The sequence below is a fragment of the Cololabis saira genome, chromosome 3, assembly GCF_033807715.1.
Source record: "Cololabis saira isolate AMF1-May2022 chromosome 3, fColSai1.1, whole genome shotgun sequence".
Taxonomy (NCBI): Eukaryota; Metazoa; Chordata; class Actinopteri; order Beloniformes; family Belonidae; genus Cololabis; species Cololabis saira.
In genome coordinates, this window is record NC_084589.1 from 27,897,460 (window position 1) to 28,112,242 (window position 214,783).

Below are 214,783 nucleotides of genomic sequence, written 5' to 3' on the forward strand. Positions count from 1 at the left end.
GAGTGTAATGACTCCCCAACATCTTTAACAATTTGCTCTGTTACGATTGTGCTCATCAGTTAGATTATGTGATTTTGAATATCATGTGATGTCTAAGTTGCGTTTTTTAGAATTGTACTGAAAGTCTCTGCAAGCTCTTGGTTTTGCCTCAGCGTGTAATCAAACAGTGAGAGAAACAGTCCCCTTCCCGCTTCATCTTTGCTATAGACTGAATCATCTCCATTCCTCAGTGGCAGTTCGTTTGAAACAAGAAATTTAATTATGTCTACAACTGCAGACATGCAAGCTGATGAGAGTCAACCATGGTTGAAATTTCACTGCCTGTGTTGCATTGCATTTCCTTCTCTTTCCAGCTAGCCATGCATGCTTGATGCCCCTTGCTGTTACTGTGCCTGCTAAATCCCTTTGCCTTATCATTAGCGTGGTTCCAATTAGCATAGTTCTTGTGAAAACGGAGTCACTCCCTCCAAATTTCCTGGAGGGAAAACAAAAGGCTGCATCTTTTTTCTGTGAATATTCAAGCCAGTCTCTCTCATTGTACCAATTAGCTTGAAAATAACCGTTTACAGTCATTATTATGCTGTTGTTTTCTTTGGAAACTGCCTGAGATGAACCTGAGCTGGCTTTTCAACTGTAGGCGCTGGCCCCGACCCCGGCCCCGGCCCTGGCCGGCCACACTTCACTGTCCTCACTGCGAGGCTGAACCCACGGCTCCTCCCTCGGCAGGTGCAGCAGTAGCACCGGAGAAGTCGACTTCTTTGGTGCTCCTACTACTGCTGCCAGGTGGCGGTGATGCCGCTGACGATGGAGTAGTTTCTGTTTTTTTCAGCCATTTGCGAATGTCCATCCTGAATGTCCTCCTAAATTAAAATATAGATGCTAGCTGGCCTTTGATTTTTTTTTTTTGTTTGTGTCGGGGTCGGGAGCTGCGATGTCTGAGGAAACATAACCCAGAGGCCTGGAGTTGAGGACATTCTTTGCTTCGAGCAAGAGGGTCCTCAACATTTCCTCTCACACGATCTGAGCTCTTAATGTGGTGTGCAGGCTGCCTTTGTGGATTGCGCCTCTTTTTCCCATGACCCACCCAAATATGGAACATTTGGGGGCTTGAAGTGGAACAGGATCTGTTCTGGTGCCAGTTGTTCCTGGAGGGTTTGCCCCAGGATACTGAATGGTTAATGAAGTTCCTTACTTCCACCTTTAAGGTTTGTGCCCTGGCCTAAAAGGAGCTCAAAGGGCTTTCCTCTACGAGCCATTAATCGTCTGAGTGACATCAAGAAGGACTCAGCGTCCATGTTCACGATAAGATCTAGGTGGACTGCTCGAGTGGTAAAACATTTGAAGAGGATGCCCCACCTCTTCTCATCGTGTTGCCCCACTCTGATGAGCATAAGACCGAAGCAGTCCACCCCAGGTGAGTAGAAGGCGGTCGGAAGACCCCTCAAACTTGAAGGTGGTAGATCTGCCAGATCTGACATTTTATTGACCTCTCCACTTTTTACATTTAAGGAAAGTGGAGCTGATGATTCCTGACTGCTTCTCTTCCCCTTAATAACCAGTACTTCCTGTGCAGTTCTGCAATTAAAGTCTTGTGGCAACCCTGTCCAAAGGAACAGAACTATGGTTTGTCCAACATATTGTAGCTATACTTAATGCCAATTTTTCTTTTATAAAACAATTTGGCCTCCCAGAAGAAAAATGTTTTTTTATGCTGTCAGACTTCACTGTTATAAATTGCTAGATTTTCTCAGTTAATATGTGTTTTTTTGGTAGTTTTTTTCCATCCATCCATCCATTATCTATACCCACTTTATCCTTTGCAGGGTCACAGGGTCACTACGGGCAATTTAGAATCACCAATTAACCTACCATGCATGTTTTTGGACTGTGGGAGGAAACCGGAGTACCCGGAGGAAACCCACGTAAGCACGGGGGGAACATGCAAACTCCACACAGAAAGGCCCTGCTGGGCCAGGGAGTCGAACCGGGGACCTTCTTGCTGTGAGGCAACAGTGCTAACCACTAAGTCACCGTGTTGTTTTTCTGTTAAATAAATTATAGCATAGTGTATATGTCATGTGTTCTATTTAGTTAATTTTAGGATCTTGAAAACAGATTTCCAGATATTTCTCTGAAGTAATGTGAATTCCCTTTTGTTTGATTAATCCACAGAAATTGGGATTTTTTAACTGATGTTTTTACTGTTGTTTCTAACTGAGGAGCAAATATTTGAAAAATTCAAAAGTTTATATCAGTGTTTTTATCACCATCAGAAAGTTGGAATTCTGTTGAGACAAAAATGCCAGTTAGTGACATCTCACTGCAAAATTATGCTTGTCAAAGACAATTTATAAATGTATAAAGGACTAGAAGACGAAGATATTGGTAGATTCATGATAATAAACCAAATCTGCAGAAGAGGTGATTTTGAGGAATTATTAACTATTTATATATTCCCAATAGCTAATTTCCTTTTAGTTGTCTGTTCAGCTGTATTTAAGTGGTTCATTTACACCTACTACCGGATTCTGTTATCACACTTTACAGGGGACCAGTATGGAACATGTCCTCCAGCACTGCTTATGAAATTATGCCTGTGTGAAGTCTACCTCTACAACTGCAGCTTGACTCTTAATGCAAAAAAAAAGAGAGAAAAGAATAGGAAAAACTAAACAAAAACATGTTTCTGTGTCACAGTCTTGCTAAAGGGACAGAGTGTTTCAAAAGACAAGACAGGATGCAGCTTTATCCTCTGAAGGAAGGATGCCCTGAAACTGTTTTAAGTAGCCTGTGTCTGTGTCTGTAACTAGAGGCTTCTGCAGCTTTCCAGCTCTACCACACTTCAAACCGCATGCCTGGTTAAGCTGAGCAGAGCTGCTGCTTGTCTTTGTTTAGAACTGTGTGAGATGGGGAAGGCTAATTGGACTAATTAGTACCAAAACAAGACTTGACTGAGCACTCTTTCTGTATCACAGATATTTTGCCTCTTTTTAGTTTTTTAAAAAAAGAAGAAAAGATTGTGGGGAGAAAGGTCTTCATTTTCAAGGCTAACCCTTTATTTGATTCAGTGCAGGCACAACGGAAGCGGGTAGACAGGTTTTTGATGTCTAACTCCTGTCACAAAAGCAGGAACATCATCGAACACAGTTGAATATTTTGCAAAACCGTAGCTGAGCTTTACTGCGCCGTATCAGTTGAACGGTCATCCTACCTCATTCTTTTCTAATGTGAACTGTTTGGGCGTAGTGTTACCTAAGTCCAGCACCCTGGGACGTCACAAAACTTTTGGTAAAAACTTCTATCGGTACTTAAATATTGCTTTAATGTTCTATAGACACAAAAAAGTGCAATGAGGAACCTTTAACTGTTTTTTTGCTGAACTGTTCAGGATCGGATGAATAGGAGGAACATCTGAAGACTGTGTGCTTAATTTGCATTATTTCTCACTGCAGCTTTTCACATTAACACCCTGTAATTACTCTTTAGTGTGTGACTCACACATGGTCTTGTGCTAGCACATCGAAATGTAACCTAGAGCCTTTTTTAGTATCTCTATTCTGAAAATATCTTGAAAGTCCTTCTAGCATGTAGCAGGTGTCCCCTTGAGCTAAATACAGAGTAATACCACAAAGCATTTAATTGTCAAGATAGCAGTTGGTAATATCATGACTGGGAGGTTATTGCGCTCATGAGTATAAAAAAAGAAGGATAATAACTACCTCACTTTAGTACCATTCTCCATTTAAAAATATCAGTTATGAAAAAACAAGAGAATCAGTCTAAAATGTAAATATAGAGTTTTGGCTTGAAACACTATTTATACCTGTTAATTTCCCTATAATATCAATACTTTTAATTCATCCTATTTGTGTCTTAAATGCTCACCTTTTGCTTCTTGACATTGGGTGTTTCTAGTTTTGAATAACTGGATTTCAAATACAAAGTGTAAATCTAACATTATAATACACTTGCAATGTCCAAAATAATATTTTAAGATGTAGAAAAATAAAAGCTTGAGCTGTAAAGAAAAAAGGACAAAGATAGCATCTTAGAACTTAAAAACGTGCTCATTTTGACTTTAATATTTCAAAAACATTTGTTCTGTCTTTAATCACTTCATTTTTAGACAATACAGCAAAAGTGTTGGAATTGAGTAGATCAATTGATATTCTTGTGAGTGTAAAGTGATTGTGAATTTGTTGGTGTTATATGATTGAAGCTGTTCAACAGTACAAAGCCTCTGTTGTAATGTTTTCTGTTTGATGTTGCATCAAATGTTTTTGAAATCTGACACCGGTTGTACAAAATGTTGTTAGGCATTGTCTTGTTGAAATTAGTCAACCTTCTCTGAAAAACATGTAATCTGGAGGCAGCATATGTCGCTGGTGCCTTAACAGATGTGGATATCACTCATGCCATGTTCGCCAGTGGCTTCATACCATCACAAATGCTGACTTTTTAACTGTGCACTAAAAACAAACCAGATGGGCCTTGTCTTCTTATGCACAAAAGCCAAAGCACCTTCATGAAGCACTTTAAATAGAGCAACCACTGGACAAAGTGCTGAACATATGAATAAAATTAATTTACAATAAAATAAATAATGTAAAGGTAAAAGACCCAAACAATACCCAACAAGACAACTATTTCCAAAAAAGATTTTCCAAAATTTGATTGCAGTGAGTGGAGTGCCTTCTCCGGTTTTCGGTATTATGGTGAATTTCTCATTAAATGAGCATGAGGTGAAGCTCACTCTTGAGAATGTAAACCCCTGCAAAGCTGCAGGCCTTGATGGGATCACCTCAGGGCCCCATCAAGGTTTCCCTCAAGGCTGTGTCCTCCGCCCATTGCTTTACACACTACTGACAGTTTGCAATTTTTTGTCTGAAAAAAAGAACTAGCAAAATAATTGTATTGCAAACAGCATAAACTCATCCTTAACAAGAAGACCAGAGAGATAATGTTGGACCTCTGCAGATGTGGCACCACTCCAGTCCTCCACCTCTCTAAATTGATGACTCAGCTGTCAAAATGGTTAAAAGGCCTTAAAAACCTCAGTGTGCACCTCTCTAACACCTTTCCTTGACATTATAACAAACACAAAGAACATCATCAAAGAATTTGAAGAATGCAGGGCTGTACAAGAACATCCTAACTTTCTTCTATGAGTGTGTGGTGGAATCGTGGTGTGGTGCTGCAGCTACAGAGTGCAATGGGTGGTTAAATCAGTTCAGAGGATCATCAGATGCAGCTTATCACCCCTCTCAGGCATCTTTATCAGCAGAAGTCGCGGCAGCATCAGGAGAGTCAGCATCCACACACCCTGCTCATGCACATATGGAATCTCTCCCTTCAGGCAGAGGGCTGCGTAGCATCCAGAGTCGGACCACCAGGAGTGAAAAACAGCTTTTTCTTGGATGCTGTGAAACTGTGGGACTGCTTCACATTGCTGTGCGTCTGAATTATCCGTTGTGCTGGGTGTTATCCATTATCACCATAGATGTATCGTATTTACTAAATCATCTATATTTTAATTGAACTGTCAAGTCTTTATTTATTCTACATAATTTATGTTAGCAGATTTTATTAAGATTGGATCATTCTGATACCAGAGTAACCAAATTGTAATTTCTCCTGTTTTTCACGTGAATGACCGTAAAGAATCTTGGAATCCTCGAATCCAAGTTTTCCTTGGAGCTCATTTCAAAAGCAGTCATGACTCTCTTTTATTCATGCGATTTTCTTTGGATGATTGAGTTTTACCTTGCAGTAATGAACTACCCAAATTGACAGTGGTTTTCACCAATAGATGTCCACTGAGGAATCGCGTCTTTTTTTCTTTTTTGCATGGATGTCTGAATAGAATTAAATTCAGTTTTTCAGTAAGGACAAAAGATGCTTCTATTAAAACCACTAACTCACCGTTATAGCATGCAGAACTAACAAAAGTGCACTAACAGTTGCTACGCTACAACTGGATGATCATCTTTCAATGGTGGGGTTTAGCAGCGGTGGATAACATTAGAGATGCTGCAAATGTTCTTACAAGGCCTGGCATGGCACAAAAAAGAAAACAAACAAAAAAACAAAAACCCAACAACAAAAACAATGTATTGAGCCTGTCTCCAAACTCCTCATACCTCAGTATGATTGAGCATTTATGGGATTACGCGGTAACATGGAGCCCCTTCTTCCCAACTCATTGAACCAAAAAGATCTAATGAGATCAATTTCTCAAAAGTTTCAGTACTGTATGATAAATAAAAAATGTAAATGCACTTTAAATATTGTGTAATGGCCCTGATCTCTCCTTAACCATACTTTAGAGAGAAGGTCAATGAGCAGAATGACAGAATGATTAATAAAGTGAGGTGACGTAATTTGTTCTCAATGTGATGCTTAGAAGAAAAATATTAAGGACAAACATTTCAGCAAAGGTTATATCCCTTCAGAATTTTTAATTGCTAAAATATCTATTCAAAATATTTTTTTAAAAAGGCACAAGTATTTATTTTTTTGTTATTCAAAATACCTTAAAGTGGTAAAATGACGAGATTCTTAAAGGGAAAGTTTCATTTTTTACAACCTGGACCTTATTTCTGGCATTTTTTATGGTCGTATACTCACCCAGAAAAGTTTGGTGTCATTTGGAGTCCTTCGGAAGATATTAGGAGTTTTGTGCGAGCCGCTTATCCATATAATGGTAGCGCATGGGGGCACAGCGGGACACAGACGATGCAGCGTCTAAATAACACATGATTGCCGCGAAACTTGTTCATTTCTTTTGCCCACTCTTGCTACATCTTAGTCCCCAGGTTTTTATTCAGTTAAACACATAATAACTCACTAACAACAAGGAAATCAGTTTGTAAACAAGACCTCTGACCTGCATGACGTAATCTCTGTGCGCGCATCCCAGACACAGCTCTGTGTACAGCTGGAGTTCGCTACTGTTAGTTTACTGTTAGTTATTTGAAACATGTCTGAATATTTGTCAAATTCTGAGGTTTTGGACGACGACTTTGAATATGATGGACGTCCTTACCGTTTTCTAGTCTAAGTTACCGTTTTAAGTCTAGCTGTACCTTTATGAGTTATTATGTGTTTAACTGAATAAAAACCTGGGGACGAAGATGTAGCAAGAGTGGGCAAAAGAAATGAACCAGTTTCGCGGCAATAATGTGTTATTTAGACACTGCATCGTCTGTGTCCCGCTGTGCCCCCATTCGCTACCATTATATGGATAAGTGGCTCGCACAAAACTCCTAATATCTTCCGAAGGACTCTAAATGACACCAAACTTTTCTGGGTGAGTATACGACCATAAAAAATGCCAGAAATAAGGTCCAGGTTGTAAAAAACAAAACTTTCCCTTTAAGTCTTCATAATTAATGCACACGACCTTTGATTCTGAAAATCAACTCATGCTCATGTTTTGCATTAAGTGAAACTTTCAAATTCATGCATGACACTTTTAACACCTGCAAAAACATTTGTAAGGAGGCAGGAAGGGAGGCTGGTGGCATCAGGGATCGCCATGTAACAGATCTAAATTGCGGTTCCATCTGACAAATTACTGTCTAGGTCTTTCACCTTTTTCTCATTGTAACTTGTGATTGGTTAGGTGTAGATACTACACATAAATAATTGATGCCAGATATTAAAAGTACAAGGTTAAGTTTATTCATCCATCCATCCATTCATTCAGTCGTCCATCCATGAACGTATACTTAATCCAGTAGGCAGCAGCAGAGAGGCCTAGACTTCCTCTCACCAGCCACCACCTGCAACTCCCCCAGGGCAATATGGAGGTGTTTCTTGGGCAGTTGACAAATATGATCGCTCTGGCATATCCTGGGGCTGCTTCAGGGCCTTCTTGTAGTTGGACATACCCTCAAAAGTCCTCAGGGATTCGTCCTAACCAGGAGCCCAAACAACCTCAGTTGGCTTCACTTGATGTGGAGGAGCAGCTCTGAGTCTCTCCCAGATGACTGAGCGTTTCATCCTGTCTATAGGGTGAAATGAGCGATGAGGAAACTTATTTGAGCCCTCACTTTTTTCACAGTCTTTATAAATCCGTCTGTAATTTCACACAACAAGCAAACATTGCTCAGTCATTCATCACTGTTTAGACTGTCAAGACACCTATCATATACAAGATGTGTCTTACACTGATGTGCATTTACTCCAAACATGCCGTAACACCGCAAACTGTCTCTGCAAATCAGACATATCGTTGAATTCTTTAAATAGGTCCTGCAAGGTTATTTACCTGGCAGAACTGAAAATACACAATTTGGAAAATGTCTAAGCAATATGTCATAGTTGGAAATTGTTAACAGATTGACATCTTTTGAGACAGTAAGGTATGAAATCATAAAGGACAGGAGTGATATAAAATATCATCCATCTGCCCAATTCTGAACTGTGGATCTATGCTTCTGAGAGTTATTGTCTAGCTGAAGCAAAACGATTAAAGATGATTACCAAATCAGATGAAAACAAAAAGCTCTGCCACAGGCAGTTCTGTATGTTTCAGCAGCTGTGTATTTACATGCATTTTATACCTGCAAAGGGCACAGCTGAGTTCCAGCGCAAGATGTGTAGTAGACTACACCGCTCTCCCCCTGCTCCCCGCTGGGTCTTTGCTGTATGCTTTAGCAAAAACTCGTGTTTGAGTCAGAGAGTCAATGACAGCCCACCTCGCACACTCAGCCTCTGTGCAGCTGCAGCATAACACAACCCAACCTTGCCTCCAGCTGATAGCATTGTAATAATGAAAAATGGATGCTGGAGGTTTGTGCATGTCTAGCTGGCTGATGGAGCGTGGGTGCATGCACACATGCGTGTTTGTGAAGATGTGCTATCTTCTCTGTTAGTTTGTTGTGAGTCAGGGTGAGCTGGTGGGTGTGTTCAGCCTGTAGCCACGCTTCATCCATGTTAATGAGGATATAAGGGCTCCCATTCCTCAAGGTCATACACCATAGGGATTAGCCTCCTCCTGCATCCTTATTCCACATGCTATAGATACGACGATGGACATTTGTATTGGAGTGACGTCCGGACATGTAAGGTTTCTGTCTGAGCAAAGATGTTGCACATGATATGCTCAACCTGTTCCAATTATCAGCAGTGGTTTTTTTTCTTCTTTAGCATGTTTTTAATGTAAGAGTTAATTAATTCAGATTTCACATCACAGAGGATCACGGATTTCAGATATCTGTTAAATTTAGATGTGCAGAGCAAATCCCTGCATAATATAAATTGGAGCTGCAAGGCTGTGTTCTGAGATCCAAATAGATCCAAAGCTCTCTCGTTTTTAGCTTTATAAATATGCTCATTTGCTTTCCTTCAAAGGTTTAGTAAAGACCACTGATATTACGTATATTGGTGTGATAACTTTAATCCAGCAGTTTAGCATAAAAATTGGAAATGGTTAACTAAATTCCATGTTGTTGTCTTGCATAAATTACTGTGCTGGACTATTTTCTTTCAGAAGCAATAGCTAGTCCAGCAGATGATATCAGACAAAAAAGTGCTTTTGAGTTCATTTTGACATTACGTCTATTCTTATCAATTTCTCTCTGGATGCAAGCATTCAACTCTTCCTAACCATTCATTAAAGATCCTCGTTCCCTCCTCTAGACGTCCCTGAGCTAACTTAAATTGTCAGTAAAGCTAAATCATATTAGACCCCATCCCAATTCCACTACACAAAAATGTTTTCTCTCTTATTGGTACGCCAATATTAAATCAGATCAATCTATCCCTAAAATTAGCATATGTCCCAAAGGTTTTAAAGTCGCAGTAATTAAACCCTTACTCAAAAAGTCCTCTCTTGACTCTTGACTTTAGCGAATTATACACAAATTTCCAACCACCATTTATATCTTAAATTCTGGAAAAGCTAACTGCAAGAAAATTATGAATTTAAACTTTTTCAGTAAGGGTTCAGAACACATCATAGCACAGAAACAACACTGGTTAGAGTAACTAACACCTTTTTATGGTCTTGTATAATAGTTTGGTGTCCTTACTAGCCCTGCTGGACGTGCATTTGATACTGTTGATCACAGCATTTTACTGCACAGGTTAGCGCATGTTGTTGGGATTAAAGGGACAGCATTAGGCTGGTTTAAATCATATCCGAAAGATCTGTGTGTTCTTTAAGCTAGTTCATAAGAAAAAACAGAGAAAACAATCAAATGACATATCAAGCTTTATTATATCACACACAATATTTTCCCAGAGGTACATTTGTCTGAAACCACAGAGGAGAGAAATGCACCCCCAGAAGTGTTCCTACAGTCTTTTTATCCCCAAAAGGAGGAGTTCTTGTTTTTCTATGAGTCTAGCCCCATCTATCTGAGCCAGACCCCAAGAAAGACACCTAAACATGTCAGTTTTGAGTGTCTGAGTTATCTTTTTCAGTTTTTTGGTTGTTTTTTTACTCGGGAAACTCAGCAAAAAAGTCAGGACTTTAAAAAACAGGACTGTTATGGAAATTATTTTCACAACAGTTACCAAAAATAATTTCAAAGAGCTCCAAAGTTATAGTGCTTTACATAAACTGCATAGGACATAAATCCATGGATCAGACACCAGACACCAGTTCCTCCTACAATGCGGACCCCCTAAAACACTCACAATCATAAAAAAATCCCTCGAAAAGGAGCCTTGAGTAAAATATCTTTCAGTAAAATGTTTTTGATAACAGGTTAAAAAAGTTCATAATAATTTGTCATTGGATTTATTTCATGTTAAAAGTATAAGCTAAAAAAGATTATTCAGTCAGAATCAGTTTACCTGTATTTTATTGTGATAGTCTGTGTTGCAATGTATTGTGGGCAGCTGGAACGGAGAAATGTTGTCAGTATGCCTGTCTACTCATATAGACAGGCATACTCAAGTTGTTCCTATGTCTTACATCTTGCCCAAACCCCCAAAAGCAATGCCTGTAAGTTTAATATGTGTATAATACGTACCGGTAATGCAATAAGACTATCACTTTTATAAACTCTGTAAGCTCATACATCCTGCAAGCTTGTGCATCATTAACACATATGGATGCCGCTATTCATATGTGTTAACGATCTAATTTGCATGCCAATGGATCAATATCACCTCTTGATAAGTCCTGTGACTTTTTTTATTAAAAGGTTATTGTGGCACTAATGGTCTTTATTGAGAAAGTATGCAGACTGGAAACGGGTAGAGAGAGTGGGAGACATTGCAGTATAGAGCGACAGGCCAGGACTTGAACCCACGCTCCCCGCACAAGGACCATAGCCTCTAACAATGGCACCCGCTCAAACCCCTGAGCTATCCAGGGTCCCAAGTCTTGTGACATTTGTTTAAATTTACCCGGTAACTCCACTGGGAATTTCATCATCTGATATCGGAGCTCCGTTTTGACGATGCTTGGGTTCAGCGTTATTTCCATGTAGAAAAGAAGGATCAACAGGATGGACACCAACTATCGGTGAGCCATTGGTCCCGGTGAACGCCTGGCAATCTGTCTGTGGTGAGCACTAGTCATTGACACATACACAGAGTAGTCGCTATTGGAAATAGTTTCACATTGTACAACAGTAGTAAAGCAAAATAACTGGGAATACTTCCATCCATCCATTTTTCCCATCTTTTTATATCCCTCCCACATTCCCATCCCCAACCCAGCACTTACAACAGACCCAGAGACAAAAAAACAACCAAGTACAGTATAAAGAAAAAAAAAAAAAAAAAAAAAAGTAGTCGCGAATTTGGTCGTATTTTTATATTGTCTTTTGTGATTAATAAACACTGTTTTTAATGATTTTGCATTGGATCGAAGTAGCAAAATAAAATTATACAGACCATATAGCTCCTCAACCATCAGTTAGCTCACGTTTTTTCACTGAGCAGTGAGAAGAGTTCAGGTAAAAGGGCAGTCAAATCAGAAAAAATGTCAGTTTGCAAGGTGAAACAGATTCATTCCTGATAAAATAAGTTTGTGTGTGCACAGCTATGCTCATGTATGCATGTGAATGAGTGTATTTATATATTTTACAACTCCAAATTTAAATGTAGCGTCTCTTGTACGTTAAGGTTTACGTCCATGATGTATAAATTAAATTGTGAATGGAATGTTTTTCTTTCCCAGCCTCACAGTTTGTCTGTTTTCTTACCTGGTTCTTCCTGAGCCTGTACCATCTCCTCTCCTTCCCCTCTTTCATCTCTCCCTCTTTGCACTGACAATCATGCACAAATATATTGTATTCAACTAGATGAAATATTACATAAATATAAAAAATAATGATACAAATACTAATAAAGTCCTCTCTGCTCCTCTCTTTCTTTGTACTGTCACCCAAATATAATATAATATATTTATAGCTAATAAATGATATAAATTTATCCAAATTACAACATCCTTCTAACTGAATATTTGGTTGCAATGGGAAATGAAGTCACAGATTTTGAAGCATGGGGGTGCTGTTGTTCTTTGTTGTTAAAATATTACATTTATTTATACATACTGTAAGATGGTTTTGACATTTCGTCAGCTTATTAAACATGGACATGCAACCAAAAATAAAAATCTCTTAAATTTTAGGGGTTCTTGGGTTAAATGTAGGGGTGCTGCAGCACCCACAAAAACAGGCTAGAAACTCCTATGGCATTGGGCAAAGCTTCTTGCTCTAGCGGCGCCGGTGCTCATTTGCATAAAGTTGCGATTCTCTCACTTCATATTTACACTCTGGTCACTGGCATCGCGCTGCTTGCTGCTGCCGATGCTCTAGACGCCCTTTGTAGCAAGCAATCATTGAAAATGAAAGGCAGCTGGCTGCTTATAACACTTGTGACGCTTTTGGTGTGAATCCAGGGTAAGACTGCGTTTTTTCATCAGATTAGGAGCATCTTCTCCCAGGATGATGTAGAAAAAGTCATTCACACCTTTGTAACTTCTATACCCATTGTAATGTCTTATTAGCAGGATGTCCAAGAAATTCTCTGAATAGCCTCCAGCTGATCTGAAATGCAGCATCACGAGTGCTGACATCAAACAACAAGAAAGAGTGTTAGTTTCTCTCCATTGGCTCCCCATAAAATGCAGAATTAAATTGAAAAAATTCTGTTACTTGAATAAAAAGTTCTTAATGGCCTAGCTCCTAGCTGCTTATCTGCAAGACCTTATAGCGCCTTATGTTCCAAATAGAGCTTTTCGAGGGCAGGTTTTACTCGTAGTTCCTAGAGAATCCAATTGTAGATTTGAAGGACGGGTCTTCTGCTATCAGGAACCGTTACTCTGAATCCAACTTCCAGTTTGGGTTCAGGAGGCTGACACCAACTGCACCTTTAAAACCAAACTTAATACGTTTCTGTTTAGTAAAGCCTATAGTTAGTGTAAACTCTAGTGTGTTAGGGCCAGTAGTCATAGCTGCAGCTACAGACTAGAGAAGCTGGTCTTAAACATAGCTTCATAGTAGATATGCTGCTATAGAGCTATGCTGCAGGGCTACACCAACATGATCCACCGAGCGATGCCACCCCACCCTTTTTCCTCTCCTCTTCTTCTTTTTCCTTTCTTCAGCTCAATCCTCAGTTATTAATTAGAAGTATCTTATAAGTGTAACTGAGATCCATTGTTCTTGTGGTTTGTTTTGCTGGTCTGCCTCCTCTTTTTCTTTTCTCTAGATAGTTTCAGCCCAGAGCTTCCAGAGTTACATCCTGACCTGCAGTCCCCCCCTCTGACCACCTCAGTATCTGCTGTCTACGTGTTTGTATAGTCATCCCTGCAGTACATCAACTAACTATGTACCAGTCATTTGCAGAGGAGGATTAAGGTAGTCATGGGCCCCTAGGCTGTTTTTTCTCTGGGGCCCCCCTTATTCATCATGTTCTCCCAGAAAAAAATTATTTTGTGCCATGTGTAACAGTGCACATGGCAGTAGCACTCATTTACTATGACAGTCTTTAGTTGTAACAAAAATACTACGGAAAGCCATTTAAAGTACATCTGCAAGCTTAACAAGCGTTTTTGAAGCTTTCTGAACCAAGACACATCTGCTGCAGCAGCACAGACCACCCCGTTCTATAGCATAACACACTCTCACAGAGGCACAAATCAAGCAGTGGGGCAGAGGAATACCATTTCAACAAAAACTGTAATACAGCAGCAGCACATACAGCACCTGTGTGTGTGTGTGTGTGTGTGTGTGTGTGTGTGTGTGTGTGTGTGTGTGTGTGTGTGTGTGTGTGTGTGTGTGTGTGTGTGTGTGTGTGTGTGTGTGTGTGTGTGTGTGTGTGTGTGTGTGTGGCAGCAATGTAACAGAACTGCAGACCAGTAAATAAACACAACTTTCACAGGGCTCTCTTTCTTGTTTTCCTGCATGAGAAGTATTTGATGAGACTGGTAAAATCCAGTTTTCTAAGAATATCACTCTCAATGCTCATCAAAGACAGGTGATTGAGTCTGTTTTGGCCCATTGTGGACCTCAGTTTATTCTTCACAAGTCCAAGTTTTTAAAATGAACGCTCCCCACTGGCATTGGTAACAGGTAAAGTCAAAAAGAGTCAGTGCTATATCAACATTTGGAAACACTGACTGTAGTCTCCGTCCTCTGAACCTGTCACGGCCCGGTTCAGTTGCCTCATCTGCTTGTTTTTTTCTTGTTGTCATTGACAACCACCAGACTTAAAATATCCTGTTAGCTTTGGAATCTTCATTAATAATTGATTTTCCCTTTTTTCTTTCTCTCGCTGCACTTTACATTTCTGAGCGCCACTGAGTTTCTTGTCAGACATTTTGCCTGAATTATGGTTCCGCGTTAAATCGACGGCGTAGCCTACGGCGTGGCGTGGCGACGTGCACCAGACGGTGCGCGACCCGCGTACCCTACGCCGTAGGTTCTGCGTTGGTGTAACGCAGAACCATAAATCAGCCTTCAGATTGACAGGCGACAGCATTGTGACAGAAGAACGACAAATCAAATCAATGAGCTGATTGGATAGAAGTGACCCATGTTTGCCCAATCAGTGCTTTTTTGCTTGTTTTACACCCCACGGACCGATAGAGTTCACTTTTTTTAATACCATTGTAGTGTATTTACATTTCTAAAAAATAGTCTGACCAATCCAAGGGCCCCTCCACACGTGGGGTCCGTAGGCTGCAGCCTAGGGAAGCCTGTGCATTAATCCGCGCATATGTACTCTTAGTTCTCCAGCTATTGGATAATGACTACTAATATACTATGTCTTGTCTTATATACCATTGACAATATATATTTTCCTTTCCTCTCTTTGTTCTTCATCCTCTCTGTCCAATTTCCCTCCTCTTTCCTTACTTTACCCACTGGCCTTTGGCAGGAGGGTTCTCCCTTATGAGCCAGGTCCTGCTCAAGGTTTCTTTCCTATTAAAGAGGAGTTTTTTCTTACCACTGCTTGGCTTAAAGGTTTTTCTCCTGCCAGGGGAGTTTCTTACTTGCCATTGTTTCGTTAATATTTGCTCAGGGGTCATGTTCTGGGTCTCTGAAAAGTGCCTAAGGAAAATGTGTATTGTATTAAAGATAAAGATATACAGTACTTTATTGTGTGGATGGATAATAGAAAAAGATTAGAAAAAGTCCACCCAGAACAGGGAAAGATTAAGTCAAGCTTTTCTTATGAAGTCTGATGGTAGTTGGTATGAAGGAGCGTCTGAGTCGTTCAGTCCTGGACCTGGGTGGAGTGATCCGCTGGCTGAATGAGCTGCCCATCAACCACTGCTCGTACAGAGGGTGAGAAGCTCTTCTCAGTCACCACCTCTAAACTGTCCAGGTCCATGCAGTCCCACCACAGAATGGGCCTTCGTCACCAGCCTTTATTAAGTCTGTTGGCGTCATCAGCGCTGAGGCTACCCCACCAGCACACTGCAGGGAAGAATAGCGCACTTGCTACCATGGACCGGTAGAAGGTCTTGAGCAGCCTACTGCAGACCTCAACCACCTCAGAAAGAACATCCTGCTCTAGCCTTTCAGGTAGAGGGCGTTTTTCTATAATGAGTCTAATCCAGTTTATTGTTGATGTGGACCCCAAGGTATCTGCACGAGTCCACTATCTCCACCTCCTCACCCTGGATGATAACTGGCACAGGTTAACTCGGGATCCTCCTAAATTCTACCACCACCTTCTTAGTCTTGCTGATGTTGAGCTGAAGTTGGTTCTGGCTGCACCACACAACAAAGCTGTTAACAGTCCTCTGTAATCTTCTTCATCATCATTGCTGATGCATCCGACTATGGAGGAGTCATCAGGAAACTTTTGGAGGTGGCTGGATCCAAAATCAAACTGGAAGTAAGAGGTGTAAAGGGTAAAGAGGAACAGAGACAGAACAGATCCTTGAGGCGACCCGGTGCTGCTAGAAATAGTCTCAGATACGCATCCTGACGTACTGCGGTCGGCCAGTAGTCCAGAATCCAGGCTGCGATATCCGGGTGAAGCTGCATATCCAGCAGCTTGTCTGCCAGGAGGCTACGGGTGGATGCTGTTGGAGGCACTGGAGAAGTTGAAGAAAGTGACAATTGTTGAGGAATTTACCAAACCATTTCAGAAGTCCGCTTTGTGGTATATGAGTTTTTTTCAGCCGGCGGTGAGCACGTCGACACAGACCAAGGGTCTGGTTGAAATCTTGACCTCGAGTGATTTTGTAACAAGGTTTTTATACAAGAAGTTTAATGAACAAAAGGCAGGAATAAACAAGTCAGTCAGTACGTGCACATGCAGCGATTCAAGGTGGTTGGAGATCTGATCAGATAATGACATGCAGAAGATTGGATCAACTTGTCTGATTACACATGCTGTTCTGAGATCAGACTGAATCAGATTGAATAAACCACTGTAACCAGAGCATGGCTGACTCCGTGACGCTAGGTGGCGCTGTACCCGAGGTAACCATGGTAACCATTTCAACAAAGAGCCACTTCCGGTTGACCTCCGCAACAAGGAAAGGAAAAAGTGCATTCTAAGGGCCAATCCCAATTCTCCTTCACTCGCCCTTCTTTTCTCCACTCGCACTTCTTTTCTTCCCTAACCCCTAAAAAAGAAGGGGGAGATTTTAGGGCACTTGAGATCTAGGGCACTTGGCCCAGGTGCCTGTCCCATTTATCCTACTCCCCCTCGTTTTCATCCCTAACCTGATCAGGAAGCAGAGAGCCAAAAGCTGTTTTAATTTAAGCTGTAGCGCTGTTAATATGGCACTTTATTAAGTTTTAATATTTTTTCAGGTATAAAGGTAACCTTAAGATCCGCAACCGGGGCTCAGTTTATCCAAATAACGCCTGTTAAGAAATTTGACCCGATGTTTTCGGAGATGAGAAGAGCCGCCGCCCCCGGGGAGCAACCTCAGCTCACAGCCCGAGAAGAGACGTGTCCGCCGGGTCAAGCTGCTGCGTCAGCCCCGGGAGAGAAACTCTCTCTGGGACGCTGCTCTGTTGAGAATCACGCCGGCTGAAATAAATCATTTAGGAAGATGTTGGTTTAATAGATGAAATCTAACAGTTGTAGCTACGCCTGTTAAGAAATTTGCTCCGAAATTTAGAGATTTCTGTCGGCTCCGGAGTTTAGGTCCGCGTTAAATAGACGCAGCCTACGGCGTAGGGTACGGCGTATTTTGTTTTTTTTATGCCACAGTTAAAAAAACTGTGTTTTTTTTTAACAGATTGATTGTTGATGCGTGGGCTAACGTGTCTGCTGGGATTATTTTGCGAGCTTTTGCAAAAGCGTGCATTTCCGAGTCACCGCACGGCACGGAACGTGACTCTGACAGCGAGGAATTCGGACTGGCACAGCTGATTTAGCGGAGCTCTTTAATGCAGAAACAGAGGATGAGACTTAATGGGTTTGATTAATGTAAAAACTGAAATAAAGTAGCCTACAATCAAACAAAGTTTTGCTCCCGCTGTATTTTTAAATACGCACACTCCTGTGCTTGTGTGTGTGTGTGTTCTTGTGTGTGTGCCGTTTCGGTCGGTGCGCCGTGTGTGTTTTAAATACAGAAATATGACACAAGACTGAGGCTACGCCTTTTCACACGGCGCCCGTATGGTCGCGAAAATACAGTATTTATATATGAAATGTCAGAATAGGAAATATTTTGACGACACCCCTGAAGCAGTCACACAACACCCCATGGAGCTACTACTGAGCAGCGTTGCGTCGTCTCCTTTCACTTCCGGGTGAATCCCCTCCCCCGGGGGAAAACCCCACCCGGGGGAAATTCTCGAGCATGCTCAGACTGTAATATCCATGTCCCCGTACACATGGCATTAACAAGGCGGTTGCGACTGGCTTATCTAGGTGCTGCAAGCGGGTTGATGAATCCAGTCTGATCAGATTACTTGACTGACTTAAGGTGTTCACATGCAGTTTAAAAGTCAGTACGATGTGTGCAAATGATCTCCAACCAGCTTGAATCGCTGCATGTGCATGTACTGAGTGAGAGACAGTCAGAGGCGTGATCTTTCAGTTTTGGGACTACCCCTGAGTAGTCAGGAAGTCCATATATGGTCTTCGTCTCTGCAGGGGCTGGAAGTCAAATCCACTCCCCTGGTGCCTGTCTCGGCAGGGATGCAAGACGCCGGAACTTGTGTGAGACAATAGCTCACAGACGAAAATCACCCCATGGGGTGCTCTAGTGTTCCGAGTCTGTTTGAGTCAACTTCCAAGGTGTGATCTTCTACATGGGGGTAGGAAGTTTGAAGCTAACACAAAGGTGTTGGGTCCTAGTTCAAAGCCCTGCAGGAGGTAGGACTGGGGCAAGGCGTCGTTGTCCCTGCAGGGACCACGTGCTGTTGGAATGCGTCATCACCATCACATACCCCTTTTCCACCAAACCGGTTCCAGAGCTGGTTCGGGGCCAGTGGTTCACAACTCATTCAACTTGCAAACCAGTTGAGAAATGGTCTGCTTTTCCATAGCTCGGAGTGCTAAGGGGACTCACGTCATTACGTCCCTGCAAACGTCAGTTACGTCCCTGCATTTGCATTGGCACGGAAATCGGAGCAACAGCAATGATGGATGACCCCACGATTGTACAGCTGCTGCTTCTGGCTTCACTCTGCTTCATCGGGATCAGAAAATGGCAGTTTTCATCGACAGGTTACTTGTTTTCACAAGCTCTAACCAGCTTTACTTGTACGTATTACACAGTTAGAATAATTTTACATCGCAAGTGAAATCATACAAGCAGACAAAACCTTTTAGAAAAAACATGTATTTATACAACATAACAACTAAGTGAAGCAAAGGTGCAAAACAAAAAAAAAGTGGTGCGAATATTTTTTAGCTTGCGCCTCCATTACAGAGACCATGCGCCCCAATATGTTGAGGATTGCACTGTTGTCTGCCTCCAGCCTGTGCAGCAAAGCATCATTCATTTCCTTGCTGAGCTGCAGGAACCTTTGATCCGCCAGCTCAAGGTAGGAGGAGCTCAGCATTGCTGTGTCGCTTTTTTTTAGCTGTGTACAAAGCCAGAATAATGAGTTTAAAAGTTTTTATTAAGTCACAAGTAGATTAACACAGGTTCAGCAATACAATATAAGGAACATGTCAGCTCAGCAATAAGAGCATTAGTTAACGGTCTACGGTTGGTAAGGGATTTTATGACCTATCATAGCATGTATTTATATTATAAAGTCACACTATTATGTATATATCCATGTTTGCATAGTATTCGGTGAGACATACTATTAGATACTCAGCACAACTAACCAGCTCTGGTCTGCTGCGATTGTCCTGAGCTGGTGGATGGTGCAGGAGAGCTGCAGTGGAGTGGAGACATCAGGTCCTCGTCCCCGATTGTGGCAGTGTTTTGTCCACCAACATCACTGCATCCAGCATCACTGTCAATGAAATTTAAGGCTCAGGTGGCGTTATTTGCCGGTCAATCGCCGAGGACCGAGTTCAGGGTATCAAAATGGGGGTTCTTCCATGGCCGCCTGTTGCTGCTTCAACCAAGGTCCTTTTTTTGATTCCAGGCAAAACTGGAGGGTGCTATACAGACCAGGCCCATATATATATATATATATATATATATATATATATATATATATATATATATATATATATATATATATATATATATATATATATATATATATATATATATATATATAAAATGGTATTGCAACTAATTGAAACTGCTAAACATTTGAACATGAGATTACACAGCACACAGCAACAATTATGTGACAGTGTTTCAATAAAGTGTTCAGCTGCCAAGTCCCTTTGTGTGAAAAAAAAAAGTCCTGGCATTGCTCTGTCCCTTCCACACTTGCTGCTCTACCGCTGCCTCTTTAAACCCTCCAGAATTCTTCCAAGGAGAGATTTTTATGCTTGAGCTAATCTCAAAACTCAGAACCAAATCTTGAAAGTGGCAAGCGACTGGTTGTCTGTCAGGAGAGATTCTGCTCCCTCTACCTCAACAACCAAATCAACCGAGCATGACCCCATCTCTCTCAATGGGACACCCACATAAGCCAAAAGTCTCTTCCATGTCTGCCATTCAGTTTCTTTAAAACTTTGTAATCTAAACACGAGGGATGAGGGATGCTACACCAGTCAGAAAAAAGGGGCCATGCTACAGCTGTTGAATTGTTCCAGTACACACTCTCAGAAGTGAACATGGACCCAAGGAAGGCTGCTCAACAAGATGGTTTTAACTTTAGCTGGTATCAAAACTGTGTGATGCACAGATTAGACTGGACACTTTCTGCAGGTAAAACACACAGAAGGATCTTTTCACATTCAGAAAAAGAGCTCTATGCAGTATCTTGAATCTGTTCAATGCACTGCAATTGAAAGGAGTTTTCCCTGCTCGCCGTGCCAGTCTGATTAGCCTGCAAGCGTGGATGCATCTGTTCAGGAGCTGTTCTGCTGGGGTTTATCCTGTTTAGAGCAGGTGAGTAGGATTGATGTTTGAGAGTAACCAGCGGACAGCCACTTCAGTTCTTAAGAGTCATAATTCTTGTAGACGGAACAAGAAATTTTGCCTGATCATTTTATCTGGAATTAGCCTCTGTCCCCGATGCTGAGGATTGCAGTTATTCATAGCCTATGTATTAAGTCTTCAATTACCAGGAGGAATGGCTGCATGCAGGGAAATCATGTTGGGGTGTATTATTTTGCTGTAAAGGATAACAGCCCCCCCCCCCCCCAAACAAAACACATCTTAGGTAGTGAGGAACAGGCCCTGCAGAGATGCAGATTATGTGAACTGAGGCCTTTGGCAGATCTGTTCCTCAAAGTCTCTGCACGTACCATTGTGATGCACATTTTGCCCTTCAAAACCACAGCATTCATTTTTCAGTCCATCCCATACGATTCAAACACGGCTCACTTTTTCTCACCTCCCTTCATTCTCCCTGTCATCAGTGTAAAATACCTCACCCCTGCAGACAGAGACAGATGGAGAGCGCAGCACCAGCTACCCTGCTCAACTTCAGTGATTTATACCCCTCTAGCAAAGACCCAAACACAATCACACACACACTCATGCACACTGTATGCATGGGATCAGACATAAGGAGATAACACTCCATGCTTAAGTACGCAAGGACCCGCAGTGACACACAACTGGGTGCATGGCAGTACCTGTCCTGTGCTAAAGTTAAATACAAGACTTTGAGGGCTTTTTAAAAGAACATGTGCATCTTTCAAGTAACGGCAGCAGAGTTTGACAATATTTGTCCCTTTCTATAACAGTAAAAGACTGATGGGCTGCAGGCATTTCTCTCTCCTGAGGCCACATGACTGAGGTGTCAGATTCAAAAGCAATGATATGGTCTGTTGCAACATTTAAGATCTTGAATAAGAGGTTTTACTTTCTGTTGAACATAAAAAAGGGTGCATAATGAGTAGGGGTGGGCAAAAATATCGATATGGCAATATATCGCGATACTTTTCCAGCCGATTCAATATCGATATTCAAAATTTGAATATCGATTTTTTTTTTTTTTTTTTTTTTTTTTAACTTTTTTATTTATTTATTTTTTTTTATCCCCGATCTTTTTCCCATTATATCACCCAGTGCTCCTACCTAAGTGACAGTCCTGGGCATTGCCACTCTACCAACCCTGGGAGGGCCCTGCACTGAGCTCAGGTTTTATTTCACGTTTTATTTCATTTTATAATTTATTTTTTATATAACACAATTGCCTGTCCTTAAAAAATTTAAAATAATGGACAGAGGTTTATTTATTTATGGATTTATATCTATACTGACTGATCACTGTGCCTGTCCTTGGTTTTAGTACCCATCTTTCTTGTGTTTATTATCATTTGCCACATAATTAAAGCAACCTCATACTAAATTTAATGTTAATTTCATATGATGTAAATAATATGAAAAACATATACAAATATGTTGTAACTTTAGCTTGTATAGTTATAATAAAACATTGTTTTGACTCAGTTTGTCCCATGAATTGTCACTATAATCTGATGAACGTGCAACTCGGATTTTAAGATCCATCACTATCATCTGATGTACATATATACAACTTGGATTTTAAGATGTGTAATGCATTTTAAAATTTTTCGGTGAACTATGTAGAATATAATAATCGGGATATCGCATAATCGGGATATCGCAATGTGTATCGTATCGTGGCTCAAGTATCGTGATGCGTATCTTATCGTGAGGTCCTTCCCAATACCCACCCCTAATAATGAGTGTATAACGCTGCTGCAGAAAAGGAGAGTGAGAGGGAAATGGTCAGCAGAGAGGTTTATATGTGTGTTTAGGCCTTGTTGAGGTCTGGGGCTCTGAGCTATTGTGTTGAAACAAGGACATACTTGCTGTACACAAGGCAGTAAGGTCATTGTAACACAGTCCTCTCATTCAACCGCCCTCTACACACATGCACGCACGCACACACACGCCCTTTTAATATTAATTCAGTTGTGGGGGGAGCCAGGTGCATAGATGAGGCTGGTACGATAGGGAGAGGGATAGTGCAGGGTATTTTAGACAGGGGGCCGAGGACAGAGAGAAGCAGCTAGAACACAGACAAGTAGAAAAAAGCAGAAGAAGGTTGATGCTGGGGTGAGTGGCGGTGGAGCGGACAGGAAAATGAATAAGTTAGCTCAGTGATAGAGGGGGTGGGGATGGAGGGTGGAGGTCTTTCCCTCTGCAGCCCAGGTGAAGATGACCTGTTTGTCTCTGTCGGCCTCTGTTACTCCCCTGATGTCTCCATAATGAGCTTTCGGAGCAGGTAGACACGGCAGCACAATGTGATGATCAACAGCAGCAGATTCCCACGGTTGCACCCAATCTTAATTCAACCCTGATCATTTTTAGGAATTCACTGGAATGTTATTAAACTGAGTCAAAAGCACCATTTGTTATTTTCAGTATTTTGGTTTTCACATTTTTACCTTAAAGAAAAAAAAGAAAGAGGACTGTTGCTCTGGGTCATGTCAGCCTGCCCGTGATGTGAGGATAAATTCACTTCGATTCAAATTCAAAAGTACTCTTTTATTCCCCGAAAGAAAACTCATTCTTTAATTTCAGTTCCAACGTGTAACATTTGGAGCTCTTTTATAAGAAATGCAACAATATTAATACATTTTTTTTATTACAAGAAAATCAAACCAAATTAAGAAACTTTGTTTTCATTACATAAGAATTTGCAGTTTTTAATCCAAAAACACCATCTAGTTCTCCTTGTCCTCCATCATGTTGCCTTGCTGTGCAACTCGGGTAGCCAGAATTGAACGAAACAATGGCTCTTGAGCAAGGCTTTATAGCCATTGCTTTTTTTTCTGCTAATCTAAAAAAGAAGTCTGAGTGGTATGTGACTGTCCTACACTACTGACCTTTAAATGACAGCAATGTATAACAGACTGAAAACAGAAAGGCATTAGAAACACAATAAAGCAACACAACTTTTCCATCTTAAAACTGAAGCTTCTATATCCTTGTGATTTCATTTCCTTTTCTTGGGGTGAATGGGTAGCTGATCCACTTACTCATATGTGTAATCTATCATTTAAAACAGCCACCTTCCCAGAAAAAATAAAACTGGCCAAAGTGATTCCATTATACAAAGCTGGCAATAAAACATTTATTCACAAATTATAGACCTGTTTCCTTACTATCACAGTTCTCAAACATACTGGATAGTTATTTGTGCAAAGATTGGACGATTTTATTGACAAACATAACTTACTAAATGACAGTTAGTACGGTTTTAGATCATCTAGATCAACTTCCATGGCTCTAATGGAGCTAGTGGAAGAGATAACAGGATGTATTGATAAAAGAAAATATGCAGTGGGTGTTTTCATTGACCTAAAAAAGGCTTTTGACACGATTGATCATGGAATATTGCTCAAAACAAATGGAGCGGTATGGTGTCAGAGGGGTAGCACTCACTTGGTTACAAAGCTACATCAATAACAGGAAGCAGTTTGTCCAATTAGGTAATTACAAATCAATGTGCTTGAACATCGCCTGCGGTGTCCCACAGGGATCCATCTTGGGACCCAAATTATCTATCTTATACATTAATGTTATATGGAAAGTGTCTAACATTTTAAAAATTGTGATTTTTGCAGATGACACAAATATTTTATGCTCGGGGGGAGATTTGCAGCAACTGTTATTGATGGTCAAAAGAGAATTGCTAAAACTAAAGTGTTGGTTTGATGAAAACTAATTATCATTAAACCTGAATAAAACTAAGTTCATGATATTTGGAAATCATCAAATTAAGCAAAAGGTGTGTCTGGAAATTGAAAATGTGGAAATTGAAAGAGTTTAATTGGTGTTTTAATTGATCATAAGCTCTGCTGGAAACCTCGTGTAAAATATTTGTGCTCTAAATTATCCAGAAGTATTGGAATACTGGGTAAAGTTAAGCATGTTTTAGATCAGAAATCACTTCAAATATTGTACTATGCACTACTATGCATGCTGTTGAGGTATGGGGGAATACATATAAAAGCACTTAACAAAAGATTTGCACTTAACAAAAAAGTTATAAGTCATAAGGATTGTTCATCATGCTGGCTACCTTGCTCATACAAATCCTTTGTTTTTAAAATTGGGTATTTTAAAATTCTGGGACTTAGTTAAAATTAATGTTTGAAGTCTGGAATAAATTGTTACCAAGCAAGATCCAAATAATGTTCGTGGTTAGAGAGGGAACATACAATTTAAGAGGGAATCATAATTCTAAACAGCTTACCATCCATTCAATTCTGAAAAGTATGTGCATATCTGTTTGTGGTGTAAAATTGTGGAACAAACTAGATGAGGACATGAAAATGTGCATTAACTCAAAACTATTTACAAATAAGTATAAACAGACACTCTTGGCCAGCTACAAAGGACTGGACAGCTAATTATTATTATTTTTAGTTATCATGTTTGTAATGTGGGTTTTATTTATATTCATTCATATTAAAGTTAAATGTTCAGAATTTTTTAGATTGCATTGATTTATGGATTATGAATATTCTTATGGAATTGAAATTTGTATGAATCTAATTTAATTTCTCTTAAAGAGCTGAACCGTTGAGTTTTGTATGAGGCTGTTGAAGTAAACCAGATGCTCTCCAGTGCAGAGGCTGGAAGTAATGCAGAGAAAAAACTCCAACCAGAAAACCTTAGGTCATTTTCCTCTGAAATGAGCTATCTCAAACAGTATCTCATATGGAGGTGTCCTCAAGGTCAGGTTGATGTACTTGCAAACAAACTTATAATCATAACTGAATCCATTGGGCCATGCTTGTTGTTTACTTTTAACAACACTCTGTTTGAAGCTGCTTCTATAGGACTGATATTCTCTTAGCACAAATGTTGCATTGACAGGTTGAGTACATGAATGCAGCACAAGCAGGTGCCATTTAAAAATGAGAACAATAAAACAAAAAAAAAACAAACAAACTTGGAAACGTTGGAATTGAAATTTGTATGAATGTGTTGCTGTATCTGTGTGTGTGCGTGTATGTACATGTATGTATGTATGTATGTTAGGGGTGTAACAATATATCGTGCCACGAAATTTTGCGATACAAAAATGTCACGATACGTGTCGTGGAGGTGACAAAGTGTATCGCGATAGTGGGTTATTAATATGAATCTATTGTGTTGACTAGTAACGCACATCCGACCGCGACCGCGGCCGCGACCGCGCGGACCAAAATCTTACTACGCTCAGAAGAAACTAGTCCCGTTTTGCGGTCCCGTTTTGAGCTCTGAACTTTTTCTTATGTAAGGCTGGTGTAGAGTTAAGCCATACCTTATTAAATTAAACTTTTTTCGGGTCGTGAGTAGGATAAACACGCGGGCAACTTCTGCTGAGTTCCAGTGTACTTTAATGTCCGCTCAACAGCGTAGGATTTTAGAACATCAACACAGCACCTAGTGCTGTATCACTCCGCCCAATCTAAAACATATTAACAACTACAGATAAACTGGTGTCATTATAGTCCCTGATTTACATCAGAATATAAAGAATATATTTATAAAATAATGAACCCTGAATTACCAAAATAACCTTCTTAACAAAAATAAATCTCCTCTTACACTTATAAGGTGAGCATGAATCAATCTTTTTTATGATGTAAAATTGTATGTATTTATTTACTTTTATTTCTTTATTTAATTTTAGTTGTTAAATTTCTGGAAAAGAAAGTCAAATCATACATGAGAGAAACTATTCAGTTTGTGGCAAAATATTTGTACTTGTATGAAACTGAAGATGCAAATTGCAAACCTGACATTTACTTTTAGTTCAGTTTGTGGAAAATGGTTGGCCTGGCTTGCTCTTTAAAACTTAAACAGTTATAAAGCATTACAAACTGTAACAATAAGGCAAATGCACAGCATTGTTTTGTATTTTGTGTCTTTCAAATAAAAGACAATTTTTTTCCAGTCATATGTTCCTCATTCAAGGTTGTTAAAAAAATACTGCTATAATATCGTATCGTATTGTATCGTTATCGTGACCTCAATATCGTGTATCGTACCGTATCGTGAGATTAGTGTATTGTTACACCCCTAATGTGTGTATGAATGTGTGAATATATGTGTGTGTATGTATTTGTGTTTATGTATGTATATGTGTACTGTATATATGTGTATATATATATATAAAAAAAAATCTCGAGTTCAGTGTATACTTTTAACTGCTTTAACTGTTAACTGTTCACTATGTGGTTTTTTTGCTTTTTGTGCCATTTGAGTTAATATTTTACAAGCTCCATTCCCATTACACTTTTGAAAGAAAAAAAAAGAAAATCAAATCTCTGAAAGTTCGATAAAGATAGCCCTGCACCCGGTCCGTGTTTCCATTGGTCGAATTAGAGAAATCGTCGTAACTCTCTGTATCGTGTCCTGTGACTAAGCTTTGAAGAAAATCGACTAAAACATCTTTAGTCTTTGACAAATTATTGCACTTGCCACTACCGCTGTTGAGAGAATGGCCAGATGATGGGCACAAAACCCTTATGTAATGTATAATGATTAAGTAGTGTTACAGGACAACTACATCGTATTGATGAGGCCAAAAACAGCTGGAAAGTAGATTTTGATCGCTTTAGATTGACCGGCTATGTCACATCCAGCGCTGCTAGAGACGTGGAAATGCATGTTTCTGTTATTATCGAATCACCCGAAAAACCACCTCCTGGAAGCGAAAAAAAAGGTTTATTTGATATTTGGGAGTTTTTTTTAAATTAGAGCTATTTCCATTACATGATTCCTTTTCATGAAATTACTTTTAAGCTGTTACTCGTTGTATATTCTTTTGTCCCCAAAATTGTGTCACACTTGTGTCTTTTTCAGTTTTGCTTTTGGCAAAGACTTGGTGTTAAATATATGCTTGAAAAGTGTTATACAGATAAAACTGAGAATTTCAAACAGGTGTTATGAATAGGTAATTGTATTCATGACTTGGTTTTAATAAATTAAGTGCAGTTTTCACTGAAGATCTTTTAGTGTCAAAGGGGGCAGAGATGATCTCCAGCTTGACAGCAAAAGTTCTGCACACTTTTTAAGTATTATAGGATATTCTCACTGGAACCTGACCACACTAATGAGCCGAAACACTGTTTTAATGCTGCTTGTCCTTATTTAATAATTCTAGTTATAGTGAGGTCCAAATCAACACAACATATGCAACCTTGCGTGAACCACACTATTCGTAGGAGTAAGTCAAGTAGAGTGGAGATGGAAAAAATCTGTTCTTTTAACTCATGAAGGCGTTGCTGCGTGGCTACAAGTATGTAGAGCTCAATATTATTCTAATTTAATTTCTCTTAAAGAGCTGAACCTTTGAGTTTTGTATGGAGCTGTTGAAGTAAACCAGATGCTCTCCAGTGCAGAGGCTGGAAGTAATGCAGAGAAAAAACTCCAACCAGAAAACCTTAGGTCATTTTCCTCTGAAATGAGCTATCTCAAACAGTATCTCATATGGAGGTGTCCTCAAGGTCAGGTTGATGTACTTGCAAACAAACTTATAATCATAACTGAATCCATTGGGCCATGCTTGTTGTTTACTTTTAACAACACTCTGTTTGAAGCTGCTTCTATAGGACTGATATTCTCTTAGCACAAATGTTGCATTGACAGGTTGAGTACATGAATGCAGCACAAGCAGGAGCCATTTAAAAATGAGAACAATAAAACAAAAAAAAAAACAAACAAACTTGGAAACGTTGGAAAAATGTAAAATGTTAACAGAGCAAAATAGGACAAAACAGAACAATCTTGAGACACAGAAGTAATAGCAAGCTTAATTTGGTCTGGACTTCTTGAACATTGTATCTGGCATCTCATTATTGTTACACAGATGCAACAATGGTTCTGCATACCAACTAATTTGTCACCTAATACTGTATGTCATGAATCAGGCATCCTATTTGCAGCGTAAAAGGCTCTGAACGAATGTGGCTATACAGGGGTTCCCAAGTGGGTTGCAGCCCTCAGGGTGTCCACAGAATGATTTAAACTGCAAAGAATGTTATTGAGATATTTTGGCAGCTATTGGAGAAAAGCCAAGCTCGACTGTCATGACATTTGCGGTCTCTACAGGATGAATCCCATTCCTCTCTTGATGCGATATGAATTTTCTCCCACTGCCTCAGGTAAAAAAAAATACCTACATGACAACAAGTAGCGTATTGATTGACATTGCTCTTTCCCAGATAATGAATCCTACTGACTTTGGCAAAACCTTGACTTTTCATTAGTTGCAGCCAGAAAGCTTTAGTTTAAAGAGAAATATCTCAAAACTATTTGGTAACTAATTTGGTAAAGATTTTCTGTATCCCCATAGAAGAGGAAAATCACTTTTCTCCGGTGTGAAGTTTGGCAGCAGCATCTCAGAATAAAAGAAAGAGATCTTTTTCCCAGGTGTAAGATTCGAGACAACTGTTTCACACTCAATGAGATAGAAGTAGAGTAATATTTGTCAAACCCTCGTGATAAATTAACTCCTGAAATTAACTGATCATAGATTAGGCACACTTTAAGGCTGTTTTTCTTCCTAAAGGCTGTAGCTGCAGATCTTGCCAAAGCCTGAAACAAAAGTAAGTCTGACAGCCAAGTCTTTGATTTGCTCTCTTCCTCTTCACGTTTTTCATTTTGCTCGTCATTCTCACTGTATGACACAGTAATGACAGCCTCCTGTTTACTTACCACAAAATTACCTCAGTGATGATCCATTTCAATACTTTGATTTGGAAATAAAACAGAGAGCAGTAGCAAAGTTAAAAATTATAAGGAGAGAAAGACAGAGAACAGGAGGGAGAGAGCTTGGCCTGGAGCTATGGAAAGTTGTAATAGATGTTATGTGAGCAGCAGGAGAATAACAAGCATGTAGGCGTTTATATGGAATTAAGACTTTGGTGGTCATTAGCATACTGTATTGTGTAATACTTTTCAGTTTTTCAGTGGTTTACATTGTTTGTATTCAAGGTATGTATAACTGAAACACATAGATACGCAATTGCACACAATCAACATGAAAAAAAAACACGGGAGAACGATTATTAAAAAAAATACAAATTAAACAGAACATGAACAGACTTGCATCAAAATATCTACTACTACTACTACTACTACTACTACTACTACTACTACTACTGTCATTTAGCAGACGCTTTTATCTACAGTGACTTACATCTGAGAGAACAACACAAGCACAAAATCACATGGGAGGTTACAGCTGGATAAGTGCTGGTCAGACTGCTGAGAGTTCAGTTGGACACAGGTTCTGTCATGCTAGAATTTTTATTTTTATTTTTCCCCCAACCCAATAGTCCCTTTATACAAGAAAGCTACGTCAAAAAAGACACCATTATGCGATCACCTTGTCATAAGTGCATGCAGCTTACTCTGCGTACTGCAAAGACATGTATCTTCTAACTAATTCTAATGAGCAGAGAAGTTTACTAGATGCAGAAGTGCTCCTAAAAGAGTCTTTAGGTTGCTCTTAAAAATAAATACAGACCCTGCAGATCGGACAGAGTTTGGTAAGTCGTTCCACCATCGGGGAACAATGGAGGAGAAGAGTCTGGCTACTGATTTCACACCATGTTGTGGTGGAAGCATCAGGCGTCTTTCTCTGGTGAGCGGAGCTGCCGGGAGGGAGTGCAGCTCTGGATGAAGCAGTGAAGGTAGGCAGGAGTTGTTTGGTGAAGGAGTGTATAGTGAAAAGAGAAGAGGGCCAAGCACTAATCTATGTACCTTTTAACAGTAAAGATCAATACCAGGTTAAAAACCTGGACCAAAAGAAGCCCAATCTCTCTTTACAAGCCAGAGTGTCAAGTGAACAAAAAAAATAAAGACACTGACCCTGCAGAAGATCAACCACCGTAGTGAATTAACTGTAGGAGTAATTGGGACAAAAAGCCAATAACTTTCTGCTGTGTTTCTTATCATTTTCCACTTCTCTGTTAGGAGCAACCTGCCAAAATGGCCTGAGAGTCCAGACCTATCTGAAGCTGTTTGAAAAGGAGCGTGGGATAATCTTTTCTTGACAAAAAATCATGGCATTCGGCCAAAACTCACAGTCAACTATAAATATTTAAAGGTGTCTATTATGTGTGTGCAGTTAGATTTCTTTGTATATACCAAACTAAATACTGCTATCATTTTGAAAATTGCATTGCCATCCTTTTTGAATTGAAGGGATATTGTCAAATGTTTGAAAAATAAAAACATTTTAGTTTCAGACTCAACTTCCACAGCAATGTAACAAGGTTTTATTTTCTTAACAACTGTTAACATATGGTTAGTGCCCTCATAGGCAAATGTTCCTTTTTGTGCTTAAGTGCAAATGAAAGTGAAATGTCCACCACCAGCCCTCTTTGACTAAAATCATCAATCTGAAAGAGGAAGGACAAGACAGATTGAGGGACAGAACAGTGATGGGTGCAGTGTGTGCAGTATGGTGTCTGTGTGGTATGTAGTTGTATACTGTATGTTAGTGAATGTGTGGTGGGTTGTTACAAGGACGACAGACAAACAACATAAAACAAAGAGTACAAAAGGTGAGGACATTTGTGTTTGGTAGATTATTTCTTTTTTTGTAACAATGCTTCCTGGCAATAAATCTTATACTGTTGGAAGTATAAGCAGCAGAGGACAATAAGTTGTTGGCATTGGCATAGAAGAGTTTTTTGATGTGCACAACCCACATACTCAGCTCTGCTGCTTATCCAATTGCATGTTCTGTACAAATGTGGCACCCTTTAAAAGGTAAATAGACAGGATATTCAACAATATAAGATTCTTTGCAAAGAAGCATTGTTACAACAAAGAAATCATCTACAAAACACACATTCATATCATAATAAAGCTCTCTATTACTTATTTGGTACATCTATCATATTTGAGCATGTGACATTTTCTGTTGTATTTATCACAAATCTACACAACCCAATCAGAATAATCAACATATAATGAGAAACTACACAAATGTTTTTAAAGAAAATGCCCTCAAATCTATTTATCTTAAAGAGCATCCTGTCCCATTCTGTATTCCTATTACAAAGCTATATATAAATGCTCGAAATATACAGAAAAGCATTTGAGATATTTTCATATTAAATTGTGCTACTAGTTTATGTCAGGCAAAGATCAGTTACTTATTTAATGTCCTAATAGTTTGTAGTACTGCAATTATCCTTTATTGCAGTAAAGGATAAAGGATTAATAATGACTCTTAGAAAAGACTCTTAGAAAAGACTATTTAATTCTGTTCACTGAGAATATTTATAAAACTCAAACCTCATCATGACTAAAAAAACTAAAAAAAGAAGCTTGCAATGGGATATTGTTAACCTCTAGCCAACAGTGACTACTGTGAAAGCATATTACTCTGCAAAACAAAAGATACTAGCTCATGGCTACAAACTAATTGTTCTCTTCTTTGAAAAGATGGCCATCCATAGCCCAAACAACTTTAAGGCCTGAGATGTACTTGCAATTTGACCAAGCATACATGTCTGTTTGTGCACAGTCAGCTGCATTGTGAATGCTTTTAGCTTCAGTACACATGTTATACGTAATGTGTACACTTTTGGAAGACTTGTTTAATTGTTTTATACTGCACACTGCAAACTTGAAGTTGCTGTACTGTTGTATGCTGTGAATATTGAAATTCTCATACTTGTAGCATATTTGTTCAAGAACATGCACAAGCGATCTGCCAAACAAATGCAGAAAACATCTGGCAGCCATGATGCATTCATGTACTGTATGTGTTATAAATAACAAGTGTATATCGGGCCCATGGTGGCAGTCTGAGAGGGATAAATAGTTAAATGAAAGGGTCCCCCACGTCCCCGACTAAACTGATGATGACAAGTGAGTGAAAAATATCTTCTTTGAATAAAATGTGACTGGAATGCTGAGATGTTTAACCCCTGAAGCCTAATATTCAAATTATTATAACACTGACATCTTACATTAAATTACTGCTTAATCACATTAAATTACAAGAGCCGATCATAGTTTGGGCATGTAACACAAATCAGAATCCAAATCCAGTCAGTTTAGGAATTTACTTTGCTTTGTAAAACTTTTGAGCAGTTGACATCAGATACATACTTTGGGAAAAAAAACAAGAGTTCACACCCAATACAAAAATAAAAAAAAGTTCTCATTTGTTGCTTTTGAGCGTTTTCATTTCAGCTCTTGGAAAAAAAGATAAAAATATATATCCAATTTATAAGTGAATGAGATTAGAAGGATACATTAGATTAAAATGTATGCAGTGTTGCCTTATCATGTTTGGTTGCTTTTGGTAGGTCACTGGGTTTTTTTTTTTGGCTTCTTACTATTTCTGATCCACTTTACTTGTTGCTATCATGTCATTAATATGGAGTTTGCCCTTTTTATCAGCAAGTCATCTGGACAAGTTTTTAATGGGTAACAGTGTCTCATAACAATGTTTTCTAATCTGATAATGTAGATGTAAAGGTTTGATTAAGCTAACAGCTTGGTTGGGTTCAGATAAAATGCATGGTTTGGGGCAAAACTTTGTTCTTTGATATTTGCATCATCAGGCATATAATAAATGCAAACTACTGTCAGGGAATGATGGAAGTTGTTACAAAAAAAAGATCAAACAAAACAAGAACTAAGAAAGATATCTGCATACGCATCTTTTTTTTTTTTTTTACTGTATATCTTTTTAGCAGCTTTGACGATCACTTTTGAGTAGGCTTTGGCTTTATTCAAGTAAAAAGCCCATATTAATAAAACTGACAGTACACAGGTCAGGAAATCAGGCATCCGCTGGGTGCACTGGAAACCTTGAATCCCTGCATGTTTCAGAGGGATTCAATAAATAAAATCTAATGTAAAATGTTGCATTGCAGGGGGCAAAACAGCCTTTCAGAAATGTGTAGAATGTACACAAAGTATATTTGAACCAAAACAAACTCAGTCCTGTATTTTCAGCCCTATATACGTCATACGGCGACGTTATAATTTTAAAATAATGACGGATGTTATTCCTTCATTCTTTGAAAACGCTTATGTTTTACAGTAATGTGGTGCTTTGTCCTTCTAGCCTCTGATATATTTCTTGTTTCATAATCCTCTTGTCTAATGAAGCTTCTTTACAATAAGATGGTGTATTGTACCTACGCTACATTAGGTGTCTCCTGGCATTTGCTTTAATCTTGCCCTTTGGAGCTCACAGGAAAACAATGCTGTTATTTATATTTACACTTCATTCTACCTTTATAGATCAATAGCAAAAGAACAAAAAAAACATTGTATTCTATTGTTTTCCAGTCACTATACTAATCCATTCTCTCCCATTAGCTAACATATGAGCATGCTGAATGCAATGTCTGTTACATAATTAATCGTTGGGGTGGTGCAATTAAAACGGCGAGGCTTTATGGGCTTGCTGATTAAGAAATTTAAAGCATGAAGTACCCAAGGCTTTTATTTTCTTAAGTTTCTGCATATGATCCTATTTTATACTTGTCTTTTATTTCCTCTGGCAAATGTGTGTTTGTGTGGAAAAACAAGTGCTGCCTTTGTGTTTTTGCATGAAGTATCAGAGTATATGCAAGGCAAGGAACAGTTTTAACACTTATCTTTGACTTTTCCTTTACCCTCATGCAATTAATTACTGCCCGGGACAGCAGCCCTGGGATCAGCTGCTGCAGAAAATAAAAACACATCAGTGTAAATGCAAAGCCGGCTGACTCTGGAAGTGTCGTTATGCGACACAGCAAGACCCTGCACCGCCATCCATTTGCAATTGCAGTCATTATCGTATGAAAGCAGTGGTCTCCAAACCTATTCTAGAGGGAATGTGTGTGTTCACAGTCGCACGGTAATCCATATTCACCTTCTTAATTGGTTCAATTAGTTCCCTCAGATACTGTATGAATTTTACACTCTGCCTGTTCCCAGATAAAGTCCGGTTAACGTATTACTGGGCAAAGGTTACAAATTGGGTTCCCAGAGGTGAGGCTTAATACTCCGAGGATTTAGAGTCATTTATGTGCTTCAGTGGGCTAAAAACTGTATTGCTGACACTGTAATGAGGGAACATCAGCGTCTTGGCCTCACGGTTTTGTCTTATGCAAGACTTATACTCGTGGGAATTCACACATAGACACGCTCACAAAATAAATTCACAATGGGAGATAAATGTTCTTAAAATATTATGACTTTTTTGTCGACCAAGTTGCTTTCCAATTTGCAAAACAACCCCTCGCTTGCACACAACCGCATTAAACTTTTATCAAACCAGTGTTTGCATCTGGACAAAGAGATTAAGTTAGTGACATGCTGAACCTTGTGGCTTAATGGTCCCTCGCATTTAATGGCAGAGTAAAAGTCGTGCGTGGCCAGGAAATGGGGGCCAGCTGAAAAATACACACACGGCACAAGACAGCACGTCGTCAAACAAATGAGGCAGTTGCATTACTGTCTGTCTAGAGAATGGAGAGCGTGTATTGATCTGGAACAGAAGCTCGTTCATCAGTGTGGTTAAGCAAAATACCATTAAGTTGGATGAGAAATTATGTACCGATACCAACAAACAAACAAACACACACACATATGGGGTTTCAGATCCAAGGCTCAGTAGTAATACATCAATTAATAGTAGAAGTGTCATGAGTATGTGATGGGATCTCCAGGCTTAAAAGCTAAGAGGAGGCATGTTTTCCATCAGGTTATAACAAGTTGAACCTGTTCATCATCATCATCAACATTGTTATTACCATTATTGTTTACCTTTCCCTCCTGATATCCCCGCTTCCATTATGTCTTCACTGTGTTCTCCCTCTCTCATGTGCCCACTGGCACCCAATGAGAGGTCCCACCTGAAAATGAGCGTACAATGAAGTGCAGCTGGTTGATGCCGCTCAGGCGAACGTCCTGTCTATCCTCTATCATGCAATTTGTGGGGTCTGATGGGTGAAGTGGGAATAGCAGAGGGGGAGCCAGCTCCACAGGGTCAAGATCTATGATAATGTGCCTTGGGGAACATTTCCATATAATGAACACAGTACATCTTCTTTAGAGGCCCTCTTGAGGAACGCAGATGAGGACACACAGATAAAGAAGAATGAAAGAAAAGGAGATCAAGGGAGATTTGGAGAATGAGAGTGCAAGAATAAGGGATGAGGGGAAGAGAGGAAGTGGAGGAAAGCAGGTTGAAATGGCAATAATGAGAGAGAAAATTTAATGGGAGAAACACGGGAGTAAAAGAGAAAGAGGTAATATTAATGCAGTGCAGCCAGCAGTTTGTGCTCCCTCTGCACCACTTGTGAACACTCCTGGCTGCGGTGGGCACTAGCTCTTTCCTATCGGCTTCTACAGTAATAAAAGACTTTGAAAGGAAGATTTTTGCTTGACTAGATCTATGTTTTTTGCATGTGTGTGTATGCATGTCTGTGGCCCTTTGTTACAAAGCTTATGACAAACTGTCAAGCTGCCTTTTGATTTTTGTAGATAAAAGAAACCATAGCGTGTCTCATAATGTGGGCTATTTAGAATGCCATTCAAAGCATGCTGTCCTGTCGGTCAATCAAATGGAAATTTTGAAACTCTTCGTGACAAGCTTGGGCTTTGGTCCAGAAGTCTTGAACAACAGAATGACACCGCAGTGGCAGACATGCACACGCCCAACTTTGTTAACATTCCTCATCTCTGACGTGGGCACTGAGAAAACTGCTCCAAACAGTCGTGTGCAGCTGGAGCAGGTTCCATGTGGCACACGAGTGTGAAGTTGCTGAGTAGATTACAGTATGTGTGAGGGCTATGATGCTGTCAGCTGGTCCATCTTTACGGGTCAATACAGATCAAATAGGGCTGATAATGTGTGGAGCGATAGCCTAGGCTTATCTCGAGCAGAGATCATAACACAAGTGGATCATCGAATTGAAAATAAATGGTATTTATTGACAGAAATACATTTTAAAATATCATACTGAATAATTTCTTTATAACCTTTCTTAATCAGAGTGATAACAAATAAGGCTGCTGGCTTCTTTGTTATGTACTCAGTTTTCATCTCTATACTCCCTTATGCTGATGTCTCATTCTATATAAAAAAATCAAGCTAAATATGTTATAAACGGTTGTATCATTGATATATAATTGAAGTTTACCCTGGCTTGACCCATTTGCAGCTCTCAGCTAAGCGATCAAAGAGCCAATACAATGCCTCACTGCCCTCTGTCAATACACCTGGCTGACCTATTGGCTGAAGTGGAGAAGAGAGCTGATCCATTGCATTGACTGCCTCCTCCCCTCTCCCCCACACTCTCATTAGATCTACTCTATTAAACCCCTTATGCATCTGTCTGTAGGATGCAGGTCGGGGGCTTGGAAACAATCAAGGATCTCTGCTGGTGGTTGGTGTGCTCTTCTAAGGCTGAGGAACCGAGACAAAGTGCTGACAGGTACTCTGTTTGGAGGCTGTTGTCTTCTGAGTGGGCACAAGGTGTTTGTTTGTCTCTGAGGATTTATGCAGCATCAATTAACATGCATGCCTTGAGTGGGGAAAACAACTGCATGTGAACAAGAACAAACAAATACATTTATGTTGGTATGAGAGGAATAATTCAACATTTTGGGCATTCTACAAGACGGTTAGATGAGGGGATCAATATCACTCTTTGTAGCATTGCAATAAACAAGCAATACCCAGCCATCAGTATGTTTAGCTTTATAAAATAGAACAACTACTCTGGCACAATCAAGATGTAACAATTCAGCAACATACAGTATCCAAGCTCAAATACCTTTGTTTATTCCATGCATAAATAACACCACAGTGATTTATCTCAGAAAGATACTGGATTAATTCAAAATAGTCACGTTACAATGCCCCTCAGATCACATATATTACATTACACTTATTTACACTAAAGAAACAAACCATTTGTGTATGAAGAGATATTCAGTGGATTGTGTTACCAATGGACATAGTCTGTGTTTCAAGTATTCTTTTTTTACAAGGTTGCATTAAGTAGACAGGACAGTGGCATTGATCTTCTAATTGTGCCTATAAAAGGTCTAATAATGTTCCCCTTCCCAAAATGTCAAACTTTGCCTTTCAGAACCCTGTTGCTGTTTATATAAGTGTGTATTTGAGAAATAACATCACATGACTGCTGATTGCTGACACTGTTTGGGCTTTGTGTTTGCATTGTTCAGAGCGTGCAAGGCATCACTCAGGGGTTGAATTGAGGCGAAGGGGACCGTGTGGCACAGAAGAGTCTGAGGTGTCAGGCATGGCTGCTGTAGTCACTCCCATTTTCCTCAGGGAACGCTCGTCTGTCACAGAGATGGACCGCGAGAATGCAGGACGAGCTCCAACCTGCGGACCTGAGATGGATAGACAGTGATATTTCCTTTACACTGACAAAACAAGTGTATTTCATGTCATGCCTGTAAAACAAAGTGATGCTGAGCTCAAAAAAGAATACTCTTGAATCAAGAGTATATGTAAAAAAAGAAATATAATTGTTAAAAGAAGGAAAAGGGGATTCCTGTTTGAGATTCCAGTGTATTTAAGATCTGTGTCATACACTTCAGCTCCCATTAGTTTAATCCCTTATTGGTATTCAGCTCATGCACCCAACTTCTTATTAGATTCTCTTGAGTAAATGACATCCATTAGGTTTTATAACAACGGATGAATGAAATGAAAACTATACAGTATGTCTTAGTCTGTGCAGGGCTGAACGTTGTAGCGGCTGTTAGCCTGTAGGGGGTCATGGCAGTGCAGCGAGCTGCAGCAGGTTGAGCAATGACTGCAGATTTGTTGCAGCTTGATGTCTCTCATCATCGCACACAGAGGGAGAGAAAGAGGGAGTGCAGGCAAAAGATGTTACAGGCCATATTGGGAGTTCTACCTTTGATATCTCTCACATCCTGCTGAGGTTCACCAGACAAACCAGCAGGGGGCAGGGGGGACCACACACACATGCATGCACACACAGACACACACGCACACACATGCACATGCCGCATACATGCCCAAACACATAACCCCACCAGGTCTGACATTTACAGCTAAGTGCTGCAATGTCTGGTTATTTATGTTGAGAGGGCTAGTGATGGAGATAGTGCAGCAGGTGGCTGCATTACACCGTTTATCAGAGCGACACAGTGGCAATGCCACTTCATTAACCATCCTACCCCTCCAACTCATACACACGGACGCAAACACACACGTGCACATTTTTTTTCCTCTGTCGTCCTTTTCTGAGCATAAACCCTCTGTCTTTCCCTCCTCTCTGCGTCTTGTGTTGTGAACTGCCTCCCGACTGCATCTCCCTTTCCATTCTTTTTCTCTCACAGATCTACTTCAGCCATCGTGGGATAAAGCAAAGCCTGTCAGGTTTACAGGTTATTAATTCATAACATTCCAATCGACAGAAACTCGTGGCATGCGAGGAAGCATAATATAAATACGGAATTCCTGTTCAAATTTGATGTAAAATCCTAATGATCTGAAAATATGTGCGCTGAATGTGAATCACAGGCTCCTCTTTGCCTTTTTTGCTTATTATGGTGAATTCAAATGCACAGATAATTACCACAAAGTAAAATATATATTTCAGAGCTTTACTGCTTTTTTCATCCACTCTTCATCACAATCCCTGTTTTCATCTCTCTCTCTCTCTCTCTCTCTCTCTCTCTCTCTCTCTCTGTCTCTCTTGCCTGCACAGCTCTATCATGCAGCTGTGTTCTTGCTCCCTCCACTCCCATTCCCTGTGCCATTTCATTACAGTGCAGGTCAGGAGCTGCGCCCTCACCTGTGCTGTTGTGGCTGGATTTGACTTTGCTGTTGGTCTTCTCTTGCATTGTCTGCTCGTACTGTCTCACTTCTTCCAAACTCAACCCTGTGGGAACAGCACAATCACTGTACATGTGCACATGGGATTAAAACAGGGTGTGTGTGTGTCTTTATGTAAACGCTTGGAATTCACATCATGCATTTGACCTCTAAGGCAAAGCTCTATGTATTTTTGACCCACCATGCCACTCGTCGATCCATGCTACTGCCTGCCTGTGGCCGACCAGGAGAATGTCTTTAATGTTCTGAGATTGTAAAAGAAAAAGAAGAACCAGGGAAGAAAAAGTGATTAGAATGATACAGCTGAGTGTTTGTTCATCTGTGAAATGCTTAATGTAGCATTAATATGTAGCACATCACTGTTAAAATGAAGGCAGTCCTCTGTGTAGAGTAATTAATTTGAGATCACGGGATATGTGGGAACTTACATCAGTGGCATGACCTGCGTGAAGCTTTGTCAAAATGAAAGCCACAACCCAAACACTCATGAATGAGCATAAACAAACACTTTGGGGTTTTGTTCATGCACCATTGCCTTGTTCACTCGGGGAGGGACAAATGTGTTGAAAGAGCTGAACTTGGTCCACCGACTTCCCTTGTGGGGAACTTGGTTTGTTACAACTGGAATAGCAGATACTGTTAATGTGGTGCAAAGCAACATGGCAATTTTTTATAATAAGTCAGAGCTAATATTGAATTAGAGCAAATGCAGAACAGAGGTCGTTTGAGACTGAGAGCCCTCATGGCGATGCTATTGGTAATTATGGTAATGTTCTGAAATTAATGTCCCATTGATTTGCTTGTGTCAACATGTAACACAGCCCCCCCCCTCAAAAAGCACAAATGAGAGTTGACAATTTTCAACCAGCTCCTTTACAGGTGGCTCGCACAGCAGCATAACGAACAGAACTCAGCAGTTCTTGACATCATCCCTTTCTAAGTCAACGGACAGCTGCGGTTTCTGATGCGTATGTGTGAGCAGGCCAGCTGCTCACACATTGCCGGGGCCCCGGACAAAATAATCTGAGATGGGCCCCCCTGCGCCCGGATCTCTCCTTCTCCTCTTCCTCTCCTCTCCCTCTGCTCTTCAGGTTTTTATACAAGCTAATGGACGTTAACATTAGAGCTAGCCAGTTAGGTTAAGTTACAAGGTTGGTAAACGTTGGCTGCGCTGTTTCTTACCTTGCTCTACGCTGACTTTATTAATTCCAGCGTCACCGTCACCACCCTTTTTAAAATATTTGTATAGAGAATCTCTGAGGCCTCTATTTTCTTCCTCTCTTCTTCTCTTTTCTCTTCTATTCTGAGCACCGGACTTGTGCTGACTGGACATTTTTACCATTCTAATGGTTGAATTAAATGCTAACATCAACTTTTGATCAGCGGCCAAACCATTTTTGTGTTGGGGGTTCTTGACCACAAGGACAATTAGGAAGAAAACAAATAAAAAGCTTTTATGTAACTCAAATACTACATATTTTTCCACAAATAGGCATATTTTGAAACATTTTGAAAAATAATTCCATAATTTAATGAGAATAAAAAAAAAAAAAAAAAATTATTATTATTATTTTTTTTTTCAGTTCCGGGCCCCCCCCTACCCTGGGCCCGGGACAACAGACCCGTTTGTCCCCCCCTATCGGCGGGCGTGTGTGTGAGAGACGCCTTATATCAGCACATGGGGAAGTCACGAAGGTAAAGAAAAAAACCATATCTCACTCGGTGAATGAACTCCTCAGTCTTGGTCTGGAAGCCGTAGACCTCGAAGCTGCATTGCACCCTCTTATAGGAGCACATAATGGGCTCATGGTGGTCTCTCCAGCCTTCCTCCAGAGGCCCACGGCAGGTTTTACTGGACTGCCATTGACTGAGGTCCTGCACAGAGAAAACGGTGGCTGTTAAAAAGCAGACCTCAGGGAAACCGAGGCCCTGTGAGGTATTTTTTCAGATGGAGCGTTAGATGTCTGTGTGCCCAGTACAAGCAAGTGAATGAAAGGATGCGTGTTGCAGCATCTGAGGTGTAAGCAGGTTGTTGCTCAACACAGCCCTTAAGAGGGAATCGTGATAACACAAATTATGCATCTGTGACCGAAGGATGTTCGTGTTTGTGATTTCATGTTCTCACCATGTCACTTAATGTAAGCCACCAATGTGTTTGAGACTTTTTTTCTTTTGGTGTGTGTGCTCTTGTATGGATTTGTGCTGAATGCTTGTTTGCATGCTTATGCGTCCACAGGACTGTGAATTTACCTTTGCTGCTAAGGGCTTGCAGGCAGCACAAAAGTGTGAAATCTTGTATGGGAGAGTTTGAAGGCAGCGAGACAAGCTGAGACGTGTGAGGGTATTATTGTACACTATTTGAAGTGGAAAAGCTAAAATCCAGTGGTGAAGACACAATAATAAGGTGCAAAGAAAATAAAAACCTTTGTGTGTGGGAGAATCATTATTTCTGTAGCCACATATGTGTTTATGAATCATTATCTCTTCAAGAAATAGTCTGTCATTTTGGGAAATAGTTTGATTTTTTTTCAGTCCCTTTATTCAGGAAAACTAGGTTTTAAATTCAACATCATAATATCATCTTGGCCTAAGTGCATGCAGCTTTCTCAGTGCTGAGTCATGCAAAAATGGAAACATCTTCCAACTCATACTCATGACCAGAGAAGTTAAACTAAATATGGAAATGCTCCTTAAAGAGCTGAGTCTTTAACTTGCTCTTAAAAGTAGATCGGACAGTTTGGTAGCTCATTCCGTAATCAGGGACAAGAATCTGTCAACTGATTTCACACCACGTTGTGGTGGAAGCACCACCTTTTGAGTTTAAAGAATATGTGTGCATCAAGTAGCAGGGAGTAGTAGAGCACCTTGTAAGTGCTTTCTAAATGTTTACTTGATGTTTCTTAAATTAATCATATCATAATAAGCCAAGTGTCGAAATGATCATATTTCCCAAAATGATGAACTATTGCTTCGTTGCAATTTTACAGTTTGGTTTTTACAAAGTTAAAAATTCATTTAAATGTTTTCTTCTTAATAAGTGTTTGTACTATTGCAGCGCTTACCTCTGTTTCCTTATAGTGCTTTTCAGGGATGGGGTCACTGAGGATATCCAGGAAACTCACATTCTCTGCTGGGGTTGGTGTGTCCCCGAAGACCTGCAGCCAAACAGATTGTTTAGTATAGTTGACAGCATTTAGTATAATGACAGCAGGCACGCACTCATTCAAACTCTTTGCACACACACACACGTGCGTTACTCACTCAGTGGCGAGCAGGATAAAGAGAAGATAAGTAACTGTGTGGAAAACGGAGGTCACACACCAAAACACCCCTCACCATATCCCACCCCGAGGCCCCTTTGAAGAAATCACGCTGGAGCAAACAGACAAGAGAACAGATAAAGAGAGAGAGCAGAGGAGGGGAAAAAACAAAAAAAGGATGTATGACGGATATTAAAAGTGAGAAAAAAATAGGTGCTATGAAAGCAGAATAAGCTGTTTCTTGATAGCATTCGGGGAACCAGGAGAAAAGGGACTTTTACCTGATTGTGTAAAAACATTTTCTTTAATGCCAAACTGACATTCATTTCATACTTGACAGCTAACAAAGAAAAGCCTGAGGTATTATGATACCCTACTACGGTCATACGGTGTCGTTGTTGGTCTGTGTCACAAAGTCCTGCTCCTTCTGATGGAATGTGATACGTTGGAGGAAGAATGTTTGGCCTTCTACATGTGCTCAGCGTTCGATAATCTCTCACACTCTTAATCAACATATCTGTCTATGTCTTATTTGTGTAGAGATTCCTAATTGCAAAAAACCCACGGAAAGGCAACAGCTGTTTTGCAGTAAGCGACAAAGAGGCTGAAATTATAGTACTTGAGATTGGGTATTTACAAATTATGTCACAAGCAAAGACTTTAAAGGAGCTGGCTGCAAACATCCACCCCTAAAGTTTCGGAACAACCCCCTATTTACTTTTTTTTTTTTTTTTTTTACCATGTGATGATGTTTTAAAGTCTCTGTAAAAACCACTTTGCATCACTTTGTTGTTGAATTGTACTTGAAAAATAAACTTGCCTTTCCCTGAGGTCACGTTCTGAGGGATGAAATACTCTCCCCAAATCTAAACTTAAGTTATGGTTCCTCCATTGGAAACCTATGGAGTGCATTCAAAGCTCTCTAGTCCCTGAGGTGTGATCTTTCACTAGAAAGCCAGTTAAAACCCAGTAAAAAAGATATAATAACACTAAAGAAGATGTTAGACAAAGCCAGTGCATAAAAAAAAGGTTTGAATCTTTGAGTTGCATTTTTCAGATAGCTGCTTCATGCATAAATAATGTATGATTTTTCTAGGATTTTTCAGTCTAAATCCCAGCGCCAAAGGTGACATATCAATATTGTAGTTGGCATACCTTTGTTGACCGTGAGTGGCTCGCGACATCAGTCATCTCAGGCTTAACGTCTGAGGCTTAACTCTTTCATGAATAATTGACTCAGTACAAATTGGAGCTTCTTTCTTTTGAACATGTACAAGCATCATTCTCTAAATTCTTAACATGTTGGGTCTGCTTGTTCACATTTCCTGGATTACACGCTGCAGACACGAGGACCAGAAGGAGTTACAATTGTTTGGGAATTTCTCTCTGAGTGTGTTTATGCGCATTGGCTTCGAACAAAATGCAGCTCAGCATCCGCGATCAGCTCGCTGCATGTCTGGTTAATAGATCTGCCAATAGTACATTTTGTGCTTTGCTTGTTTTCCTTGTAATGGGCACATCAATTTGATGAACGTTTTCGTGGCGCTGCAGAGAAAATTGCAATTCCCCTCTCCTCCTTGTCTTTCTCCTTCCCCCTCTATCTAATCACTCCATCTTTTCCAGGTCTTCTCAGGTTTGTTATGCTCATACTCACATTGTCGTTATTTCCGTTGTTGTTCTCGAATCTTGTCTCAATGCGGATGCTGAACCTGGGGAGGAATGATACCTACAGGGTTTCATGGGGTAAAAAAAAGGGTCAAGGGCCAGAGATGGAGAGAGTGAAGCCACACTGCTTTAGATCTAATGTTGCTGAAAAGAGTTCATGTACAGTAAATGATGTGTGAAAATACTCACTGAGTACTCTGCAGCAACAGGGACATTCAATATGGATAGAGAGAAACATCATTAGTTGCTTATATGTATGAGCATGAAACTGCAGCCATACGCATACGCTTCACCTCCAAGGCAATGCATACACAACAACAATCTATATGTAATTGCACATGGTAGACCAGCTCATGCGGCAGAACAAGTTTTGCATTAGACTTGAGGTTAAGGTTAAGCAAAAAGAGACATGTAAAACACACACCTGTAATGGTGTACGGGTAGAAGTTCCAGGCTTTTTCTGTGACGTAGAAGAATCGTGGGACAAAAGCTTTTGCCCAGGACGGTAGTTTACTGAAAGCAAAAATCAGAAAGAAAAATTATAATCAGAAAGTGATTGATTGAAAGAGCAGGAGAGAGATTATGGAGGGAGAAAAAGGGACCCTAAGTGGCTTTTTGTGCCATTTATAGCCAGGGTACCTGTGGGCAATGCTTGCCATGGTATTCATTTTTGTGATTCATTCGCAACTACACCTGTGGTGATGAGTTGTTACTGAAGCTTTCGAGTCATGTGTCAGAATATGATTGATGTTGAATGCAGTTGTGAAGTTCTTGTACCTTTGTGTCCGTGGTACTGTATATGGTTTTCTTCAAATCATTTGTAAAAAACACCAAATGACCCATATCCACATGCAGATTAGAAATACCATCCACAGCGAGAGCATGTTTTTACTTCTTTAAGAGTTTATTTAAGGATTAGACCTTGGGTTTAAAACGGTGATTGAAATAGGACTTGAGGTTACATTAGGGTAATGAATGTGGTAATCCCAGAGTTTGGGAATGAATTAAGAGAATTCTGGTTGCTTTTTAAACAGCTTCTTCATTTAAATCACAATTGAATTATGAGCACGTGGTATATGAAAGAAACCCTTTCAGCACAGCGAAATAAAAACATACTCAACTATGCAACAGCTTCAAAATCAAACTAAAAGCACATTTAGAAAAATATTTTGGATTTCTTTATACATCCAACATTATACTGTATATTAATCAGCCATAACATTAACACCCTTGACATGTGAAGTCACTAAAACCGCTCAGTCTAACAAAAAAGAACAAGACAATGGTAATGTGGGAAGCAAGTCCAGCCCTGCCCACGCATTAATTAGTCTGGTATTTGCCTGAAACTGTTGTGGTTGTTTTGGAATTAGAGTTGACCAAATTTGAAAAAAAAGGGTGGAGCGAAAGAGTGATAATTGAACATCTTATTCAACATTCAAAGTGGATTAAAACATTTCATCAAAGTTTTGCAAAGAAAAAAAATCGGATATAGTTCAAAATGTTTGAATAACGTGTGTTTTTGATCCATGTCAAATGTTGGCTACTGGTATGGTTTAAAAAAAACTAAACGACCAGAGAACTCACAACCCCTGATGACATTGAAGAGGATTGTCTTTGTTGTTTTTGATTAACTAGTAAAACCTGATAGCAGTCTCTAGAGCGAGACATGTTTGAACCACTGCCTAGTGGGCATTATTGGTAATGCACTTTAAGGCACTTAACTATGGAGGACCAAAACTGACATAATAAAAAATAAAAGCAGAAATATATATATATTTTTTGTTTTTCCTTTTCTTTATATATGCATTTTCGTGAAGAAATGTATATATTTTGTTTTTCATTTATATTTGCATAATGAGGCAGAAATAAGGTAAAGTAAAAAGAGGAGAGGAGTTAATGTAAAAACAAGGAATGCATGTATAAGGAAAAGGAAAAACAAAATATATAAATTTCTTCGCAAAGGAAAGGAAATATATAAATACTTCTGGTTTTATTTTTAATTATGTCAGTTTTAGTCCTCCATACTTAACACGATGACCTTCCTTTGGGCAGTGAGTAATTGTAATAATAATTAAAAAAACACTTCTATATAGCATTTTTCTACATAGTGTTATACAGTTTTGAACATAGTAGCTAACAAATAAAAGCCATTAAGCAACTTGAACCGATATAACAATATAAAACAAATAAACTCTTGTCTCGAATTCCCTTCATAGAATGAAATGTCAATATAAAACCCCTACCAACAAGTTGAAATTTGCTGCCCCAAAAGAAAGGGCCCAAGGTGGCCTGACCTATCAGCATCAGGATATGTAATATATTCATCAGACGATGCCAACTGCCCCTCAACATAGGAAAGCTATAAAGAGGGTTTTAAAAGTATCAAGGGATGCTGTGTGTCTGAGTGAAGCGGCTAGAGTTCCATGAGGTGGGGGCTCTAATGGAAAAAGCCTTATCTCCTTTTGTCACAGACTTTCATCTGGGTATAGTCAGAAGTGCACTATCTGTGGATCTCAGTTGGGAGGGAACATATCAGGTCAACAAGTCTGATTGTCCATGTCCTTTATATGCCTTGTTATTTTTACCCAGTCTGTTGTTCCTAACTGCATCTGTGTAATTCCCTGTTATAAAAAATATAAAAACATTAATATGTACTATAATTAGTGCTGGACAATTAGGAAAAAGAAGAAAGTTGTCTTCGGCTGACACTTACTGATGCACATGTGAAGAATACATTCTTCAGGAGGAGTGAAAAGTACCTACTTATCACAACAACATATTTGTGGTGCTCACAGCTGTCTGAGTAGCATTAGCAAAACAACATACTGTGTTTACACACTTGTGTATGGACAAGGAATTTATTGTATAATCCCAAACTTTAAACTGAACAAAAATCCAAGCCCCAAATAATCCAACACATCCTTGAACAAAGCTTTTATATCTGTTTAAAGCTACATTGGAGTGTATTTATGACATTTACAGTAAAATCTTCATCAAGGGTTGCTTTGCATGTGATTAGTTAGGAGTTTTCAGTGTTTGGATGCTTGATGTCACTGTTAACAATTGTTTTTGATAGGTTTTGTACACATAGTTTAGGTAGCCATAGACTGCTGACAGGTATATTTTCAACACTGCAAAGGAAAAATAATGAGAGGATAAAACCTCCCACACACCCTGCAATCAGAACAATGTGGATGCATTCCTCCCAGCTGGAGGCCAGTCGTTAAACAATTAGAACACTTAAAGGTTTACTGGCCGTTCAGCTCATGGAACAATAACATCTTCCACGGTAGACTCGCAGCACATTTCAGTTGTGTTGTTGGAGTTTAGATATAGGCAGGTCACACTGCACAGTTGGTTTTCTACTATGTTAAAATTATGTTTTACTGTTTATCAGCTGCTTGGATCTACAATATGTATAGGTTTTCAGTGATGCAGAAGACCACGGATCGAACAACATCAGTTATAATTGGAACAGGGCCAACAAACCTATTGATAAAATTGCTGTAAATAGTCAGGGTTATTAGTACAACAATGCAGTCATTGAACAGAGATGAATTGTACCTGCTGAGGTAGATTCGCTTCTCGGTCAGCTGTCCAGGGCCATGCTGAGGGTGAGTATCTGGCTCATTCGTCACCACCTCCACCCCCTCTCCTCCACCACTCTGCTCACAGCTGTGCTTACTGATCATGTAGAGCTGTCCGATCCTGTACTGGAACCCAGAGAGAGGTTAAGGATCATGTTTATGGTGGGCAAAGTCCAGAGAATTTTGTGAAGAGAGAAAATAAACAGGGAAAGAGAAAAAAATGTGGTTTGAAAACATTTTTTGCAAACCAAAAATCACCTTTCTAATCCTCAGTGATGAATTCTGAGTGCACATCTGCATTCACAATGTTTCTTGATGGTGGTCGAGGATCAAGCAAAGGAATGTAAGGTAAGGTTTTTCAGGTCACATTTCTCTTTGGTATATTGAAACACAGCTTTTAAATGATTATTTTTATGTTATTTGCAAAGAAAAAAATTAACCAATAAATATTTCTGTTACTCTTTTAAATAATATCTGCTGTTTGCAGCTGGAATGCAGTTGTGGAAAGGATATTTATAAAGCATAGTTTTGGGATATATTGTGTCTACTACTAATATTACGACAATTACCCTTGAGATGAGCACCTGCCTCTGCAAAGGACTCACACAGGATTGAGGTGAGCTGAATAACGCTCCATCTCATTAAAATGCAATGCTCTACTGGGACAGCTTTGGTGATTGCCCTCATATAGATACTACGTGGACACATAGCACCCATCTAAACATTGCTGCTGACCAAGCACAGCCTCCTCCCCATGCCAAAAATCTCTCCCTGACAGCAGCAACCTCTCCCAGCAGGGCACTCTGTCCTGCCACACAGCAAAAAAAGGATTTAGGATGAACTTGAGGAACATGACAATCAAAGTACTAGAGCATTAGGACCAATTCTTATCCATGGAGCAAAAATGATGCAATGAATCTCTAGTCAATTCAATTCAATTCAATTTTATTTATAACATTTTTATTTATTTATAGTCCAGTAACACAAGGTGTGTTTGCATTCAGGGTAAACCCCCCAGACGAAAACCTCTAACAAGGCCGACCCCCTCCACAGCCTCTTTAGCTGGAGTGTTTCCATTACACTGTAGCGCCATACAAGAACCATTGACCAGACAATTAACACAGCTGACCATCAGGTGGCAATAATGAGCCTTTTTTGCTGTTCGCAAACAGCCAGAAGCATAAAAGTAGACAAAAAAGAAGAAATGTAGCAAACAAAGAGAAGATGAAACCAATAAAAATTTGAATTAAAAATGTTTTTTTTTATTCATTCTTTCCAACATACACTGTGACGGTAGCGATTGAGATTAAAAGACACCCACCCCTACATTGGCGTTATACACCAACAAGGCCTCTAACAGGGCTGACCACCTTAACAGCCCCATCAGCCAACATGTCTCCATTGCACCGTGGTGCCACACAAGAACCATTGATCAAACCATTAACACTGCATATCACGTGATGGCAGTAATGCCACTTTTTTGCTGTGCGCAAACAGCCAACAGTTTAACAGTTTAACATTTGAAAAAGTAAAAAGCAGCAAAAGAAGAGAGAGAAGGAGAAACAAGTAAACACAGAAGGGAATATTTCTTGTGTTTTTTTTTTTTTTTTTTTAACATACACCATGGTAGTAGCAATTGAGATTAAAAGAAAACCCCGCTGGACCTCTTCATTTGTTTAATATGCCAACAGGACACGGACATCTTTGTTGGTCCATCTATCATTTCTTCTTGAAATGTTTCTGGTCCATCTGTTCGTTTCTATACCTGTTTAATTCTGTGCAGGGTCGCTGGGGTCTGCCAGAGCCTATCCCAGCTCATTACAGGCAAGAGGCAGGGGTAGGTTAAAATGAGTGATTCATGTTCACGTGAAAGTGAAATCTGGATTAACAGAGACCCCCAGCCAAGAGGTCCCTGTTGTCGAACCTGAGTCTCTCTTATGACAGGAATGATTTTTGCGCAGTAAAGGTTCTTGAGGGCCACTCTGCAGGGCCATTCCTGGCACTGAAACATCTACCCAGAACTGCTACTAATGGAAACACGCCTACACCCCACCTGACAGCAGTGCACTGTTTATGGATGGATTAACTTTTTTAATTCTCCATGCTTGATAGGCCAGAATTGTTCTGATGAAATGGGGCAGTGCAAAGCTATATAAATGATAGTTTTTCTATATCATATTACCCTTGACTTACTATAGGTAAAAAGTGTGAATACTTGTTTTTAACACTACTAGCTTAAATTATTAGGCACATTTATTTTAACCATTGTTTACTGTCTGTCAAAGAATCAATCAATTAAGTTGGACAATTCATGAAACCCACAGTTCTTGAAGGAACAGTACATTTGAATATCATCAGCATAAAAGTGATATGAGATATTGCTGGATAGGTTAATCTTGGTAAATGGCTTACACTTATATAGCGCTTTCCAGCTGTACTCCTACAGCTCCAAAGCGCTTTACACTATAGACATTCACCCACACACGCACACACCGGTTGTCGGCGGAGCTGCCATACAACGGCGCTGGCCTGACAACCGGGAGCAACCAGGGGATTCAGTGTCTTGCCCAAGGAGATTTTGGTGGACACAGGAGGAACTAGGATTTGAACCACTGACCTTCAGGTTCATGGGCGAACGCTCTACCAACGGAGCCACCTTCCCTCTCAATCTTGATAAGGAGTAAGTAGTGAAAACAAAATGGAGCCAAAAGTAGAACCCTGAGGGATCCAACATGACAGGGCAGGAGCCTCTGACACAAACTAATTCCAAATCTGAAACTCCTGTCAGAAAAATAAGATACATTTCCCAAATGCTATCCAAAATCCAGACTCCTGTTTATTAATCTGCTATGATCACAGGATTATTATATAAACCCAAATTTGATTTGGGTTTTTAAAAGCTGAAATTATTATTTTTTTTTAATTGTTGCAGTGGTCCGGAGAAGAAAACTTTTTTCCATAATAATAATTTTTGGATCCAAAAGCTCTTTAGTGATAGTTCTTCGGCTGAAAGGGATCTGAATCGCATTTCTCAAGTACTGGTTAAAAACAACATATTTTAAAAAGCTTTGGTCAGAGCCAATTAAAAGAGACAGATTTACAATCTCCACAATAAAGGGACCCATTGAATAACTTAAAAAACTAAACAAAAACCAAAAACCAAACAATTCAGTGGTGGGGTGCTTACATTTATATAGTTAGCCAACAGAGGACCAGAGTTAACTGTTGCTCTGCTTCCAGTACTTCCAATCCACAAAGAACAATACAATGCACCTTAAGGTATTCTTTGTAAATTGTGCGCTAATAATACTGAAATTACATTTGATTATCTATATAAATTGAAAGAAGCCAGACAAAATAAGGGTGGCAAGTTAACAAGGAATTAGGCAGAATTCAATTACTAACCTACTATCCTTACAAATCCAAAAAATGCGTGATTTATTTCTGAAAAATTCTATTAACTGTTTTTGGTTTCATCACAGCAAAACACTCAGGTCAGGGTTACTTGGACATAAACCTTTGTCTTGAATTAAAAATAGTCACTTGCTGTGTATAAATATTGCCATAAAGTAACCAAAACAGGATTTGAAACTTTTATTTGGCTACAGAGGGTGAATGTATGGTGTATTAATTGAGGGGGAAGGGACTTTATTCTCCACTGCAGCCCCAATTTCTGCATGATGCTGATGAGGAGGGAGTATTTTCTTGAGGGTTCGGAGGAGGACAAGGCCTTTGGGCATCTGGCGTGATCCTTATTTGCGCTCAGTCTGACAGACACTGTGGTGTATTTTAGCAACCTACATTTCTCACACAAACACTATTATTATTGCAGTTCTCTCCTTTTGTTTAATCCACTTGTCTGCATACAGTGTTCCTTGTTTACTGAAAGACTTAGATCACTGGCAAACATCAATTTTAAAGTTATTTTAAAAAGAAAAAAAAGTAAAAAGGAATTATGCCATAAAAGATAAACTATTTGGCTCTTCCCACTTGAATGCCATTAATTTTGTTGTCCTATATTCGTTAGACACACACAAAACCGCAATTTCAATTAAAATCAGAAACAGAGAAAGAAGACAAGCAACTGAGAAAGAGGAGGGCAGATGCCATTCTTCACTTTTGATGGTATGTGACTCTCCTCTTTCTTGTTCAATTACCGTGGAATGTCAACATTCAATATTTACTTATTGGATATTCATGGGACTTAATTAATCATAGTGATCTGTGCTTTGCTGTCGTAAAATTACCAGACACCAGTACAATGAGCTCCTCCTACATGTGTTGTGGATCTTTTTGTCTCTCTAATATTGATCTCAGAAGGAAGTTTAAATGATTTATCTGACCTTAAATCACCATCATGGAATGTGAAGGACCACTATGAGTCATAACTTGAGCACTTTTGGCACGTTTTTCATCCCATTGTTTGCTAAAGACCAGTTTACAGGCAATGCTTGTCAAAAGTGTAAACATAGTTCATCATACTAGAAGGAAGTCTCTACTGATAGTGTCAGTGTGACCATGTTTAAAAATAGGAATTTATGGTTAAAATCTTAACTGTATGTCCACTTAACACTTTGGATCAGGCATTTCTAATAAATCCTTTGAGAAATGGTGATAAACAGTACCTATAAAAAGATATCACGCTTTTGTTTTTATGCTTTTTAGCTTTTCATGTTGACTCAAACTAGATTTAATGCAGCTTTATGCCACCAATCATGGTCACTTAGATTCTGAAAAGGCTCTTCTCCTGGTAGCTTTTTATTCTTGCACCACACACTTTCCCATTACAATAATGGATTCAATTTTCAATTTTAATAAAGCTTTTGTTCAGCCAAAGCAACTGGCTCTTTAATTCCTTTAAAGTCATGGCAACTGATAAGAATAATGATAATGAAATTTTTAACAGTGCATCTGGTGATGATGATTGATTATAGTACCATGAAAACCCTGGTTAAAAGGGGGGGAAAAATGGACCTTAGAAATATTTGCTCAGGGTCAGTCACTGTTATTGAACAATGATTCATTAAATTTCAGATGGGATGAGCGCATTTATGGAGCATGACACTTTTTCTGTGACATTGCATTACATTACCTGAGTTAAAAGTCCCATATTAGCCTAAATCATGTATTTTTATGCACTTCAGTGAGCTCCATGTTTTGCCTCCTCCTCCTACTTCTCTACCTTCACTCTGCTGTTTTTGGATACCTTCTTAACCAATCAGACACATTACAGTCATGTGACATGACTGTCATAGCCAGTTGACAGTTATAGACGGTTGGAGAATGTTTATTTTTAAACTGAAGGGGATAGGAGGGTGGGGCTGCCCCGGTGAGGCAATCAACGCATGGGCGGAATAGAGGACCAATCTGCTAGTGGAAGTAATGCTTTCGCAAACAGAAAGGTGTTTTTGGAAAAACAAAATGAGGAAGCTCGGTCGTATGACTGCTCTTTTAAAACTTGTGTTTATTACTCATAAACAAAAAAAAGAAAAAAAATAGCTAAACGGCCCGAGAACTGAGTATATGACAGATTAAGCCAATTTTGATCCTCTGAAAATCAGGAAAAGCATAATGCATGCTGTTTAAAGTGATATTTCTCTGAAGCTGCATCTCACAAGCCAACAGACACGTGTGCCTGTGGTGCAGATTTATGTGGACTGAACCATCTACAGTACCTTAGGTGTTATCACTGTTATCTGAGCAACTGTCACCGAACATAAGACAATACTGAACATGCCTCAACACAGCGGGACTGTCTTGTGTTAAAGTATTTCTGGATATTGCAATTGTGATAATCAACACAATTCATCTTAAAAACTAAGCCCGGGTTTGGATATTGTAAAAGCCTTTGAATGAGTTGGTCGTCTTGATTTGATTCCTCCTTAAGTAAGCTGTGCTTAAACTTGCATTACATTCAAATGAAAGAGGATTTGCTGCAAGCTCAAGTTTCTGTGTGCCTTGCGCTGATACTGTAAATCCTGTTCTGGACTGCTATTTGTCACTGTCATTGTTGTGGTAACAGGTAGACGTGAGGGGGGTGGGGGGTGGATTTGTATACAGGAGGGGATGAGGACATTCCATTTGAAGGACACTTCAGGGAATAACTCCCTCTCCTCTTCTCCCTTGCAGGATCTGTTTGCATTTGAGATTGCAGGCCAAATGCCTTTGTTTGAGCTCTTGCACAGCCATAACCAGTCTGACTAGTTTCTGTGTTGCTCTGAGCAGCTGCAAGTGTACGACGTACACAAAAAGAGACACAATATACACAAAATAGCAGTCCTTCAGCACGAGCCTGCTGGCTAGGTGTTACGCGTTGGTTCTTGTCAGAATGCCTAAACTCATCATTGCTGAAGAAACCTTGATATCCAACGTGCCAAAGTTCCCACAGAAAAGCAGCGGGAGGTGTGTGCGCTCCGATTGTGGTTTTCTTATCAGCACATTAACACTTTCAAGATTTCAAGTTGAAAAGAAATATTTCACGTTTGAAATAAAGCCTCTTTTTTATCACTAATTTTAAAGTTTTATAAGGGCAGTGTGTGTATGTGCATGCATGTTTATGTGTATGTATGTTTCAGCGTGGGAAAAACAAACACTTACCTCATCCACAGTGAGTGGCATACAGATGCGGTACTCTTTCATCAACATGCTGCCTGTTTAGAGAAAGCTGCCTTTTGGAAGCGTGTTAACTTCTGTCTGTTTATGTCCGCTGTCTTGCTTGCATAGTAGACTCGCTCAGGCATGCCACACACTGACCACAGTGACCTCTTCTCTGCCGCTCTTCTTGCTCTTGCTTTGCTGATGCCAGTAGTCTGTGGAGTTAATTTCGGTTCTTTCTGTCAGTGAGTGGCTGTTTTTTTCTTTTGTTCTTCAGTCCTCAGAGCCGTGTCTCTGATCTGCTTTTTTGTTTCTCTTTCTCTATTAATTCCTTTTGACCCAACTTGATAACTGCTGTCTTTCCTTCCTTTTGTTTGCTGCTTCTTCTTTCTCCTCCTCTGCCTTCAGCTGGTCTCTGTTAGCTTTTTTTTTCTCTCTCTCTCTACTTTCTGTTTACTTTCTTCTGCTGCAGGGAAAAGAAAGTAGTAATTAACTGAGGTAAAATTGAAACCTAATGTAAACCAACTCTACCTGTTCTTTCCTTTATGTCCCTCTCTCAACTTTGTTTAGTTTCCCTCTTCTGTAACGTCGTCCTATCCTCGGTGCTCCTCCCTTTCCCGTAAACAACGTTATGCTACTTTCAGTTCCTCACACATTCCTTTGCCAGTTTTTCTTTTTATCTGCCTGTTTTTTTCCCCTCTTCTTACTTCTCTCCCTCCCATACTACCCACTCCCCGCCCACTGTACTTTACTACCTCTCCACCTCTGTCACCGGCCTCCTTTGATCGGTATCTGCTCTTTCTTCTCTGTCATTCAGATTGGTGTCAACAACAACTCTTGTATTCCTGTAACTGACAACTTTAAAGAAAAACATGTTCTTTCCATTCTTGGTGTGCCGATCTGAAGTGAATCCCTCGAACAGGACCCTCACGCCCTGACTTTGCTGCACTCCGCTCTGACTGCCACACAGCGGTAGCCAGAGAGGCCACTGGATTAAATATTACCAGAGCCAAGAAAGCTTCATGTAGCACAGCACTGGACTCACTGACATTGTATAACTGTACCTGATGACCTTCCACCAGGTTTAAATGAATCCATGTTCAGTCAGTGAGTAGTGGAATTGAACTGCTTGTAATATGTAGCTTGTGCCCAGTTTTGAGTCACAGACTGTTCAGCCGGTGCCAAACTTTTGTTTTTGCTTCTCCGTTAAATACAAGAAACAGATGTTTGGTTTCTCACAGAAAGTCTGACCGGGATCAAATCCAATAATAGGCCATTCATACCTCCTTTCTGGTCGAGTTCATTTGCTTTTTCTTGGTGTCTGGAGACAGGACAAAAGTAGTTCTCTTTTTCTTTCGTCCCTGCTATCGCCAGCTCTGCACCGAGAGAGTAGTGAAATCAAATTCCTGGTGGGGCTTGCTCCTATCTTATCGGATCTGTGTTTGGAGAAGGGAAGCCACTTCAGAGAGCCAAAGTGTGTTCTTTGCTTGTCTCAGCCTTGATTTTCCCCCGACGCACAGGGCTCTGAGAGCACATACAGCACTGCAGTTTACAGGATGATTGGTGGTGACTTAGATGTGTCTTTAGAAGCTAATCGAATCATTGATGACTTTGATTATTCAGTTGCAGTTAAAATGTTGTTTTGAAAAGTGGTGAGGAAGGGCAGTGCTCTTGGATGACTTACAGAGCTTATCGTGAGATTGATTCTTTGATTCACGGTCTTAATGGATGAAACAGAAGTCTACTGTAGTCTGTGTTTTATCATCAGCAGTAGGGTTCTGATGCATAATGAGTGGAGCGATATGCTAAAATTCCCCACTGACATTTGGTATTTACATGTGATCTGTATCTGGATAAATTACCTGGAAATATAATGTTCTACTTAGTTGTGTAAATGCATGCTTGATTTAAAAGTGTTACTTTGAAACTGTGCTGTGATAGAATCCAAATATCTCCATTATTCATACAAAGTACCTGGAAGACATTAAACTCTGCGTTTTTAGATTGGATCCTGCTAATATCGCTAGATGATGAACAAGTGTTTAACGCGGGTTGGCAATGTAAACGCAGGGCACGTTATTTGCCACCCTGTGCCTGAAGGCCAGTTGGGGGAAGGGAAGACTAGTCGGTAGGAGTTATCCGCGAAACATAACGTAACCTGTGTGTGCGTGTAGAAGGACATATTCTCCCCACATCAGCAAGATTCATACGCTGCCAGACAGGTATAATTTTCAAAACGAAGATAAATGAAAATCGGGATGAACGTTTTTTCTTCCTGCAAAGCCCAGGTTTGTCATCTTTGTGTCCAGTTGTTTAAATAATGGAGCATCCTTTCTGGTTCTGGACAGACACCGGTTTATGGCGTCCTTGGTTCCGAGGGTGATTAACTCGCCGATCTCCTTGTTTCTCCAGTTACTCATTTTGCAAATATAGATCCTACCTGTGACTTCCTGCTGCCGTTGTTACACTCATCAGCTGTTTCCTTATTTTATAAAATAATAATAATTTAAAAAAAAAACGAAAACAAAAACTCCCCTGGTGGGTTGTACTCAGGTCCAACAAATCCGTCCCATGACCTGCCACCCTGCGTTATTTCTGTTTAGCCAGGCAGACACTGTGCGATTATCGGCTCGTTTTGAAACGATTTTCCAGTCGTGTGATTATTTTTTGGATCGGGCCAGATTTTGAACCAATCGTTGTTCGTGCCTCGTGCAGTATACGTGGGGTAACGACGAGAGATTAACACCTCACGATGAGCTCCCGGTCACAAATCGTGTGCTTGCAAGAAAATCAAACGTTTTTTATTATTTGTAGTTTAAAGTGTTGCAAATTCACATTACAAATAATGTTGTAATAGCAGAAAAAAAGACCGCATTTCCCACGTCTGCCCAGCCAATTCCTTGTCCAATCACGATGTTGTTTAATCTTTTTTCATTTATTGCCACACAGAATGGCACAAATTGCTAAAGGCTGATTTATGGTTCCGGCGTGTCGCCGCGTGTCGCCACGTAACCTACGCCGTAGGCTCTGCATTGGTAACACAGAACCATAAATCAGCCTTCAGTGTGTGCTCTGTGTGCTGTTCTGAACACTTCTCTGTTGTGCTCATTTTGCTGGGACGTCGGGTCCCTCCGCCGAGACACAACTTTTGCGGTATGCGTTCATTGTTGTGTCTAAAAATGATGCGCAGTGCCCACCCAATCAGAAACGGTACAGATATTTTGTGATTTTTTTTTTTTATATATATAAAAAAATAAAATTATAAAAAAATAAAGGATCACATAACCTTTGATTGGGTGGGCAGGATGCACGTTTGGGTGGGCACAGCCCACCCCTGCACCAAAACCGGCCTCGAGTTCCAGTACACAGAAGTCCGACGCGAGGATTATGATCGTATAGTGTGAGCAGACGGAGCATCAGAGCATCGGCTCGTACAGTGTGAGACCATAAATCGTGGGCTGTGAACTTTTGAACTCAGCGATCTAGTCGAGCAGTGTGAGATGGGGCTGTCTCAAACGATTTAAAATATCGCACAGTGTATGCCCAGCTTTAGACCTGACCTGGTTCAGACTACCCTCGTGGGGCAGCTCAACACGCCACCCCGTGTCGGTCAATGTAAAAGGGGTACAGGACACACTAGATCCGCGCGTTGAACGCAGGATATTTGCCAATGTAAATGGGGCTACAGAGAGGTTATGGTTTCACTTTAGTATCTGGAGGAAGAACCTGCATGCAATAAACCGTGTATTCTATCCTCTCTAATCACACTGTGACTGAATGCTGGTTAACTGACAATTAACTTGAACCAGAAAGGGGATGATTACATAAAGGAAGGAGCATGGCAGATAAAAAAAATAATCAAAAGAAAAACATCAACAAGAAAAGCATGAATAATAAGAATAGACAATGGCCGCACTGGAAAACCTTTTTAATACTCAGTTTCACTTCACATCAAAACTGTTGTTTTTGGCAGTTGAAACCTATAGCTAGTAGATGTGTGATGAATCCCAGGTAAAGGAAAGGGAAAACGTATTTACAATGGCTTTTAAATAAGTTTTACATTTTAAATAGCTTAGAAAGAGAGAGAAAAATATGAAATTAGCACAATCTCATTAATACCACATGACATGGTGGTGCCATCTAATGGGTTGAAATTACATAAAAACTGTACAAGAACAAAAACAGTGGAAAGTCAATCGACAGTTTTGTTGTGGTGAGCACAAAAGTCGGCTCATTTAATCAAGGCATCGTAAAGATAACAACAGGCCCACTTTTAGGGGCAGGAGGGGATGGTTGGGCAACAGCTCAAATGCAGTCTTACATTAAACCAGTTCAGACTTAAAGGTGGAGCTTTTCAGGAAGTATTATTTTTTTATTGTTCTATTGGTTAAAGTTGTTACATGAATGGAGTGGAGTTTTGCACAGGAATTTGATTTATGATGGTGAAACACTCACTGTAAGGCTGAAGTGAAGTTATTTTTTAACTTCTTTTCTTGTTATGCAAGTGTGCATTCATGCGTTCTGGCGGAGTTGTTTATCATGGCGGTTAGAAGGAAGAGGCTGAGGATTTTGGTTGTATACTTTCAAAACTCATCTTGCTTTTGCACTTTTGGCAGCCAGGGGTCAGCACACCAAGGGTCAAGTCTCTGGCAGATGCACAAAATGTTTTGTATCTGATTTATATGGCCCCTCCTGCAGATGGTGAGCCCACAGGAAGAAGCCAAGTAGAGTGTTAGGACTGAGCCCTGCCAGACCCATGTGTAAAGGCCATAATGCCAGGCACTCGCCAAAGAGTGCCTACCCCAGGCCTGGCTCCAGGGTGGGGCCAGTGACCCTAGTCTGAACAAGCTCTTACTTTCTTTGTCTCCATATTAATCTATCGAATCATCTTTAGTCTGGCTCATTCCCTAGCACCAATTTGCCTTGGGAGACCCTAACAATGGTAATTGCCCCAGACAATATAGCTCATGGGATCATTCCGATTTGCAAACCCTCCCGATCATGAAATGGTGTTGATTTGAGGACATTTTTTTACACTTCTTTTTTTTTTTTACACTTTTTTACCAAACCTTATACCCTCCATGTCTACATCATACCTAACCAGTGTTCTACTACACATGACAAACAACTCCTTGGGGTGGTGTTTCAGGCATATCCAACTGCGAGAAAGCCCCATAGCAAGGACATGCTGGAAGAAATTACATTTTGGCTGGCTTAGAAACAAACTGGTGCTGGAAGAGGTACCTGGTGGGAGGCAGGTCTGGGCATCTCTGTTTAGGATCTTGCCCTCAAGATCCGAAAGCAGATAAGCATTAGTTAAGAAATGGATGGATCTCATTCTTGCATTTTCCAGGGATCACCCCCTCCACCTTTAAGACTTGGTTAAATACCCTAAAATAAAAGATGTCCACTGAAATGTATCTTTCTTCATTCTTTAATGAAGCAAGAACTAAATAAAAACAATTTAAAAGGGTAAACCCTCTGAATTTACTATAAACTGATTTTGCCCTCATATATGTCAACATTTTGGATCATAATTGTTTGAGTATCTTGAAAATGTTTATACTTCATGGATGGTGCTCCAGACTTGAAAGTTCAAAGTACATATACAGTATGTCACATAATGTCATAAAGGGCTTAAATCAACAAGCCTGGTTGATTCCTCAGTGGGGCTGTTTCTAAAATCTCCAAGAAGCAATAGTGTTGTAGTTGCCACTTAAGGCAGGATTCATCAGTCTGTAATCAAGCCAATAGAAAAGCTTGTTTCTTTCTATGGTACCAATATATTATTCCAACACATTATGTGATATAGCCACATAATGTTGTGTTTTGGAAGTCATGCTCATTTTACTGAGACCAGATAACATTTAAAGCATAAAGTGGGGAAAGAGTTCTTTGACCTTATAACTCAATATAATAAAAGGTGTGTTGCCATTTGTGAGGGTTCTATGTAGTTTTCCAGGGGCTGGATCGTTGACACGTGTCCACATTACAAGGAACGGCCCTGCAAAAACAGGCTCTCAGGAACCTTTGCGGGGCGTAGTAGGAGAGGTACTCAGCTCAGCCAAGAAAAACTAACTAGCGGGGTGTCTTCTAATCTGAATTTCTAAATTATGCTCAGCCCTCTCATGTGAACATAAATCACGTGATCACAAATCATTCAAACAATTTGATCAAGAAATATTTTGCTCCCAGAACATTTGATTAAGATGGAGATTACGATTCCTACATACATCTGGTGATGCATTTTCTTGGACACATCATCAGTGAAAGTACCTGGGATCCCCGGGGGTTTCAGGTCTTTCAACTTCAGACCCCCTCACCCAGGCTACCCGATCGGGGTGATCAGTTCCCGGCCCTTGTCCAAGAAGCACTCATCCACTGCTTATCACTCTGGATCCACAGCCATTGCGAGGCTCTCTCTGCAGCCTCAGAGGCTGGCTCTCCTTTTATGTGCCCCTGTCATGCCCAGGAGACTGTAGGCCTTGCAGAGTGACTTCCCTGCCTGCTTAGGCTTCTAGGCAGACCCAACCAACGTCGCAGGCGGCTGCTGACCCTACTCTCAAACCCTTCCACAGTGGAGATGGGGAATTCATACACCAGCAATGGCCACAGAATTCTGGGCAGGATGCCATGCTGGTATACCCATGCCATGAATTTCCCCGGAAGACCTGACTTGTCGACTGTGGTCAGACAACTCTCCAGCTGTTCGTTGGTTGCCCTGATGGAGGCGGCATCCTTTAGGGAGCAGTCAAAGGTTTTTCCGAGGCTCTTCACGGGTTTCTCTGTGACTGATGGAATGTGGGTACTTCCTAGAGAGAAGTGGAACTGATCAGTCACCTTCCCTCTCTTCAGGACTAGAGACCTGGATTTTTCAGGCTTGAAGCGCATCCGGGCCCAGGTGGTCAGCCTCTCCAAGCCCTGGAGGATCCATCTGCATCCTGTGACTGACACTGTTGTTACTGTCAGGTCGTCCATAAATGCTCTGATGGGGGGCTGACGGATTCCGGACTTGGATTTGGGGCCTCTGCACTCCGGCTCGGCAGACTTGACCAGCATGTTCATGGCCAGGGCAAAGAGTATCACTGAAATCGTACATCCGGTGATGATCCCTTTCTCCAGTCGTTGCCTCTTAGATGTAACTGTGCCGGAGGTGAACCTCAGGTTGAAGCTGTTGTAATAATCCATGATGCGGACTTTGATGTTGCCAGGGACGTGGTGCTTCTCCAGTGCCACCTCCACTAGCTTGTGGGGTATGGAGCCGTACGCGTTGGCTAGGTCCAGCCATAGTACAGCTAGGTCTCCTTTCCCCTCTCGCGCCTCTCTGATCAGTTGTGTCACCACACCACTGTGTTCAAGGCAACCTGAAACCCCTGGGATTCCCCCTTTTTGCACAGAGGGGTCAATGTACTGGTTCTTTAGGAGGTAGTCTGACAGCCGGTGGGACAGAATACTGAAAAATATCTTGCCTTCGACATTAAGCAGTGAGATGGTCCTAAACTGCTCGATGGTGGTTGGCTTCTCCTCCTTTGGAACCCATACCCCTTCTGCAGGTCTCCATTGTTGGGCAACCGTCCCCCTCCTCCAGATCACCCTTAGGATCTTCCACAGATGGTGCAGGAGCTTGGGGCACCTCTTGTACACCAGGTATGGTACGCCATTGGGTCCAGGTGCCGAGTTGTTTCTAGCAGCCTTGATCACTGTCTGGACTTATTTCCAGCTGGCAACCTGGGTGTTCAATTCAGTGGCTGGTGCAGGTGGGTTGATCAGGGCTCTGCATTCACCTAGGTCCTCCTCCCGGGCTGCATCACTGTAGGTGTCGTGAAGGTAGGTGTCTATCTACTTCCTCTTTTGAGCATGTGAGGTGGCCGCTGCGCTTCTGGCCTATCAGCTGTTTGGTGAACCCAAAAGGGTTTGCTAAGAATGTAGCATGTCTTTTGGCTCTCTCCTTAGCTCGCCTTCTATGCCACTCTGCTCGGCGGAGGGTCAGCAGCCTCTTCCTAAGGACACCACGTAGTTCTGCCAGTCCTGGCTTCTCATCCTCACTTGCACCCTTGAACTGCCTCTTCAGGTCTCGGAGTTCCTGTCGTAGCTGTGAAATCTTTTCTGCCCTGCGGTTCTTGGAGTACTGGTTTGTAGCTTCTCCACTGATCCGAATCTTTCAGTGGCGATGCTGATGATTATGGTTGCCATTGTTTGGAGTTGGGGTCCTCCTTTCATGGTAGCTTCCAGGATCCCATCCACATCATCATCAAATTGCTGTCACTCACTCCCTTTGCTGGTTGGGGGCCTCTTAACCCGCTGGTGATGTTGTGGGGTGTCTGGCATTTGGGTTTCCTGGGCACAGAGGTTCTGGGCGCTGTGGGTTGACTCCTGGCCCGGGTCCTCCTGCATCTCACCAAAGTCCTCTGGAGCACGAGGGTTCTGGGTGCTGCAGGGTTCATCCCGCCCCGGTTCCTCTTGCAACTCTCTGGGGTTGATCCTTGAGCGCTGCTCTGGCTGCCTTTTCACCAAACAGCCCATCTTGGTCTGATGGATCTTCAGACCCTTTGGGTTTTTGCAGCTCTTTCCGCATACACATACAGAATTCGTTGTTGATTGTCCATTTGTGTTGGTCGTTGCCTGGTTGTCCGTCCGTTTGGGGTGCTCATTCACCCCCCCTCTCGGGCTCCCCTGGGGGTATGCTTCTTTAGGGCTTTTCGTAGCTGAGTTTGGGTTCTTCCTCACAGAAGATGCAGGTCGGGTTGCTGGCCCTTCCTGCCCCGGTTGCCGTCTTTCTGTGCTGTCTGCTGTCTCTACAAGCTGTCACCACTCTATTCATGGTCGTCAACCAGTCTGTTCCTGGACGTCACTGGCCTAGCCAGAATGACATGATTCTTACATACATCTGGTGATGCATTTTCTTGGACACATCATCAGTGAAAGTAAAACAAGAAAACAAGAAAAATGGTAGATGGACCAACGAGAATGTCCATGCCTTGTTGGCATATTATGCCAATGAAGAAGTCCTGTGGCAGGGGGGGGTTTGTCAATCGCTACCACCATGGTGTATGTTGAAAAAAAATAATTGTGTTTACTTGTTTATCTCTTTCTTATTTTGCTACATTTTTCTTTTTCAAATCCCGTTTAGCTGTTTGCTGTTTGAGCATTACTGCCATCATATGGTATACAGTGTACATTTTTTAGTCAGTGGTTCTTGTGTGGCACCACGGTGTAATGGAGGCATGTCTGCCGATGGGGCTGTGAAAGTGGTCAGCCCTGTTAGAGGTTCCCATATAGCGGGTTTATCTGGAACCCACGCTAATGGAAATGCACCTTTTGTCACAGTATAGACTGCAAATATCTGACTGAAATCTGATGATGACCCTCCATCCCACCACCTTGTAGTGTGGCTGAGTCAACCACACTCACATAAGAGCACCCTCTGTAAATGCTATAACATCATCAACAAACAACAGTTATTTGGACCAGATAACGTTTTAATGCTCTTAGAACTATTAAAAATATCCTCTGTTTTTGTGTATACACAGCAGAAACTCATATCTCTCCAAGGACAAGACTAACACCTACTTCAGGTAAAAAGTTGGTTCAGATATTACTGTCCATTCATTGATTGCAAAGATAAAGAAATTACAAGATACTGCTGTACAAAAGGGTATACATCAATTAAGCCTTTAAACTGCTAGCTCTAAGCAGTAGTGTAAAAAAGTGAATAAAACACAGGGTAATGAACCAACCATGGAGTTAATGCTCTATGAAGTTGTAAGAAATGATTTAACTTCCCTTCACAGAATCAGAGCCCACAGGTGTAAACTGGGGAGAAGGTGGGATTTTAAGAGCAGCTGTGATCATGGTCGACCTGAGACATCACAAGTCATGTGAGACACCAGAATCTTTTATTTCTGAAAAAGACCTATGAACAAGATGAAGTAATTGGAATAAACCATTCAGAAGGGTGACAGCGAGCACTCAAGATGTCTGCCTGAACTAGCCCTCAAGGCGTCGACTCATTAATTTAAGTCTCCATGCAGGATGGTGTCCTAACATTTGTGCACTCTGATTATGGTCGTTCTTCCTCTTCATTGTCAGGTGGTCTTTGACTGAGCGATTTTAATTGTTCCATACTTGGAGATAAAAATGTTCCATTGTGGTACAAAATGTAACTATTGGAAACTATAAAGGTACAATTTATATATGCAATACACTGATTCAATTTGAGTGAAAAATGTAGTACTTTCAAGAACAACTTTGTAATTAGCTGGTCAGCAAGATTCAGTCAAGGACATGGTGTAGTACCTAAGAGAGACATTTTAAAACTGTTTCTCTGGAGCTGCTTGTCTTTATTTCCTGTCTTACAGGATGAAGGAGCAGGTGCTGATTAAACTGGAGGGGACTTCATCATGGTGCTTGCACCTATCACATCCCCTCACATCATTCAATGAAAAATGAATGGCCGTCCTTAAAAGCTGGTGAGGTGCACTTTGTCCTCTGTATCCTGCTCGTGCTGTGCTCATGTGTGTGTATGCCGGGGCAACAACAGTGGTGAGCAGTATGGATCTATATTAAGGAGAAAAAAGGACAAAGCAGATCATTAGATGGTTGGCCGGCTGCCACTGCTGCATTACCGACTCTTCCATCTGAAGGTGTCCCAAGCCAAGGTCAAAGGTTCCTTGGTGTGTCCCCAAGCTGGGGCTGGAAATGTTGGACACTTCTTGCCCTGGGTACCTAGCACTGGCAAGGTGGAGGACCCAGAGCAGACAGGATGGATGTCTTTCATCTCAAAGCAGCGTAAATGGTAATGCTTTGGAGTAAGATTAGGATGATGAATTCAGCCTTGTAGGATAAGGTTTGACTTGTTTATGAACTCTATGTTGTATTGTTATGAAATGTGTAAAGTACCAGAATCTCTCTGTCTGTCCAGATCCCCTGCCCTCCCTCCCTTATCTCCACTTTCATGACAAGCCCGCTGGATACCTCTGATCTCTGTTTTGGTCCCATCATCAAAAACCTAAAGTATTTAGGTCATACTTTAGTCCTCTCAGAGACAAGAGGAGAAAAACAACAGTGAGAGAAAGTAAACATGCCATTATTGTCCTCTGTTCAGATAGTGTCTCAGAGCATGAATGCCGCCAGATGCAACTGCACAGTACACAAAAAGCAGGCTACTTGTAGTGCTAACATCTTTGTGTGTGCATGTGCAGAATGCCTTGTGAGTGGGGGGTCTTCGTGTGCTTGTGTGGCTGGTCCCACTGTGTTCACATGTAAGCTTCATTTTAATCTCCTTGCAGCTGAGTATCAAGCTAGGGCTAAGACATTGATTGGACCAAGTCCTTAATTGATACCACTGGAGGACTGCCTGCCGGAGGGATGTGGTTTTTGTGTGTATGTGCGCTTTCTGCTCCTTAAGAAGCTTGAAATGAATCCCTCTAGTGACCTGGATGAAACGGTGTTCACTATCTTTATCGAATCCCAATTTTGATATATAGGCTACATGCACGCCCGTGGGTAGAATGAGGGTTTGTCCAGCATTGTTAGGAGCTCCAGACAGCTATCCAGGACATGTCAATCAACATAGCCCACCACCATGATAACTTGGCACAAGAAATGCTACAACTGACATCATTAATTCCTCTAAACATGCACACACGCACATACTGCACCCATATGTCATCACACACAGGACTCATGCTCTTGTAATGAACTCGTGAGACTCCAATTATAAAAAAGAATAATTCATTTGCAGCCTTTCTCCATATTCATGAACTTGGTAATATAGACTGAATTCTATGTACTCCATCCATTGCTGAATGGATGTTCCCAGATGAATTATAGATTTTGTTGAAAATTGTTCAGTGTTCTTAAATGTCATTGTTAATCTGAACAAGTAGCATCACTGCCTCATTTCCACTCAGGAAAGCTCAAATGTGTGTCTCTGAAGAGTTTTTGCGTGTGAAGAAAAGGAAAAATATCCACATCTATTCTGAAGCTTGCATTATTCCCTTGTGTGTTTGTGAATCTGAAGATAAGGGGGTTGGGAGAGTGTTCTTACAAGCACTGAAGGCAGCCAAAGGCTATTTATCTAAAGGCGTTCAGAGCAGGGATGATCAGAGGGTGTGTGCCCAACATATTCATTAGAGGTCGAGTCCACCACAGAGCTGAATAGAAATTCTATGGACCAAAACGAAATGAAATAATTTATTCCAGGAATGGAGTGGAAGGGCATTGGAGAAAAGTACTTGGGAGAGAGAGGGCAGAAGAATGGATTATGACTGCGTTCAATGTGGCTCTGCACTTTTTCATATTCCACACAACACTCTGAAAGAAAATTCAATTGCCACTCTCCCTCACTTTTTTCCTGCATGTGAGAGCCAGATGAAGAAAGAAACAGAGATACATTTACTGACTAAATGCAAATAAAAGTAAGGTAGATGAATTAAAAAAAGAAAGAAAAAATATCTATTTTTCTATGGTGGTCCTCCATGGCCTTGAGATCCACATCACGCTCTAAACCTGCCAGATTGGTTTGTGCCTGTTGCCAGTCTAAAGTGGAACAAGCCAATCAACCTCCTGTAAATACGCATGAATATGTAGAGTCAGCAATGGTGGCTTTTAAATGCCATCACTGATGCTGCAATTGCATTAGTTACATCAGAACTGGATAATATTTCTTTAATGAAAAGCGGGCAAAGGAGGAAACTGGGGGCTTTCTTCAGCAGAAGAGACGATATGGCTTTTCACTCATCTGTCTTTGGAAAGAGTTTGAGTTTACTGGTGGCTCCACTCCATTGATCTGATTAGCTGCAGCTAGTCTGTGATAGTTTGTGACCAACAGACTGTTCATCCAATCACTTGTCAAATATTTTCTTAAGAGTGCCTGGCCTTTTACAAACTGTTTCAAGCAGAGGATTCCCAGATGGCTCTGAGTAACGAACCATCTGGCACAACAGATTTCTGTGGCCCCTTTACTCTTCTTTACCAGACCTTACACCCTCCATGTCTACATCTCACTATAACCAGTCTTCCACGACGCATGACAAGCTACATGTCTTAATTGTTAATAAGCCTTGAACTCCAGCCAAGCTCCGAAAGGCACCACAGCAGCTTTAAAGCCTGTACTATACTGCACAAGAAATGCATTTTAGCAGACTCTAAAATGGCTGTTGAATGTGGAACTGTGTACAGAATCCCTCAGGACCAAGGTCTGTTTGTTTATCGACATCTACACCAGATGGAGGAACGTGACAGTCACACTGAGTGAAAACAACAGAACAAGACATTTTTACATCGGTCCGCTATTTTTACAGCAGACCAGCCATCAAACACAACAGCGATGAATGCCAAAATTGGAACAAAAAAAAAACTGCCACTCGGCTTGTGCAAACATGTACAGTTCAGCTTTGGATAGATTGTCAGTCTAACACTTCTCTGGCACTCTAGAGGTCTTTTCACAACACCTCAATTTCTCACACCTTGTGAGTGTCTCTTTCAGTAGGCCATGACAAAGGTACTCCTGAAGTTCTGAACTTTGCTCATATCAAACCAATCAGCAATTTGTTAATGACATTGATCATGAGTTAATAATAGGGATGCCAAAAAAAGAGATTTATTTCTCTACATCACAAAACAACCATATTGTCTATGTGACTGGAGATAGGTCTTCATCAGGAATAATACCTGATGGAGACAGTGAAATAACGCCACAGGCGTCAACAACAAACTCCAAAGGTAAGCTTATGTTTGTTGGATTATGTTACATATCACTATGCATTATGTCAGTCAGGTGATGTATAACCTCCATACATCCATTATCTATACCCGCTTTATCCTTTGCAGGGTCACGGGGTCTGCTATCCCAGCTCATTTTAGGTGAGATACCCGCTTCTTTAACAAACATTTGAAGAAAAAGATGGGGAGGAATGTCCTTAATTGTGGGCTATTTAAGATTTGTTTGCCCAAAAACCTTGTACTGTTTTTGTAGCTCCAATAAATCAATCTGCAGACAAAGGTACCTTTCAAAAAATGACTAATTCACCTCATACACTTTTTTTTTTGGTAATTTGGAAGCAATTTTTGTTTCATCATGTGTATGCTCCTTCCCCTATTGCTCCTGCACTATGCAAAATTCCCATCAATTAATATGAATGTGTTATAGTTCAAATGTATTTTCATGTTTTAAAATACGTGTTTGAAAAATATGTCCACATTATGAAAATTTTGCTCTATTTACATGCAAATTTAGTCTGCTCACATCTCATAAATGAGGCCCAATGAGTGTTAACACTGTTTTCTATCTATCTATCTATCTATCTATCTATCTATCTATCTATCTATCTATCTATCTATCTATCTATCTATCTATCTATCTATCTATCTATCTATCTATCTATCTATCTATCTATCTATCTATCTATCTATCTATCTATCTATCTATCTATCTATCTATCTATCTATCTATCTATCTATCTATCTATCTATCTATCTATCTATCTAGATTTCCCTTAACCATGAATTTTGTAAGAAAGTCACATAAATGATCATATTAAGCATGTTTTTTCAACTCCTGACCATAATCATTCACCATTAAGACTGAAGAAGTCGAAGGACTCATTGAAAAGGTTTCATGGGATGGATGTCAAACTCACAATCTCAAAGTAAGCGAACTAAAACCTCCTACCACCCTCCTTCTCCTTAAATACAACTGTAGCCAAATTAAACATGCAAAAACTTGTATAAATAAAAGTATGCTCTCTTTTAATTTAAAGGTTTTACTCTTCATTCATTCATTTTACATACATTTTACATACTACTACATATCAGTACTCTAATAGTCTCATGTGGCGATTATTCAGCTTTTAGTGTTAGCTATAATAAGCTGCAGGTGCGCATGCTTGTTTATAATTTGTGTTATGGATTGAATTTTTCAGTGAAATGAAAATAATGTTGAAAGTAGCTGACTTTTAAGTCACAGATTTTGGATATTCCCAGGAGCACAGAAATGCAAGGCAGTGAGATAATGTGAATAAAACCGTAAAATAAGTGCCACACTGTAAAAATAAATCAATGCAAGTCCTGCTGTATAATAGGAATGATGTGCTTATTAAAAGTAATGTTGAGTGCACTAAGCTCTGGAAAACAACACAAACATATAAAGAAATCCTCCAAAAATTCTGAAAAACAAACAAAAGCAATAAAATCCAGAACCATAGTTGAAAATCTGCACAATCTCCATGAATGACAAAAATAGAAGTCAATTAATATCTTGTGAGTCAATTAATCAGTAGATCAGCTAATCCTTTTTATATGATATTTAAGGTTATTTAGCTCGGGTGGAAATGTTTCTTAAGATGCTGGAAAGCCTGTTTTGATGGTGGAGAAAGTTGCTATTTCAGCAAGAACTGCCTGTGGTGAAAAGCGGCGTCACAAATCAGAACCAGAAAGGGTAAAAAAAACTTTGTGATTGTATTAGCCTCAAATCAGATTATGAGCTTTCTGTTCTTTTCCTGGACACTTCAGTCCGTCACGGTATTGTCAGTGGCATTTGATTTAGTAGCAGTAATGTGGCAGCATTTGTTGTAACTTTAAAATGAAAAATGCTTTGTTCATACCATGTTTATATCATGTACAGTGTCTGATAATATGTAAATGTTCTAAATTAACATTTAGTAGAAGGTCGATGTAAAGTCTTGAGGTTGTTTTGTTTAATAATAAAGATAGTTTCCAAGTCCAGAAATACAAAAAATAGCAAAGAAAACAATGGCGGTCTGTCTAGGAATACAGAAAATGAGTTAACTGGTGCTATAAGGTAATGTGATTAAAAAAAATAAAAATAAATTGTGAATCACCACTTAAAACTAACTAAGTAGACTAAAACCTAAGCAGATGGTTGAAGTGTTTATAACTCAATTAAAAGAAGCGCAGTAAAATTTAAATGATATGATTTTGTCTTGCCCCATGCACTTTTTTACCTCTTAAAACTGGTAAACGGGGTGATAGCCTGAGTTGTTGAGCAGCGACCCATGTGGTTTACAGTTTTCTAGCAGCCAGCCCGGGTTTAGATCCTGGCCTCTGGCCCTCTGCTGCATGTCTTTCCCCTCTCCATCTGCTGATTTTGCATACTTTTGGTGAAGGCCAATAGTGCCACAAAATGTCATAAAAAAAGAAAAGAAAATAATAAAACAAAACAAAAAAACTGTTAAACAACTGTTAAACATGGCAGTTTCTTGATGTGAGTTTCCTTGCCTGATTTGGGAGCAGAAACACATTTGCACAGGACTGGATGGTTGATTCACGTTTCACAAGTTTCTGGAATGCTGACTGTTTCCCGACACTAAAGATGCGGGAAGTTGTATCACATCCTGTGAAAGCATGAATAAAGAGCAACTGGGAACACAACTCACTACCCAGGACTTGTTTCATCTCTCTGATGTTGTACACTTTACTAGCTTTGGACTTATCTGAATGAAAATAGAGGTCTCTATTGTTTGTCTCAGCATAGTAGAGCAGAAGAATAAGCAAGTCTGTATCCTCTCCTATCAAGGTTGTGGTCTGATGTTCTGATGCTTTGACTGTAGTTTTGACTATGTCAACACCTGCATCACCTGATGCATTGATAACACTGCAACACAGCGACGATCAGTATTGCTGTAACAGTGAGGAGGTGAGAAAATACAGTACAGTGGATTCTTTTAATTTAATAATTTTGTTTAAAGAATCATGAAAAATCGTAATCGTGGGCTAAAAATCGTGAACGGAATCGAATCATGACCCGAGTGAATCGTTACATATATACTTGCGTCTGTATATTTTTGTATATTACTAATATAAGAATTCACAATCGTTATCTTTATTGGCCATTTTCTCAAAATGAGTTTTTACCTCTAACAGCGTAAACCCACCGGACGCCGAAGCAGAGCGGAAGCACCGCGCGCGGAGGCAGTCTCCTTGGTTAAACAGGGCGTGAGCCTCCGCAGGCACTCTGCTCCGCTCCGCCTGCAGAGTGATAAGAGTTTTCCAAAATCTCCTGTGTAAATTTGTATCTGATAGGTGAATAAGGTCAAACAATAATTTTTAACCTAGCTTTATCCAATGTTAAGATATATGTTCCTTTATGCGAATTGGCGCATATTCAATGAGATACGCCTAATTTGCATAGTTACACATACAATTTCAAAAAACTTCCAATGCAATTTTTTTTTGTCTTCATGTAAGTAATTAACTGGGGAAGTTTCATGATGATATCTGTTTGTTAAAAATGTTACCCTATTCACCTGGGATTTCTTGGCCACCTTGGTCGCCATCTTGAAAAATACACCTTTCTGGTGGTCAGATTTTGGTAGACTTTTAGGATGTCATTAAGTACACCTAGTACTACAATAATCCACTGAAAAACCTTTTGTTAGAATTTTTTTGGGGTATGATGGTTTTTTTTCATATATGCAGCCGACTAGTGATAGCCTGAGTTGTTGAGCAGCGACCCATGTGGTTTACAGTTTTCTAGCAGCCAGCCTGGGTTTAGATCCTGGCCTCTGGCCCTCTGCTGCATGTCTTTCCCCTCTCCATCTGCTGATTTTGCATACTTTTGGTGAAGGCCAATAGTGCCACAAAATGTCATAAAAAAAGAAAAGAAAATAATAAAACAAAACAAAAAAACTGTTAAACAACTGTTAAACATGGCAGTTTCTTGATGTGAGTTTCCTTAACATCTAAATGCAATCATAATGCAATCCCAGAGCAACTGATTGTATTAAGAAAACCCTTTTCCAAAGATGAAAATGCTGAAGTTGGCAAATCAGACAAAATTATGCCTGTTTTTCCTGCTAAATTTTTTTTTTATTTTATTTTTGAATATGACATGAAGTATATTTAGTATTCAGAGAAAGACATTTATTGTATTGACTGGCGCTAACTTATAAAAAACGAGAGAAAATATTGAGGTAAAATTTTCTCTGCCTGGCAGGACCTCGGAGCACCTTGGGAGTGCTTTTCTCATTCTCAAGGCATCATTTTGTGAAAGCCCCTGGTCTTTCACAGAAACAGTATTCTTAGAATACAAAAGCAAATTCAGTAAAATTTGAAGTGTGAACTAATGAAATGCAACCAAATCCTGGGGCTGGAAGGATCACAAAGTACGAAAAACAAGAGCCCAGACTTTGACACCACTTTAGATTGTTTTTAATAAGCATCCTTGTTTTCATTCATTTATTCTTTTGTCTTTCAGTCAGTATTCGATTTGATCTAGGCATCATGACTACTTGATCTGTTAAGGAAAAGATCAGAATTAAAGCTGCAAGCAGCGATGAACGGGCCCTCGCACTCACGGCCACCGCCCCCCATAAGTATCAGAAATGACACCACCCACGACTTCCTATGTCAAACCATTGAAAAGTTATAGCAGAAAAAAGGGACAACCAATCAGAAGAAGGGGCGGGGCTAATTCAGGCCAATGAAGGTCAAGGACTCCATACAGAGTCTGATGACACCACCCACGACTCTCCATGTCAAACCATTCAAAAGTTATAGCAGGAAATAGGGACAACCAATCAAAAGAAGGGGCGGGGCTAATTTTCACCAATTATGGTCAAGGACTCAATACCGAGTCCCATGACACCACCCATGACTCTTTATGTCAAACCATTCAAAAGTTATGGCAGAGAAAAGTTTTCCAGGGGGCGCTGTTGAGCCATTTTGCCACGCCCATTAATGCAAACCATGAAATATCAAATTTATCACAAGGCCTGGCTTGCATGCAAAATTTGGTGACTTTTGGAGAACTATCAAATATGGACCAATCAGATTAAGGGGGCACGCTTTTTGGCGTCTAGCATCGCCACGGTAACACTTTTGAAAGAGAAAAGTAATGCGCGTAGTCGCAAGATGGAGACGCACATTTTGAGGTATAAGTCACCTGGATGCACGTTACGGTTCGGGCCGTATTAATTGCCGAAGGAATGGCATTAATTGCGCCAAAATTACACAATTAATTCAAAATGGCCGACTTCCTGTTCAATTTCGGCCATGGCGCCAAGAGACTTTTCTTTAAGGTGCGACATGATACAGGTGTGTACCGATTTTCGTTCATGTACGTCAAACCGTATTATGGGGCTTGAGGCTCAAAGTTTTTTCCCTCTGAACCAATCAGATGAAGGGTGGGCGCAATTTTTGGTGTCTAGTGTTGCCGCGGTAACGCTTTTAAATGAGAAAAGTAATGTGCGTCGTTGCAGGACAGGGACGCACATATTGATGTAGAAAAAAAAAAATTGCTGACAAAAAAGTCTGGATACTGCAGGAATCGAACTCTGATCTCTGACTCCAAAGACGGGAACACTCTGGCTGAGCTAAGACTCAGCTTCTCATTTCTATTTGACCTACTGACTTAGGAGAGACCAACATATCGATATTTAGTAATGTAAGTCTGGAGCTGTTTTTTCAAATTTTTTTAAATATTTGTAAGTTATAAATATTAGTAAAACCCTACTATTTTAATTATTACTTTTTCTGTAACCATTCTGCCAAGGTTGTAACCGGGCTGAGCTGGGAATATTTCTGACGTCACCACATTACAGGGAGCTGATTGGTCGGGGGGCGGGGCCGTCATCACCCTACTCGCCACTGATTGGTCGGGGGGCGGGGCCGTCATCAACCCTACTCGCCACCGATTGGTCGGGGGGCGGGGCCGTCATCACCCTACTCGCCACCGATTGGTCGGGGGGCGGGGCCGGCAGACGTTTGAATCAGGAAGCGGGAGTCAGCGCGAGAGCGACTGGCGGCTCGTGGCGATTTTATTATAAAAAAGGGACAACCAATCAGAAGAAGGGGCGGGGCTAATTCAGGCCAAAGAAGCTCAAGGACTCATTGCAGAGTCCCTTGACACCACCTACGACTTCCTATGTCAAACCATTCAAAGTTTATAGCAGAAAAAAGGGACAACCAATCAGAAGAAGGGGCGGGGCTAATTCAGGCCAATGAAGGTCAAGGACTCCATACAGAATCTGATGACACCACCCACGACTCTCTATGTCAAACCATTCAAAAGTTATGGCAGAGAAAAGTATTCAAGGTGGCGCTGTTGAGCCGTTAGGCCACGCCCATTAATGCAAACCATGAAATATAAAATTTATCACCAGGCCTGGCTTGCATGCAAAATTTGGTGACTTTTGGAGAACTATCAAATATGGACCAATCACATGAAGGGGGGGCGCGCCTTTTGGCGTCTAGCGTCGCCACGGTAACACTTTTGAAAGAGAAAAGTAATGCGTGGTGTCGCAGGATGTAGACGCACATTTTGATGTATAACACACCTGGGTGCACGATACGGTTCGGGCTGAATTAACTCTCGAAGGAATGGCATAAATTTCGCCAAAATGACACAATTTATTCAAAATGGCCGACATCCTGTTCGGTTTTGGCCATGGCTCCAAGAGACTTTTCTTTAAGTTGTGCCATGATACAGGTGTGTAGCGATTTTCGTGCATGTACGTCAAACCGTATTGTGGGGCTTGAGGCACAAAGTTTTCCGGGGGGCGCTGTTGAGCCATTTTGCCACGCCCATTAATGCAAACCATGAAATATCAAATTTATCTCCAGGCCTGGCTTGCATGCCAAATTTGGTGCCTTTTGGGGAACTATCAAATATGGACCAATCAGATTAAGGGGGGGTGCGCTTGTTGGCGTCTAGCGTCGCCACGGTAACACTTTTCAAAGACAAAAGTAATGCGTGTAGTCGCAGGATGGAGACGCACATTTTGATGTATAACACATCTGGGTTCACGATACGGTTCGGGCTGAATTAACTCTCAAAGGAATGGCATATATTGCTCCAAAATTACGCAATTAATTCAGAATGTTCAAAATGGCCGACTTCCTGTTCGGTTTCAGCCATGGCGCCAAGAGACTTTTCTTTTAGTTGCGACATGATACAGGAGTGTACCGATTTTCGTTCATGTACGTCAAACCGTATTATGGGGCTTGAGGCACAAAGTTTTTTCTGTCGAACCAATCAGATGAAGGGTGGGCGCGCTTTTTGGCGTCTAGCGCCGCCACGGTAACGCTTTTGAAAGAGAAAAGTAATGCGTGGTGTCGGAGGATGGAGACGCACATTTTGATGTATAACACACCTGGGTGCACGTTACGGTTCGGGCTGAATTAACTTTGGAAGGAATGGCATAAATTTCGCCAAAATGACACGACTAATTCAAAATGGCCGACTTCCTGTTCGGTTTCGGGCATGACGCCAAGAGACTTTTCTTTCAGTTGCGCCATGATACAGGTGTGTACCGATCTTCGTGCATGTACGTCAAACCGTATCGTGGGGCTTGAGGCACAAAGTTTTCAAGGGGGCGCTGTTGAGCCATTTTGCCACGCCCATTAATGCAAACCATTAAATATCAAATTTTTCGCCAGGCCTGACTTGGGTGCAAAATTTGGTGACTTTTTGGGCATGTTAAGGGGGGCAAAAAGGCCATCACTTTGTCAGAAGAAAAATAATAATAATAATTAAAGCTGCAAGCAGCGATGAACGGGCCCTCGCACTCACGTCCACCGCCCCCATAAGCATATCAGAAATGACACCACCCACGACTTCCTATGTCAAACCATTCAAAAGATATCGCAGAAAAAAGGGACAACCAATCAAAAGAAGGGGCGGGGCTAATTCAGGCCAATGAAGGTCAAGGACTCCATACAGAATCTGATGACACCAACCACGACTCTCTATGTCAAACCATTCAAAAGTTATAGCAGAAAATCGGGACGACCAATCAGAAGAAGGGGCGGGGCTAATTTTCACCAATTATGGTCAAGGACTCAATACTGAGTCCCATGACACCACCCACGACTCTTTATGTCAAACCTTTCAAAGGTTATGGCAGAGAAAAGTATTTTAGGGGGCGCTGTTGAGCCGTTAGGCAACGCCCATTAATGCAAACCATGAAATATCAAATTTATCACCAGGCCTGGCTTGCATGCAAAATTTGGTGACATTTGGAGATCTATCAAATATGGACCAATCAGATGAAGGGGACGAGCGCTTTTTCGCGTCTAGCGTCGCCACGGTAACACTTTTGAAAGAGAAAAGTAATGTGCGTCGTTGCAGGACAGAGACGCACATTTTGATGTAAAAAAAAAAACACAAAAATTGCTGACAAAAGTTTCGGGAAGCCAGGCTCGAACTCCCGACCTCTGGCACCAAAGACCGCTATGATCTGGCTGAGCTACGTCTCAGCCATTGTTTTTGCTTTGACTTACTGGCTTAAGAGAGACCAACAGAGCAATAAAATGTCTGGAACTTTTTTTCATAATTTTTTAAATATTTGTAAGGTATAAATATTAGTAAAACACTACTATTTCATTTATTACTCTTTCTGTAAGCATTCTACCGAGGTTCTAACCGGGCTGAGCACGGGACTATTTCTGACGTCACCACATTACAACAGCTGATCGGTCGGGGGGCGGGGCCGTCATCACCCTACTCGCCACTGATTGGTCGGGGGGCGGGGCCGTCATCACCCTACTCGCCACTGATTGGTCGGGGGGCGGGGCCGGCAGACGTTTGAATCAGGAAGCGGGAGTCAAACCATTAAAAAGTTACAGCAGAAAAAAGGGACAACCAATCAGAAGAAGGGGCGGGGCTAATTAAGGCCAACGAAGCTTAAGGACTCATTACAGAGTCCCATGACACCACCCACAACTCTCTATGTCAAACCATTCAAAAGTTATGGTAGAGAAAAGTTTTCTAGGGGACGCTGTTGAGCCGTTAGGCCACGCCCATTAATGCAAACCATGAAATATCACATTTATCGCCAAGTCTGGCTTGCATGCAAAATTTGGTGACTTTTGGAGAACTATCAAATATGGACCAATCACATGAAGGGGGGGCGCGCCTTTTGGCGTCTAGCGTCGCCACGGTAACACTTTTGAAAGAGAAAAGTAATGCGTGGTGTCGCAGGATGTAGACGCACATTTTGATGTATAACACACCTGGGTGCACGTTACGGTTCGGGCTGAATTAACTGCAGAAGGAATGGCATAAATTTCGCCAAAATGACACAATTTATTCAAAATGGCCGACATCCTGTTCGGTTTCGGCCATGGCTCCAAGAGACTTTTCTTTAAGTTGTGCCATGATACAGGTGTGTAGCGATTTTCGTGCATGTACGTCAAACCGTATTGTGGGGCTTGAGGCACAAAGTTTTCCGGGGGGCGCTCTTGAGCCATTTTGCCACGCCCATTAATGCAAACCATGAAATATCAAATTTATCGCCAGGCCTGGCTTGCATGCCAAATTTGGTGCCTTTTGGGGAACTATCAAATATGGACCAATCAGATGAAGGGGGGGTGCGCTTGTTGGCGTCTAGCGTCGCCATGGTAACATTTTTGAAAGAGAAAAGTAATGCGTGTAGTCGCAGGATGGAGACGCACATTTTGATGTATAACACATCTGGGTTCACGATACGGTTCGGGCTGAATTAACTCTCGAAGGAATGGCATATATTGCTCCAAAATTACGCGATTAATTCAGAATGTTCAAAATGGCCGACTTCCTGTTCGGTTTAGGCCATGGCGCCAAGAGACTTTTCTTTAAGTTGTGACATGATACAGGAGTGTACCGATTTTCCTTCATGTACGTCACACCGTATTATGGGGCTTGAGGCACAAAGTTTTTTCTGTCGAACCAATCAGATGAAGGGTGGGCGCGCTTTTTGGCGTCTAGCGTCGCCACGGTAACGCTTTTGAAAGAGAAAAGTAATGCGTGTTGTCGCAGGATGGAGACGCACATTTTGATGTATAACACACCTGAGTGCACGTTACGGTTCGGGCTGAATTAACTTTCGAAGGAATGGCATAAATTTCGCCAAAATGACACGATTAATTCAAAATGGCCGACTTCCTGTTTGGTTTCGGGCATGACGGCAAGAGACTTTTCTTTAAGTTGTCCCATGATACAGGTGTGTACCGATTTTCGTGCATGTACGTCAAACCGTATTGTGGGGCTTGAGGCACAAAGTTTTCAAGGGGGCGCTGTTGAGCCATTTTGCCACGCCCATTAATGCAAACTATGAAATATCAAATTTTTCGCCAGGCCTGACTTGGGTGCAAAATTTGGTGACTTTTTGGGCATGTTAAGGGGGGCAAAAAGGCCATCACTTTGTCAGGAAAATAATAATAATAATTAAAGCTGCAAGCAGCAATGAACGGGCCCTCGCACTCACGTCAACCGCCCCCCATAAGCATATCAGAAATGACACCACCCACGACTTCCTATGTAAAACCATTCAAAAGTTATAGCAGAAAAAAGGGACGACCAGTCAGAAGAAGGGGCGGGGCTAATTCAGGGCAAAGAAGATCAAGGACTCATTACAGAGTCCCATGACACCACCCACGACTCTCTATGTCAAAACATTCAAAAGTTATAGCAGAAAATAGGGACAACCAATCAGAAAAAGGGACTGGGCTAATTGTCACCAATTATGGTCAAGGACTCAATGCCGAGTCCCATGACACCACCCACGACTCTCTATGTCAAACCTTTCAAAAGTTATGGCAGAAAAAAGTATTCTAAGGGGCGCTGTTGAGCCGTGAGGACACGCCCATTAATGCAAACCATGAAAAAAAAAATCAGATCACTCAAATGAACGACGATCATACAGTACAGCTGTATCTCATGGTCCAGAATGTATGATATTATATTAATCTATTATACCATATTATATTACATGTTTTTATTTCATATTAGCGTACCCAGTAATATAGCATATTGTATTATTGCATTGTATGTTGCTTCATTTCATATATTTTTGACTATATTATATTGTAAAATTATATATCATAGCGATTGCATTATTATATAATTTCAATTTATAACACTAATATACAATTCCTCACACACACACTCCTTCCAAATGTTTCTTTTTTTTCTCCATTATGACAATTGTATGCTGTCATCCGTTATGTTTTTTGTTTTTAAGCTTGTTATCTCTGTTATTCAAATATATTTATACATTCATTAATATGCTATACTGTACTTTGTATTGTGTGTATTGTGTGTGTGTGTGTGTGTGTCTGTGTGTGTGTGTGTGTGTGTATATATATATATATATATATATATATATATATATATATATATATATGTGTGTGTGTGTGTATACCTGAAGTGTGACTACCTGCAGAACGTATTTTAGCTTGAAAGCTTGCATATTTAACGTACATCAAGCATCCTGTATCATAGCTACATGTCTGCCGTTTGTAACAAAACAAACCGCGTGAAAATCGGTTGAAAATCAAGTGAGTTATAGTTATTTTACTTATGCAGACACCTCCTTCCACAATAGAAGTGAACGCTCTAGAGTTAAAGCGATACCGATCCAAGATGGCGGCCACGTCCGACGTTCTCAGGCAGTCAATGCGGCGCCTTGACCAAGATGGCGGCCGCGCTGAACATCAGCCCCTCCCCCCGCGGGAGCTGCGCGCGCAAACTCCACTCAAATTCAAAAGTTATGGCAGAAAGTCGGGACAACCAATCAGAAGAAGGGGAAAGAGAAAAGTAATGTGCGCCGTCACAGGACAGAGACGAACATTTTGATGTAAAAAAAACACAAAAATTGCTGACAAAAATTTTGGCATATCAAGCCAGGCTTGAACTCTCGACCTCTGGCAGCAAAGACCGCAATAATCTGGCTGAGCTAAGTCTCAGCTATTCCTATTATTTGACCTACTGGCTTAGGACAGACCAACATAGCGATAAAATGTCTGGAACTTTTTTTTCCTGATTTTTTAAATATTTGTAAGTTATAAATATTAGTAAAACCCTACTATTTAAATTATTACTTTTTCTGTAACCATTCTGCCAAGGTTGTAACCGGGCTGAGCCGGGAATATTTCTGAAGTCACCACATTACAGGGAGCTGATTGGTCGGGGGGCGGGGCCGTCATCACCCTACTCGCCACTGATTGGTCAGGGGGCGGGGCCGGCAGACGTTTGAATCAGGAAGCGGCAATTTTATTATAAAAAAAGGACAACCAATCAGAAGAAGGGGCGGGGCTAATTCAGGCCAATGAAGGTCAAGGACTCCATAAAGAATCTGATGACACCACCCACGACTCTCTATGTCAAACCATTCAAAAGTTATAGCAGAAAATCGGGACAACCAATCAGAAGAAGGGGCGGGGCTAATTAAGGCCAACGAAGCTTAAGGACTCATTACAGAGTCCCATGACACCACCCACGACTCTCTATGTGAAACCATTCAAAAGTTATGGCAGAGAAAAGTATTCTAGGGGGCGCTGTTGAGCCGTTAGGCCACGCCCATTAATGCAAACCATGAAATATCACATTTATCGCAAGGCCTGGCTTGCATGCAAATTTTGGTGACTTTTGGAGAACTATCAAATATGGACCAATCAGATGAAGGGTGGGTGCGCTTTTTCGCGTCTAGCGTCGCCACGGTAACACTTTTGAAAGAGAAAAGTAATGCGTGGTGTCGCACGATGGAGACGCACATTTTGGTGTATAACACACCTGGGTGCACATTACGGTTCGGGCTGAATTAACTGCCGAAGGAATGGCATAAATTGCGCCAAAATTAAACAATTAATTCAAAATGGCCGACATCCTGTTCGGTTTCAGCCATGGCTCCAAGAGACTTTTCTTTAAGTTGTGCCATGATACAGGTGTGTACCGATTTTCGTGCATGTACGTCAAACCGTATTGTGGGGCTTGAGGCACAAAGTTTTCCGGGGGGCGCTGTTGAGCCATTTTGCCACGCCCATTAATGCAAACCATGAAATATCAAATTTATCGCCAGGCATGGCTTGCATGCCAAATTTGGTGCCTTTTGGGGAACTATCAAATATGGACCAATCAGATGAAGGGGGGGTGCGCTTGTTGGCGTCTAGCATCGCCACGGTAACACTTTCGAAAGAGAAAAGTAATGCGTGTAGTCGCAGGATAGAGACACATATTTTGATGTATAACACATCTGGGTTCACGATACGGTTCGGGCTGAATTAACTCTCGAAGGAATGGCATATATTGCTCCACAATTACGCAATTAATTCAGAATGTTCAAAATGGCCAACTTCCTGTTCGGTTTCGGCCATGGCGCCAAGAGACTTTTCTTTTAGTTGCAACATGATACAGGTGTGTACCGATTTTCGTTGATGTACGTCAAACCGTATTATGGGGCTTGAGGCACAAATTTTTTTCTGTCGAACCAATCAGATGAAGGGTGGGCGCGCTTTTTGGCGTCTAGCGCCGCCACGGTAACGCTTTTGAAAGAGAAAAGTAATGCGTGTTGTCGCAGGATGGAGACGCACATTTTGATGTATAACACACTTGGGGGCACGTTACGGTTCGGGCTGAATTAACTTTCGAAGGAATGGCATAAATTTCGCCAAAATGACACGACTAATTCAAAATGGCCGACATCCTGTTCGCTTTCGGGCATGACCCCAAGAGACTTTTGTTTAAGTTGTCCCATGATACAGGTGTGTACCGATTTTCGTGCATGTACGTCAAACCGTATCGTGGGGCTTGAAGCACAAAGTTTTCAAGGGGGCGCTGTTGAGCCATTTTGCCACGCCCATTAATGCAAACCTTTAAATATCAAATTTTTCGCCAGGCTTGACTAGGGTGCAAAATTTGGTGACTTTTTAGGCATGTTAAGGGGGGCAAAAAGGCCTTCACTTTGTCAGGAAAATAATAATAATAATAATAATAATAAAAATTCCTGCAAATACAATAGGGCCTTCGCTCTGAAGGTGCTCGGGCCCTAATAATAATAATAATAATAAAAATTCCTGCAAATACAATAGGGCCTTCGCACTGAAGGTGCTCGGGCCCTAATAATAATAAAAATTCCTGCAAATACAATAGGGCCTTCGCACTGAAGGTGCTCGGGCCCTAATTAGGTTTTGAATGCCAATCAAAGTTAGCAACCAGCTCCCCTCAGCAGAAATATCTCCAGAGCTGCCGGCCAACGTTTACAGCCGAATATGCTGTTTAACAGCAAATGCTGTTGACCTGACAGTGGTAACATGACTGTCACATTTACCTGACCTTAGTACAAACCACTGGTTGCGTTGCTAATGCCGATTATGGATGAGGAAGTGCCACCCTACTGAGCTGACTGTCAATCCACCATATTAGAAATACATTTAATACATTAGAAATACATTTATTGCAAGATATAGATTTGTGGTACAAAACCATTCACCCCCCTTAGAGTTGTCATGGGCATTAATTATCAAATGATTTAGACCAAAATATTGTTTTTACCCAGACTGTAAATATGTTTATCTCTGCTCTAAAAACGAAACATTTTAACATGGGAATCATTGGAGAATGTCACGATGTGGTTGATTAGGACCCAAACGCAGGAGAGACCAGGAGGCAGGAGTTCCAAAAAAGGTGATTTATTAAGTCAAAACCAAACCAAAAGCACTGCAGAGCAGGGTTGACAAAAAACACGAGAGCAAAAATCGAAAAGCATGACAAGAAACATGGAGGGAGGAAACAGTACAGACCAGGGAGCAAGGGAAAGACAAGACAAGACAAGATATACACAGAAGGGTTGACGAGACACAGGGGCAGACCATCAGGGCAGATGGGAACCAGGGAAGTCAAGACAGAACTGAAACACAGACACGGGTTTCAAAATAAAACAGGAACTGAAACCAAACCATGACAGAGATTGACTCACTTTTGCAGCCATTCTCTATCGGTCAGTCCAGGTACTGCAAGTTCCTCATGAGCCCGAAACTGGACGTTAGATGGTTGGCGCTTGATCACACATTACAGAGGAGAGGCCGACTCCATGCCCTTAAACTGGCATAAACAAAGGAGTAAAGAAAAAGCTTTTTTTTTCTTTTTGAAAAGCTGATTGAAAAGCAATTCAAGAAATTGTTTCAAATTGGGAAAACATAAACTTATGACTATGCTGTATTTTAATCTTGTTGAATAAGTAAAGTCATTTCATTAACAATCTCCTCCAACATTGTTTTGATGCTAAATAATTGAAGAAGAAAAAACCCCATAAAAATGTACTTATTTCAAATATTATATAAAGGAAAAGTAAGAAGAGGTATATTAGTAGAAATGTTAAGAGGTCAACAGCACCAAGTACAGTTCCACCTCTGTGCTTTTGTGAGTCTGTCTACACATATTACGTGTATTTGTAGTTGTATGTGAGGGTTTGTGTGAGGGAGCGTATGTGAAAAAGGAAAAAAAAGCCAGACTGTTTGATTGGTAGCTCGAGCTAAACAGATGCGTAAATAGAGATAGGAGAGCCAAGTCACATCACATTACACCAACCAACAAAAATCCGATGGCCTCTCACACTCACTCACCCTTACACACACAAACACTCGAAAGCAGATGCTCATCGGCAAAGCAATGTGCCTAATTTATTTGTCCGGCTTAAAAAGAGAAGGGGAGAGATGGAGAAACAAGTGGAGAAGGTGCTCCTACACTGCAACTATCAAGTTAATGTACTCAGAAAGTGCAGAACCTTTGTATGTTACAAAAGCATATCGACACACGCTGTGGAGTAAATACACTGATGACGCATACCATCACATGCCTCATAAAGCTTAATGTCACCACTCCAGTATCTCCATAGGCTCCAGGCAAAACATCAAGCCCACCGCAGAGAAAGAGGGGAAAGAGGGAGGTGCACACTCATGAGCTGCGATGATGAATTGATTGATGAATGCAAATGAAGATGAATGCATGTGGCAAATACAGATAACAAGAGGAATATGAAGAGTACAGCTGCCGGTTCAGTGTTTCACTGTGGCAGAAAATAAGAATAGCTGATGTGTATCTGCCCTATTAATACCACAGCAGCGACAGTGAACGCACCACTAGACCAGATACGGCTCTCTTATCACAAACCATATGGCCCAGTAAAAGAGACCAGCAGTCTTTCTTTAACACCTGGAATCTAATAACTCAGAGGGAGCGAACAGATCAGCTTCATTGCTTTACATCCTAACCTTTATTGCCACATGGACTGAGTCCTGAAACTAACCATAGATCAGTATACAAGATGAATAATGATCTGCTGTCCCCAGGGCAACATCAGTCCATCACAAAACATCCTGAGCGGCAATAACGAGGTTGATATTGGAGGAAGGGTTCCACATGTGGCTTTTTGTGAGCAATGATTCTGATAATAAATCATCTGAGTAATTTCTTAAAACAAAGATTTCAAACTGTCACTAATACTTTTTCTCAGGTTTTTTTCCACTACTGGATATAATGCAACACAATACTTCTAATATAGATAATACATTATGATCTAATCTATTTGTAAACTAAATATATATTTTGTTCGGGACTGATGTTTTCACAACATAGCATTCAACAGTATAAATAATAAGTTAATAAGATAATTGTTCTCATTATTTCTCATGAGTAAGTGATCCTACTCTTGTTTGTTTAGTTAAACTGAAAGTGCATGTGTGTGTATCTCATTTCACCCTTTGGAATACCAGCTAACATTAACTGAAATGGTCACTAATAATTGTTTTCTTTGCTTTTTTCTCTCAGTGTGCTTCGGTTTTACTTGCACAGGTTTCCTTTCAGAGTTTTATGTCTCATTGTCATGAGGTGTCACATCTCCACATGAAGTTTAGTCTCTGGGAAAAGTGTTGGCAGCTTTTTCTGTGGATTATACACAGTAATGAGGACACTCGCTGGAAATCGATGCTGCTGCTGATATTTTTGTTTTTAGATCTAAATTGTTTGTAATGCACTGACTACTTTAAAGGAATTCTCCCTTTGTCTTTGGGGAGTGTGACGGTGAACAGTTAGAATAGTTAGTGAACTGTCTCTTTAAAAATGACTTTAATAAAAGAAAAAAATAAGACACATTTTCCCCACGAAATGCGTTCAAGGCCACATGCTTTCACAGTTTGCCGTAACATGAGTGGTTATTCAAAGATGGGACATGAGCTCTAAGCATTTATTTAAGTCAACATTAAAAAACATTTAAATTACAAATTATTTACAAAATGTAAGTTAAAGATGAAACGTCTGCAAGTTTTTATCAACAAAAGACTTGAAGATTTGGAACCGGCAATCATCTCCGTTCATGAGCATACCCATTTGCTTATCAATATGTGAATTTCCATTGTAGTTTTTCCCAAAATTCTGAATTTGCGACAAAAGGAACTGATGCAGGGTTCTGTGTTCCTATTAAACAGTATTTTTCTTATTATGAGTCTAACTTTTAGTTATCTTTCCATATCTCTGTAACTCTGTATCTCATACTGCAAGACTTCTTTTCAAAACAAAGAAAAAGAAGATCTAGTTATCAAAGAACGTGGACAAAAACATCTTTACTTTTGGACAAATAATTGTAAGTACTGCTGTTGCAAAAGTGGTCAACGGAAGAAGTGAGCAGGATGATCATTCAAATGATTATTCAAATCCCTTATGTAAGTAATGCATGATGAATAAGTAGTGTTATAGCACAACTGCATCGTATTAATGAGGCCAAAAATAGCTGTTAACTGGATTTTGATGACTTTAGAATCACCAACACATCACATCCAGTGCTGCCAGAGACGCATAAAAAAAATGTTTCCATTACATTTATTTGTAAACTGGATTGTCACATACAGTAAAAACCCCTTCTTAAGAGTGTAAAAAAGGTTTTGTCTTATTTGGGAGTTTTTTAATTGTCCATTACTGGTTTTTCTTTGGGGTAATTGAATTCCAACTTTTGGTGTGTCCACGGCAAAACACCTCAGAAGAAGCCTGGCCTCTCCAAAAAAACACACACAAAAAGAATACATTGCTGTGAGCTTTGAACCTTGATCAACCACAAAACTACTAGGAAAATGTTTCGTGGACTGATGAAACAAAATCTGAGTTGTTTGGGAAGATTATTTAGTACTGTGTACGGCATTAAAAAATGGCAGAGCTTACCACCATCAAAGCAACATCCCTATGAGGGATGGTGTGGGAAGCATCATGATGTGGGCTTGCTTTGCTACCTCAGGAGGTGGACTAGATGCCGTTATTGAAAGGGAAGAATGATTTCATAGATGAAATATATGTATATTATTTTACAGGATAATGTTAAGGTGGCTCTCTTCCAGCATAGCAGGGGTTAGATGATGCAGTGTGCGATGATGACTCTAGATTTGATTTAGATACTGTAGTCCTTTATTCATTAAAGTGAACTAAAGTAACCACAGAGTGCCTTCAGCAAAAGAAAATCTACCTTTTGGATTGACTTGGTCATAGACATTGGCAACATAGATGCTGTGGAATGATCTCAAGGGAGCCGTTCACACCAGAAGTCCCACAAAATTAGACAAAGCAATTCCTGCAAAGAGAAATTGTCAACATTCCCCTGAAAGCACTTGCTTAAAGTTGTTTTTACCAAATGAAGGTCAGTCAAGTATTACGTCTTGAGGTGCACTTGTGGTTTTAAATTAACTGAAAAGGGTTTATGTGCTATTTGTGTTTGTCTGTTATCCTGGATGAAGATCAGATCACATTTTATTCCAAATAAATCCTGAAAACCACTTAGTTAATTCATTGTTTTCTGGCTACTTCATATTGCCAAACCATGCAGTCACTCTAACCCACCAGCAAGTGAATGTGAAGTAAAGTAGGAGTTTATAAAACATAATAAAAAAAACTGATCTTGCACCCCAGAGACTCATATGGGGGTCCGCAAACCAAGGCCTCTGTTCACCCACTTCCACATTATTAATGAATTGGGGCAAAAGTCCACCCAGCTATCATCTACACCATTCCAAATCAGGGTCGCCAGGGTTTGCTGGAGGCTGTTCCAGCTCTCTTGGGGGAAGGCAGGGGTTCACCCTGCAAAGGGTTGCCAGTCCATCACAGGGCTTGGGACAAATTAAGTGTCAACATCTATTTCATCATGTAACGAGACATATGGGAGATAAGGTGAGGCTGTGATGGTTGTAAAATATATCTTACCTGCAATTTTATGTACTGCTTGTTTTTGCCCTTTTTTCCAATTTCAAATGGTACAAAGCAATAATATTATGTTTGTCTAACTTATAAATTGTTAGAGATTTGCCATCTTTAACTTCATCCCTTATGGAACGCGGCTCATCTCCTACTTTGGGTTGAAGGATTATCCAAAGTCTGTTGGAAATGCTACTCTAAAATCCTATCACAACTGGCAGGAGCAACTAAAGCTCAGTCTGCTGATGATCTGTGGATATCTATTAGGCTACTCAATTGATTAATCACGGAGTGCACACAGAGGGAGGTGCTCTGACATCTACCCTTTCCAGACACCCATTTTTGAAAGAGAGAGCAAAATATACAGTAAAGCAGCACAGTCTCCTCTTTCATTCCTCCTCACAAATTGCTTATAAAGTTAACTTAAATATGAAATGTTAGTGTCAGCTCTGCAGCTAAAACACTACTGAGCATAAACTCTGAACTGCAGTGTTATGACACTGCACGTCCCCCGTTCTGTCTGCTGCTTACACATAGTTACTGACATGCTGCCGTAGTATTGATTTCTCATTCACATGCACGCACGCACACTTGCAGGAAAGCTGCAGCTGCCCATGCTAAAACGCACCAGGCAGCTGGATGACACTCACATGTGGATCCACAGACGCTGGTGTGGCGCCTCCGTTTTGCTTGGAGAAGCAGAAAGAGGCGATAGGAGAAGGAAGGAGGGGAGAAAAAAGGAAGGACGGCGAAGGAGGGATGTAGGGAGGGAGCCAGTGATGGATGGATGGAGGGAGGGAGGGAGGAAGGGAGGGAGGGGAAGCTGAGGGACGCAAGAGAAGGGGGTGGGGGGGGGCATGAAAGGGCTGAGTGGCGCTAGTAAATATTTATATTGCATTATGATACGCGCGACAGTGAAAGAGGGAGAGGCGGGGAGGTGGGGGGGTATGGAGCGTCCATCCCTTTATTAATTTTATTCCGGACCGCTAAGTTTAGCATTCAACACGTGTCGCCAAAGATGGAGAGAGGGAGGGAGGGGGGAGGAAACGCGAGAGATACAGGGGGAGAGAGTGAGGCTGGCGGTTGCTAGGAGACGGGGCGCATATACTGAATTTTAACAAAAGAACGGGGAAAGAGGGAGAACTGGAGAGAGTGTGTGAGAGAGGAGAGGAGAGAGGGAGGGAGAGAGGTGAAGAGAGAGATCGGAGAAATTGAATACATGTAGAACATTTATATATTTAGATTTATATTTTCACGGCGCGCGCGTGTGTGCGTGTGTGAGCGTGTGTGTGTCTGTGTGTGTGTGTGTGTGTGTGTGTGTGTGTGTATGTGTGTGTGCGTGTGTGGCAGCGGTGGCGGCGGTGGGGGGACACCCGCAAAACGGATACCTCAAAAAGGAAGGATGTGAAAAAGGATGGAGGGACGCGGGAAAAGAGGGGGGAAAGGCTGGTGAAAAACAGTAAGTACATTTATTCTAATGATATTTGCAGTGCGGAGGTATTTTTTTTTTCCTCTTTTCCGCTGCTTCACTCCGCGCAAACACGCATCACACAGACTCTGCTGTTTGGATTATTGCGGCTCGGGCAGTGAGAAGGTGCTATACGCGTCATGGAGACGGGAATAAGGGGGCTCGGATTTTGGCATCTGTGGAGATGGAGAGACGGACGGACGGACGGGGATGGAGAGGTGGAAACGGCGCGGCACACCGGGGCTTTGACCCCTCTGTCATTGCTGCGCCTCACAACTCACAAGCGCACCAGTCCCTTACAGCGGACCATGGGATAGATAGCACAGTCATACACACTCACACACACAGTTTACCGGCACTTCAATTAATCATATAGACCAAATCCTTAAGGCTACGATTTTTTTTTAATTATTATTATTTTGGTCAGTCTGGAAATTTTCTCTGCATTTGTAATAAAGACGGAGTTTGGGTTTTGTTTAAGTCTTCTATAGACACGGACGCCGGGACTGCAGTTCTCCCTTCACTTTGCTGCGGATGTATTAATTGAAGTGATCATATCTGTTGATGCTCATTTTCTCCGCCTACGTGGTCAATGTTAATGCGTGTGTGTGTTTGTGCGTGTGCGTGAAGACGTCTGCTTGTTCCTTGGATAAAACCAGCGCTGTGAGCCCGCAAGATTGCCCATCAGTTTTCCTTCTTGATCTATTTATATCCCGATACGCGGAATATTTGGGCGGATGGCAGGACAGTTATCCTACTGTTGCCACCGAGGAATCTTTTCCTGACGCGCTGACTTGCCTCGAACACTCTCAGACATCTGGAACATGCGGGGTTTTTTTCTTCCCCCCCCCCCACAGATTGGTGTGTGAGTGTTTAGGAGATATCACTCCACAGATTTCTAAATCTGCACTCCCTTTAGATGTCCAAACAACTTTTGTTTGATCACTTTAATAGAGAAGAAGTTAATAACAGCGCAAACCACGAAGAAAAAGGCCCTGGACTAAAAAAAAAAAAAAAAAAAAGACCACCAAGGGAGAACATCATGCTGTTGACCTGTAAAATGCAGAGGCACAGTGTTGCTTCTCGTGGATTTACTGCAGTGCTTGAGAGTGGCAATGTCAAATTTATGGGCCTACATTCAGAGGCTATTAGAGTCATTTAGTAAGATGGTAATTTGAATTAATGTGTTTGTTTTCTCTATTTCTGTGAGGTGTTTGGTGCCTCTCTTCTCTCTCTCAGCTGAATTCTTCAGCTGATACCCATTTCAATCAACTCTTTTGCCCACAGGTAATCTACCCGCTGTTCACTTTCACCTCATTTTTCTTCAGAAATTTTAAACACCATCCTCTACTGCAGCAGAGTGCTGCATGCTCTACTGCCCCTGAAGTGTTGCCTTTAGTGTCCCCATATCTGCTGATCTGCTGTACAGTTGCCCGAAGAAATCTGTACTGTACCAGCTGTGAGTAGGGGTAGGCAGGCAGGCAGGGAGGGGAGGGAAGAGGAGATGTGATGAGAGAGGCAGAAGGTGTAGAGGGAGTTTGAGATGAGTGAGGGTGTGAGGAAGAGGAGGAGGAGAGACGACATAAGGGGAGAATGGGGTGAGAGATCGGAAAAGGCAGCACAAGGAACTGGAGAGTAAAGAGCAGCTTGGTTGGAATTGAATCTCAGAGAGGGATATGGTTGGAAGGAACAGGAGAAAAGATGAGAGGAAAGTCAACATTTGTGTGCTTGTTTTCTTCAACCCTGTGCTCCTCATCAATTTCACCTCATCGATTCTTCGACTTAAGCTCAGAAAAAGCTTCACGCTTAGCTCACCCCCTTCCCCCAGCCTTGCTCGTCTCTTTATTTCTACCAATCTGTGTGTTTCTTCTTGCTTTAATCCTTCCCGTCTTCCTCTTTTAGCTCTGCAACCTGTAACTTCCTCGACACAGCATGCTTTTCCATCAGTTTCCCCATCTGGTCTTTAATAATGTATTTGATGCAACATTAGCGGGTAGCTTTTGCAATGCTGCCGCCCACCCAAACCCCTCTCCCACCTTACCTACACATGGCAGTCAGTGTCCTTTTTAATACTACTAATTAAGGTAAAGCTCATTAACATAGAACATCAATTAGTTTTTAATGAGATCAGAGGCTGTTGTTTTGGAGTGGCTACAGTATCTGCCGGCAGTATCTTCTACTTTGAAATCTTCTGTAGATTGTTACTACATGTCTGTCCAGACTGTAGTGGTATTAGGGTGTCACAACATATCTGACCAATTATTTGACATAAATTCAAAAACAAAAAAAAGGAGGATATACTCACACCGACAAATAAATCTAACTCATTAACAGCAAATCTGTAATTTCCTCTGATAGCATCTTTGACTTGTGCTCATTAAATAAATCCATATAACTTTAAGAAAGATTGCCCTCTATTTAAATCAGCGGGGAACACAGTTTAGTAGGCTGACTCTTCTCTGCAGCCTGAATTGTATTAATTGCACGCTACAGTTTTAAAGCTTTTGATGCCCACACTTTCTTTTAGTGAAACAAATTTCCTCTCAAAAAACAATATACGTATGATAATATTTCAGACATTACAATAAATATTAAACAGATGTAAGATTGAAATAAATAATATTTGACTTTTAAACAGGTGCTTGAGTGATTAGCCTGTAATGTTTCAAATTCATGTAACACTTTGGAGGGACATGAAGGCCTTCTCAGGAAGAAGCACATTTTTATTGTCATACAGCTACTGAAATGATTAGTTTGGTCACCATTTGGTCAAATGAATTATGAGCAACAAGAAAAAAAACACAACACATGATATACTGTATATCACCATAAGTGAAAAAAAAAATACAAACAAACAATACAGTTCATGTCAATTCACATGTATTTATATAACTCATTTGAAAATGATAAAATGATATTAGTTAACAGAAAGTGCCTGCTGTAAGGGTCATTAAAGCATTAAGCCAGAAACATAAAACTGGCCAGCAGAAATTACATAAAAGAGCACGTGTTTATGTTGATCTATTTTTCAGTTTCATTTGAAGAAATATTTGCTTACTTTTAGAAAAGCATTACTTAGCTGCAGTGTTTCCCACCCCATCTGTTGGCAAAACATTCCAAATGACCTAGGACCGCTGTCCCAGTGGGACAGCCGCTTATCATTTACTGCAAAATGTCATACATCATCAACGATGAAACAAGCTCACAGAACTACAGTGGATATCAGGCAGAGGCCACTTAAGACTTAAGAAAGTACTCATGGGAGAAAAAATGTAAGTGATCATGCCAAATGATGAAAAATGATACTAAAATTGTAGACAGCGTCTTGTTCTGGTTTAAAGGTAGCATTCAAATGATACAAATAGTAGCAAAACAGGAAGTACCTACTAAAATTAATTGATTAATAATAAACAAAATGTATAAAACAGTAAGGAAATAAGAATATAAAGGCTGGCATCCATTAGTATAACAAGGAATCCATGTAAAAAAAAAATCAATAGTTCCCAAAAAAATCAACCACTTTTAATCTTATTATAATGCATATGAAAATGGTTAGAGATATTAGATGGAACTCTGGGAATTTAAATATTTTACATGCAAATAAATTAATATGTCAAAAAAGAAGTGAAATGGCTTTATTTACTGCACAGTGAGTATCTACATTTTAAGTTGAGATAACAAGACATCTGGATATTGATTAACTTATTTGAATTTCATGTGGTAGTCTGCGATAATAAACCAACTTTTATGGCAAAAAATGTTCAGGTGCATCAAATCTCTGCCGGTGAGGTCTGTCACACCTGTCCAGCTATCAGCGGCAAATGAAAGAGGCTACCTCTAATTAGATACACTCATGAGATCTTCATGCGACTGGTTATGGCAAGCTACAGGAAAACAAAATGATAAAAAAAGACAAGCAATGTTTGTGTTGCTCAACTCACCATTATATTGTCAAGGAGCACAGTGATTGTAAAGTAGTAACCAATCCCCGGTTGAAGTACGAGTTCTGTATCGGGTTTGATTAAAATGCAGCTTTCCAGCACAGAATATGTCACAATACACCAATTACGCATTATTATACGGTAAAATCCTTTGAATATCAACTGAAACTCTACCTCTGAATCTCTGTGTCTTCATTAAGGATGCAGCTGATATAGCTTGGGAACCCTGAGGTGCCACCTCTGGCCCAGTTCTAGCCCGCTTCTGCCCTAGGTCTAGGAAAGACATTGAAACACCTACTGTGAATAACATGACAGACAGTCACTTAACAAGTAGGTGGAGATGAAACCAGACAGGCAGATGGACAGGCTGGAAGATTGGCTGATAAACAAAATCGCACAGGTACCATCAAACGGACCACCGAGGGATAATTTAGCGTTGATTTCTTGCACACTGCTATCAAAACAGGTGCATACACACACATGCATGCAGACGCACAAACCTGAGCCAAAAGCCTGCAGCGTGTTTTGGGAATACAAGTCTGGAGAAAGCTAGCAGGCACGCAGCCTCACATGGCTGCATGCAATACACAGTCACAGTATCACAGAAAGTACATTCAAGGAGACACCGATGGGAGGTCAGACACACACACGCACAAATACACGCATACAAAAATACAACCAGAGCAAGATACTCAAAAAAAGTCCCAATCTGGATGAGAGAGGACCCTGATTACCCTCATCTTATCCCAGCTATCCTTGAGTGAGAGGCAGGGTGCATTCTAGACGGATCGCCTGTCCATCACAGGGCTATCAAGGAAAAACCAACCGTACACATTCACACTCATCCTACAGAGAACGTAGAATCAAAAATTACCTTGAAATGCATGTAGTTACATTGTGAAAACAAGCCAGAGTACCTGGAGAAAAACTTTAGGCTATGGGGAGAACATGCAACCTTACAGAAAGGCCCAGACCAGGATTTGAACCGCCGTCATTCCACTGTGCTGCTGTTTGTGTGCACACCGCAATTATTCAAACAGATACACAGACACGGAGGGAAAGGAAAAGGAAGAAAAGTAATGAAGGAGGATGGAGAGATGTGCAGGAATGTTTTGCGTAGCGTTTTGCAGCACTGTGGTCCTTCATGATGATGGATGGGCAGGAAATGACAACATAAGTGGTTATTAAAAAGAGGAAATGGGGGCATTTATAAAAACTATGTTAGGCTGTGTCTGTAGCCCATGTCACATATCATCCTAGGCTATTGTGTCTCGTGTCCTGATCTGTGTGACTTCCTTGCAAAGCATGCGGAGCAAGCTTTGTGAAAACCTTATGTCATTCTCCTCTCAAAGAAACTACAGAGCTGGCATTTATAGCAGGCTTTGGATTCGAGTGAATGTGTCAGATTTACAATGTGCAGGTACAAGGTGCAAAGTTGAGCCTGTTTCACTGCCTTATCTTCATATGAAAATAGCTTTCTTTTAATTTCTTTCAAGTTTGATTGGGAAATTCCTTCAATAAACAGGCACAAAATATGCAGCTGTTACAAATGCTACTACAGTATGTGTTTGCACCTGGATAGATTTTGTACATGGAATGAGTACAACAGAGATGCGGAATTTAGAGGTCAGGAATGGGGAGAGTAACGTCAGCTCAGAGTTGGAAACTTCTGCAGAAGACAGTTTTATGTCGATGAGCTTTTTTAAATATGCTTCAACCTATATAAACTCAACTGCTTTGTGATTTGAGACGGTTGTTTCAACACAGGCAAGTCATTTCAGGGGTTGCGATTCATTTAAGTTCATTTCAGTCACAATTTTTTAATATTGAAATTAATTTAGTTTCTTTGGACATTGTCTATTAAAAAGTGATTTGGATCAAAAAACAACCTTTTAATTTTGTAGTACTAGTTTTAATCTGAACTTCTAAATACACTAAGAAATTATCCCTAACTTGATCTGGTGGCAATCAGACTTGCACCTTTGATTGTCATGTAATCCTTGGAAACAGAGACATTCATTCATTTTGCACTAAGCAGTTGGCACTGGATGTTTTGTGTCATCTATCTTCTTTACCCAACTAAGTCAACTGTTTACAGTTCCCATCACTGAACTGTCCAGAGTTGCGTTGCTCTGGGAAGATAAACGACTTAAATAGAGACATGCAGCATGTCAGCATTCAAACATCTTGGTCTGGTCTGTTATTGACCAATTGGGAGATTTCATATACTTTATTATGTTCAGGCATCCTTCATGTGTTTGTGAAATACAGTTGCTGTTCATTTGAAGAAGATGAGTCACAGTAGATGAATCATATTAAGCCTGATTATTTATTATTTAGTGGTTCATTAACAAGTAAATCAGATCCAGACAAACAGTCAATGGAACATCTTTATTAAACCAAATCTAATGTTTGCTCAGAACGTTATTTATTTGTAACGGTAAGTAGTGATGGTTGGGAAGTAATTTAATCTCCTGTTGTTTATTTCTCAATAAAGCAAATCATAACCTTCAGAAACTTCTCATAATTAAGCTTCAGTGTCAACAATTGTGGGCGTCTCAGTCTACTCCAACCCTGTCTGATGAGATTCTTCAGTCTTATTGCTGCTTTCAGACACAAATCCCATTTATCTGCCAGTCTGCAACACAACAGGAGACATAAGACTTTTAAATACTGTTAAAACAAAGCCACCATTCAGACTCATTTGTACTAAATAGGATATTTCAGCTTCTTCTTCATTCTGAAGGCGGCTGGCTGCTTCTGTCACCTGTCTTTTGCATTCCTGCTTCCACATGTACAGTAAACTGCTCACAAGGGCTGCAGGACTCTGAGCGGCTGTTGCCACATATGGAAGTACACATATGAAAATATGTGAAGCTCTCTCCAGCAATGATGATCACTGATGCCATTATGTATTTTTTAAGAAGTCATTTCATTTCATTGCATGTTAATTTCTAATCTAGATTCCTCTTTCATTAAGTGTTTCAATAACTTTACCATAGATTACTGCAGTCTGCACAGCTGAGAAATTCTGCCTCAGGCACAAACAGTGGTTCGTAGATTTTGTTGCCATTCCAGTTTTCTGCCTTCTCTTTTCTTCAAATTTGCTGCATTCCTGAATGAGCGCTCTGATGGACTGTGGCGCTCTAACCTGCCATTGATATATTACACAGTGAATAATCGTTATTTATGTTACCTCACCATCTAGTCACAACAAACTTGCGCTTGGTATTGACATACACTCTGAAAATTTCTATGAAATACGCAGCACGGCCTTCGTTTTTAAAATACAGTCCTTTATGGATGGCTTGATGCTTGAGCGCCAACTCATTCATTACGTTGATACGATGGGAGAAAAAACTGAATTATTGCATTAGTCTAACTAAAATGGTACTTTTTAAAACGCGTGAAAGCATATCAGTCCGACTGAGATCAAACCAGACCGAACTTCTCACGGTTAGACCAATACACCAAGACAACGCGTTTGAAGCCGAGCTACTGCCTACATGTAAACGTCTAATGGGACTGGTGCTGGCGTACATGGCCTTCGTATGCTGCACAGTTCCTGGCTTTGAATACAGAGAAGAAACCTTGTTGTTAAGTTTTTAAACCAAAGATTGATTTGTGGTTTTGTTGTCAACCTGAAAGGCCTAATGCCACAAAGCCAAAAAAGGTGGGCACCATCATCACAGTATGTCACAGCAGGGCGGGAAATGCTTTGGTTGGTAAACCGATAGGGAGAAAGACCGGCATTCAATTAAACAACATAGCTGAGCGAGCGCTGTAGCTGAAACTGCACACACACGTACTTATATTAAATACATTAGTAAAATGATGCGTTAGCCTGTTAAGTGTGTAACTTATATTGTGGAATATTTTGTTAAGAGAAGCATGCAACTGTACATTTGTACTATTTTTTTTTTATGTTTATAATATCCGACACTTGTAGCCTATACAGTCTCATTAGTCAAACAGTTATGGATGGAGGTTTGTTTTCCCAAAGAAATAGCCTTCTAGCTATTTTTCTAGTGATAGCTAGAGCAAAACATACACTCTCTTTGAAATGCAAAATATTTTTTTAGAAAAATTACATCATAGATCAAGAAGCTCATGAGCCACAAACACGTAGATACACAACCTTAATGCTAAATTAGTAGCTTCAGCCATCTGTCTGACAGGAGTGTATGTGTCAAAACTGAGGAAGAGTACGGGACACGACAGAGATTATATATTGCTGTGAAACAAACGCCACAGGACTGGTGAGCTCCTGCATTTTATGCAAAGCGGAGTGAAGCCAGAGGGCTTCATCATCTCCCTCATTAACCTTTCAACGCGTCTTTGCTTGACCATCATCCGAGGCTCCACAGAGAAACTTTCACTGTTCTCAGCCCTCACAGTCCTCGCACCTGTTGGGCTCTTGTCAGCTTGTGAGCACATTTCTTACACCAAAGTGAACCACCAGCATTCTGACAGAAGGGTTTCTAACGCTTTTGGTTTTAAGCCAGGATAGAGCCAGATGTGCTCTGAATGCAGCTCAAACTGGGACATCAATATTGTTGTGTAGCGTAGGGTCTTAGTGGACACAATCCAGCTTGACTTCAGCAACACGTGGCACCGTATACTAAATGAGGCTTGCTTAAACTTTCGTTAAAGGTTTTTGTTCGTGTGACAAAGAAACTGAATGTCCGTGCAAAGTATACTTGTGAGACTGTGTTTGTGCGTTCGCATGTGCAGCAACCTTCTTGTAACCTTGACCAACAGCACCATAGTAATCAGTTAAGATTTCCCACCCCAGTTTAATTTGTTTATCCTCAGAGTAAGATTTTGACTCATTAATATGCAGAGCTAGGTGTTTTATTCTGCTGAATGTCTTCAGCAGCTTCCTAGTTTGTTGCTGTTATAGAATTTTTCACCTTATAGCTCCTGAAGGGTTGCTCTGTCGGCAGGCTTTTCATCTTGCTCTTTTAATTAGTGACTGATTTAGATCTGGGTAGGTGATCCCAGTGTCTGGCCAATCAATGTGGGAATTAATGGAAGTTGTGGTGCAAACAGAGAGGAAAAACTGTGCGACTTTGCAACTTGTGGTTCAGGATGTGATAGAAAAACAGTCCTTGAATTGTTATCGAATAAAAGAGTAAATGTTCAATGGTTTAATATGATTCCATTGAATTTCCTTCCTCCCCGCAATCCCTGTAGAGAATATTTGCTCCTGCTTTCTGTATCAATGCTTGCTGAATCAGCCGAGCATTTAATTCATGATTTTACCGTATGTTATGTTATTTGTCAGTTTGAATGCATAATTATTCTTATGTAACTGAGCTGCATTGATCGTGAAGCTACTATCCTCTTAAAACCATCGCAGTTTCGAGACATCTCGAAGACTGAACAAAAAGAAAGGAGTCTTCTTATGATAAATACTCCATTTATTGAACGGACATCTTAGCAGGGCTTTTTGGAAAACCTACAGAAAAGCATTTACATTGAGTAAACTATGTGACATCAAAGTCAACCTGGGAATCAAGGCCCAGACCAGCAAACACCTCTGCAGTCCTCTGCTTCCTGCTGGATTAGATGTCAGGTGTCACGATGAGAAAATGAAATATCCTGACTCCTTGGCTGGCCTTAAAGTAAGCACTTGGCAGTGTGGATGCAAACTATAAAGCCTCCTTACAAAACTATTTTTATTCATTCCTGTCCTGTTAATCCGGGCCTATTAGACCTATTGAAATATTACCCTGCCCTCTTATAAGAATTCCCACTGCATGATCTCCAAACCCTGGCCTTTCCACTTGATATTTATGTGTGAACACCTATTGTATGAGAGTAGTACACCATTTGTAGCTGATCTCATCTGAATAGGTGTGTTTGTGTGTGTGTTTGGGTGTTTGTGTGTGTGAGGAAGAGAGAAGATAAAACAGAGGCAGTTCTGCACTATTTCTGCACATCATTCATACACAAATTGACTTTGTTTATGCAGTCTTCACAACTCAAAACAAAAAGTGTGTGAGTGGCCACCGTCCTGAGGATAAAAATGAATGACAAGGATTGAAAGATAACACACGCACAAAAGGTGAACACTTCAAGATGCTCTGTTGAAAAGAAAAGTGGAACAATTGACAGGCTTTTAATTGTATTGTCTAATTTTTCCAAATTTGTTAGATTAGTTTATTCATCAGTATTACTGCAGTTACAAGACATACTGTACGTGGAGTTATAATAATGCAAAATGAAACACACTCTCCATGCGGTTAATTGCAAACTCGATGCTGAATGTTGTGAATTAGAAAGATGACATGCAAATAATGTCAATTGTTTCAGAAATAATCATTTGTAATTACAGTCCTTCCCAGTCTTTTTTTTTTTTTTTTTTCCCCATGTGTACCATTCCAGAAATCTTGGTTGGTAAGGCTGTGACAGTTTTTCTTTTGTTATAAAAATGAGGTCAGAGAGTTGTTAATGCTACACTGGGGCAAAGTCCAGGGTCAGATTCATCTAATTTCCATCAATTCTTAGTGGGAAGAGAAGCAATGAGTTTCCTCCCATTCGAGTAATTATTATCTCCTTAGTATACAGAAATGAAGACCAATTAATTGACATCGTCTCACGCCAGAAGAGTTTAATTTGAATCCACGAAAAAGAAAAAAAAAGTAATAAAAAGAGAGATACTCCGAACCTGAGAGAAGTGAAACGCATTTTATATGACCACATGGAAGTTAAAGGGGCCTCAAATGTCAGAATGAAATGCCTATTTGCTGTGAAGACACATCAAAGTGAGATGTTATGGTGGCTGTTTCATTTTGTTCTTGCAAAAGGTTACAAAATATGAAAAGGACAACCAGAGACTACCACCTAGAAACAAATGTTTAACATGAATAGCCAACTGAGGTCAATCTTTCCCTCTCAATAACTACACTATTTATAGAGAATATTCCACATGTGATTTGTTTATACTTTTTTCTGCATTTAGGTGCACTAAAAAGTATAGCAGTGTAGAAATGAGCTGATCCCTCACTACGGAAAGAGTTAGTCCTTCTCATGTGCAGTGGTGGACAGTAAATTTACTTGAGTACTGTACTTAAGTACATATCCAGAGGATTTGTACTTTACTTGAGTATTAGATTTCTTTGGTACTTATTACTCTTACTTGAATACATTTCCAAGACAAATATTTTTACTTTTACTCGAGTAAATTTCTAGGAAGGCTGAAAAGTACTCGTTACTTTCAGGTCTGCTCTTTTTTCTTCTTCCCTAAAATCCTATTGAACACAAGCTGTTTTTGTCAAAGGAGGAGACCTATCACAGTGCACACTCTCCACTGGGATGTACGTAAAGCGGAAATACGTCAAGCCTCCTCAAAACGATACCGCCAAAGTAGCCTGCGTTTGTCAAGACAGAGCCGCAACAATGGCTACGCCTGCGTCAGGAGAAGAAAGACAATCCGCTGAGTCGTCTGAGTCTGATAATGAGCCGGACTCGGAGCAGGGACTTTCACAAAATCCTTGGCCGTATCTTAACTCAATGTTTGAGTTCGACCGAGTAAAAAACGAGGGCACAGACAAACCACAGACATTTACAACTTAAACTTTATAACTTAAATTAATTTAGAAAAAATATAGTAATTTACTGATGTGGAAAATAAGAAATTTACTCTTACTCTTACTTTTACTTAAAGTAAATTTAAAAGCATTTACTTTTGGATACTTAAGTACCTTTAAAAGCAAGTACTTTTCTACTCTTACTCGAGTAATATTTTGACTGAGCTACTTTTACTTGTAACGGAGTAAATTTTGACCAGTAGTATTTGTACTCTTACTCAAGTACTGGGGTCGAGTACTCTGTCCACGTCTGCTCATGTGGGCATCTCTGTATATTTTTTAAAAATGTGTAACTCCGCAATTCATTTTCCTTATACTCTGCATGAGTTTGCTCTTCCAATTGAACCAATTCACATAAAAAAAGAGTCTCAACAGAAGCAACAAGCTTTAATCTGGTTATCATCCCATGGCATGTGTAATTTGAAAATATTGTGCATTTTGTTTCAGTGTGAGAGGACCTGGTGCCACTAGGCTTTGATAGATGGCTTAATCATTTGTTATTTGAATGGCTTATGATAAGCACAGCTATCAAGTGCACGGGAGGCTGCAGCGGCGGCAGCAGCAGCAGGCTTTACTATTGCTACTTCCAGCCATGAAGCAGAAACACACACAGCACCGTGTGCCCCACTGCTGCACGCTGCGCTACTTGCCGATCACCCTCCACACTATGTACAATGGGAACAAGAGCCGCTCGCCTGCCTGGTGGCTCTTATACTCTACAGGGATCAAAGAGGGAGAAAGAAGAAGATAGGGAGGGAGAAATGAGAGGGGAAAGTGAGTGAGGGAGGCAACGGAGGAAGTATGGAGGGAAAGATGTGGAGAGCAGAAACATGTGTGGAAGGAAAAGAATGGGGGGAGCTTGAGGAAAACGTGTGAGGAGGTGAGGAAGGAGAGTTACTGAAACTGATATGCTGCAGAGTGATGGAGTGGCTGAATGGATGAATGGATGAAAAGATGAACAATTGAGGAAAAACACGCAAATCGACCTCAGTGAGTGTGTCCGCGTGAGTGCCAATCAAGGGTGTGTGGGTGAGGGGTGTGAGTGGATGAACAAATGTAGCAGGACAGAGTGGGAGAAAGATTGGGGAAGGGAGAAAGAGGGGGGGAAGGATCTGTTCCGTCAGAGAGGACACACTCCACTGGTTGTGATTGAAGTATGGGCCAATTAACACAAGGAGCATTGAGCTCCAGCTGCACTCTCCTCTTCATTCCTCCGTTCCCACACACTGCCATCTTACCCCACACAACACACACAGTGAATCAGTCACTCATGTGCACGCTGTGGGCACCACACTCTTCTGCCACTTTATCTTATCCTTTAATACAGTCTAGCTATGGACCACAGAAAATTGTAGAGGCTACAGATAGCAGTTTTCTCAAGCTCACCGTGGTATTAAATGTGGGCTAATGAAAAAGACGCACACCAAGTCTTCATTGTCAAGTCCCTCAGTTAGGTGCTGCAATTTCATCTAATGGTTTACAGGGGACCATATATTTATATAGAATTATTTCCTAAGTTGCTTTGTGTTGGCTATGAAAGGCTGCCTTGGCTGATTCAGTGCAGCTCGTGCCATAGGCAGCAGGGAGCAGGTCCATTACTCTGCATGACAGCATGGAATGGGGCAGCAGAGCCTCAGCGGGAGATAAACACAACACTGAACACTGCACCTCTGCAACTCCACACTCCAAATAACACAAGCTCTCTCCCCATTCACTTTCCCCCAGCAGATGCTATGCAGCACAAGGTCTGGTGCATTTCCTCCATTGGAGCTCACAGTTAGAAAAAAAAAGAAAAAAAAAAAGGGGTTCAGAAAACTGTGGATGCCAGCGACTCACTCCTACCGAACGGTTCTCTCCTCTCATGAGACTCACTCCTCCTCAGTCACCGCAGGCCCTCGCTGCAGCTCAAGCATGTACAGTAAAGTGGGAAGAGGTGATCTGATTGTTTCCCTACCATCACACTGCCACCAAGAATCAATTTCACTTTGTGCTGAGTGGCTATACAAGGTTTTGGTCTCTTTGGTGGTTGTAGTAATAACATAGACTTCACTGTTCCAGAGCCTAAAGCAAGAACAATTTCTGAGCCTACTATTTTTTTTTCAGGGGTTAAGAATGGAAAATGGAGGGATGGGGTTTACGAAATTGGGTAATTAATTAACCGAAAAGAAACATGTTTATTTATGTCTCATTTGCATGGCTAAATGTGATGATCTCTGAATATAATTGGATATCTGCAAACACAACAACAGTGAAAGACAGGCATAGGTTTTGTTGGAGTATTACTGTGTTGGTGTGGAGGTGGAGGTCCTCCCCCAGGAAAATATGAGCATCAAACATAGTATTGTGACTTTTAAGGCAATAAACTAAGCTTGTTTTTTTGCATGTTTTTTTCAATCCTTTAAAAAAAAAATCTAATTATGGTATTAGTTTCTTATAGGAAAATACAATATCAGAAACAATGTGACCATTCAAGAAGTAAAGGAATATAACATAATCAATATTTATTCCCAAATAGATCCGCTTTTCATACAACGCCACTTCTTAGTCAAAATAAACATTAAAATGACTTTTCTTGGTGAAGTACAGTAACTTGTTTAAACATGCATGTGGGACTCATTCAATGACAAATTAATTCATTCCAGTAATGATTGTGATTCTTCAGCTCACACGTGTCTGTCAGAAATGTGCTTATCTTCTAAACATTTTATTCAAAACATATCATGCATGATGTTATGATTAGTTTATTTTTGAAGCCAGGTTCATGTCAATAATGTTTCTGAAGCACTGATGCACATATATATATATATATATATATATATATATATATATATATATATATATATATATATATATATATATATATATATATATATATATATATATATATATATATATATATATATATATATATATATATATATATATATATATATATATATATATATACTGTATATATATATGTATATATATATATATATATATATATATATATATATATATATATATATATATATATATATATATATATATATATATATATATATATATGTATATATATATACATACTGTATATATATATATATATATTTAGCAAACTAGCAAACAACATCTAAAAACCTGAACATGTTTTTTAGTGTCTTGTGTCTTACTTGATTTTGACATTTGTTTTAAGGGGAAAAAAAGATCCTTATATCTAGCTGGTTCCACAGTAGTAGGAGGAAGGCTGCTGGTGCTGACTGAGGACTTTTGTCAACACAATGTTTACTTTTTCTTGAACATCAGAGTCACCTTCCACCCCCTTACACACTGTTTGCCCAGATTACAAGCACTGCAGCCTTGACTGTCTTTCAGAGCACTCTCTCTCCAAATGTTGCTGGTTAAACAATCTCTTAACTTTTTGAGAAAAGAGCTGATCATGTCACTAAGAATGAAGAAATTAAGATACTATCCCAAGATATAAGACATGTTAGAAAACTCTGGTGACTAAAAATGAAATCAAAGACAGTGGTACAGACGACTTTCTAAAGGAACCCTAATTTAGACATAATGTTGGTGAATCCGACATAGACAAAAAAAAAAAAAAAATAGGCTCAATGTTATTTTTGCAAGCAACTCTGGAGTGCAACAGTTTTTATTTTGCTGTCTCCGTCGTGTCATGCACTGGTAATCTCTGTGCTCTGTCAGATTTAGTTGTGACAAGCTCATCCACTGATGATATGAGGGATAGCATCCCCTATTTGGTGCTCTTGGAGAAAAACAAAGTTAAAAGCATAGTATACTGACAAATAGACAGCCTATCACAAATCAAATGGGTAATAGTAGTCTATCATACAACAGTGGTGATGGTAGGACATTATTGTCACAGAAACGGTCCTCAGGAAGCAGGTGCCGTCTAAGGTTACCCCACACTCATTTGGTAGAGCATTTCCATTCCTACAAGTACATGAGAATACATATTGTGGCTGAGCTTTGCCTTGTCATGATTTGTATCCTGACCTCCACAAAGCCATTTTGATGTCCTGCAGCAGGTGTTTTATTTTGCTCATAACTTTAGATCATATCTCTGCGTATGTAGTAACGATTATTCTTTCTTACAAAACATTTGAGGGTGCCATTTTTTCTTCAATAAATAGTAATATTTCCTTTGTATTAGGGGTGTCAAATTAGCGCGTTAATTGCGGTTAATTAATTACAGGCATATTTAGAACGTTATTTTTTTAATCATTTAATCTATTTTTTTTATCTCAAACTTAACTTTTTCTATGAGTTGCAGAGGTGTCAAGTAACAAAGTACAAATAATTCGTTACCTTACTTAAGTAGAAATTTTGGTTATCTATACTTCACTGGAGTAATTATTTTTCAGATGACTTTTTACTTTTACTCCTTACATTTTCACGCAATTATCTGTACTTTTTACTCTTTACATTTTAAAAACAGCCTCGTTACTCTATTTCATTTCAACCTTTAAAAAAAAAAAAACTATCCAGTTAAATTGTGCCATCCGGATAGAGTGAATTTGGTTGTGGTTGTGGCACAGATGTTCTTGTCCAGTTTTGTTCTTATATCCGTTGCCCTCAGATTCCTGCAACTAAACTTGGATGTACATTCCAATAAAGGTTAGGATAAATGATAACTAAAAAAATGTGACTTTTTGCACCATTACAGTACTTATAGGCAACTAGTCATTATATCTTCTGCTCTCTGAAACACATGTTAATGCTCAATAGTACACATATATGGTTCTTTAATATATTTGCATTATACTAAGATGCATTTTCAATGGCTTTCGTCCTTAATGGCTGTTCCCCCCCTAACATTAATTTTACTTTTATACTTTCAGTAGTTTTGAAACCAGTACTTTTATAATTTTACTTGAGTAAAAAACTTGAGTTGATACTTCAACTTCTACAGGAGTATTTTTAAACTCTAGTATCTATACTTCTACCTGAGTAATGGATGTGAATACTTTTGACACCTCTGGTATTAGGGGTGTCAAATTAGCGCGTTAATTGCGGTTAATTAATTACCGGCATATTTAGAACGTTATTTTTTTTAATCATTTACATCTATTTTTTAATCTCTAACTTTACTTTTTCTATTTGTGAGTTGCCTTTATTATGAAATCTGTGTTTGTTAGGCTGAAAACAATGGTCAGTCCCACTTTGAAATGGACACTGATTGGCTGTCCCTGTGTGTGGGCGTGGTTAGCTGCTGGTAGACTCCCGTTGGAGCTGGACAGGCATGGGGGGGGGACGGTGAGTAGCGGAGAAGAGAAGTGAAAATGGAGGAGCAAGTGAAAGTTGTCGGTCCAGTGAATGGGGGATTTACATTTCAAAAATGCCCCGGCGGCACCATTGATAAAGGTAGAGTGATATATATTCTTTGTTGAAAGGACTTTGCTTACGACCGAAGCAGCTCAAGTCTCGCGAGCACAGCCGCAGCTAACATTAGCAGCAACGATGTTGCCACAGCAACGCTCTTCACCAGACTAAACCAGAGACGTTCAATAATAATAATAATAATAATAATAATTAAAAAAAAAAAAAAAAAAAAAAAATATATATATATATATATATATATATATATATGAAATTATTATATATTATATATTATAATTATATAATATAAAATATATAATATAATATATATAATAATAAAAATAATTAATAATACTAATACTGTATAGAGATTCTTTGACTAAACTCAAGGAGAGCACAGCACGCATGCACACGTCTGCGACAGAGAGACTGGCGAATGTTCTTGCCAAGTGGATATAAATGCTAGGACTGCACCTGTTCAAGTTTATTAAAAAATAAATGAATGACTTTATAAAGCCACTTTTTTTTTTGTTTTATATCAATGTTTTGATCAGCCACAATATTGTACTGAATTCAAAGGAAAACACCTCAAGTGTGAGGGCTTTTTTCAGCAATTTTTAGGTGAGATTTAAAAAGCGATTAATTAGATTAATTAATTACAGATCTTAATGTATTAATCGCTCAATCTTTTTAATCGTTTGACAGCACTACTTTGTATGAACTTTATCGTCAGCCTCACTGTTATCAATCAGAGTAATTACTCTAAATCAAAAACCCATGTGAAAAAAGTTATTGGTACCCTACCATTTAAGAAAAAAAAAAAGCAACAACAGAACATTCACTAGCAACAGATTCCTAAAAAAAAAAATCAAGCGCTAATAAATTTGTCCACGTCTATATATAAAATATAATATTTGATAGTTATATGTGTTTTATAAAGAGGGAACACAAACTGCGGCAGACTGAGAAAAACAGTCTGTCAGAGTTATTATGGATGCAGCTTCTACAAGGGCAGGGCAATGGGCCTACAATACATTACTGTAAGATCAACATAAAAAAAAACTACACTTAAGGAGAAAAAAAGACACGTTACAATTGCCTTGTTTGCCACGTTTCAAAAGAGATTTTTATTTTGTTTAGGAGAATGCAGTGTGATACAGTAGCATGTGTCGAAAAATAAAATAATTAAATGAAAATCTGGATATATCTACTTAGTGTGTGTACTTTACTGTGACTTGGGACACACTTCCAATTAGAAATAGCTATCTTTGCACAAGACCAGCAGGAAGAGCCCCACGCCCTGCCAGCACTTTCCTGCAAGTAAAACACGTGACGTGGGGACATATGCCCTGATATAAACAGCGTGGGTGTTTGTGTGCGTGTGACAGGGGTAATTAAGTTTGCCACAAAAGACTAATTTGCCGTATGGGACAATATCACAGGCAGTGTCACTGTGATAAATAATCTGTATTTATATAGCGCTGTTAAACCTTTTCCAGGTTGTATAAAGTGTTTTAAGATGCAACACTCTGACAGTGCTCCTTATATGTATGGACTTTATATACTTTATGAACCACCTTTTCCCCTATAATCACACACAATATAGTATCTCAAGGCCTATGCAGGGTCCAGTGCCTTGTACAAGTGAACAATGGCATCTGGAGGAGCTGGAGGTCAAATCACTAAACATGGGTTAGAAGATATTAAGTCTACTAACTAGACTACCTGAGCCATGGCTGCTGGTCTGGTAGGCTCGTATATTCAAGTACAATGTTTAAAGCCAAAAACATAGTCCTGTTGAACAGGAGTCCTGACAATAACAGCTATAGAGCAGCTGAATCATTACGGGACAATGGAAGTTGGCTTTGTGGAATTGTAGGACCCCAAAGTTTCAGTATGCCAAGCTGTCATATTATTTTTATTAGACAGTGTTGTTTATGACAGCTAACAGGGGTTAAATTGGGCTGGTGCTGAGCCAAGGCACATAAACCGGTGATGGATCATGAGACACATCTAAAGATATAAAGGTGTCTCGGGATTTTAGGTTACAATATTTTTAACATTTAGGACGATGAAATGGCTTCAGTTTTTTTCCTGCATTGGAATACCAAATACGACTATCTACGTGTCAGAGCTCTAGATTTTGTTTTTCACCACTCATCAATTTTAACTCAATTTACAGTGATGACAAAAGATAATAGCAAGCTGTGTAACGTTGAAAATAATTTCTTTAAGTCTTTTGGTGAGTGTAACTTTCCCACTTTGAAATGGAGCAGCAGAGATCTCAATTAGCAGGTTAACATGAGGATGAAGTTAGTTTCTGAATCGGCCTGAAAGACTTTGCATTTTCGAGCAATGACGTGATCAAACTTTAAGTTGACTTTTAGATGGCATAACATAACATCGGGCCTGAAGGCCAGTTAAGGGCAGGGAAGACGAGTCGGGAGGCGTTATCCTCGAAACATAATGAAACCTGTGTCGGCAGGTAGAATGACGTATTGTCCCCACATCAGCAAGATTCATACATCGCCAGACAGGAGTAATTTTCAAAACGAGGATGAATAAACATCGGGATGAGCGTTTTTTGGCTGGCTTTTGCTTCTTGCAAATCCCTGGTTTGTCATCTTTGTGTCCAGTTGTTTAAATAATGGACCATCCTTTATGGTTCCGGACATGCACCTGTTTATGGCATCCCCAGCCACGAGGCTGAGCAGTTCGCGGATCTCCTTGTCTACCTAGTTACAAATATAGATCCTACCTGTGACTTCCTATTGCTGTTGTTACTCTCATCAGCTCTTTCCTTATTTTATAAAACAATAATAAAAATTAAGTTAAAAAAACAACTTCCCCCGGTGGGTCGTACTCGGGTTATGTGATCTACAAACCCCTCCCATGACCCCCCATCCAGCGTTGTGTTCACATTAGACCTGACCCATGGGGAAGACTACCCTCGAGGAGAGTTATTCGCAGGGCAGCTCGACACGCCACCCTGCGTCAGTCAATGTAAAAAGGACAGGCGACTAAATCCGCCGTTAAACGCGGGGTATCCACCAATCTAAAAGGGGCATAAGATCTGTTAAATGTTTATTCTTTTTGTGAAAATGTAAATGGGGGGGCAGTTCATTAGGGGTGGGTATTGGGAAGGACCTCACGATACGATACGCATCACGATACTTGAGCCACGATACGATACACATTGCGATATCTCGATTATGCGATATCCCGATTATTATATTCTACATAGTTCACCGAAAAATTTAAAAATGCATTACACATCTTAAAATCCAAGTTGTATGTACATCAGATGATAGTGATGGATCTTAAAATCCGAGTTGCACGTTCATCAGATTATAGTGACAATTCATGGGACAAACTGAGTCAAAACAATGTTTTATTATAACTATACAAGCTAAAGTTACAACATATTTGTATATGTTTTTCATATTATTTACATCATATGTAATTAACATTAAATTTAGTATGAGGTTGCTTTAATTATGTGGCAAATGATAATAAACACAAGAAAGATGGGTACTAAAACCAAGGACAGGCACAGTGATCAGTCACGTGAAATAAAACCTGAGCTCAGTGCAGGGCCCTCCCAGGGTTGGTAGAGAGTGGCAATGCCCAGGACTGTCACTTAGGTAGGAGCACTGGGTGATATAATGGGAAAAAAATCGGGGATAAAAAATATATATTAAAAAAAAAAATCGATATTCAAATTTTGAATATCGATATTGAATCGGCTGGAAAAGTATCGCGATATATTGCCATATCGATATTTTTGCCCACCCCTACAGTTAATTGACTTTCACTGGTCTAAATATTAAAGGTATTTTTTTAAACCAGAATTGATATGGAAAATAGTCAACGTTTTCAGATTTGTATAACCTTCATGGTTTTGTCAACAATTTCATCTTTAAACTTTATGTCTGTATTGATTGGTTGGGGGGTGTTGAAGTAATCTTGTAAAATTTCACACGCAGGCACGCGCACACGCACGCACATACATACATAACAAGTCCCAATTTAACCCCTGTCAGCCAACATAAACTGCTTTCACAGACCAAGATTTTAAGCCTGATTTGCTAATCACTGAGCTTGGTTGGAGACAAATCAGCAATTGGTCGCCAGCTGGCACTGAAATGTTATGTGTGAACAATTCAAAGACACATCAAAGACGATCATCTACAGATATCTAGCAAGGCAAGGCACGTTTATTTGTTTAGCACATTTAATGTACAACACAATTCAAAGTGCTTTACATAAAAATACCTTTTAAAAAATGAATTAAAAAGTAAAATAGTTTAAAAGCAGAAATTAAAGACAGACAAGTTAAAAAGAATAAAACAAATGAGATGCAAGAAGTAAATTTAGTGCATTGTGCTGGGTTGATGAAATGCAGCAGTAAATAAAAAGGTTTTCAACCTTGACTTTCAGCACCCCTAATGCATTCTGGGAGTTTGTTCCATAGGTGAGGAGCATAAAAGCTGAACGCTGCCTCAATGTGTTGGATTATAACTCTGCTTATTGTTAAAGTTGCCAGGGCCCTGATGATCTGAGGGTTGTGGTTGGTTCATAATGGACCAGGGGATCAAAGATGTATTTTTGTCCTCAACCGCTTAGAGATTTATAAATCAACAGCAGGATTTTAAAATATATTCTGTGATTTACAGGAAGCCACTGTAAAGATCTAAGAGCTGGAGTCATATGGTCGACTCTTTTGGTCTTAGTGAGGACCCGGACAGCAGTGTTCTGAACTAACAGCTGTTTGATGGATTTTTTTAGGGAGACCCGTGAGAACAGCGTTACAGTAGTCCAGTCTACTGAAGATAAAAGCATGGACAAGTTTTTCTAAGTCCTGCTGAGACATCACTCCTATAATCCTCTATATGTGCTTTAGATGATAATAAACTGACTTCACTACTGTCTTAATGTGGCTGCTAAAATTCAGGTCTGAGTTCAGAACCACTCCCAGATTCCTGGCTTGGCTCTTGGTTTTTAGCTTCATGCTTGAAGCTAAATGCTGACTTTTAATGTTTCTTCCTTCAGCTACACTGAATGTCATCGAGCAAAACCTTGCTTGCTACAAGCGACTCTTGTTCATCTCTGGTCTCCCAACACACATCATAGTGCTATAACTGGGTAGTTCCCTCTGCTGGTCACATTAGGTATCGCAGTTGACTCATTACCTACACGCACAACACCCTGTCAACGGCGAGGACAAGTAGCTTACGTTCATCGGATGAAACTTCTACCTCCTAAAACTGGATTCGAGCATCAGGTTTGGGACTTTTTCAGGGAGAAACCCAACAAAATGGTGCTTTGTACACTCAGTAAAATAGAAATAGCGTAACACAGCAGCACAACCGCCATGCTTGAGCATCTCGAAAGAAAACATGCCATGGTTCTCAAACCTTAAAGTGATGACACTAAAACAATTTAAGCATTCACCTAATTATTAAGTGAAATTAAACGCATTAGCCGCATTAACTGTAGTTTGTTATTTTATAGTTTTCGCGTGTAAATCTAACGGCTTACCTGCTTCAGTGAGTGTTCCAGCCTATTTGGGTATTTCTGAGCGCTTAAAACTAAACAATATTAATGTCATGTGTGCGCTGTCTGTCAATATAACAGTTTGCAATTTTTTTTTACATCCCTTTTTGTGCACCTGGTAAAAGATCATTTAAGATAAAAAAAAGTAACATATCCAACATGAATTGTGCAGCGATTAAAGGTATAGTCTGTAATCGTATTCAAAAACATTTATTGTTATACTGGGTGAAATGGTCCTTCCATCCTGAGAGTAGCCAGTGAATAATGTGTTCAGAAAAAGGAAAGAAAAAAATCAGACCTCTCTGACAGCTTTAATCCTGTAAAAACGCGCCGAGTGGCACGGAATGGTCAGAGGACCAGAGGATTGGCAGGGGGGAAAGAACCAATCAGATGCCTTCATTTTAAGTCCCGCCCACGCCCCCCTCTGTCCCATGCGCGCACTCATCACGTCGAAAATCTTGCTGGAAAGCTTCACACACTCGAGTCACGTTTGCTGAAGAATGGTAGAGAAAACGCAGCCAAAAATATCACCTCCAGCGTTACTTGTAACGGCTCGCCCTGCTAAAAAGGCTAAAAAAGAAAGCCAAAGTGCGATTTTGTGGCGCAGGTTGTCCGCTACTGGGGGTCCGTGGGGATGGAGGCGTCTCCATCCCGGTGAGGGCGGAGAGCGCCGGTGCGGGTGGCGGTGCGCTGCGGTGCAGGCTCTGGAGCCACGGCTATGCCGTAGGGTACGGCGTAGCCTACAGCGTAGGGTACGCGGCGACGCGCACCACTCTGCGTTGGTGTAACGCGGAACCATAAATCAGCCTTCAGTGTGTGCTCTGTGTTCTGTTCTGAACTTCTCTGTTGTGCTCATTTTGCTGGGACGTCGGGTCCCTCCGCCGAGACACAACTTTTGCGGTATGCATTCATTGCAGTGTCTAAAAATGATGCGCAGTGCCCACCTAATCAGAAATGGTACAGATATTCTGTGATATTTTTTTATATTTATAAAAAAATGGAGGAGGAGGTGCCACTTTCAAATCTTGCTAGCTCTCCAACATTACTGACTATACCTTTAACGCTTGTAATGGAAAACCGACAACAGACTTACAACATTGGGCAGAATTTGTTAGAAGTTAGAAGTTAGAATTATGGACTTTTACACAAAGTGATGTCTTAAACACTGTTTGCACTTTTTTGGGCTTTGAATCAGTTATTTTAGATTTATTGAGATTGTTCTGAATAAACTAAATAATGTCCTAAGACACTTTTGCTTTGGTTTATGTAATTTATGTGATTTCTTCAAAAGTAAAAAGTTCTGAGGATGGTCAAATGTATGAATAATTTGAACAAGAGCCTATAGATCTTAAACAACAGAGTCCCCAGAACTCAACCTTGAGGAACTCGTTGTTTGTACTAGCTCCGATTTGTAGTCACCTAAAGACATCAAAATAGTCTCTGTCTTTTAGACAGGACTCCAACCAGGAAAGTGCTGTGCCAGAAAGTCCCACCCAGTTCTTTAATCGGTCTATCAAGATGTTATGGTTGACTGTGTCGAATGCAGCACTGAGATTCAGTAAGACCAAGACTGAAATGTTGCCACTGGCCCTTTTCCACTAGTACCACCTCAGCTCGCTTCTACCCGACATGAACAAAGCGGTTGCGCAATCGAGTACGTCACAGCAGCTTCACCCCAACCTGCCCACTTCTCACCTGGCTGTGGAAAAACAAACGGGGACAAAACGGGTAGAGGCGGGCAGAGGCGTGACGAGCCGAGTCGGGCTGAGTAAGTACTAGTGGAAAAGCGCCATAACCGTATTGGAGTGGATGTCATTAAAGACCTTTACTAGAGCTGTCTCGGTGCTGTGATGTGGCCGTAAACCTGACTGGAAGACATCAAAACAGTCATTTAGTGTCAGCAGTTTATACAGTTGTTGAAAAACAGCTTTTTCAATCTTACTAAGAAAGGGGAGGTTTTGATAACAGCCAATAGCTGATTATGAGTGACCTGTCTAGACTGTTCTTTTTTAAAAGTGGCTTAATGGTAGCTGTTTTTAGGCACTGAGGAACAATATCTGAAAGTAGAGACGTATTTGCAGTGTCTAGCAACTCTGAGGCCATGCAATGTGCAACACTGTTGGCAGAGTATCAAGGCAGCAAGTGGCGGAATTCAGGTGATGTATGATGTCATTTCGGCTCTTTTGAGTGATTGGACAAAATGGTCTCATGGTTTCTCTCAGTGGACACAGATATGGCACATACAGTATCTTGGATCTGGCATAGGAGCACTGACTGACTGTCTGATCTTCTGAATTTTGTCAGTAAAGAAAGGCAAACTCATTGCAGGCACGGTTGGATAGAAGTTCAGGGTCTACTGACTCAGGGGGATAACAAAGCACATCAGAAAAATATGATTGCCTTGCATTCCTCACCTCTGTATTATATATGCTCAGTCTCTCTTTATAAACGTAATTATGAACCTGTACGCATGGCAAATATCTTAAGCTGCTAAATGTTGACCATTATTAGTAAGTGGTTTGCCACCATAAAACAATTTTGCCACAATATTTCTCTCCAACTTTCAGTTTTGGAAGCAGACAATATGACAATATGACTTCCGCCTCAGCGGCCCATTGCATAATGGGATACCGTATGTGAGGTAGACTGCTCCGTTGCATACTTGAAACTTCCAGAAATAACACACCAATGAGGTATGATTTGCATGCTGCAGGTGGTTAAATTATTTAGATGCTGCATACTACATTTTTGCAAAATTCGTATGCACTAAATGTACTGAATGAGGTTTCAAACATAGCCACTGTAAATACTGTAGTTGACAAGACTGAAAAAATAAATAAATAAAAATGCAGCAATATGGCAAGCAGAAAGATTAGGGAAAGGGAAGTTTGGAGAACGGTTGGGTGGCTGAGTTGTGTCGGATTGTGTAGCGTATGACCTACAGTACAGGCATCGATCAACCTGGGGGTGAAATGCTGCCTTATAAGCAGTCTCTATTGTCCAGTCTGAACAGCGCGCCAGGCTGCAGGGTGTTGAAAGTCATAGTCCATAGTGTGAAAGTGCCCCTTAAAAACAATTCAGAATGTTGAAGATTACAGTCATTGAGTAAAATCAATGAAATTCCTGCATGACTGTGTCTGTTTTTTCTTCATGTCATCCTGATATTTGTCAAGCTATATTTAGCAACTCGATGGCATGACTTCCAGTGACTATACATAACATCTAACTAACAAAGGCAAAGCAGAATGCAGAGATCTGTGCATTTCTGTGCTCTCATTTTAGTCTTTTTTGTAGATGCTGTTATGACAAATGAGAAGAGCAAACAACAACATCTAAATGGAAACAAGCCAAAATCAGAGGACCATACTAGAGAATATGTGAAAGAGGCAGGATATTTAATCAATTTAAATATGTGTACAAATGACCGATGTTAATGAGGGATGAATCTGAGACTGAATTCAATTATTTTTCCAGAGTTCTTTGAGCTTACATCAAGCGAAACAGCTGAAATCACTTAACAAAAAGAGAGTCCCTCTTTACAGGCTGCAAACTATGTGTGTCCAAAACACAGAAAGTTTGGATCAGGAATACTCCGATACTGATAGGGCCGGTAGCGGCGGGTTTTTGGTGTGACAATAAATTATGTCCTCATTGTCACTGAATGTGTCTGTGCGGGTCTACTTGGTTCATTTAATTGGTTTTAAGACCTTGATAGACAGAAGCTTCATCCAAACTGCTGTTACTTTTTTAACTCGCTGATTCATTTTCAAACGGTTTCTGATGGAGGACCCCAGATGGTTCTGTATAACAAATCATCTGGCATGTTTGGTTATGAAGGCGCTGCAAAGTAAAACAAGGAACTCGTTTCCACAGTGAAAATTGAAGTTAAGTAGTAAAGTAAAGTTAATATAAGACATCTTAAGGAAATTAAAGCAGAACGATTTATAGAGACATAGAATTAAAATAGTTTGATTATGATAATTGATGATACCTTGCAGCTCTTTAATCAAAAAAGTGATGCATTGCACAAATATTGTATAGTATAGTATAAACCACTTTGAAAAGTTTTTTTCAAAGTGATTTTTCAGAAATCACATTTTGGTTTCATTCACAGTAATACAGTACGACAAGCGACACAACAGGTTCCTTCCTTCTTCTTTTCCTGTCTGCACTTGTGTCTTCCTGGTCATCGTTCAGGCAGATACAAGGACATTGTTTTTACCTGCGACTCATGTAGTTGTGAAGCAGAAAAAAAAGAAAAGAAATAATAATAGTCCAAAGTAACACTCAGGAATCACCTTTCACACTGCAGAAAAGAGTCGCAGAGATGTGTGGTGGGCCAGAGAAGACACACTGTGACATGGGCTTACAGTTTATCACAAATACAAGAGAAAACCAGGCGGAGAGAGATGATAGAAACAGCGGGAGACTCTCATAGCTGAAGTGAAAGTAACGTTAATGTTGCTGGATGCTGGTTTGGGAACCATGCTCGTGGATGGGACCTTTTAGACTGGCAAAGAACAACAGGTCAATTAAAGTCATTCAACACATGCATGTACTGTGAAACTCTTCAAAGTAGCTCAAACCGAGTGATTATGACCACAACTGTGTGTGAAAAACAGAACTGGGACATTAAAGATTTTTGAATTTCGCATGTACAGAGGATCTTGTTGCTATCGTTCTCAATTGTTTTTTTTTGTTTTTTATATTTTTATCCCCGATTTTTTTTTCCCATGTTCACCCAGTGCTCCTACCTAACAGTCCTGTGCATTGCCATCCTCTACCAACCCCGGGAGGGCCCTGCACTGAGCTCAGGTCTCCTCCTTAACCTGAGGAGTGAGCAGGCTGCATCTTTTCACCAGACAGGGTGGGGTTTCTCTGGCCGGACGTAGCGCGTGGAAGGATCACGTTATTCCGCCCAGGTCCTCCCCACCCCATCTGGTGCCCCGGTTGGCCAGAGGGGGCATGTATAGCCCAGGACTGTGTGCATGTTTTTGTGAGGGTAGCTCACACTAGCTACCCAAGGGAACATGGGGAGAACATGCAAACTCCACACAGAAAGGCCCTTTCGCCAACCCCACCCAGGGTGTGGTGCTGAAGTCATGGGGGAACTAACACGCACTTCAGCGCCCACAGCGTCCCCGGCGGGAATCGAACCCAGGACCTTCTTGCTGTGAGACGTGCCCCTTCGTTCTCGATTGTTAAGACTGATTTATTCTCTCCTTTGTTTCTTACTTGCATTAGCTTCTGCCAGTACTTTATCATTTCAGGCTCAATTTATGTCTATTATATTTGCTGATTTGTGTGCAGTGTCCTTATGTGTGTGGAATTTCTGCAAAGAACACACATGTAAACAGAGATGGCCTCTACCCAAATTGCAGTCCACCATGATAAAGACTTCCCATTCTCATTACATCTATCTTTCAAACCAGTTCATGCCATCTCACCTTCTTCGCAGCTAACAACACGTGGTAAAGTGACAAGTGGCAAGGTGATGCCAGCTAACAGTTATAAAAGTATGTGAGAATGTTTGACAAGAATGTGTGATCATCCAGAGTCAACCAATTTCCATGAAAAGACGTACGTGCAAAAAATATGTACAGTGTTTACAGCTGGACTGTTCCATATTTTTATGTCTTTCAAATGTATATCCAGAATATGTGCCTTCTTTATATGTGTATATGATGCTTTTAATAGCGAGCCATCTTGGCATGGCATATTATTTTCTTTCTTTATTGGTTATTTTATTTACTGTACCTGACCTCAACCTGGTATTACAGTACGTATCATATACTTCACAAGGTTTTTCATTTCATCAGTAAAGCTAAACAAAGATAGCTTCTTTTTTTTTTTTTTTGAAAAAATACTTACTACAGAGTGAAACACTCATGTTCATGATTAAACAAGAGGACAACAGTGGTTCTAATAAGTGGAAGCATGGTGCCATCCATGACGTCTAGTCTTCTTATAAGGCTATGAAGCTGACGTTCATATGTAAAGACAAAGAAACAAAAAGAAGTGTAAAATATATACATAAGGCTCGGACAGTGATGAAAAATGTTGAGTTCTACTCTCCTCTAGAGAAAAATATATCTCCACATAATATAATTTGGATTCAGATTCCTAAAACTCCAGACCTGCGTTAATATTTCTCAGGCCAATGGAAAAGCCACAGGAGGCATCGATTCTTATGTAAAATCATTTGTAATCACAGAGAAGCACATTATGCTCGTAAAATCAGAGACGTGATAAGATGATTGTCAAGTGCTACCTGGCAAATTTGGAAGAGGAATAGGAGACGGACTTGCTTGTGTGACCATTTTTCTCTCGTCTTCTTGATTAGCTGCCTCTGTCAGGGCTAAAAATATGCCTGCTCTTAAGTATTCTGTAAATATTCTTGAAGATGCTGTTAGTTTGCTTCTGACAGACACTGGCGTGCAAGCTGGTTGAGGCAAGCGCTAAAATGCCACATTCTTTGTTTAAAACGACAAACGAAAAAACGATAACAGAAAAATAATTATACTGTAGATACAGTAAGCTGCTTACTACCCTGACTGACAGATTGAAAGATCAGCGCTGCACAATAGAAATAGTTTCAGGAAAAGAGCTGATATAATGATTTATACAGAGTATTATTATTGGAAAAAGTTTCAACGTGCATAAGAAAGCACTTTTACAGCAGTCAAAAAGCTTGCAAATGAAGATTTTCATGTTGGTTTTATTCTTTTAAAGAAAATCATGCAAAATTCATCATTATAGTGAAAATACATAATTCCCAGCCAGAAAAGCTGCAGTTGTCCTTAAAAGGGACGCAGCTTTAAGGACTAAGTATTCATACATCACTGTCATTCCCAACTTAAATGCTGCTCTGAGAAATACATACACCTTTTGATTAATTGATCCCGAAACAATATTTTCCCCTGAATGTAAGATGGTCCTCACCAAAGGCAGAGTGTTTTACGTACATAATACTGAATATGAATGAGAATAGGCTCAGAAGACTGGAGAGGATCATTTTTAACGCTAGAGGGGTAAAAAATATACTAAAATGTGAAGATTTGCATTTTAACAAAAGATTAATTTCTGCTAGCAAATAAAATAAAACATTAATCTCTCACTCCCACTCTCTTTTTTTCCTTGTGTTTGTAAGTCCCTCTCATGCTTTTTATGATTCAGCTTGCAGAATTTCACAGATTGGAACGCTTAATGAACTGCATATATTTGGATGAGGATTTTTATTGTAACTTAGTTTGTGTCATTGTGCTGCGTCTCTCTGGGAGCGTGTTTGATAACGAGCAGGGCACAGAGCGGGAAAAGTGTATACAGCGACGCGTTGCTCATCCTTCCAGTGCAGGTCAGTGTGGCAGAATAGTGGAGGCTGGTTGAGCAGTGCAACGTAAACACGTCGCGGGGAATGAAGAACAGTGACAGGCCTAATGGTTAATGGCTCTGAGCTCAGCAGCGTACAGTACACCAAATGATATGATGCGCCATACTCCTGCAGTTTCATCTTTGGCTCTCATTTTCTCTGTTTGTCTGTCCCATCCATTCTTTTCTTGGGGGGGGGGGCAAAACAACAAAGACCTGTTATTCTCCCTCTCTCCTTCATTATTACTTGTCTGTTTCCCTCATTCCCAGTAACTTGTCAGACTTTCCACATCCATCCCCTTTTCTCTTTTTTCTACTCATAAATATTCACATCCCCTTATTTACCCCCCCCCCCCCCCTCTTTTTTTCTTCTTCTTAACCTCCATTTCCACAAACACACACCCACAAGCATGCACACACACACACACACACACACTCATTGACCCGTCACTCAAAACATGAGGTAGGCACTATATTTGTTTAGGCCAGACACGTATTCACATCCTAGTAATCAATATTTCTTTTCCTGCTGCTCTCCCACTATATTTTATGCTACCTCCCTTCTTCCTTTCCCCCTTTTCTCCTACTCCATCTCTCCACTCAGTCCATCTCAAGTCAGACGCATTGTATTTACAATACTTCTCAGTTCTATTCTTATTTCTTTCTGGCCGTTGCTCCCTGGCTTGCTTTTCTCCAGTCACTTTTTGCTCCAACCCTCCACCTCTCTTGTTTTCTTTGCTACCTTCTTTTCTATCCAAAAGACTGATCAGGGTCAAAGAACTGGCAGACTGTGACAAGGAGAGGAGAGTGGGATGAAGACAGAGTGAACCACATAGAGCATAGAGAGGGAGAAAGGGAAAATAGACGTGCGGCGAAGAAGAGGCACTTTACGGGGAATATTATTTCAGTGGGCCCCTTTTAATCAATGCAATTGTGTTTGGTAACGGAAGCCATGAAAATTAGGGGAAGAGATGGGGAAAATGGACAGAAAGAGGAAGTGGAGAGAAAGTGAGAAGGAGGCAGAGTGAAGGAGGGAGGGCAGTTGGCACCATAAGTAAATTGAAAATGATGTACTGGGGTGTGTGTGTGTGTGTGTGTGTGTGTGTGTGTGTGTGTGTGTGTGTGTGTGTGTGTGTGTGTGTGTGTGTGTGTGTGTGTGTGTGTGTGTGTGTGTGTGTGTGTGTGTGTGTGTGTGTGTGTGTGTGCGTGTGCGTGTGCGTGTGTGTGTGTGTGCAGCTGACATATTAACCCTGCTATCTTCCAGGTAGTCATTATCTTCCAGTTGAATTGTTTGTGTGTGTTGTTGTGAATTCTACATTAACCCCCGTATTTCTATGTTATTAAGCAGCTTTCTGGTGCAGCTATGAATTCACTGGTGAATGTCAGTGAATATTCAAACACCGGCATTTATGGATGCAGCTGTGTGTGTGGGAATGTGTCTAAAGTGATCTTAACTGTTGTTATTATTTATGCAGCACAATACCCATAACCAGTTCTGTATCTTCGTCTCTGCCTGCTATTAACTCTCACCCCGCTTTTCTCCAGCAGCTAGTTTCTGTTTTTCTTCATATTGTTTTCCTTCTCAGCCTCCAGCCTAAATAGCAACCATTTCATCTTTTCTGTCTTGCTTTCGTCCTGCCGATACTTTTCCTCTCCGTATCCCGTATTCCTGGTCCGCACTTTTTTTTATCCAGCCAAAGATAACTTTTATTACCTTGTGATTGGATCCAGAATTTTATTATGCAGTCTAGCCTGAATGCAATCTTTGATCATTTTCTTCCACCTAAGTCAGTGCACACCTCCCTATTTTCTGTCTTTCTCGCTGCATCTTCCATTTTCTGTTTTATTCTGATTTGATTTGATGTCCTCTGCAGTGGACATTATAAAAAAATAGTTTAACTTAATCTCTACTTCTTTTGCTCTTTTTCTTCTTTGCCTTTTTTTCTTTTCTCCTTGCTGTCTCTCTTTCTTTTAGGCGCCCTCTCTTAGTGTGATATTTATCTGCCACCCCCCCTCGGCAGGTTGCCATGGTTGCCATACCTACTCTCTCTCTCCTGTTGGTCCTGGCAGAGTGGGCAGGTCTGGTGTACGCATCCCCGCACCTCCTGCTTCGGCCGAGCCCACGGGAGCGTGATGCTGGGACTGTGATGAACTTCAACATCGCTGTCATCCATGCCGGTGCTACGGTGCAGGCAGAGGCAGCAGTGGCAGGGCCTGGAGGAAGGGTGCTTTACCCTGGTTTCGGCCGGGTATACGGCTCCCTGGGGGAGAGTGTGGTCACCCAGTGGGGCTCTGCTAACGTCATTTGGCTACAGGTCAGACACAGTGTCCTCTGCATTGTGCTCAATCAGCTTCATTTGAAGGGAGGGAATAATTTCATTTCATTTCATTTTATTCTTTATTTCATTCAAAAAACAAAACAATTTAATACAAACACAAATACAAATGTTCCTAACTTATGAATGAAAAGGGAGCAGAAAGAAGAAGAATCTTATCTGATCTGCCCCTTTCACAAATAACATAAATTAATAATAATAAAAAAAAAAAACAAGTGAATAAAAACAACTAAAATAAAATTAAAATAACATTAAATAAAATTACCACCGCCTACGGGTATGTCAATCAAACTCAAAATTTTTTGTTATATTTCCTTAACATACAGGTTTTAATTGTTCTTTTGAATGTAATGTTTGATTTGGATTCTTTGTTTTCTTTGTTCAGATTGTTCCATAAATTGATTCCTTTCACAGAAACACAACGTTCCATCAATTTTGTCCTGCATCTTGGTTTTATAAAAATCTCTGTTCCTTTTAAGTTATACTTGCTTTTTCTTTTTTCAAATCAAATAACAATCCATTATTTGTTCTCATGAGCTGAATGGACCTGACTGATGTGTTTTGCTATGTTGGTCCTGCTCAGTGAGCAGATGTCTGACTGGTTAACTAATTATCTCTCTTCCTGTTTCCCTCCCTGTCCACCCACCCTTCATCTCCCAGGTGAACGACAGTAGTCCAAAGACAGTGCTGTCCCAGCTGTGTGAGCTGCTGGCTGCTCGGCCCCTGCAGGGCCTGGTTTATGAAGAGGAGAGGCCCCCTCGCACACCTTGGGGTCCTTTGGCCCCCATGCTGGAGTTTGTCTCTGCGCAAACAGGACTGCCCATAGTGGCTGTAGGAGGGGGAGCAGGGCTGGGGAGGATGCCACAGGTAGGAGGAGGGGAGTTGGGACTGGGGTGGGAGAGTGAAGAGGAAAAGTTTGCAGGTGGTGTGTGTGAGATTGATTAAATGAAGGAGATTATAGGAGGCAACTGCGGGGCTCAAATGTGACCAGAATGCTGCGTTCTGATGACATTGTGAATCAATAGACAAACAAAAAAGAACTGATGTTAGTACATTACAAGTTTAAAGAGACCCACTAGAGTGCCTCCTCAGTATTGGGAAGTGGGAGTGATGGAGAAGAAGCGTAAAGTCAGCATTTCTGATCAGTAGAAACTGCACAGTTCGATCTGTGAACGTTGCTGTGTCCCTGATGGTTCTGCTGGGGAAGCAATGAGTAAATATGCATCTGAGTGGGTAAAGAAAGTGACTGCGCACTTTACAATTTTATGTGTACATCAGAGAAAACTCGTGCCATATTTCCATCACCAGACAGGGAAAAACACACAATGACTTTTAGGGCATAGAAAATAACTGTTTTGACCATTTACTCTTGAGGAATTAAATTGTAGCACTTTGATAATCTTCCTTTGAAGATGCACCCCAGCCTAGCCCTCTTCCCCTCCCACCCCGGAGCAGACTTTTTAGAAACACTCCCTTCTAGATGTCATATGAGAATTCATTCACCAGTTCAGGCTGTTTTAGCCCCGTGGCAGTGGGAATGCTGCTGCTCCATAAAAACTTCAAGCCCTGTGACGCCTCTGTGTTGTGCATAAAGATGGAGCAGTTTCAAGCATTGTGGTTCTTTGCAGTGTTTTTCAGCGCTTTAAATTACTCATGCAGTTTGTAACTTCAGCTTAAACACAGAAGAGGATTTCTTTTTTTTTTTTTTTTTCATTGAGATTTTAACCACATCTGCTACTCTCTTCCCCAAATCAGGAATCAGGTTCCATCTTTCTCCAGTTCAGCTCCTCTACTGCACTGCAATTAGAGGTCATCTTTGAGGTACTGGAGGAGTACGATTGGACTGCCTTCTCCGTCGTGTCTACGCGTCACCATGGCTACCAGGAGTTCTTGTCTGTGGTGGAGGGCTTGACCGACGGCTCGTTCATTGGCTGGGAGAAGAGGAGCGTGGTGATCCTGAACGTGACCGACGACCCTGGGGAGGCACGCACGCGCAGGCTGCTGAAGGAGAACGAGGCGCAGGTGAGACAGGGGGGAGGGAGGGGGGAACGAGGGAGGAAAGGGGAGGAAGTGCTGCAACTACCATTGGGGGGCCCCCTCTCTGACAGGTGGCTTCCCAGCTTTTTCCTTCCTTCTTCATCTCTCCCTCTGCCCCTCCACCTCTCTCTCTCCCCTCTCTCCTCTATCCCTCTGTTCTTCCCCTCTGCCGATGCTTTAAAATTTAAACAGTACAGCGAAAATCACGAATCAGTCTGCTTTGTGAACAGGCTGTACGGTGACATTGTGCGAGAGGAATTTGACTTGAGTTCATTTGCAGTTTTATCTTTTTTTTCCCCAATAAGATGCTTTGAAATTTAAAAATTATAGACCAAAACGAAACATTTGTGAGCGCTACTGTGTAAAAGTTTTAGACAAATACGATATTAAGATTTACATATTCTTGTCATGTGAATAAGTAGAGGTCCATTTGGTGAAAACACATTTTAGCATTTCAGAGACTGCCTTGCACCTATCTGTCACAAAAAGCTGACTCAGTATCATCTACAGTATGTCTTGGAACTACTCGGTGTATGTATTGACATGCAAAATTAGGCAATTGTATTTCCTTATGCTAGTGATTCAAAATCCATCCTCATATTTCAAATTTTCTTTGATTCATCGGTACTGACAGAGGTGAATTGTGGTTTTGGCTTGTATCATGATGTATTCCATCTCTTTTTAAACATGTGCTTGCTTGCTCTCTCCTTCATTACTTCAGACAGACTTTTATGCCTCCCATGCTCTTGTTTTCACTTCAACCTGCCACTTTTTCTCCACACTCCTTGAGTTATCATTGCTTTTACTCGATCAAGCTCTGTTTTGACCCCCATGATCCTCCTGTTCAATTTTTCACTTGTGTGTGTTCTTATTCCTCCTCGCCCAACCTCCCTACCCTCGCCTTCCCTCCTGCATTTCTTTGCCTAGAGACAAGCTCAATCTCTTCTGCTGCTTTGCTTTGCACCTCCATCTCTGTATGGCTGTCTGTCATTCCTTCAGTCCATTTGTCCGCTTCGCACACTCGGCATGTCTTCCCGGCCAAAGGCTCCGCTCTCTGTTGGCTCGGTTTAGTCTGGGTGTCAATGTCATCGCTAATGTCCCAGCATGGCCACTGCGGCTCTGCATGCGTGTTTGTTTCCACAAGTGTGTGCATGTCTGCTGCACTCCTGCTATTTTCATTATTAATATAACATACTGCCTGCAGTAAGTTGACCATACGGAGGGCTTGCTATCATGACGGCCCTCTTCCTTTCAACTGTGGGACTAATAAACACTTGTGATTGCTCTGTGATGCTGTGTGTGTTTGTATCTCATTCTCTTTCTCTCTGTGTGCCACATTTATGGCAATGTCTTCCTCATAGCAGATTACCTGATGCAGGTCTCTAACTCGACTATTACTCAACCTTCTCATTGTCTGTCTCTTGTCCCATTTCTCTTCCAGCTTCTGCCTTGTCAGTTTTTCTTCTGCTTTCTTTTTCTCTGTTCTATGTTCCTCTTTTTCTCCATTTCCCATCTTTAGATGCTGTGTGGGTCTGTTTATAACTCAGATTTTCTCCTTCCCTCCTTACTTCAGTCTCCTCCTCTCTGTCTGTCACCCTGTTTCTCCCTTCTTTCAGTCACTTTCAGTCCCTGCTTAATTCACCGGAGGTTTATTGGCACACAGGCAGGATTGTTTTGCCAAGCCATTACAGTTCAAAATTCAATGAAGGGGCAATTCTCAAAATTTGCCTTCGGTCTGTATCCCTGACTGCCCTTCTATTGATGAAAGAGTTATCTTCTTCTTTCTTGTCCTTCTATTCCCCTTCACCTCTTTACTCTCATGCCATCAGTTTCTGTGTACTTCTTCCATTTTAAATGCTCCCCCTCTTTTTTGATCAGAGGTAGCAGCATTCAGCCTTGCTATCCTTTCCACGTTTCTTCCCTCCATCTTTTTTCAGTCCTTTTTTTCACTGTTTTCCCTCCAAATCCTGTTAACGTCCTCTGGTCAGTTTGTAAGAACTCTCCCCATCTCACCTTTCCTCAGCATTTGCAACTGATAACTAGGGCTGCGCGATTAATCGTTAAAAAATCGCGATCTCGATTCATGCTTGAACGCAATCTCATTTCCAAATGACGACGATTTAATTTTTTTTTTTTTTTTTTTTTGGATGTTTATTGTTTTTATGTTCAATGTCAGCTGTTACAAAGTTGATGCCAGTCTTTTATCAGGCACCATCATATTTTTTGTAACGTTTACCTTTTGTATCGGCAGCTTCTTAATAGCAGCAAAAGGCAATGGGGGGTTCATCCCAGCCAGAGGAATAATTTGTTGCCTCAGAACTACAGGATCTGTTACAAGTCCCCTTTCTGAAAGGGTGTTCAACTCAGGGAGGAACAAATATTGTTCAAAATTGTTATTATTGTTTAAATTATTCAAAGGTTTGTGTAAAGAAGACAAGAGATGTTTATTGTTATTATATTTTTGTTCAGCTGTTTCAAAGTTAAAGTAATAAGTGCAATAAATTTTATATTGGAAAAAAATCGTGAGAGAATCGTGATCTCAATTCTAAGCAAAAAAATCGTGATTCTCATTTTGTCCAGAATCGTGCAGCCCTACTGATAACTGTTGGTTTTAAAAAAAAAAATGTTTTCTTTTCTTTCTGCATATCCCCAGTCCATCATTCCACCTCCTATATCAGAAATATCTTTTATCTCTTCAGGCCCTGATTTCACAAAAATATGCCAATTTTTCCTTTTTTCCCCCCAACTACCTCTGCTCCCCTGTACCTTTTCCAACCTCTAAGGAAAGACTATTCCCATCTCTGACAACTGTCATCCATCTTATCATTGCACCCTTCTCTATTTCCTGTTGTCTTTGGGTCGTTCCTCACCTGCCTTTAAAGACATATTTACAAGTTTAACGTCCTACCCCTCATTTCCCCTCAAATGTGCTTGGTCCCCGTCGCCCTGACCCTCCCTCCTTCTCAATTCTATGTCTTCTCTGCCTCTCGTGCACTACTCCTTTGCTCCACCACATACAGTTGTTTCATTTTCTCTGTCTTGTTTTCATACTCTTTTCATTATTCATTACAGTAACTCGTTTCATCAGGCCCAAGCTCATTAAGCACTGACCTCCATTGTCTCCCGTACCTCCAGGTTAGCACACATCCCTTGCAGTCATGCAGTCTTTCCTTTTTCGTGTGTGTGTGCGCTTTTCTCTTGAAATTACATGCCCGACTTCCATGAACCTTATCTCATCACCTTCCAGCTATCTCTCCTCTTACGTCTCCCAGCATCCTTTTTCATTGTCGATATGGCCTTTTCTGTCCAACCCCCCCTCCCTTTCCACTCAGGTGCACCGCTTCTCTGGCTCTGTCTTTCTCCCCTTACTTCTGCCACCTGCTGTCTCTCTCCATGTCTCCCCTTTCCCCTCCTTATCTCACTAGAGTGTATGTGTGTGTGTGTCTCCCCCTGTCCCTGTTCTGTCCCTGCCGTCCTGTTGTCCTCCAGGTGCGTTTGCTGTACTGCTCCCAGGAGGAAGCCGAGCTGGTTTTCAGAGCTGCTTGGGCAGCCGGTCAGGCTGGAGCATCGCACATGTGGTTTGCAGTGGGGCCAGCACTCTCAGGTTTGAGCATGGAAAACCTGCCCCGGGCTTTGTTCGCCGTACGGCCCCAGGGCTGGAGGGACGAACCTCGCCGAAGGATCGCTCGAGGTGTGTCTGTGCTGACTCACGGGGCAGTGGCAATGCGCAAGGAATACGGAACTACGGGTGGGCCAAACTTCGTCACCAACTGCATGACGGATGCCAATCAGACCCAGAGACTGCGAGGCAGGATGAGGTGAGAGGGTGCAGAGGGAAAGGAGGGAATCTCCAAAGGAGGGAAATTAGGAGGGAAGGAAGACCATTATTGAGGAGTGTAAATACAGGGTAGGTGGAAGACTAACATGTTAAATAGTAGGACACAAAAACATACGTAATAAGGTTTACTCTGTGCAAGGAGATTTGGTTCATAGACACAATTAGTTGAAAGATATGTGGGTGGAGTTGTGTCAAAGAGAAGGCACACATGGGATATGTGAATTTGGATCTGGAGGCCATCCATGCAAAATAGATGTTGTTGGTGCGTGTAGTTGTGAGTTGGCAAAATTACCCCAGCATCTGTAGCAAGTGGACCATGTCTCATGTATATTAATGAGCTGGTTTTAATATATTCCTCATAGGCTGTACAAACACACAGCAGAACATTCTAACAGGTAGCAGAAGTGGTTCTGGCTATCATCTCTGTTCATTCCTAACATTGGTCACTTTTACTCCAGATATATATATATAAATATATATGTATACGTGTGTATGTGTGTGTGTGTGTGTGTGTGTGTGTGCGTGCGCGTGCGCACACGCGCCATACATGATACAACTGCAAATGCCCCAAGTGTGGTCACTTGAAAATGAGCCAAACATGTAATGAATTAGTTCATTTGCAATAATTTAGTAACTGATGCCAACACCAACAGTGTGGCAATTATCAGGAAATGATGAATGGTTTCTTCTCTCTTTGTTTATGCTACCGGTATGTCCAGAAACAGAGGAAAAAGATATCTTCATTTCCATTTTTTCGCACTGCTACCTGCTGTTCACAGTCTGCAATTGCAAGCTGCTGTTCCATCTGAAGCTCTCTCTCATGCAACAAAAAAGCTTTCAGATGTTTATGTTTTGAAGCCCAGTGAGATGACATAAGGGGACAATTTGAAAGTCTATCCTGCGCGATTATCAGTCGCTCTATAAACCGAAACCTATAGAGAGAGCAGCAGTTGTTTGATTTCGAATACCCGGACAATTCTGAGTGTCTGATCATTTGTCTGTGGATGTGATTTAACAGACAAGCCCTGAGTGACACCACAGAGCTGCTGCGGTTTAGTTTCAAGAGAACAGCACAGACGTATTGCATCACCTTCGACATCAAGATTTCTCTTTCTGTCCCCTTATCCTTTAGGAAAACTGTTAATTTATTAATAATATGCACTTTGTGTGTCATTCTTAGCATCTCATTGTCTCCTTCCACCTCTGTCGAACAATGATGCAGGTATTTTAGCAACATCACACTCGGTGGACGAGATTACTCCTTCAATAGTGACGGTTACTTGGCCAACCCCTTCTTGGATGTCATCTCCTGGACACCTGGACGTGGATGGGAAGATGTAAGGACATGACATCAGTTCTATTAATATAATCACATGTTAGTGAAATTGCCTGCAAGCCAAGAATCAAAGTCAAAGAAAGAAAATGCACAAAAGTGAGAGTTCATTACAGTACGTTTTTTAGCTTCCTCCATAAACAGTTTTTGTAAAAACTGTAATTTTTGTCTTCTATGAAACTTGAAGGCGCCAACGCTCCAGGCTGCAGGATTTTGCTGATTTGTGCAACATTTAAGTCTTAATCTGAGCTAGAAGAGTATATCTATGTTGCATTGGCATCTGAAGAAAGAACATAAACCTGACAGTGAGGACAGCCAGGTCACGGAGGTTAATGTTCAAATAAAGTTCACCATGGCTGCCGGTGCCCAGAGGCAGAGGGGAGAAGCTGGCTGCACACAATTTAACTACACTTTGTTTGGCCTGCTGTGCTTTTTATGTTGCACCCACTTCTCTTTATCTCTGGTAAAGTACTCATGTAATATCCCAAATGCACTCACACTGCCAGTTCTGAAATGGCTAGACCATGAAATCTGATATTTGAAGAACAGAGTTACTTGTGAAAAAATATATAATTCTATTTTAGTCTGTTGATCTCAAGGAAAGTGAATTTGAAATTGTGTGACTGCACTGTAAAGACAGGAAAATCAAAACCAAGAATGTTTGTGCAAAAATATAATTTTAAGGTGGAGTTTATGAGATTTGTTTACGAGTGTGTTTCCTGGGTAAAACACAATCCCTTCTGTATGTTTCCCTGAAGAATTGTGCTTAGAGGGATGGTAAAACAAATATGGATTTTTGTACGACTGCAGAGTCTACTCACCTGAATTGAATAACAACATTAAGCTTTGCATGTGCTTTAGCTGAATTTTGGGCAGCGTATCTGTACTGCAGGAGAACTTCCCTGAAAGTGCACTCAGAAGAGATCCCTTAATGATCTTGACGGAAGGCGAAAGTCTTCAAATATTTTCACGCGTATGGGAGAGGTACTACAACAGTGTCCTGGTGTTGTTTTGATTAATAACTGCTGATTGGTTCTCCTGTCTCTCGGTCATTCTTTTCTGTGAAATTAAGGGCAGATTTCATCGATGCAGAACATTTCTGGGTGTCATCATATGTGTATACATGTCTCCCAAAGAGAAGCACCCCTAGTATGCCATGAATAGTCTTTAAAACTGCAGTTTGTTCTGAAATCCTTAGTATGAAGCCTTGTCAACTGTTGGAGATATTTTCTCTTTAATATAGAGGGATTTTTACCCTTGTCAGGTGTCAGAGGAGAGAGCGATGCTCATTTTCTCAACTGCGCACCAGCTCCTCTACACGACAGTGCACATGCATAAAGGCACACAACCTTCTCAGATCATATACTTTGCAGTGGCACAAATGGCGACGCACCCACACAAGCACAAACACACACATTGGTTCTCAGCCTCCCGCTGGTTTTAACAGCCACCAGAGTCCAGTCTCAGCGTGTCGTAACATACAGACTCCTGCCATATCCCTCAAATCCCTTTCAATTAGAGGCTCCTGTGCTGGTCCTTCGACTCTGTGCGAACCTAGGGTACGGAACCCGCCCACACACACACACACACACACACACACACACACACACACACACACACACACACACACACACACACACACACACACACACACACATCCGCTTAGAGCTTATACATAGACATCAACACGTGTGCGCACAAATGAGAGAACATACTGTATGCTTACACACCTCTTGCATAAACCCTACTCTATATACACACACACAGAAACATTCTGAGGATAAGACGTCTGCATCTGCCTATTATGCACATCCACGCTGTTGGCTCTCCCTGAATTTTTAATGTTCTCTTTACAATGACTGCACCATTACTTAGAGCCTGGGAGCGCCCAGCTTGGCTCACTGAAACACTGCAGACAAGTGCTAAAGGTTGTCCAACATCAGTGGAGATTGCACACAGAGCGAGATGTTCCACGATATTACCAGAATTTAATGAACATTTATTAAAGCTGCCCTCAGCTGGTGAGGAATAACACTATTGCTTAAAGTGGCTCCCCGTCTTCAAACTTTTGCTCCAAGCCAGAATACTTTCTCCGCTACATAATATTCAAGCAATTTTTAAAGTCTGCAGTATTTTTTTCCCATGTTCTTTTACTGACTGTGCCTTTCAGGATGTTTGTCTTATACAGTGCAGCGTGCTCTCCAGTACGTGCAGTCTGTTTCCTGTCTGTGTTCCCTGAGACCGCTTTGATTGAATGTCTGTTGTGGCGCTGTGGACGAAGTGCCGTTAAGACTTTGTCATTGTTGCTACTGCCTCCTCCTCTCTGCCAACGCTTACATTACACAGATGGGAAAACTGCACAGAGCTGCCAAACTTTACTCGAACTGGCCTGCTTCAGCTCTCACTTTTTTTTTTTTTTTTTTTTTTCCCTTTTTTTTCAAAGGTTTGTTTGTTTGTCGGGTGTGCAATGGAATATGCACCCGGCACATTCAGAGTGCACATAAAAATGCACAGAGAAAGAGAGAGCAGTAGTGCATCTTTGACTTGACAGACATTTTCAGGACACAAAGAAATGCAGTCAAATCACACAGAAATGCCAGTGTACCTCATGCCCGTGTTTTTTGGAAGTCTCTGAGAGAGCATATGGACATCAACTCATCACATGCCTTTCTTTTTTTTTAATTTTTCCAAGACCGCTAAGCAGTTTGATGCCTTGGGATTAAAGACTTGGATTTCAGCTCGGTACTGCCACTGAAACTCCCTTCTGTCTAAAGCTCATTGTCCAGCCATGTGTTATTTCAGTTAACCTGTAAATTATTATTATCTTGCTTAGTGTCTGCAACTGAAATTGCAAGTATATACACTGAAAATGCCTTATTAGCCTGACTTTTCCACCTTGCAACAGATTGATCCAAAATATCTTGCATCCTTGGCCTGGTGGCCTAAAACTGAGTGAATGATATCTCATTAATACCTGTACTGCATAGTCAAACATGACGCTATACCCTAAAGAAAGCTCTGCCTTTATGAGACGTATACTATTCAGTTTTTTATTCATAATATAGGAAATATATAAAATGTATTTCTGTAATCCTTTAGTGTCCATTGTTTATGTTGCTGGATTGTTTTATGCTGTCCATGTTTCTGCATTTGAAAACTGCAATTGGTAAAATATTACGTATTTTTTTTGTACATACATCAGAAACATGAATTTAATTAACACTCAATGATGATTGATTGTTATGAGGGTTAACAAAGACACTGACTGGATTTTTTTTAGTATTTTCTTTATTGTCTACCTTCCTGGTACTGTATAGTTCTTTTGAAAAATATAATAAACATACTATCACTTTTTTGCAACATTTATATGTGACAAGTAAAGCAGTAGTAGATAATAATACAATTTATTGAACAAGGTTTAACTGAATTGAGTATAGGCCTGTACTTAAATTTGTAACATTTCAGGACTAGAGTTGGATCTATATCTGTTGTTGCAACACCAGCATTGGTGGTCCAGCTCTGAAAGATTCGCTGAGCAAATCTTAATGAATGGTAATTATCCAGCTTGCTGCAGAGCTGCTCTGTGCTTCACTAAAGCAAAACAGGCAGAGAACCAGAGTAAATAAATCAATGCCTTTTCCTGGTAGTACCAAAGCAGAAAACTGTCCTCTGAATTTCTTGGTCATTCTAAACGTTGTAAAACAGATAACACTGCTCTCATTAACTCTCATTAATGCTTTTTTTTTTCTAATGCCAAACAAAACGATTTTCTCCAATGCACGTCAGTAGGGCATATGGTTTATTTGGTGGTCCTGAAATCCAGAAACAGCATTTAATTTATAGATGTGTGACTCACCTTACCCATGTGGGTTTAAGTGTGTAATCTTAACCATGTAGTTTTCAGCACACTATTCAGATAACTTGTATTGTGTAAAACAGTGACACAGTTGTGACTAAAAGTGCAGTGAAACAGGAATAGATTCATAAAAAAAGGCTTGCAAGTAAAGTCACTTTAAAACAGCAGAGGTTGGAACACGACTCAAACTCGAATTCCTTCATGAACACTTTTCATGACTTCTTCATGAAATAAGGTGACAATGTACTGCTCTGTGTCATTCACGTCTCTTCCAATCATATCCATGATTATGAACTCTTACACTCCTGTTTTTGTTTTTGCTCATGACATTGGCTCATATACCGTACGTGTAAGTGTGTGTGAGTCTGCATATAAGATGAGTGCTAGGTGAGAAACACATTGTATTTCATGGGATGAACCTAGATGAGGTTAAAGGGCAAAACGTAGTTTGGACCATTAAAAAAAAACAAATAAATTAAGCTTAGACTATAATATGGCTCTTTAAAAATAAGGTTGTTTTTATCTCTTGTTTTACAATGATTTGTTTCTTTGCACTTACATACAACATGGGTATCACTCAAATGACATTTTCATGTTTTCAGTTAAATATCCTTCACTCCTAGATCTTTTGTTCTGCAACAACCAGACAATCCCCCCCCAAAATTTTATTTTTTCATTTTATGTAAATGCCAAGCTGCTCGAGCCATGTATTCTCAGACATCGTTGGAGGGCACTTTATACAGCAGCGATGAGAATAGAACAAGTCAAAATATTCTCTAAATTTGGAAAGCATTTTGAATCCAAAAACAGTTACATGAACTGATTCTGTCATAATTTTGAAAACCTTTTTTTCTTTTTTTTAATTGACCTCAAGTCTAAGTGTGAAAATTGTGGGCACCTTTTCTTTCTCTTTCTTTTTTTTTAATTTGTTACTGCACTACTTGTTGTAAAGATCCAGAGACAGAGTCAGCTTGTTTGATTCTTTTTGATGCTTTGTGCTCAGAAAAGTAAATATGACATGATTCATCATTATCAACAAAGGCAGGATTATAGAGAGAGAGAGAAAAAAAGACTTTTTTGTGTACTATGCCTTTATCTCATGTTTCTCTTATCTGTTCCCCTAGGTAGGCTGGTGGGAGAATGGGGTACTAAGGCTTCGGTATCCAGCCTGGTCCCGCTATGGGCCCTTCCTTAAACCACCTGATGATGCCCAGCACCTGCGTGTGGTCACGCTGGAGGAGAGGCCATTTGTCATTGTGGAGCTGGCAGATCCTGCATCTGGAACCTGCATCCGTGACTCAGTCCCTTGCAGACGACCTCTTAATGCCAGGTTTGACTATTTTGGACAGAAGACAAAAAAGATCTCACAAAAAAAAAATATTGAATTTAGTCATGGAATGTTTTTATTTTATAATATATGTGATATATATATATATATATACAGTTTGGTGGGCTACAGCTGTATAATTCTCATTTAAAATTCAACACTTGATAATACTCAAAAAAGTTAACTGCAGGAGGAGTGGTAATCTGCCATTTATGAAGTTGTGAATGGAGCTTCTACGCTCTCATGATGCCATACAACTGGGGTTGCATTAGTCACCTATCAAAACTGTAGTCTCTTCACTCCCTGGCCTTAATCAATAACAGACTGCTCTCCAGAGGATCAGTGGAATGACTCGAGTCTGGAATCAGATATGACCACAGAGGAGCTTTATGGTTCATCAGCTTCTGAAGGGATGACAGCACCTATCGTACACTGGTCGATCAAACCTGCCGCAAAGTGGCTGGCCACAATATTCCTCTCCTTTCCTTTCCAATCAGGATGCAGTTTTTAAGACTTTTGCTTTTGCATTTTCTCAATAATTTTTTCAAACTTGTTTCTCCTTTCCTGTAATTGTCTTATAGTGCCCTCCACGAGGGAGTGGCTCCCATGAAGCAGTGCTGCAAGGGATTCTGCATTGATATCCTCAAGCGACTGGCAAAGATTGTCGGCTTCACCTACGATCTGTACTTGGTGACCAATGGGAAGCACGGGAAGAAAATCGATGGAGTTTGGAACGGCATGATTGGAGAGGCAAGTCTTTGCTTATGTGTTTGTTGGATGCCACCGGTTCTGCCTGTCTGCCTTTCTGAGCAATGTGTTCTACGTTTAAGCCCAGTAACACGTGTGTACGTGTGTGTGTGTGTGTGTGTGTGGTTGTGCCTCTGCATATTTTGCGTTACATATGCAGCCATCAAGCTGCACAAGAGCCTACCTCAGCAATGTAGTCCTCAGTGACCACTTAAGTCTTTGTGTCTCATCAATCTCTCTTAAAATTATGGCCACTTAATGGCTGCCAGCAATCTGACAGCTGTCATTTATCACACACGTGCACACACACACGGACACATAAATGTGGCGACGTAAACATATTCTGTGCTGCAGGGAGAAAAGCACACAGGTAAACAAATTAAATGGTTGGGCAATGTATCTAACGCATGCAGCGTGCATGGTCAAATCCACCTTGTGTGTTTCTTGCTCAAACAAGCGCATGTTAGGACAAGCTCACAATGTCAAGACTCCCCCTGGTTAGCTGCAGTTTGTCATTGTGATTACTTCTCGGTTATGGGGGGTTCATGAGCTCCCAGCAAGAAAAGACACAGAGATGCTGATCAAAATGAATGAATAAATAAGAAGGTGCATACAAACAGACAGGCCGGTACTCATACTACGCTCTCACATCAGCAGAGATCAATATGGTGGCTGCTGTTTCTATCTCCGTGCTCCCCACTGTTTCTATCTTTGTCCCAAAGGGAATTTGCCAAACAGCATTAGTCACAGGTTCCAAAGCAGCTCCACTACACTCTGCTGCTCTTATCATTTATAATTTGACCACAAATCCGTTTTTGGGGAGTAAAAGGCCACTCTCAAACCTATGAGTGTCTTTGATGAGCTGCTGTAAAACCTGCCATTCTTTGATCAGGTAATCCACCGACTTGGCAAAGTGGAGACAAGGGTGTGTTGCATTCCGCTTTGCTTTATTTTTCTGCTGATTTGCTCCGAAGTGCGGATGTGCCACGTCTAATGTAGATTAACATTTTACTTGTACAATCAGCAGACACAGCGGTTTTCAGGTTTTGCTCGATGGTGGCTGGGAGAAGACGAGCCTTAGCTAATTTCGTATGCTAAAGAGATGCACAGAAGACACGTGTTCAGTTATTGTACTGCACTGAATCATTAGCCCCCCGCCTCATGCTGCCAGATTCTCGCATGTACAAAGGGGTCATGGTGCAGAGATGTCAGCATCTCACCTGGAAATAAACCTTTGTGAACCGTAAAAGATAGGCTTTGTCCACCTGAAACGGCTGCATGTATTACACGTAATTAGATTCCTTCATTATCATTGCTCTTTTCCCCTTTTAGGTGGTGTACAAGCGGGCGGACATGGCCATTGGTTCGCTGACTATCAATGAGGAGAGGTCAGAGGTTGTGGATTTCTCTGTTCCCTTTGTGGAGACAGGGATCAGTGTCATGGTTTCCCGTAGCAACGGAACTGTATCACCATCAGCTTTTTTAGGTAAGAGGCTGTTTATAAGGGAGGCATCACGCGGATGTACAGTCTAATCTATTTGTAAGTGTTGAGTTAGCATAAAACTCCCCAATCTTTGGGTGCCGGCCGTTACATCAAAATTAGCCGTTCTTTTCTTCTTAGCTGCCCATGTCTTCTTAACTTCTTCTTTCACTCAGTCAGCAAACTCCAGGCTCCAGTGGGAAGAGAGTGTTATTGGCTTATAGACTGCACTGAGGAGATAGTAGAAAAGAGAGATAGTGTTTATGGTCTTCTGAAGAATATGTTTGCTCTAGTGCTTTCTGTTTTCATTCTCCATAGGTTCGGCATTCATTATGTGTCAGTTTTATGAAACTTTCTTGTATCTTTTACAGAGCCAATAAATAATACAGATAATTTCACAAAGCAGTGCTTTTTTTTCTTCTTCACAGAACCCTACAGTCCAGCCGTGTGGGTGATGATGTTTGTCATGTGCCTCACTGTTGTGGCTGTGACTGTCTTCATTTTTGAATTCTTCAGCCCCGTGGGTTACAACCGCAGCCTCCAGACTGGGAAGAGTGAGTGATGAGTCTGAGCTGTCTGAGTTTCCTAGTTTGATAAATGAGTCTGTGCACAGTCCATCACTGTTGCCTAATGCATCAAATGGACAAACATGGAACAGCCTCCTGAGAAACTGGTTAAAAGCTAACACAGACAAAAGAAAGTGAGATTTTTTTTCTCTGTTTTTTTTTTTTTGAGAAAAGGAAGAAATTTATCGTTTCATATTAAATTGCTTTCTTACTTACTCAGCTGTCCATTGGTCTATTGTCCATTGCTCAGCCATTCTCTATGAAGACAAACTTGAACGTACAGTATGTTGAACTTCATCAAGCGTTCCAAATATTAAAGCAGCCATTATTTATTCACCATCAGAGTTTGTACCTCCTGTGATATCCAGCTTGTCGAATGCTTTGGTGTAATACCCAGCCTGACTCACAGATTTCACTGCTTGCTTGTTGTGATTTCTACACAGTTTTCCCTAAACGTCATCCTCTCCTATATTCCTCTCATTCATTCTGATCTCCCTGCTGTCTTTTGTCCCTCACTATCGTCATATTAGAGTAGGGGTATTTGAGCCTTTTCAATGGAAATGTTGCACCGCGTGCTTGAAGTATTTGTTAGATCATGCAGCAGCTGAATGTAAAGCTGCAATCCTTAAAATGAAACGCTTCCGCCTTTAAAGGCTTGATGTCAAAAGCCTTAATGCATTTTTTCTTTTTTTCCACTTTCGTGAACTGTGAGCATATTTTCACAGATGATTGGGGGGAAGATTTTATTAAAATATCCTGCTTTATCTGCATTTGCATAGAAGTGAATACATTTTTGTGTCTCGTACTGACTGTTACCTTTTTAGAAAAAAAAAGTCACAGCTACCAGTTTCCCTCATAACTCTTTATATCTTACAGTCTTCTTTGAACCTTTCTCATTGTGAGCAGAGCCTGGAGGGTCAACTTTCACTATAGGAAAGTCTGTCTGGCTTCTGTGGGCCATTGTCTTCAACAACTCTGTGCCAGTGGAGAACCCAAGAGGAACCACAAGCAAAATCATGGTGCTGATCTGGGCCTTCTTTGCTGTCATTTTTCTGGCCTCCTACACTGCTAACCTGGCTGCTTTCATGATCCAGGAGGAGTACATTGACACAGTGTCAGGCCTCTCAGACAAGAAGGTACTGCATCGCTTGAATACTGATTAAGTGGAAAACGCAGAAGGAGAATTAAAGTCTTTGTAAGCCAAATCCCATGCATTTGAATGTTAAATTGATTAAAGCATGGGATTTTTGAAATGAATAGAATATCATTGAACACATTGCAGTTACCGAAGTTCCTGAGTGCTAAATAAAAAAATTAAAAAAAGCAGCCCTATGTAGTACTTTTAAAAAGACACTCCTAAATCGTACTTGATAAAACGCAGTTAGAAAGAATGCTTTACACGACACGCTGGTCTCTTTTCTTATTTGACTGTGCATGTAGTGATGTAAGTTAGTCTGGAAAGTGGACAGAAATAGGTCAGACAGATTGGTGCACAGACTGATGTGTCTCATATGCCCCTTCTGTCTCCCTCCCTCGCCTTCCTTTGCTCTGATAGTTTCAGCATCCAGAAGAGGAGTACCCACCTCTGAAGTTTGGCACGGTGCCCAACGGGAGCACAGAAAAAAACATCCGCTCTAACTACCCAGGCATGCACCAGTACATGGGCAAATACAACCAGAAAGGGGTGGAGGATGCCATTCTGAACCTCAAGACTGGGTCGGTCTGCCACATCTAGTGGTTTTCTACTCCATTGTCTTTCTCCACATCCCACCTTTAGTTTCCCTGCAGCTGAACATCCATTCAAACATGCTCTTTAAGTTATTGTTTTTTTTTTTACTTTGGGAGGCTTTTGTCAAACATTCCTTAAGACAGTTTGAAAAATAGTTTTGTTAGACATTACAATCTTTTAGGCTTTCAATTCACAAGACAACAAAGATCACATCGCAAATAAAGCAAAGACCTACACGTTTGTATTACAAATATATTTTCGTATTATAAACTGCACTTAAAGACTTGTTCAACTATGAGGATACAACATTTCTCTGCTATGTTTCACTTAAGAATATATTTAGGCCTGAAAAAGGGGGGGGGGTCTCAATAAATCAACCACGTAGGATGTTTGCAGAAGGCAGTAATATCTGCTTTCCAATGGTCATCCATCAAGTACATTCAACACTTTAAATAAAGTGATCACAATATGATCCGTTTATTCCATAAAGACATGTTTATTGAAATATTAAATATCCTCCAAAGGAATACACACAAAGTACAGATTTAAGCTAAACACATTTTCATTTGCGTAAGAAATTGCAAGTCAAATTACAAGTCAAATTTCATTTTATTTGTTTTCAGGCATATATTTTTGAATTTTCTCATTGGCTGTTGTGACTTTCAGATGTTTTTTGTATACTCGTCTTTCTAAACCTGCGGACAAGGTGGAGTGAAGGACTCAGGTCTGCAACATTTTCACCAGCTTTGCCTGGTACTTTTTGTCCCTGGTGGATTATTTTTATTTATTTTTTTTACATGGAACTACTATAAAAAGAGCTCTCCTCTCTGCTGTCAGAGCTGCAGATCTGTGTGTTTGACTGTTGGGACATGTAACAACACACGCGTTAACATACTGTACATCCACAGAGTCGACGCCACAGCAGACAAAATAAAAAATGTATACTACCTCTCATGCAAAATCTGTCACTTTCCTGCAGGAATCTCTACGGGTTTGATCATGCCTTAAAAGGTAATGCCTTCAATCAGAGAGTAATAGTTAATTGATTCCTTTTTTTGTTGTCATGAGCATTTAATTTTTTAATCACTTATTAGTTACCTGAAAAAGTGTAATAATATTTAAACAGATGCACCATGATCTATAACTTCCATTGGCAATGCTCTTCAAGCCACTCAATTATAAAATGTAACCTTTATACAACTCTTCTGAGGTAAACTAACTGCAAAGGCCTTTTTTTCTTTTTTAACTTCAGATGTCAACCCCTTGGTGTGATGGCAACGATTCTAGCTTAAAATCCATGCAGTAGTGAAAGCAATGAAACAGTGACAAAGGCAGATGCTACTAATCATTGTTTTTTTAAAGATCTTCCAAAAAGAAAATCATCTCATTAGAAACCGAACTTAATCTCTCAGCAAGACAACCAAAACCTGTTTTTCTTTACACAGTGGACTCTTAAAATCATTGTATGTGGGGAGAAGTCAAATTGAAGTGATGAAGTTTTCCTTTTCTCATACTGTAAGTGGTTACTTAAGCTGGTCATTGTTGGAATCTATAATAAAAATAATAAATAGGTGTAATTGTTCAGTTATTTATATATATTTATATATATATATATATATATATATATATATATATATATATATATATATATATATATATATATATATATATATATATATATATATATATATATATATATATATATATATAAAAAATCATTGATGTCACTCACTTTGTATGTGACCAAAAAGCTAAAAGATTACATTTACACATTGTGTATTTCGGCACAAATTTTATTCAATAAAGCCATTGTTTTACATGAACCTGTAGATTTAAAATGCATAAAATATCTTTGTTTAATATAATATAAAGTGTGAAAGATTAAAACAGTGTCAGCAGGAATAATTTACCTGCTGCGTTATTTTATTTATTTATTTTTTACTGTTAATATTCTTACTCTGGCACTAAAAGACCATCATCCACAGTCTTGCTTTTTAAATCCTTCAAATCAAAGTAACATTTCACATCTTTTGTCACACTTCATGGTTTGCTGCACACATTCTCTCACCTTTATTCTTTCCTCTTTCACCTCCACAGCTCCACCTCCACCCATAAAGTGGGAGCAGCACTTACCTCCTCAGTTTATAGTCGAATCACCCAATCATGTGTTTGCATAATCCCAGTTTACTTTATTCTAAGCCGCTGACATCAACCACATTGCCTCAACACCAAAATTATAACTCGCTGTTAACATGAGCAAATAATTATAAACTCCCATTTTTCTCCCAGTGTTTTTTTTCTTAGTACTTATCTTTTCCTTCCGCTCACTCCTCGGTTTCCCTTTTATGCTAACATTTTTTTTCTCTGTCTATTTTTTGGTCCATTCTTTCCCCTCCGAGCATGCTTTTTCTGTCTGTCTGAATTTAAACTTTATAATCCTCATCACTCTGCCTCTATCCCATGTCTTTCCTCCCCCCTGAAGTTTGTAAATCTCTCCCTCCTCTCTCTGTCTCTCCCTGTCACTGTGCTCTTCGTACCATATAAATCCCCATCCTCCTTGTTCCCTCAGCCTCCTCCACCACCTTTCTCTCATACACAGATCTGTGCGTGATTTCCGCCTTATTTTATTTTTCTTGTGTTTTCCCTCTCCCCGCCAAACCTGCTTTACTATTCCACCCGTCCTCCCTTTCCTTGCTATTATTAAACTTTTTATGCCCTCTCCATCATCCTCTGAGCTGTCTGCTGTATATTTCTGCACCCCAGCTCTCTTGCGAGGTACATTGCAGATATATACCTTTACCCATCCTCCCCTGCCTCAGCCAGTCTTTCCATCCCTCTGCTGTCCCTCTCTCTCATTAAATGATGTGTGAATTCTCCCTTGATCCATTTACAGGAAACTGGACGCTTTTATTTACGATGCTGCGGTATTGAACTATATGGCTAGGAAGGACGAAGGTTGTAAGGTGAGGACCAGGCACACACACACACACACACACACACACACACACACACACACACACACACACACACACACACACACACACACACACACACACACACACACACACACACACACACACACACACACTGTGGATCAGACATGCCCATGTGGTAAGTTGTTTCTTCTTTTGAGTATCTACCTGTTGTCCTTTCTCAAAGGTGATGACCATAGGCTCGGGGAAGGTTTTTGCCACCACAGGCTACGGTATCGCCCTGCACAAAAACTCACGCTGGAAACGTCCTCTTGACCTAGCCCTACTGCAGCTGGTGGGAGATGGTAAGAACTGTGGAAAGGGTGTGTGTCTGTGTGTGTGTGTGGGCGGGGGGGTCTCCAACGATAAGGTTGGGCAATGAGTGACACAGTAATGTGGATGCAGAGGACTGAGGACACAGGGGGTAGATGGGATGGGGGGGTTGGGGGGTATCATGGAAAGGCAAGGATGTAAGGTGTTTTGATTGTGACAGAGGGAATAAGGATGTGTGAGAAAGGGCTGATGGGGCTTTCTAAGAGGTTTGAGTCTTTATTTGCGTGAAGAGAGGAGGAGACATAAAAGGGGAATGGGAACAAGAAAAATACCGTGTGTTTGTGAATGTGCACCCCCACTCTCATCCCTTATACGCTCTTACGGACTTATCTTACTTTCACTGGTGATCCTTTTTCATGTTTAGAATTGTCAAAGAAAAGATTATTTGCTTGCGTGCGTCAGAGTTGTAACAAGTCACAACTTGTGTGGTGACGGATTTGCACAAATACAGATTAGCTGAGACTGACGCAAAGACTGAGGATATGCAAGAAAAAAAAAAACATCTGAAAAGAAATACCTCCAGATACCCTAAATATACAATGTGGAAAAGAGTACACTGAGGTGAAAGGAAACATATAAAGCATATGCTGTTGGATAGTTAAATAATTGATAGCTATAAGGGCATTATTAGTATACTGTTTCTTCACTTGTGTCTAGAACTAATCCATGAGAAGACCATTCCTCATGTTTGACTGAGTGTTTTTTTTTAGGAATAGTTGTCAGTACACTAATGCCTGATTGTCATTTTATGCAGTCAGCCACACGCATTTTTTTGTCTCAATTGGATACAGCTTGTTTTTCTTCTCCTCGTGTTTTAAATCAGCTTTGCTTATGGCGTGGCGGACAAAGCCCTTTAGCTGTTTCTGGCATGCCGACTCTTTAGCTGCTTACACACTGATAGTGCCAATTTGGTGCCAAGATCTATTAAATAAGACTGGCGTCTGGAGCTGAATTGCTGGACCTTGAAAAGACTGTGTTGGTATGTGCGTGTGCGTGCGTGCGTGCGTGTGTGTGTGTGTGTGTGTGTGTGTGTGTGTGTGTGTGTGTGTGTGCAAGCGCGCCCGCATGTGTGTGTGTGTGTGTGTGTGTGTGTGTGTGTGTGTGTGTGTGTGTGTGCCAGAAAAACAGAGCCCAGTAGCTCTGACAAGCTATGTTTTTTTGTTTCTTTTAATGCTTTGCTCATAACATTGTCCATCCTTCAGTTATGTGTAATAAAACTCCTTCACATCATCTGGTTAAAGCAATGTGTTGAATGTCAAGTCTTCTAGCCGTAGGCATTATTGGAGTGGATTACTAAGGAAGAGGATTAGTTTGTTTGAATGTGGAGAGAAGTGGGGGGTCACATAGCCATCGTGCCCTCAAAGGCTACATCTCAACAATCACCCTGCAGTTCAAGAGCTCGACATCACACCTTCAGCTGGAGCTGAGTCGTGTCACAGCGTTACATCATTATTGTTCCATGCTGTGTTGAGTCGTATCATTTTTACAACTGCATTAGAAGATAGCAGAGCACTTCTCAACCCCGTGAGTGCATTGTTCTCTGCTGCCTCTGGTGATTCACACCACAGCTTTAAGAGATGGTGCATTGATCTCACTACATCTTGTTTCCTGATAAAAGCAAAAGAGCTGAGTAGCAAGATTTCCTTTTCCCTTCATATCAGATCCTCTCCTGTTTTATTTTTTGTTGTTTTTTTGCATAGTATCATGACTTTGATTTCTATAATATATTATTTAAAAAGTAGATATTAAAATGTGAGTAGCTGGGTTATCAGCTCTTGGCCAGCGGGGTGTTTTGTTCAGAAATCTTGCAATGAATGCAAAGAGGCTTGTCGTGTTGTGATAAAAGCATGGCATTGCGCAGGTCATGGTTTACTGCTCAGCAACTGTGCGGCTCAGTGTCTCTGGGTGTGTTTGGAATCATGCCACATCTGGCATACGGCAAAGATACAAACATGCTCACTGGCACTTTTACATTTGAATATGCATGCATGACTATACGCATGTATACGCTATACTTTATTGGCTAAATTTGTGGTGCTTGCTGGATTTGTGTTTGCAGTGGTGCCAGCTAGGCTTGACCTGGCCTGCCAGGAACAACATAGGTGGATTTGACACATCTGTCAGATTTGGCAGTCCTGAGCTGGCTGTGACTAAGATGTAGAAACAACTGCCATCACAAAGGTCGAGAGGTTCACAGTGAGAGGAGTCAGAATCAAAAGAGGGAGATGGAAAAAAAAAGTACAACATGAATCACTGGGAGTCAAATGGCAGCTGACCCAAGAGATAAAACTTAGAGCCCAGGAAAAAAAAAAATCCACCAAGATTCTTGAATTTGAGGACAAACATGAAAGTACCAGTTTATCTTTGCCGGTCTCTAAGACACGTGTTATTTTCACATTAGGACACACAGCCACTACTGAAGTTCGATGATATTGATAAATCTTCTTTTGCGAGGCTACATTATGTTTTCAAGTTAAAAACACACTTTTCTGTGTTGGAATGCATCACTATATGGGCAAACATGAGACACAAAATTGTTATCTGTATGTGCCTGTGGCAGTGGCGTCACCAGGGGGTGGCCAAGGGTGGCCACGGCCCCCCCTACAAATTTTTTTGGCCTCCCCACTGGCCACCCCTACGGAAGAGTATTAGGGCCAGGCAGGAGAAAAATAAAAATAATATTTTAGAGGAAGAAGATTTTTTTTTCATTATGCACTTCGAGAAAAAAGTCGAAATGTCGAGAAAAAAGTCAAAATGTCAAGGAAAAAGTCGAAATATTAATGTTGAAGTAGAATTTCGAGAAAAAAGATGAAATGTATTTCAACTTTATTCTCGAAATTTCAACTTTATTCACAAAATTGTATTTCAACATTAATCTCAACATTTCGACTTTTTTCTCGAAGTGCACAATAAAAAAAATCTTCCCCTCTCAAATATTTTTTCTCTTGCATGGCCCTAATACTCTTCCGTAATAAACCCAAGTATATCAGTAGGCGTTTTTTTAAGTATTTCTGAGCCCTTATACTACAACAGTATAATACAATCCTGTAATGACGGCTTTTAGTTTTGGTGTCCACCCCAAGAATTTAAGTGGCCCCATCTGGCCTCCCCTATGAAACATTTTTGGAGGCGCCCCTGGCCTGTGGGCTGCAGTAGCATCCTGTGCATCTGTAACGGTTGCTGGAGGCAACGGCTGATTGGCTAAAGATGTTCTACAGGAGACGCATTAGCCAAATCATACAGATGACTGAATCAGCTTTTTGCAAGCAAAGCTAATGATGGCTCAAATGTAAAGGCAAGACACTGAGGTTTTACAGTGCTGAGTAGTGTTGCAAGTACATGTGTGAGCATGTCAGCTTTTAAGCACTGCGTAAGCCATTTGATGTGAAATATTTCAGCGACTGTAACATATAGTAAAGGCAGCCTCCAGACTTCATTATTGGAGTGCACCTCATGCTGCCATTGTTATTAGTGTAACAGAAATCTTTCATTAGCAGTTCTGTTGGCAAGTGTGTCTCTTTTGTTCCGACATGAATCATGTGATCCGTCTCATGGTTTCCCATCAGCATGGCTGCACCAGGAACCCCTGCAGCCAATCATAGTTTTACAGGGAATATTTAATTCCTTATGTCAATCAGATCATTCCAAAAAAAAAGCAGAGCACAGCATAAAGATACCTTGCCTTGTTCTTCTTCGCTTAAACAGATGGGAATCTTGCATTCCCTAAAGCTTACCACCTGGATGGAAATTCTGACCATCCGTCCAGTACAATTAAATGATTATGATCTCCCCAGTCCTCTGCCTATGTGTCTGTCCCTTACCTATCAGTTTTCTCTCTCTCTCATTGCATTCCTCTCCCATTTTCTCTCCCGTCATCCTTTTCAACCTGAGGAATCTTCCACTGTTTTTCAAGATGACACATTTTTAACGTCCCATCCTCCATCTTTGCACCCCTTATTTCACCACCATCTAATGCTCTCTGTCCGTCTCATTTCCCCTGACACCTCGGTGGAGAAAGAATGTTGTTTGTTCTCTTTCCATGTGAGGCATTCTTCGCAATTCTCTCATTACCTGTCCCTCTCTTGTCTATGCTTTTCCCACCTATCCAACCCTCTCATTGCGGCTCATGGTCTTGCTCTCTCGATGCCTTTCCTAATTTAGTCATGGTTACAATGTTGAGATTAGGTTGTCGATGCCATTTTAGTTCTGTGTGCTACTTCATTGTTGTAGACTCTGCCCCTGTATGTCTCCTTTATCCTTTTAACTTCCAAAATAGTGCTTTGTATTACTCAACTCTGACCTTGAGGTGTCACCTTGAATAAAGGTCAAGAAATAAACGGGACTGTAAACCTGCTTTTAAATGTTCACTCCTCCCTGTCATTATGTATCTCTTAATCAAAATGACCCCTTCCCTTAGTCAAATCTCTTTCTTTCATGTCTTTTCCTGTATACACTATTTACATTTTGTTGTTTGCTTCCCCTTTTGTTGTTTTTTATCCTTTTTTCTTCTTCCTCTTTATATCTTTGTGACTTTGCACACTTCCTCTTCCAGGATTCTCACCCCCTCATGTGTTTCCTCTCCAGATGAGATTGAGATGCTGGAGCGGCTCTGGCTGTCTGGTATCTGCCATAATGACAAAATTGAGGTGATGAGCAGTAAACTGGACATTGACAACATGGCCGGGGTCTTCTACATGCTGCTGGTGGCTATGGGACTCAGTCTGCTGGTATTTGCTTGGGAACATTTGGTGTACTGGAAGCTTCGCCACTGTATAGCTACTAGTTCTGGCAAATTGGACTTTCTCTTGGCGATCAGCAGGGTAGGTGTTTTGGTCACTGCATGTTACGCACAAGCACACTAAATGCTCCATACAGACTCTTTAATTTATGTATTTCTATGTGCAGTATTAACCACACAATGCACAGCTATTCTAAAAATAGTCATATATATTATCTCAAGATTTTAGCTTATTTCTTATATGATTGGAACTTTGCTTAGTTGGGTTTGGTTTTAATGTTTATCTCCATTCTTTCCTCTGCTGTGTCTGTGTATACAGTACAACACCATGTTTTATACATATGTGCTCTGTGACAGCGTCAGTTCATCTGTGCACTTAAAGTCTTCACTTATGTCAGAATGTGCGACTATTGATGACACTTTGTTTCTCTTAAAAGGAACCCTGGCTATTAAGACATGTAGGTCTTAAAAGATAAATGTTGGTATCAATTATAACAATGTGATATAAAAAACCTTGTTGATGTCTTCGTTTTTATAAAATTTGTAAATATAATTTAACTCGTAGGTCGCCATTGTTGTTTACATTCTGGGTAGTGACGTCAGACGGTGGCTCCTGCTGGCCCCCATACACTGTTTTGACACCCAGAAACAGATGAAAACACAGCTAAACAGGTGACGGCGCACCAGAAACACAGATCAAAAGAACATCTTTATTTAATTTAATGACGCCAGATCTGGCTGGGGTTTTTATTGTAGCATCGGCAATCTGCTAGTTGAAACATGTGGTCTGTTAGTCTGTCTGAGTTTTATGGTGTTTTTTTAGTTCATGCTTTATGGTGCGGTACTTTTTTTTTTTTTTTTTTTTTTACTTTTTTGTAGGTGCGCCGTCACCTTAATGTTTAGCTGTGTTTTGATCTGTGTTTCTGGTGCGCCGTCACCTGTTTAGCTGTGTTTTCATCTGTTTCTGGGTGTCAAAACAGTGTAGGGGGTTAGCAGGAGCCACCGTCTGACGTCACTACCCAGAATGTAAACAACAATGGCGACCTACATGTTAAATTATATTTTCAAATTTTATAAAAACGAAGACATCAACAAGGTTTTTTATATCACATTGTTATAATTGATACCAACATGTATCTTTTAAGACCTACATGTCTTAATAGCCAGGGTTCCTTTTTAAAAAAGTAATTCTAATTTTCAAAATTATTTTAAAATGTTCTTTTTCTTGGAAAACATTTTCTCTGAGACTTTTTTCTGTGTGTCTTCCCATCATAGGGTATGTACAGCTGCTGCAGCTTTGAGGATGAAACAGCACCAGGTGGCGCTAAATTGCCTTCACACCACACTGCAATGGTTACAGTTCCATCGCAGCCACATGTCGTTTCAACGACCATGAGCAACCCAGTCATTGCCATGGCGCAACAGCAGCAACAACCACAACAGCAGCAACCGCAGCCCGTCTACAAAACACCTCTACCAGGTTCTCCTCCCACCGTGGTGCATTCTGGGACAGCAATGGGTTCCTCAAACACCCCCATTGCTGGTGCACCCCTCCCTTGCTCCACCTTCCTGCCCAGGCCAGACCGCAGACTGGCTGTGGTGGATCGTTGGAGGCTGCCCAAATCTGCAACAGCCACCAATCCCATGGCTGTTAGGGCGGGCATCACTGACATGGGACCCTTTACTCAGAAAATCCCACCAACCTGGGCTTCAACTGCTGGAGGGGGCGGGGGACTCGATGGCTATAAGAGATACTATGGTCCCATTGACCCTGAGGGACTGGGGCCCTGCATGGAGCAGCAGGCAGGGTCCCAGACCCCCAAGACTATGCCCAGGGGCCACCCCCAGCCCCCTCCAGCCAGTGTGGCCTTCTATTCAGAGAAGGGCATGGACCATGGGGTAGGGAAGAGGGTGGTGGGAGGTGGCAGTGGAGGTCAGGGGAAAGGGGCTGTTAAATCTCTGGGTACTCCCAGACTGCCTCCTAAGAGTCAGGCCCCCCTGCCTCCTACACCCCCACTGCCACATCCCTCTCCCCCTCTCCCTTCATCTTTCTGGAGAAAGCGCAGGCCTAAGAAGCCCAAAGAGCCTGGAGGACCACTGTATGAGAACATTCTGCCTCTTGGGCGGAGGGGAGGAGCACGCGATGGTGTGAGGGAGGGGGTAGCGAGACGGGCACGCCCCCTTTCTCCCCCTCTCTCACTTCCTATACCAGTGCCCCTCAGCCCCTCTTATACCCCTCCTTCTCCCTCTGCATCCTTGCATTATACTTCCTCGTCCTCTTCGTCAACCACTTCGTCCACATCTACATCCTCATCTGCTTCATCTTCTCGCTCCACATCTCCCACCTACTCTTACAGCTCCTCCAGGAGCACACAAGACAGAACTGGAGGAATAGATGGAGAAGATGACGATGATGAAGAGCTGACAGAAGAGTCGAGCCTTCTCCTTGGGAGGGGAAGAGAGAGGGAACGTTCAATCATCCGCCCTCGTTCCCTCAGCCACGGCCGCCTGCCACCACCTATACCCCCCAGGAAACCACGCACATCCTGGGGTGACAGAGAGCGGGAACGAGAGAGGGAAAGAGGGGGGAGCCAGCTGTCTCAGCTCCAAGAGTGGTGGGCAAGCTGGAATGAAAGAGACAGAAGTGGAATATTTGGAGATACCGAGAGACAAAAAAGGGACAAAAAGAGGAGAAAAGACAAAGAGAAGGAGAAGAAGAAGAAGAAAAAGAACAAAAAGAGGAAAAAGAGGGAGGAAAGGGAAAGAGAACGGGAGAGAGAAAGAAAGCGAAGAAAGATGAAAAAAAAGAAAAAGAAGGCACTGAAGACAAAGAAAAGGAAGAAATTAACTGGGGGAAAACGGTCTGAGCCAGAGGAGGGAGATGTAGAACCAGAGAGGGAAGGAGAAGCAGAGGGAGACAGGGAGGGAGGAATACAGGACTACTCTTCTTTTTCTGGCCAATATAGGAGTGTATTTGGTGAGAAAGGAAGAGATTCGTGGGAAGGAGAGAGGGAGAGAGGCAGGAGAGAAGGAGGAGAAGAGGGTAATGACAGGGAAGAGGAAGACAGTGGAAGGAGCAGGGAGAGACGTCCCAAATCTTCACACTCTCGTTCCAGACATCGAATCCCAAGTAAGCGGTACCCAAACTTGAATAAGCTTCCTTCATCAGTTAAATTTTGGGTGAACGGAAGAGGCGATGACTCCAGTGCTCCTCCCTCATCCTTCCACCCGCTCCTTCCATCTACCAAGCGACGAAGAAGTGGAGTTATGGATAGAGATGACAGTGGCAGAGTTGGAGAGAGGCGTCCTTTGTTAATGCATTACGAAAAAGAGAAAGCACACACACGAGAAGGGCTGTCCTTTCATGAATGGGATTCTGACGACGACGATGACGACGACGACGACGACGACGATGATGATGATGATGATGATGACGAAGAGGAGACAAGGGATAGAGTGAGGGAGCGGGTGGACGAAAGGGGGAGGAGGACCGGAAGGGGGGCAGTATCTGAGTCAGAGAGGGACAGGGCTAGGGCAGAGGACAGTTACTCAGACGAGGGTTCATCAGGGGAGTTTGGTCAGTTTGAGAGATACTGGGAGGAAGGTGCCAGAGGTAGCAGTGCTGAAATAGGGGGCATAGGTGGAGGAGGTTGGTTCTTTGGTACCTACCCTTCTAGAGAGAAAGGGGGCAGTGTCAATAGCCGAGATGATTCCTTGTTAGGAACTCGGGCAGAGGGCTGGATTGGTGCTGATTTTTGGGGATCGGGTCCAGGTGCTGGCTGGGGATCTGGGGGAGGGAGTGGAGGGCTGGGCTCACACTGGCCACCACCCCCAACTGCATTCCCTCCACCTAGACGATACTGGTCTATGGACAAGATTCCTGTGAAGGGAGAGAAAAAGTGGAAGAGCGGAGGAGGGAAGAACAAGGGCCGAAGTAGGGAAAGAGGGGAAGAGACAGGAAGGGCAACAATGTGTTCCTGCAGCCTTTACCCCCAACCACATCCTTATCCACACCGCCATGGCCGCTCACACACTTCTCATTCTAAGAGAGGATCCACAACGCTTTCCCATAGCCAAGAAGAGCTTCTCCCTCACTGCCACAGCTTCAGCGGGGGCACTCGTCCCAAGCCTCTGCCTCCCAAACCTGACTCCAGTCAGGCCAAATCAGGCAGCCAGTCTAACCTCAGCCTCAGCACACAGCCTACAGACCATCCACAGCAGCCCTCACCGTCACCACCACAACAACCGTCCATGTCTCCCACTTCCCTCCCAATGCCCATCCCTCCTCCGCCCTCATCATCCTCCGTTTCACCACCAGCAGGGGTAGGGATGGCAGGTCAGGCTCAGGCTTCAGCCAGTGCCAAACTTCAGTATCAAAGACTGCGCTCTGTGCCACAGCCACGGAGGTTTTACTCTCCTCACTTGCCACTCAAAGCCAAAAGCCTGTGCTCACGTCGAGGGTCTGCACACTTCTCCAGCCTAGAAAGTGAGGTATGACAGGGGGAGAGGAGAGAGGGAGACGTGGGAGCAAGTACCAGTGCTATTGAAAACCATGGTGTCATGGCAGCTGGAGCCGGGGATAACACAAGAGATATGGCTGCCTTATTGACCATAGGTAATCAATTAGCAACCATCACTATGGGAACTGACATGGACGGTATTTCTGTTCCAAACACTACTCTTGGTGAGAGCGACACTACCGCCACCCACTCCATTGTGCGTGTTCTAGTGAGGGCGAGAGTGAGACGCCACACCCGGGTGAGCTACATCCGTCTGGATGGTTCTCACGCTGACGAGAGTGAAACTGAGGCTGCATCACTGGGGACAGCATCCCCAGAACTTCTCCTGTGCTCAGAAATGAGCTTTGTGATGTCATCTTCGGTTCTCCTTCCCTCCCTGAATCACAACAGTGGATAACAATAATCTCCAACCTGTGAGTAATGATGTCATGTTTGCATATATACATGCATGAACACACACACACACACACACACTGACACACAGAGAATATGCTCAACACGTCTCCCTCCCTCTGGCTTTGAGAACACTCCTCAGTGGGATAAGGAGAGACCCACCTTTTCCCAAACGATGCCAGTGTTGGTCAAAAGAGTCTGGCTCCCTGTCCTCATTGGCTGTTGGCTTTTGAACTGGACTGGTGGACTGCTTCCTGGTGTTGGAGACACTACTCCCTCTTCTTCCCTTTTTTAAATCAGTTGATACAAAAAGCAATGCAGTCGCCTCTCTCATGCACTGTCTGCCTGATCACCTTTCAATGGGCAGTGAGGCCAGTGCTACTTATTCGCCCTTTGACCTCATGATGCCATCAGACCCACCTAGCTCTACCCCAGGACCATCTATTTGATGTCATGTTTTGCTAGAAACCTCCTAACCAGTCAGACTCTACCCTGCTGGAGCTTGTCATGTCACCGTTGGTCCAATTGGAAACTGAACAAAGTATCAAAGAATCTGAACAACAAACTTAACATTTAAAGAAAAGTAACAGTTAAAAACAAAATAGACATTTAGTAAAATTTCATTTATGTCTGTCTTTGTTTTTCTTATTCAGACTTCTGTCCTTCTCCCCTCTTTTTATTCTATATATTTCGCTGACTGTGTTAGTGTTTTAATAAAGAGGATGCTGGATGTGGCTAGTGTTAGACGTGGGAATTAAACAATAGCAGTGCCAAAATTACACTCAAGTTATTATAAGGTAGATTGGTGTTCAAATGATTTGTTGTTGTTTATTTGTTTTTTTTTAGATAAAACCTCTTTTTCTTTCCGTACATTAATTTATAATGAATTTATTTAATTTATCCTCATTTAAGTACATAGAGGGAATGATTAGTGCAATATCTCAAATTGGCACTAGATGGCTGCATAATATTCAAATAATTCAGTTGTGCAAGAGTCCTGGTCAGTTTAACAACTGTATCTACATGATGCATAGCAAGGGGTGGATAACTCTTTAAAATATTCGGGTTAGGATTTATTTAGAGAAATGCCAACAAATTCAAACCAAGTGCAGCGCATTTTAAAAGGTCTCGATGATATTATATTAAATTATATTATTCCATGTTGACACTATTTTGCTACCTGGCTGAGTTTGTGGATGATGGATTATGTGAAGCACAATTACACATTGTATTTTTCAGTTATAAATGCACAATCTAAAGGTAACATATTTTATTGATATAGCTACTCACATAATGTTAAATAATGTTGCTCTATGGACGATGAATTTCAATATAGCTACAATTTAAATTGTAAAACATCTAAAAACTTGCGCTAAAGAAGCTATCTACTTTGTCATTTTCATTTTTGACCAAGGTGACTGAAAGACATACTGTGAATGATTTGAGGTACTTATACTGTTTAGGAGCTGACATTTCACCAATCCAGTCAGTACTAAGATTATCAGAGGACTTTTTGACTTTGAGCAATATTCCCAGCATCAATGTTACAGGGGTACAGTGGCACATTACTGTAGCTGTTTTTAATTCTGATTTTAAATTAGATCAGTTGTTTCAGTCAGGGTTAGATGTTCCATATCTTCAGTTATTTTATTGAAGGTAGAAAACATTTCAGCTAATTTGTGTGGATGTAATTGAAATAAATTAGTGAAATCTATACCACTTGAAATTGGGTGACACATTTGATTACCAAATACAACATAATCGAGACTGAATTGTGATATGCAGCTTGGCACCTTCTGTGAGCTGTGCCATAAGCCATTTACTGCGGGAGATGTGCTAACATTGCAGTACATATGCTATTTTCATAACCTTGGCATACCCACCTCATTTCTCACACTAAGACCAGCCACAGCCCAGCTCTTCTTCTATTGTAGTTGAATGTAGCGTTGACATGATGTAGCAAAAGAACACCAACTTACTTTGTAGCGTTTTGGATGCTGTTGATACTGGCGGGGGGGAGGGGATTGACCTGACAGGTGAGGGGCTGTGCATTGTGTTTGTGCATGTTGTCACAGATTGAAGGGTTAGTCGACCTTCTCACTTTCCCTTTTTCACTCCTTTGCCCTTCTTGAGACCAGACTGTACCTTTTATCTGCACATGGATTGCTTTTTTCTAAGTCTGAGTGGGGCAGTTTGTAAAACAATAGGTTTTTAGGGATATGCTTGGGCCTTTTTCCCATCCTTTGGAAAATCCCAGACTCTTTGCATGCTTAGCTGAATGAAATCACCAAGATTATTTTTTAATTTGGGGGGAGGTTGAATGCTCGGGATCCAGGACAGCTAACTTTCAGAGAGATAGTAAGCTTGCTCTACTCTGCACAGCGGCAGTGGAAACCACGGTAACAATCCAACTGCTCTCTGTGTAGTAGAACACAATTATTTTCAACCAATTAACAGGGCTTAAACCTGGTGTTTCATTGAGCATTATTGATTTCTATTAAGGCGCTAATACTTAAGTCTGTGACTGCATGAACAGAATTGACTCTTAAAAACTCTGGCTTATTTTGTTTTAATTTATTTTATGCTAAGGAAAAAATATATTGAAATATACTATGTTTTTGAGAATGTACCATGTTATACTGTGAAAACTGAGATATTTTATTGTATTCAGTCATCCTTTGAATTCTATCATTTATCTATAAAGAAATATATATGTACAAATAAATATATACATATATATACATACAGGTATATATATATTAGTTAAGTTTGGTATATTTGGAGGAAGTGTTAGATATAATAGTTTTAAATGTTTTAGCTTTGTAGCAATTCTAGAGACAGAAATCATTTTTGAATTTTGATTCCTCCTATATGACTGTGAAGACATTAGTGCCTGTGACAAAAAAGACAAGTAAAAGTCAAAACATTCTGTTCATCTGTATCTACTATAGCTATCAGTCTTCAAGAACTACCTAACATTACGTTTTGACATTTGTTGCTTTTACTTATCAGCATGCTTCTCTCATGCATTCATCTGTTTTTTTTGTTGTTTTGTTTTGTCTACTTTTGTTTTGCTTTCTGCTGCTCTCTTATTCCTCCTAGTTTTCATCACAATTTTTAACCATGCACGCCTTTCCTCTTTTAAACACAAATTACAAAAGGGTAACATCCATTCATCCAATTGCAGTACCCACGTCATTCCGTTCAGGTTCATGGGGGGCCGGAGCCCACCCTTGTTTTCATCAGGCCTGAGGTGGGGTACACGCTGGACAGGTCACCAGAGACAAAAGAGACAAATGACCATGCATGCTAACACTCACTGCTTTGGAAAAACATGCAAACTCCACTCAAAAAGGCCCGAGCTGGGATTTGACACGAGAACCTTCCTGTTGTGAGGCAACAATACTAACCAACATAACACCATGCTATTTTGCTGGTGACATTTTTTGTTGATTAACTTATCCATTGACCTTTGCTTCTTTTTTTATCACTTTCTTTTCACGTCAGCTCATCCATCTGTCCGTCTCTCACTTAGCAAAAAACAGAGACCAGTAGATACTGTGTTCTTGCTCCTTTTGACTGATTGTTGATGATGATGATCAATTAATTGATTGATGAAATAATCAATGAACAATGTTACTCTTACTTATGTGACTGAAGTGTTTATCTGACGACCACGCCACTGTAGCAAGTCTGGGCTGTACCACACCACCAGCGAGCAAGTGGGGCCACAGTTGCTATGGTGTTGCCATGGTATTCTAATGGCGTTGCTATGGTGTCCTCTGCATCGCCGCCACCTGGTGCCTGCTGGGTAATATAGTATAATTTCCTTCTCTTTCCCCTAAGTGTTGGTCAGATATCCGTCATCACTCTGGGCCTTATTCAATGGGAGGAGAAATCTATGTATGTGTAGATACAGTATATATATATATATATATATATAGAGAGAGAGAAAGACAGATAGAGGGAGAGAGAGGGAGAGAGGGCGAGTGAGAGAGAGAAATAATAAATTAAATTTACAATAAAAAAAGATCACTTTGGAAGAGTGCTGATGGACAGCATGGTGGCAGCATGTTTCCTGTCAGTGCTAATCTAGACTGGACTGGCTTGGCTTTAGACGGCTTAGAGTGTTAATTTGGTGTTGATTAATCTTTGAATCATCAGTTTGTGCTGCTTCAAATGTTAACTCTAAAGCCCATGGCCTGAAACCAGATAGATGTGTCTTTCTGTGTCTTCCTCTGTATGTCTAATACTGAATATATGTGCTCCATGTCGAGAGGGAACATGATGTATTCCATGAGCACATATCCACAACCCACTGCAGCATGACTCTGCAATGCACTCCTTTGCTCGTTTTATTTCATCTCCTGCACTTTCTGAAAAATGCATACACACACACACAAACGCATTTGCTGGGCATGCATATTTAACGCACAATGCACACATAACCCGGGCAGTGATCCTCATCTTTCATCAGTCTGCACTCAGATGCACTTCATATCATTGAGTCAAGAAGTTGATTATATATCACAACCTTTGTAAGAAGTGAGAACAGAGTGATTTTTCAAAGTCTTTAGTGTAACGTCTAGCCCACCTGACGGAGCTAAGCACATTCACAATAACTCTTCTGTTCACTTGGAGCTGTTTGTCTCTTGTGTTTGCTATGAACACCAGCCCGGCTGCTACACTGCATTTCTTATATATCCATTTCTGTTAAGAGTAAGTGGAGTTCAATTTGTTTTACTTTGCTGACTTGCTCTTTCTTTGATTTACCTTTTTGTTGTAATCTGCTTCATCAGATTTTCTCTTTCATCAAAAGGCATGTATTGAATAGTCCAGTCCAGTCTAGTACAGTGTGTTCCAGGCAAATATTTTGCCTGAGTTTGCAAGTGATCCAGATACAGCCTCAAGCCAATTGCCTCTGTCTATTGGCCCGTGACCTGAGAACCAATACATGTGGTGCTCCAGCATTCAAACAGGGTCCTCATCGGCTAAAATGGCCATGATTTATATCAAGGAAATACAGGAGAGTCACACGTAGTGCCGATCAGGTCTAGGGCCTGCATGATGCACCATGAAAAGCTTACTCTACCATAGTGATGGGGCACATATACCCACAGAAACCAGTGCGTGTGTTCTCAGCATTTTACAAGGCCCAATTCTGCTCAAGTAACCTTGCCAACATTACAGGCCTACTTACGGGTTGCTAAGGCGGGTTGCTAGTAGGGTGATGTTGTTCCAAGCCCAGACTGGTCTGGTCTATGCCCTAATTTAAATGTGTTAGTTTATTTGACATTGTCTGTCTGGGGTGGGGCTGGAGGGTCAGTGCTGCACTTATTTCCTGAAAATTGCTTCATAAAATATGATTCTCTTTAATTAATGCCAGTGGTGCTGTGTGTCCTTTAATTATTTTGTCTCAAATGCATTTATGTATAAGAGGCTTTGGGAATGTGGCTGTGCACTGTGTATTTTACCTTGTGACGGTATACGCCATACAAGCTATTACTGAGTCAGAACTCCCTCAAAAATAATTTATGGAAAGCTCAAAGAGTAGATTCTTTGGTCTTCTGACAGTGTGTGTCTGTGTGTGTGTGTGTCTGTGTGTGTTTCTGTGTGTTTGCGCATATTGCTTGCACATATTTCTCTGAGGGTTCTCAGTTCTTGTCAGACTTCTGCTTTGATCTGACCAGAGTGCCTAATCCACTTTTTTCACCCTCAGAGAGAGGAATATACCTAATACTCTGCCAGCATCGAACAAGTCAGAGCCACCTCAACATTTCTATGTCGACAGCGCTGTGCAGATGAAGATTTGCTGATCAGAGCAGAAATTTATACAGAACTTAGCCTGATCTTGCTTCCTGGGATGTTATTCATTGACCGGTGCAGAAAGATATTTGCACTGATAGTGCAAATATCAGATAGATTTTAAAATGTGTATGTACATATGTATTTATGTATAGATTTATTTGTGTGTGTGTTGTTGCTGTTGTTCTGGGTGTTTTTCACATCAGTGACAAAATGTTTTATATCTGAAAGATGAATCAAAATGGATTTTAATTATATTTGCAACCTTTATAATCTTGTATTTGGTCATCAACAATTAAAATTTCTCCACAGATGCAGCACAGTTAATCTGGAAAAGACACCTAATAACAACTTGACACATGATATTTAGTAAGAATGTTGAGTGGTTCTTAAGTATGTTTTGTTTTGCTCCCTTTGCGACCGGGATCTGCTAATTAGCCATGCTTTGTCAGTGTGATGGGCTAATGGCTAATTGCATTGTGAGGCCTCTGTATGCACATGAAGTAATGACTTAACGCTCTAATAAGATTGAGTTACAGGCAGTTGGATCACGGGCTCCCCAAACACTGATCTGAGGTCAGTGCTGTGCATTTTTCTCCGATGACTATAATGGAAGAGAGTTAGAAATACAGTAAACAGATCCTGGATCTCCCGCGAGGGAGGTCTTTCACTTGCATTTTATTCCATCATCTGTCTTGGAGCTAGAGTTAGATGCCTGCAGTGATGCAGTATTCTATTTCAGTCACTGGATAACAATTGTAGTTTGATTAAATATATATTTTGTTTTGCATCCAGGGCAAGCTGGTCAACTATGCCTTTATCTAATCCTTGTAAAATATATACAGTGGGGCAAAAAAGTATTTAGTCAGCCACCAATTGTGCAAGTTCTCCCACTTAAAAAGATGAGAGAGGCCTGTAATTTTCATCATAGCTACACTTCAACTATGAGAGACAGAATGGGGGGAAATAATCCAGGAAATCACATTGTAGGACTTTTACTGAATTAATTGGTAAATTCCTCGGTAAAATAAGTATTTGGTCACCTACAAACAAGCAAGATTTCTGGCTTTCACAGACCTGTAACTTCTTCTTTAAGAGGCTCCTCTGTCCTCCACTCGTTACCTGTATTAATGGCACCTGTTTTAACTGGTTATCAGCATAAAAGACACCTGTCCACAACCTCAAACAGTCACACTCCAAACTTCACTATGGCCAAGACCAAAGAGCTGTTAAAGGACATGAGAAACAGAATTGTAGACCTGCACCAGGCTGGGAAGACTGAATCTGCAATAGGTAGCAGTGAAGAAATCAACTGTGGGAGCAATTTTCAGAAAACGGAAGACATTCAAGACCACTGATAATCTCCCTCGATCTGGGGCTCCACGCAAGATCTCACCCCGTGGGGTAAAAATGATCAGTAAAAATCCCAGAACCTAGTGAATGACCTGCAGAGAGTTGGGACCAAAGTAACAAAGCCGCCGCCAGGACACAAATCCTGCAGTGCCAGACGTGTCTCCCTGATTAAGCCAGTACATGTCTAGGTCTGAAGTTTAATAGAGAGCATTTGGATGATGCAGAGAATGTTAGGAGAATGTTGGGAGAATGTTATATGGCCAGATGAAACCAAAATAGAACTTTTTGGTAGAAATACAACTTGTCATGTTTAGAGGAGAAAGAAAGCTGAGTTGCATCCAAAGAACACCAAACCTACTGTGAAGCATGGGGGTGGAAACATCATGCTTTGGGGATGTTTTTCTGCAAACAGACAACTGATCCATGTAAGGGAGGGGTGTCGAAAGTCGGTCCTCGAGGGCCGGTGTCCTGCATGTTTTAGATGTCTCCTTGCTTCAACACACCTGATTCAAACTAACGGTCGTCACCAGCTTGCCTTCAAGGTCTGGACAACTCTGTTGGAGACACGTCTACTTTTATCATGGTGTGCTGAAGCAGGGAAACATCTAAAAGCTGCAGGACACCGGCCCTCGAGGACCGACTTTCAACACCCCTGATGTAAGGGAAAGGATGAATGGGGCCATGTATCATGAGATTTTGAGTGAAAACCTCCTTCCATGAGCAAGGGCATTGAAGATGAAACGTGGCTGGGTCTTTCAGCATGACAATGATCCCAAACACACCTCCTGGGCAACGAAGGAGTGGCTTCGTAAGAAACATTTCAAGGTGATTTTTTTTTCTGGATTTTTTTTTTTTTTTTTTCTTCATTTTGTCTCATAGTTGAGAAATACCTGCAATGCAAATTACAGGCCTCTCTTATCATTTTAAGTGGGAAAACACAACTGGTGTCTGACTAAATACTTTTTTGCCCCACTGTATGTTCTGGACCGATCTGTTGACAGCCACTTTAACCCACCTTAATCTCTCTTTTCCACATGATTCGTTTTTCCCATCAGCTTTCCCTCTCCTCCCTGCTTGAGAGTATCTCAGTTCCTTCAGTTCCAACTCCATGGTCACACTCATACAAAGGCATTGAACACATACAGTATGATGGCACAAACGCTCATGAAAAGTGTGTAGGAATGTAAGGTGTGTGCTGCGTCCCTGCTGAGGTGCAGCACATTGATCCTGTACTGATCTCCCACCAGCTCCCTAAGGATTTGTAACGCATGTCTGCAACGCAGGGCTTAACACTATCTTACTCTCTTTCTATCTTTGTCACTCTCTTTCATCCTTAAGCGATGCCTTGTCTTTTGCTATGCACTGCAGTGGCCTCATGCTCCTGCACCCTCCATCTTTCTCAGCAATCTGCCAATAACAGGTTCCCTTCATATTTCTTTCATTTTCTTTCAATGATTTTTTTTTTTTACTCTGACTTTGTCATTTCATTTGTAGCCTGGCTTTCTCTATGGTTATTCCTTTTTTACAGTCAGTCTATCTTCTTTTTCATTCCACTGCATTTTGTTGATACTTTCCCCACCGTTATTTTGGTGATGCTGTCTATTACTCGTGAAACATGAACGTTTGTAGTAATAACTCATCATCAGCACTGATGTTGCAGAAAAATATGTAAATTTCATATGCTATTCCGGTACACTTTACTCTCACACATAGCACATGTTGAAATGTTGTTCTGCTTCTCTTTTATCATGTGTGCAGAGCCGCAGGCTGCTACAACTCATCAGCTTGATCTCTGGCGTTGAAAAAACATCCAAGCATCTTTTATTTTCTTTTCCATTCCTATCTTTTTTTTCCCCGGCTACACAGCCAATCTCCTGCTTGCTCCATTTTGCTCATGAGCCACACTGGCTTTTGACCAGGGGTAAATGAGCTGACTGACCCACAGCTGATACCAAGACATTTGTTTGTGTGTGAGAAATAGAGGGAGACAGAAACAATTTGTGTGCAAATATGTGTCTCTCATAACTGTGTGCATGCGTGTCTGTGTGTTTGGATGCTCGTACTCTCGCATACTAACATTCGAACGCTATTCCAAGCACTTTATGATGGACTCTGTGGCTGTTTGATTAGTTGTAATGCCAATGAGCAATGTTTACACAATCATGCAAATACCATTTAAGGTAAATTTCACTCACTTTAGTTTGATTTACTCTGATCAAAATATTATACTGTCCGTAGGGAAATATTGTTCATTTTGCTGTTGTTGTTGTGGTCCATTGTGCTTATGCTGAAACATTTCCATAATACTTGTTGCACCACTGAAAAAAACAAAGGAGAAGATAAAGTGGGGATTTTATCACATATTTACACACAATCAAATCTTTTTTATTAACTAATTATTCTATGAAAAAAATGGCTATTACAATTTCCAGCTGCCTGAGGGGATGTTTTTAAAAGCCTGTTAGTTTGAAGATGGTCCATTTACATAAAGATTGAACAGAGGAAGGCCCAATACACAATTGTATGGCTATAACAGTGAATCTTTGGCATTATTCTTAACAAATTAAATTAATCAAGGTTAAATTAAATTGTAATTTTAGCTGAACATACTCAAGGTGTTCTTTTTATTTGTTTGTCTCAAAAGCTCAACTATCAGAATCTAAAGCGGAGAAAATGAATATGATCGTATGTTAACAGTCCTAGACAGAGAGCTGAGTAGAAAGTTTGAGTTTGCTCCACTGTGTAATCGACATGTTTGACGCGACATTACCAGTACATCTAGGACACAATAATTATTCATACTCCATCCTTGTTTGTCTCTTTGTGCGCGTGTGACTCTGTGTGTGTGACTGTGTGTCTAATAGCACCTGCCCAAAGGGAATTCATCCTAGAAAACTGGGATGAAGATTAAGATACTCTCAGACTTTACCTTGTTCTCTCCTCGCCTCATTATCCAATCGACCCTTGTTATTCTGAATCCCCTGCCCTCCTGCTTTCATCCTTCCCCTTGAGCACATTTTGTTCACAACCTTCTCTTCCTCCCTGCAGGAGTAAGAAAGCTTTGGCAGCCCACAGCTGAGTTCTTGTTAGTATTTTGGACCTTCAATGAACAGCAATGCCGTTCAGCTCACATGGCTGTTGTTCTCATGCTAGCAGATTACCTTCTGGCTTGGTCAATATTTTCAAGGCCTAAAACTCAGCTTTCACCTAGTGGAAACTGGTAGCAAGAGTCTCTCACTAACCTGAGCCTACCATGATGACGACAGAGCAGCGGCATAATCTGCATGTAAGGAGTGTAGATGGGTGCTTTTCAGGATTAATGGTCATTTGAATCAGCTTTGTCATTGTCAGAAGACGGTACCCAAATCACTCCTTCGCAAGGGAGATGTTTTTGCTGTTTTGCTGATCGGCTATGGCAAAAGTTTAATTACTCTTCTACACAACACACTCTCATTGACACGTTTCCGTCACTCTGAATACATCACCTTGTTTCTTTGCTCTGATTGGTCGTAGTGCTAATGATGGGCATGCAAAGGCAGTCTTAGAAACAACCACTTGAGTGTCTGCAAGGTAAACGCCTTTACATTGTATGATGTTGGAGACATTCAATGGTGGCACATTGGCTGGAAATTGAATTGCTTTTGCAATTTCATTGCTCCCATTGGAGAGACATTTATCAACTTTTCTTTTCCATCCATTCATTCCATTTTTTACATCTAGAAAAAGGCTAATACTGTAACAAAAAGTAGACCAATAATGCACAATGTGGGATTATAAAAGGAGACTGGCCTGCCAGAAGTTTAGCCTCTTTTATAGAGTAAGTAGTTAAGCGAATGCTGCACTACAACTTGTTTGGGAGTTTTTGTAATTTTTTGAATTGTCAAAACAAGCCCTGATCAAAACTCTGATACAGTACAATCTTGTCAATTTATTTTGAATAACTGCAATCTGAAAAGAGGTTTGCTGAGCACTGTTAAATAACAGACAGATCTGAGCAGAAGATTCAACATCCCCCTTTTATTTTCCTCCGCCCAACTTTCTAAAGGAAGTGAGTAGCATAAAGGATGCAGGATGGCTTGGGATGGATTGATTCACTCAAACCACTTACTATGAACAAAAATCTAAATACATGAAGGCTGCTTTTGTACTTTATTTCAGAGATTTTTGACTAAACCATGTCTAAGATATTATTTGAATATCTCAAGAAATTCTGCCAACATTTGAGAAAAGCGAATGCTATGTCTCCTTTAACAGTTTGTCAAAAGGATCTCATACGATGTAGAAGAATGAGTACAGAAGAGGGGAGATTTAAACTGCTTCCATTTCCTGTACCTTGTGAACCGTGTTTTGGACCGAATGGAGGAAGTTTGCATGGGTTTGAAAGTCAGAAATCTTCAGAAGCTCGAAACAGTTTTTGTGGTGCTTATTTTGGATCCCTTGCAGATTCATGCACATTTTGTTTTGGGATTATCATCAAATAAAAATTAATTCAGCTATGGAATTGTTTTACTAAATCACAAGCAGTTTTCTTTTTCTTTTCCTTTTTTAAATCAATGTCAATGTCCACGATTTCTAAAATCTTGGTCATTAACAAAACGTTATATGCAGATTATATGCATGTGGCAATGCCAGAATACGTGCATAGGATTTTGAGGTACAGCATAGCACACCTCCAAACTCCTCAAGCAAAATATGTCACTTTAAAAGCATGGAAATGCTCTTTTAAGTACAGTAAATACAAAATAATTAGTAAGTATCAGCTTTAAGTATCAGCCTGTGTAAACACCTGAGGATGTGTTGATTTGCTGCTATGATAATAGATCAGATTCACAGGTATAAGATCTTGTAAAGTCTAAGAATCTATGAAAAACTGTGCGGAGCAATGCATCATTCCATTCCATTATTACCAGAGCTAACTTCAGAAGTTTGGATATTTATGTCTTTACTGCATACATTTCATTTCATTTGCACATCCTTCTATTGTCTGGCTTTTCATTCCAGCAATGTTTGTAATTACGATGAGAGACAGGTCAACAGTAAAATAAATATGTCGAGCAGACTTATTTGCCTCAGCATTAAGAGTTTGTAAGCCATGTTGACAGACCCTAATCTCCTGCCAAATGTCTCATCTGACTGGCATGGAAGTTTGTTGCTCACTTCCAAAAGCACAACCGACCACTCTTCATTAAAAAAGCAAATAGAAGCACTCTCCAACAGAAATCCAATATTGATAAACAGAGCCAATTCAGTTCTGAGCAGAAAAGAAATTTAATAGGCAGATATTATTACCACAGACACCACTTCTACCCTGATTCAACAAACAACACTTAGGCAAGTCAATTTACCTTAATTTCATTGGAGAAGAAAGCAAGCCTGCCTGGCTGAAGTCCCCGCTCGATGCGAATGAGAGCTCGTTAAATGATAATAGATGCGTGTAATTGCTAAAGTGCTGATTACTCCCCCCAAAAAGATTGTGTTTGTGGAGAATTTTCTGTTTCATTAAGCCATGGTCAGAATATAAACTGGCCATCTGTAGAGTCGGGACTGAGGGATTTTTTTTTAAACAATAATATACATTATTTTATACGTGTGTGTGTGTGTGTGTGTGTGTATATATATATATATATATATATATATATATATATATATATATATATATATATATATATATATATATATTTATATATAGATATATTATTGTGATGTGGGTGCTTCTTCCTGATTTACACCCTGAAAGCAGTTTTGCTTTGCTGCACACAAACCCCAATCTCTTTCACAAACAAACACTAGCAAGCATGCTTGGAGAAGCATGCAAAAGCACACTGGTCCAAATATGTAAGAGTAATAAGTATTTACTCATCATGCCACATGGGACATTATGGCTCACTGTATTTTTTTTTCTAAATGAACCTGATTTACTGCGAGCATGTCATCTACAGCTTGTCTTTTATTGTGGTCATCTTTCTTGCTCCCTCATGAGCTCTCTCACTCAATACGGGTACCTTCCTCATTTACTTGTGACAATACAACAAGGACATGACTCATCCAAGATAAGGCTGATGAACATTAAGAGACTCTTGTGGGCCAGAAAATGACAAGCGAAAAGGCAGTTCTGCAGAGAAACTCTCTGGTGATGGTTTGTGTGAAGGAAAGCCCCCTATCATTTCCAATCAGCTGCTGCTTGTGCATGACTAATGCTGAAACGACATATATCATTGTCAGATAGGGCATGTTCACACAGCTGTTTCTTTTTCCCAACAAAGACACACAATGATAGCCTCAAACACACACGCACACACACTTCTGCACGCTAGCTCCCTCTTATCTTGCTGGCTGACACCATTTTGCTCTCTAACAATCTTGCTAATTATAATTGTTAATTAATTCTCTGCCAGTGTCCTCATCAGGAGAGTAATAACCTACATTTCCATTAATTAGACCTTCAACCCTTCGATCCCTCTCTCAGTCTCTCTGTCCCACACCAATCCACCCCTTCATCTCTGCCTGCCTCCTGCATGCTGCTTCTGTCTCCCAGGATCATCCAAAAACGCGGACTGTGATTAATTTTGTGTGTGTACGCAGGTGCGTGTGTGTGTTTGTGTGTAATTGTGTAAGTGACATTGAGACCATGTTTACATTTGGTATTGGAGCCCATCCTGAGTGATTGAATCACAAGTGGACAGTATTTAGCACTGGTTGAGATCAGATCACTTACGCCACATTTTGAGAAGGTCAGGATTTTCTTTTAGCAGTGTAGACACAATACATCCTGGACCAGATTAAAACGCCATCTACATGATTAACATCTTCTGTGTAGTAGGGAGTATGTAGTAATTCATAAAAAACAACTACAGTACACACTCACAGAGTCTTATCTGGGTTCTTTTCATGTACCTACCTTATTCCTCTTTTCATTTTATACATATCGCATTTCTGTTCTTATCCTCTAACACCTTTTGTTATCATCCATATGCATTGTGTTTCTAACATACACAATCTAACATACAGGAAGGTTTTTTTTCCTGGAATAAAGGTGTTATTAACTGCATTATTGCCTCTCACAGGTATAAATAAACAACACATTTGCTCTTTGCAGGTTAAATGACTCAGCTGTTCATTAGCATATCGGGTGGTTGGAGTAAGAGCTGATCATAACTCATCAGCCGAGATGCATATGGAGATTCATGATTATGTCAGATGTGAAGAGACCTGAGAATAGATTTGAATACCAACTGTAAACAGGGCCTAAAAAAGAAGCGGCTTGTTTCAGGATTTTGCACACTTTGGATTGTGGAGTGGAATGGGATTACCAACTTCAGTCAACAACTTTAGTCAGCAACCTGCTTTACCGCCTGAGCCACTCCAGCCTGATGTGTGAGGTCTAAATATAAACTGTATTTAGCTGCTGCTTGGCTTAGCGTATATACACCGAGCTAATCTCCTAAACATCTTTAACACTACACGTGGTTCAATGGTGTTCGTTTTTTTTTTTTTTTTTTTGCGTGTCTAAAATCAGCTTTCTATGATGTTGAAGAACCAATTATTTTCCTGCACATATTCTCCAGACAGCCTGCATCCACAAGAGCTTAAGTCAGTGAGGAATTTAGAAGAGGAAGGTGACGACCACGCAGAATATTTCCCGATGTATCTGCTGGTATTTCTTTCTAAGGTTTTGTTTCCAAAATATCTCCAAAGAAGTGTGTTTTTGGTTGTGAGGTTTGGTTGGCAGACCATACCTTGTTATATATATAATAGACAGTCTGGCAGACTGTGTGGTAACAGGGACAGTAGTTGCTTAGTCTCAAGCTTTTCTGCTCTCTCATGTTTGCAAAAAATAAAACTTCACTGCTTCTCACACAAAAGAGCAATTCGTTTAATTGATTACCATGCAATGACATCCCCAACTGAGTCAGGAGTTGTTTGGCAACAGCATCATTAGCTTTTCCATTTCTTTCTCTGTTGGTATTTTACCACAGTTCCCACATCAACACTATTAACATGGACATTTACAGAAAAAACATGTACATAGACATAGTGCATATTTATGAAAGACAACATCTATAATTTTACACAATAACAACAGATAATGAAAATACTGTTTACCTAACAAAGACGTCCAGCTGTTGTCTTGGTTGTCACGGTTTATCCTGCTGTTCACTTTTCTATTTTCTGGCTCTTTGAGGCATAGAAGTGTTGAGATCATTTGCATTACTGGTGTTGATATCATGTGGATATGCTTTTTTAAATGGCTGTTTTTGAAGCGTATTGTGTGTAGAGTGCTGCACAGTACTGAATAGGAGTATAGAAAATGTTCGCTCACATTCTGTGTACGTTTTGTAACACGTTTGGCAAAGTCAGGATGCACTAGTAGTGTAGCATGTGGTTTTGAAAATGCCCAATGCATGTGCCTACATCAGATTAGCAAGGACTATTGGCAAACATCCATGAACTTGACCATGTAAAAAAAAAAATAAAAAAAAATGTAATACTGGCCGTTTTCAGGGAGAGTGTGTCCTTGCGTTATTCAGTCTTTGTCATTCAGAAATAATTACAGGCTTTTGGAGTTATGCTGGGTGCACGGCTACCCTAGAGGTATCACAGATTTAAATTAGATAGCTGAAACAGAGCATATTAGTTAAATTGTTGCTCATCACTCCCAATATCTTACTATAGGTATATTAACTGTGGGAAGTGATGAGTTTGGAGCCTGGAAGTCAAGGTATAAGTCTTTTTCCGTCTTTATGATACTGATAATGGAACATACTGTATGTACTGATCACTGCATGAGATGACTTAGTGGAATGAAAATTTGATAACTGCATCAGGTGGAGTGCTCAGTCAGTAGGTTATTGGCTTACAGTTACATTCTATGACCACTGAGAGCCAAAAATAACAATAACACTAAGAATAAGAGACTAAAGTAACAATTCTAGGAGAATAAATAATTCATTTCACAAAAAGAAAGCATAACATTATGAGAATACCATTGTAAAAAATGAGGGATGTGAAACACCTTGTTAACTTAACTTGAGTGGAGGATTCACAAATAAGGAAGTTCTTAAAATTATGGGATATCAGCATCATAGTATCAGCACCCTAAACATTTTTAACAAGTTAACAACCTAGACTGCATGATACTTTAGCAACAACTTCAAACTTCTGTGCATAAATAAAATTTAAGATTCAGTTTATACTTTGACTTTAGATGTATGTTTTTGTTTTTGAATTTTATATTTTATATTTTCATAGACCGATGCCATGAAAATATCAAACTTTACAACTATAAAGGTGTAAAACATTCTCGCATCACTGCAACAATAGCAGCAGTAGCTGTAATTCTAGCTTATTACCTTTTTTATTTGGGTAGCGGTGACAAGAGGAAAATGGGGGGAAGGGTTGTAGGGAGTCAATAAACAAGTATTGTCTCTCTTATGGAAACTACCCTTCCCATCAGGCTGAGCTGACCTGGTTTCAGCTTGGAGGGGAGCATGCTGTGGCAACACTTTTCGGATGTCAGATCATTGAAATGCTATGGACATCTTGTACCTGCACTGTTGCAGAACAGATCAAGAGTGCTGTTTATTTTACAGGCCTGCTGATCCCTCCGGGATTTGGATCTACTGAAAACTCTTGCTTAATTCCAGGCTTAGGTGTAGTTAATGGGCCATTTCTTGGAGTCTCCACCTCTGAAGTTCTCTTTTCTTTTGTGCTCAACCACCCCTCTGTTCACCCCCGTTCTCCTCCTCCCTCTGGCACTGGAGAAAGTGGGAGACAGTTGGCACTTACGTGTCCATACTGTACTGACTGTGGCAAAATGGCAGCTTCTGTCTCATCCGTCCTCCTTCCTCTACCTCCCTCACCCTCTCCAGAGAGAAGTAACCCAGATTTCAAAATGAATCGCCGCCTATTCCCCTCAATTTTTCTCCTCTCTCTCAGTCTTTCTCTCTCTCTCATTCTCTCTCCATCTCTCTCCTTCTTCCTTGCAAAAACAGTATGAATCTTGGAAAGAAAATACCACCTCTCCATCTCGTCCTCCTCCTCACTCTGACTCTGGGTTAACGGATGTATGCCGCTTCACTCTTCTACCTTTTGATTCTTAGAAAGATTGAAACTCTTGAAATTGAATGCGTTATGAAGTTGTACGTTGTCTTTTTTTACTTCTAGGGCTGATTCTTCTCACCTTGCCAAAGCTTCTCTTGGCTTTTCAGGGTTTTTTTTCTCCTCCTTATTGTTCTTGTCTATGAGGTGACCAGCTACAGGTGTGACACCTTAGTTTTTACTTTGAACTGAGTCAGACGGAGAGAGGAGCAGAGGAAGTGGGGAAGACTATCCTTTGGTCGAGACTTTCCTCCAAAATACCACAATTTCAGGTATCCAGTCTTTAATATCTCTCTCGCGTAGGTCTTTGCACAGGTCTTTGAGAATAGATTGTTGTTGATGTTATTTTACAATTTTCTCATTTTCCGCTTTCACCTTTTTGATTGATCTGCTCCTGCTTCTTTGCGAGACACCATCATTTCACCACCTTATTTTCATGGCATCTCTCTTTATTTATTTATTTTTCTGTTGATTTAGTTATTCATTCATTAATTCTTTGTTGTGTTTCATTTATCATTTAGTTGGACTCAAGCTCTCTTGCTACTATTTGCTATTTTGCACATTTCCAAGCACATTTTGTTCCCTGCAGACATATGTTATTCTGGTCCAAACTTTTCTGCAGAAATGGGTCTAATTGCTAATAAGGACAGGCAGGAAGATAGGAGAGGATGCAGGCTCTAATACTGGAGCAGCTGGTGAGGCTGTTGTTGACATGGCAACAGGAGGTAGTTGACACAGCAACCAGGGGTTAGTGAAAGCTGGCATAGAGATGGAGATATAAGGGGTACAGCGGGATGGCCAGAATGTGGGACACACAGTGAGTTGCACTAATCGTTTAGCGTCTCAGAGTCTCTTAGGAGGCTTCTGTATCTGTATGTGAATTAACCTCCCTGTCTCCTTCATTATACCTCTCCTTTCTCTTTCACACTCTACCTGTCGCTTTCCCTGGGCTTCTTCCATCTCTTTCTGCTTATCTAATCTACTCATCCCTTCTCGATCTTTCTCTTCATCACTTCATTGCGCCACTACTCCCTACCCTCCATCCCATGTGCCGTTCCTGTCTTTACTATGATTCATAACACTTTGCATGTATCCTCCCTCTGCTTCTCCTCCTTGCCCTTGCTTGTTTTCTGCCCTCTCCGCATGTTCAAGGTCTTTTACCAGCACAGCTCTAAGCCCTCCTGACTGTTACCATCCACTCCCCTTCTCCTTCCTCTTGCTCCTCCACTGCATCCCACAGGCAACATGTCCACCCCAGTCTCCCCTCCACCGTCCCTCTCCCCATTGACACTGGCCTCCCCTCCACCTGCAACCTCCCCCGGCATCTCCCCCGGCATCTCCCCTGGCATCTCCCCTCTGCCGTCGCCCCTCTCCCCTCCACCCAGGGTCCCTGTGTTTCAGAGGAAAGGAGCGCTCAAACACAAGAGGATCGTTGAAGTGAAAGACCATCAGTTCACAGCACGTTTCTTCAAACAGCCCACTTTCTGCAGCCACTGCACTGACTTTATATGGTAATACACGCACACATACACACAGGATTTCACACTGTAGCACAGTTACACAGTAACCACCCCAACAGTTCACACGCCGCCTCCTCAGGCATCCCACCACTCCATCTAGTGCTGACTTGAACAATGTTTTTTTTTTTTTTTTTTCACCAATTCCAGCTGCCTGCTGGAGATAGTGCCCACACTGGCCTGATGTGAACACACGACCTCACCTCCACATTACGGCCTACACTACGCACAAGTTACTTTAGGAACTTTGTGTAGTGTTTCCCACTTTCAGACACACACATAGAAAATGTCAGTGTTCCACACAAGAGAAACTCGGTTTGGGAGTTAATTTGTTGTAGCTAGGGTAAAAGGAAAAATGAGCAAAGAAGGGTGAAAGAAATTAAATAAAATTGAAAAAAAAAAGTGAACACAAATGTTGAGGTTTTAAGAGTCTTGTGTAATCCCCTCACAGACACTCGGGGTTCTTATGAAAGTCTATGCTGGACTGAGAGACTTAACATTGTCCAAATGTGTCCAGGATTGAGAATTAAAATCCTTTTATTCAGACAAATTGTAGACTTTAGTGTCTCTCCACGAGTTGTAAGAATTTACTTCTTCTTGAAGCGATTTAAACCTACAAACTGGTGTTTGTGAAAAGCTGCTGTATCAGTTTAAATAATGAGAAGCTGCACATTTACTATTGACCTCTGATATGGAGATTCAGATATGTATATCTCTTTTTTTGCTTTGACCAGATAGCATGCTGTGGGCCTGCTCAGTAGGATTGCATGGCGGTATGTGTGAGTCATTTAGTGAGGAAGTGGTTGTGTGTTTGGACATATGGGGGGTGTGCACCATATGCCGGTTGTAGGGTGCTGTATGTGCCAACAGCCTCTGGGTATCTATCAGGACATTTCTCCAGCTGGCTTGTGTCTTAGCTGCACTAGCGGATCTTAATTCAGTGCGAAAACTTTACTCCTTCACACAAGATGTCCACTGGATGTTTGAGTCCCCTGCAATAATGTCAGGTTAATTAAAGAGTTAAGAGAATGTAGTTCTAATTTGTAGATGTAAATAGATTGTCTGTTAAGGTTTAAATGGGAATGGCTTGTAGCTTGCTTTGCCATATTGTTTGTGTAACAGCTCAGTCATATCCTCGTAACATCAAGGGCAAGTCAAAACACTTTGTTTTCTGAAATAAATATATTTTACAGCTAGATAGACAACTGATCTCAGATCTCATAAAAATATGTTTTTATGATCATAAAAAAGAGCTATTTTCCAAATCGGGTTTTATCAAGGAGGATAAAGTAATTTGATTGTAATGAAAAACATTGTTATGTGGTCAGTATTTGGGTAAACTGTGGCAGTGAGGTGGGAAGAACAATGTGGAACTGGTCAGATTGTTGAGAGGCTCTCACATGTTTCTAAACAAATGTTCTCAAAGATAAGCTGGAAGGGGTGTTAATATTTGATTTCTTTTTTGTGAATAATATAGCATTAAACAACTGAAAGAATCTTGGAGGAAATTCAGTGTGTAAAGGACAAGGAAGCAGTCCTAGTTTCTGATCCCTCAAGGACCACCATTCATCAATAGCTCATATGCGGCATGGTCAAAGGATTACTTTGGGAAGCCTTTGTCAGGAACTACCACATGGAGTTATGCTCACTTATGCCACAAAAAAAATAAGCCTGGTGTTTATCTGACGCAGGAACTGACTCCTCCGAACAGAGAGGCATCATGTATGGAACACCACACTATTGTGATCAGAAGAATCAATATGTCAGATCCATATTTGTGATAAAAAAAGCATTTAGACCGAAAACCCAGATTGTTATCAGCAACAGCATCATCTATTGACCAGCCGGGCTCTGTGATAGTAAGGTGTTAAATCAGTGTCCTTGGTAAAGGTCATTTACACTCCTGTGATGGCAACATTAATGCAGAAAAGTACACTGAGACTTTAAAGTAATATACATCCCCCTGCCTTCATGGTAACGTTTTCCTGAGCCATCCATGTATCTTTTAACAAGGCAATACAGAGCTGTATTCTGCATACATTGCAAAGGCACGAGTGAGGAGGTCGAGGGTACAGGTATGAGCCTGGTCTGGTTGTATTTCTGACCGTCCCCAGAAGATAATGTGTGGAGAATTTTGAAATGAAAATGCAGCAATGCTGAACATCTTAAGAGCTGTTTGCAAGAAGAATGGGACAACATATGATCTGAAATGCTTCATCACTTCATCTCTCAATACCGGAATACCTTCCAAGCAGCACTAAGGAACTTTTACTTTTAGCTCAGTTGGACCTCCTATAGGTGCAGAGGTTAAGTTGCTTTTACAATACTTTCCACTGTAGCTCTCTGAGCTAAATTCATTGTTGTTGAAATGTGACATTGGGCCTGAAGCAATATACAGTTTTCACAAGAAACAAGTCCAAAGCAATGTTGGCCGTTTGTTGTCTGTAGCAGGGACAGAGGATCATGACAGCTAGAGGCTTCTGGTGTAAATATTCTTTTAAATAAAACTGACACTATATTTAACATGAAAATCTTTTGCGCGGCTTGAAGAGCTATAAGAAGGACAACTTTTTAAAGTGCTAAAATGTTGATGAATTAGGGCAGTGGTGCCTAATTACAGTCCCTGAGAGCCACTGCCCTGCACATTTTTAGACGTTTCCCTGCTCCAACACACCTGAATCAAATGAATGTGTCATCAGCAGACTTGTGCAGACCTTAATGACAAGATGATGCTGACCTGTTCATTTAAATTAGGTGTGTTAAATCAGGGAAATGTCTAAAACATGAAGGGTAGCAGCCCGCAAGGACATTCCAGGTCTAGGTTTGAGTCCAGGTTGGATCCCAAACCAGCGGTCCCAGGTTGTGTGTCATCCCCCTCTTACTGCCACATTCCTGTCTGGTCACTTTCAAATATAGGCCAGTAGTGCCCAAAAAACATCAGTGTTCAGTGTTCAATTTATAAGATTTTGGATTTTATGAAGAATTTGGGATTATGTTTAAGCCACTTTCCAGCTCTGAAATAAGTTGCTATCAATTATAAATTAAGCAGCGAGGCACCTTCAAGTCATTCATGGGCATGTCTTGTTGATGATGAGGAACTAGATGCCTGCTGAAAGGGAGAACAACATACTTTAGAGAAAGGGGAATATTTTTGGCCACCTTCACCAGTAGCCACAAAAAAAACAGAAGGAAAATGGTAACTGCGTATTGAGGAGGAGGTGGTCATCGTGACCTTTGCAGAAGGGAGGCCCTTCAGAAAAGGTAATGCATGTGAGTTACTTTAGTAACTTTAATTTTAATAAACAAGCGCGTACCGTAGTTCTTTTCCAAGTGGGAAAAAGATAAACAATCAAAAACAATAAAAAAGCAAAAACAACCTGATCAAAATGCCCCTACTCCACTGTTTGGCCCGGCATGGTTCAAAATTAATGCAGTTTTTTTTTTTCTTCAGTTTTATACTTATACATGTTAAATATGTGTTATATCTGCTGTATGTCCAGGTACCCAGTAGTTTGTACAGGTACAGGTGAAAGTTAATTGAAAGGTATTAAATCAGCTGTGGCAGCATTTCACAATAGTTTCACTTTCAAACAATCAGTCGGCTGAGAGAGACACTAACTGGAAGATTAATCAATAATGAGAGGAATCATAGACACCTGTCCTTTAAAAAACAGTTGGACATGAGCTCAAATTCCCCCCATCATAACAGTAAAATGTAACTTTAACTGAACACGTAAGTAACAATAATATGCGATATATTATTTGATAGTGTAACACTCAAAGGTACAATCACTCAGCCATGAATACCACTTGTACTATTACTTTTAGTCTATTTTTTGAATAATACTTAATTTTGATCTAAATAACATTTTCAGTGCACAATAACATTTATTTTTATAGTGTTGTTAGTCCTATTAGCTGCTGCTTCCACCTGCCTGCTGTGCTGCTGACGTCCCCGACCCCCAGTCTGGCCCTCGGCAGGAGGGTCCCCCCTTATGAGCCTGGTCCTGCTCAATGTTTCTTCCCTCCTAAAGGGGAGTTTTTACTTGCCACTGTTTGGCTTAAGGCTTTTCTCCCACTAGGGGAGTCTTTACCTGCCATTGTTTATGTAATAATTGCTCGGGGGTCATGTTCTGGGTCTCTGGAAAGCGTCTAGAGAGAACATCTGTTGTATTAGACGCTATACAAATTGAATTGAATTGAATTATTACCTCAACAGAGGATACAAATATATCCCCCATAAGTCTATGTCTATGGTGATTTTATGAACATGAATCTTTCGAGGGGACATGTTTTTTAATCTGGGGATTCTCAGACATTTTTAAAATCTATTATTAAAATCAAAGGGCAGCAGATTGGATCTGTTTCTTAACAATTTGCAAAGGAGAGAGAGTGGAAAAAAGTCTCCTCCAAGCCATATTTGGTTGTGTAATGCTCTCTGCTGGTCAAAAAGTAGAACTGGCCTTTTATACTTCTATGTATTTTACTTAGACTTAATCCAAACTGTGTCCACAGTGGACAGAAGCTTCTGATCAGTGCTGATCAAGGATCAGATGATCGACTGCAACGCCATCTTTAATGATTACTCGGGCAGTTGGTGAGCTGATTGTAGAGCAGACACCTACAGTCACTTTCTTAGAGCCTTGGGGCCTTTCCAGTGTTATTGTAGTGAAGCTGTCCGCAGTGCCTCGTTTGTCTGACTTTCTAAACCTCCTGATCAAACTTTATCCACACCAGGGAAGCTGCTGAATGGACACTTTAGTTAATCAATGGCTTTAATTATTCAATTACAGCTTTAAGGACTATGGGAAAAAAAGCCAACATTGCAAACCTCGAAACAGCAGAAGTGTGTGTGTGTGTGTGTGTGTGTGTGTGTGTGTGTGTGTGTGTGTGTGTGTGTGTGTGTGTGTGTGTGTGTGTGTGTGTGTGTGTGTGTGTGTGTGTGTGTGTGTGTGTGTGTGCGCGTGTGTGTGTGCGTGTGTGAGAAACTCCACAGATCATTGACTGTTTATCAAGTTGTTAGTCTCTAACACAGCAAATTCTGTTTTTGCAAGACATTGTTCATTCTTGAACATGTCCTGCGCTTCAGTATAGAATATTAAAACATACTTTGTCTTAACCCATGTGACTTTCTCATTCAGGGGCATTGGCAAACAGGGATTCCAGTGTCAAGGTAAAGATAAACTTTCATTTTCTGTAATATTTAATCTTCAAAGATATACTGTATGTCATTGCAAAACAGAGTGAATATCTCTTCTCCTTCGTTTTAACTAGTTTGTAGTTTCGTGGTCCACAAAAGATGTCATGAGTTTGTGACCTTCACTTGTCCTGGCTCTGTGGCTGAGCCGAGACCAGATGTGAGTGCATGTGTCAGTGTATCATGGCACTTTCACTTTTACCTCCTTGTTTTCCATCTTTACACTGTCATCGTTATATTTATCAATCGGCTCTTTGTCAGTGACACGTGTGCATGACTCATCGTTCAATCCGTGCAGCCTTTTCAGCCTTGTCTCATCTGTGACGTCTACTCTCATGTCGAGTCATCCTACGAGGCCTCTGAGATGCAGAGAGTTGGAGATAGAGAGTGTGTGGGGCCGGGGGGGGCAGGTGGAGGGTGGGAGATGCTGATAAGAGTGAGATTAAGAGCAGAGAAGGAGCAACAGATTGCTCATTCCTCCTCTGTGTCATGCTAGGGATTTCAGGGAGGTTGGTGCAGAGGTGTATAATCCAGGTGCCATAAAGTAAAAATCCTGTCCAGCAGTTGTTCCAACCATCACTAAACCAGCTCCTCTGCAGGTAGATGGTAGGTTGTTAGTGAAAACCCTGTTTTAAATGTACTGGCTGATCCACAGGTATATGTTTTAAAGAGCAAATATCAGCTTAATGTAAAGACAATTATTTGACTAATGGTGCTTTGAGACTGACCCCATTTCAAAATTGGTCTTAATTTAAGATTGATTCAAAACTATTTTTGATTTTGTAAAAAAAAAAAAACAACATTAAAGCACATTCAAGAGGTGTATAATCCAGGTGCCATAAAGTAAAAACGCTGCCATGTTTCTGGATCAGCCAGTACATTGAAAACAGGGGTTTTCACTAACAACCTACCATCTACCTGCAGAGGAGCTGGTTTCGTGATTGGTTGGAACAACTGCTGGACTGGATTTTTACTTTATGGCACCTGGATTATACATCTCTGCGTTGGTGTCTTGCTAACGTTTACCTTTTCTCATTTGACCATAAAAAAAAAAAACTAACTTCCTCAAAATTGAGGTCAAGGAGAAGACGTGTGTTTGCACATATGTATGTGTTTATGTCTGCATTGGTAGGATAAAAGATGAGAACAGAGATTCAAAGTAATAGAGTTTATGAAATGGTGGTGCATGAAGCGTGGTGGTGAGGTGGTCAGATCAGCTTAAGAGAGATTTAAAAAGAAAAAAAAAAAGTTAATACTTTGTGCAGTATATAAATACGCTCTCTGACAAGCATCCACGACTAGATGGAATCTGTGTCTTCTTCCTGTGGAGAAATGTAATTGGCTTGACTTCTATGATAGGAGAGGCATAAAAATAGATCATAATAAATAAAATAAAATAAAAATAATAAATGATCAAATATGAAAAGACAAAATAAAAGAATGGATAAATATGGAAATATAAAAACTAATGATAAAACATAAAAGAGGATTGGAAATCATTTTATTTACATTTTTGTGTAGTTTTTAGTAGTTTCTTTATAATACTCTAAATTATTTTTCTTCCTTTTTTAGTTTAATTATGCACTTTTCAGTTTTATTTCTGATCCTGTAACACGCAAACAGGACTGACTGCATTTTAAACAAGTTGCTAAAGCCATTGATTTGGGGTTTGAAGTGGAAAAAATACATTTTTTCTATACTTTTTTTTTTTCCAGAAAAAGATTTAGTCAAAAAAGTGATATATTATATGTTATAGTGTTCTCACACAACATACGTAATTTGGAAACAGGAAAAATGGTGCTCATATGCTCAAACCTAATCGGTTAAAAGCAGGAAAAAGCAAAAATGAAATAAAAAAGAGAAGACTGAAAAAATCACAATTCCCGTCTACCTGGGGCAACCTCACAGTGTCAACAAAAACCACAACAGAAAAGAATTCGGAAAAATTCAAATTGAAAACATTTCCATCAATAAACCTAATAAATACAAGGATATGCAAATGTTTTTAACTGTTCTTCAATGTTATGTCATTTGTAATTTCATTTTTTTGATTTATTTCTCATTTTATTTCCACACTTGTCAATCTCTGTGCATGTTTCTTAATTTGGTTTCTCATTCTTTTACAGCTTTATAGTTTTGATCCACATCTCTTCACTAATAAAGGCATGACCTGTATGTGTGAAAATGTGTGTTATCAGTCTCTTATTGTGTTTATGTGAAATGTCAGTGCTGATTGTTTTCTGTTTTATTTCAGGACCTGAAGAGTCAACACACATTTAAGGTCAACACTTACTCAAGTCCCACATTTTGTGACCACTGTGGCTCGCTGCTGTATGGCCTCATACACCAGGGCATGAAATGTACCAGTGAGTTTCTCCTCCTGCTCTATTGATATATTCTTAAGAGTATAATAATCATCTTGTTTATAGATAAGGGCAGCACGGCGGCTTAGTGGTTAGCACTGTTGTCTCACAGCGAGAAGGTTCCTGGTTTGACTCCCGGGCCTGGTGGGAGCCATCCTGTGTGGAGTTTGCATGTTGTTCACTTGCGTGCTTCTTCCCAAGGTCCAAAAACCTGCAAGCTAGATGAATTGATGTTTCTTGCCCGCAGGTGTGAGTGTGGTTGTCTGTCTGTATATGTGGCCCTGTGATAGACCGGTGAACCCCTGCGTCCCGCCTGTAATGAGCTGGGATAGGCTCCAGCAGACCCCTTGACCCTGCAAAGGAGAAGCTGATGGATGGATGTTTACAGATAGGCCACTGCATCTATAAACTGTGACTACTCACTCAGAGAAGTGGGCAGCCACAGTTGCAGTGTCCAGGGAGAAGTTACGGGGGGGATGAGTGGCTTCTTCAAGGGCATTTCACCTGTGAATAGTGGAACAGGCTCCCACTGATTATTTGCTGGCTCGGCGCCCAATTTTTTAAGTATCACTTACTCTTCATGAGAGAAGTTCTTTGTCCCCTCAAGCATGGGTGTATTTATGAAAAACATCCTCACTTTCAGTAGCAACTCTACAATTTTGAACCTTACAAGTTTTTGCCCTATGGATAAAAAACAATTGAGAAAACTTAAATGCAGTGAGTCTTTTGTTCTTATCATTCTTATCGACTCAGGGTAAGTGATCCTTATACTTCCACTTACTCCAAACTGGAAATGACAGCTTCTTAATAATGAGTCAGTGAGACTTATAGTTTTGAGCTTGTTTGAACATTTGTTTAGCTGAAGGTCAACCAAACATTTTGGGTTAATGAAAAACCACAACCCCCCCCCCACACACAAAAAGCAAATTATTTAAATGACAGCTGTCCTATAACTAAAAATGTTGTTGGTTGTGTTTCCACAAGAAAAGCACCCTGATTTTGTACAGTGCTCTCCAGGATGGGAGGAGTGTACTGGAGCAGAACAAAAACATTTATTAAACTACCGTATTTTCTGGACTATAAGCCGCACCTGAATATAAGCCGCATCCGCTCTATTTTTTAAAAAATAATTTAAAAAAGATATACAAGCTGCACCTGTATATAAGCCGCATCCGCTCTATTTAAAAAAAAAAATATGCAAGCCGCAGATATTTATGTTGTTAGATTAGATATTTACTACATGTACAGAAGGATTTTGAACTGTAAATGATGTACATGTTTGTACCTAAATAGATCCTTTCCTAACAGTGTCTTTTAACACAGCAGCAACTTTGCTGATTAAAACGGGACAAAACCAAGAGAAAATAACCGGTATTTATTTATCTATTTATCTGTTTGAAATCTGCTTTTACTTCTATCTGCTAAAGAAGAAGTAGCGTATTCTTTTTTCATTTATTTTGTCTTAGTTTTGATTCTAATTCCGGTTAGAGGGCCCCGAGCAGTGGAAGAAAAATCCACAGAATAGCCGCACCTTTGTATAAGCCGCATGGTTGAAAACCTATGGAAAAAGTAGCGGCTTATAGTCCAGAAAATACGGTAACTTAAATATTTCATAATTTTCCTAGTATATTTATTGTTTGTTCTCCCTTCTGACTCACATGCATCTATCTGTTCATAGCTGCTGTTTTATGTATCTTTGTGTGGTGAGGTTGTGACATGAACGTCCATCGGCGGTGTGAGACCAGTGTTCCCAGTCTTTGTGGTCAAGATCACACGGAGAAGAGAGGAAGAATCCACCTGAACATCAGAGGGGACAGTGAGGACGTCTACGTCACAGGTGAGAAGAGCTGCTGGATAATGAAAGGAGAGATTTCAAATCTGAGGGTTTTCTGGATAATGAACGATTCTGTCCTCTCTCCTATTGAATTTTTCCTGCTTTCTCTCCAGTGCGGGAGGCTCGCAACCTGATGCCAATGGACCCAAACGGCTTGTCAGACCCGTATGTAAAACTGAAACTGATTCCAGACCCAAAGAGCCACAGCAAACAGAAGACCAAGACCATCCGTTCAACGCTCAATCCTGTCTGGAATGAGAGTTTCATCTTGTGAGTGCTTGTGAAGTTTAATCACAGGTGGAAAATTATTTGGAGGAAACCCTAAAGATTCAAGAAGTTCAATCAATACCCTGTTTTACTTCAATTCAGTGGAAATTAGCACATCTAGGACTTTGTGTGGTCTTGTTTGTAGGGCTGTTCGATTTTAAATCATAATCGCGATTATGTATTTAGAACAATGTTAAAATGTGAAAATCGTAAAATCGATTTTTCACTTTTTTTTTTTTTTTAACCTTGTCTGCACACATAATAATGATTGATACCATATTAATGATTGATGGAATAGCAAATGTAATGACTGACATTACACACCTCTACCTCCTTCATGGGTTGCATTATTATTTAGCATGCAAAGACCCAGTTTAGTTTAATTAGAAAATGTCTTGTTTTATTTAATTGGAAATATAACTTACTGTATGTTTGCAAGTGCTGATTTGCTGATTTTTTTTCAGTGATAAAACTTTATATTTTATTATATTTTTTAAAACTTTTTTTCAGCTTATTTTACAGAGTTTTGCACTTTATTCATTCATTTTTGGTTTAATAAGAGCAAAGTTTGCACTTAAAGCCCAATGGGGCAAATGTTCAATAAAAAAACAGCATATTTGAAATCATTTCTTTGCCTTTTTTTAAATTCACAAAATAATCGTAATCGAAAATCGGATTTTGAGAAAAAAAAATCGAGATTTTATTTTTGGGCAAAATCGAACAGCCCTACTTGTTTGTCTTACATACTGTCCAGTGAGTTTTGCTTTTTGTTCACCCCTCCAGCTCAGTACGCGGCCACCAGTGGGACAGACGTTTGTCTGTGGAGGTGTGGGACTGGGACCGGACATCCAGGAATGATTTCATGGGAGCGCTGTCATTCGGTGTCAGTGAGATTTTCCGGCGTCCTATCAGCGGGTGGTTCAAGCTGCTGGCCCAAGATGAAGGAGAGTACTACAACATTCCTGTGCCAGACCCAGATCTGGAGGTGGGAGCCGTTCTACTGCTCTCTATACATGACACCATGGGCTAGATATCGTGTTGGGGGGAAAAAAAGCAAAGCTGGGATATTTATTTATGTTAATAGCTATTTATCTTGAGGCTTTGGTGTAACCGTTATCAGAATGTAATTAACAGCATCTGTTAAACAACAGCTACCACTGCTAACAGTGGTTCAGACTATGTCCTGCTGTTTACATTTCTATTTGAGGAGAAGACTCGGAAGATTTATATAGGTGCTGGGGCTAAATAATTGACTAATATATAATCCTTTGTGACCCCCCTACTTTGTTTCTGTCTGCGCCCAGCAGAGCGCAGAATTGTTCATCCTGACTGTTTTCCAAAAGGGGGTAGGAATGGAGGCTGCAGGTTTATGTTTTATGGCCGTGTGAATGCTGGAGTGCATCCACCCATTCATCTCACAAGCATCCCATTCTGATTCCCTAGGAGCCACAGCCAGATGGGACTACACCCACTTTGCCTCAGGCGATACCTGCCCCAGTGCCTGAACCGTTCCCTGTGGTCCTGGCCCCGACATCTGTCTCATCCTGTCAGCCCATCCACACCCCCGGACCCAGCAAAGTCATAGTGGGCATCCAAGACTTCAACTTCCTCATGGTGCTGGGCAAAGGCAGCTTCGGCAAGGTAACGGCGGCAGCCTCAGAGATAAAATGCCATCCTCTCTACTAGGAATGGGCGATATTTTACCGTTCACGATATACCGTCAAAAAAATTCCCCACGGTAAGAATTTGTCATCTCACGGTAAAAACGATAAATTCTCGTTGATGTGGTTTTTGTGTAAAGTCGAATTTATGGTTCTGCGTTACGTACGGGAAGGAAGGAAGGAAGGAAGGAAGGAAGGAAGGAAGGAAGGAAGGAAGGAAGGAAGGAAGGAAGGAAGGAAGGAAGGAAGGAAGGAAGGAAGGAAGGAAGGAAGGAAGGAAGGAAGGAAGGAAGGAAGGAAGGAAGGAAGGAAGGAAGGAAGGAAGGAAGGAAGGAAGGAAGGAAGGAAGGAGCCAGAAAGAAAGAAATGCGCCAGAAAGAAAGAAAGAAAGAAAGAAATGCGCCAGAAAGAAAGAAAGAAAGAAAGAAATGCGCCAGAAAGAAAGAAAGAAAGAAAGAAAGGAGCCAGAAAGAAAGAAAGAAAGAAAGAAAGGAGCCAGAAAGAAAGAAAGAAAGGAGCCAGAAAGAAAGAAAGAAAGAAAGAAAGGAGCCAGAAAGAAAGAAAGAAAGAAAGAAAGAAAGGAGCCAGAAAGAAAGAAAGAAAGAAAGGAGCCAGAAAGAAAGAAAGGAGCCAGAAAGAAAGAAAGGAGCCAGAAAGAAAGAAAGAAAGAAAGAAAGGAGCCAGAAAGAAAGAAAGAAAGAAAGAAAGGAGCCAGAAAGAAAGAAAGAAAGAAAGGAGCCAGAAAGAAAGAAAGAAAGAAAGAAAGAAAGAAAGAGGATAAATTCCAGTTGATGACGTTTTTGTGTGACAAACATGGCGGATCTGAGAGCGAGATAGATTTATAGTTAAAAAGATGGAGTTGAATTGGTATTTTTTTTATCGTTATCGGGATAAATGCCAGAAATTATCGTGATACATTTTTTAGTCCATACCGCCCATCCCTACTCTCTACACACAATCATCACCTCTGATCCAATAGCTGTAGCTGATGTCAAACAGGCGGCTCATGCTGAAAACAGCAAAGATTTATTTCTCGGCTTTCTTCTACGGTCTTGACCTTCAAGTGGCATTTCATGCTGCTTCTCCTGGGAAGAATTCTTCACTTTTACTAACGTGCTTGTTGTCTCTCCTTCTACTTGCCAAACGATTCACTTAACCCTTAGTTTGTTTTGTGCTGACAGCAGTCAGTAACTCACGCTAGCCAGCCTCAGTACGAGCCACACAAGCAGCAGCCCTGGACATGCTCATTTCAGGAAAGACTGTTCTTCATTTTTCTCTTTAATTCCCCGGTAGATGAGGAATAATGAAAAGAAAGGAGTTTTGAGTCTTGCCTCCTCCTCTGAAATCCCCCTGCGTTGTTTCATAACTGTCCACAGAGGAGAGTCCACAGAGGACAGGAGAAATAGACTCGGCTTACGTAAGATGTGAGAAAAAAAAAGTGACCTAGGAAAGGAGAGACGGACCCCGGGGCTGCTGAGTGAGGAAACGTGAGAAGGAGAGTGACAGAGACGGAAACAGAGGAGGACTTAGCTGCTCAAGTGACAACATAACCTAAAGAAAGTTGTATTGCTGGGCCTGAAATCAAGAAAAGTATGCATTAATGGGATTTGTATTATTCTGAAGGGTAATGAGTCCAACTTTCATGTGAATTAAAATCATGAAGCCGAGCAGAAGACACGATCACAGAGGACGGCAGGGTTTCTCTCAGTGACTGGCAGCTCAACAGGGGGCAAATGCACGCCCACAATTCTCTTTAAGAAATCATTTTTGCAGTCACAATGATATTTCGAACATGAAATCTGTCTGACTCTACTGACTCTACCCATTAGTTGAAAGTAAAATCAGATTCTTTATCTTGAAAAGCCGGTGACCCTCACAGTGGATCAGAGCTGCTTGGCGAGATTATTTTACAGCACCGTTGTCAGCATTTTCTAGTGCTCTTCATCAAGTCTTTGGCACAAAATGTCATGTGGATCTCAGTCAGTAAAACTATAGCGTCATTAGCGCTCATAGCTACCCTGTAGCAGCCTATTAAATAGTAACGTGGAAATATCCTTTAAATGTTTTTTTAATGGCTGATAATAACATTTTCATTAATGGCATTAATGTTTTGGAAAATAATGAGGCCCGGGCAGCTTTGATTAAACATTGTATTCAGTTATTTAATCATATCTGAGAAACACACTGCTGAATACGCTTAACTTATTGCTCTCGTAGTATCATATACAGTTTATGTATTCTTTTGTGGTTTTAGATATATCTTACACATGCATCTGTTATAGAGCGCAATTGCATGGGTTGTGTTTGTTTGTGTGTATACAACAGCAAAAGCAAATAAAGCAATGTTTAAAGTCTTTACAGTAAAGAAAAGGCCTCAAAACAAATGTTTTGACTGCTGTAGTCAGTAATATAACCCACATCAAAGTTTCTAAATGCTTTTAGTTTTTTTAATCCAGTTAAGAGACGCTCAGTTTTCGCCCAGTCTTTGTTAAAAAGTCCTGTGTGAGAGTAATTGGATCTTTGATCCACTACTATGTTGAAGTGCCACAACTTTTTCCCTCAGCCAGTGAAATGTTCCCCCAATCCCTGTCTGTAGCATAAGCTCAAAGCCCTTCATTGCTTTTGAAAGGGGTGTTTGTTTCCCTTTTTTGTGTGTTCACTGCTCTTTAAAAAAAAAAAAAAAAAAAAAAAAACAGCTTTGTTCATTGTTGCAAAATGTTGGATCTCTACTTCATCAGTCAACACATCTTAATTCAAAAGTGCACCGACCTTGCTTGGATAATATTTTGCAAACATTTGGCTAAATTTGGAGGTGGGGACACAGGGATAGGTTTCTTCTGAGGACTTTTCGGTAAAGATTGTGATCATGTGGCTGTGCATTAGAGCACCATCACTTAAGACAGAATCTTCCTGAGGGACTTTCACGTGAAAACCATTTCAATTATTTCATAATTACATGATGAATCGAGGGAGCAACTTTGTGAAAACATGCTGCTATCTACTTTGTGAGTTCCTCTGCTCTGTCAACAACAATTATTTCATTTTCACAGTTCTAGGCGGCTAGACGAAGCTGCTGATGTTTGGACAAGCTTTACGTTGTATTTATCTAGCTCGGCCTGCCCTTTCTAATTGATGGCTGTGAACAAGCCAAAGCCCTAACAAAATAATGAGCCTGAGGACTTGATGTAATAGATGGGAAAGCTCAAATAAGTTTCCCAAACCTTTGCACGTTGTTGATTTTCTTGTTTCCCTCGGGAAATCTGTCAGAAATAACTGTATTACAGACATTGTTTCATCTCTGCATTTTACCTGCTCACTCTCTTAACCTCCAACTGAATAGATTAGTTTATCATTACAGTTCACCATCCAGAAGAAATGATGTGCAGACCTTTGCCTGAATCTATACTGTAACTGTGCCTTAGAAGCACACTGGTTCACTGAAACTGTCGAACTAGTTTTCACCCAACTAGAGCACCTTGTCACTCATCACACATTGACCTAAAAAGCTGTCATAAATGGTAGCATCGTGGTTCTGTGTGGAGTCAAGCTTGAGTGACAGGTATATTCACAAATGTATCGAACTGTTAAGCACCGTTGAACACATTTTGTGTTGAAGCATGAAGCACAGATTCATCATGTGTTAGATATTTTAGAAATTTTGAAAGACCAGATTTGGAATCTGCTTTTTTTGCAATTTTTTTTTCTTGATGACGGACAGTTGATTTATCGTTGTCTATAAATAAATTGATTTGTGCATTTCAAAGACATAGTGTCGCCCATTTATCATTCATGGGTGACGTGTTGCTGAAGTAACTTTCTCGTTGTCTCTCGGTTCCTCCACAGGTGCTGCTGGCAGAGGAGCGAGGCAGCGAGCGTCTGTTTGCAGTGAAGGTTCTGAAAAAAGACGTTCTCTTCCAGGACGAGGACACCGAGAGCGCTCTGGTAGAGAGGAGGGTTCTGGCGCTCGCCTCTCGCCCTCACTTCCTCACATCACTTTACTGCGCCTTCCAGACTGAGGTGTGTGTATGTATGCGAGCTACAAGCACGGGTCCTAAATGAGCCCACGCTAGTTTCATTAAATGATCCATAACACCGCTGACATTTAGCCTGCATAACTCTCTCAGGTGAACCTCCAGTCCAGATTGGGGAAATTTTGTTTAAAGGAGACATATTGTGCCCCTTGTTCAAAAGTTCAGAAAATATCCTGAGGTATTAATAAAAGGCCTGTTTCATTATTTGACCAATATACTGCAGAGAGGACTAAGTCCCTAAAGCTGTGTTCATGCCATCCAGTTTTCATCGATGGAGTGAAGCTCTTCACTCTACTTCCATCTCCTGGTTTTCATTTTAATCTTTGTGATTTATTCAAGCATGAAAATGCATTCATGTATTTGAAAACCTTTCCTTTAATGAATCAAATTACCTGTTTTATTTCACAAGCATCTGGTTTGTGAATGATGTATTTAAGAGATTGTTTTAAAAAAAAATTGAATCAGATTAAGTGTGACGATGTTGTCCGCGTGGGCATTTTGTTTCTGCAGGACCGTCTGTATTATGTGATGGAATATGTCAACGGAGGAGACCTGATGTTTCACATTCAGCAAGTTGGGAAGTTCAAAGAGCCTCATGCAGCGTAAGTCGTTGGACTGCATATACCTTTAATCATCTACAGTACAGTAGTCTCATTTCCTTCCTGCCTTTTATCTTCTATTCTTTTACATGCGCCCTCATCTCGTTGCTTTGTTCATAATACCTGGTGTCTCATGAAAAGTTATCAGATAGAGTGCTAGCCCTTTTCTTACACCCTCTCCCATTCCTCCTACGTTCTCCTCCCACTAATCTTGTCTTTTCATCACGTTCTCCTTCCTCCTGGCTCATCCAATCAATAAACTTTGATCAGTCATCTAAAGCAAATTCATACCCTGTTTTTAAAATGTTTTTTTTTGTGGCTCTTTTTCTTCATTTTTTTTCCTTTCATCAATTTAGTTACTCCCCACTTTCATCATCTTCTTAAACTCCTTCTCCTCTTGTCACCGTTTTCTCTTGAATCTTCTTAAAAACTTGAAGATATTCTGAAATATAAAGCAACCAGTGGTGAGCTCCCCTCCCCCTCTTCCCTCTCTCCGTCTCTCTCTCTCTGTTTCTCCAGGTTTTATGCAGCAGAGGTAGCAGTCGGCCTCTTCTTCCTGCACAGCAAAGGCATCATCTACAGGTAACGGCGGGGGCTGCTCATCTAACACGGCCCGTCTTACTGCTGTCATTGCAGAACATGGACATGACACAGATTTATCATGTCTTTTGTGACTAATGACTGTTATAAAGATGTTATCTATCAAAATGATTCATACCTCTGTGATTTATTTCCCTCTTTCACAGGGATCTGAAGCTGGATAATGTACTGCTTGACAGCGAGGGCCACATAAAGATAGCTGACTTTGGGATGTGCAGGGAGGACATGTTTGAAGGCGACACCACACGCACTTTCTGTGGAACCCCTGACTACATCGCCCCTGAGGTACGCTAACCCCTGCACTCCTACAAGCATCCTCCATTTGGTCCTTAAAGCAGCCATATCCCCTCATTTCACCTCACCTTCTTTGCTCGACCTGTTTTGTAGCAGTGTGAGATACAGATTTGCTCCACAGGAGCTCCTCTCCTCTCTCCTCTCTGACCTTCTCTGCGTTTTTGAATAATTAACTTTAAGTGATTCAATTAGCAGTGATGTGTGCCTGTTTTATGAGATTGTCTCATGGAAATACTATTCTCCTTCAGACACCATGTCATACTATTCTGCTGCCCCCCCCAAGCTGCTAACAACTTTCAAATCATTATGAAAAAAAGACATAGAACATTGTATGTAATAGTTTTGCTTTGCTTTTAATTGGTTCCTCTTTAAAAGATCCATTTCTGAATGGTTTCTATTATAAATGATAAGGAACATAATCCACAGTGCGCCTGAGTGAAAATATTTCAACTGGCTTTGAAATTAATATAATACTCCGCAGACTCGGTTTGTCAAGTGAAATGGATTTCATTTGATGTTACAACCATTTTAGTATTAAAAGAAAAGAATGAACTAGAAATCCCACTTTTTATTACCCTTGGCATTGCTTCCAGTTAAGTCGCAGAGAATGTTTCAGGGAACCATGAGTGTAATTTCAGCGTTTCACAGCCGACGGGACCCGATTCTGAAGACATGCAAGAAAAAAACAACTTATCCTCCACGCTATATTACGTTTAAGACGTGTAATATCTTGAAAATATGTGCTGGGGCCACTGGCACATTGCCAACAGAAAGGTAATTAGAAGCTCTGTCAGAGTAGACACACGTTCGCTTGAAGATTGAAGTAGCAAAAATATTAGTAGAGTAGGTCCACTTTATGAGTCAAGGGGAGTGTGTGCTTTAATTTTCAGTAGGTTAGCCAAAGGCAGGTGGTTTTGATTTCCCTGTTTTACTTTCTACATAAACTGGATTAGTTAAGGTTTAAGCAGTGGTTTTGGCAGCCTCGTGTTGCCAGGATGAATTTCACAGAAGTTGGAGTGTTGTCACCTCAGCTTTAAAGGGTTCTGAAATGTTGTTTTTACACATTACGCCCTTTCCGGATCTAAAACTGGGCAAGAGTCACAGTCATCTAATTTGTTTTTTTGTGAGAATAAGCCTGACAAAGAAATTACTCCTACCTGGTCACACACTGGTCCCTGAGAGAGTAGTTTTGGTGCTTAGCCAATGGTAAAAGTTCAGTGACTTCACAAGGCTGGATTCAATCCATCTATACTTGGTGCCCATTTCCACATGTGAGGTATCCATAATATCATTTTAGTTTCAACTTACAAGTAATATATCAAAGAGATTAAAAAAATAGGAGCTATAATGATGTACTTCTTCCAATTTTGGCAACTGCTTGTAACAAAAGGGCAAAATGATGGCTATATGAGCCAGCCTGCAGGCAGCAGTTGTGCTGCACCAGTGCTGCATCTGAAAGGTCAGTGGTGTGAATGCACACGTGCAGACACACAAGACAGCTGTGAAACAGCAGCTCAGCACCCACTATGAAGCTGGTGTGAGACTGGCAGTATTCCACCAACACCCCTCAGTCACAGTCGTGTAAACTGGTTTACAAGACATGCGTATATGCAGGATAAGGCATGCGCTTAAACAAAAACAAAAACACAGTTTTAACTTTTGCAAAAGACTGTATGAGAAACCATTGCAAACTTTGATCAAGAAAAAGGCTATTACTATTTCTATAATGGTGGATTTATTCAAGAGCTATTTAGATGTAACTACTTCAACTTTCTAGCAAACAAAATCTGCTTAAGTTTCTAGATCTGCACTTTAATATGGTCATATAATTGAACAAAGCTCTTAAATAACTCACATGTGAGTGAGACAAACACTGAAATCTATGTGGATAAAATGAAATATAATCACCACGAATGCAAAAATAAATCTCTTAGAAATAATAAAAGAAAAAGCTTTTACTCAGCATCCTTTTGATATGCAAAATATAGCTGTCTGCATCTTTGCTGTTAAGCTTACAAAATGCTGGATGGGTGCATATCTGCGTGAATAAATAGAGCAAGTGTGAGGCGCTTGTTTGGTTGGACTTGTAGTTGTGATACATGGAAGTGAAACAAAGAAAGGACGTGACTGTTGTGCTAGTCTTTGATAGTTAACCTCGCTATGGATCCCCTGGGTATCGACTCTCTTATGTAAACTCCCATTGATTCTCATGCATCTGTCATTTTGGAAGAGACACAATATGTTTCCTCAGGGGGTTGGGAATTGTTCCCTCGTGCCCCTCATCCCTGCATGCATACACACACACACAAATATCACACAAGAGAAACGCACAGATTCACACCCAAGTGTTGATTATTTCTGAACTCATTCAAACATATAGTCCATAATGCCATGCTTTTTTTTTTTCCTCCCTCTGTCATCCCTGCCATCTCTGATAGCTGCATATCGTTCAGGCATTGGACCGTTACAGCTCTTCTTTCCCTCACTCTCCATGCCCTTTCATGTTTCCTTATCGTTGCCCTGTCTTTGCTCTTTCTTATCTTCTCTTATTTTCTGTCTTTCCTTTTCAGATTGTGGCGTATCAGCCATACGACAAAGCGGTGGACTGGTGGTCATATGGAGTACTGCTGTATGAAATGCTGGCAGGACAGGTAACGCTCAAACAATTCAGGAGATCTGCGCACGTTTATGTCTGTAGTACTTTGTTATAACTTCAAACAGACTTTCAAAGAAGTTTAATTTCACTGTATTTGGTGTAAATTTGTCTGCATGGTTGTGGCTTAACTCTCTCTCATTACATTTCTTTCCTTCAAGCCACCATTTGACGGTATTGATGAGGAGGAGCTGTTTCAGTCCATCATGGAGCAATGTGTGTCATACCCGAAAAGTCTCTCTCGTGAAGCTGTCGCGATCTGCAAAGGAGTAAGTCACTTTCTACTGTCCCATGTAACTTTTATCTCACAGACAGTTAAACTGACTTGATATCAGAAAATGAAATAAAATTGCATCATTGCATGAAGGCTATAGGAAAATAGAAAATAGAAAAATGAGTTTAAATTGTATTCAGCCAACACACTACTGACTACCTAAAAGAGTAGGTCAGTATTTTTGGAAATATGCTTATTTGCTTTTAATTGGGTGAGAATAGTGTCTACACTTTCATTTTTGTGAGTTGATTATTACACTACAGCCTAAAATCTTTATCTTAGTGCAATGTAAATACATGGTACACATGGTAGAAATAGGCCAAACAGCATGAGGAAAAAATGTTTAATTGGTGTGAGAAGAATAAGTTATTGCATTTTGGAATATTATGTGCTATTTCATGCATGCACATTTTAAAGCTCAAGCTTAGCTCCATAAGTCTTCCACATACTCCTCACTTCAGGTTGCATTTCTCCCCTTTTAATTACTGTGTACTACCATTTTTAAATTTGTTTTTCGCCAAAGATTAAAACAGAGTCTGAGCTGCAGACCTCAGTGCTGAAAACCTCAAGTTTTGATCAAGAGTACCTGTTGATTTGGTGAAAGATGGTTGAGGTCCACAAGGCCATTATTGCATGTTTACCCACCAATCGCCATATACTCTCCTGATGTGAACTCAAGTTACTGTTTACGGAAATATTCCTATAAGTTGTCATTTTTAATTTTGAAATACACTTTTTACATTTAGTAATAATCATGAGAGTGGTGGGTTCTCCTGCAGTGGACTCGTTTTTTATAATACCGTTATAATGTAATATTTACTTACTGTACTGGTGTTTGGGGTTAACAGTGGAAAAAGCCAAGATACCACGTAAAAGCTTGCGGATTCGACAGCTAAGATATACTACCATGCCTTTTTGTTTTTTTTTCTGTAAGAACTTGAAGCTAAAATTACAGTGATGTGGTTTCATTTTGAGCTATGAAACGTTGGCGACTGTAATGCCTGGCATCTGCACAGCTCCGACCAGTTTATCCAGCGAGTGATGTGTATATATATATATATATATATATATATATATATATATATATATATATATATTTCACAATATTTTAAAATACCGCTGGGTTCACTGACATCATCCTCACCTTTATCCCAGCTCCTGATGAAGCACCCAGGCAAACGTCTGGGTGCAGGAGAGGATGCAGAGAGGGAGATCAGGGAGCATCCGTTCTTCCGCTGGATTGACTGGGACCGTCTGGAGAGACTGGAGATCCAAGCGCCCTTCAAACCCAGAAGTGTCAGTTCAAGCTTTCTTTCTTTCTTTCTTTCTTTCTTTCTTTCTTTCTTTCTTTCTTTCTTTCTTTCTTTCTTTCTTTCTTTCTTTCTTTCTTTCTTTCTTTCTTTCTTTCTTTCTTTCTTTCTTTCTTTCTTTCTTTCTTTCTTTCTTTCTTTCTTTCTTTCTTTCTTTCTTTCTTTCTTTCTTTCACTCCCACATCGTCCCTCATTTCCCTGCATGTTTTTTCCCTCCATCCTGACTATAATGGTTATTTTATTCCTTCCTCGACTCTCCATCACTCCCGCCCTCTCCTCTAAATCCGCTCCATTTTCTGTCTTTCCTTACTTGAGCTGGTTCTCAGCGCTGAGAAACAGACAGTCCAGAAATAACAGACAGGACCTCCTGACCCAGTGGTTTTTCTGCTCCACTGTATGCAAATACAGCCCATCATTACCCTGCCACTAGCTAGTTTGATGACCTGCTGGCCGGCGCTGAGATGAGCCGAGACTTGGCTCAGTGTGCTGAGGGGTTAGAGGCCAGGACCATTAGCCTAATGAGATTCACGTCATCCAGCAGAACGGCTGTCAGATGGTGTTAAGTAGGTGGAAGGAGGTGTGACAAGCTTTCTTCTTACAATAGTGTGGCCCCCTAAGGATGTCGGTAGGTAAAGGAGATACCTCAGAAACCTTTTTTTACATTCTGCCTTTTTTTGTACAAGGTTTTTTTTTTAGGACAATAATGAAAAGTGTAATGTGGATAGCAGCGTGTATGTGCAAAAATGTGTCCTAATCTAGATGTTTTGTGTTCATACCTTCTCTTCTGCAGTGTGGGAAAAAAGGTGAGAACTTTGACAAGTTCTTCACAGCAGCTCCGTCAGTACTCACTCCGTCTGATCCGGATATACTTGCAGCCATCAATCAGGAAGACTTCGAGGGCTTCTCCTTCCTCAACCCAGACTTTGCCCCCTCCCCTCTCACTGCTGTTTGAAAATGGCTCCCGAGCCTGCTCACCCAAGATTCCCTTATTATCTTTCAAATAGTTTTATAGCAGAGAATTTGAGCCTGAGAGCTAGCAGCGAGTGTAAACAACTCTCAACCAAATTCTGACGTTTACATGAAAATGCCAAGACACCTTGATATTTGAGCACCATGTCTGATGTAAGTATGTATTAGTTTCCTTGTGTGAGCCAACACTGCATATAATGGCAGTATTATAGGACCTCAGATGTCTTTGAGAGGTCTCTTAACTTGATGTAAGAATACTATAGTATTTACTTCATAAATTAATCTCTTTGCATGCAGCTAGTTTTTTTTAATAGAACTAGGTCATCCAAGGAAGATAAACATGTTTAACTTTACAACCTTTTCCATTACTATAACTGAAGTTATTCTCTGTTGTGTGAAGACGGGATTTATCTGTGACATTTTCCTTGTCAAGATTTTGCTTTTACTGCTATACAGATGACATAGTATGCAAAACAATAGTCATTTTCATCATTTCCCATGACAGATGTTTCCTTAAAGATCTGTTTATATTTAAAAGTAAAAAAAAAAAAACTTAAAACAGTGTCGCACACGCTGGCTCCATATGCATTTCAGAGCTCTGATGTTGAGAAAGGCCTGAAAACTTGAAAAATCTGATCAATTAACGAGGTGACTCCAGAGGTCGTTTGGGAAGGTAAATTTAGCAAATATCGTACTCACTTGCACCTACATGCTTCATTCAAGCTACACCCTCTAGTTTATCCATCTATTTTAAAGTTTGAAGATGCCCGTTTTTACCTTGCTAACCAATGCACAACTGCTAAGACTCCTTTGCCTCAAATTCCCACCACCGCTCCAAAATCCACCTGTAGGCATCAAGTCTGGGGTCAGGAAACACGTTAAGTTGTTGGTCCCATCACTCCCAATATCTTAATGTAGATATCAGCCGCGGGGAGTGATGAAGACACAGTTGAGATGACTGGCTGAAAATGACATTTCATCAGTGTGCAACACTTCTTTTAAGCCCCCCCCCCCAACAAAATGACTGACCAGCATGCATATATATATATATATATATATATATATATATATATATATATATATACCGTATTTTCTGGACTATAAGCCGCACCTGTATATAAGCCGCACCCGCTCTATTTTTAAAAAAACAATAAAAAAAGATATACAAGCCGCACCTGTATATAAGTCGCACCCACTTTTATTTAAAAAAAAAAAAGATATGCAAGCCGCAGATATTTATGGTGTTAGATTAGATATTTACTACATGTACAGAACGATTTTTAACTGTAAATGATGTACATGTTTGTACCTAAATAGATTCTTTCCTAACAGTGTCTTTTAACACGGCAGCAACTTTGCTGATTAAAACTGGACTGAACCAAGAGAAAATAACCGCTATTTATTTATCTATTTATCTGTTTGAAATCTGCTTCTACCTACTTCTATCTGCTAAAGAAGCAGTAGCGTATGCTTCTTTGCATTTATTTTGTCTTAGTTTTTATTCTAATTCCGGTTAGCACTCCCCCTAGCGGTGGAAGAAAAATCCACAGAATAGCCGCACCTTTGTATTAGCTGCATGGTTCAAAACCTAGGAAAAAAGTAGAGGCTTATAGTTCAGAAAATACGGTATATATATATATATATATATATATATATATATATATATATATATATATATATATATATATATATATATATATATATATATATATATATATATATATTAATAGTGAAGTTTAAAAGTGTATCCATTTCAATGATTATTCATCAATTCCAATGAGATGTGTCTAAATACTTCTGAACACTTACCTCGTGCTGTCAGCTGCCTAAATGACACTTGACTATGAAGCAAACTGAGCTGGTAGCCATGTCTTGTTGTTTGTTTATACTTATATGTAGATATATATGATATTATATATTATATAGGCATCCTGTGAAAACGCTCAGTTAGATGCCTCCGTCCTCACTCAGCTTCTCGGTTTAAGATCACAACTGCAACCTCAGCTGATCCCCTGGCATGCATGACTGGTGCAGTGAGCACAATGTGACAGTGAATGGAGTCCCCCCCCCTCAGCTCATGCTCACATTATTTCACTTTATTGACACTGGAAGAAAGTCCTCACATCCCTACCTTAATTTCAGCTGCATTATTCTTCTAATATACTGTTTCATGTCTCTTCTGTCACGCTGCAGGAATAGGCTTATCCACTTTGCAGAATACAGAAATGTCCTCATATTATTGCAAATACTTTTTTGTTGCAATTTTAGAAAAATGCAAACATTTTTGTATAAATTCACAAACAAGAGTCTTGTTAGCTTGAACAGGTATATACTTATGTCTTTGTGTGATGTATGGCAGAAAGCTTTTTGCAGCGTAATGACATGTTCACAGCATTGATTGGTAGTAATTAGAAGCGAGGCTCAATGGGACTGTTCAATACGTGGAAAAAATACTACCAGTGCTATAATTTGAATTTGGCTGAGCAGGGCAGGTGGCTGTAACATCCTAACAGTCATATATGTTTACACATGTTGGGTTTTTTTGTTTCTTTGTTTTGTTTTTTTCTGTAAAATACCATGATTTTTATGTATTTTCCTAAATTGATGTTCACATTCAGTGTGAGCAAAATGATGGTTCCCTCTTACTTATGGTCAGGATATAGAAGGTTTTTTTGTTGTTGTTTTTTTTTTTAGCTCAGCCTGAGTTGAAGTCAAATGTTGCAGCACATTCCTCATTTCCAATAGATACAATATATAGATATTAATACATGATAATATATAATGTATACATCTCTTATTTAGTTATCCTATAGTTATTAACATTTTTGTGCGTGCTGGAAAAATAAGATTGAAATAAACTTACTGAGAAACAACATGAAATAAGAAAAAATGAGGTGCCTGTTTTTGTGATATTGTTTAAACATGCACTCCCTTCTGTTTTGTGTTCTCCACATGGCTCTCTTTCACTGCCTCACTTTTACACATATGCAACAAAAAAACAGTGCAACATCCAGCATGGGCACACTCTCTCACCTGTCAGCAGAGAAGATGCTGACCCCTCTGTTTGCGCTGGGACCGTAGTCTCGCTTTCACTCCCTCCTCCTACTCTTCTGTAACAGCCGCTCACGTTCTCCTCCTCCCCCTGCCCTGCCCACCTCCCCATCCAGCCCTTCCAGCATCAAGATGGGACTAATATCCCCGTGGAGACTTGAGTTATAACAAGTTGACCTTCACATTAAAATCTCATCAACTTCCCACCTCCCTCTGTTCTTCTCACCCGCCCTTCATGTCTCTGTCTCACTGAGTGTCTCTTCTGTCAGTTCTGCACTATTAATGCTTTATAGCATTGTTTTATGTCGCACTCTTTAAATCTTGCAAACAGAATGTATTTTTGTAGCAAGTATGTATTTGAAATAGCCCTTTACTGATTGTTGATATTGTGTCTTATTCTGCTATTTTACTTCTGAGGTTCAAGCAGTGGAAGTGTCAGATGGATTAGAGCATAAACCTAGCTAAACATATCAATCTTTTGTATGATCTTAGTAATTTACCTTTAATATCAATGTGTATTTTTCTGTTAAACACAACCTTGTTAGAATATACATTTAGCATTGGTATGTTTTTAAGTAAATGTGAGTCCCATATGAATTACTGTAATGGCCAATTTGCTTTAAATTGCATTATAAATTGCACTGGCAGCAACATACTTCTGGTCAGTAATAGTTCTTGAAAAAGTCAAACAGAAGCATAGCCCACAGCAAATAAAACTGACATTTTTTCTGAATTAGAATATCTTCTTAATTCCACCAATGTTGATCGGACGAATTAAGTCCAACCTTGGATGCCTGATCTTTCTCTGAAAGTGAACCCCCAGAGCTCAGTGGTTGGAGTCGTGCGTGCAATTCATCACTTTCTGTCACTGTGACATCACATCATCCCTCTTCTGCAGCGCTGCCTCCTCTTCCTCCATCTCTATTCTCCTCTGCTTCTATCTTTCTCCGATCTCTCATTCTCACCCACTTCCACTCTAACTCTCTCTTGCTCTTGCCCTGAGGTCAGAGTGTGCTGTAGACTATTGATATCGTTGCTAAAAATATAGGATTCCTTCACTTGTCAGCTAAAAATAGAATAAAGGGACACAGACCACAGGGGACAAAGGAGGAGGGGGCAAGAGGAAAGAAGGATGGCTGTACACAGTTCTTGGCACTTATCTGTATCCATCTACTCATTTGAATGGACTGCAATTAAAGTGCATTTGATATTCTCTGGTGATTCCACAGTTATGCATTTTAATCTCCTTCCCAACCATATCTCAAACGTACATCACCATGCCTTGCTGTTTTTCTGATTTTCTTGACTTTTTTGATATTTGGGTTTATTGTAAATTACTTTATATACGATTTAATTTATTGTATATTTATTTCATGTATTGAAATACACTCTTTATTTAAAAAAGTATTATTGAGCCTGAAAATATCTTCAACAGTGGCACCCCTGCAGAAGCATAATTTAGCAGATTACACACCTACAGAAATTATGCAGTTGAATAAACTTTTCAACTTTTATTTGAAATAAAATGCTGTAGATACGTTTTCTATTAAATTACACACCGATTGTATATATTTTATTAAAAAATATAATACATCAGGCAAGTTATTATTTAAAACTTTATATGACATCATGCGCTTTATAGATGACTGACCCCTTACTCATAGGTGTTTGAAATATAATCAAATAGACACAATAAAAATGGGAAAAATTAATATGTTAAGTAAATTCTTGACAATGAGTGATGTAAATTGAGTAAAGAAAAACAATAAAAAGAAATGATTAAAAAATAAAGCAATAAATGTGATGTGATTCTGTGGTCTTGACATGACACACACACACACAAACACACACACACACACACACACACACACACACACACACACACACACACACACACACACACACAAACTGACACTAAAGGCTGATTTATGGTTCCGCGTTACACCAACGCAGAGCCTACGCCGTAGACTACGGCGTGGCCTACGGCGTACGGTGCGCGTCGCCGCGTACCTTACGCCGTAGGCTCTGCGTCGATGTAACGCAGGAGCATAAATCAGCTTCACTCACACCCTCTCCCTCCCGCTCCAACACTTCTCCTGCTGCTCTGCTACAGGATCTGTCTCTTTCTCTCTGTGGCCAAAGTAGCTCAGTGAGCGATCCACCGCAGTGCCTGGGACAGACTGAGTTGCAAGGGGGAGCGAAGAGGGATTTAAAGGATGGGCAGGGGGCCGTAAGGGGTTAACACACGCAGAGGAGAAGAGAAGAGCGAGAAAAAAGAAAGAAACAAGAGGGAGGGAGAGAGAAACAGATCCAAACCCAGCGAGTCTCCTTGGTGTGAGGTTCCTTGGCCACTAACGTGTGCGCACGACTCTCGTGGCACCGTGAGTATTGCTCCTTCTCTGTATCTTGCTTTTTCTTGCCAGCAGTGTGATTTGCAGCAGTGACTCAGTCATTTAAAATATAAAACGTGTGTTGCTGTGAGTGTGCATGTGTGTGATGACAGCTGTGAAAAGAGCAGGATTCATAACGCGTCCTCGCGTCGTGTCAGCGTGAAGAAAAGCCGCTAAATTGAGAGCGCCTGGAAAGAAAAAAAATAGTTTTAACCTGACAGCCAATTAAGCTGCTCTCCTTTTCACAGTTTGATTCCAATTTTCCATCTGAGTAGTTGGCATGTTTCTCACTCTGTGTTTATCCTCTCCAAACTCCCCGCGTGAGTGGGAGATATTTGGAGGGGGGATTCTGCACAAACCAATGCGCATATCGTTGCCTCGTTCAGTCCGCTGGGCTATTTGGATGTGGAAGTGGGGACGTGGAATTCAAGTGCATATTTTCCACCACATGGCACAGATGTCGTTTCAATACTGTACATGCGGTTGACAGAAATGCAAGTGTGAATTTCCAACTCTCTCAGCCGCTCTCTTGTGTGGGAATGATCTAGGACTGTGGCTCCGCAGTTGAGGTACTCCCAGAGATCAAACCCTCCTTCTGAGTCATAATATCTACGTATGGTCCTCATGAAGTCATTTGTTTCCATGTGAGTGATTTCATCGAATTGCTCAGCCTGATTTGGAGATGCTGAACACTGAAGCCTGGTTGCTTAAGAACACCTTTTAGTTCATTGTAGGCGCTTTCTTTCCCGTTGTGCGCGTCCATGTTGCGATTCCCTTCCATTGGCGTCAATTCAGTGGAAGCTAAGGTATGGCAAGGTTACGAGTCACAGAACTTAACTAGTATCAATCAACACGTCCAGCAAATACTCATCACAGAGGTCTGCTATGTAGCTGATCTGTGTGGTCAAGAAAATTTGAACTTTTTCAAATGCAGTCTCGCTCACTGCAAAAACACAAAAAAAAAGGAATATTTGTCTTATTTCCAGTTAAAATGTCTAATTTTTAGTCAAAAAATCTCATTACACTTAAAACAAGAGTCATTACCAGAAAAATAACCTGTTATTTGACCATTTTCACCTGTTTCAAGTAAATTTTCACTTGAAATAAGTAGAAACATCTGCCAGTGGGACAAGATTTATCTTCTCATTACAAGCAAAACAATCTTGTTCCACTGGCAGATTTTTCTACTTATTTTAAGTGAAAATCTACTTGAAACAGGTGAAAATGGTGGTTTTTGTCTTAAATGTAATGAGATTTTTTTTAACTTTTGAGTTTTTGCAGTGTATAATAACTAGTGAAATCGATCATGTTGTTCTGATTTGCATTTGTAGTTATTCTATATGTATTAAGTAATAGAATAATCAATACAAAGAGACAGAGTAATTACATAAATGTATTTGAAAAAACAAACATTTACATTTAACCCTTGAAGCCAAGGTGTGGCGGCTGCCATACCTTGCCATACCCAATTGACGCCCCTGTTCCCTTCCACATTTTTGGGGCAAGGTCTTCTCCTGCACATCTGCAACACTCTCCAGAAAGAAGAAAAAACTCTTTCCAAGCAGTTCCTCCCGAGAGTTTTTCTGTGCTTCGATGTTTTAACATCTTTGTGTACTTTCCTACTATCCATCACTCCCTCTTTTTCTCGGTCTCTTTTCCCGAGAGCCTTAGAGCTAATGTCAGTCTGTAGATTGTGATAGATTAGAGTGAATTAAACCTTTTGTCACCCTTGTGGCTCCTATCAAACCAATTCAATTGGCTCATTGCTCTCTGAATGATGGAGCTGGAGGCTGTCTCGGAGCACTTACGTTGGATTGTTATCACTCATAATGGAGAAACTGCATTTCCCCTGTTTTTTTCTCATTCACTCACCCCAAATCTAAGATGTTTATTTCTTAATATGCTACAACTCCTCTCCAAGAGATGATATGAAAAAAAAAATGGAGAGGTAATACAGAAAGACAGTTTGCTTGCTCAATACTTGCTCATCCAGCTCTATTAGGCATCATAAGGTAATTGTGTAATTTGGTTGCCCAATGGACTGTCAGTGTGTCCAGGTTGCAGCTCACATGTTGCCCAATGAGAGCTGACATAAGTTCCAGTCCCTGAACAAGGATGTAGCGGGCACAGAGATGGGTAAATGGAGGGATGGATGTAATTGTGTCTTCTATGACTGGCAGCGCTCTCCATGGTGCTGAAGAGGTCCTGGCAACTCAGCAAATCCATTCGTGTCTGCACTTTTACCACTCCAACTGATTCACACTCATTTCTGACCACATATAAACTGCTGGACAGTGTGACTGTTCATTCCTTAGCCTGCCTCCTTGCTGGTCATCTTAATATGTCATTCATCCGTGCTTCCAGCCATGGTACGTCATTCCAGAGTTGTTTTGATCTCACAGTAACACTCTCTGCTTCACTCATAAAGGCGCAAATGGCTTCCCTCGAGTCCAGTACAAAGTTCCTAGATTAAATAAAAAAAAAACATTTAAACAAGTTCTGCAGGAAACTGATGTGAAACTTAAGAAGTCATACAAATATCTTGCTGTTCACTAGTGTGAAAGTGCCAATTTTCATCAAGCCTTAAGTAAATCTTGTAACTTTTCTTTTCAATGTCAGTGGTTTTTGATGGTTTATCTAGTCTGTTTTTTTTAAATTGTAAGTAGTTGCTCATACTTTTTTTTATCTCACATCAGTCTGCTTCATTTGTAAATGAGCTCTTACATCTTCTTCTTCTTTTAGCTTTTCAGATGCTCAACTGTGTCAGTTCTCAGAGGCTTTTACTGATGTGCACCTTTCCCCACCAGCCAGTTCTGTTAACATTACTGCTCCTCAGACACAAAAGAAACCCTGTCCGTCCCTGTTGCTGCATTACATGGAAATAAGGGTGTCTGTCCAGGAGGCCAAGCTTAATCTTTAGGATTTGCCACATATTGACTGTTTCTATGTTCCTACACTTAAGACAAGCTCAAATGTTTATTACACAGACAGAAAAGAATAATCAAGTGTTTTTATGGCTGTGTTAAGTTTCTGTTATCAGCTCCTTCAAAGGTCGCTGATAAAAGTTCAAATGAATTAGTGAGAATTAACATGATGTATTGTATTTATGTGTATTTTTAATGTGAACTTCTCACTTAAAGGCTTAGAAATCTGTTATCTTACGTCTGCAATATTTAATGTTTTTTATTACTAACAGTGAAACTCGTACACTATGTCCAAATAACAACTCTGAACAGCATTGGAAAGCCCAAGAAAAGCGCTGAAACACATCACACAAAACCTTGAAGCAACTCTTTTACATCACGTATGCCTCATTTGACTCCTGTCACCTTCTTTAACACTTATGGACTGAGGCGTGAATTGTTATATGATCAGCAAAACTGTGATCCTGATACAGTAATTTACTAGTCTACAATTTCTCCACTGTCCATGTACAGTCCAGATAATGATGTGGGCCTTTTTCTTTGGTAAACCTTTTAATGGTTGAGGATCAGTCATTTGCATCTCCTGCTTCAAAGCTGTAACTGGGATCACTCCGATCTTTCCAATAGTTATTGCAGTGTCATATTTAATTTAGAAATGTCTGCAAGAGACAATAAGAGTGACAACATCCACACACAGGAAAACTGTGCAGCCACTGACAGATGCTTCATTCTGAAGGCAGACATTCTGAATCTGTGAGCTAGAGCTGCATATTCATTTGCTGCTCATTGTGCCCAATTAAATCTCTGCCAAGTGTATGACCCTGGAAAAGTCTTTAAAGAGTAATTAAAATATACCGGGAAAACGCGCTTTATGCTTATTTGGAAAACATGTAAATTAGCACAGAGAGGACATGCAGTTATAAATGTCTGCTGTTCTTCAGTGAGTCGTTCTCTTTACAGCACTAACAACCTCTGCTAATAAGGTAAGGCAGCCATTATGTTGCCTGAGAGACCAAACCCTGGGCAAAACAAGTCTGGTAAGCACTCCCTCCTGCTTGTTAGGCTTATTGCTGTGTGGTTAGTGCAGTGTAAAAGCTGAATGCAGCTTGGATGAGCCAAGATCTCTCTCTTTTCTTTTTGGACTGAGGCAGGACAATAAGAGGATGAGGTTTAAGGAGATTTCAGTAAAACCAAAACTTTAAGGAATCAAAATAAGCTGGGTTGAAATAAGATTTTACAACTGAAACGCTGCATCTGAAAATAATCAAAGAAATACAAGTATTAACCCTACAATTACAGGATATGGGGTAATCTGCATAATAATAATTCTCCAAATTTTATTTTCATATAACCAAACAAAATGATTACAGTAAAAAGCCCTTCTCTCTGTTTCCCATATGCATTTATCCTCCATTGCTTGTCAAGCTGATGCTAATGAACAGTGGTCCAAATTAAGTAGAGGCCAGCGGCAGAGCAACCCCATGCATTTACACACACGCACTGAGTCTCATAAATCCATACAGACAGCATACTGAAAGGATGTGCAGTGAAGCACTTCCTTTCATACCAGAAGTCACAGAAAGACTGTATGTGAGTCACACTCTGCTTCCGGCTTCTATCCTCCTGTCTCTGTTTTTATCTTTTAAATCCTTATCTAACTTCATTGGTAAAGTCATCATCTGTTACTTTTGCTTCAGTTCGACCTTTAACATGATTGGTTGCCTGTGTGTGTGTGTGTCACTAAATCATTTTAAGTAATAGCAAGTCAAGACAGGAGGATAGCCCTTAGCTGTGTGTCCCTGTGAGTGAGAGTCACATGTTTGTCGAAAGGGTTTCCCCATCTCCAGTGACCTACCCTCATCACCCTTTCTTTTTTATCATTCCTTTCATAGCTGTGATGTTCACTCCCTGTTCTCCTCTGACACCCCCCGCTCTGTCACTCTGCCCTCCAGATGAGTTCGTGCAGCAGTCGTGCATTGACCATCCTGTCCACGGTGTTCGGGGCCTGCGGGCTGCTGCTGGTAGGGGTAGCTGTGTCCACAGACTACTGGCTCATAATGGTGGAGGGAATCATCCTGCAGCAGAATCAGAGCATGGAGGTCAAGATGGCACTCCATTCAGGTCTCTGGAGGGTTTGCTTTGTAGCTGGTAAGAAGACCAAACACCATTTATGTGTACACTTTGATGTACATGCAAACACATTCATCCAAATAATCTTGTTTGCGCATATGTGCGCACAAAAGTAAACTTGCAGAAAGAGATGGAAAAGACTAGCAAGTGGGGTGAGAAAGTAATGAATAGGAGACAGGGAAGCGAGGGACCTTGTGGCCCCTGGAATTAGAGCTGTCACAAAATATGATTGTTACCTGGGAGCAGTGCTGCGGAAATCTGGGCTTCTTCATGCATCACTGACTTCACTCCCCAAAAGCAAACCTAACATTCTTCGTTTTCTGTTTTCTCACAGGAGCCGAAAATGGGAGATGCGTTGCTTCAGAATACTTCACTGAACCTGATATAGAGATCACCACTGAAAACACTGCAAACATCCTCAGTGAGTGAAATGTTGACATTGTAATGCGTACATGTGCGGGTGTCCCCCTGCTGATTGATTGTGGGTACTGAAACTAGAACCTTATACCCCAAATCCAAAAGGTAAATTATTTAATTAATCATTTAGTGGAAAATAATCTCAAATTCACCAACAAAAACCTCACCATTGTGATTGTATTAATGATTTGGTTAAAAGGCAATCACACATTTCAGTAAATGGCTAGAAAGGTTAGAAAGGTCAAAAACTCATGTTTATAGCTGCATTTGGCTGATTAAACCATTATGGATTAAACAATGTTAATTTCAGTACTACACTGTAGCTGTGGCTTAAGTCTAACTATTCTTCATCATGCCATTGCACTGTAACTCTGTAACTGTAACTCATGTGTCCTTTCTTTTTGTTCTCTTCACTTTTCATTATGTAAAGCACCTTGAATTGTCTTGTTGCTCAAATATTCTATACAAATAAGCTTGCCTTGCCTTATCTAAATACAGCCAGATTGTCGTTTGCTTCCTTGTATTAATGGTACAAGTTCAAGCCAGTTCTTCAACTTCACCTTCACCTTTCCTAAAAACATTTTAGGCGTCATCAAAGTGACCATTCACTCAAAGGTCTGAGGACATGTCCTGTAAGCTGTTTTTAATACTGTGTCCGCTTGTCTCCACAGAGATGGTCCGTACAGCTACGCCTTTCCCAATGGTATCGCTGCTCTTCGTCTTCACAGCCTTCGTCATCAGCAACATCGGACACATCCGGCCTCAGCGCACCATCCTTGCTTTTGTGTCAGGAATCTTCTTCATCCTCTCAGGTGGGACCCGTTACTCATGTTCTCCTGATTTTTCTCTCTTGCTTACAGTAATCCTATTGTATCCTGATTCGCACAAAAGAGATAGTACATTATGGCTCCACTTCTGGTTCGTGATACAGGCGCGTAGGCCGTCATCAGAAAAAGTGTCAGGATCAACTTTCAGAATCTTCATGAGGTGGACTTTTCCTTTGCTGTGACTGGAATAAAAAAACAGTTCCTGATTAGGACCAGAAGGTGTTTCTTCATTATTGTAGTTAAGCTTATTGAGCAGCAGATGGCTGTAATGTTCCCATTTCTTGTGGAGAAGCATCAGTAATGAAACTGGGCTCTCTGAAGCTGTTTCTTAAATCATTTTTGAGAGAGGAAGCAGAGCTCAGAGGAGAATCAAATGCAGTCTAATGTGATAGCTTCAATTTCCAGAGACTCTGTGATAAAGGGTGTAGCCGAATACAAAGTATTATGTAACATAGGTTATATAATGTTTATAGCCTGTGCTGGAAGTGTCACAGTGTTTAACTTTATTAGGTATTTTGCAAATAGGGTGATAATAAGAGGCAAAAGCATCAAACTGCTCATCAGTGGATGGATATTTTTTTGCACGACACCTCGCTCTCTAAACCCCGCCTTCGTCCTACCTTTTTCTTTCCTCACGTTTCCCTCTTGTCCCTTCATTCAGAGTATATTACTTCTGACTCACAGTGGGTGCAATGTATGTGTGAATTTGTCAGAATACTCCGCTGGCATCATTGAGGCAGTGATCCGCTGAGTATTGTAGATTGGGTGCAGTGACACCATGTTCTGGTTAATATTACAGCAGTCAGAGTAGGAGATGGAATGGAAAAAAAGAGGGGAAAAAAGAAAACTCAGCATGGAGCCACAAATGTTTAATCTTGCTTAGAGGCTGATGTTCTCTTCCTCTCTCTCTCTTTCCTCTTACTTAATTCTTTATCTCTCTCCTCCCAACAAAGACGTCACAGACATCTTGTGAATGTGTGCAAGCTTAAAATATTTACCTCTGTCTCTTATTTGTCCCTCACACAACGGTGTCTTGCTGTCATCTTCTCTCACTTCAACATGCATGCAGGTGCCCCTTGTTTTTTTTTTTTTATTTCTGGTGATGCGAGGCTAAAGATTTACTTCCACTTGGGGATTGCGAGCAGCACAGTTTCTGCATTTTCCATAGGTTTTCAGTTTTAAATTGACAGTACAGCACTTAGGTGTGAGGGGCACCACACCTGACAGCTCTGTGGTTTTTGCAGGGCTCCGAAGGCAGGGTTGCAGATCAATTTAAAGATATTCATATTTGTTGTTTGCAGCATGTAGCTCTCTTTGAATATTGATTTCTTTCTCTTTTTTGTTTCCCTAAGTTGGTCATATGCTATATTTCATGCATATAACATTCCCAAGCCAGTGAAGACAGTTTGTCCGTGTCCATTTAGCTTTTATGTCAATCTGTATTTGTTGTGACCTGCCAGGAGTCCCCTGCCTTTTGGCCCAGTGACAGATGGGAATGGCTCCAGCACCCCTTGACCCTGAACACGATGGATGGAAACATGTTCTCAAAAGGCCTTAATCTTATTTATTTACACAGACCCAGATACTACCAGCAGCAAAAGTGCATTTGCCTTCACCATGTGACTAGGTCTGTGTGTCATCACGCCTAAATGTGCCGCTGCAGAGACCTACCATAGCAGAAACTCCTACAAAGGTGGTTTTCATTTAACGTTTATGCACTGCTGATGGGGAGTTCAGACACCCTTCAGGGTTGTCAATACTGTTTCCTGTCTTTGATTCAGACTTCTGAAATAAAGTTGATTCATTGTACTGATCAAGCTACACTCATTTCTTCACAGTAGAAATATTAAAACAGGGTTTGCAAGTAGTACTTAGTGAAAGCATATTTGGCAGCGTGATTTCCTGATGCTCCCAGAGTTTGGCATACCTTTCCTTTGGGTGCTTTTTCCATTCTTTATGACAGAAGCATTGAATTTCAGTCAGTATGAAATGAACATTTCCAAACACAGCCCTTTTCAGTTGTTTCCCGAGGTCAGTCAGAGTTTAGCTCCAGGTTTTTTGTTGACTGACTCCCACTCCTGTGTTGATGGTTTCTTCTTGCCGAAATATACAACTAGTTTGGGATCCTTAGCATTCTGGTATTTTTCTTTATCTTTTTTTTAAATCTATCTTGACTAACCCTTCAGCTCCAATCACACAAGGACATTCACAAAGAAAATGCTGCTGTCACCCTGCTTGGGCGTTGGAACAGCATTAATAAGGTCCTGCGCAGTGCCTGGTTTGTTCAATAAACTGTTAGAAATCTTAGCAAAATCTGTGCTTTCATCATTTGCCTCCAGGCTGTCATGTATCTTTTATGAGGGACGGCATCTGTGTGCCCGCTCTACCATGAGGTACTGACAGGTATGCTACACCAGCGCTTTTCTCTTTATCAGGTGCCAGTGTTTCTGTGCACATTTGGTACCTGGTCTACCGCTTCCTTAATGCATTATTCTCTAAGCTTACCACAGACACGTTTTTATAATAATAACAACACAACTAAAATAATAATAATAACAATAACACAACTACAACTACAACTGTAGTTTCTTTGCAATATTGCATTGGGTAGGGTACTTTCTTTGACCAATTATTCCCTGGCAGAGTTTCACATTTCCTGTTTGGAAAGACTAAAGCCAGGATTATGCTTGATGCCTTGGTCCCTGTGCAAGCAAATGTTGACGTCATTACACCAGCATAAGCATTACAATAAGATCTTGAGCTGGACTTCAATTGCTGCAGTTTTCATATTCAACAGTAGGTGTCGCGCAGAGAAAATGACCTCAGGAAAGTATCCTTTATACACCACTGATCATTGTTGGACACACACACACACACACACACACACACACACACACACACACACACACACACACACACACACACACACACACACACACACACACACACACACACACTACTGGTCAAAAGCTCTAGAATACCCCCACTTCACTAGTTATTATTGAAATGTCTGCATTGTCTCATTTTACTCTGAAATGAAAGCATAGAGCCTAAACAGCTGAGTTTAAAGAATTAATTTGAATAGAATTAATTTGTGCTGTTGAAGTGCCTTGAGAGGATATTTGTATGTAAATAAATCTGAACTAAATCGAATTGAATTTGTGAACTACAATGTGTTCTGAAAACATCAAAGGTGCCATATTTGGCAGAGCTAACAGTTGAACAGACTTCTTCTTTGGCATTCTTTCTACAATGGAAATCAAATGTTCTTCCCAACTCTGTTGCAGATGTTCCCCTAAATGTGACACTTGAAGGTTGTTTTTCTTTCACTCTTCTGTGCAGTTCATCTCAGACCAGCTCGATGGGGGTTAAGTCTGGAGGTGGAGTTGGCCACTCAAGCTTACGATCTTGTTCTTTTTTCCCAAGGTAGAGCCACCATAGCCTGGACTTATGTTTTGGGTCATTATCTTTTGGCAGGATGAACCCCTGACCAACCGTGATCATACCAGAGAGGGTACTGTGTGGTGATGCAGAATGCTGCAGAATGCCTTTTTGGTGCAGGGTGCTTCTCGCTCTTTACAAATCACCAACCGTGAATCCAGCAGAAAAGCCCCAGACCATCACGCTTTCTCCTCCACAGGTCTTTACGATGATGGACCTGCTTACACCCTCTTCTACCCCCTCATACATTATTCGAAATTCAGAAAAAGACCAATAAAATAAACATCAAAGTACTTTTTTTTGACCGTTTCAGCAACAAGAAGAATAAAATCAAACATAAGCTTCTGGCTCGCCCCCTATTTCATGACGGAACATGAAAAAGGTTGTGGAAAATGTCACCATTTCACAGTGAAGGTGCAAAATTTGAGCTACTATGGTTTCCCTGATCAGTTTTCTACAGAGATGCAGCTTACATCCTGAAACATTGTCATATTGGTGTTTATCTCAGTCCAGTCTGCTACATGAGGATGTTCACATGTACTCACATATGACATCATGTCCACTTGCCCACTCTTGCAACATATTAAACACTATTCCACGGGTGATGCCACGCCGCATCAGTGAATGATTATACACAGCTTGTCAGCAGCGCAGAATAATTGGAGTCGTGGGGAACTGCTGATAGGAGGGGTATCTTCTGCATTGCAGGTTTGCTGTTACTACCTCCAAAGGCAAAGAAGTGGCTCAACGAAATGTTACGCTGTAGCTTGTTCACACAGCACATGGAGGTGGAACAATGGTGCTACAGAGGTGAAACCAACTGGCTGTAGCCTCTTACACACAACCCTTTTGTTATATCTGCACATAAAGCTGTTCTTGTGAAGCCTAAACGGAACCGAAAAGCTGTTCTACAACCACTAAAAGTTGTATGTTCTTCAACGCCGGCACACATTACCCACCGAGCTCATCTGCCTCCTGTTTTGCCCCTACTACTACCTTCCAAGGCAGAACTGGAGTCAATGTCTCGCTGTTCCACCTCAAGGTTGTTCACACACACAAAGGGACAGACTTTTGATGAAAATGTCCCACCTTGAAGTCCTTGTGTGCAAGAGGCTTGTGAGAATTGTGGATGAATATTATGATTCGGCCGCAAAACTGTCTTTCAAAAAGTTGAAAGAAAAGAAAGACAGAAGGCGCTAAAGGAAATTCGTGAGTGGGTTGCCATTTTCATAAACCTCTTATCTTTTACAGCCAAATTATTTTTAGGGTTAGACTGACATAAAAGTCTTGTTTCAATTTTCTAAATGTCCATATGAACTGTATAAATGTCAGATTTCAGGTTTGCGACATTAAAAAAAATCCTTAAAAAAATCCATGCAATTGTTTCGTAAGTTGTTGTCTTCAAAAGTCTTTCCATTTAAAAACTCTAAGTCTTATTTTTTCAGGTAATTTAAAGCTGCAGATTTGTGTCCATTGACCGAAAAGTTGCATGACTAGTGACAAGTTGCTCTCCATGCTGTCAGAGACTTTACGGTGGAGAGAGTCATAGCAGGGAGTGTAAAGAGGGTAAAGATCCTCCTCCTAATGGCTGTGCTTTCTTTCTGGTATAGATCACTAATTGTCATAGTTTCTACAAATGTTTGCCTGTGGTTCATAAATTCAATTAGACACAGCTGGACTATGGACACGTTGTAGATGTGCCTCTGCAATTGTGCCAGTTGAAAGATTTGGTAAAAAGGATCAAAATATGTTCCGTCCAAGTCTTTATATGTAATTTTCAGGAGAAATTAAATGTTTTCTTTACAAGTCAAGACGAGGTAAAGCATATTAAATGAATAGTTCTTGGGATTTGTAAAGAAAGACATCATTTAATTTAAATGATATCTGCAGGTCTGCAAGACATGATCCCTGTGTGCTTCTAATTTGCCGCAGCAATTGTTTTCAGAGAGGTGTAATGTGCCACCTGAGATATGTTGTTAATTAACGTAATGAGGAAATATTGTAATGACGAGGATGTGACTGGGATGAAAATGCTGCCTAGTAATGTGAGTTGGAAGGACTGTGTGGATTGTAAGTAACGGTTCTAACTGGATTTACCAGCAAATTTTTTGAATGCTTCACAACATCCAGTCATAAAAAAATTGGCTCCATCTTTGCCATCACGTTACCCCATCAAGAATTTCAATCTTCTTTAATCATTTTAAAGAAGAGTCCTCTCATTTGTTATTTAACTCTCTCTCTCTCTCTCTCTCTCTCTCTCTCTCTCTCTCTCTCTCTCTCTCTCTCTCTCTCTCTCTCTCTCTCTCTCTCTCTCTCTCTCTCTCTCTCTCTCTCTCTCTCTCTCTCTCTCCTTCATGTCTCTCCCATCTCTTCATCTTTCTTAGCATTTGGAAGCTAATTGGTGTTCATGATCACTCCATATCACCTCCTTTCTCTGGCTAATCTGGTGCAGCCGTCTGGATCACTATATTATGACGTGACTTGTATCTGACTCTTTCTCTTTCTCTGACTCTCTGTCATCGTTAATGTGCTGCGTGCAGGCCTCAGTCTGGTTGTGGGCCTGGTGCTCTACATCTCCAGTATTAATGATGAGGTGATGAACCGGCCCAGGGAGCCCGAGCAGTTCTTCAATTACCACTACGGCTGGTCCTTTGCCTTCGCTGCCTCTTCCTTCTTACTCAAAGAGGTCAGTGTGGACTATGTGTGTGGTAGCGTGAAAAATGTCTTAAAGTGAGTGTGACTGCGCACACGCACTTCTGTTTTCTCAACCACGCAATGCACAGTGTATATTAATGCCTGCGGTCCTGGTGCTGGTTGCTGTGTGTGCTGTGGTTGGTATTCTAGAGGTAATGTGAGCGATGATTGGTTATGATGAGGAACTGCAGGGTTTTAGAGCATCTGTGCTCATGCGTGAATCCCTGCTTGGTGCAGTTTTATGTGAATCCTCAGCTTATCTCCCCTCCTCCCTTCCTTCCCTCTCCTCCTTCTGCAACTGCCTCTTTCCCAGCAGCAGCGCTGCTGCGATGGTGCTGCAGCAGGCCTTTCACTCTGCACGAACTCTCTCCTCCACTTTCTATGCATCTTTTGTTTTACTTTTTTTTCTTTACCTTGGAATTTATTTGTTACAAGTTTAAATATATGAGCACTTACATAACTACTTTATCATCACTTTATGCTCGTCCTTTGTCACTTTACGTTTTATTTTCACGTCGAACTGTTTCTTTAGAATGTAAAATCTCCCCATCAGTGTTGTTTGATTTCTTTTCCTGTGTGATCTCTCAGGGTGCTGGGGTGCTCTCAGTCTATCTGTTCATGAAGCGTTACGCAGAGGAAGAGATGTATCGCCCTCACCCTGCCATCTACCGTCCCCGCCTGTCTGACAGCAGCGACTACAGCGGCCAGTACCTCCACCCGGAGTCCTCTTGGCCTCCCCCGAAGAGAGGACGCAGCACCTCAGAGGCCTCCAGCGACATCTCCATTCAGCTTAACCAGACACCGCCAGCACCACAAAAGAGCAGTCTCCAAGTCTGCGGTCAGGACAGCCCACCATCTATTTCTTCTTCTCCTGGGAGCTACCAGATGCAGATGCAGCCGCAGTCTCTCGGCTATCCGTCCACACAAACCCTGCCCAGGTCACACTCCTCACACCCCCAGGGGCAAGCTCTTCCAATGGCCATGCCTCCATCCCCCATACCACCCCCTCACTATCACACACATGTGCACATGAGCGCCTCCCCCTGTTAGGAAGAGGGAGCTTCAGAAGGAGAGGCAGAGACTGACTCTTCATAATCACCTGTACTGTATATCGACATTTGGATTTGAGCAAATCCTGAGCTTGGATCACACATCTTTGGAAGTTGAAATGGGAGTAGAGGGATGCGCAAGTTGGAAGTGTGGCTTTTGGGACGTTACGAACCAATAACAACAGTTGTGGAAGCTGAAAGAGATTATTTTACAAAGCTGCAAATATTTTCCAGAGACTGTGATGGACTGCGAGAAACAAATATGAATGAAATGGGAAGAGGAAAATAATAATTTCACGTTGTCAAAGTCAAACAGGGGGAAAATGTTTCCTAGAAAGACGTAAGAGGTTAGGTTGAGTGGCAGAGAAGATACAAGGGTGGGAGAAGGAGCGAGAGCAAGAGGCTGCAGTAAAATACCAAAATACTGCAGTGCTGCGGGAAATTTGTATGCACTTGGAAATGTACAATGCAAAACACAGATTTTCCAATACTGAGAATGCACAGTTTTTTACAGTTCATGCCAATACATGGATTATGTGTGTTTTTACCAAATCCTAAATGTCCATTACTTACAATGTCAAGATGGCGTTTTCAGAATGATTATCTAAAAATATTAATTACAAAGTCATTTTGAAATCACATTGTACAGTATACGAATGTTGTTTAACTTTGTTTAAAAAAGAAAAAGCAGAGAAAAGTGATTATGAATTATCTTACGGATAACTTATTGTTTTATATAATTGTTAAAAACACACATTTTTAACTTGTACATAATTGCACACGAGTAAATTATAAACAACCCAATCAAAATCAAATCAAGAAAAACGTCGGACTCATTTTGCTGGAGATGAAGAGACTACTACAAGCACATGAAAGCAGCAACACGCCCGCTGAATGCAGAGCTGCTGCTGTGGAGGAGGAACCACCCTTCCCCGTTACAGGACTATGGCGCCCTCTAGCGGCCACGGCCGTTCACTGACTCTGGACCAGGTGTCTCACCCACTACTCATGTTATCTTGTGTTAATTGACCTGCACTGTGTGTTACTGCTTGAGGCAGAGGAGATAAATTAAAATGTTGTCCATCCAGAGTAGTAAATTATCATGAAATGAAGGATCAACTGTACTTTAAGGACTGTTTGAGAATGTTTTGTAAGGCTTTGTAGCTGTTGGTCTATCTGTGAAACCCACATGATGAAGGTAGTCATTACATTTATACTACTGTTTAAACAAAAATACTACTGTTTGGGATTTGCAGGTCCTCCATTTATCTTTTCACTGAATTTACACTTTTTGTTTGTTTTATTCCAATATACAGCAAGCACAGCCCTCTGCAAAACATGATCGGGTGTTTCTTCGGTCTGAAATATTACTCAGTGTTGGGATTTGATTAGGGTTTATTGCCAACCAACCTTGTCAAACGTAAAAATGCGCACTTTATGTTCAACAGAGGCTCCTCAGTCTTATATTTTGTGACAGCATAATTACCATAGTGTTTATATAGTGTCTGAACAATTTGTACAGATTAAATACTCAAATACTTTTTATTATTATTTATTCTATTTTTTTTTCAGCTGTGTTAGAAACAAAAGATAAGATTCATTGTCAATTATCTCCAGCATCCATGTCTTCACAAAATATCAGGACAAAAAAACTTTTTTTAAAAGCAGTTTTGCACCCAAAAAGGAGCTTTCTATTACACTGCATGCTTAAATTAGCATATTAGAGGCTTGACACCACAAACATACAGACCAATTAAAAGGTAAGCAAGACGCCTGCAAATGAATCAATAGAATAATCAGCTAATCATCTAACTTCATTGTATCTCCTTTTCTAAGAGAGAATGAACTTTTAGTTTGTTTATACTGCATCTTAATCACAGATTAAATGTGGGGGTTTAATTGCAGAAGAGATTTTGCAGACATTTGAAAACATAATACTCAGTTCAAGTAGTTCTTCTTATACTTTAGAATATTGCACAGCAAGATCAGAAATATCAGCGCATCAATTTAATTTACAATTATTATGTCTTCTTTGTTTTAAGGAACACTATTATGTTGATATATGTTTTTATAATGTGAGTTAGATGACTGTGTCATTGAGAACTTGCTGGTTTAATCATGGCCATAGTTCAGAAGGGGAAACAAACTCATGCTGGATAGAAATGAGAGACTCACATGGACAAATACGATCTGGCCTTTCTGATATATCACTGACCTTTTTTGTATGTATGAAGTCTCATATATTTACCTGTTTTGTTGTTTGAGCTAAAATCCAGCATAAGCGCAGCCCCATGCTGTTGACTGCTGTTAGTTAGAGGGAAAAGTGCCTTGCTCACAGGCACTTTGGCAGTGGCTTTTGAAGAAGATCAAAAATATTTCTGCGGCCAATATCCATCAGCGCTTTCTAATTAAAATCTGCTACATTGACCTTTAGAGTACTGTGTGACTCCATCATGACCTGTAGAAAATAGGAGACTCTGTTCTCCTCTACATTAATAACTTCTCTCTTTTAGTTTCTGGAACCATTTAACAATATTTCTTAAACGGCAGCATTTATTTACTTTTTTATCCATATTCTTCTTTTTCCCCTCTGTATCCTCAACCTTTTTCTTTGCCTGTATGTGGTTATATAAAGGAGTGTAGCTTCCTTCTGCATAAAGCTTTGTGCCCTTGCTTAAGACCCTCTTAGGAACTAAAAAAAACACAAAAACAAAACAAAAGTAAAATAAATGCTTCCCAATGCTTCAATAAGACTGCTGCTGTATAATCTGAGATAACATGATTCAGTAGAAACGATGATAAAATCACTGTTCTTAAAGAGTTGACATATGTAATTTACTTTATATTAATAAAATTTGAAACATGAGTTAATATACATTGTTTTCTCCCTCAGAAATGCAAAACCATTTTCCGTTTCTAATGTTTCGTGTGTCAGGACATGTTTTAAATTAAACAAAAAATCATCAGAGCCTTAAAATGTGTTTAAAATGGCCTCTGAACATCTACACATGACACGTTTTTCTGGTTTATTGAGCAAATACTTGGCAAAAATGCAGAAACAATGTTTAAAAAACTATCTAAATCTTTATTGTAATAAGGACAGGAATATTTGTTAGAGGATAAATAGCAACCTGGGGAATAACTGATCAGATGATCAGTCTGTCATCTCTACTTTAGATTCTTCTGAAAGCAAGACTTCGGGAAGACTTCTGATTACGTCTCCTGAGGGAAGATCCCACTGGAGTGGAAAGGTTTGACCAAAGCTACCAATGCCTTGTTTGGTATAAAAACAAACCAAGAAAACGGCATATTCGTATAATGACCTCATAGCCACTGTCAAGGATGGTGATGGTAGGTTGATGGTTTAAACTTGTTCTGTAGTCACAGGAACTGGACACCGTTTAGTCACTGAGGCTGTTAGGAGCTTCTCCTGATCACTTGAGTCAAATGTGAGGGTATTTGGCCAGCAGCTTAAAGCAGCACAATGTAACTTTCAGCTTTTGTTGAGTTTGGCGGCTCCTTTGGACAAAAGCGGTAGTGCTTTACCATTAGTGTGGAAGGGTTCCTACCATCCACCTCAAAGTTGCATAGTGCCAGTGAAGGCGATACAGACCCCTCAGACCATGACAGAGGTGTCATTAAACCTGTTGGAAGTTGATGTACCATCACAATGACTCTGGAAATATTATATTAAGGTGGAAAAGTTACATAG

General features: G+C 40.5%; 4 protein-coding genes across 5 annotated transcripts; 3 read left to right on the forward strand and 1 right to left on the reverse strand.

The window, feature by feature from the left end:
- Positions 1-37,664: 37,664 nt before the first annotated feature.
- On the reverse strand, positions 37,665-55,615 carry pitpnc1b (phosphatidylinositol transfer protein cytoplasmic 1b). The gene is made up of 10 exons (XM_061717008.1): positions 54,928-55,615; positions 48,308-48,456; positions 45,168-45,256; positions 44,933-44,940; positions 44,733-44,804; positions 42,881-42,973; positions 41,538-41,693; positions 40,000-40,063; positions 39,778-39,864; positions 37,665-38,341 (listed from the first exon to the last, which is right to left on the reverse strand). The coding sequence occupies exons 1-10, from the start codon at positions 54,973-54,975 to the stop codon at positions 38,184-38,186; spliced, it is 924 nt and encodes a 307-aa protein (XP_061572992.1). The 5' UTR covers positions 54,976-55,615; the 3' UTR covers positions 37,665-38,183.
- Positions 55,616-89,067: 33,452 nt separating this feature from the next.
- On the forward strand, positions 89,068-150,910 carry LOC133433859 (glutamate receptor ionotropic, NMDA 2D). Its single transcript, XM_061717010.1, has 16 exons — positions 89,068-89,330; positions 121,094-121,433; positions 122,115-122,321; positions 123,210-123,476; positions 126,981-127,309; positions 128,552-128,666; positions 133,643-133,848; positions 134,427-134,595; positions 135,925-136,078; positions 136,501-136,626; positions 137,545-137,774; positions 138,194-138,354; positions 141,261-141,330; positions 141,527-141,644; positions 146,257-146,492; positions 147,686-150,910. The coding sequence occupies exons 2-16, from the start codon at positions 121,146-121,148 to the stop codon at positions 150,905-150,907; spliced, it is 5,898 nt and encodes a 1,965-aa protein (XP_061572994.1). The 5' UTR covers positions 89,068-89,330; positions 121,094-121,145; the 3' UTR covers positions 150,908-150,910.
- Positions 150,911-151,280: 370 nt separating this feature from the next.
- Positions 151,281-193,160, forward strand: prkcg (protein kinase C, gamma). 2 transcript variants are annotated; one of them, XM_061717012.1, is made up of 17 exons: positions 151,281-151,343; positions 169,820-170,090; positions 175,238-175,269; positions 175,371-175,453; positions 177,548-177,659; positions 179,365-179,493; positions 179,604-179,760; positions 180,541-180,742; positions 181,201-181,398; positions 185,262-185,435; positions 185,960-186,051; positions 186,568-186,630; positions 186,795-186,933; positions 189,513-189,593; positions 189,757-189,864; positions 191,025-191,165; positions 191,970-193,160. In XM_061717012.1, the coding sequence occupies exons 2-17, from the start codon at positions 169,825-169,827 to the stop codon at positions 192,129-192,131; spliced, it is 2,139 nt and encodes a 712-aa protein (XP_061572996.1). In that variant the 5' UTR covers positions 151,281-151,343; positions 169,820-169,824; the 3' UTR covers positions 192,132-193,160. The 2 variants fall into 2 exon arrangements, with proteins under 2 accessions (XP_061572996.1, XP_061572995.1); XM_061717011.1 differs by lacking the exon at positions 151,281-151,343 and adding an exon at positions 168,183-168,851 and having other exon boundaries at positions 169,732-170,090.
- A 4,222-nt stretch (positions 193,161-197,382) lies between these two features.
- On the forward strand, positions 197,383-213,864 carry cacng7b (calcium channel, voltage-dependent, gamma subunit 7b). The gene is made up of 6 exons (XM_061718420.1): positions 197,383-197,580; positions 202,466-202,661; positions 202,978-203,064; positions 203,732-203,872; positions 209,869-210,014; positions 210,611-213,864. The coding sequence occupies exons 2-6, from the start codon at positions 202,466-202,468 to the stop codon at positions 211,070-211,072; spliced, it is 1,032 nt and encodes a 343-aa protein (XP_061574404.1). The 5' UTR covers positions 197,383-197,580; the 3' UTR covers positions 211,073-213,864.
- The last annotated feature ends 919 nt before the right edge of the window (positions 213,865-214,783 follow it).

Excerpts from the sequence above, each read along its gene's own strand:
- pitpnc1b (XM_061717008.1), bottom strand. The coding sequence starts at position 54,975 with ATGTTGATGAAAGAGTACCGCATCTGTATGCCACTCACTGTGGATGAG. Across the intron at positions 39,865-39,999 it reads ATGGATCGACGAGTGGCATG|GGTTGAGTTTGGAAGAAGTG; the intron begins GTGGGTCAAAAA and ends CTGTTCCCACAG. Across the intron at positions 38,342-39,777 it reads ATCCAGCCACAACAGCACAG|GTCCGCAGGTTGGAGCTCGT; the intron begins GTGAGGGCGCAG and ends TATCCATCTCAG.
- LOC133433859 (XM_061717010.1), top strand. The coding sequence starts at position 121,146 with ATGGTTGCCATACCTACTCTCTCTCTCCTGTTGGTCCTGGCAGAGTGG. Across the intron at positions 136,079-136,500 it reads ATCACCATCAGCTTTTTTAG|AACCCTACAGTCCAGCCGTG; the intron begins GTAAGAGGCTGT and ends TCTTCTTCACAG. Across the intron at positions 141,645-146,256 it reads ACTGCAGCTGGTGGGAGATG|ATGAGATTGAGATGCTGGAG; the intron begins GTAAGAACTGTG and ends TTTCCTCTCCAG.
- prkcg (XM_061717012.1), top strand. The coding sequence starts at position 169,825 with ATGTCCACCCCAGTCTCCCCTCCACCGTCCCTCTCCCCATTGACACTG. Across the intron at positions 175,454-177,547 it reads TGGCTGAGCCGAGACCAGAT|GACCTGAAGAGTCAACACAC; the intron begins GTGAGTGCATGT and ends GTTTTATTTCAG. Across the intron at positions 180,743-181,200 it reads TGCCAGACCCAGATCTGGAG|GAGCCACAGCCAGATGGGAC; the intron begins GTGGGAGCCGTT and ends CTGATTCCCTAG.
- cacng7b (XM_061718420.1), top strand. The coding sequence starts at position 202,466 with ATGAGTTCGTGCAGCAGTCGTGCATTGACCATCCTGTCCACGGTGTTC. Across the intron at positions 203,065-203,731 it reads AAACACTGCAAACATCCTCA|AGATGGTCCGTACAGCTACG; the intron begins GTGAGTGAAATG and ends TTGTCTCCACAG. Across the intron at positions 203,873-209,868 it reads AATCTTCTTCATCCTCTCAG|GCCTCAGTCTGGTTGTGGGC; the intron begins GTGGGACCCGTT and ends TGCTGCGTGCAG.